We start from the raw sequence: 281,883 nt of genomic DNA, 5'->3' as shown, positions 1-281,883 counted from the left end.
GATCCGACGGCGCGGCGGAGCTGCGGGGCCGCCCGGGACGGCGCCCCCGGGCCGGCGCCCCCGGGCAGCGGGCAGAGAGCCCGGCGCCCCGACCCCTTCTCAAGCACCCTCCGCCGGCTTTCTCTGCGCGCCCAACTTCCCTCCGCCTAACTTTTCCCGACCCTGGCCAGGCCTCAGGGTGACAAAGATGGAGGTCTTCCCTTTTGCGGGGACCCGGGCGTTGCGGTCTTGCTCCGAGGCTGTGGCGCTCCAGTCCACCGAGTCCCGGCACTGGGCGACCGTCCCGGTTCTGCAGTCCCGCGGGGCGCCCCACCTATCGGCTCTCCGGCAACTCAGGTCCAGCTCTGGGGACCCCGCTGCCCCTCGCCCTCCGCCCAGTCTCCTCTCAGCTCAGGCACCGGTGTGGGCATCCGGAGAAGGCGGTGAGAGGCCCGGAAGGACTCAACAGAACGAGAGCGCCGACCACCGGACTCGCTTCTCCGGCTCCCGGGAAGGGCAGGACGCAGGCCCGGCGCCCAGCGTCGCCTCGGCGGTCCAACTCACAGCCCGCGGCTGTGCCCCCACTGTTCCGTGTGCTCTCAGGGGAACGAGGAAACAGCTTAGCTCCTGGAAAGTGGTAGCCCAGGACACAATCGGGGGACCTGCACATTTTGCTTTCTATCAGAGTTGTGCGTGTCCGTCTATTTTACCCCAGACCGATCATTGTCACGGGTGGCCGAGCATCCCGGGTGGCTCCAGTCGGCCTGCTGGTAACTCCACGGTGTGCTCCGGTGATTCCAAACCCAGACGCATCCCCATGCCTCCTAGCTCCCACTTAGGCTGTTTCCTCTGCCTGCAGTTCCCTTCTCCTTTCCTCTCCTGGCAAAGGCATTCCTTGAGCACCAGATTGGAAAGACTTCCCAAGACCCTCGGAGAGCCTAAACCTCTCCTTCCTCAGGTGTGATCCTTGGCATGGAAAAGAAGTCTGGCAATTTCCCAGACTGGCAATTTCTAGCTGTCTGGGCACATCTCTTTCCTCCATTAGACCGCAGGCACCTTGAGGGCAGTGATGGCTGGTTTATTTCAGTGTCCCCAGTGCCTAAGGACGTGTCCCCGATATATTTGGCTGAATGGAAGTAATTATTAACCGCCATTGAGAAGTGTTCCCAGGAGAATAACAAGAATAACAATCCTACAATATAGAATGTGTTTCTTACTTGTGATGGGTATTTGAGCTCACACATACTGAGCCCCTGAGTGGGTGCCTGCTCCCTTTCTGGGCACTTGCCACCTGCACAATAACTCTAGAAGATAAACAGTATTGTTATCCCCATTTTATCAGTGAAAGGAGAAAGACCTAGAGAGAGGTTAAGTAACTGGCATAAAGTCACACAGCAGGAGATGAGGCCAGCTACTGTCTGTTGGGTGACCACGACCTGCAGAGCCTAGCCTCGTTGCCTGGAGCTCAGTAGGCACCCGGGAAAACTTTACTGTTGTGCTTACCGGCACCATTCTCAGTGCAGACTCTGGGTAGGGTGGGCTGTGGATCTCTGCCGCTCCAACACTCAGGAAGCTAATTGTGTAGACTCATGAGCTTGTCGGAGGGCACAGAGAGCAGGGAGTAGAGTCCTTGACAGTTTAGACATGACTCTCCCAAATCCAGGGATGTTCAAGAACAGTCCCAACCACCTAATCAAGGACATGGGGCTTGGTGTTGAGTCACCCCTGCCTGGGGAAGACCGGTCATCACAGAATGACCACAATATGCTCAGGGGGTCTGGAAGGTGATGTGTCGATAATACCAACAGCCACTGTTACATGCCCGGTATCATGCCAAGCACTCTGCCCGCTTTATTGTATCGAATCCTTACCACAGTCTCCACATTATCCCTGGCTTAGAGGTGAGAAAAGTCGAGTCCTCAGGAAGTGGAGTGACCCACCCAAGATCACACCACTAGTGAGAGTCGAACTTGAACCCAGACCTGACAAGTCCAAAGCCTGTGCTCCTTTGCCTGCCACACCCTCTTGGCTGCCTCAGAGCCTCTCCCCATCAGGCTGCGGTGAGGAGACTATACCCCCGGGAGCCGGGGTGACGGGGCCCCTGCAGGAAAGGCAGAACCTGTCACGCCAGAGTCCCCGAGCTCACGGACCTGCACCTGGTCGTCAACAGCCCGCCAGTTGCCCCGACAGGCCTGGCTGGCACAGGGCACGGGCCCGAAGCCAGAGCCTGCTGGCCCCCGGCCAGCCTCTGGGGGCCGAGTAATGTGGGGCCCAGAGCCGGGGTAGAGGGCTGAAAGCCTCTCTCCCCAGCTCATTAGCAAACATCTGGGCTCAAGAAAATGACCGACCTGGAATGTGGCTGGGCTGTGGGGAGCTGCTCCCTCCCTGAGTCCAGGGAATGTGAGCTCCCTCCCGCAGGGCACGGGCTCGGGCCAGCTGTTTCCTCTAATCCCGTCAGCCTGGCCTGGACAGGGGTGCAAACCTCTGCACTCTCCTGGAGAGTGAAAACAAGCAGAAGGCCTTCCTTCCCAGTGCGGCCCACTCAGTCAGAGGGTGGGTGATGGGTACCCCCCTCTGCCCGGAGAGCAGCACAGGGTCGCCCTCTTCTATGAAATAAAGACCAAGCATTTCCACACATCCATGATCGCAGTTGGGAGGGGCCGCCAGGACTCATCACAGAAGGTTCTGGAATCTTCCTCCTTGGGTCAGAATCCTTGCTCCATCACCCGCTGACTCTGGGACTCCGTGCAAGCTGTTTCCTGCCTGGGCCTTGGTTTCCTTCCCTGCAAAGTGCAGCTGGTCATGGTACTCCACAGGGTCGTTGGTCAGCGCTCATTCATTATGTAACAGATACGTAGCGTGCCTACTACGTGCCACACAGTGTGGAGGACACGACAGCGCACCAGACCAGTAAGGTCCCAGCCTCGAGATGCGTGTGTTCTGCACAGGGAGCAGAGTCCAAGGGAACAGACAAATGGGTTTCTCATCGAGTGCTCTGAAGGGACGAAGGAAGCCAGAGGGGGTGTTGGGCTGAGAGAAGCCGCAGGAGGGGCTCAGAGGTGATGTTGAAGGTGAGGTTGTGATAAGGAGCCAGGACTCCAGGAGATGAATGGATGCTTGGTACAGTTTCTGGAAAACAGCGCGTTGGAAGGCTCGTGTACAGCAGAGGGGAGGCGGCGGTCAGTTCCCCTGGACCACAGCTGGGCTACAGCACAAAGCTTCCTCCTCTGACTCAATTAATACACTTCTGAGCCTCAGTTTTTTCATCTGTGAAATAGGAATTTTAACAGTGCCCAACCGCAGGCTTACCGAGAGCCACGCACACCAAGCCCAGAGCCTGGCACGGGCTCCCCTTCCAGGAAGGGGGAGCGGCTCGTGTATTCACCCCTCCCACGGAGGAAAAGGATTTGCCTACGTCTGCCCTGCGAGTCAGGATCAGGTGCAGGCGCAGAATCAGATATTCTGACTCTGAGCCCGCCCCCTGGGCTGTGTCCCCTGGCCTCTTCCTTCCCCTGTCTCTGGAGGCTCAGGAGGGCTCTGGGGGCCCCATGTGGGAGGACAAGAAGGTGGCCATGCACTGCAGAGTCTGGTGCAGAGGTGTGTCCTTGGCTGGATGGGAGAGCATGAATGAGGCCCCCGGGGGGAGAGCCCTCGGCCCTGTGGACAAATTTGAAAGGGGTGGGAGGACAAGAACCAAAAAGAGGGATCAAGTGCTAAGAATGGGGGAGATGAGGGGAGAGAAGAGAGTCAGAGACAAGAACTGAATCCTGGGAATTTTTGAGTGGAAATTTCAGCCCAAGTCCCTCTGACCCCAGCGGTTGCCGCTTTCCACTCGAGAGGCAGGCAGCCTGGCACGGTGGTCGTGTCTGTTCACTCCACTGCAACAGTGAACAACCTGGTGTTGCCAGGGATGGGGTGCCAGGGGCTGTCCCCAACCACCCCCTTGCCCCTCATTTGTTTGCTTTCTCCCTCCCTCCACCCTCTCTCCAAACTGCCACCTCCATGTGGCAGCAAAAGAGCCAGGCTGTCCGGAAATGGGCATGAGTGTCTCACCCTGCTGCTCGTGGTAAGCACTAAACAAGGTTGCCATGGCGGGGCCCACACAGGGCGCGTCCACTCCTCGACTGTGTCATTTGTCCATTGTTCCCTTACAGCGTTTCTTCCACTGCTCGGTTCCCAGCGGCCACACAAACCCACAGAGAACAGAGCTTCTCTCCCTCCTCAACAGTTGATGCGCATTTAAAATCCTACAGAACAGCTTTTTCTTCCTTAAGGTTTTTGTGCTCTAGATAATTCATTGAAAAACCCCCTTTTTAGGAATGTGGGGATTGGGGGAGCAAAAGAAGGCACAAGAGAGTATCATCTGGGTGTCTGTCCAGCCCTTCCACTAGGGCGACGGCCTCCGACTATATCTACAAATAACCAGGGTTCTTGGGGAGCCTGGGTGGCTCAGTCAGTTAAGTGTTTGCCTTTGGTTCGGGTCATGATCCCAGGGTCCTGGGATCAAGTCCCACATTGGGTTCTCTGCTCAGCGGGGAGCCTGCTTCTCCCTCTGCCTACCACTTGTTCCACTTGTGCTCCCTCTCTGTCAAATAAATAAATAAAATCTTTAAAGAAAATAAAAAACAGAGTTCTCTCGCGATGAGTGGTTCTCCGAGAACCTGCCCTCCTGGCCAGAGTGGCGGGACCAGAGTGGACAGCAGAGCGAGGCTGTGCCAATCGAATTCTCTCCGAAGATTCTGAACTGTAAGGCCCAGGAGCCGTGCTGGGCAGCTGAATCTGGGCCAAGTGGGATTCTAGAGAATTCTGGGCTCCTGAAGAAGCCGGCGAGGGCTTAGTTCTTGTACATCCTTGACATTCACCTGTCCTTGGAATCTCTGAGTTAAGCTAATTTGCAGTTTATCATTCACCTCCCCCAAAAGTCTGATTGAAACAATGTCTTTCTGGGACCAGCTCCTAAGTGTCTGGCACAGTGGCAGGTACTAGGGACAGCAAAAAGCCAAAAGCCTGCCCCGTAAGGAAAAAGGGCAGACACACAGCAAAAAGCATCAAAGTCCCAGGGGGCTGATGGGCCCAGGAAAGGCTCGCTGGAGGTGGCGGGATTTGAACAGGGGCTTGAGCTAGGAGCAAGATTGGAGCAGGCCAGGAAAGCTGTCCATACTAAGAAAGAAAAAGCCAGGGAAAGGAGTCTTTAACCAACACGTGGCCCATGGGCCTCCACAGCGCTCCAGCGGACAAAAGTAACAAAACAAGCTTGCATGGGCCCAGACACTGCCCCGGAGTCCTGAACACAGCTCCTCTACGAGTCAGCGCCAAATGGGTACATTTGGTTTGTGAGGTGAAGCTTGGTTGAATGAAAGCACCACCCACAGGAAACCGTTTTTCAGTAACAAATAACTAGTTTGATGGACACAGAGTTAATAGACTACTGTTCACTTGCTCAGCAAATATTTATTGAGAAACAAGTTCCAATCCCTGCCCTCAGGGAGCTTACATTCTAGTAAGAGGAGACAGACAACCAACCAATAAATGAAGGTGAAGACACAGGCCGTGGGAGACTGGGGAAAAGGCCGGAGAGAAACATCACGCAGAGCAGGGAGGTTAGGGTGTGTGTAGGGTTAGAAAGACCGAAGCGGTCAGGGGAGATCTCACTGTGCATGAGACATCAAGGAGAGACTGGCAAGAGAAGACGGCATGCGCTTTGGGGGTACCTGGGTGAGGAGAGGTCAGAGACCACAGTCCGAGTACAGCCAGTCTCAGGGCCCCAAGGTGGGAGCGCAGCAGTGAGTTCAGGCACAGCGAGGACGGAAGGACTGGAGCAGAGGAGCCAGGGAGAGGGTGGGAAGAGTCAAGGGCAGACAGGCACCGGGAGGGCCAGAAATTGCAAGGTCTTTGGAGTCCGCTGGATTGACTTTGGCTTTTTCTCCAAATGGGATGAAAGGCCACTGGGAGGTTTGGGGCGGATGACTGACATAATCAAATTTATGCTTTAACACTGGCTGCTGTGTGGAGGATAAAGGGGGGGGCGGTGATGATATAATCCAATGTTACTATAGATCAAGGCTTCTCTTACAGTAATGAAGACATATGTGGACACATTTTTCTCATAATAACCTTTTGAAGAAATCATCTTTGTTCCCATTTACAGACAAGGAAAGTGAGGCATGGACAGAATAAGTAACTTCCCGGACTCCACAGCAAGTAAGTGTTGGAACTTGGATTCAACCCCTCAACCCCCACTAAGGGCTCCTGCTCTTAGCCTGTAACTTCCTCTGTGGAGAGAGCAGTGGGCAGAGTAGGAGGCCAAGGTAGGAGCTGGTTGGTGTACGACAGCCTTGAATGCTAAGCTAAGAGATTTGGACCGATGTTCTGTGCGTTAGTGGGGAACCACTGAAAATTTATGAACTGAAACGATGGATAGAAAACGGTGTTAAAACTGATGGAGAGGGGGCGCCTGGCTGCCTTCATCAGAGGAGCACGCGACTCTTGATCTTGGGGTTGTTTTTGTTGTTCTAAGACTCTATTTTCTTTCTTTTTTTTTTTTTTTAAGATTTTATTTATTTAGGGGTACCTGGGTGGCTCAGTGGGTTGAGCCTCTGCCTTCGGCTCAGGTCATGATCCCAGGGTCCTGGGATCGAGCCCCATGTCAGGCTCTCTGCTCGGCAGGGAGCCTGCCTCCCTTCCTCTCTCTGCCTGCCTCTCTGCCTACTTGTGATCTCTGGCTGTCAAATAAATAAATAAAATCTTTAAAAAAAAAAGATTTTATTTATTTGACAGAGGAATAGAGATCACAAGTAGGCAGAGAAGCAGGCAGAGGGAGAAGGAGAAGGAGCCGCTCAACTGACAGAGCCACCCAGGCACCCCAAGACTCTATTTTCAAGTTATCTCTACACCCAACGAGGGGCTTGTACTCACAAGCCCTGAGGTCGAGAGTGGCAATGCTCTTCCAACTGAGCCAGCCAGACACCTCCTCAGGGTTGTAAGTTTGAACCCCATGTTGGGTGTAGAGATTACTTAAAAATAAAATCTTAAAAAAACAAACAAACAAACAAAAAACTAAAGACCTGGAGGGAAGGAGGACGGCGGGAGGCTGAGAAGAGCCTCTTACAGAGCTTCTGGGGAGGTAAAAGAAATCCCCAAGACTCCCCTGCCTTGATTGAACAAGGCTTTACAGATAACAGGTTTGGGCCAAAAAAGCAGCTTTATGGCTGGTTTCTGGGGCCCAAGGAGAGGAGTCAAGAAAGCTGAAGGGAGGGCGCCTGGGTGGCTCAGGTGGTTCAGCAACTGCTTCGGCTCAGGTCATGATACTGGAGTCCCAGGTTCAAGTCCCAGGTTCACTCCCTGCTGAGCAGGGAGTCTGCTTCTCTGACTTCTCCCCTCTCATGCTCTCTCTCTCTCTCTCTCTCATTAGCTCTCTCAAATAAATAAATAAAATTTTTAAAAAAGAAAGAAAGAAAGGAAGGAAGGATGTGGTTACGGACAACCACGTTCTGACGTTCGCCTTCTATGGCTCTATCTCCTGGTCTTTAAGAAGGGTCTCTAAAGGGCTTGAGGAAAAATCTATAATTACCTTATACTCCTCAACAGGACTTTTCCTGGTAAACCAAGTGGAACTTTGAGCTTTATGCATGAAGTCCCCCACAGAGAGAAGAGGAAGTCAAGTCTGCAACAGGGGTGGGCCTTTCCTTTCTGCGCTTTAAGAGTCTGTCGTGTGACTTCACAATTGATAGACCCCCATTTTAACTGGGAAAATGATTCATTTGATCATAATTGGCTACATAGTTGATTATATTATAAAATAATATTCGGCTGGCTGTTCCACTTTTCTCCAAAATAACAGGGCGCACGACCTCACATTTGTATAGTGTGGCAGGAAGGGAGCATCACAACCATCTTACAATGAGGCCCAGAGAGATCGAGTGACTTGCTCATGATGACACAGTGACCCAGGGAAGCAGCTCAGAAGAGAACAGAGGATGCCCTATAGTAAGAATTTGGGGAAGCCTTTCTTCGCATTGAAAGTCACTGACCCATACAAATGATTAGTCAGGACCACCCACTTAAAAAGCAAGTTAATTTAGGGGTTCTGAAAATATATGAAACATTATACTCTACTACCTAACTGCAAGCTAGTAAGGGTAAAACTGCTTCATAAATAGCACGATAAGAAAAATGTGCCCTGGGCCTTGATGGCCTCCATCAAGACAGCAGAAGGAGGAGGAGGAGGTAAGGAAAGCGAACTGGAAGACAGGCCAAGAGCCCAGTGGGCACTCATACCCTGACTCCCTCCCAGAGAACCCCAGCGTATTTCCACTCATCTCTACACCTACACACAGGAGCCAAGTGGATCTCACTGATGCTACAGCTCTCTAGAAATTACACCCCCAAAGCCAGGATTCTCGCTGATAAGGGAGTCACAAACTGGGATGAGCTAAGGCCAGACAAACCCCTTGGTTTTGGACTTCGCTTATCAGTTCGAACTCAAGGTTACAGACACGTGTGCAATGCACGTGCACGCACACACCTATTTCCTAGCTCTGCTGAACAATGGCACATGGACAGCAAAGCGTGCACCTGTGGATCTTGGTTTCGGACTACCGCTCTCTTCTAAAAGGAACTAGGGCTTCCCAGAGAAATGGCGGGATTCCAAGGCTGGGGTAAAGAAAATACTGGAAGGGTCTGGACTACCTTGTTCTGAGAATGGAATGCGTCGGCTAAAGGAAAGAGGTGGCAGCTGGGAAGAGCTCCCAACAGGCATCTGGACAAACTGAGTAATAAATATTGACAATCAGGGGTGCCTGGCTGGCTCACTGGGTTAAAATCTCTGCCTTCAGCTGAGGTCATGATCCCAGGGTCCTGGGCTCGAGCCCCGCATCGGGCTCTCAGCTTGGCAGGGAGCCTGCTTCCCCTTCTCTCTCTGCCCGCTTCTCTGCCTACTTGTGATCTCTTTCTCTGTCAAATAAAATCTTTAGAATATTGACAGTCACAGATTATAATCAATTTAATAAAATGAGAATGCATGAGTCCATAATGATAGAAATAAACGAACAAAAATCAAGTGGGAGGAAGGGAAAGTTCTCCCTCATAGCACCACCAGGTCGTAAGGAATAATGAATTCTGAAAATCGCACTGGATGCTAAAACTCACCATGGCTTGATATGGAAAAGGATATTTACGGTCTCAAAAGTATCTCCCCAAATTTATTTACTAAAGTAGAAAGAAAAATAGTCAACATACACTACAGAAACCAGGGAGGCAGCACTTAGACCAAGTAACCAAAGTTCACACCACTACTGTTAGGACACATGGACATCCTGTGCACTGGCAGACACACTCTGCCCAAACTGCAAAGCCTGAATCTATTGTGAGTAACACACCAGACAAACCCAAAGTGAGAAACACCCTGCAAAATAATTGGCTTGTACTCTTCAAAGATGTCAACAGCAAGCAGTAAGGCTGATGCGGGGTTCTGGATTGAAGAAAGAAACCTGACAACCAGATACCGCTGGTGGGTGATCCTGGCCTGTGTAAAGAGCTTGACGGAGTACTGTTGCAACAATGTATAGAATTTGAACATGTACTGTGGATTATAGGATACTATTGTATCAATGTTAATTCCCTGATTTATTGTTGTTATTTAAGATTGTATTCCTTTGAGAGAGAACCTGCACAAGCAATGGGGCTGAGGGAGAGGAAGGGAGAGCATCTTTTTTTTTTTTTTTTTTTTTTTGAGAGGGAGAGAATCTCAAGCAGACTCCATGCTCAGCACGGAGCCCCACACGGGGCTCTATCTCACACTCTGAGATCACCACTTGAGCTGAAATCAACAGTTAGATGTTGAACCAACTGAACCACCCAGGTGGCTTTTTGTTTTTAAAGATTTTATTTTTTTTTAAGATTTTATTTGTTTATTTGACAGAGATCACAAGTAGGCAGAGAGGCAGGCAGAGAGAGAGGGAGGAAGCAGGCTCCCCGCTGAGCAGAGAGCCCGATGCGGGGCTCGATCCCAGGACCCTGGGATCATGACCCGAGCCGAAGGCAGAGGCTTTAACCCACTGAGCCACCCAGGCACCCAAGATTTTATTTTTAAATCGTCTCTACAACCAACATGGGGCTCCAACTCACAACTCTGACATTGAGTCGCGGGCTCTACTGACGGAGCCAGCCAGGCACCCATTCATTTTCTGATTTAGATAATCATGCTGTGGTTATCTAGAATGTTCTTATTCTTAGAAAACATACGCTGAAATATTTGTGTCAGTGGACATGATGTCTCCATCTTCCTCTCATATGGCTCAAAAAATACTATACACACACGAAGGGTGGTACAGTAGATGAGGAAGAGTGTGAAGGGTGAGCATGGGTAAAGGTACGAAGGAGCCCCTTCTTTTCACAACTTTTCTGTAAAAATCAAGTTACAAAAATATTTACCCTCTTACAAGTAAAATACAAAGGTATACATTATAAAATAAAGGTACACGATATACATTCTATCATTTTTGAACCAGGTGATGGTTGCATTTTACGATTTGTAAATTATGTCTTTAAAAAAAAAACCTAATTGAAAGGGTATGCATAGGTCAATAAAATGTCATGATGCTTTACTTACCACATTTGCAAGGATTTAGCAAAACTCATCAGTAACACCGACCTGAAGTTCTGACTGACAATTGTGTTTCTGATTAATAAACATAGGAATCATTTTTTATAAATAAATACAGCTCATTTGAAATTGAATCAACTTGCTCTTAACAGTTTAAACTCAATGAAACTGATCCGGTTTCAACCAGTTCAAGTGTCTCAAATCGGACTTCAACTGGATCAAGCCCCTTTGAATGACCCTTCCCAGTTTCAAGTCTTCAACTGAGCAGTTCAGAGCCTGGGTTCTGGAATCAGATAAAAACCCTGCCTGTATCACTTCTTAGCGCTTAGTCCTTGGGCATTAATTTACTTATCCTTTCCAAATCTGTTTCTTCATCTATAAAATGAGGCTAAGAGTACTTCTCTTACAGAGTTATAGAAATGAAGCATTAGGACGTATGTAAAGCCTGAGAACAGTAAGCACACCAAGCCCGTGCCCCATAAACACCATTATATATTCACCCGAAGTGATCAAATTAAGTTCTGTCTGGCTCAGACTGGCTGGACCAGGAAGAGGGAAAGAGGACTTGGCTGACAGTTGATAATGAGCTCCTTTTTCTAGTCCCAGTTCTTCCCTATTAAAGACTCCTCTTCTGCCCACTCCTGAATTCCTCCAAGAATTCTTGACACCGCCTTTCCCCACTTACATCTCCTGGCTCTGGGCTCCAAAGTGAGGGTCACACAATTGAAGCCAATTATCCTGAATACAAATGCTCAGTCCCCATGCTGTTTCCTACCAGCCCTGAAGCTCCCTGAGGTCTCAAATTTCCCTTCTCCTTCCTCCGTGTCCTGTCCCCCTGCCCCTGCTGCGTACTGGGTGCTCACAGCGAGTAACTTTTAGCTCAGGCTGTGTCGGAAGGGGAGTGGGACACAGTCGTGGGACAGAGTGAAAACAGAGGACATTAAAACTTACTCATGAAGATGCAGTGTTTTCTAACTACTTTTACTTTGAGTTTATTTGGTTACGAGAAACTCATTGGACACATCATCTTCTTTCTCACATCTTGCTCATTTAGACTCTAAGAACCGGACTCCTTGAGCCCAAAGATGATGCCCTTTCTGTTCTGCAACAGTCCCCTTCCCACCCTTAACATCATGTGCTCCGTTCTGACTCAAAGAGCAACCACCTCTTTTTAGTTCTTGTGTTAGCACATATGTTTACCTCTCAGGCCTAGAACGTAGGAATTCTTTTCTGCTCCCTTTACAGAGAAGGAAGTCACTCGGGGAGTGAGTGGTAGAAATGGGAACTCGAACCCAGCTCCTTGGTTTCAAATCCTATGCTCTTTCCTTTATAGTCCTCCCGCCACATCCTCCCTCCCCAACTGTCCTCTTCCTTCAAGGCACTTCCCGGCTCTAACAGCGATCGAGGACGCTCACATCCGCTCCACACAGGCTCCGTGAACAAGGGAGCCTCCACCCCACTCCCGCCCAGGTCGGTGTTCCCCCTGATCTCATCCTTTGCTGTCCCAGGCGAAGTGGTGCTTGCAGCACACTTTAAAAAAAAAAAAGTGGTGATAGCTTCCAGATGAGCTTGTTATTCTAAACTTAACATTCCTTTTGGTACTTAGAATTTCCACTTTCTCCATTCCACAGTTTCGCATTTCTGTAATTAGAAAGCATGCAACAGGAAGCGTGTTCGAGTCTCCCGACCGCTCCGGAGGAAGGCCGCCCCAGCCCCACGGACGACATCCTTGTGGAAATACTTCGCAGACTTTATTTGGACATGTTCAAAAATAGTCCCTCAACAATACAATCAGACTGAACCATGACAAGTAAAATGTAATTATGGCTTGGTTACAATAAAAAAAAAAAAAAAGTAAACAGTGAGGCTTGGGAAAGCTGAAAGCAAATCTACATAGATCTTTCCTTCCGTTCCCAGTCTCAGGGTTTCCTATAGGCATGATTTCAAGACGGAGTCCTGGGATCTTTTGAAATGGATGAGAGGGGATGACACTCGCTTAAGGAAACAGCTAAGCAAGAGAATGTCTGAGGCCATTTCTCAGAACAAAGGCCCACTTCTACCTAAGGCCAAAGCAGCCTGATAAAGGCTTCCCCCAGTGGGTACTTGGAATGCCAAAGTCATTCACCTAAATGAGTTCAAAATACATATTGTTCTGGGCCAAATTATACAGTGTCAAGCTCAGACTGTATGAATTTATATATGTTGGCAGAGCAGGCCACTTTTGGGGCGCCACAGCCTTATCCAAGTATCCTGTGCCCAGTTGGGTTCCCAGCACTCTCTCCCCGAACCCATGAATTTCCTTGTATTTGGTTCCAGAAGGGCAGACAAGAAGCAAAGTCAAAGCTTCACAGCCCCACAAGGGAAAAGAGCCCCAGAGGACTTGAATTTCTAATGAAACTTAAAGTAGAACAGAACGTGTGCCTTTGCCAACAAGCTGGAACTTTCTGAAGGTTGATCTGAGATGGGGGCAGGGAGTGGGGACAAGATCAGGCAACTGTGCTTTGGGCCAGTGTCTGCTCAGAGCTCCAAGGCCGGAATACAAAGTGCTCTGGAATTAAAGCAAACAGCCAACACTTCCTCCAGCCAGCCTTTGCCCGGAATCAGTCCCTCACAGAGCTGACCAGTTTCTCAAACACAGAAGTGGTATTTCAAAGATGCTGGGCAAAAGGACCCTCCAAACATCATGCCCAAGCTGATAACTAAAGCAAGACAGGGAAGCCTCCTTCCAGTTTCCATTTCCACTCCATATCCTTCTGCTATCGTTCAGAGAACCAGTGGGCATGCTGTTTTGTTTTTTTGTTTTTTTTTTTTTTTTGGAAAGGAACCTGTTATTCTCCTCTCTGCCTGAATAAAGATAGAAAAATTGGAGGGAAACAGTAACTTTTAAAGCAAATATGAAGACAAGAGTAAGGGATGAGGCAGGCTGCAAAGGCATTTTTTTCTTTTCATGACATGGGTGGTCTTGGTCACGGAATGAGAGGGGGTGGAGTACAAACCAGCAGAATGGCTACGGGGAGCCACGGCCAGGACTTCTAGTCCTGGGCTCAGGCCCACTTTGAGCTTTAAGTGATTCAACTCAACAAAAAGGCCCAGAGAGCAGAGGAGTCTGGACAGTTCGCAGGGCAAAGAGTCACTGCTGCCTGTTTTGGTTCAGAGTTTAGCACCTGCTTCTGGAAGGGGGTGGGGGTAAGGATGACGGAGGGAAAAAAGAGACGGTGTTTCTACCCGGAATCTACTCATTACGACACCTGCAAGAACCATCTAATCGATGTTCCAGGACTGGGGTCAGACGCTAGTTCCACCCCAGTGCCTGGCCTCACCCTCCACACCTCTCCTGGCCCCTGCGGACCTCCTAGTCATTCCCCAATGACCACATGCACCGCGTGACCCAGCGCCTTCACGGAAGCCACCCTCCCGCTCTTCCTTGCCTGGCTCGAACGTCCATGTCAACTTTAAGAACCGGTCCACAGTATCCCTCCTCCAAGAGACTGCAGGCCCGGCCTTCCAGCACACTCCAAGTGGCTCGAGGGCAGAGGCTGTGTCTTACCTTTCCTTCTATCTCTGCAGCTTGGAACGGTGCCTGGCTCACACGAGATGCTCCACCCACACGTAACAGGATGAAGAGACCCGTGGGATGGAGCTCTGCTCATCTTCACTTTATTGTAGACAGAAAACACAATAGGAAAGACTGAGCTCTCTCCGGGTTTCTACACTTTCTCAGAAGAAATTGCTGCGATATTACTTTTGCGTCCAGCCTCCTTGGTTCAAGTGAAACCAAAGAAATAAACTCACAGACGCCATGAGAGGCGGTCCCTCTGTCCTCAACCTTCAGCTGCTGGATGAAGATGAAATCGCCCCTGAACATGGCCTTCCAGCCCGGGGGGTGCGTATGCCTTGAGCTCTCCCCGCCTCCCAGGACGAAGCCCCCAGCGAGGTGAAGCCTGGGCTGGGCCCAGCCCCACAAAGCTGCTGGCAACCATGACAGGGATGGAGTGAGCCACCAACGCAGCCCCGTGTGCACCCTTCCCCACAGCCGGCCTTGGGCCTCGGGCTGCAGGCGCCTCTGGAGCATGCCCCGTGGGGTCTATGGTGAGAACAACACACAGATCTTAAAAGAGCCGCTACGGAAGGCGAGTACCTCAAAACACAGCCGTGGCCTCCGAGCACCAACTCAGCGAGGCAGAGGCGGCCGCGACACCACCGGCAGGGGACGAGGGGGCGGGACGCACAAGGGCTGCGGTTTCAGGAAGGCTCGCGGGACCAGGAGGTGACAGCTGCTGGCGGTTCTGACACAGTCTTCCTGAGGCTCAAAGACCAAAGGCAAAGAAACGCAGGCGATGCACCGGGCTGCCTATTTTTAATTTATTTTTTTTAAGACCACCTCCTTGCAATTTCCAGAGAGAAAATACAAAACAAGAAACAGACTTCATTTCAAATACGAGAACAGCGTGCTGGAGTTTGAAGCATTACTGATAACATCGTTACAGAAGAATGTCAGCTTACTCCAGGCACTTCAGTATTCCTGAGGAATGAACACGATTTCTCTTTTCCTCCCACTGGGATGTTCTCAGGCGTAAGTCACTGCTCCTGCTCCTAGAAAGTGAGGACACTGATTAGAAGTGCGCAGACCCCATGTGCACAACCATCTCCCACCCACGGAACCAAGGGGCCCCAAACCTTGACGCCTGACCTGCTTTACAGAGCAGTCTCACAAGAGAACTGTGAACACCCTTCCCAGGGCCTCCAGAGTGGCTCCCCAATCCTGGGGGGCGGCCAGGGGGGAAGGCCCAGAGTCAGGACCCAGACAACTGTTCCTAAAACTCGTCCAAGGGCTGCATCACTGGTAAGCGGACACCGCGCGGCTCTGGAACGGATCAGCCCAGTACCAACGGGAAGACTGCGTTTTCTCCTCTGCTGAAGAAGGGTAAGGAAAACCTCTCCCACGAGTCTACTGGGAGGGCAGTCTCGAGAAAGAACAGACAGCCGAGGCACCTAGGAGGGCCCACAAAGGTGCAGTGCGCCCTCGGCTGCCAACGACTGTGAGAGGACTGCCTGCGCTGCGCCCCTCTCTGCGGAGAACGGAGGCTGCCCAGAGGCACAGACTCAAGTCCAGATATGGCTATAGGGCCATTCTGGAGCAGTACACACAAAGGCTGTTAAAAAGGAACAATATTTTCCACAGCAGCTCCCAGCCATGAAATGTAGAATGTGCATATAATCACCCCTGAGCCACACTATCCACGACAGCTCAGGTCTGCAACAACAAAAACCTTCCAAACAATTAAAAGACCCGAAGCTCCTCTCTGGTTCCCTTCTGCTCTCCCCAAATCCAGCTGTGGGGCCAAGAAAGCAAAGGGTCAGGGGGTGGTGGAAACTGCCTGTCGTTGGCTTTGGTGTCACACAGCCGTGCCTCTTCTCGTCCCTTCGAGGACCTCGCCTGGGCTCTGGCACAGGGACCGCCCACGGAGGGCGCCCAGGCTCCCCGGGCCGACTGCTCTCGCCACCCCCAGTTCTCTGGCAGAGCGTGCGGGCTGGGGGCCCGGCGGGCAGCGGGCAGTCCGAGCAGGTTCTAAAACAGAGGCCACTGAGCTGTGGTGGGGACTGTCCTTTGAGCTTTGGGGACCCTTGTGGCTCTAGCTTTCAACCAGAACAGGGACACTCAACAAAACGGCATCTTCTGCTCTACCTGTCATTTTGGTGGAATGGAGGGTAAATCAATCCCTGTTTCTCGGCGGGCCTCGACTATTACCGCCGGCATTCCTACAGATGCGGCACCTCGCAGCTCCCGGTCGTTCTCACACCCCTGCTCACAGCAACCACATAGGCGGAAATCATGACCCTCATTTTACAGACAGAAGCCAGAACCTCACGAGTGAAAACACACAGGAGGCGAGTAGTGGGAGGCCCGGGGCCCACACCTCGGTCTCCTGGCTTCTCAGCCCTTTCCCCTCGCCTCCCTGCTGTGCCCAGATCATAGCAACTCTGGCTCAAGGGTGACCCAGAAAGGAGAGGGTTCCATACGTCTAGGGAACGGGATGCTCCGCACCGAAGCTGGTGTTGCTGTGAAGGCTATGCCTTAGGAAGCTCGAGGCTACCCACATCTACTAGGATACCCGGTTTACTTCACTCTGTCATTTCCTATTTGAGTGTCTACTTTGTTCCGGGCCCTGGGGACACGAAAGTAAATACCACCCTTGTCCTTGGGCACCTGGCCTCCCATGATCCTTTCCCCCAAACCCGGCAGAATCAGTCATCAAAAGTAAGGCAACGGGAGGCGCCTCAGGAGACGGGCTACCTTCTCCCTCCTGAGGTGCGGGCCACAGGTTCTCATCCTGCCGCCATTACTAAAAGTCCACCTGCAGACAAGGACTGCAGCAGAATCAGATGGGACTTAGAGTCAAGAACCTCCCTTCCGCAACAAACAGTGGAAGAATGCTGAGTCCCAGCTGTCCTTCGGTTTGGCTGGAGCCCGTGTGAGATGCTGACACAGCACTCTGAGATCTTGAACCTCGGGGCCCCTTACAGACACTCAAGACGAAGCTGCTGCCCGCGATGACAGGTGGTTCCCCTCTGCCTGCAGCGTGAGAGCGCACGCGTGAACGCACAGGTGCGTCTCAGGCCGCAGTGGGAGGGAGGGACTTCAGGCACCAAAGCGGTGTCACCATCACTGAAGGCCAAAGAGCAATTAGGAGCTCAGTGGCGCCACGATGACATGCACCGTTTATGAATTATATATGCTCCGAAGAATTCTTCAGGTCCTCTGGGGAAATTCCTTGCCTTTTAAAAGAAAGAGAACCATCAACTCTATACGTACTTTGACGTATTTTCCGTGTAGAAGATACGGAGCCTGGAAATCATGCTGACAGTTGGAGTAGGCCATTCCCAATCCCATGCCAGAACCAAAGGCTAATGGCCACATTCTCCCTGGTGAACAGAAAAAGGAAAATCCCAATAGGGAGCCATTAAGAGAAGATAAAGCTTTTTCTCTGGCTTAAATACACTTGCTTAGGGCTAATAAACATTCAGCATGCCTCCTACTGATAACTGTAATGTGCCATACGGTTCTATCGGTGTTTAATGAACAGTGAAATGCCACTGAATTTATTAATTAATACTTGAATTGAATTAATACTTGAATTATTTAATTATTTAATATTAATTAATACTGAATTTATTAATTCAGCCAATATTTATTAAGTACCTGCTGGGTTTGAGGTCTTAACAAGTGGTGCACACAGCAGACATGGCTGAACCTTTTAATTTTTATATATATCCGTTCTCATCATTTGCTCATTTTAACTCATTTCTCAACCTTATCAGAAATACCACCCTTGGGGCGCCTGGGTGGCTCAGTGGGTTAAGCCTCTGCCTTCCGCTCAGGTCATGATCCCAGGGTCCTGGGATCGAGCCCCGCATCGGGCTCTATGCTCAGCGGGGAGCCTGCTTCCCCCACTCTCTCTCTCTGCCTGCCTCTCTGCCTACTTGTGATCTCTGTCAAATAAATAAATGAAATCTTAAAAAAAAAAAAAAAAAGAAAAGAAAGAAAAGAAATACCACCCTTTGGGAAGATGCTTGAATTTTAAATGGAATCAAGTGAATTTTGATTGCAGCAAGTCATAAAGCCTATATATGCCAATACTGCACGTGATTAGTTTGTGTCAGCCCTGCCTGTTAGGATTCTCTGGTCATGTGTTCCCCGCCCATTCGTCACAGAAAGGGGTCAAAGGGAACCCTCTGGCTTCTATTCAATAACCAAACTTCAGAATGAAAGGGATACTGCCTGACCTTTGCTTAGGAGAATTTCTGGACAAAAAACATGTGTGTTTCTGGTCCACTTGTTTTTATGACCAGCAAGACTCATTTTCAAGTTCCTTTAGAAAAACTTATAATTAATTAGAAATATTTGAGCATGTAGATTTGGCCAAGTGACTCACTGGCATAAAGTAGAGGCTTTCAGATGATATCATATTGAAGATATCAGGCACCCTGACTCAACGCCCAGGGGGGAGATCTGGAGGTGCCCAACCCACTCTGACCTTTTCCAAGTCCACGTTCTCTCTCTAGCACTTTTGACAGTGGCCTACCTACACCCATAAACGGACAGGGTGGCAACCAAGTAGCCATGCCCTCCAGAAGTGTGCCTGCTGTGTCTGTGTGTGTGTGTGTGTGTGTGTGTGTGCGTGTGCGTGCGCATGCCCGAGGACATAATGTTGAAAAGACAGTAAAAGTCACACTTACTTTTAAAGAAGGTAAGTGAGAAAACAAGTCCTAATCCAAAACCAGTACCTACAAGGAGGGAGGAGAAACACGTTAAATCTTGTAACAGTAATTTAACAGAAATAAAATGAGCATTTCATAACTGTGAACATCTATAAAACAAATTCTTTTCTTAAATAATTTGGTACCGAGTTGATTTTCTCATTTCTAACCTTATCGTCAGAGGCTTTCCACATGCCTTTGGTCCTTCTGCCTACAACAGGGGAGAGAAACTTTACTCCCAATTCTGTCTAGACAAGTCTGGCAGGGCAGGGGGAACAAGCCAAGAGACAATGCTTGAGCCGACGCTCTGGGCCCTGCTTGCAAACGGCATCTGGCATTCTGGGCGCGCCAGGCCCTCTTCCAAAGGGGTGCCAGAGCTAGAACATCAGACTGTAAACAATGTCAACCGGAAGTTCCCCTGTCATTGCAGCATTTTGAGTGATGGCTACTTCTTGAGGAATAGGAAAGGAGTGATCCAGAACATTCACAAAGGCTGTCACATGTCAAGACACAAGTCAGAGTCCTCAGTCAGAGGGAAAGCGTTTCCTCAAAAGCCCCGAATGTGGAGATTAGTCCCCTTCCCTTGTTTTCACTCACAGGGCATTTTCAACCACGATCTTTCAAAATAAAAGAACAGATGCAAGCCTATTTTAATGCTCTGGTAGAAAAAAAATTAAATACGTAATTTTCAATCAAACCTCACTCCTAGGAACCTAAGCCTGTGGGGGAAAACGACCAGATCCTCATTTTAACCAGTATTTCTCAAACCTAGTCATTTGAGCACTGCCATCACAATTTTCGCTAAATCTACATTATCTTCACAATTACTTGTTTACTTTAAAAAAAAAAAAAAGAAAAATCAATGCATGTATTTAATTAAATGAATTTGGTGTAATCATAACTTTGAGTGCTAGTTATATCTTTTTCATAAGATGTGTTAAAATGAGGGGTGCCTGGGTGGCTGAGTCGAAGGCTCAGGTCATGATCTCAGGGTCCTGGGACTGAGTCCCGCATTGGGCTCCCTGCTCTGCGGGGAGCCAGCTTCTCCCTCTGCCTCTCTCTCTGTCTCTCATGAATAAATAATTAAAATCTTTAACAAAATGTGTTAACATCAATGTAGAACTATTAAAATAATTTTTTTTTTGGTCTGTGGTACCATTTTAAGGGAAAAAAAAGAAAACCACATGCCCTCTGCCCGTACAATAGTGATACATGGCCTAAAGTTTGAAGTAACTAATTTTTCTATTATCGAAACAGTTACATACACCAAGGAAGAGTGCCAAGGCCTGATTTTCTATTCGTTTTTCAGACATGACAACTGTTTTCAGACCTTCCAGGGTATTCTGAGGTTCTTGACAAAGAGTCTACTCCAGAGACCAACGGAGCCCCCAACCAACCTCTTTACAATTAAGCACCACAAGAAAGTCCTGATTCTCACTCTACCTTAATAGTTTTCCGATTTTGGCTGTTGGAATTCCATGAGTATCTTCTCTCTCTAACCATGACCTTGGGCTACTGCAGTGCAAACACTCCGCATACTTCCTGGCTACTGGCCTGACCTCTCTGCTCCAAACGCAGAACGTCGGCCCAAGCGAGCTCATTCACATCAGTTTTCATCCACCCATGCAACCACCCAGCTGATGGTGGCCTGAAGAAAGTATTTATGCCACTTACCGAGAACGATTTCTGATTATTTTCGTCTGCCACATAGATGTGGCCACAGCACAGGTCTCTTCTCCATGACTACTACATCCTACACAAATAGGAGTTTTCATTACAAGTCGTGACTTTGCCCTGTCCGATAGACCCTGCATGAGGTCCGGTGCTCAACTCTAAAACGCAGTATCTGAAAATCACTCATGTCACCCTACTGTCCATATAATTTATAATACAGTGGAAAGCTCATCAGTTTACAGACCACAACAGTTAAACCTGTTCAAAGCGGACATCATCTGAAGGAAAAGGAATTAACGTTTTGGTATTTCCCATGAGTACCCACCATTCTCTCCCCACCCTGCCCCCAAATTCTCTTTCAAACCAAACGACAAACTGACACAGTAATATCCCCCATTTTTCAGGTGCAGAAAATAATTTGCTCGAGGGTACTCCGTTCGGTGAGTGGAAGAGCAGTGAGTAGGGACCAGATCTGCCGGACTCCAAAGCCACCCTCCCAGCTGTCCTGACACTGGAGTCTCCTACAACTTCAACCCCCACACAATCCCCACCTCCCAAGGGAAAGCTGGAGTGTCAGGATCTCTACTGCCTGTGAAGTGAGATATGGCCAAAAACCAAATGGTGCTTATCAGGCAACAGCCCAGAACGCTGGGCGACCAGGGCAGTAACAAGTCTGCACAAGGCCCAAAGGGCTTGTTCAGATTCCTTCCCAGACTAATCCTACTGCACAGGTCACAGACACAAGTCCACCTGGTAGGTGAGATCCAAGAGCTTCGGAGAAACGCGAGCTGTCGTGACGGATACTCCTTGGCGAGAATCTGCAGTTGGAGATTTATAAAATGGCACTGGGTTCAATTTCAAAGCAACTTGCCTCACCCCCTTGCAGCTGGAAGATGAGTAAGAGAGTAAATTGGTACTAGAAAATGAGGTAAAGGATTTGGACTGGCTTACAGATTTCAAACCAGGCAATGGGATGGGGAGGTAGGCCAGTAAAAACATAATGGCTTACAATCAGAGCTTTGGTCTTCTCCATCTGGAAGGCAATGTTTTGGCAAACAAATCAAAAGCCCAAAAGGAAAATATTTCAGCATTTTTCTTGTCCCTCTGACTCCATGCCTGTCTCTCCTACTTTTCCCCAAGGAAAGAAAGCTCTCAGACGCTCAGTTTTTCCAAATAGTAGACCAAGAATGGTCTATGAGAATCGCTCATCACAGAGATGAGAAATGTGTCGACACCAATCAAGAGAGCCCAGGAAATCTTTACTCTGGACACTTAAGCTCAGGTATATGCCCAACACCCAGTTCTGCTCCCAGCAAAAGCACCTCTCCCCAAGTCTGAGATGCAAATCCCGGTTCAGACTAACCCAAAGACAGAGTGAGCTCCACAGCCTCCAAATGGGCTGCTACCTCTTCAAGTCTTAATAGCGGTTTCTTTCCCCCTCTGTTTCTGTATTTTTTAAGACACAAAATAACAAGACTGTTCTCTTCAGAAAAATATAATACAGAAACTGACTTTTTCAATGCCAATGTTTTATTTAAACTTAGCTATCTGAGTTATTTGCGAGATTAGCGATGGTGGAGCCGCCGATGAGTTTACGGGCTCAAGTCCTCACATGCTGCATTTCTTTTAAAAGGCAACACACTGCTTCAAAGAAAGTCCCACCTGATCCAGGGACACCCACTCCGCAGCTGTTTCCACTAAAGATTGGCACCTCTAGGCCACATTTAAACTTCATAACAATAAAACATGAAAGGTTTGTCTTATAATAAAAACAAACCAACATGGAAAAGAGAAGAGTTTTCTCCGCCTTTGGCCACTTTTTTGTATTGTTGCATGACAAGCTCTCTTAGAGGAAAAAAGCCAAAGGAAAAAGTACAAAGCATTTTCACCTTCCCTGGAAGCAAATATTTAACTATGAATAAAGTTTATATAACTTCACCTTCCCCCCACCTCAAGCCTGGTCTTTTGCTCCGTGCTGTCTGGAATGACAAATCACCCTAAAGGAAAGAAATGCCTGATTATAGGTACACATCTTCCTTGTGGCAAAGTCCAGTTATGAGGGGAAGGAGCGGGGGCAAGGCAAACACACACACACACACACACACACACACACACACACACAGAGGAGCCTTATGGAATTGACATTAGGCAAGGAGCCCAAGCTCCAAAACCATTTCTTTTGGAGAGGAAAAAGAATTGGCACCAACTCTTTCAAAAAGAAATTACTCCAAATCAATCTAACCCGGCACTTCAGTGCATGCCCGGTGCCCAAAAGGACATCATAGAGCTGGCTCGCAGAGAAGCACAAATGTTAAGGGAGGACCAATTCCTTAGGAGTTCATCTGATACTATTTTAATAACAAAACAAGAAAGAACTCACTCCCACTAATGACACATAAAATACATATAAAATACTGCCGTATCTTATGCCCAAGAAGATTTCGTAACGGGTTTAAAAGAATAACAACCCAAGGCAGTACATCCATGGATGCCTGAAGCCACGTTCTGTGCAAGGAAGGGGAGGACATAAATGTATGCTGACGGCCATTACGGTAACATGAGGACAACTTCCGGTTCCCACTTTATTTAGAGAAGTCTTTGCTCGCACCATGCCACCTAGCATAAAGCTTTACTTCACTGCGAATTGTTAAGAAGCATAATCAGCAAGAATTAACAAGCAGACTACACAATCGGATTGCAGTCCTGGGGTAGAAGTGTACTTTGGATGCGAGCCCCTACACAGAACAAGTTGTAGCAATTTACTCTCCTGAAGCACCCACATGGTAAAAGCTGCACTTGCCAACGGACTTGCAGCCAGGGCGAGGGACTCTTTGGAGGGGCACAGAAAAAATATCCTCATTAAGTCACTTAGAAAACATTTCTAGGAAAGATGTCGGTGGGGGGCGGGGGGACCATGGGCCCACTTTAGCAATAACTTATTACACGATAATTTAGCTCTCCTTCCAGCTTACGTTTAGCATTTTATTTTGACTTTTCATTTTTATTAGTTTTTAATTTTAATTCCAGTATAATTAACAGTGTTGTATTAGTTTCAGGTGCATGACACAGTGATTTCAACAATTCTCTCCATTACTCAGTGCTCATCATGAGAACTGGACTCCGATTTCACACGTTAAACAAAGTGCCTAGATTCCAAGCCTACTGTAGAGTTATCAATGGTAAGATCTGACCCGTATCGAAAAATTAAGTAAAACTGCAAAGCAACTCCATTTTAATTTAACTTATATTGAAATGTAAGAGTAAAAACTTAAGTACCATTGCAACGGGCAGTTTTGTGACCATGAGAAGCTCCAGGAATTCCAAGCAAGTTTTTTAGATTCCCTAGAAGCCACGTGCCAACCAACTTTATTTATAAATGTAAAAGATAAAGGTTCCAAAGCAAGGAGGGCTTTGGTCTCCGGTTGAGTGGCATGGCAAGAGGACTGGTGCCATCACAAGATAAGCCTATGTCAACCACTGTTCCAATTATTGTTCAGCAGCTAGCTCTGACCTCACAACCATTACTAACGTCACCTGGCCTCAACCTGCTAGGTTACAGAGTCAAAACAATCTCATAGGGCTGCTGTTTCAGGAAAATGTAAGGTATCTGGGACAGAACTCAACAAGTGGTAGTAAGTTCTGTTACTCGTCTAATAAAACTCAAAATAGGTCAAAAGTGTCATGTAATAGTTAATCCTCTATTAAAATACAACCCACTGGGGCGCCTGGGTTAAGCCTCTGCCTTCGGCTAAGGTCATGATCCCAGGGTCCTGGGATCGAGCCCACATCAGGCTCTTTGCTCAGCAGGGCTTCCCTCTCTCTCTCTCTGCCTGCCTCTCTGCCTACTTATGATCTCTCTCTGTCAAATAAATAAATAAAATCTTAAAAATAAAATAAAATAAAATACAACCCCCCCGCTTGCCTAAGATCACACCATGGGGGAGCCATGGTTCAAAGTCACAATCCCTGCCCCCCTTCCCCCGGCCATGGTATCAGCAATTTTTCTATAGGAACATCTCAGGCTTTGACAGGTTTGTTTTTTTTTTCTTTTAAAAAGAGGGGATTCCTTCAGACTCATGGCTAACTAGAACATTTTGCTTAAAATATGACAAAAATTTTCCTAGAGCTACCTGGTGTTTCAGAAAGCTCTATCTATGCTTTGAACATGGATTAATATCAAACCGATCTATTTATAATGGGCACGCTTTCCTGTTCAATCATGTTTCGATCAATGCTATTACAATCATCAAATGCATTTGTTATGACAGAACAAACAAGAACGTGCTTTTATAGAGAAAAAAAGTACCCTTGGGACTGAGTTTAGTGAGAATTACATTTCCAAGAAACATTCCTGATTTATGAAAGATGCTCAGGGCCCAATTTATAAGGAAAAAAAAAGTTTTAAGTCAGCTCCAAACTGTGTTACTTAATGCTCTGAGGCAAAGACGGACGGACCCAGGTGTTCACATGTAAATGCCAAGTCGTGTGAATTAACCAAGAAAGTGGGCTGGACCAAAGACCCAGCAATGGTAAATTCAGTCTGTGTTAACCAGTCCGCAGTGCTGCAGGGTATACAGGAACCAGACCAAGAAGGTCATATTGTACAAGACCTCCACCTTCCTGGGTCTCTCCGGACTAGACGGAGGCCGGAACATCTGAGGGAACTTCTCAGGTGGACGTCAATTCCCAGGATCCTGATCAGAACAAGCAAGCCAGTCAGCAGAACGCAGTAAAGATAGGGAAGGCAAATGTGGAAGTCATTACTGGGGTGCTCTGCTTCAAGAACAGCCAAACTCATTAAATGAGTGCGTGTGGCACATGATCCAACTTTGGGAATTCTGACAGCCATACAGCTTTCCAAGAATGCACAAAGAAAGGAACAGGCTTGGTACACATTTTACTAACATATAATTAGCTAATAAATTCACATGTGGGCATAGCATGCAGGAAAATGAGAAAATGCTCTGAAGACTAAGGGAGACTGAAAAAATGCAGAATCAAAGACGCAATGCATTACACTTATCTGGGAGAGGAGGCTTTGGAGGTACTAACGTTGACAGTGTCAGGTACTGTAGTCTGTTTCTGTGTATTATTTCACTGAATCCGTGTTATGAGATGTACTACGATCCTGTCTCCCAGAAAAGGAAACAGTTTAGTGAAACTGACTTACCCGAGTACACGCAACTTAAAAAGTAGAATTCAAACCCATGCTGTCTGACTCCAAAGTCATGGCTCTTTCCTATCCACAGGGATCAACTTCATGGAAGGTTGAAACAGCAAGGCAAGTGGTCTCATGTTATACATGATAAAGTGTCTTCTGCACTGTGATAGGTAGTTTATGACTATGGCACTCTTTGGTCCCTCAAGAAAACAACAGAAACCACAGATGTCTGACTTCTCAGGAGGGGTAACAAAAGCCTGAAATTACGCAGAATCAATGAGAAAGAGTCCACAACTCAAAACTCAAACTGGGAAGTACTCCCTCTGCGCACTGGCCGAGATCGGATGAAACCAAATGGGCTGAGAGCTGATCAAATGAATCCAAATTCATCCAAACTGTTCAAAAGGGTACTTCCAGTGAGTCTCCTCCCTCCCAACAACCCCATTCCCCCAGCCCATCCCCATCAATACAGTAACTGGATTCTCACCTTTGGGAAAGGAAATGTAAGAATCGGGGATTCGGGATTACAACACGTACGTCATGATAGCGACTACGTGGTCGCCTACTCCTGATTCAAGTGACAAATTCAATGGAGAAACAAGAACCAGTAGTTTCTCTTCCTTGCACATCTCCTTAAACTACATTTATGAGCATTTATTAAGGAGAAGGCACAGGTGTTTCCTCTCTGAAGGTAGGAACTGTTACAGGGCGGTCTATTTCAGTGATAAGGCTGTGTGGACTTGGGGTAAGACAGGCTAGACATGAAGGAGGATACTGGTTAGGTTACTTATTAGTTGTGTGTCTCAGTCCTTGGGCAAATGACAGAACTTTGCGGCATCTGTTTCTTCATACGGAAATCAGGAATACTGACCAGACCTGTCCCCGACCGGGGAACAGCAAGGATGACACATCAGAGTATGTGTAAAAAGCCTGGAAGAACAGCACAGGGCACACCGTAGCTGTCATCCCCTTCCTCTCCCAACCAGCCAAACCATCTTGGCGGGTTAGAGAAGGGAGCGGGGAGAAGAAGGTAAGCTTGTTCAAGAACAAATCAAAAGTTCAAATATTTACTGAGTGCTGAAGGACAAGAGTTCGGGTCAGAAATAAGTAAGACAGAGTCTCTTCCCTGGGGAGCTTCTGATCAGGGAAGGAGAGTAAGTCAGGTATCCAGAAAACTGGGAGGGGACCATGTTCTGCTGGTCCAGAGGAAGAGAGTGCGAGGAACACACTTAGCTGGGAAGATATTTTTAAATGCCTGCGAAAGAGGTGTCATTTGTCTTAAAGAGCAAACGGTTAACAGCCCGAGTCTGTACAGAGGGGCGCGTGCTCCATCCACCCAAGGCTCATGCAGGGAAACGGGGGGGTGGAGGGTTGGGGAGAGCCTGCCTGATGCATGAGGCATGTCCTGGAGCAGGAGATAAGGCTAGAAAGGGATCAGGGCCATTCTGAAGGCCCCAAAATATCATGGCACTTAGTCTAGCAGGCAGGAGGCTGCCCTAAAGTTTTGTGGTTTTTTTTGTTTTTTTTTTTAAATATGTAATATGAGGGGCGCCTGGGTGGCTCAGTCCTTAAGCAGCTGCCTTCGGGATAAAAAAAAAAGGGTCCTGGGATCAAGCCCTGCATGGGTCTCCCTGCTCAGCAGGAAGCCTGTTTCTCCCTCTTCCACTCCCTCTCTGCTTGTGTTCCCTCTCTCTCTGTGTCTCTCTCTGTCAAATAAATAAAGTCTTCGAAAGAAAAAATATGTAACTTGACTGAACCCGTGCTTTAGTAAGACTTGTCTAACTAAGGTGTGTAGGATCACTTGGAAAGGAAGAAGACATTTTGCTGGCAGAATTTACAGGCTTAGCAACTGATTATGTATATGTGAGTCTGGGGTTTGGGGGCTGCACTGGGGCAGGCTGTCAAAGAAAATGCTGAGAACCTCTATCTGGATAACTAGAAAAACATGGGTGCTATTTATAATAGTTATATATATTTATAACATTCATCAACTAACCTTTTAATACCAAATCCCCTTTATCTAAAATATAACTGAGTTTATAAAACCGCAACAGCCGGGGCGCCTGGGTGGCTCCATCAGTTGAGTGTCAGACTCCTGATTTCGGCTCAGGTCATGATCTCAGGGTCGTGGGATCAAGCCCCATGTCTGGCTCTGAGCTCAGCATGGAGTCTGCTTGTCCCTCTCCCTCTGATCTCTGCCCCCATGCTCTCTAAAATAAATAAATAAAATCCTAAAAAAAGGGGGGGGGGACATCTACAATGTTTTCAGGAACACTACAGAACATTAAGTGAAAAGCATTCGCTAAGCACTTACGCTTCAGGAGTCCGTTATCTCATTTAATCCTCACGATAAACTTCTTTCATTAGCCCCATCTTACAGGTCAAGAAACGGAGACTCAGAAAGGGTACGTCCCTTGCCCCAGGTCGCACATCTGGGATTTGAACCAGGCAGCCTGACTCCAGAGGCCTGGTGCTTGACTGCCCCCCTCACAGACACACAAAGCTATTTAAATACTTTTGAGTCCCTAAAGTAAACGAAATGCCTTCCCAAGTTGTGCCGGCCAACACTATGCGTGAGCATTGCCTTAAACATACAAACTGAGCCCCTACTGTGTGCCAGCTGTCGGGCCAGGCCCTGCGATCGGTCAGCTCGAGGTCTGGGGCTGGAACCGACTGTAACCAGGAGGTCGAGGTGCGAGGTACAATGACAGGAACAGGTACAATGCATGAAAAGCACTGAGGAGGACACCCAAACCATTCTGGGGGGGTAGACAGAGGGCAAGGGAAACGGGCTCCCAGGAGCTCCTTGCTGCCAAGTCATCCAGTGTGAGGTCGACGGAGCAAGAGTGTTTCCTGCCGCACTATGCCACCCCCCCCACCTCTACTGTAAGCAGGAGGGAAGCAGTAACGGGAATCAAGCAAGGGAAACATACCCAATGAGCACTTGACAATGCGCCTGCTTTGGCGGCAACGGGGACAGATGTGAAGAGGCCCCCATCAGAGACATCAGAGACAGGGGGGTGCCGACAAGAGAAAGCTGTCACAGCAGCCCAAGTGGGAGACAGGTCCAGACCGCACTCTCCTCTGCCCATCTGACTGGAAAATGGTAGCTTATATACTGTCGTCTCTCGCTCCCCTGTCCCCCCTGCTAGGTAGGATGGAAAAGGAAGGCTTTCAAGGCGTGACTGTGGTCCAGGGTTAGGAACTTCTGAGCAGTGGGAGTGACCACACTCAGTAACGACTCTTAAATAAGGGATCCTTAAGACACGGTCATGGACAAAGGTGAGCAGAGATAAAAAAGGGGCTCAAATATTTGAAAAATATACCAGTGGTTTTGCATTTAAGATCCTGTTGGTGCAAATGGGGAATATATCCCAAAACAGCATTTGCAAAGGTGTCGCAAGGATTCATCTGAGTTTCAGGGCTTCTGTAAGCATCTTTCTCTCTGCTATTCAAATCTGACTCTAGTAAGGGGCCCAAGACAAGCAACAGTGCCCAGCTGACTTTATATTCCAGTAGTGGTCTGCAGTCTTTCTTGAAGGCATCCTTATTCCACAAAGCCCCATAAATACACCTCTCCAAACCACTGCACTTGCATACATAAAGAAGCCAAGAATTTAATTTTCATAAACTGAGTAAAGAAAAAAAAATCTTCTAAAAGAGAAATTATGAGCTGAAATAAAATGAATTTCAAGTTGTAGTGGGAACAAGAAGAAAAATATGCTGTGGGTTTTTGATGGTGAGAGCCGATCTTTTCTGGAAATTCATAAGATTGGTAGCACATATTCTAATGTCAAGACAATGTGAGACTAGAGCAGTAATATACTCCATTTTTGCTTCTGATCAAAATGGGATATTTATGAGGTTGTGAGTTCAGGATTTGTCACATGTAGGCCTATACGAAAATGGTGTAAAGAAAAAATTAAAAAAAAAAAGCCGTTGAACTAATGATTTCAATTTAATCATCTGAGATGATGTCAAGAAAGTAGCAGCTTTCCTAGGGCTGCTTCTTAGCAAAAGGTGAAATGTGCTGCTTAAATCATTCACTCCAGTTAATCATTGAAAATCAGACAGAAATTTTGAGTGGTTTACATGTGTAAGTTCTGACAATCAGAAACATTTGTTCTGACTCGTAAACATTTGTCAAAGTAAGTCTACAAATCTGTCAACAATTATGTCAGAGTGTTACAATAATTATAAACTATTCTAAGCATTCTAATGTAGCTTTAGGTTGGATACAGAAACTTGACATAAACACATGGGATTTCAATTCCTCCCATTTGCACTGTTCACTCTCAATCAAATAGTTCTAAATTCTACCTGCAGATACCCATCTGAAGCAACCTGGGAAAAAGCACTGCAGCCAGCCCGCTCTCCCAGCGGTGCCGCGCACCATTTTGCTACTTGCCTTCCCGTCATCATCAATACGAACTCATATTCTCATATGCCCTATCCTTCCCATATGCATACATGTGGTGTTTTTTTAAGGCCCTAAAAATAATGGGCTATGCTTTCTTTCAAATCATTCTAATTATTCTATTTGTTCCTTTTTCTTCTTCATTTCTCACCTCGATTTCAGCTGCTGAGAAAGTACGTGCATGTGATACACGAATATGTGACCCATGTTGTGTGAGCATTAGTCTGGAAGGCTGTGGTGGGGAGCCACAGAGAGTAAGAAGTTCAGGAAGTTACATAAGCCTAGGGCAAGGTTTCTCAAACTCGATTACTGGCATTCGGGGTGTACGATTCCTGGGTGCCGTTCTGCGCATGACAGGATGTCTAGCAGCATCCCTGTCCCAACCTACTAGGTGTCAGCAGCACTCCCACTCCCCCACTCCCTATATGGCAACCACACAAGTCACCAGACATTGCCCAATGTTCCCACAGCGTAGCTGTAAATCACTCCCAGTGGAGAACCAGCCGTCCAGGGGTTTACAATTTACAAAGTGCTTTCACATCCATTTTGATTATTATCTCATCCTGAGCCTCATCAAAATCATGTAGGGACTAGCATCCCAAGCACACAGATGAAGAGCGACATCTGGCTGGTCGGTGGGTTGACATGTGATTCTCGACCTCAGGGTCATGAGTTTGAGCCCCACACTGGGCGTGAAGCCTACTTTAAAAAAAAAAAAAAAAAGACAACCAGTTTCCTACAGACTAGGAAATTGAGTCTCAGAGCGAGTCAGTAACTGTCCCAAGCCCACTCGGCTTTTCACTATCCCACATGGCTTCTCTGTCGAACAGCCCTCAGCTTCCTCAAGCAGGGAGGTTATCCTACTGGGGTCTTCAGGCAACAATGGGCCATCACACCCACCAAAAGCAAACCCACTAACAGTTCACCCAATGAGAAACTCCATTAACAGACAAAAATATAATTTCCAAAATTGGCCAAAAAGCTTAAAAAGATTTTCACTTTAAAGTACTAACCTGTTAAATAGCAAACTAGACGTAACATACGCATTTGAAGATCATTCATAATCTTCAACTACAGGAACCAAACGGACTCCACAAATAACTTAAAAAAAATTTTTTTAAGACTTTCTTTTTAAGGGGCGCCTGGGTGGCTCAGTGGGTTAAAGCCTCTGTCTTCGGTTCAGGTCATGATCCCAGGGTCTTGGGATCGAGCCCCACATCGGACTCTGCTCAGCGGGGAGCCTGCTTTCTCCTTTCTCTCTCTCTGCCTGCCTCTCTGCCTACTTGTGATCTCTGTCAAATAAATTAAAAAAAAAAAAAAAAGACTATCTTTTTAAGTAATCTCTACACCCAGCATGGGGCTCAAACTTCTAACCCCAGGATCGAGAGTCTCACGCTCCACCAACTAAGCAGCCAGGCACCCCTAAATAACTTTTTAAAAACAGAAACTGTTCTTATGTGTTTTCTTGCTTACATTATAAAAACAGCAAAGTTAACAATCTTCCCCACCTAACATCATCATTCCCAAGAGATAATTTGGATTGTTTATTGTTTATCATTCCATTTATATATATGGGATCACACATCATGCATGTTTTATAATTTGCTTTTCTCACTTTATAAAGGACACCATTCTGTAATAGTACATCTTTTTTCCTAAGATTTATTTATTTACTATTTTAGAGAGAGTGTGAGCAGGGGGAGGGGCAGAGGGAGAGAGAGAGGAGGAATCCCACTGACCCTGAGACCCCACGAGGACTCAATCCCATGACCCTGAGGCCATGACCTGAGCCTAAATCAAGAGGTGGAAACTTAACCGACTGAGCCACTCAGGTGCCCCACAGCACATATCTTTTTAAAAACTTTTTACTGAATTGGGGGCGCCTGGGTGGCTCAGTGGGTTAAGTTTCCACCTCTTGATTTAGGCTCAGGTCATGATCTCGGGGTGCTGGGATCGAGTCCCGCATCGGGTTCTCGGCTCAGCGGGAAGCCTGCTTCCCTCTCTCTCTGCCTGCCTCTCTGCCTACTTGTGAGCTCTACCTGTCCAATAAATAAATAAATAAAATCTTTTTAAAAATTTAATTAAAAAAAAAAACTTTTTACTGAATCACAACATACAGATAGAAAACTGCACAATTCAGTGCACCACGGGATGGATTTGCAGACGAAAAACACCCAAGGTGAGCCAGAGGAGGGCACAGAAGATTACCAACACCGTCAGAAGCCTGCCTGGGCTCCCTTTTGCAAAGCTCTCCATCCGAGGGCAATCATATTCTGACAAGTGAGTAGCTTTGCCCGTTTGTTTCTAAACTTCTGTAAGTGGACTCACACAGTGAGAATGTTAGCCTAACACCATGAACAGCTGCAGGAGATGGTTCAGTGTCATTGCCATAGAGCACGCCGTCACATCAGTGTACCCCGATTCACTTATCCATTCTCCGTGGATGGCCATTTGGGGAGCTTCCAGTCAGGGCCATTATGAATAGTGTTCTATGAACATTCCAGGGCAAGTCATCTGGTGGACATGGGGGCACGTCTGCTGGGTAGATACCCAGGCCTGAAATCGTTGTGTCACGGGGTATACATCTGGTTTGCTCTCGTAAATACTGCCAGTTTTCCCAAGTGGTTCACCGATCAAGACTCCCACAGACAGTCTGAGGCTGTGGCTGCTTTTATCCTCACCTACATGGAGTATCTTCCTTCTTTCTGGCTTTAAAGAACTTTTGGAGGTATTATTTCTGTAGAATGAACTGCAGCCACTTACGGTGTTTGACAAGTGTATATACCTCTGAAACCACCACTCCAATCGTGAAACAGAACCCTGCCGTCACCCCTCGACGTTGCCTTGTGTCCCTCCACAGCCTACCCTTCCCTCCACCCTTTACCCCAGACAACCGCTTCTCTATTTTGTCATTACAGACGGGTTTGTATTTTCTAGAGTTTTATATACAAATGGCATCATATAAATGGAACATAGTGAAGGTGCCTGGCTGGCTTAGTTGGTAGAGCACGCGACTTAATTTCTCGGCTGTGAGTTCAAGCCCCATATTGGGCATGGATCGTACTTTTTTTTTAATGGAACATAGTATATACTCTTTTGTGTCTAGTTTGTTACTCAAGACGATTTTGAAATGTACGTATGTTATTGTATATATTAGTATTTGTTCCTTTTATTAATGAACAGTCCACTTTATGGACAGTCTATATTTTGTTCTTATATAAAGCTGAAGGGCTGTTCTTATAAAATGCTGAAGGACTTCTGGGTTCTTTCCAGTTTGGGGGCATTATGAGTAAAGCTGCTATGAATATTCATGCGTAAGACTTCATGTGAATAAATGTTTTCATTTTTCTTGGGTAAATCCATATGAGTAGAATGACTAGATGGTATATATACAAAAAACTACTAAGTGGTTGTACTATTTTACAACCTTATCAACAGTGCACCAGAATTCCATCTGTCCAACATCCTAGTCAAACTTTAGTCCAGTCTGTCTTTTTAACTATTTTAATGGTGTGGAGGGATAGTCTCATTATGACTGAAATTTGCATTTCCCTAATGACTAATGATATTGAAAATCCTTTCATGTGTCAATATTTTTTTTTAAATTTTATTTATTTGACAGAGAGAGATCACAAGTAGGCAGAGAGGCAGGCAGAGAGAGAGGGGGAAGCAGGCTCCCTGCTGAGCAGAGAGCCCAATGCGGGGCTGGATCCCAGGACCCTGGGATCATGACCTGAGCCGAAGGCAGAGGCTTTAACCCACTGAGCCACCCAGGCACCCCTAGTATAATTTCTTTTGTAAAGAATCTTAGCAAACATTTGCCCACTTTCTTTCTTTCTTTTTTTTTTTTTTAAGATTTTGTTCATTTATCTGAGACAGAGAGAGCATGCGTGCACATGCGAGCAGGGTGAAGGGGTAGCGGGAGAGGGAGAAGCAGGCTCCTCATGGAGCAGGGAGCCAACTCTGGCTTGATGCCAGGACCTGGGATCATGACCTGAGCCGAAGGCAGATGCTTAACCAACTTAGCCACCCAAGTACCCTTACCCATTTTCTCAAATGCGGTCTTCTTACCACTAAATTTAAGAGTTCTTTATTTTTTAAAAATATTTGAGAGAGAAAGCACGGGAGAGCACAAGGTGGGGGTGGGGCAAAGGCAGAGGAAGAAGCAGACTCACCGCTGGGGCGGGGGGGTGTTCCTGGGATATCACACCCGAGAGCAAGGCAGGTGCTCAACCAACCGATCGAGCCAGCTAGGCACCCAAGAATTCTTTATTTATTATGGAAACAAGTCCTTTGTCAGATACATGTACTGCAAATATTTTCTCCATTCTGTGGCTTGCCTTTTTGTGCTTTTAATGGTGTCTTTCAAAGAGCAAAAGTTTTAGATTTTGGTCAAATCCCATGTATCAGTTTTTTTGTGACTTTGTTGTGACCTAAGAAATCTTTTCAGAACTCAAGGTCACAGAGATTTTTCTCCTATGTTTTCTTCTGGAGTTTTACAGTTTTAACTTTTACATTTAGGTTTGTGACTCTTTCCAGTTAATTTTTATGCATGATAATGAGGTTCATTTTTTTTCCCTCTATCTGGATGCCCAGCTATTCAAGCACAGTTTGATGGAAAGATGTTCCATTCCCCATTAAACTGCCTTGGCATCTTTAACTGACCATCTACTGATGGGTCTACTTCTTGACACTGATCTAGGTGTGTCTCCCTTCCCCAATACCACTGTCTCATTTACTGCAGCTTTATAATAAGCCTTGATGGCAGGTATTGATTGCACTTTTCCAACTTTGTTTTTCTTTTTTTTTTTTTTAAGATTTTATTTATTTATTTTGAGAGAGAGAGAGATCACAAGTCGGCAGAGAGGCAGGCAGAGAGAGAGGAAGGGAAGCCGGCTCCCTGCTGAGCAGAGAGCCCGACTCTGGGCTGGATCCCAGGACCCTGGGATCATGACCTGAGCCGAAGGCAGAGGCTACATTTAACCCACTGAGCCACCCAGGCGCCCCCAACTTTGTTTTTCATCGTAAAAACCGCTCTGGTGACTTTGGATTGTTTACACTTTAATACAGATTTAAAAATCAGCTCAATTTTTATAAATATCTCTGAGCATTATTTTTCTTGCTAGAAAGAGAGAGAATACAGATTTCCTGAGTTGCCAGGAGGGTAACAAGGGGATAAGACATTAGTGCACCAAGTACAGTGGCAGATACCAGGCATTCACACAAAGTTAGCCTCCTCTCTCTCTCTCCCTCTCATGGTCTTTAAATAAACAAGATCCAATCTAGCAATGCCCTCACATTTTACTAGTGGGTCAATGGCCCCAGTAAAAATATTACCACACCAAAAAGACTTTTGTAAGTAAATATTTGTGTTTTCACTTGGATTCAATACCGAAATGCACTTGCCAGAGAAAGCAATTCGGCATATTTGCTAATAAACTGTTTCAGGCCACATTTTAGAAAGCATGAAACCACAGCCAGAACAAAAATCTAAGTATGTTTGGAAGTTCCATATAGTGCCTAATTACATTATTCTATAACACTAACACAAAATTCCCCTCTAGCAAGATCACAATGTTCCATTATTCATACTGTTGCCGCAGACGGAAAAAAAGTATTTTTACTCTCAAAAACTGTTTATAAATACATATAACAAACAAAATATGGCTACTAACTCAACAATTAACATGTACAAATTTGAGACCCAAAACCTATAAACAGCCAAAAGCCTTTGAAGTATTTTAGTTTAGCCTAAGTGATATCACTCCATGAAACGGAGACGGATCAGTTTGCAAACACAGGCTACCAAAAGGCAGTTTTCGGTGAGCCACCAATACTTTGTGGCAACCCACATTTATCAGATGAACTGATATTTACAGAGAAACAACAATTTGCTTTCTTTTTCCATGACCTTATTCATTGGCCTCTTTCAGTATAGTGTGTTTTTTTTTAACATGAAAATGGCCTTCACAATTAATTTCACCACACTTAACTGATTACTGGATGAGTACACAAAACCTGCTGGTTAATTCTAAGGGAGGTCACTTGCTAAGTCATTTGAAGTCCCACTTTCTGAACAAGGAAGAAACAAGGCCAAACCCTTTCTTTTCATGAAAATGAACGCATGGCAAAGCAATTTCATCTCTGTTCACTGAGCTGCATATAACCAGCGACCTAGCCCAAGAGGTACCAGAAACTAATAAACTGCAAAGTGTTGCCTGGGCTGCGCTCCTGCCTCTCCTATTTGTCGAGAGCAAGACCACCTCCATTTACATAGACCCTGACTCCTGAGGGTGCACATTTCGAGTTCTGTAAATAGGATCGCTGCACAGCACTGTGACATCGAACTCCGTTCCACTTCTTTGTCCTCATCTTAGTTTTGGTTTCTTCTAGCAGATCACCTCATCTTCAGCATAAATTAACAACAACATACTCTGCCTTCATCTCGGTCCTTTCTAACTGAGATCACTGAAGTAGTGATCTTTCTGAAATCAGAAATCCAACCATGTCACTCTTCGCCTTCACATTCCATGGTTCTTCCTAATGCTACCCAAAGAGTTGCCACACAACCCAGCAACCCAGCAAACCCACCCGTAGGGGCATACGTACCCAAGAGAAATGAAGACAGACCCCAACATAAAAACTTGTATATTTGGGCACCTGGGTGGCTCAGTGGGTTAAATCTCTGCCTTCAGCCTGGGTCATGATCTCAGGGTCCTGGGATCAAGGCCCACGTGGGCTCCCTGCTCAGCAGGGAGCCTGCTTCCCCCCCCCACCGCCGCCCTTTCTGCCTGCCTCTCTGCCTACTTGTGACCTCTCTCTGTGTCAAATAAATAAATAAAAAATCTTAAAAAAAAAAAAAAACTTGTATATTTGATCACAGCAGCATTATTCCTAAAAGCCAAAAGGTACAAACAACTGGGCGCCTGAGTGGCTCAGTCAGTTAAGCGTCTGCCTTTGGCTCAGGTCATGATCCCAGGGTCCTGGACTCTGCCTCCTCCCCCACCGACTCGTGCTCTCTCTCAAAAACAAATAAAATCTTAAAAAAAAAAAGTACGACCAACAAAAATGTCCATCAGCTGGTAAATGGTTAAACAAAATATTGTATATAACCATATCATAGTATTCAAAGGTAGCAGAATAAATGGGATTAATACTAACAGTATTAATATAATAATCATTAATATAAACAAAAGTAGTATTAAAAATTAATAAACAGCATTCTGTTTGTTAATACATGTCAATACTACGCAAACAATCTACAAAGTCAAAGCAATCCTTATCAAAATCCCATGATAGGGGCACCTGGGTGGCTCAGTTGGTTAAGCATCTGACTCTTGGTTCCGGCTCAGGTAACAATCTCAGCATCATAGGATTGAGTCCTGAATTGGGTTCCGTGCTTAACAGGGAGTCTGCATGGAATTCTCTCTCTCCCTCTCCCTCTGCCTCTCCTCTTGTTCTCTCTCTTTCTCTCTCACTCTCTCTCAAATAAATGAAGTATTTGTAAATCATTTATCTGACAAGGGGTTAATATCCAGAATATAGAAGAGAACTTCTAAAACACAAAAATAAACCAATTCAAAAATGGAAAAGGAACTTGAGCAGACATTTCGCCAAAGAAGATATACATATGGCCAGTGAGTACATGTGAAGATGTTCAACATCACTAATCATTAGGGATAGCAAATCAGGACCACAACAAGATCAATGAGATATTAGCTTACACCCACTGGGATGGCTACTGTAAAAAAAAAAAAGGCAGGAAGGAAACAACTATTGGTGAGGATGTGAACTAATTGGGACACTGGTGCACTACAAGTAGGAACGTAAAATGGTCCAGTTGCTGTGGAAAACAGTGTGGCAGATCCTCAAACTGTTAAAAATCGATTTACAATATGACCCAACAATGCCACTTCTAGGTATGTACCCAAAAAGAATTGGAAGCAAGGTCTTCAAAAGACAGGTGTGTACCGTGTTCACAGCAACATTACTCACAATAGCGTCCATCCGTCCACAGCTGAATGAATAAGCAAAATGTGTTACACACACACACACACACACACAACAAAATCCTACTCAGATTTAAAAAGGAGGAAATTCTGATATATGCTACAATGTGGGTGAACCTTGAGGGCATCACATAAACTGAAATAAGTCAGTTTCAAAAAGGCAAGGACTGTGGGACTGTACTTCCAGGAGGTACTTAGAGAAGTCAAAATCACAGAGAGAGAAAGTAGAACAGAGGTGGCCAGGGGCTGGGGGGAGGCAGGAGTCAGTATTAAATGGGGACAGAGTTTCGGGCTCACAGATGAAGAGTCACGGAGAGGGGTGGCGGCGTTAACTGTAAAACACTACAAATGGACTATCATTCACCTGCACATTTTTAAGTGGGTCAGATGGTAAATTCTGTTATGTGTATTTTATCACAATTAAAAAAAAATGGGGGGAACAAAAGGGGGAAATCCGCCATAGGGCTATCAGGCTTAAGTGTGGTCATGTACGTAAAACGGAAATGCCAGGGTCTGCCAGCTCGCGCTAAGTGCTGGATGAATGGCTGCCGCTGTCATCATTTCCAGCAGAAGCCAGAGCCTCTCGGTCCTCTGGGACAACGCCTGCACAGCTTCCAAGGCCCTGAATGCAGTCCTCCACTTGGTCCACCTACTAAATGCCTACACACTCTCCAAGGTGGAGCTCCAAGGTCACCACCTTCTTCGCAAATTCCTCCAGAAGGTAAGCCCCTCCAGGGTAAGGCTGCTACTGACCATCTGTGCCCCGTACCCCCCAGGCTCTCCGGAATCCGTGGCATTAAGCTGGGGGTGGTGGGGTGGTGGGGTGGTGATTATACATACATTATACATTACTGTTATATATATAAACTGGAATACTGATCATCAGGCTTCCATACTACCCACAGCAGCAAGATGAAAGCAAATGTGGTAAATATTTTAACTTATGACTGCCAGCTTTCATTCACATGCCTGCGGCTAATATTTATCAAGTACAGGTAATGCCCTAATTGCTCTATAAAGAATATCTCATTTTATCCTTACTTGTAACAACCCCCCCCCCCAGAAAGATACTACCATTCCATAGATAAGGAAACTGAGGCACAAAGAGGAACTTCTTTCTCTCTCCCTTTCTTTCTATTCTTTCCTTCCTTCCTCCCTCCCTCCCTTTCTTCCTTTCGTTTTTTTTTTTTTTTAAGATTTGTTTTATTTATTTGACAGACAGAGATCACAAGTAGGCAGAAGCAGGCAAAGAGAGAGAGGGGGAAGCAGGCTCCCCGCTGAGCAGAGAGCCCGATGCTGGGCTCAATCCTAGGATCCTGAGACCATGACCCAAGCCGAAGGCAGAGGCTTAACCCACAGAGCCACCCAGGCGCCCCTCTTCCTTTCCTTCTTATAAACTCTGTGCCCAATGTGGGGCTCAAACTCATGACCCTGGGATCAAAAGACACACACTACCAACTGAGCCAGGGAAAAGAAAAGGAAAGGACTGTGAATGCCCCAGAGTCCACTGAACGCAACACACTCCAGGGCTGTTTCCCAATGTCCCAGGCTTGCACTTTTCCTCGGTACCAAGGAAATGAAAACCCTGCTGTGTTGAATATACCTACCTTGCAGAGACAGCCTTTTCCAGGAAGGCACCACAGCCTCGGACAACCCTGCCCCAACCATGACATCTCCTTCCCTTCTGGATCTCCTGGCCAATTCACAAATTAGTAAGACCAGATATTCCGGACTCTGGCCTCTCAGTGGAAGAGAAATGCGGGGAAAAGGGACACAGTCCATTGTACAACTTTGCAAGTCACATTAGGAAACCCAGGACCTCCGCATGAATTCAGGAAGTACTGGGATCAGATTTTCCTCCAAGCCTCCTTGGGCAAATATGCAACTCTGAGGCCCGGCCGCTATCACGCAGACATCGACTTGGTCATGAGGTCACAGCCGGCCAGCCGGACCTCCAGCATTCAAGAGAGAGTTATAACAAGGCTCTGAGGACAACGGCAGTGCTTCCATGACCCACGCTTGCAGGGCTTAGAAATTCTCAGATCACAGGGAAGCACCTCCTGAAGTCTTATAGCTGGGTTTTTCTCATCTCCTGGAATCTTGTTTTCCCGGGGAAACAGAAAACAGATATAACCACCCATCCAATCCAGAGAAACAAGCACAAGCTGAGGGTACCAGCTCTGTCCCAGGGCTTTTAAGCCCTCTATTTTGGGAAGATGTCTTGCCTTCTAGCCTCATTAACAAGAAGGTGTGATTTATTCATGTGGGTACACACAAGACAAATTACTCGGTATGTACAAGGAAAACAGCCAGCACAGTCTGTGAACTGAGGGCAGAAAGAAAACCAGAGCATTCAATAAATCTGATAAAACTTAAAAATAAATCCATAAAATTAGCAAAAAAACGATTAATGACGCATTCACATAAAAACTAACGGAACGTGCCATTCATAAAATGTCATCTTCACTCCTTTTTAATTTCCTGCAATAAGGCTTTGGCACTACCACTGAAACCAACAACACCCTCTACTTGTTTAAATACAAAAGTGTTCTCTGGTTCATGTTTCTTAGCTGACTACTCCCAAACATTTCTACTACTACTTTGTTATGAAGATCTACTGACAATAATTTACATCCCCAGATGAAATAAAGAGTTGGTAAAAAGCCCCTAAATTAGAGGGACACACAGTCAAACGTGAACTAGCAAAAATTCACCTGAAATCTACCTGACTTGACTTTTTAACTTAAATGCTAATTCATTCAGTTAATAAACACACAGTGAGAAGCAAATACAGGCAGAGAATGTAGTCTGCAAAATTCTTAGCAAAACACGTCTTTCTAACAGTAATTATTGTATGCCTTCTCTGTGTCAGGAGTTAGGCGATCAGCAGTGAACAAAAATGTCTCTGGGCCTCATGAGTTCATATTCTAGCGAGGACGGACAATCAAGTAAAGAAAAAAATCACAAATTTCAGATGGTGCCATGAGCTATGAAGAAAAATTAGTGATGTGATGGAGAATAAACAGGACACCTAGGAACTTATTCAATGCTAACAAATTTACTTAAAAAAAAATACATTAAGCTCAAGCTTTATGGAGGAACTAGGCAAGGCATATGAGTGGCAGGAATAAGAACACAGGCCAAAGAGAAGGGTGAAAATGTGAGGGGGAGAAAGGAAAAGAAAGGCACAGGAGCTGAAAGAAACAGATGTGTAAGGAACAATGGCCTATTGTGTCTATTACAGGGAGGCATGTGTTTTGTTTTGTCTGATTCGTGGGCTCAATATATTAGGTCAAGCCATATTAGAAACCACCTATCCTATCACACTCCTATTATACACAAATAGTATCTTAAAACCAAAATTAACGAGGAAAATAAAACTGCTTTTCTTATGACGGCGAAGGGCAGGGAAAAAGTATTTGTGAATCAATGTAGCTCTTCCCACAGGATGAAATCACAGAATTTTCTGTTGAGACATTGCTCCAGCTTCAGAGTAAGAGATCCACGAAGAGCAGTTTTTTCTAAAGAACTACCGTCTAAGTACAAGCTTATATGCTCTTTAACTCAGCTGTACTACATCTAGGCTAAACATGAGCACTGAAAAGTCATTTTTCAGCAAACCAGAGGGAAAAGGACAAAAACCCTTCAGGTTTAAGGCAGCCAAACACAGAGAAGCCCTCACAAAGGGAGCTGTCCATTCACCTTGGATTCCCTTCAGTCTCTTGTCAAGCCAGAGTCTGAAATTACCAATACGTAGCTGAAAGCCCACGTCTTCTACAAAACCTCCCATCTACTTCTGGCGGGCTGCCACTGTGAGTGTCCACCTCCATCCTGAAGAACCAGGCAGCAAGCAGCCAAGGAGGTTTGAAGGGTCTCACAACATCACTGCCGACGGGAAAAGGAACCAATTTGCTCACTACAGAGTGTGCCCATCTCCACTGTCTTCAAGACTCTCAGACTAAAGGCTCCCCGAGTATCCCTTCTGTGCTTCCTTGCTCTTATGCCCTTTCTCTAAGTCCACTACTAAAGGGACGACACCCTCCGAATCTGAACTCAGCTTCTCCCACAAAATTAAAACTCCCTACTCAGCTTCATTCTCAAACAACTCAATCATGTAAGTAGAAAAGTGACCAAAATCATGATCGCTGTTCTCATTGGTCTTCTGCCATCCCCCATGATCAGTTTCTAGTCCTTCCTTTCATGTAAACAAGGTGTTTTATGTCCAAGTTCCCATCAGCGGATCACCCCTTAACCCCATTCTAACCTTAGAGTCTTCTTTGTAAGAAACGGAATGAGGCAAAGTTAACCAGTTGGAGAGAAAGATGAAGAAAATAGCATTTACTGAGTTCCTAGTATGAACTTGGCACTGTTCTAGCCTAGGAGGTGGGAATTTCTATCTCTATTTTATAAATGGGGAACAAAGTTGAATGTTTCTTCAATACATCCATTCCTCTCTGGTCTAACAGAGCAGACTTTCACCATTTCAAATCCACAGCACCACTGGCCTCCTCAACTCCTGACCTGTTCTGTATAAAACACTGCCAGAACAATCATACCAAAATTCCATTTCTATCACACCAATTCCCGGTTGAGGGAAGTGAAATGCCTTCTGCTTCTCTATTTGCCCACAGACTGGCCCAGAATTCAGTAATTATTTGTTGCTTAAAATCATCCCATGATTCCCCACCAGCTTAGAGCTAATGAGCCCAAGAAGCAGAAAGTAAGAGGTGTTTAGGGCAGCTGTGTTGAATCCGCACCACGCATGTGAAAAAGCCAAAAGCAACTCAGGAGCCGTTAAGATAAAGTGGAATTTCTCTAAGACATTTCACAATTCTGACTCCACCCAAACCCGCCTTCTTCACCGAGCGGGGCTACTGGATTTAGAATGCCTGGGTTCTAACCCCCACTCCTCCATGGCTAGCTTCTTAACCTCTCCATGCTTCAATCTCCTGCTCTACAAGAGTTCAACTGGGCTGGGCCTCTGTTCCAGTTTTCCCACGCTCCCTGACTATCCAAGTCCAGGTCATTCTCCAAAGGTCGGATAAAGGCCCATTTTCCTTGCAAACTCTCACTGGATGACCTCAGCCCATCACCACACTGACTGGGTTCATAACAGCTCTACAACAGGAGGAGCCTGAAGCGCTCATTTCAAGTCTTATCGGTAATCATGTATCATTGCGTCTCACCAAATTATTTCCCCTGTGTACACCCTTCCCCCACCAATGTCCCACTCACAAATGACAGCCATGCCACTCACTCCCTCAGGTGATCCTCAGTGACACAATATTAATATCAACAATTATTATGACCACATTTGCTGCCTCCGTAAGGGCCAGGCACTGCGCTCAGTTTCCTGTGTATTTTACTATCCTTCAATCTTCCTAATTCTTTTAGTTGATCTTTTTAACCCCATTTCACAGTGGCAGAAGAGAGCCACCCAAAGCCACAAAGCTAGTGGGGATGGGGACCAGGGTGAAGAGCCAGAGGGATGACGTCAAACTGAGCGGTCTGCCTCCCACTGGTGTACCTACTGCCATCGTGTTGCTTAGTACTTAGTGTGGTCATTTAAGAGCCACATGTTAAATCTCTCCAAAAACTGTATTTCTTGGCTCGCTTACAGAATAACCCATTCTTTTTTTTTTTTTAAAGATTTTATTTATTTGACAGACAGAGATCACAAGTTGGCAGAGAGGCAGGCAGAGACAGAGGAGGAAGCAGGCTCCCCGCTGAGCAGAGAGCCCAATGCGGGGCTCCATCCCAGGACCCTGAGATCATGACCTGAGCTGAAGGCAGAGGCTTTAACCCACTGAGCCACCCAGGCGCCCCCAGAATAATCCATTCTTTTTTTTTTTTTTTTTTTAAGATTTTATTTTATTTATTTGGCAGAGAGAGATCACAAGTAGGCAGAGAGGCAGGCAGAGAGAGAGGAGGAAGCAGGCTCTCCGCGGAGCAGAGAGCCCGATGCGGGGCTCGATCCCAGGACCCTGGGATCATGACCTGAGCCAAAGGCAGAGGCTTTAACCCACTGAGCCACCCAGGCGCCCCAGAATAACCCATTCTTAATAAGTGATTCATACCCAAGTCTTTACTTAAACAAACTTGTAATCCTAACAACTCCGTGAGATAATGATTGCTGTTGTCGATCTACAAATGAGGAAACAGAGGGACGGAGGGGCTCAACAACTTGCCCCCAATCACACAGCTGGTTAAGTGAACTCAAGGGTGAAGCGACAGCTGTCATCAAGTACGTACTCCTCTTACTAACTCCTTCTCGACAATTTTTATTAAGCACAAGCAAACCCAGAAAGGGTCTGCGGATACGGCAGTGACTACACCAGAACTCATCTCTGCTCTCACCGCGCTTACCATCTTCGTTCTTTTCCAACACCGTCCTTCAATGGACACAATCCTAAATCCCCTTAAATACTCTAGTTTTCCATTAAAAAAAAACATCAAATCTGGTTAAGAATTGGTATCAAAAAGCATGGGACTCGAAAACAGAAAACCTGAGTTACACTTCCAACTTTGCCATTTCTGAGCAACTTTGTCACTTCTTGGACCCTGGACAAATCCGTTCACGGACTCTCGATTTCACGACCTGTATGAGATAAATGTACTGAGTTGCACACCTACCACAGTGTCTGGCACTTAGTACACGCTCCATAAGCGAACTCCCATCTTTTCCCTCCCCTCCATCTAGTGACTTCATAATCCGCGTCGTCACTGAGCACGTGTGAAAAGGCTCCGCGGAGTTACACCCGGGACCAAAAAGTGTCCAGTCCCTTACTTCCCAAGGCAATTCTCCCTCCAGATCACTAGGTCTCCAATTTCAGGCCGCAGACTACTCAGCTGCCAATAAACCGGGTTACGACTCCGGTATGACAGCGACGCTCGTTAGGGCCTGGCAGTGTCTATAAAACGCTCCCCATGACCTTCTTTAGAAGGCCCTTGTTTCAGCTGGCGAGCACTGTGACCCCTGACCGGGCTCCACGCCCCGTGCTGGAAATGTGGCACCGGGGAGGAGAACGTCCAGCCTCTGGCACGAGGTTGCGCCCTGCAGACCGCTTTCGCCTCGAGGAGCTCTGCACCTCTCCGGCCACCTGCCAGCCCGAATGCCCCCCACCCCTCGCCCCCGGAGCTGCGACTCCTCCCCTCCCGCCTCCCGCGGGGGCCCAGGCTCCTCCGGCCGCGTCCCTCCGCTGCCCGAGTGGCCTCCCGCCCGGCTCGGTCAGCTCGCCCCGGCCCGAGGGGTTGGATCAGACCGGTCGGCCTGACCTCCCCCGGAGCTTCCCTTCCGCCGGCCTGGTCAGCGGGGCCTGAAGCCGGCCGCTCGGCTCCCGGCGGAGCCTGCCAGGGACGAGACGCCCCTTACCTATCTTCACCACCGCGTCCGCCATGCACCGGTCCCACTTCCTGCCGAGCTCTGAATCCGACATGTTCCCCACCCGCAGCTCCCGCTTTCCTTAAGGTCGGACCCCGCGCTCCAACTGCAGGCAAGTCTCGCGAGAGCCGGCCGCGGGTCCCAGGCCCGGACGGCCGGCGCCGGCCTGACAGATATCGCGAGATGATCTGAATGCTTCCGCCCTTTCCGGTTTGTGGGTTTCCCCCCCCCCTTCAGTTGGTTGCCAGGGTGACTGACGGGTTGCCTGGAGGCCCGAGGTGACCCTGACCTTGGAGCCGCGCCTACCTGAAGGCTGCGAGGCCGACAGGCTTCCCCGGCGGCATCCAGAGCTCTGTCGGGAAGGCCCTTCCTCCGCACCAGCTCCCGGCGTTGGCCCTGGAAAGTCCCAGGGAAAGTGAGGGCACAGCGTTGATTTATTCATTCATTTTACTCACTGGACTGTTTCTACTCCCTCATTGACTCGTTTATTGCAGTGGGACTCCCGCCTGCGCCACGACCTGGGAAACTGCTCTGACAAAGGTCACCTAGGCCAGAGAAAAGGGGATGCTTTGGAACCTCTACCCGGCGCTGGGCACAACTGTGCCCTCCTTCCTGGTCCTCCTTGTCTCCGCCTTCTCTTTATTCATCCGACCTCCAGGACACAGACTTTCCTAGTTCTGCTCCCGACTCTAATCTTTAGGTGTCCTTCCCGGGTTGCTTTTTCACCGCCAGCTGCTTAAAGGGTGTGGGTTCCAAGGAGTCCACCCATCCCCTTTTCCCTCTGCATACTCTCCCTGAGTGATGGCAACCACTTTCAAATTCTATCTCCAGCTCAAACGTCTAGCTCAAGCCTCGTGTTCATAATCCAACCTCCTTGCTGGTGGCGTTGATTTAAGCCCTCCTTCCCCGTTTGCCTCCCCCATGGTACCAACAAACACAAATTTGACCATATTAATCCTGATTAGAAGCTGTCAGCGAGGGGCGCCTGGGTGGCTCAGTGGGTTAAAGCCTCTGCCTTCGGCTTAGGTCATGGTCTCAGCGTTCTGGGATCCAGTCTCACATCGGGCTCTCTGCTGGGTGGGGAGCCTGCTTCCTCCAATCTCTCTGCCTGCCTCTCTGCCTACTTGTGATCTCTCTCTGTCAAATAAATAACATCTTAAAAAAAAAAAAAAGTCAATGACATTCCATATATATCCAAGACTCAGAGTTCATTCTTAGAAGCCTACACTAATAGATCTTAGAGCCCCCTCTTCATCCACTAATAGAGCATAGAGATCCCTCTAACTTCTCATTGTCCAAGTAGCTTGGGGACCCCATAGAATTCTCCACATTCTATTAGAACATCTCTTTACAGATGATTGTATCTGCCAATAAAACTAGAAGCTCATTCCCCTTCGTCCACACACTCCCTGTTCAGAGTGCAATGCCTTGGACAGTAGGATGGATCTTCTATGAAGTGCTTGTTGAACTGAACTGAATTCATTGACCCATTAATTTATTCATTTATTTTCGGCAACTTTAAACAGTAGAACTGCTGGACCAGTTCTTGCCATGACAGAGCCCCTTCCTTTAGGAAGGCTTCCTTCCATGACCACCCTTCTTCTAGCTCTCATCTGAGTTACATTATCAGATTATATTCTAATTCTTTGTGTATCTCTTGGATGTGACTGGGAGCTCTGTGAGAATGAGGTCCGTGCCATTTTTGTATCCTGAATGATGAGCAGAGAGCCTGGTATATATTAGATTCTCAATAAATGCTTTTTTGAATGGATGTAAGAATGGGTGAATGAATAAATAATGATTGATTGGATGAATTAGAGAGAAAAATTCTCTCAGAGCACCTGACTGGCTCTGTCAGTAAAGCCTGAGCCTCTTGATCTCCGGGTCATGAGTTCAAGACCCATGTTGGGTGTGGAGCCAACTTTAAAAAACAAAAAACAATGTTCTAGGGGTGTTGTATAGTATAGCATTTGTGTTGAAAGAGGAAAAAAACTAACTTCACTAAATACCTATGATGTGTCACCAATAGCACCAGGCACCTCATATAATTCCATTTATACTCACAGCAGATTAAAATTAGTATCTTCACTTTCACAAATTTGGAAACTGAGTCTCAAAGAAGTTGTATGGAAGATGCACAAGGCTCTGCATTGTGTAGAATTAGAAACTGACAGAGGCATTTTTATTGGATTCGAGAGAGTTGTAAACTTTTGTAGAAGGCAGAGAGCAACTTACAAAAGCAATCAGAGGCAGATGGTATAGAATGAATTCTGGAGTCAGACTGTCTGGGTTTAGATCCCAGCTTTGTCATTTCCTAGGCTTGTATCTATTTTTCTCTCTTTCTGTTCCTTTCCCAATACAATGTTTTGTTCACTGCTGTATCCCCACTGCTACAACATTATGTGACACATAATGTTTGCTTGATAAATACGTGTTGGTTGAATAAAAGAAACGAAAACTCTATGGAGTTTTCATGGCTCTTGGAGAACAAAGACCCATGCAAGTGTGGAGCATAGACATTAAAAAACAGCAATACTTTCATTGTAAACTTAGTAAACATTTGAAATGTTTAGAAATAGATTTCCCAGTGCTGGAGAAGGGATTTACAAACATGGAATGGGGAACCCTGGCAAGAACTCTTTGCTTTTGGATTGGAATTGAATGTATTGGTATGAACTCATGGTATTTAATATAATGGAGGTAAATACAAATATATACGTGCATATTTCCTGATCCTGTGTGGGAAAAGGTCTAAAACAATGACACCAGGCACCTGGGGGCTCAGTTGGTTAAGTGTCCAACTCTTGATCTCAGCCCAGGTCTTGATCTCAGGGTTGTGAGCTCAAGCCCAATGTTGATTGGGCTCCACACTGGGCATGGAACCCACTTAAAAATGAAAGAAAGAGGGGCGCCTGGGTGGTTCAGTGGGTTAAGGCCTCTGCCTTTGGCTCGGGTCATGATCCCAGGGTCCTGGGATCAAGACCCGCATCGGGCTCTCTGCTCAGCAGGGAGCCTGCTTCCCTTCCTTTCTCTCTGTCTGCCTTTCTGCCTACTTGTGATCTCTGTCAAATAAATAAATAAAATCTTTTTAAAAAATGAAAGAAAGAAAAAGGAAGGAAGGAAAGAAAGAAAGAGAGAGAAAGAAAGGAAGGAAGGAATGGAGAAAGAGAAGAAAAGAAAACAAAACAAGACAGAACAAAAGAAGAAAGAAAAGCAGTGACCCATCAGTAGCAATAAGCAAGCCTGGCTCTTGGCTTCTAAATATGAGGACTCCTTAGGAACATGACAGAGACTCCAGGGCTGAAGCAGGGAAAATACAAGATGAATGTCTTCTTGTGTCACAAACACAGAGTAAGGAAGTCTTCAAAGGTTAACAACGTCATGTCAAAATGTTTGCAATGCTCCAAACTGCCTGAAGTAGCGCTTGGTTCCTAATTGGATCTCTTTGTGTAAGTCACTGTTACTATGGCTGGGACTTCTCCCAACTGTATGGAACAAGTTTCACAAAGATGAAGTTTGCACTTCAAGTGGGTAAAGACAGAGTCCTGTAATAAAGCAATTTCACAGCAAGCGAGCTGGCATCTTTTCACACTGAACAGAAGAAAAATGAAAGAGTGAAAACTGTCACTTAAGGAGTCAAGATGTAACCCTCAACTGGTTACTCAGTTAAACATAAGCTCTTTGTTTAGTTTACTAGGCTGTAAATCCAGCTTCATTAACAACGCAGATTAGAATATTTTATAGCATAGCACCTGCACAAATAAAGGTGTTTTAGATTCCAGGAAGTTTGGGGGGTTTTTTTCTTCCATTTCCCTTCAATTAAAAGTGAATTCCTTTCTTAAAAGAAGATATACATTTTTTTTGCTTCATATCTCCTTTCCCCCAGAGGGTCTTAGATGGTTTTACCTCTTGAGCTGTGTATCCAGAGTTGAACAGCTACTAAGTAGCTCCTTTGTCTGGTTCTAAAGCCCATGTGCTCGTCTCCCATATTTTACATGTGTATGTGTTAACAAGAGTATAGAAAAGTGCTAAAAGTCTAAATAATAAATAAGTAACAAATAAATTGGTGTAAAATGAAAATAGCTAGCATCTCGGAAGCCCAAGCCTGGGTGAGTCCTGTGCCCAATCACATCCTTTCCTTCCCTGCAAGTATAACCACTATCCTGACTTTCATGTGACTCATTTCCTTGCTTTTCTTTAAGCGTTGTTGCCTGAGCACATATCCTTAAATAATATGGTTTAATTTTGCTGCTTTCGAACTTTATATAAATGGAATCATACAGTCTCTATTTATGGTATTTGGATTCTTTTGTTCATTATTATGCTTTACGATTCACCTGGGTTGGGTGTATAATTTGTCCTGGTTTCATTCCTATACAGTACTCCATTATATTCTACCCATAATGTGTTTACTTATTCTACTGTCCATGGATATTTGAGTTGTTTCCACTTGGGGCTTATTACCCACAAGGCTTCTCATTCTTATACATGCATTCTGATGCACACTGGCATACATTTGTATAGCATCTGTAACTAAGGAGGACAATAGGAATGCTCATCTTCAGCTTTACTAGATACTGACAACTTTATCCTAAAGTGATTGTACCAGTTTACATCCTCACCAGCAGTGTACGACCATGCCTGTTATTCCCCATCCTCCCCAACAGTTTGTTTTTATTTTTATTTTTTTAAATACTTTATTTATTTGACAGACAGTGATCACAAGTAGGCAGAGAGGCAGGCAGAGAGAGAGGAAGGGAAGCAGGCTCCCCACTGAGCAGAGAGCCTGATTCGGGGCTCGATCCCAGGACCCTGAGATCATGACCTGAGCTGAAGGCAGAGGCTTTAACCCACTGAGCCACCCAGGTGCGTCCCCAACAGTCGATTTTTAATTACACTTTAAAATTGTTGCCAATCTGATCGATGTGTCATGGCATCTCATTAAGATAACCCTCACTTCTCAAGTGTTGATACTACTCGATCGTATGTTCTGAATCCATAATATGGCAGGAGTAGGAGATTCGAGTGGAATGAATGTATCCCTGAAAAAGAAGATGATGAAGACACTGCAAAATTAATGCTTTACAAAAAAGCAGGTATACTGGGTTGAATAGTGCCCCTTCAATTCACATCCTCCCTGGAACCTCAGAATGTGAATTTTCTTGGAAATAGGGTCATGGCAGATGGTATTAGTTAAGATTAAATCATACTGGAATAAGGGGAACCCTAAATCCAAAGTGACTGGTGTCCTTATAAGAGGAGAAAAAATACAGAGGCAGGCAGATGCAGGGGGAGATAGCTGGGGGATGATGATGGCAGAGATTAGAGATACGTGGCAATAAGCCAAGGGAAGCCAAGGTCTCCCGGCGATCACCAGAAACTAGGAGAGAGGCGTGAAACATATTCTCCCTCTGAGCCTCCATGAAGAAACGGACCCTGCAGACACCTTGGTTTTGGTTGTCTAGCCTCCAGCACTGAGAATAACATGCTGTTACTTTAAGCCACCCAGGCTGCACAGTACTGTGGACATAATGCAGGCAATGCCTCCCACTGTTACTAATGCCAGCGTATTAAACTCTCCACGTCCCCCTTTGGGTGTACCCTGTGTTTCCTGCTGGGACCCTGGCTGCTAAACCCATGGCAGATCCCTGCTCTGCCCCTGTTCTCTATCTGCCCACCACTCTCTTTGTTTCCTTCCTAGTGCATATCAAAAACTGCAATCACATTCTCTGTGTATTTACTCCTCTCCTGTCCTCCCCACTCCCTCCCCTGTCCTGTTTCTCCCACCAGAGCTCAAGTTTCATGGAAGCAGGGACTTCATATGTCTCATTGTCATTACACCCCTAGTGCTTTGCACAGTGTCTGATAACACTGAAGGCATTTAATATTTCTTAGAAGAATGAATGAGAAGCAGGAATGAGGTTGGTTTTTGTTTTTTTGGAGGCTGGAGGCCAGGGAGGGACACAGCTTAAAAGTAACAACCAGAGCAGACTTGAGTGTAGCTCTGTGGTCAGTATGTGTTGAATTGACCTCAGAGAGAGTTTGAGTCTATGGGAATGCTTGGAAAGACACACTGGTAGGTGCATTTACCTGCATTTGAAGCTACATTGAAGGGGCACGGAAACAGATCTGTGAGAGAGCGTGAGTTTGAGACAAATGCACTGTAATCATTATAATTGAGTGTTGATATTTCAAAGCCCAGCCAAAGCCATTATTTGTCCATAGGACAGCTCCCTGGGCCAACTGAATGTCATGTCAGCTTTGATTTTTTTGCCTGGATTGTATGAACTTGGCCATAATGAGATTACCGGCTATCACTTGCCTGTTCTGTTTTGTTAACAAAAAAATTTAGGGAGCTCTTGGGGCACCTGGGTGGCGCAGTGGGTTAAGCCTCTGCCTTCAGCTCAGGTCATGATCTCAGGGTCCTGGGATCGAGCCCTGCATCAGGCTCTCTTTTCAGCAGGGAGCCTGCTTCCCCCTCCCCGTCTCTGCCTGCCTCTCTGCCTACTTGTGATCTCTCTCTGTGTGTCAAATAAATAAATAAAAATCTTTTAAAAAAATTGGGGGTGATTCTTATCATGCAACTCGTTTGGTAGGGAAAATATTTCTAAGTATGGGATCCAAAGATGGGAAAAGGCATTCTTGGCAGAAAATGGGCTGGGTAAGCTCTTTTTTATTTTTCTCCTGTCTCACAGCCAAATAGGTGGGTGTCTTAGCCCACTGGCACTTAGGGCTTTCTGGTTTGCAAGTTACACCTTTATGGGAATAAGTTAGTGTAGCTGCTGGGGAAAACAGTATGGAAGTTCCTCACAAAATTGGACGCCTGGGTGGCTCAGTTGGTTGGGCAACTGCCTTCAGCTCAGTTGGTTGGGCGACTGCCTTCAGCTCAGGTCATGATCCCAGGATGTGTCCCGCATTGGGCTCCCAGCTCCATGGGGACTTTGCTTCTCCCTCTGACCTTCTCCCCTCTCATGCTCTCTCTCACGCTCTCTATCTGCCCTCAAATAAATAAATAAAATATTTTTTAAAAATTAAAGATGGAATTACCATATGATCCAGTAATTTTACTACTGGATCTTTACCCAGAGATCATGAAAACACTAATTGGAAAAGATACATACACCGTTATGTTTATTGCAGCATCAGTTACAATAGCTAAGACATGGCACCAGCCCAAGTGTCCCACCCATAGATGAACGAATAAAGAAGACGCGATGTCTATATACTATGGAATATTACTCAGCTATAAAAAAGAATGCGATCTTGTCATTTGCAACAACGTAGATGGAATTAGTGGGTGTTCCACTAAGTGAAATAAGTTGGAGAAAGACAAACACCATATGATTTCATTTATGTGCGGAACCGAGAAAAACCAAAACAAATGAACAAATGAACGAAAAAGCAGAAACAGATCCAAAAACACAGAGAACAAATGGGTGGTTGCCAGAAGGGGCGATGGGCAATTGGGTAAAGCAGGGTAGGAGATGCAGATTTCCAGTTATGCAATGAGTAAATGCCCGGGATAAAAACAAAACAAAAGAAAACAACAACAACAACAAAAACACACAGCATAGAGAATGCAGTCAGTGCTATTATAATGGCCTTGTGTGGTGACAGATGGCAGGTACCCTTACCGGAACCATAGAGCATGAGGTGTAGACTTGTCAAATCACTATGTTGTACACCCGAAACTAATGTAACATTGTGTGTCAACTACACTTTGATTTAATAGAAATCTAAATAAATAAATAAATACATAAATAAGAAAAAGTAAAGTTATACCTTTATGTGGAAGGTTGGTGGATGGGTTTCAGAGGATCTTTCCACAAATCCTCACAACTTTATGTAGGAGGGCCTATCCTGGAGTCCATAGCTTGCCTCCTATTGTCAAAGGGACCCCTGATCCAAAGAAGGTTAACCATTGGCCCTGATCCCGATACAGGCCTTGGGGAGGAGCGCAGTCCCTCCAGCAGAGGGCAGTGGCGCCCACGGTCGCTGACCTCTTCGACCTCACAACATGGGTATCCAGAGAGCCCAGTGATGGAGTCAGGGAGGCCTGACCCGAGAGCACCAGAAGAGAACACCAAGATTCCCCTGTTCTTCCTGTTGGGTTGGTTTTGAAATCCCATTTCCAATCCCCCAGTGGCCACCTCATGGGATGTGTAAGCTCTCCAACACTGGCTCTGGGAAGACTACTTTCTCCTATCAACTTCCTGAAAGGGCCTGGAAAATTCCTCCTAGGAACATATATCTTTCTCAGCTTTGTTGCTCCTTTCCCAATGCTGGTTTCTCTTGCTTCCTCTGTGGATATGTTCAGACCACCAGAGCAAACTCTGACTCAGAGATCCCGGCGTTAAGGCAATCTTCAATGGAAACTCAAGTGAACTGACTTGGATTCCCCCTGGAGGCCTTTGTCTATAGAATAAACATCTCTCTACCTTACTTAGCATTCAAAGCCTTTTGAAAAGGTTCCACTCCACCTTCAACTCTTCCTTTTCATGGGACTTTCTCCCACGCCTAAGGTCTCCTTGTTAGCCAAACTATCCTTGCAATTGCTTTGGGCTTTCCAACAACTTCCTGAAGGGATCATTTCTTCCCTCCTGTTTTCCTGTCTTTCCCATCCTTCCGCTCCATCCTCCGTGGAGCAGTCTCCAGCTGAGAAGCAGTGGAACACAAGGTTAAGGACTCTGAAGGAACAAGGAAGCAAGCCACACAGATATTGGGGAGAGAGTCCTGTAGGCACAGAGAAGGTCAAGTACAAAGGCCCTGCGGTAGGACTCTGCTTGAGCGTACAAAGGTACTGTGTGGCTGGAACAGAGTGTGCAAACAGGAGGGGTGGTAGAAGCAGATGGTACAGAACTTTGCGGGCTATCACAAAGCCTGGTTTTACTCTGAGTGAGATGGAAAGACATTAGAGGCCTGAGGGGAGGAATGACCATCTCACTTGTGTTTGGAAAGCACGGCTCTGAGGGTTATGCTGAGAACAGAATGTGGAGGCAAGGGCGAAGCCAAGAGCCGACATCTAAGAATGATGGGAAACGAGGCAGTGAGAAGAGGTCTGCTGCCAGATATATTTTGAAGGTAGAGCTGATAGGATTTGTTGATGGATGGGATGTAGGTTTGAGGGGAAAAAAAGAGTTTTAAGTTTTAAGATTTGGGGTATGAGCAAACAGAGAGGTAGGAGTTGAAGCTGAGACAGAAGAAAACAGGAGATGAATGCCTGGGTGGCTCAGTCTGTTAAACGTCTGCCTTCCGCTCGGGTCAGGATCCCAGGGTTGGGAGATAGAGTCCCACATTTGACTCCCTCCGGGCTCAGCAGGGAGCCTGCTTCTCCCTCTAACTCTCTACTCCTCCCCCCTGCTTGTGCTTTTGTGTTTTCTCTCTCTCTCTCCCTGACAAATAAATCTTAAAAAAAAAAAAAAGAAAGAAAGAAAGAAAATAGGAGAAAGGAGTTTGTGTGCGGCAACAGAGGAAGGAATTCAGTTCTGGCTAGCTTAAGCTTGGGGCTCCTCCCTAGGAGACCCACTTATGTGCTGCCCCATATTTCCCCAACCCCATCCTCCCACCCGCTTTTGACCGTGCCCTCAAAGAAGGACCTGGCCACCACAGCAAATGGCCTCCTGCTAAGCCCGGCTGCCTCAGTCTTTCCTGGCTCTCTCCTGCCTGCTGCACCAGGACCTGCACCAGCTCTCCACACACACGACCCCGCATGTCCCAACACTGAGGCTCTGGCCCCTCCAAACACATCTGAGCCCAGATTAAGCTCTAAACCAGAGCTGGGAGTGCTGGCATCCTAAGGAGTCCAAAAAGGCTAGGGACCACAACCCTGAACTTCAGGGCTCAACTCTGATCATTGAGAGACAAGAGATAAGAAGGAGCCAACAGATGAATTCTACTTCCTTCTGCAGGCCAGAAACAAACCTCCGCCTTTCAGAGAGGCAGCATGGAGGTGCTGTGGTCCCTCCCGACACCAATCCTCCATCCCCAGCCTCTCTCTGGAGATGTGCCCATGCCACGGAGCTGCTCAATGGGTTTTCTTGTGAACACAGGGCTAGCTAGATAACGCACCCACTGGTGTCTGCTTTACCTCCTTCCCTGCCTCATTTCCTCCCCCCACCTCTGCCCTGGACTGGCAGTCCTCTAAGATAGCATGCCCAAGTATGAGCTTGGCCTCAGGCTCTGATGTCTAAGGCACCCAGGCTAAGTCCACATTCAAGTGGACACACAGAGTAAGCAGGGGAGGGGTCAGTGCTGGAGATAAAAATGGGGCGTTTGGGGCATCTGCCTTCACCTCAGGTCATCATCCCAGGGTCCTGGGATCGAGCCCCGTGTCGGGCTCCCTGCTCCGTGAGCCTGCTTCTCTCCCTTTTCTTCTGGCTGGTGCTCCCCCTGTCAAGTAAATCAAATCTTTTCTATAAAACGGGGAGTTCAATGCGTAGACGTGCTTCTCTAAGACCACCTAAAGGATGAGTGTGGACAGAGCAAAAAGGAAGAGCAAAGCGCTGAGACTATGATGCTCTCGGGCTGGGGAGCAGAGGGTGAATGAGCCCGGCAGAATCCAAAGGAACGATGGCCGGGTGGGCGGGGGATGGGAGGAAACCCAACCCGAACAGTGTCCTGGAAGCCAGACCATGAAAAACTGTTTCAAGAAAGAGAATATGATCCACTTGGTTGAAGGGAGGTGAAGACCCGGCCGTTGGATTTCTCACCGTGGTGGTTCTTTTGGTTACAATTGACAAGGACAGTTTCCTTGAAGGGGTCGGAGGGTAGACTGAAGACTGTGGGTTTGAGAAAGACCGGGAGGCGCCGGGTGGGAGACGTCAGGTGAACACGGTCTTTTCAAGGAGTGTTTCTCATAAGAGGAACAAAGAGAAGAGGCAATCCCTTGAGAAGCAGTGGAGTCCACAGGAGGTTTCTAGGGTTGGAGAAATTACTCGTGTGTGCAGGCAGATGGGAATGATTCCGGGAAGAGGCTTAAACTGCTGGAGTAAGGGAGAGGAGACTGCAGCCGGCACGGTCCCCCGCAGAACCCTGAGGTTTTAGATTCCACGGGGCTGCAAGTAGGAGGTTGACTTCTGACGAAAGAGGGAGAATGCGAGACATCTGGAATTTCCTCTCCACGGATGCCTGGGTCTCTAGGGCCCAACTTTTAAAGTCGAACATTTACTTTTTGATGTGGTTAGAATCCCTGAGCCCGCGATCTGTTCCCGAGAGAATTTAATTCAATGGGAATCTGGTGTGCATCTGTGACTAATTAATGCTGATCAAAAACAATTAAATATTAAATGTCAGCACTGTTACCTGGTTCCTTACTCATAATGGCAAAGGGCTGCGTGTAATTATCAGGTCCTGACCGCCATAGGGACCAAGTTCACGTTAAAATAATAAAAGACGAAGACCGAGATGATTTGGTGAGTTTTTCGAAATATTTGAAGCGATGAAATGCTGAGTATCAAGGCAAGGGTGTTGTTCAGACGTCTCTTCCTCAGCATATGGGTTTGGAAGGGCCATCCCTCTAAGAGAAATAATGGCAGCTTCAGTTCGAGGCATAGGAAACATTTCTAATGATTCCCCTTGCAATAAAATATGCCTTTGTCTGGGGATGACTATCATATGATATATACAAAATGATGTAATTCATTCAACAAATGTTGAATGAAGATTAGTTGAATGCTTGATTAATCCTATGCTAAGCCTTGAGGATAAAGAAATGCACAAGACACCCTCTGTCTACAGAGTCTAATCTGGTTTCTGTGAGAAGTCTCCGATGTCTACATGGGGTGCTCGGCCCTTGGTCTTTCCACATTCCTGATCCCCATGCATTGGACAGGGGCTGCTGTTTTCTCCTGGTTTAATGTGAAAACAATACTTCAGTTTTCATATCCTGCACTGTTTATTTTGGGGTGTTTTTAATGATGGGGGACAAAAAAGCCCTGATTCTGCCATCTTGAAACTGGCAGGCCATCAATGACCCCCGTGGTCCTGCGGAGGGGTGGGGCGTCTCCAGCAGATCTGATCGATGGGCTGCTTCTTACCCGTGGGAGCAGTGTGGGTGATCAAAACACGAAGATCAAGCAATGGCTTGGATCGGTGTGGTCGTTGAGAGCCAGGAGCAAGAGTCAAGCCCAGAGGACTGTCCAGCACAGATATGGGTGGAGGATAGGAACCTCATGGTAGAAGCCAAAACAAAGAGAGTTGAAGACTAAGAAACTTATGAACGAGGCATTGCAGGGTGGAAAAACAAGGAGGTGGTCTGGAGGGATTCCAGAGACAAACTGGGGATGCTTGTGTTGACTCTACGTCTCATCCCTGAGCCAGCTTGAACATGCTACCCACGTCACTGGACAGGATCATGGTGCATGGATGGTTTGACATGATCTCCTCCGCTGCCCATCTGAAAAGTTAAGAGTGAGCTTACTTCCCGAGAGTCTGAGGTCTGAGCTGTCGTAAACTGTAAAGTGCCCCTTGGATGCTCTTGGGATGGTACCTGTCGCTTCGAATTTTTAATCTGCAAATAGGGGACAGTTGTAGTTCCCTCGGCCAGCTTTATAGGTGCCTAGGGAAGGCTCTGTAGATCCCTGAGACTTGCAGTCTGACCTTCCCCTTGGGCTCTGCAGGATGCTCACATACAGAGCACTTATCCTGAGAGCTCAGACACTTCTGTCCTCATCTGGAAGCTGAATGCAGGAGAGGGATGCAAGGAGAAGGAAGGAAAGGGAACTCAGAATTCTCTTTAGCAGCCTTTGGGTGCAAAGCACTCTCCATGTGTTGTTTTAGTCCGTAATAGCCGTCTGGCCTGAGCCTTTGATAGATAGGAAAGCAGGCCCTTGTAAGTGGAGGGCATGGAATTTGAATGCAGGTCTCTCCGGCTCCAAAACTGTGATCGTTCCACTATAGCACGTGATTATGGTTCTGGCCTCTGCCAACCCTTTTCCTGCTCTGCCGGGAGCCTGCTTCTCCTTCCTCCTCTGCCTGCCGCTCCCCCTGCTCATGCTCTCTCTCTCTCTCTCTCTCTGACAAATAAATAAATAAATCTTAAAAAAAAGAAGAGGAAGATAAGCTGACTCATGGCTGAACTTCCCTCTGAAATTTAAGTGACTCTGATCTTTTGAACCATGAATAAAAATATTTGACTCTGACTGTTAATATGGTTAAACATAAGCGATCCTCTCACCCTTTGAATAAATACGTCTCTGGAAACGTATAAAATATAGGTGAATCGTATAACATTACTGGCATGGTGAAGATTGATTTGAATCTACACATACTAAAAATGTCCAGTTTTCCGTTTGAAATTTGACTGGCGTTCACAAGAGAGGTCAGGGCTGGACCTGCCCGTTGGGAAGTCACACACCTGGAAGTATTGAGACCTTGAAAATGAAGGGATTTCTCAAAGAAGATAGAATTACACAGGATAAAAATAAAGACAAGCATTGAGCCTTAAATTACACCAATTGTTAGGAGCTGCAAGAGAAAGTCAACCCACAAAGCCCTAGGGATGAAAGAGGAGGAAAGGATGAAGGAGGAAAAGGCAAACAAGAATAATAAGTCTGGAAAGGTCGTCCGCACAGAGCTGCAAGAAGTGGAAATGGTCCAAAGTGCCCAGTGTTGTATAGAGGGCAAGATGAATGGAGATTTTTTTTTTTTAAAGCCCTAAAGTAAGAGTATAAAGAGAGCCGTGATTCTCTGCAGATGTGGCATCTTAAGACAGTGATGAGAGCAGAAACCAGAGAGCAGAGAGATGAAGACACGTAGGGAAAGTTGGTTCATTACACAGAGGAAAAAGGAAGAATTACCGCCCCCCCCCCATAATACCTGCATTCAGAGTGGGCTCCAGGAGAACTGAAGACCTAAACTGGAGAGGTAAAAATATATTTAATGAAAAAAACATAATGTAGGAGGATCTCTTTGGGGCCTCGGGAAGGAGGACAAATCCTTAAGGAGAGAAATGGATTAATTTGGTTACATCATAATTAAGGAATTTGGCTTAACAAATGACAGTAAGAGTTAACAGACAGATGACAGATTGAAAAAAGATATTGAGACTATCTAATATTTAACTTGTGCATGGAATCCTTGCACGTGGATATGAAGACAGGGAGAGTCTCCGTAGAGGCTGCCGTGGTGTTCTCTCACATCCCATATTTCAGAGCCAAGCCACTCCCTCCCCCAGCTCAGCCACAGAGGGGTGCCTTGCCCAAGATCAGACCCCTCCTTAAAGTCACCTGTATCTGATGACTGGTCCAGGAGGGAGAGTCAGTGCCTAGCCCCCTTGCTTCAGGCAGGACAACTCTGAAAATCCATCTCAACTCCAGAGCTCCCCAGGGTTCTATCTGAGGGCTGGGAGCAACTTCCTCGCTGTTCAGCTTCTCCCTCTGCCCGATTCTGCTCCCCTCACTCATTTGCCGGTATCTCTGCTGAAAGCATCCCCATCCCACCCCTGCAAAAACTTCTTAACGTACAGATTTCAGATTCTTCGTCTGTTTCACAGAGAACCCAACCTGTATCTGTTGCTACAGAAAGTGGTTTTAGGAAGAAAACTAAACTGGGATTTTAGAGCTGGGTCACCGGCCTGTTGCCTGACAATGGAGACCCTGTCACTGATGGTTTGTGGAGTTCCAGCGGTCCCTCGTGTGCAACGATGACACCATTGTTAAAATTTTCACCGGTGGCGAACCGGAATGGGATATGAGAGGAAGAGATTGAACCGATGGTTGCAATATACCAGGTGTTTGACCGTTTCAAAGACTGGAATCAGTTGGCTATTCCTGGAGGCTACCCATGCCCTGGAGAAAGATGATAAAAGACCAAAGGTGCTTATGACCAATGGGGGATGAACTTGCCATTGTGTTCCTGGAAGAGGACAATGGACTACTGTAAACCCCACCAACCAGCAACACCAACCCCAGCTGTGATAACATTGCTAGAGCAGATGAACGTAATCTCAGAGACAAGGATAGGGTCGCAGAACTGGCAGATGCATTCTTTTTTTTTTTTTTTTCAGATTTTATTTATTTATTTGAGAGAAAGAGAGAGAGAATGAGAAGCAGACTTCCCACCGAGCAGAGAGCCCAATGTGAGGCTTGATCCAGGGCAACCTGAATTCTTTTTTTAAAATTTATTTGAGAGAGAAAGAAGAGAGAAAGGGAGAGAGACTCTCAAGCAGACTCCCTACTGAGCGTGGAGCCTGACGGAGGGCTCCATCTCACGACCCTGAGATCGTGACCTGAGCTGAAATCAAGAGTCAGGCACAACCGACTGCACCCCCCATGGGCCTCTCCAGTTTTCAGTTCTTAACTGATACCACCCTACCATTGGGCTATGGCACTGTGCTGATTCAGAGGGCTGTGTGGGGCTCTTCGTATGACCCAGTTTGTTTTAGTAACATAAACGCAGGCTTTAGAAAGAGCCCTGAGGGGGCGCCTGGGTGGTTCTGTCGTTAAGTGTCTGCCTTCAGCTCAGGTCATGACCCCGGGGTTCTGGGATCGAGCCCTGCATCAGGCTCCCTGCTCAGCAGGGAACCTGCTTCTCTCTCTCCCACTCCCCCTGCTTGTGTTCCCTCTCTAGCTGTCTGTCTCTCTGTCAATTAAATAAATAAAATCTTTAAAAAAAAAAAAAAGAGCCCTGAGTTTGAACGCCCAATTCTTCACTGAGTGGCTGGGTGTCTTTAATGTCTCTGAGCCTCAATTTCCTCATTTGTAAAAGGGAAAATCATATGAATACCCACCATGCACCTGGAAGGGTTACATGAGGTAACGTCTATAAAGCTCCTGACGTGGTTCCCACCACAGCTCAAGAAATGTTAATGGCTTATTTATTGATTTTTGCTCCTGTCTTGTCAAGGAGTCTTTAACTTATATCGGGGTCTTAACTCTTTTGGGTTGTGGACGCCTTGGGCAGTCTGTGGAAGCTGCTGAAGCTTCTCTCAGTATAATGATTTTAGGAGTGCCTGGGTGGCTCAGGGGGTTAAAACCTCTGCCTTCGGCTCAGGTCATGATCTCAGTCAGGGTCCTGGGATCGAGTCCCGTATCAGGCTCTCTGCTCGGCAGGGGGCCTGCTTCCCCCTCTGTCTCTTGGCCTGCCTCTCTGCCTACTTGTGATCTCTGTCCAATGAATAAATAAAATCTTAAAAGAAACACTCAAATTTATGTTATAGTAATATACGTGATTGCTAATGCATGAAATCATAAAATGTAGTGGCATCTAATAATTACCCTAAGTTCAAAGAAGTTGTGAAGATAAAAGACTTTTGAGGATAATCTGTGGTACCAATTATGTAAAATGAAAATAACTAATTCTTATTGGTAACAGTCACTGGCCTTGTTTAGTCTACTGGGGTTTGTTGCCTACATTTATAATTGAAAGAAATGTGAAATTCTAGTAAGACGCTACTGGGGAAGGGGCGCCTGGGTGGCTCAGTGGTTTAAGCCTCTGCCTTCGGCTCAGGTCATGATCTCAGGGTCCTGGGATCGAGCCCTACATCGGGCTCTCTGCTCAGTGGGGAGCCTGCTTCCTCCTCTTTCTCTCTCTGCCTGCCTCTCTGCCTACTTGTGATCTCTGTGTGTCAAATAAATCAAATCTTTAAAAAAAAAAAAAAAGAGGTTACTGGGGGTGGAAAAGATGTAATTCTTTTCCCATCCAAGTTCATAGATGTTCTTATTAAAAGGAAAGGTCAGGGCTCCTAAGTGGCTCAATCAGTTAAGTGTCCAACACTTGATTTCAGCTTAGGTCAGGATCTTGGGGTCCAGGGATCAAGACCGGAGTCAGGCTCAGGTTAGCCCAGAGTCTGCTTGAGATTCTCTGTCTCTCTCCCTCTGCCCACTCTTTCTCCCTCTCTATCTCAAATAAGTAAATAAAATCTTTTTTTTTTTTTTAAAGATTGTATTTATTTGACAGGGAGACATAGCGAGAGAGGGAACACAAGCAGGGGGACTGGGAGAGGGAAAAGCAGGCTTCCTGCTGAGCAAGGAGCTGGATGTGAGGCTCGATCCTAAGAACCCAGGGTCATGACCTGAGCCAAAGGCAGACACCTAATGACTGAGCCACCTAGGTGCCCCTAAATAAAATCTTTTAAGGAAAAAATAGGGGGACCCCTGGGTGGCTCAGTCGTTAAGCATCTGCCTTCAGCTCAGGTCAAGATCCCAGGGTCCAGGGATTGAGCCCCACATCGGGCTCCCTGCTCAGTGGGGAGCCTGCTTCTCCCTCTTCCACTCCCCCTGTTTGTGTTCCCTCTCTCGCTGTGTCTCTCTCTGTCAAATAAATAAATAAATAAAATCTGAAGGGAAGGAAGGAAGGAAGGAAGGAAGGAAGGAAGGAAGGAAGGAAGGAAGGAAGGAAAATGATGTTGGGGAAGCTGAAGTTGGATGCTTAGTTTGGAGGTTCCTTATTAATGGGCCTCTTGGGTCTTGCTCTTGGATGATGTTGATTTGGCCCCGTAGGGAGAGAAGTTACACATCCTGAACTCATTATGTCTAAAACCAAACTCCTGATCTTCCTTCCCTGCCTACATCTGCCCCACTCAAAACCTTCCTCCTGCCAGCAGAAACCTTGGAAAGTGCCCGGACGCCTCTCCCTCTCACACCGCACATCTAATCTGTCAGGAAATCCCGCTGACTCTGCTTTCAGAATAAATCCAGAATCCAACCACCACTCCACGGAGCCCGACCTGGTCTTTCGCCTGGGACTGCAACAGCCCTTCCCGCTCTCCCTGCTTCTTCCGCATCCCTGGGCGGTGTGTTCACAACACAGCAGAGTGGCCCTTTTTTGTGAAAGGGCTCCTTGCTCCCTCTGCCCACCCTCGCCTTCTTGCTGTCGGTCAGATGCGCTAGGCACACTTCCACCTCAGGGTCTTGGCCCTGACTTGACTGTTCCCTCTGACGGCAATAATTTCCCTCAAACACCACCCCCAGGTCTACGGCCATACCACCCTGAACGCGCCCGATCTCGTCTGATCTCGGAAGCTAAGCAGGGTCAGGCCTGGTTAGTACTTGGATGGGAAACACCACCCCCAGCTCTCATTTCTCTTTTAAATCCTCACACAAATGTCACCTCCTCCCTGAGGCCTCTCTTGATTACCCCGTGTAAACGTACAACTCTGGAGCACCTGGGTGGCTCAGTGGGTTAAAGCCTCTGCCTTCGGCTCAGGTCATGATCTCAGGGTCCTGGGATCGAGTCCTGCATCGGGCTCTCTGCTCAGCGGGGAGCCTGCTTCCCCCTCTTTCTCTGCCTGCCTCTCTGCCTACTTGTGACCTCTGTCTGTCAAATAAATAAATAAAATCTTTAAAAACAAACAAACAAACAAAAAAAACGTACAACTCTGTCTCTAGCCCTCCCAATACCCTTAGCTTGCTCTATTTTTTTCTTTTGTTCTCAGCCTGGAAGACATCACGTGTTACATAATTTACTTATTTATTGAGTTTCTTTCCTGTCTACCTCCTTCCTTTGCCCCAACCCCAATGAGAATAGAAGCTCCATAAAAAAAATGGATCTTTGCTCCCAATTAGAACAGGGAGTGGCACATAATAAGTGCTCAATAAATTGAGTCACTCAATGAAACAGCTCACACCAAAGAATCAGAGTCAGGCTGTGTTCCTTGCTGCCAAGCTGTGCTCCCCTGGGGCAACTCACTACATCTCTCTGAGCCTCAGTTTCCTCAGCAGCAATATGGAAGTCACAGACCTCTCTTACCCAGTTGCGAAGATTAAGTGAGCCTGGCACTTTACAGGTTTCATAAATGCTGCTTCCGGGCCCCTTCGGATCCAGAGGAAGCAACTTCCTCCGGTTGGCACCGGGTCCCGGGAAGTCCCCGTAGAAGGGCAAGGCTCGCATCCCCCTCCTTCATCTTGTTCCCAAAAAGTCTCAGAATAGAACCAAAGTCTCCTGGCTCCACTTGGAGTGGTAGCCAACAGACCACACGACCTCTTTTTTCCTGTCCACTACTTTCTTTTGAGGTGGAAAGTAGTCGTTGGAATAACTTACCCAGGGGCAGGGAAAGGAAAAAACAGCAAAAATTGTTTTAAGAGGGAGTTATACAAGCATATGCAGGAAAACCCCACTGAGGGACATAAATGCTGATTCAAAGGAGGAGGAAGTATGAAATCTGACAGTTTTCCAGGCCTTCCCTGTTCCCGAATTTCCTCTCTTCCATCACACATTTTTCTCGCCCACAAAATAGGCATTAAGAAAGATGACAGGTCAAAAAATAGACCATGTAGAAAAGAGGAGGGAGTTTGAGGTTGTTGTTAGCAGGAGTATAAATGCTACTCCCTATTACCACCAGCCAGTTCCCTAAGTAATGATGGGGAAAGGCAGGCTAGAGAAGAAGCTAATGTCTCCCCAGGGAAGGAGAATGAATTCTGGATCACTAATGGAGACCATTTTCCAGGGTTGCTTTGATCTTCTGCCCAATCCAGGGCTGGGGACCAGCAAGCTGGGACTCCAAGGAAAACGGGACTTCACAGCAGTCCCAGGCAGCTGTCTTCCTGCAAGGGCGTATGCCTGCCCCGCTGGGTTGCCCCGCCGTCCAGCCCAGCCAGTGCACAGCCTCTGTGCCCTTGCCCACCAGCCCCAAAGAGTCCTCCTCCCAACCCAACACAGAGCCGAGTTGGCGTCTGAAAATGAGTAAGTGCGAAGCAAGACTGCACATTGGTCTTTGTTGAGGATTTGTTTTTGCCAAGCTTGGTGGAGAAGGTTGCATTTCTTGGTTATTTTTAAATCTGGATTTCTGGAATTTGATTTGGAAGAAGAAACAATAACAACATAAAACAAAAAAACAAACAATAACAAAAAAATAAAAAAAAAACCAAAAAAAAAAACCCCACAAAACCCCAAAAGCCCCAGAAACTCAAGTCCTGAGAGGCTAGTGGCTCCAGCTGACAAGAGCCCAGGGAGTGTTGGTTTGGCAGAACGGAGATGCTGTGGGGTTCCAGGAGGTTCCAGAAAGCATCCCAACTCTCAGTGTCGGGGGGCAAAAATGCCATGCCTAAATGACATCTCACTTCTAGCACTCGGATGTAGGCACTTGCTGGATGCCAGCTCTGGGCTGGATGGTGATGGCAACAGTCTTGGTCCCTGGTCATATGGGGCTCATCCTTCAGACAAAGACGTTGATGGTTGCAACATATTTACGACACAGGCTTGACAGGGGAAGACCCAAGGTTGGAGGTAGAGATGCTAACCTAGCCCAGAAGGATCCAGAAAGACTCCAATTCTGAAACCTGAAGAAGGAGTGGGAGTCAGCAGAGCACAGCCAGAGAGGACTGTGGGTAGGGCAGGGGGATGGAGGGGGCGGGGACAAGAAAACAGGGGCTTGAAGGCAGATGGACTTGACTTCTAGTTCTGAGAAGCTGTGTCATTTAAGCAAGTTTGCTTAGCTTCTCCGTACCTTAGTCTCCTCATCTGTGAGGCAGGGATAATCTGAATCCTTAAAAAAAGCTAACATTATTGAGCCTCTACTGGATGGCAGGCCCTGCTCTATGCATCCTACATATATTAATTCTGAGGGTAATTTTCAAAAAAGATAAAATTTTGATTCTCCTAAGGATATGAAATGAATACATATCAAAGATTTTATGGAACCTATGAAATAATGAGGGAACCAGTTAGACATTATGACTAGTGCAATGGACAAATCAAAGTATTCTACCATTATAGGGAGATAAGGAACAATGAAATTAATCTAGAAACAAATACAAAACTGGCAAGTTTGGTCAGTGTCCCCAAGACAACTGGACTGTACCATAAGCGATTTACATTTCAATAGACAAGACTCATCTGCATTTCTGTCCATTTGCTACAGTTTTGAGCTGTAAAGTAGCTCAATGATAAAAGACAGAGGTCAGGTGAAGCCAGTCAGGACGCCCACTGAATTTCAAGGTCCTTCCGACTTGTTCCTATGGTCTCCGCCAAGCCTTTATGATCATATAATCTCAAAGAAAAATTATTTCTGATCACAAAATAAGGCTGGTCTCATGACATTTGGTCTGATTGTTTACATAGGTCCAGTGAGTGCATTAATTTGTCATATAGATCTCCTAAATTTGTTTTGCAAAATTTAAAGCCACAGTTTTAAATAATTGCACAATTAACTTTTGTCTGGACATTTTCGTAAGGAACCTCCAACTGGAACTTTAAAAGGGCTCTGTTATTTGTAATTCCTAGGTTAAGAACCCCAACCCAGATTTCTTTGACCTGTCATCGATAAATTTGGGTGAGTTCTTCTCGTTTTGAGGTCCCCAAATATTCCAAGTATCATGCCTTAGCACCTGTAAACCAGGTACCAGATCAGTCTTCCCGGAGAGTTTTGTAGGTATGAGCTCCAGGGGTAGAGCCAAATTTCATTCCTTAAAATGTCTTGTCATACCTGATTCGATGAGGATCGTTCTCAAACATGACTCTTCATGCCCTGATGTACAATTTGTCCTGACAAGAAGTAGGACACATTCTTATCAAAGGGATGCAAATAACTAATACCATGAAAAGCAAGAAGACCGTAAAAGTTTCTGGGTCCTGTAAAGTCAGTGAAAATCAGACATTTTAAATGATTTAGTTCAGGGGCACCTGGGTGGCTCAGTGGGTTAAGCCTCTGCCTTCAGCTCAGGTCATGATATCAGGGTCCTGGGATCAAGCCCCACATAGGGCTCTCTGCTCAGCAGGGAGCCTGCCTCCCCCTCTCTCTCTGCCTGCCTCTCTGCCTACTTGTGATCTCTCTCTCTCTGTCAAATAAATAGAATCTTTAAAAAAATGATTTCGTTCAATTTACAAAAGCAAAACCAACTAAGTTGTTATGGATTACAGATGGCTTGAGAAGAAAAGACAAAGGGCTTCCTTACGAATCTGGAAAACAGAACATTACAAGACCAACAGTTTTCCAAACAAATAACCACCATAAAATTTCCCTTGTCTGTTCATTCGGTCCTATGTACTTAATTCTTCTGCTGGCTCTCGAGTTGGAGTCTCATGAAGCCACCTGCTCAGCCATAGAGTCCTGGAAATCCTGATTCACCCCACTAGTACAGTCTAAAACTGAGTCAGCTCAGGTTTGAGTGCCAGTAGTTTGAAGTATCTGATATAGTCCTTTTCCACGAAGCTCTGGGAATGGGTTCTTTGACGGAAACACAAACCCTGAATTTTTATTTTTAACCAAAGTTTAACTTTTTACCGAAGTAATTAACTTCCATTTCACAAATAATACTAGGGCATGTGGGGTAGCTTAGGAAGACCTGTCAGCCACCTCCCAGTATTATAGCAGAAGAGTTTTGCAGAGTAAGTTTTGCAGAGTAAGTTTTGCATTTACAATGCATCTTTCTACAGCCACACATCTCTCTTATGCCTGTTAAAAATGTTCATTAAGGGGCGCCTGGTTGGCTCAGCTGTTAAGCGACTGCCTTCAGCTCAGGTCATGATGTCAGCGTCCTGGGATCGAGCCCCGCATCTGGTTCCCTGTTCCGTGGGAAGCCCTCTTCTCCTTCTCCCAATCCCCCTGCTTGTGTTCCTGCTCTCACTATCTCTCTCTCTCTGTCAGATACATAAGTAAAAATCTTTTTTAAAAATGCTCATTAAAATAATTCAGATAGGGGTGCCTGGGTGGCTCAGTCAGTTAAGCGTCTGCCTTCAGCTCAGGTCATGATCCAAGGGTCCTGAGATCGAGCCCCACATTGGTCTTCTTGCTTCGGGGGGGGAAGCCTGCCTCTCCCTCTCCCTCTGTTTATCTCGTTCTCTTTCTCTCAAATAAAATAAATAAAATTTTAAAAAATGACTCAGAACATAGTCTTTATATTAACAAACATATAAGCAGAGTATATAAATTTAAAATTATGCCTAGTAAAAATAAATAAATAAATAAAATTATGCCTGGTAAAAAATGTTTCACTGTTGTATCTTGGAAATTATTTGAATACCAATGTCTATCCATTAAATAATTTATTATCCGTTCAAGGTTTTCAGTCATCTAAAGACCTTGGAAATTATCTATTAGGTGAAAGACTGTAAGACATGATCACTGTTAAAGTGTGTCAGAGTGACTCAATTTAGCTGAATACAATATTTGAATTTAGTTGAATACAAATTTACATTTCTTCATTTTTGTCAATGTGATGCATGAATAAGTTAGCTTATTTAATCAATAAAGCTGAATAAGTTCGAGATAAACAAAGCCAAGTAGAATAAAATGTACACTGTTATTATACTCAACACTGATAAATCAGACATGGTTTTTATGAAAGCAAAATTGTTAAGCTAACCTTTTTTGTGCCAAAGGTTTATCTTCCACATGTGATGCAGGCAGGCTGAGTGCAAGGACCCGGGGCGGGGGGGAGGGAGGGGGAGGTCCCACAAGACCAGCCAAAAGGGTCTTTGGCTTCCTGAAGAGAGAAATCAAAAGCAAGCCAGAGAAGTGGAAAGTTGACCGACTAGTTTAAGTGACAGAATCGGAGAAAATGGTAGATGATGCGTGGGGGGTCTTGGAAAGGAAAGGAAAAGGAGTCTTGTTGTTGCTTGGGGCTGGGGGTTTATATTAGAAATGGGCCTAGAGGGGCGCCTGGGTGGTTCAGTGGGTTAAAGCCTCTGCCTTGGGCTCAGGTCGCTATCCCAGGGTCCTGGGATGGAGCCCTGCATCAGGCTCTCTGCTCAGCAGGGAGCCTGCTTCCTCCTCTCTCTCCCTCTCTGCCTGCATCCCTGCCTACTTGTCATCTCTGTCTGTCAAATAAATAAATAAATAATCTTAAAAAAAAAAAAAAAAGAAAGAAAGAAAGAAAGAAATGGGCCTAGGGTACCTGTTCTTCAGGAATCCAGGGTAGGGTCCAAACAAAGGTAAGTGAGAGGTGAACAATAGGTGGTAGGTAGTCCATAAATTCCCGAAGGTAGGGGGTACAGAGGCCTGTGTTGGCTGAGTCGGCTCAAAGTTTCCGTCCTGGAACATATTTGCGATCTGGCTCATCTTAGGTGTTACCAGGTGTTTGGGGGTCAATGACAAGACTCAGAGAATGAAGAACTTTCTTGCTTTCCTCCTTGCAGTGGGAACAAAGCTTCTTTGATTTATTCAGAGGCAAAACCTGGGTCTGTAGGGGCTAGCAGAAAGACAGCAGAGCCTTTCTAAAACGGAGCCCCTTCAAAAAAGAAAAAAATAAAAAATGGAGGCCCTTCAGCCTCCCTATTTCGTCCATGAACTTGAATCCTGAAAACATTTCTGAGTTTTTATAAGAATAAGAGGTTCTACTTGTCACACGTGGAAGTATTAGACATTAGATTTCCTCCTTTTATTCATATTTCAGAAATATAATCACTTTTTTAAAAGCTCTAGGAGATTCAGAAAAGAACTTCTTGACTTTAGAAGACTTTATAATCTGATTTACTGATAGCCTCTAAAGATAAGAAAACTTTACATAGTTACAAAAGAGATAAGGGCCTTTCTGTATTGCAGATAGACAAACATACAAAGCCTCTCGCTTCAGACCTACAACTGTAGCCAAGGGTCAAGAATAAACTGAAAAACACAGAAAACTCACTGGTCTGGATATCAAAGGGTTCTTTTCCTTCCTGGCAGGCATAAAAGTCTTAACTGATTTGAGCTCAAACAAACAAAAAGACCAGTGAGCCAGATTCTCTGTCTCTCTCAAAAGAGAATAGATCTCTTATAATCCATGAACCCATTTACAGAGATTGCGAAATGTTCTGACCATAAAAATAAAATTCCCCATTACTGCCGCCACTAAAGGGGAATAATTTATTGGCTGTATATGAGCCAAAACAAAAAAACAAAACACAAACTTAGTGGAGAGAGAGAGAGGAGAGAAACAGAGAGTTAGGAAAGTCAAGGTTGTCTTGCTAGTTGGGATCTATTTCCGAGGGCCAAGAAGAGATGTGTCCGCACTTAGACCAGCCACCAGGCTCTCTTCTGCAGGTGCGGTCCACCCCGCTGGCAGGTGGATCTCTAGGATGTCTTGATGGCACATTATAGGATCATTTTTCAAAAAGGTAATATCCTGACTTGGACAGATAGAGTGAACATCGTCAAAGACTTTATTGGACTCATTAAGTCAGGAGGAAACCCCTCAGATACTATCGGTGGGAATAGAACTTTGGGAATTTGGAAGTGCAACCAGTGGTAGCTGGGAAGAAGATGTTGAAATTTACAAATAGATGCAAAACTGACAAAACTGGTCAATATCCTCAGGACAAAATCAGCTGCCTTTCTCCAGATACAATATTTGCATTTCTATTAAAAATTGTTATTCAGGGCATTTGGGTGGTTCAGTTGGTTAAGCATCTGCCTTTGGCTCAGATCATGATCCCAGGGTCCTGGGATGGAGCCCCACATCAGCTCCCTGCTCAGTGGGGAGCCTGTTTCTCCCTCTGCCTGCCATTCCCTCTCTGACAACTAAGTAAATAAAATCTTGAAAAAAAAGAAAGAAAGCCTTAAAAAATTATTCAATAATTATTGCATTACTGTTGGTTTCCCATGACTTACAGAGTTGCAAAATAACTCCAAGACCATGAAAGGTAGCAATAACTATGATGAGTGAGTTCATCATCAGACACCCATTGATGGTTTGGGTTTTTTCCCATTTCAAAGTCTTTCACAATTTCTCCCGACATTTTAAAAAAGATTTTATTTATTTATTTGAGAGAGAGAGCACTAGCATGGGGAGGGGCAGGGGGAAAGAGAGAAGCAGATGTCCCTCTGAGCAGGGAGCCAGATGCAGGTCTCCGTCCCAGGACCCTGGGATTATGACCTGAGCCCCAGGCAGATGCTTAACACACTGAGCCACTCAGGCGCCCCTACATTTTTTTTAAGCAGGCTCCGCACGCCCAGCATGGAGCCCAGTGCAAGGCTTGAACCCAGGACCCTGAGACCAAGACCCTAGTCAGATGCTTAACGACTTGAGCCACCCAGGCAGCCCTCCCCACATCTTTGAAGTAGGTACTCTTTTCCCCATTTTAGAGAGAGAGAACTCAAGACAGAGAGAGCTTGAGCTCAAGGTCACACAGCTAGTTAGAGGTTAAACTATTATGAAATGTATCCATGATGGGGCGCCTGGGTGGCTCAGTGGGTTAAAGCCTCTGCCTTCGGCTCAGGACATGATCCCAGGGTCCTGGGATCAAGCCCCGCATTGGGTTCTCTGCTCAGTGGGAAGCCTGCCTTCCCCTGCCTCTCTGTTTACTTGTGATCTCTGTTAAATAAATGGGTAAAATCTTTAAAAAAGAAAGAAAGAAAGAAAGGAAGAAAGAAAGAAAGAAAGAAAGGTATCCATGATTTGATTTAAAAAAATTTTTTTAAATTTTTAATTTTATTTTAAAGTCACCTCTACCACAACATGGGGCTCGAACTCATGACCCCAAGATCAAGAGTCACGTATTCTACCAACTGAGCCAGCCAGGCGTGCCTGTATGATTTGATTTTAATCAGGTATGGTAAGATGTCAGACATGAGACAACTGCCTTCAAAAGGAGGATTTATTACTTAAAATTCCTGAGGAGCGGGGGCACCTCATGCTACACAGGGCCATTCGGGGAAAGCACCAGGACAAGTTAGACAGGAAAAAAGCATCAGCATAAGCCTTGATCATGGTTTTCAGGGGAAGGAATGAGTTTCGGATTGGCTAGTATGAATAATGTCAGCAGGTTCCTGCCTGTGGGATGACCCCTGGTTGTTTGGTTACCTGGCTGGCCTGTGTGTGTGTGTGTGTGTGTGTGTGTGTGTGTGTGTGATGAGGGCAGGGAGACTATTGACTTGCTGCTGGGGAGTTGGCTAAAGGAGGGGTTGGGGGTGTGGGCTTTGAACCCTCTGGTTTGTATTGGAAAGGCGTGCTGGAAGGCAAGTTGTTTACTATCTCTAAGAATTAGCTAGCCCTGGGAGGGGCTGTCTCTCCAGGATTTGCCAGGCCCTAAGATGTGAAAGCATCATAAAATACAGAAAATGGAGATATGATTAATACACGAGCCTACATCTGAACCCAGCAGACCGACTGCTGTGTTTGTAGTCTCCGGGACACCCTGCCTCCTTTCCCAGAGTTAGCGGGAGGACCCACGTTGGGTAGGTAATACACGTGTAATGCTTCGCACATTGCCTGGCACTTGGTAAATTCTTTGTAAATCACCAAGACTCTTATGCAAAAGCCAAGAAGTAGGAGAGAGAACAAGGCATATTTGGATAACTAGGCAACGCAGCCTGGCTTTACTAAGGAATGCTGGGGAGTGTGGGGGGTGGGAGAGGCCAGGTCCTGGAGGCCTTGTTAAGGAGGATGGAATTTACCCTGAAGGCAGAGAACACCCAGGGTTCAAAACAAGGCTCAGATTTGTTCCTTTTGGAGGGCCCCTTTCTGGCTGCAGTATGGAGAATGGATTTACCCCCAGATAGCGCTGGAGGCAGGGTGACCACCGAGCTTGGTCTCCCCAGCAACCATGCAGCACTCCCAGTACGCCTGTGTGCAGAACTTGAATTTGAGCATATAGGATTGCTGGAACTCCTGCAATAACCCTAAAAGGCGAGAGCCTGGGGGCACCCAGCTGGCTCAGTCGGTGGAACTCTTGATCTTGGGGTTGTGAGTTTGAGCCCCACATTTGCCGTAGAAGTTACTGAAAAATAAAATCTTAAAAAGGAAAGAAAGAAGAAAAAAAGAGAGAGAGAGAGCCTGGAGCTGCTGGAGGCATGACCTAGAACAGAAGTAAGCCAACCCCGTGGGAAACAGAAAATGAGTTCCAAGGGCAACATCTGAGCCCTGAATCCAGCCTTGCCTGAAGCCATTTACCTCATAAAGTCAACTTGTCGCCAAATCAATCTGAGTTTGGTTTCTGGCTGATAGAATGGGGGTGAAATGAAAGCAAATGGGTCACCACAATGCAGTCCCTAATCCTGACTAGGTCCTCAGGGAAGAAAGACGTACAGTGCCACCACGTTGACTGTCTGTGTCCTCGCCAGATTAATAGGTTGGAACCTAATCCCCAGCGGGATGGTACTTGGAGTGGGGATCTTCGGGAGGCCATGAGGGTGGAGCTCTCCAAGATGGAATTAGTGCCCTTATAAAGCATCTCAGAGAGCTCATTTGTCCTTCCTAGTACAGGAGGAGGGGGGCAAAAAGATAGGAGTATGTGATCTGGGAAGCAGTTTCTCACCAGACACCCACTCTACCAGCACCTCGATCTTAGACTTCCCAGTGTCCTGATCCGTTAGGCATAGAAGTCTGTTGTTCGTGGACCATCCGGTCTATGGTAGTTTATCCTAGCAGCCCGGACAGATGAAGATACCTCCTGATGATTTTTAGTGAGGGAAAAAAAAGTTACCGACCAAAGCACCTTCGTGCATTATTGGTAAAAGCTGGTACAACCTCTGCAGAGGATAAAAGTTAGCCCCTAGGTATTAAAATTTTAATGCTGGGGCACCTGGGGAGCTCAGTCAGTTAATCGGCCGCCTTCAGCTTGGGTCATGATCCCTAGATCTTGGGATCGAGCCCACAGGCTCCCTCCTTAGTGGGGAGCCTGCTTCTCCCTCCCCCACTCCCTGCACTTACTCTCTCGCTCTCTCTCAAATAAATAAATAAAATCTTAAAAAAAAAAAAAAAACTTTAGTGTGTATACCCTCTGACCCGGCAATTTGACATTTAGAGAAAAGTTCTACGTACTTCCACAAGCAAGCAAACATAGAAAGATGCAAATATAGCATTATTTATTAGAGCAAACGTTAGAGATAACCCAAATGCCCAGCTGAAAGAGAATGGAAAAATAAATTATTGAATTTCTATAAAATCAGAGTTTTTACACGCTGGCAACTCAGACAACAGGCATAGCCCTGAGCACAGTGAAATATGATGGAACCCTTTAAAATGGTATATAAAGACAATGGTGGGTTGTCCATGATATATGGAAGAAAAAAGTCACAAAAAATATACATGGTATAATCCCTTGGGGTCTAAGAACTTTCTGGTTTAGTGGGAACTAGGATATCCAGCAAACTTGTTAATTGTGGCCATCTCTAGAGAGTCAGTGACGGGGAAACTGACGTATCCTGTTTTATATATTCCCGTAATGTTTTATTTTTCTAAGACATTTCTCACTTCCATAAGAAAAAAATTATGAGGATGAAAGATTTTTTTAAGTCTAGATACGTGTCTACTTCTGTTTATTTAATATTAAAAAGATACAGTCCACATGTGTCTACCTCTATTCTTCTAACACTAAAAAGGAAAAATAGCTCAAAATGCTCTGAAAACAATGATGTCATTTAAGTTGATTAAGAGGAAGTTGTACAAATACTTCAGCAAATGTATTTAGGGTCCTTCTCTCCAAGTTCTGCACGAATTCTAGTAAGTTTTAGTTCTAAAGAGAGCATGAGAATCAAGCCCTTTGGCATCGACAGAGTTCCAAAATTACCAGATCTAAAGCTAGAAGTTCTGTTTATGTGTTGACAAGCATCCAAATGTTTGGAAACATGGGGAAAATGGGCTGACCTTTCCCCTTCTTCATCCTGTTGTTTTGGTTTGAGCAGGAAGTGCTTTTGTATCCCATTTCAGGGCCTGAGGTCTGACATAGAGTTACGGCTCCTACCAGCAGAAGAGGAATCAGAGGGAATGAATGAACAGTGAGGAGGGAGGGAAGAGTGAATAAAAAAGGTAACAATTTCTTGGTGATAAGTAGCAGAAAATCCAGCTCAAGCTGGCTTAGGCAACATGTAGCGGAAATGTCTATGGACTTCAGGTTTGGCTGGATCCAGGGGCTCATTAGTATCAGGACCAGTCTCTCTCTGTCTCTTTGTTGTGAAACTTTAATAGAGAAAGGAAAAAAAAAAAACCTTTATATAGGAAGGCTCTTCCCTACCTGTGGCACTGGTATCAGCAATTTCAGGCTTATATCTTGTTCTCTTTTAAAACTGGCAAAAGGGACGCCTGGGTAGCTCAGTCGGTTAAGTGTCTGCCTTCGGGGATCAAGCCCTGCATCAGCCTCACTGCTGAGCAAGAAGCCTGCTTCTCCCTCTGCCTGCCACACCCCTGCTTGTGTCCTCTCTCTCTCTCTGACAAAAAAATAAATAAAATCTTTAAAAAAAAAAAAAAAAGAGGGGGCAGAAAAAAGATGCTCTATTTCTCCAGCAGTCCCATTGACTTAAATTCGTCCTGATTCTCTTTTGTCTCAATGGGGTCCCATGGCCATACTCAAGCAGCCAGGCATAAAGCAGACTGACTAGTATAAGCCTTGTCTGTGTGGCCCTTCCTGGAGCTCTTGAAGATTAGGCCAACCGAGTCACTTGAACTGAGGGAATGGGGGGTAGGGAGGGGTTCCCAAGGAAAATCAGAAGAAAGAGAGTTTCAGAAAAACAGACATGAAATGCAGAAACACCAAGTGGCTAGATGGGCCTTCAGCTCGGTTTCAAACAGTGACAAATGCTGTGAAGAAAAATAAAGCAGAGTCATAGGGAGGGGGGAAAAGAAAATCGTTTTGACCCTGCTGTGGGACTTGTCCCCCTTTCCCTGCTCTTGAGGCTTTGGGGTTTTAAAAGGTCGAGGTCTTTAACTTTTAGTTTTATAGTCTGGAAATTCCCCCGGTGTGAAATGAGGGAATTCAAGTTCAACATTCCAAGGGTGGGGAAAAGAGGGTCATTTTCCCACTCCAGGGGGCTTCAGAGTCCTCAGCTTCCCAAGATTCAAGGGAAACCGTGGCCCTTCCCGGGTCAGGATTCTTCCATTTAACCTCTGTTCCTCGAGCACTGCTCTGCTCCAGGCCGGGCTCACAGAGACATGGTGGCCCTCCTGGAGTTTACTCTCTGAGATGACACGTGGACCACAGACAAATGAACGGGCGTGTGTAAGGTATCTGGTGGTGAGAGATGCTAGGATGAGGGAGAAAGCAGGGTGAGGGAGATAAAGGTCACAGGGTGGTCAAGGACACTCTCTCTGCTGAGAAGACCTTTGAGCAAGGTGCTTGAGAGATGAAGTCCTGCAGCTATGGGGGAACAGAATTCTAGGCAGAAGGAAGGGTAAGATCAAAGGCCCTGGGGCAAGAGAGGGCTTGCACAGTTGGAGGGATAGCCTGGAGGCTGGTGTGGCTGGAACAGAGGGAGTGCGGGGAAGAAGGGTAGGAGGTAAGATAAGAGAGCCCCTAAGGGGACGGCGGGTCACGCCCTGGTCTGCCAGGGTGACGGTTTTGGCTTTGACCCTGAGTTAGCTGGGAAGCCGCTAGACAGTGTGAACAGAGATATGATATAAGCTGACTTCAAGTTTGTGATGAAATAAACTGTGGAAAAAGTATTTGGACAGCTGTGTGGAGGAGAGACTGAACAAGCAAGGCCAGAAGCAGAGAGCAGAGGGCGGCTGTTGCAACAATGCAGGGGAGAGATGATGTTGGCCCCAGCTAGGGTTGCAGCCAGTGGGGAGAAGATTCTGGACTTGAGGCATGACAATGAATGGACGAGACAACCACGTCTACCCTGATGGGTCATAAGACAATGATCGTGCTCCTCATATGTTTGAGGACATTTGTAGACTCAGCCAATCAGTATCCAGCTCCCCCTTCTCCTATTAGGACCCGAAGCTCCCTATCTAGGAACTCACTTGGAGTCTCATAGGAAGGGCCAGGCCTGGCACCCTGGCCCACCCTTGTAAATGATCCTTCCACCATCTGTCCCATGGCACAGGGATGAGTCTGGAACATAAGCTCAGCCAATGGGCTCTCTAAGGACACAGAGCATGGAGAAAGGGTTTAGAAACCCCAGATCCATCATCACAGAGGCGGCATGTGAACCTGACCTGTCCTACCACATAGTCTCAGCTGGGTTTCTGCCGTGCAGCCTCCCTCCAGATGAGGCCCCCGGGCACTGTACAACTTTGGGGGACACTATTTCATTCTATACTATGTTAGGCTACGGCAGGGATCAGCAAACATTTTAGGTAGGTATCTTAGGCTTTGCGGGTCATATGAGCTGTAAAAACTACTCAACTTTGCTATTACGGTGCAAATGCAGCATAGAAAACATGTAAACTTAAGAATATTCTAGGGTGAGTTATTGTTCTCTGCGGTTCTGACCGAAGAAACCAGCAGTGTTGTAAGAAACAGGTAGTTCTGATAAAACTTTATTTGCAAAAGCATGTGGCAGGCAAGAATGGGCCAGGGTGCCAGAGTCCACTGACTCCTGGTGGGTAAGAACAGTGCTTTGGGCCCAGGGTTGGTACAGACGTGGCTGCTGGACTTTTGGAACTCTGTGTGTTCCTGCTGCTTTTCCAAGCCAGCCCCACAGCTTCCTCTGGATTCCGTGAACACCCCCTATCCTGTGTCTCAGTCGGCTCTAGCTACCATAACAAAATATAATAGACTGGGTGACTTGAACAGCAGACATTGATTTCTCACAGTTCCGGAGGTGCAAAGTTGAAGATCAAGGTGCTGGTAGGTGGGTTTCTCTCCTGTAGGTGGCTGGCATCACCCCATGTGCTCACATGTCCTCTTCTTTGCCAAGGCTGTGGGTGGGAGGGAGCCCTGGGCCTCTTGTGTCTCCTCTTCCAAGGGCACTAATCCCATCACGAGGGCTCCACCCTCATGACTTCCTCTAACCGCAATTTACCTCCCAAGTGCTCCCTCTCCAAATACCACCACACTGGGGGTGGGGCTTCAGCATATGAATTTTGGGGAAACATGGGCGTTCAGTCCATAACATCTTTGTAATGTATTTTGGTTTTGCCTAAGCGAGAGTCCATTTCTTTGGCTAGTAACCAAGAACCCTAATTGAAACAGTGCTTACTCAATTTGATTTAATTCCATGAGGCCCTTTGCAAAGGGGCTAGCTCAAAGTCCCTCACTCCCTTTGCTGGGGAAACCATTCCAAGCAGATTATGACTAACAGGAGTCACTAGTGTCCTCTTGATCTATGATACATCTGTGTGTTTAAAAGTCTCCTCATTGCATAGCTTTTAAAAAAAAATTTTTTTTAAAGATTTTATTTATTTAACAGACAGAGATCACAAGTAGGCAGAAAGGCAGGCAGAGAGAGAGGAGAAAGCAGGCTCCCCACTGAGCAGAGAGCCTGGCAGGGCTCAATTCCTTGGACCCCGGGATCATGACCTGAGCCACCAAGGTGCCCCTGACTGCATAGCTTTAACTTCCAACCTCTTTCTTAGAAGGTTGCTGGTTTCTTCAGTGGAGGTCGCTGAGAACAATAACTGCACCCAGAACGAGCTGGTTCACGAACCAGCTTTCCTCCTCACTTCCTCCCCCCACCAGCTGCTTGGCTGTTAGAGCTGAGTATGCTTCCTGTTTACAAAGAGATATGAAATAGATTAGTTGAAGAGTCCACGCCTAATGCTTTGCCACTTCCTTCTACTTCTCAGGATGAATTTCACTTGGCCTTGGAATTTTATTTGTCTTTGGAAGTCACGGACTTGATGATGTTTGGAGATTTATGACTGTATAAGACCCTATCTGTAAGGTGCGCAGTTCACGTGACTCGTCTTATTTTATATTTATGGACCCTACCATGTTCCAAAGAGGATTTCCTAAATATATTGTGCAAAAGATTAAAAAAAAAAAGTAAGTGATGAAGTTGAGCCAAGCAAACATTAGGGAAGGGAATAAAGCAAATGAATTAAGAGACAAGTAAAACACAATATTGCCTAAACACATATTGCCTAAAATCCTGGGTAGAGGTTGCCCAGCTGGCTCAGTCCGTGAAGCATGTGACTCTTGATCTTGGGGTCATGAGTTGGAGCTCCATGTTGGGCATGGAGCCCACTTTCAAATAAATAAATAAATAAATAAATAAATAAATAAAAATACAGTTTCTGCTAGAAGTTAGAGATGTACTACAAATCTTGTTCTGAGCTTCCTGGTCGTCACAGCAAATAAGGAAATACTTCTGATGTGGTTTTCAGATTGAAACAAACTAATTACCTGGACGATGTAGCTGGTTCTTGTGTGTGTGTGTGTGTGTGTGTGTGTGTGTGTGTTTTAAGATTTATTTATTCATTACTTCTGATGTGGTTTTCAGATTGAAAACAAACTAATTACCCAGACGACATAGCTGGTTCTTTTTTTTTTTTTTAAGGATTTATGTATTCATTTGAGAGAGAGAGAGAGTGCACCAGCAGGAGGGGCAGAGGGAGAGGGAGAGCAGTTCTCGAGCTGCCTCTGCACTGAGCGAGGAGCCCGACTCAGGGCTCCATCTCACACCCCTGAGATCACAAGCTGTGCCAAAACTAGGAGTCGGATGTCTAATCGACTGTGCCACCCATGTGCCCCAACATGGCTCGTTCTAATTCTTTATACAAGAAGGGGAGTTGAGGGGTGCCTGGGTGGCTCAGTTGGTTAAACGTCTGCCTTCAGCTCAGTTCATGATCCCAGGGTCCTGAGATGGTGCCCACATCAGGCTCCCTGCTCGGTAGGGAGCCCGCTTCTCCCTCTCCCTCTGCTGCTCTCCCTGCTTGTGCTCTCTTGCTCTCTCTTTCAAATAAATAAATAAAATCTTTTAAAAAAAGAAGACTCAGAAAACTGAAAATTTTTAATCCCAGGAAATGCTGTATGCTTTTGATGCCCTTCAGAAAACCCAAAAACAAAAATTTCACTTTTCAAATCTGATAAATTAGAGTTGGCGTTTCTCACTGCAAAATAGTCATTATTTTTCCCCCAAGCAGTCCCTCTAAGATACTTAAAAGGCACTCGCTATTTAAAACTTAAACAGTAATAACATGACATGGTTAAGTATTTGCTTACAGATAGATTTCTATAGGGTCTGGTGGGACCCGAAAAACCTTCCAGTTCTTTCCAGTTCAATATGGAAACATCATTAACATTTTTTTCAAATTGTAGTAGAGATCACATAGCATTAAATTTATCATCTTAATCATTCGAAATGTGCAGTTCAGTAGTGTTAAGTATGTTCACATTTGTTGTGCAACAGACCTCCAGAACCTTTTCATCTTACAAAACTGAAACTCTATACCCATTAAATACCTTCCCACTTCCCCTTCCCCGCCAGCCCCAGGCAACCACCATTCTACTTTCTGCTTCTAGGAGTTTTCTACCTTAGGTACCTCCTATAAGTAGAATCATACATTTGTCTTTCTGTGACAAGCTTATTTCATTGAGCGTCATGTCCTCAAGGTCCATCCATGTTGTAACACCCTGACAAGGATTTCCTTTTAAAGATGGAATGATATTCTATTGTAGGCATTATCACATTTTCTATATTCATTCGTCTTTGGACGTTTGAGTTGCTTCCACAGCCCAAGTTGTCAATAATGCTACAATAAACACAGGCGTGCAAACATCTCTTTGAGAACCTGCTTTCAGTCCTTTGGGGATATATACCTCGAAATGGGATTGCTGGGTCCAATGATAATTCTAGGGGTGCTGGTTAAGTATCTGCTTTCAGCTCAGGTCATGATTTCGGGGTCCTGGAATTGAGCCTCTGCATGGGGGGCTGTCCCTGCTCAGTGGAGAGTCTGCCCTTCCCCCCACTTGTGTGTTCACACTCTTTTTAATGCTTTGAGGAACATGCACACTGTTTTCCATAGTGACTTCACCATTCGAAACTCCCACCAACAGCGCACTAGAATTCCAGTGTCTCCACATTCTTGCCAACACTTGTTGTTTTCTGTGAGACCATTAGCTTTTGAGGAACAAAGGAACAGACTGACACACTTGAGATTTTTTTTTTTAGATTTTATTTATTTATTTTTTTGACAGAGAGAGATACAGTGGGAGAGGGAACACAAGAGGGAGAGTGGGAGAGGGAGAAGCAGGCTTCCCGCTAAGCAGAGAGCCGGATGAGGGGCTCGATCCCAGGACCCTGGGATCATGACCTGAGGTGAAGGCAGACACTTAACGACTGAGCCACCCTGGCGCCCCACACCTGAGATTTTGTGTGTGGTGGCAGTGCCTCAGCTCATCCACAGTCCAAGTACGCTTCTAACATATCCTTCAGTTGTTCAGATGAAACATTTCTAGGGGTGCCTGGCTGGCTCCGTCAGTAGAGTGTGTGATTGTTCATCTCGGTATCATGAGTTTGAGTCCCATGGTGGGTGTGGAGATTGCTTAAAAATAAAATCTTGGGATGCCAGGGTGACTCAGTGAGTTAAAGCCTCTGCCTTTGGCTCAGGTCATGGTCTCAGGGTCCTGGGATCGATCAGCGCATCGGGCTCTCTGCTCAGCGGGGAGCCTGCTTTCTCCTCTCTCTCTGCCTGCCTCTCTGCCTACTTGTGATCTCTGTCTGTCAAATAAATAAATAAAATCTAAAAAAAAAAAAAACCCATTTCTATTAGCACCCCCTTAAATCAAAGACTGAGGTATAAAATCTAACAAAATACATGCCAGATCTACAAAAGTCTGATGAAGGAAATCAAGGAACAACCGAAGAAATAGATATTCTGTTTGTGGATAAGAAAAATCCGTGTTGGTAAGACACCAGTTATTTCCAACTTGGCCTGTAGTTCAGTCAAAATGCAAGCAAGTTATTTTGTGGATTTCAGCAAATCGCGTTTATGTGGAAAAGCAAGAGAATCTGGAATCGCCGGTGCAATATTAAACAAGAACAAAGTCGGAGGACAGACATGACCCAACTGCAGGACTTACTGTGAAAATACGGTAATCAAGACAGCGTGGGAGGCGCCTGGGTGGCTCAGTGGGTTAAGCCATGATCTCAGGGTCCTGGGATCGAGTCCTGCATCGGGCTCCCCAACTATGCTCTCCCCTCCCCCCTGCTCATTCTCGCTCCCTCTCTCAGATACATAAAGAAAATCTTAAGAAAAAGATAGTGTGGTATTAATGGCGGAGTAGACAGATAATGGAAGAGAACAGAGAGCTCAGAAGTGGACCCGCACTAATATAGTCAGTTGTTTTTTTTTTTTTACAAAGGAACGAAGGGGCAGTTCAATGAAGAAAGGCTAGTCTTTTCAGCAAATACTGCTGGAACACCTGGGCATGCACCGGCAATCAGAAGGAGTCTAGATACTGACCTTACACCTGCAACAAAAACGAGCTGAAGACGGGCCATAAAGCTAAACGGAAAACACGACGCTAAAATATTTCTGGAAAATAACATAGCAGAAAACCGAGGTGACCTGGGGTTTCACCAGGAGTTTTCAGACACAACAGCAGAAGTACAAACTACAAAAGAAAAACTCAAGATGATCTTCACGGTACCTGGGTGGTTCTGTCCGTTCAGCATCGGACTCTTGACCTCAGCTCAGGTCTTGATCTCAGGGTCCCGAGTTCGAGCCCCAGCATAGAGCTTGCTAGGAAAAAAAGAAAGAAAGAAAGAAAGAGAGAGAGAGAGAGAGAGAGAAAGAAAGAAAGAGAAAAGAAAACAAGTCAAAGCCACAAGGCAATGCCACTATACATACACCTATTAAAATGGCTAAAACCCAAAATACTGACAACACCAGATACTGGTGAGGAAATGGGTTAGCAGGACGTCCCATTCATTGCTGTGGGAATCCAAGACGTTTGACCACTTTGGAAGATGGTCTGGCAGTTTCTTACAAAACAAAATGTCATCTTACCGTAGGATTCGGCAATGGCATTCCTGCAATTGCATTAGTATTTACCCCCAAGTGAGTTGAAAACGTATGTCCTCACAAAAACCTGCACATGAATGTTTACAGCAGCTTTACTCATAATTGCAGAAAATTAGAAACAACCACGATGTCCTTCGCTAGGCAAATGGATATAAACAAACAGTGGGACACCCAAACAATGGAACGTATTATTCAGCGCTTAAAAGGGAATGAGCTATCCAGCCACGAAAACACATGGAGGAAGTTTAAATGCGTTTTTGCTAAGTGAAAGAAGCCGATCTGAAAAGGTTTCACTCATCCTGTATGATTTCAATTATAGAGCATTCCAGGAAAGGAAAAACTATGGTGGCAGTAAGAAGATCAGCAGTTGCCAGGGGTTCCGGGAACCCGGGAGCTGGCGGAGGGGGGCAGGGCTGGGGAGAAATGAGGAGGTGCTGCCCGGATTTATAGCGGTGAAACTACTCTATGATGCGTTAGTAGTAGACATATGACATTACGCATTTGATGAAACCCACGGCACCGTAGACCACAAAGAGGAGACCCTACTGCATGTTATGAACTTAGTTAATAGTGAGGTATCCGTGTTGGTTCATCGATGACGACAAATGTTCGACATCACTGCAAGATATTAAAAATTGAAGAAATTGTGCTCGCTTCTGTAGCCCGTATACGGAGATTGGAACAATACAGAGAAAATTAACCTGTCATCTATACAAGGATGATGTGTAAATTCATGTCATGTTCCATATTTAAAAAAAAAAAATCGAGGGGTGCCTGGGTGACTCCGTTGGTTGGGCGTCTGTTTGCCTTTGGCTCAGGTTATGATCCCAGGGTCGTAGGATCTAGTCCTACATCAGCCTTGCTTCTAGGCGGGGAAGTGTACTGCTCCTCTCCCTCTCCCTGTTCCGGCTCTCAATCTCTCTCTCTCTCTCACAAACGAATACATAAAATCTTTTTTTAAAAACTGAGGAAATCATGTGTGAGGTGAAGGGAAAGGGGTTATATGGAAAAACTGTACTTCTGCTCCATTTTCCTTTTAACCTAAAACTGCTCTAAATAATAAAGTCTATTAATTTTTCGAAAGTGAATGGTCTCGCAGCAGACCATGCCTTGTGTCTTCCTGGGAAGACGACATTTCCCTGTTCTCCTAGGGTTCTGTTGGGCCCCAGTGTCTTGAGTTCTGGGCACTAAACGGAAACAATGTAAACCATTTCCACGCATGGTCCTTCAAAAGTCCCTCCAGCCCTTCCTTCTTTTGGCAATGACCTTGCTCGGGATGATGGGGCTACAAGACTGGGGGGCTATCCAACTCTCACTGGATTCTGGAAGAAGGAGGAAAAATCCCCTCCTGTTATTGCAGTAAAAGCCACAGAGCACCTCAGGATTTCCTATCGCGACACAGCATAATATAACTGGACCAGAAACACCACCGAAAGTCTTATAACAAAACAAACAACAGCGAAAGCAGCCGGTCCCCTGCCTCACATCCTCTCACGTTCCATCTTCTTCCCCAGACGACCACTTGCAATGTTTCAGCAACTTCTTTGGGCATTTATGTCCACATTTCTAAATATGATTTTAATTCTAACTTTGTCTTTACCAATTTTAGGTATTATCGATGAACTTCCTGTTACAGCAAATGAGTTAGCATTCTTAAAGGATCAACAGCCCTGATTGTCCCCTTTCCAACTTTACAATGTGATAAATGTGCCATCTGGGGCTAAATCCCATTCAGTTTTTACATTATGCAGAATATGCAAGTGTAGGACTCTGATGAGCCAGATGCTACAGTGGCATTACTTTGCCTTTCTTTTTCTTTTTTTCTAAAGACTTATTTACTGAGGCGACTGGATGGCTCAGTGGGTTAAGTGTCTGCCTTCAGCTCAGGTCATGATCCCGAGACCCTGAGGTCAAGCCCCGCATCAGGCTCCTGGTTCAGCGGGGAGCCTGCTTCTCCCTCTGCCCACCACTTCCCCTGGTTGTGCGCTCCCTTGCTCTCTCTTTCTCTCTCTGACAAATAAATAAATAAAATCTTTTGTAAAAAGATTTTATTTATTTATTTATTGGACAGACAAAGCACAAGCGGGAGGGACAGAGAGAGAGAGAGAGAGAGAGAGCATCTCCAGCAGACTCCCCACCGAGTGTGGAGTCCGCACGGGGCTTGATCTTATGACCCTGAGATCACAACCTGAGCCGAAATCCAGAGTCTCATGCTCAACGAACTAAGCCACCCAGGTCCCCCTACATTTCCTTTCTTGAGCAAGTTTTAATTTTACTTGTATCTGTGTTTTTATTTGTCTTGTTTTATTTTTATTTGCTTCATTGTTTTTTGTAGATTTCCCTATCACGAATTTTTTTCCATACTTCCACAGTGGATACTTGTCATTCCTTGCTGCCCAGATGCTAAACCCTTCCTGTATTTGGGGAATTTCCCCTTAGGAGACTTGTGGGAAGCAGAATCTCCTCCAGGGAAATGGAAGATTCTAGAAGCTCACTTTCTCAGCCACTTGCAGCTAAGGCACTCAACTCAGACATCACTCATCAGATGCACACATCTCAATAGGTAATTGCTGGGTGCAGAAGCAGAACATGCAAGGAGCATTTTTTTGGCAGAAGAAGTCACAGCGGGGTAGCAGTGCACGACAGTGGCAGTGACCTGTGCCGGGGATCTGTCAGTGCCATCTCTGCAAGCTGCCGTGCCTGCTACTTGGGGACAGCAGCAGTGTCATCCTGACTATACCAGCTGACAGCCCAGCAGAGGAGCTGTCTCTAGTTGGGTAGCTATGATGGACGTTCTCCAGCCCACATGGGATTTTACAAGTCACCTAATACTCCTTCAATAAGTTCCCTTTCTTCTTAAGTCAACTAGAGTTGGTTCTTCCTAGCTTACAGAAAAGAACGGCTAGCAATACAGTTTTCCACATGGTCACAGGCAGGGCCACCTTCCTGGGTGTGTGACCTGGGCAGGAGGCACCAGACCCCACTCTCAGAAGAGCCCACCCACTTGCTCTGATTCCACCATCTTGAAATTCTTTTTTTTTTTTAGAAAAAAATTTTTTTTAAAGATTTTATTTATTCATTTGAGAGAGCATGAAAGAGAAGGTCAGAGGGAGAAGCAGACTCCCCAAGGAGATGGGAGCCCAATGCGGGACTTGATCCTGGAAGTCCGGGATCATGACCTGAGCCAAAGACAGTCACTCAACCAACTGAGCCACCCAGGCACCCTGAAATTCTTAAGCTTTAAGCAAGATGCGTGTCCGTTTCCCTCTTGCAGGGGGCCCTGCAACTTAGGCAGCCAGCTCTGGCTGCACAGAGTAGATAATGTGTGAATTTCCCTTTTTTCCAGGAGATCTCATTCCCGGAGTCATCTGCCCTCTTCTTCCCATCTGGAATGAGCCCCCGCAGGGGGGTCTTGCTGAGTCCTCCTTGTGCCATGGGCTTGGAAGTTTTCCTTGCCTTGCTCCTTCCTGGGTTGGAGCCACTGTCTCCTGGATACTTGTCTTTCTGTTTTTCTCTCATCTGGGTGGAGCACATCATCAATCACTTTCTGGGGAAAAGTGCATGCGAGGTAAAATGTTTTGAGCGTTTGCATATCTGAAATGTTGATTGATAGATTGTCTAGATGTAGAGTTAGTTCTGTGTTAACGATATTTTTCACACAATATTTTGAAGGCTGTGTTCCTTTGTTCCTTCTGTGTTCCTTCTAGCTTTAATGTTATTTTTCAGAAGCTTGGGCCATCCTAATTCCCAAGTCTTTCAACGTGGTGCATGTCTGATTTTTCTTTCCTTAGTCTCTCTGAAAGCTCTTTGCCCACAGATTTCCTAGGGATGGCCCTCCAATATCAAAACACATTTCTTCATACTTCAGAAGGTTCAAGCTGGGAATAATAATGACAGAACTTCCCTCTTTCTTTCTTTTTCATTCCACAAGTTATTTACTGAGGACTTACTGAGTGCTGGGCAGTCTGCTAAGTGCTGGGCTTTCGAGGGTAGAAGGGGCCGACAGCACTCTTGCCCTCGGTGGAGCTTGTGTTATAGTGAGCAGACAAGGATGTAGAACTAGATCATACAATTGCATATGTTGGCACTTACTATGATGAAAAAAGAGTGTTGTGAAAGTGAAGCAGGAGGGTGGCCCAGGAAAGTCTCTCTGAGATCTGTAGGATGGGAAAGAGTCAGACAGGTAGAGAGTCAGGATGGAATGTTCCAGGTGGAAATTTCCACAGATGCCGAAGTTCTTATGCCAGTCTCGTGTTCAGGGGAGTCTGATTAGGATTCCTGTTACCTCTCAAATCTCACCTCTCACTTCCCTCCAGCCCTTCTGGCCTCCTTGCTGTTCTTGGAACAAACTGAGTGTGCCCCAGCCTCGGGCCTTTGCACTTCTATCCCTGCTGCTAAGAATGCTCTTCCCCCACATATCTGCATGACTTGTACCCTCGCCGCCTTCAGGCTTCAAGTATCACCTTCTTGAGCCCATCTCTGGCTCCTGTGTTGAAACCTGCAAACCAATCCCCCAACGTCTCTACTCTCTTCTCTCTGCTCCCCCCCGTCACTTAGTACTGATTCCCATCCAACATACTGTTGATTTACTTGTCTTGTTTGCAGGCTGTCTTCCTTCACTAAAATATAAACTTCCCAAGGGCAATGATTTGTGTGCATTTTATTCCCCACTCTATCTTCAGCAAAAAAATAAATAATAATAATAATGTCCGGCATGCAGAAGCTTCCTGATAAATATGTTCTGAGTGAATGGATGACTCTGACTGGGAAAGAGTTTGGTGTACTTGGTGTACTTCTACACTGACAGTAGAAGGTCAGTGTATGGGACACGGTGAGCAGGTGGGGCAGGGCAGGAGAGGAGGTTGGAGAAGTAGGCAGAAGGTAGCCACATGGCCCTGGTAAGCCATGGAAAGGAGGGGGGATTTTATCCTAAGAGGAATGGAAGACCTTTCAAAAGGTCTAAGCAGTTGAGCAGTTGAGCAAAAGAATCTAACCAACCTGAAATTTTTAAAAAAGATTTTATTTATTTGAGAGAGAGAACAGAGTGAGATAGAGCGGGGGAGGCAAGCAGGGGTGAGGGGCAAAGGGAGAGGTAGAAGCAAACTCCCCACTGAGCAAGAAGCCCGATTCAAGGGCTCAATCCCAGGACCCTGAGATCATGACCTGAGCTGAAAGGAGATGCTCAAATGACTGAGTCTCCCAGGCATCCCAAGTTCAATAGTCTTTTAGTGATGTGCCAGTCGCTGCAGACAAGGTTGGGACACAAAGATGAGTACACAAGATCCTTGCCCTCAAGGAACTCATGGCCTGCTAGGGAAGATAGGCAAACCAATCAATAACTACAATCCAGGTCAAAAGCAGAGTTTTACCCATAAACTAGGTAAACCAAGAGCACAGAGCATTAGAGAACAAGGAGAAGTTCCTTCCCTGGGGATGGAGAAGACTGGACTGATTCAGGAAATGCTAAGAAGTAGACACAGTCATGAGCCAAGCACAGAGAAGAGAAAATCCTAGACTGAGGACTTGGAAGGCCAGGGCAAGGATTCCTCTGGGTTCCGGGCCATAACTTCTGAGGACTGGTAGGATCTCACTTATCCTCCTCTGACCCCTCTTGGAGTCCACCTGGAACATTAACTACCAAACTGGGCTTGAAATCTGAAGGAAGATCTTACAAAAAGAGGTCAAGATCCCTAAACCATGCTCAGCTTGTAGCAGGGATCCTGAGACAAGGCTCAAGGGCAGATTTCTTGTCAAATCTGGAATCTGTTCACATTCTTCACCTATACTGTCCTCACCAGGGTCTCAGCCACCATCCCCTCTTGCTTGGACTATTACAGGGCCCCCCCCTCTCCTGGCTCATGAGTGCGCACTCTCTCTTTCTCTCTCTCAAGTGAATGAATAAAATCTTAAAAAAAAAAAAAAAAAGACTGTTGAACTTGGTGGCCATAGCCACACTGGCCATGTCCTCAGGACAGCCTGCTGGCTCAAGTCCTCATTGTGGGATAAGAAGAGCTGGCTTGTCTTTATCAGCCTGGAGTTCTCAACCTGGTCAGGCACAGACACTCTTTCCAGGCACTTTCTCCACATTAGGCGGAGATTTCCCAGATGCAAAGGGCTACCAGAGTTCTCTCCAGTGAGTGCAGAGCCTTGGCTAGGCAGGGGAAGGATTCTGAACTTGTCTCTAAAACAATGAAAGGATTAGCTGCTGTTAGTACAACATGGGAGCTGGAAGTAAGGAAATAGTTTCTCTGAGATGGACCCTCCTGAAACTGAAAATATGATTCTTCTAAACATGAGCTACTGACCAGCCTGCTTGCACAAATGCTGACTCTTCTTTCCCAGCTAGGGACCTGGTGGTGCCAGCTCCCCTGAGGACTGGTGTGGAACAGACACCATGATGCATCCCACCTGGGATCCTAGGGGTCCTTAATCAGCGGGCAGGCATGGTCTAGGAAAGTGTGGATTCAGGCTTTCTGAAGAGTGCTAAAGCGATAAGGAGAATGAACTCTCAGAAGTTTCCATGTGTTAGAAAAGCATTCATTCGGGGCGCCTGGGAGGCTCAGTGGGTTAAGCCTCTGCCTTCAGCTCAGGTAACGATCTCAGGGTCCTGGGATTGAGCCCCACATCAGGCTCTCTGCTCAGTGGAGAACCTGCTTCCCCCCTCTCTCTCTGTCTGCCTCTCTGCCTACTTGTGATCTCTCTCTCTCTCTCTCTGTCAAGTAAATAAAATCTTAAAAAAAAAAAGAGGGCACCTGGGTGGCTCAGTGGGTTAGGCCTCTGCCTTCGGCTCAGGTCATGATCTCAGGCTTCTGGGATTGAGGCCTGCATCGGGCTCTCTGCTTGGAGGGGAGCCTGCTTTCTCCTCTCTCTCTCTATGCCTGCCTCTCTGCATACTTGTGATCTCTCTCTCTGTTTCAAATAAATAAAATCTTAAAAAAAAAAAAAACAAAAGAAAGGCATTCTTTCAACCTTTCCTCAAGAATATTCATGCGAATATTATCTATTACCTGTTGCTGTATAACAAATTATCCCCAAACATAGCATCTTAAGACCGCACTTATTAATCCATAGTTTCTGGGGGTCCAAAAATTGGGAGTGAGTCAGACAGATGGTTCTTGCTCAGAGTCTCTGATGAGGTTCCAGTCCAATGGTTGGCTGGGGCTGCGGCATCTGAAGGCTTGACTGGGGCCGGAGGACCTGCTTCCCTAACAGCTTGTTTTTAGTATAAGTGCTGCTGAAGCGAGCTCGCCTAACAGCTTGTTAACATAGTTAAGCATCTGCCCTCAGCTCAGGTCATAATCCCAGAGTCCCAGGATCAAGCCCCACATCGGGCACCCTGCTCAGTGGGGAATCTGATTCTCCCTAGGCCCCTCACCCCCCACCCATGCTCTCTGGCTCACTCTCAAATAAATAAATAAATACATAAATCTTTAATTAAAAAAAGAAGTTGAGTCACTAAATTCAGCTCACAGTCAAGGGCAAGAAGGGGATTAGGGTCCCTAATTTGAAGGGAGGCTCAGACCTGGGGACACATTTTTAACTGCTTCAAGAAGAAACAAGAACATTGAAAGTATTGAGGCTGCAAGAATTCCCATTGCTGTGAGTCAAGGGACTTTGGCCAGAAGTAGTTCTGGATTGAGTTCTGGGTTGCAAAGGACGGCAAGTCTGTTCATTAATTCACACATCCATTCATTCATTTCTTCGTTCCACAGCTATTCATTGAGCATCTACTGTGTGCAGTTGGGAGACTGGGCTACAGGCCAAAGCGGTTGGGAAGAAGCACATTTACAATTAAAGCAACCACTGCTCATCTTTATAGAGCACTTGGTGTATACCCAGAGCTGCAAAGAGCTTTAGATCTAGGTATCTCATTTTACCATCCCAACAACCCTTTGAGATGGGTGCTATTATTATTCCTGATTTTATAAATGAGAAACCCAGACTTGGAAAGGCAAGGTCAGGTGCTGTCAAAGAGTGGAAGCTGTGATTTGAACCAAAGCCCTCTGACCCCCAAAGCCCTCATGCTTCTAGTACCACACTGTAAGAATAACGACTGCAAGTATTATTTCTACTCCACTAATTTCTTTTTTTTATAAAGATTTTATTTATTTATTTGACAGACAGAGATCACAAGCAGGCAGAGAGAGAGGAGGAAACAGGCTCCCTGCCGAGCAGAGAGCCCGATGCGGGGCTCGATCCCAGGATCCTGGGATCATGACCCGAGCCGAAGGCAGAGGCTTCAACCCACTGAGCCACCCAGGCGCCCCTCTACTAATTTCTTCCAAAGATCTTTTTTATTTATTTGTCAGAAGGAGAGTGAGCACAAGCAGGGGGAGCAGTAGGCAGAGGCAGAGGGAGAAGCAGGCTCCCAGCTGAGCAGAGAACCTGATGTGGGACTTGATCCCAAGACCTTGGCCTTATGACCCAAGCTGAAGGCAGCTGCTTAAACAATGAGCCACCCAGACCACCCAGGTGCTCCTACTCCTACTTTAGTTACGTGTTCCTGTTGTCCAGCTGAGGGCTCTGGGGCTCAGAGAGGCTGAGTGACTTGTTCGAGCTTGTCCTGGCAGAGCTGTGGGCTGCAAAGCCAGTTCCCAAGAGCTCTACGTCTTGGCTTTTTCTTCTAGACTCACATAAGACTGAGACCTTTCTGTCCTGCTTCTTGCAGAAACAGAGCTAAGAGGGAAAAGGGCCTGGGGGGTGGGGAGGGGGGTGGGAAAGGGTGAGATGATCGCTGAGGCCTGGAAGCTTTTATAAGTGTGGATCTGACGCGGTTGGGTGAAGAACACGTCGGAATCTCTCCAGAGGCTGCCGTGGAGATGCTCTGGACTTTCTGGTGTCTCTGATGAGGCGTTGCCACGCTGAGCCTGTCAGCCATCGGGCTCTTGCCGGGACAGCCCCTGTGGGGTCTGGGCGCTCTGGACCCCGAGGCTGCAACAAGTCAGATCACCCGTAGCTTGTCAGTATGGGAGTCCTTAGAGCATCAAGCATGTTGCTAAGATGCTAGGCAGTTACTCGGGGCATCCTCGCGGCTATAGACAAATCCATACTATTTATGATTCTCATTTTACAGAGGAGAAACCTACGGCAGAGAAAGGTGACTTGCCTGAGGCCACACAGGTATCCAGTCTTAAGGTGGGGTTCAGAGAGCTGGGGAGCCCTCGTTCTTTAAGCGCAGTGGCTTGGGATAATGGGACTTGATTTTATGGGCACTCTTGCCTTGTGGGGCCGTTCCTTCCATAAAAAACATTAAACAAGACATTTTATGGGTGTGTTGGAATAAAGGGGACTCTAATCCAGACTGAATTCATTATTATATACTCTTTTGTCATTATTTTCATTTCTCTTCTGATTATAAAATAAATGAAAATGAAAACAATTTTGTGGACCCTCAAGGTATCATGGGCTTTATGTGCTAGGTGTCCTGTGGTTGATGGAGAAGTGGGTGCTCTCTGGGTATGAGTCCTGTCTCCCTCACCTTGGCAGAGTTACTGTACCTCTCCGTCCCCCACTTTCCCTCCCTAGAATACGGGAATAAAGGGTAGCTCTATCATATATGGTGATAACGAGGATGAAGGGAAGAAATACATGTAAAATGCTCAATAAGTCAATTAATGTTGATCGATTTTTTAATGGAACTATATTAGGCATATAACATTGTGGAATCTTAATGTGTACAACAGGTTATGTACATGTCATGTACATTTATATGCAGCACTATGACTGTCATTGTGGTGGTAATTTATCATGTCACTTAACTGTCCTTTCTTTCCTGTGGCTGGAATAATTAATTTGTAATCTCTTAACAAATTTTGAAGATTACAATGCAAGGTTGTTGTCTCCATTCACCAGACTGTGCATTAAATCTCTAGGACTTATTTATGATGTGTTGGAAGTTAGTACAGTTAAACAACATCTGTCCAGTTCCCCGATATTCCTCAATATTTTTAGTTTTAAGTAACTTGTGGTCCCACAGCTATCATATGGTAAGGGTAGGAGAAGGGGTAGGAGTGTACCCATTTGTCTGATTATATAATTGCTAAACTTGGAGCACCTGGTTGGCTCAGTCGAAAGAGTATGTGACTCTTGATCTTGGGGTTGATCTTGATCTTGATCTCCAACCCCACAGTGGGTATACAGATTATCTACACACACACACACACACACACACACACACACCGCTAAACTTAACCTTCTCAACGTAACACAAAGAGGTATTTTATTTTTTTTAATTTATTTTATTTTTTCAGTGTTCCAAGATTCATTGTTTATGCACCACCCCCAGTGCTCCATGCAATACGTGCCCTCCTTAATACCCACCACCAGGGTCACCTAACCCCCCAACTCCTCTCCCCTCCAAAACCCTGAGTTTCTTTCTCAGTGTGCACAGTCTCTGATGGTTCATCTCCCCCTCTGATTTCCCCTAACTCACTTCTCCTCTCCATCTCCCAATGTCCTCCGTGTTATTCCTTATGAGGGAAACCATATGATAATTGACTTTCTCTGCTTGACTTATTTCATTCAGCATAATCTCCTCCAGTCCCATCCATGTTGATACAAAAGTTGGGTATTCATCCTTTCTGATGGAGGCATAATACTCCATAGTGTATATGGACCACATCTTCTTCATGCATTCGTCTGTTGAAAGGCATCCTGGTACTTTCCACAGTTTGCGACCCTGGCCATTGCTGCTATGAACATTGTTGTTATGAACATTGGGGTACAGATGGCCCTTCTTTTCACTACATCTGTATCTTTGGGGTAAATATCCAGTAGTGCAATTGCAGGGTCATAGGAAAGCTCTATTTTTTAATTTCTTAAGGCATCTCCACACTGCTTTCCAAAGTGGCTGCACCAACTTGCATTCCCACCAAGAGTGTAAGAGGGTTCCCCTTTCTCCACATCCTCTTCAACACACGTTGTTTACTGACTTGTTCATTTTGGTCATTTTAAAGAATAAAAATGAACAGCCAGGGGTCTCTGGGTGGCTCAGTCAGTTAAACATCTGCCTTGGGCTCTAGTTCTCATCCTGGGCTCCTGGGATGAGCCCTGCATCATCCCCTGCTTAGTGGGGAGCCTGTTTCTCCCTCTCCCTCCATGTGCACTGTCTTGCTCTCTCTCTCTCTCAAATAAATAAATAAATAAAAATCTTAAAAAAACAAAACAAAAAAAAAAACAGCCAAATGAAGAGACACATAGGGTGAGGTCTGGTAGGGTCTTGAGCACGAAAGCTTCTTCTGCCCCTATGGAGTCTGGGTTGCATTAGCCTCCTGACACAGGGATGCGTTCTACCTGGAAGCTGATCAACCTGGAGCTCTCTGAATCTTTTAGGTTAAGGGGGTTTTTATGGAGGCTTCTTTACATAGGCACACCTGATTAAATCATTGGCCACTGATGGTTGAACTCACTCTTCAGTCCCTTTCTCCTCCCCAGAAGCTGGGGGGCGGGGCTGAAAATTTCAACCCTCTAATCACTGTTGGTTCCCCTGGCAACCAGCTCCCCAACCTTAGGGGCTTTCAAAACCCACCAGTTTAACATAAACTCAGGGGCCACTGCAAGGGCCTGGTTATGAATAACAAAAGATGCTCCTTTCACTTTTTTTTTTTTAAGATTTTATTTATTTATTTGACAGAGAGAGGTCACAAGTAGGCGGAGAGGCCAGCAGAGACAAAGAGAGGAAGAAGCAGGCTCCCCTCCAAGCAGAGAGCCTGATGCGGGACTCCATCCCAGGACCCTGAGATCATGACCTGAGCGGAAGGCAGAGGCTTAATCCACTGAGCCACCCAGGTGCCTGCTCTCTCTTTTCACTTTTATCCCTCCGGAGCTATTTCAGGAACTGGGGACAAAAACCAGATATTACAATAAAAGATACTTCGATTGCTCTTATCACTTAAGAAATGACAAGAGATTTTGGAACTCGGTGCCAAAGACTGGACAAAGACCAAATATATTTCTTATTACATTACAATATCATAACATGTGTCTAGTTTTAGCCATGAAGCCTGAATTGAGGTTAGGAAAAATGTTGCCCCCCCCACCCCGAGGTTATGGGGTAAGGGTAAAGGGGCAAGAGCTGGAAGTCAGAGTCAGTGGGCTTCAGCTGAAGTGTGCTGGGATAAGGGGGCCCAAGGCTCCTCCAGGGTCTGGAGAAGAGTCCTTTCTCTCCATCACTCCCTCACCACCCCTGTCCCTTGAACCATACACAGAACTCTGAAGGCTGAACAATGGATTTCTTTTCTTTTCTTTTTTTTTTGGTTTTATTTATTTATTTGAGAGAGAGAGAGCACACAATGGGGTGGGGGAGAGGGAGGGACAGAGGGACAAGCAGACTCCCCTCTGAGTGAGTGGGGATCCCAATCCGGGGCTTGATCCCAGGACACTGAGATCATGACCAGAGCCAAAGTCAGACGCCTAATCAAATGAACCACCCAGGCACCCCTGAACAATGAAATTTTGCTTTGAAGAAGTCAGAGTGCTGAAATAGACAAGCAACAAACAAGATTGCTACTCATAGCTTTACAGACTTGAAGGCTGGATAGGATCTTCAGCATCATCTAGCTCACTGGAGTCACAGGGCTTTGAGGAGATAGGAACGAAGATCAGAGCTGGATTGTCTTGAGTTTGAATCCTAGCTCTGTTACTTACTAGCTGTGTGACCTTTGACAAGTTACTCAACCTCTCTGGGCCTTGATTGCATGATGTAAATAGTGGCTCATAATAATGCCTACTTCATAGGGCCATTACGCGGCTTTAGATGAAAATTTAAATGAATTCATGCATGAAAGTCACTTAGAACAGAGCTGGGCATGCTGTAAATGCAACATAAGTGTTAAGTTTAAAAAAGAATGACGTAGTGGCCTAACAGAGAGGCCAGGTCCTTGGAGAAACTCTGCTTTTATCTGTTTTACAGGCCCAGTTTCCTCGTAAAATCTCATTAAAAGGAAGAACAAAGATTGACCACCCCTGTTGTAATATAATCCCATATTTTACAAAGGGGAAACATCGCCAGGACAGCAAAGTTCTCTGCCTAAGTTCCCACGACCAATGAGAGGCCGGCAGAGCAGATGTAGGAGCTAGGGAAGGGCTGTTTCATCTACACTGTGCAGAGAGAATATGGGATTTGGGGGTTTTGTTTCCCTAGGAAAGCCTCTTGGATCTATGTCAATAGCTCAGTTTCACGCTGGCCGGCCTGAAAGCAGATCGTACTCATGAGCTTTTTACTCCTTTGTGGCAAAGGTCAATAAAGATGCCATATCAAGGAATTGTGTTCTCCTGTCCCATGAGTAGTGGAGAAGACTTCGAGCGGTCTGGATGGTGTTCCTGGGGGCTAGAATCTACACTAATAGAGAGTTTGGGCTTGGCTCTCCCATATCCACACATCCCTCCTCTACTGATTAGCAGCTGTGAGACTCAGGGAATTGATACCAATGGCAAGCTTCTGGTTACTCTATGCAATCCCGACAATCCTGGGCCCTCTGCCGATGACTGGTTCCAAGATGGCAGGTCTAGGGTGATATGGGTCAATGAGACATCAAAGGATGTTTGCCAGGTTGTGAACTAGAAACACACTGTTCTGGTATCTATGGGCAGTCTTCATGCAACTGTGAAGAAGCCAGCCCAAGAACTAGACCATGTGTGTGAAGTAGGGTAGGGAAAAATCCCGGAGTCCTGACTGCCCAGTCTGCAAGCCACTTCTATCCAACATGGCGGCAACTAGCCCCATGTGGCCACTGAGCTCTTGCCATGTGGCTAGGCCAAACTGAGATATGTTATCAGGATAAAATACATGCCAGATTTTAAATACTAAGGATAAAAAATAAGGGTAAAGTATCTCATTAATAATTTTTATGGTACATGTTGAAAGAAAAATTTTGGAAATATTGGGCCAAGTAAAATTGTTACGAACATTGATTTCACTTTTGTTGTTGTTGTTGTTGTTGTTGTTGTTGTTTTTTACTTTTGTTAATATAGCCTAGAAAATGTAAATTACAGATGAGGTCTGTATTCTGTTTCTACGGGAGAATGCTTGTCTCGGCTTGCGGGTTTGTGAGCTGGGGGAATCTCACTGATGTGCTCCTTTGTAGGAATGTGAGAGCCTAGAATACAGAATGTCCATACTCCAGAGTAGGTAATTCTTTTGGACATTTTAATGGAAAATGTGAAACATACACAGAAGTGGAGAGAATAATGTAATGATCCCCCATCTTTCAGCACCAACAATTGTCAACGTATAGAAGACCCTTTTTTCACCTATACCTCCTCGTAATGTGCTAGGTTGTCCTAAAGCAGAGCTCAGATGTCAAACCTTCCATGTGTAAGCACCTCATTACATATTTCTAAAAAACAAGACCTCTTGTTTTAGAAAATATAACTATATTATGATTAACACATTAAAAAAACCCTTAATATCAACGAATATCTAGTGAATGTGCAGATTTCCCTGATTCTCTCATAAATTTCTCTTTATAATCGGTTCATTCCAATCAGGATCCAAACATGGTCCATGCAGCACATGTAGCTAATATGGCTGTCAAGCCACTTTTCGTCTCTCACCATTCCTCGATTTTTTCAGGTCATTCATTTATTTTGTACTGGGTCAGATAATTGCCTTCCCATAGTGTCTTTTAATATGTTCCTCCATCTCCTGTTGTTCATGGAAACTGATAAGTAGATCTGGAAGATTGATAAGTTTCAGTTAGATTTATTTTGGGGGCAAGAATACGTTAATGGCTATGCTGTCTGTGATGGTTAATTTTATGTCAACTGTCAATTTTTTATGGAAGGTGTTTTGGATGTGATTAATATTTTAATCTTTGAGTAAACAGACTGCCCTCCATAGTATGGGTGGGCCTCATTCAATCAGTTGAAGGACCTGACCAGAACTAAAAGACCAGCTTCCCTAAGCAAGGGGACGTTCCCAGCAGACTGCCTTTGGATTGGAACTGTACCATCGACCCCACTGGGTCTCCAGCCTGCAGGGCAATGCTGCAAATTTGGGACTCAGAGCCTCCCTAATTTTGATAGGTAACTTCTTATAATCAATCAATCAGTACTATTGATTCTGTTTCTTTGAAGGAAACAGTATAGTGTCACAACAGATTTTTAAATAAAACATTTTTCCTATAATAAAAACAATACTTGCATATTAAAGAAAGCACCTCAAGACAACCACTGCCAACATTTAAGTGTATTTTATTCCTGCCTTTTCAAAATATTTTTTAAATTTTTAAAAAGATTTTATTTATTTATTTGACAGAGAGATCACAAGTAGGCAGAGAGGCAGGCGGCGAGGGGTGGGGAGCAGGCTCCCCACTGAGCAGAGAGCCCGATGCGGGCCTCTATCCCAGGACTCTAGGATCTCAACCTAAGCAGAAGGCAGAGGCTTTAACCCACTGAGGCCCCCAGGGGCCCCTATTTCCCTGTTTTTGAACTGTAAACATAATTTAAACTGTAAGTATATAACATATCCTAAGCAGAGATTTCATACATCACCATTCCCCTCTGGCTGGACATTTAGGAAGACCCAATAAATATTAAAAATACCAAATGGCTTCTCCTTCCTACCAGGTTCCTGCAAATCTGGTTCCCTTGTCCAGTTTACCCCCAGCCTCTTTCTTTCTAATCCAACATTCCATTCTTGCTTAGCTATACTTGTCTTAGGGAGAGGGACGTGTGAATGATAACGGCGGGGAGGCGGGGGTGGGGAATAAGTTGGAAGCTTGCCTGGGGATCTCCGGTCTCAGACTTTATTTTACCGGCAATGGGGAGCCAGCAGAGATCTTTGAATAACAGAGGACCTTGAGCAGATCAGATCTGTTTTTCAGAAAGACCGGTCTGGTAGGAAATGCGAAAGAGGTGCGGACAGGAGGTGATGAAGGCAAGGAAGTCTAGGTGAGAAGTTTTTCCGTTAAGTTCCATCTAGAGTCAGCGAACAGTGCAGATAGAACTAAGACAGATGGGAGAAAGACCTTGCAGAGAAAGAAGGGACGAGACTTGGTCATCAATGAGAGAAGAATTTGGTAGAGAAGCCACTAGCCATTGAGGATGGTAAAGCCACGTGAGTAAAACCCTGCCCTTATGCCCAGGAGCCCTTGCAAGGCAGATAGCCACAGTCATCTCCCAAGGGTTCCCCACATTCCTAGAGCCAGTCAACCACAAACAGCTGCTCAGTCAAGGGGATGGTGTAAAACAGATTATTCCTGGGCTTCCACATGTACTTTCTCTCCCACTTCACCTCTTTCTTTCTTTCTTTCTTTCTTTCTTTCTTTCTTTCTTTCTTTCTTGCCTTTCATTTTCATCTTCGAGACGTCAGTTCCATCCACCACAACCCCCTGTGAATGAGGCTAAGAGACCTATTTCTTTCTCTCTCTATCTTTTTTTTTTAAGATTTTATTTATTTATTTTGAGAGAGAGTGAGCGAGCACGAGTATAGGGGAGGCGCAGAAAGAGAGGAAGAAGCAGGCTCCCCGCCAAGCAGGGAGCCCCATGTAGGGTTCTATCCCAGGACCCTAGGATTATGACCTGAGCTGAAGGCAGAGGCTTAACAGACTGAGCCACCCAGGTGCCCAAGACCTATCTCTGTCCAACCAGTATGGATAGGTTCTTATAGATCTTTGGGGCATTATGTTAAAAGACCTGCCTTCTCAACTTTTTCTGGGGTTAACAATGGGAAAGAGCAGAGAGAGTGCAGAGCTCAGGGTAACCCATTCTGCCACATAACCAAGAGAGGAAACATAAAAAGGACCAGGTTTGAAATTCACAATGCTGATTTCCACTTGATACACTGCCCTCTTAGTGACACAGGTTTTGTCCACTGTTGGACAGGCGGTGGCGTGTTCTTGGCAGGTGACATCATTGCGGTGATCCAAGCAATAATGGGGACAATACTGGAGTCTCAGTTCTTCTACCTGTAATGTGGCCTGAGGGTTACCAGTACCGTTACAGCTCCTCCTGAAGGAAAACTTTCTCTTCAAGATCAAGTTCTGCTTTCTGGTTCAAGCAGTTGTCATCTTTGCCAAGAGGCTGTGCCTGGTGGGGTAGGGGTAGGGATCCTTGACCAGATCCTCACCTCTGTCAAGGTGTCTGTTGGTGGAGAACATCCTTTTCTCTGGCTTCACGAGTCCATGTGGTAGGAGGTCCACCACACCAAGGTCCCAGCTGCTCTTGATCCCCTGTCTTACTGTTTCCCAGAAGAGGAGGCTTCCTCGATTGGTGGCTTTGGGAAAAGAAATGGGGAATGCTTGGCTCAGTGCCATCCTTCCTTTCTTCCCTCTTCCAACACACGTTTTCTTCTGTTCCTCCGTGGTCTTCTCCAGTCCAGTGCTGTCTCACACTGGGTGGCTAAGTCCTCCTAGCTCTGGAGGGAGGATTTAGAAAGACCCAAAGTCGTACACTCAAAGCCAACATCTGCGTAATCAGCTCTATTGATCATAAAATGACACTTTCATCTCTGCCTACTTGTTTCCTCTGTCTTCCCTTCATTTTGTTCTAAACTCAAGCAGGGAAAAGTGGCATGTGATTTCTCGGGCTCTTCCCAAACCCTAACAGTCCCCGTAGACACACATCGAGGACGCCTATAATCAAATTAGAGAATTGGACCTCCCAATAAATAGAAATAGCACATAATTCAGTTTAAGTCTAACAACAGAGACAACACATAATTCATTATAAGTCTAGCGATGAAGTGATGGGATTTCGAAAAAAGTTGTGTTCTTCCAATCTGTAGCTAAAATATTTACATGGGGCCCTGGTGATATGCAGGCGGTCGTTTATGGAGCACAGCCTGTTCAAACCAAACAGTTGGTCTATTCCTGATTTTGGAAACTCGTCAAGGAATCAGTGTTTACTTAGACAACTTGGGCCCCAAGCGGCTCTTGTGTAGGCTGGATTCAATCCAAGGAGAAGCCATGGCCCGGGAACATTCCTCCTTCTCCCCTGACCATTGAAACTCAGACCTCTTAGCTCTCCAGGGCCCTCTGGAGGGTATCCGGCCCAGCCTCCGGTCAACTGTTCAATCCCCCAGCTGGACTGTGTAGACGGAGTTCTGTTTTAGAATTGGCCCCTTGGCGCCCAACCTAATGAGTAATCCTGTGTGTGAATGGCTTATTCATTTAACTCTCCAAGAGAGGGCGTAGGCTTCAGAGCAAAGGATTTGATGTTTCAAGTGTGGATGTCTTGGATTAGTCTGGCGCATAAAGCAGGGGTGGGCCAGCTATGGGAAACAGACCAGAGAGAACCTAGGGAGGTCACGTCTGAGTGTCCAGGAAATCAAATCTACTATTTCTATTCTCAGTAAGAAAACAATCGCAACATTATTGAAGAAAAATGTGTGCAAGTATAACGATCCATAGTAATGCATGGGAAAAGCACGTGCCCCATCACCTAGGCTCTCAATAAAAGGAGTGATTGCCATCGATATTGCCATCGAGATAATTTTGACAATGAATGAGATCAGTATGTGGGTAGGGCCCGTGGCAATGATAATGGTGGGGTGAAAGTAGCAAATAGGAATTGTTTCTGTGTGCTCCATCCTTCTATTTGGCAACTATCTTTCCCCAACCTTAGACGGTTCAATTGGATGGTCACTCCCCCTGCCAGTACAGTGGTGGATAATGACTTAGGCGTGGCCAATCATGGTACTAATCTTTCCTTCCAATGTGATTGGTCCTCGGACGGACATGTTACACAAGCAGGGCCAATGAGAATCCTTCTCTGAGATTTGGAGCCCTCCTCTCCTTTGAGGTGCATTGGTGTGATAGAGCATGAGCCTTGGTGTCTGAAGCTATGATTCTGGCTTATGAAGTTGGGCAAGTTTTGTTGTTGTTGTTGTTGTGTGTGTGTGTGTGTGTGTGTGTGTATGCGCGCTTTGTTTTTTTTACACTTCTTTGAGCCTCAGTGTCTTCCTTTTAGTATATAATAGAGTAAAACCTATCCTGCAGGGTTGTGAGTATTAACAAGAATAAGATACACACAGCACTTGGCGCATGGTGGACATCATTAAAAGGGCTTCTGTTGAGAACATACATAATAAAAAGCAATATCTAACCCGCCCCAGTGTCCCACCCTGCCTGTCCGATCTTCACTCCGTAAAGCACTTCTAAATAACTATAATTGGGAGACCCCACCTTTTAGTGGGGAGGGCCCCTCCTTAATTTTCCCTGACCCTCGAACTCTCTGGAGAGAACAGATGGGGTGAGAGAGTAAAATCTCAGGATGGAAAAGTCATGGTCCAGCCAGTCCATTGACAGCAGGTGACGGGGGTCCGAAGTTCAAGAGATTTTGTTACCTGATAGAACTTTCTGTATGTTTGAAACACTCTATATCTGTGCTGTCCACGAAAGTAGCCGCTCATTGAATGTAACTGTTGAGCACTTAGAATATGGCCAGTGAGACTGAGGCACCAAATTTAAATTAATTTTCCGTTAAACGCCCATACATGGCCATGGCTACCATGTTGGACAGAGCAACTATAGATGGAAGTTGGCACTGGCAGGCACCGAGGTGGATGAGAATGACGGCCATTGCTTGTGTGGGCAGGAGCTCAAGCGAGAAGGGCTAAAACGTGGGAGCAGGTGGGTCTCCAGGGTTGAAGCGGTTGGTAAATGGAAGTCATCTATCTAATTAGCAACTTAAAACTATGCATGCTGGTTTCTAGGCCCCATGCGCCAAGCTACAGGACTTCTGAAAACTGTGTTTGATAATTGTCTTGTTAATCTGTAAATTGCAAAGTAATTTAACTGCATTGCAGAAAGATTAATCGCTAGAGGGGGAAAAAAATCCTTCCAAATCTCCCCACACGATGATGATCATATTTATAGGGTTCCTTTCGGTCCTCTGCACATGCATGTTGATAAATTATAATCTCTATGGGCATATATCTTATAACCCACATCTTCTGTGTATCATAAAGATTTTTCTGGGGGCGCCTGGGTGGCTCAGTGGGTTAAAGCCTCTGCTTTCGGCTCAGGTCATGATCCCAGGGTCCTGGGATCGAGCCCCGCATCGGGCTCTCTGCTCAGCGGGGAGCCTGCTTCTTCCTCTCTCTCTGCCTGCTTCTCTGCCTACTTGTGATCTCTCTCTGTCAAATAAATAAATAAAATCTTTAAAAAAAAAGACTTTTCTGTGTCATCATATTCCTTGTATCGTTTTCAATAATTGTAAAATATTCAACTGGCCACTGTCACTATAATTCATTGGACTATCCCCTTATTTTTGTATTTCTTAGGATGTTTCCAACTTCTTTCAGAATGATGCTGGAATAGGTGTCCTGATGCACATAAGTCTCCAATGCTCCCTCAATTTTTTTGTGTGGCAGAGAGCATTAGCTCCGAAGGCAGGAAGACCTGGGTTTAAATCCTGAGCCTTCTTCGCTTGGTGGCTACATGAACTCCAGTGAGATTATTCATCTCCCTGGGCGCCGATTTTTTAATCAATAAAATGGGAACAATAATATCTGCCTTTCTGGGCTGGATATTTGTAAATTACCTCCCAACTGCCTAAGACGGAGGAAATGTACAAGGAATTATGAAACTATTATATATTTTAAAAATTATTTAATTAAAAATTAAATTAAATTAAATTAAACATTAATTTTGGGGGCACCTGGGTGGCTCAGTGGGTTAAGTGACCAACTCTTGATTTTGGCTCAGGTCATGATCTCAGGGTCGTGAGATCGAGCCCCACATCAGGCTTCTTGCTGAGCGTGGAACTTGCTTGAGATTCTCTCTCGTCCTCTCCCTCTGCTCCTCCCCCCTCTAAAAATATGTATGTATAATTATTTTTAGGAAGTTCAATTATTGGTAGTCTTGCTAGTCAGAGGACCTTCAAATTTTGAGAAGTTTCCTGATTTGTTTATGCTAATGAGCGTCTTGGCCAGTCGCCCTTGATTGGACCAGGATCCCCATAGGCTTAGATGCTAGGGGGTCATGGGTCCCTAAGTGGGGGCCGTGGGACACTTGGGGAGGCGCTAGGGGAAGCAGCAGAAAAGGCTAGGGAGCTGGGTGGGAGGGAGATCTGTCCTTCCCCTACTAACCAAATGCACAATCCTCCCCTTAGGGTTACTTCCCAGAGCTCTTCTCTTCCCACAATCATGGGTGGTGTGACAACTGAAAACAGGAACGTCAAAGTGAGGGCAGAGGAGAAATTAGGAGGTGCTGGTAAGATGCACTTTCCTACCGGAGTTGGCAGCTGTGGGCATACAGTTAAGGCACTGGCATTTGGAATTCTGCCCCCCTGGGGGGTTTTCGTCCCACCTGAGCTACTGAGAGCAAATCATCAAACCTCAGTGAGCTCTGTTTTCCTTGTTGGTTAAATGTCCACGTGGAATTATGAAGCTCACGTCATAAAGAAACCACAGCTTTCCTCCCCAGGCAGGGAGCACCTGTTGCGTACCAGGTTCCAAGGTGGGCCGTTAGTGTGCATGCCCCTCTCCGGATGTCACAATAGCTCCCAAAAGTGGGCATCGTTATTTTCACTTTACAAGGAGGAAGTCGGGGGCGGGGTGCGAAGGCCCTTGGTTACCCCCGGGCTCCCCACTGCTTTATAAACCGAAAGCCCCGGACTGTTGTAATTTGTTGTTATGGTTCTCTGGAGCTCTTCTCAGCCCGTTCCCTGGAGGTTTCTGTTAGAAAGTTCTAGAGGACTGCACAGTACATTGAACAGATTGATTTGACTTATCCTTATTGTACACCTGCTGTGTGCTAAGCACGGTGCTGCGAATTCAGCAGGGGACGCCAGCAGACAAATCACCCTCAAAGAGGATACACTTTTGCGTGGGAAAACCGACAAATAAACCCAAAATGAATATGCCCTGTGCTAAGCACTGGGGAGGAAAATTAAACAGAGAAGGGGGTTGAGTGTGCTTTCATGTCCAATGGTCATAGAGGGGTCTGCGATCGGGTAACAGCTGTGGTCAGCAGCAAGGCAGTAGTGTCTATCCCCAGGAATATGATCTGTGCTCATCCCTGAAACTCCAGTCCCCAGCAGAAGTTCTGGCTCCTGGTAGGTAGGTACTCCATAAATATCTGGTGAATGAGTGAATGAACAGCATGGTGTCAGATGTGCTGGGGAAATGTCCATTTTAGGGCAGGTCTGGGCTTTCTGATTCCATTCCTACCAGCCGGCACTTACAGACCTTCCGTGTGCCAGGCACACCTTTCCCTTAGAGCTTCCAATCCAGCAGTCTAAAAGAGGAGGGAGAGAGTGAGAGAGATAAAGGACTGAAGAGAACAAGGGAAGAGTGAGGGGTTAAGCGCAAAGAATAAGAGTTTCAGGGTCAGGAAGGGGTTCAGCAAGTGTATTGCCTGACTTTTTTTTCTTGGTGCAAAAAATAGCTAGTTCTGCTTTTTGGACTGGGACTCGCTGAGTCAGGGGTTCAAAGAGAACAGCATGAGGATGGGAGGGGCAGATGTCCTCTGCGGCAGATGGTGATGCCCCAGGGACCGCCTGTGGCCTTGAAGATGCTTCCCTCCACCCCCTCTGGCTCAGAAATCAAGGTCAGGGGCAGACAACCAAGCTCAGTTCCCTAGGGGTCCCAATCCCAGCCTCTCAACCAGGCCAGCCCTTCCCAACAACATCACCCGTGTTCCACCCTTGGACTCCACACCAGGCTCAGCGGAGTCTCAGAGGCCAAGGGTGTGAGAAGAATCATCCCGGCATCTGTTATTCACCATTATTTCCATTCTTTTGGTCACGTTTCCTCCTTAGCTCTGAAGACGCTGGGTCAGTGTTCCTTTCCGCACAAACGAGACCATTCTGCCCGGGCCTTTGTTCGGCCTCACAAAATAAGAGAATCATTATGAAAAGAATGGATTTTGTATTTCATCTTTACCCCAGATGACATTGCCTTGATCCCTAAAATAACTCCAGATCTCCTAGGTGGAACTGGTTTGTTCCTTTTCATCTTTCTATTTTGCAACTGTTTACAGAGACCATCACCATAGCGATATTATCAGAGCAGGTCAAATGAAACTCCAAACCCTTGGGTTGTTATTGGTTTTTCCTTTGTACCTCGGAACATGACTTTTTCACCCCAAACCAGCTCTTTCATTTCTTAGAAGCACTTAAGTTCTCCGCTCCAAGTCAGAAGCAGCCCCTTCTAATTCCCAGCAGTGAAAATCACAGAGGCAGTCCACACCAGGACGAGGGGTAGAAGTGTTTGAACTCAGTTTCCAAACTGGAAATCGTATTTACCAGAAATCTCCTTTCCTTCAGATAAAACTGGGGTCAGAGTTTCAGGGTGTTGAAAGAGACACTAAATAAACTAAAAATCTGAAGGACCTTTGGTGTGTGGTCCAAGGAACACGGCTACAGAGCTCAGCAAATAAACAGCTGGTGTGGGGTGAGCCTTTAGCAAATGCTTATCTTCTCCACTATTTTCCTTTAATAATCATCATCTTGGACAAGAGCCTTTATTATAGAATTCTTGTGCACTGCCAGTGGGGTTGTGAATTTGTATGACTTTGCTAATCGAGAATTTGGCAATAGGGAGGAAAGACCTTGACAACGCGCCCTTCCTTTGATGCTAACATCTACTTGTGGGTTCTAAAGAAATAATGAAGGATGTGACCAGAGGAGTACACACAAAGACATTCGTTCCTGATAATGGTGAAACATTGGGGCGCCTGGGTGGCTCAGTGGGTTAAGCCTCTGCCTTTGGCTCAGGTCACGGTCTCAGGGTGCTGGGATAGAGCCCCGCATTGGGCTTTCTGCTCAGCAGGGAGCCTGCTTCCCCCCCACACCCTGCCTGCCTCTCTGCCTACTTATGATCTCTGTCTGTCAAATAAATAAAATCTTTAAAAAAATTTTGTTGTTGGAGAATCTTTAATAATGTGTAAAATATTCATGATGTGTTATTAGGTGAGGAAAAAGCAGGTTACAAAAATATGCCATTTAAAAAAAGATTTTATTTATTTATTTGACAGAGAGAGAGACAGGGAGAGAGAGAGGGAATACAAGTAGGGGTAGTGGGAGAGGGAGAAGCAGGGTTCCTGCCGAGCAGGGAGCCCAATGTGGAGCTTGATCCTAGGACCCCAAGATCATGACCTGAACTGAAGGTAGACGCTTAACAACTGAGCCATCCAGGCACCCCAAAATATGCCATTTTTGTAAAATATTTATATATGTGCAAAAGACAAAAAGATTGGAAGGATAGGTTCTATAAAAAGACAGTAGTGATGGTTTCTTGGGTTTCTTTCTTTCTTTCTTTTTTTTCTGGTGCTTGTATCTGTAATTTTTCTAAAACGGGCAGGTATTTCTGTAGGGGGATGCTTCAAATGCTATTTTGAAGAATAATAAGCCATCATGCCTTTTCAAATCATCTCTCTGATGGTCTTACTGGGCAGAAACAGAGTCTTATTCCCGGAGCCTCCTTGCCTAAAACTCATGAGATAGGAGGTCCTCAATGATCTCTTACTGTGGTTGGAATAATGAATTCACTGTAGGGTCGTGGAACCCATAAATATTTAATCACCATGGGTTTTCCTCCTACTTGGAGTTTAAGGTCACAGATACTCAAGGCTGACATTAACTAGGTGTCAAATGCGTGGACAGTATAATAAGATTGGCAAATGTGTTTACAAAATACCAAGACTCGTCTGATGTTTGGTGAGAACAGTGAAGACTGTTGGGGCGTGGGGGAGAAGTATGAAGAGTGGAACTACGATAGCATGCTATATGCCACGAGTTGATTGCTTATCTTCTTTAAATCTCACAACAACTGTATGTGGTAGGCACGACATCCCCATTTTATAGCTGCGGAAACCAGGATATGGAGGTTCGGTCACCTGACCTTTCAACATCATGGGGAGAAAGAAGATGCTTTTATTCACCAGAAAGCCCAGTTTATGATTGGAACGGTGGAGGTAGGAAGGGAGAGTGGATGGAGAAGGACGACGTCTACTTGTATGGCATGGTCCCAAGAGGTTTTGTTTTGTTTTGTTTTGTTTTGTTTTGTTTTGTTTTGTTTTTGACCAGACTGGTAAATATTTAGTTTGCTGGCTAGGGAAACGGAGAATAATTTTAACTACCCACCTTGGAGCCCTTGGGGATGATGTTGATTTCAAATGAGGATTCTAGAGTGTTGTTATAATCAATCTCACTCACCTGTGGCAAGTAGCGGAAGCTTTGCGGTAATATATAGCACAAATGTGCCAGAGGGTAAATTATACAGAACCCTAGAGTCTATCCTTGCTATGATCATCACTCAAAAACATCTAGACTACCTACCTCTTTGTTTGGGGGTGGTGTGGAAGAGTGGGAAAAGCATAGGCTTTGGGGTCAGACAGACCTCTGTGTTCAAACCTCTGCTCACCATCCGTGTAGCTGTGTGGTCTTTGTCTTGACTCCCTAGCTCTACCTGGAGATAGCCATGGAACCTTCACATGTTTAGGGAAATCCTGCCTCAATCGGTCGTCCCAAACATCTCTTGCTGTACTGGAAGCTATCACGGGAGCTCCTTCGACCTGTGTTAGTCAGGATCATGCTAGCTGCTGAAACAAACAGCCCCAGACTCTTAGTGGCTTATGACCACACAGGTTGATTTTCTCCCTGAGACAGTCTGATCTGATGTTTCAGGGGACTGTGCTGGGAGGGGATTCAGGCTTCATCCACACTGGAGTCCTCCCTCACGTGCTCTGCATATTCAACTAGCAGACGAACAAAGAGAGAGAGATTGAGAGTATGGCACAGGTCACAAGTGGGTTTTAAGGGCCGTACCTGGAGGTGGGTCCGCTCACTTCCTCCCACATTTCAATGGACAAACCCGGCCGTATGACCACGACCTCCCTCAAGGGATGCTAGGAAACACAGACTATATTTGAGCCCAGGAAGAAGTTTTCTAGATCCATATAGGCTTTAAGTGGGGCCAGACCTTACAGAATCTGGGATCAAGGATATCTGATCTTGTCCAGCTGTTTTAAGGTGTGAAATAGGCAGCACCAATGAATGTTAGAAATGGACAACATTGCACTGAACCTACAGATCATCAAAATGAACATCTTAACAGTACAGAGTCTTCCAATCCATGAAAAGGGTACATCTATTTATTTAGCAACTTAATTTCTCTTAGCAAAGTTTTCTAGTTTTCAGGGTACACAGGACTTGTGTATCTTTCATTAAATGGATCCTTAAGGGGTTTTTTTTGTGTTTTGATGTTATGGTAAATGTTGTGTGTGTTGTGTGTGTGTGTGTGTTTAAAGATTTATTTATTTGGTAGAGAGAGTGAGAGAGAGCGAGCACCAGGGGAGGGGTAGAGGGAGAAGAAAATCTTAAGCTAAGCAGACTCCACACTGGGCACAGAGCCCCCCACATGGGGCTCGATTTAATGACCGTAAGATCACCACCTGGGCCAAAATCGAGTCAGTTGCTCAACCAACTGCACCACCCAGGGGCCCCAGTAAATGGTTTGTTCGCTTGTTTATATATGTAAGTAATCTCTATGCCCAACGTGGGACTCGAGCTCACGACCCTGAGATCAAGAGTCACATGCTCTACTGACTGAGCCAGGCAGGCGCCCAGGGAAATGGTAGTTTTTAAACATCTGATTTTCAGTTGTTCATTGATCTGATTCATTATTCCAGCATTTCACTAGACTGGTCTCTCAGTCCTGCCACTATACCGGCTCTTACGCCAATTCCGTGTCTGGTTCAGTTTCATTTCCAGCAGTGCAGTGTCCAATTGGAATTAGCTATGAGTGCAGGGGAGGAGTTGGGGTTTGCATCCTGGACAACTGTGCTTGGAGGTTTTCTGGCTCACCAGGTTTCGTTCACAGAGTACTGTGTCCCAGGTACGATGCTAGTTGTGAGTGAGGACTCACAGCCCCTGCCTCAAGGAGCCCGGAAAGTAGTAAGGGCAAATTGCAAGTATAAAGGTGTTCAGAGTACAAGGTTTCCAGAGGAACACAGAGCAGGAGGCCCCAAACGCAGCTTTTGAGGGGACTATCTGGGAAAACTACACAGGGGAAGGGTCAGCCTCAGACACATTGTAGAGGCCTATCCCAAGCCTGATGGGCAGCTGGCTGGCTAGTTTAACAAACTAAACATGAATTTTCCCAAATATGCATATAAAAACTCCAACAGCTGGCCCACATGTGAGAGGCCTTTCTGTAACTCTGAGCAAGACCCCACAGATGGTCAGAATACAAATAGTTCTGGTCCAGCAGAAGGCAGCTGTGAGTTCTCCTAGGTACCTTCTAGAAAAGCCAAAACAAAAGCCCTAAGAGGATGGTGTCCAAACTCAGACCAAGATATCCTCTTGGCACTGACTTTGGGGATGTGTTTAAAAAGAACTGGATTGCTAGTGGTCTGTTTACCTTCCCACGTCTTGCTACATGTTCTTTCAAGATGCTAAGGGGTGGAAAAGTTGATGTAAGCTGTCTAGCCAAGACTACCTCCTCTACAAACCACACAGTGTTCTGTCTTCAAAGGAAATCAGGATTTTGTTTTGCCTGTATCCAGTCCTGCTTAGGGTTCCAATGACTAGAAATTTCTGAGCCCCAAAAGGAGCCTATTTCATTGCTTTGCATGAGTTTACCCAGAATGCATGGCTGTATGACCATCTTTGGGTTTTTTATTTTTTTTCTATTCTCCAGCATCCCCTTCTCTTTCATTTTGTAACAGTACCCCGATTTCCCCCACCACCAAGGAAACAGTTCTCCTCCCTCATGATCAGTGTGGTGAAGGGTTAGAAGCTAATTCTAGGGTTCTCTTGTGTCCCCAAAGACATGGTAGAACATCTAGAACCACGGTTAGTAATCCAAGAAGATCCCCAACTCAGGAAGCAGGCTCAGGCTTGTTAAATCAGAGGTGATTTGGGGCTGAGTGAGCCCCAGTCCCCTGTGCCTTTATGAACCCACATTTCCAGCTGTGGGGATTTAATCAAAGAAGGAAGGAGAGAAGCCACATTGGGCAAGCTTCTGGGTAATGCCTGCTTTTAAGGTGTGCTGTATTAGCTGGTGAGCATCACAAAAGATTCAGTGTACAGGGGAAGACGGTCTCCCTGAGGTCCTTGGGATTGTTTCTTCTTTCCCTGAGTGATAGTACAATTTGGCTCAGAGCTTCCCTCCTACCCTGCCTCAATTCAGCAAACACTTATGGACACCTACTCTGTGTAAGTTGCCTTGCTATGGGCTGGAATGTAGTAGCATCATCTTTTGGCATTGGCAAAGCACTCTCCTATATATGACCTCAGTTTAGGGATTCTCAGAACAGACTCTGAGTCAGAAAGACCAGAGTGAGGATGGATTCATCCAGGCATTTTCTGTGTGACCTTAGGCAAGTCATTTCTGTGCCTCTGCTTCCTTTTCTATAAAATAATAATAGAAATTCCTAGCTCACAGGATTGTTGGGAGGAATCAATGAGGCAATACACGGAAAGAGCTTAGCACATAGTAAGCATTCATTTAAAAGTAACCGTACTTTATTTGTTGTTCTTGGGCCACATAGACACACAATAATCAGTCCTATGATGTCGATAGGACAATCTCATTTCTTAGACGTCCACTGAATACCTATTATGTTCTAGGTGCTGGAGAGCCATAGTAACCAAAGGAACACTTAGATACAGAAAAGGAGGCATCAAAGGAAACTCCGGGGAAACGAGAGAACCAAGAGGGGTGCATCAAGGAGACTGGCCAATGCAGCAAACACTAAGGAGTCAGCTGTGAACTGAGGCCCCACAGCGACCACTGGCTTCTGCAACATGGAGTCTCCAGGTCGGCGGGTGGAGGCAGAAGCTGGACCCAGACTGACTTGAGAAACTGGAGTTAATGTGGGAGCAGCAGCTGCAGAGAGCTCTCACAACATTTTGATGTGAAGGGGAGCAAGCAAATGGGGAGGTGGCTGTAGGGAGACGTGGGATCAAGGAGCTTTTTTTTGCTGAAACAACAAAAATCCTTGTGTCTTAGGATACAAGATATTGGGGCGTATTATGCTAAACAGGTGGGAATGATCCAGTACAGAGGGAAAAACAGATGACGAAGGACAGAGAGATCTAGGGTGCAAGCAGAGGCATCCGCTCTGATAGGTGCACAAAAGCTGGAAAGCCGAGAAGGTGGGTAAGGGTGTGGAGCAGGTGGTAGAGCAGAGAGTTCTGTGAAGTAAGAGGCAGGTGCATCTGCTTAGAGTGAAGCATGAGAAGGGGCACGGGTGGGAGACTGAAAGATCACCCTGGCACGGTAGCAAGGGGAACTGAAGATCGTGGAGAAGTAGAGCAGGGTTGCTAGCCAGGGCTCATTTGAAATCTGGGGGCATCAAACTAAAGGACGCCGGTCACTTTCCATTTCCCAGCAACGTTCAGATGTTCCGAAGCAGAGTGTTGGAGACTAGCTGGGCTTACCTGGGTTTGCGAAAGTTAGAGGAAAAGAGAGGGACAATGGGTTAGTGGTTTTTGCAAGGAGGCGGGTGCGGTGATCATGGCTAAGCTGGGTGAGGAGGGAAGTGAGCTTGAGAGGGAGAATAAAGACAAGGATCGGGCAGGGTCAAAGGTTTGTGGGGCCTGACAACGTTGAAGAAATGCTTGTGTGTGCCACTATAGTAATGAGGTTCAAGTCAGACTTGAGGTATGAGACTGTGTTTTCTGAGACAGTGCAATTATGGGTGAGAGCAAGCCCAGGGTAAGACCCTGGGAGTGGATACCCGGGGTGGAAGGAAGGAAAAACTCATTGGTAGGGAAGAAATCAGGGAGGAGTCAAGACTATTTTTGATGGATTATGCATATGGATGCTGAAGTCATAAAAAAAGATACAGGAGGGGAGGAAGTTAGGTCATGAGAGCAAAAAGGAGGGGTGGTGACAGGTGGAAAATATGACAGCATGAACCTCAAGAGGGGTTGGGTTTTGGGAAAGAGGAGGGGAGGAGAAACAATACTAAAAATATTTATGGTCCTTGTCTACCTACCCACAGCCCCTGGTGGGCAGCCACGTGTAATGCCCACAGTCCCCACATGCATGGCCATGGTTGACTAGTCACAGGTAGGGTCCAACCTGTGGGGACCCAATTTGTGGACCAGCCGGGGACCTGTCCAATGAGCTGTCATCATTAAAACAGGAGATGGGGCCATTGGATTCTGTTGCGATTTGAAGTAGGAAACACAATAATCTGAAGTAGGAAACAAAAATAATTTGCCAGTTAATAGAGTGAGCTGATGCAGAAAAAGAGGGGGCAGGATGGACCCAAGGCAGGCTGAAATGTTGAGGGAATCGTGCTATGAACAAGCTGACGATGCAGGACTGCAAAGAAGGAACGAGCAGGTGCATCCAAAGCAGCAGAAATGGGGCTGCGGGAGAGCGATGGTGTAGCCTGTCCCCGCACCCTCTTCCATGATATAACTTAACTTTCAAAACAGGGAACTTAACTTTTCAAGCAGAGACGCAACGGGATCAGACCTAGGGTTATGTATAAGGGCTTTGGCTGGCTTTGAACTCATTAGTTAAGTGATCTCGAGCAAATGACTTAACCTCTGTGTGCCTCAGTTCCCTCATCTGTGAAATGGGACTAATAGCACTGACCTCACAAGGTGGCAGTGAGGACCAGATGAGACTATACAGATAATGCATTTTGAACAGCAAGGTTCCCTGTCAATCTTATTTTCTACGAATAAAAAGTTCAAGGGTTCTTTCTTTCCCAGATCTTTCCCTCATGCCTTGATCCCCCGCCTTCTAGGAGGTATACCACGTTCTCTTGGCGAGACCTCCCAGGTCACGCCTTCTCTGTCTCCTTGCTGGTTCCTCTTTACCACCTCGACCTCTTCTCCTATGAACTCACCAGATGTCTTGTACTCTTAAGTACCTTAAAATGTCATTTATTAACTGACAGTTCTCATAGCAACTCCAACCTCTTCTGATTACTTACATTTCCATTCGCATCTCCAATAGGCATCCCAGACAGAGACCTTGCCTCGAACTGACTCTTACAATCCCCCACCAAAACCAAACCAAACCAAATCCTGCTTCTCCTACAATCTTCCACAGACCGGTAAATGGCAAATCCTTCCAGTGCTGATCAAGCCAAACCTCTTAGCATCATCCCTGACTCCTTCCTTCTTCTCATGCCCACCATCAAGCCAACAGCAAATATCCAGAATGGGATCTTCCCTTGCCACCTCTGTGGCTACTACCCTCGTGTAAGCTGTGTCCACTCTGCTGTGTGGCTTTCAGTGTACCTCTTTCTACTTCTGTTTTGAGGATTAAATGAACTACTATCTGTAAAGTGCTTAACAGTGTTCATCGCATAGGAAGCCCCATTTAAGTGCTTTTTAAATAAATAATAGATGCCTTAAATAGCTTTCTACTGGCCCTAGCCCCCTACAGTCCATTCGGGACACAGCAGCCTCCTGATCCTTTTCCAGCCTAGGCCCCATCCTGTCCCTGCTGGGCGCTTCTCTGACCTCAGCTTCCACCAGTTTTCTCCTGCTCAATCTGGGCCAGCCACCTTGGACTTCTCGGTCCATGAACACACCAGGGACTGCCCCCATTGGGTCTGTGCCCTTGCTGGTTCTTGTGCCTCCCTCTGATCAGATGTTACTTTCTAAATTAGCCCGCCCTGGGGCCCCACTTCCCTAATCGGCCTGGCAATTCCCCCACCCTGAGTCTCCTCCACATCTCTAATCACGACCTGACCCTCTGTTTACTTCATAGCTGATGGTATCCCCTCCAACTGTTCAAGCTCTGCAAAGGCATGCACTGGGACTGTCAAGTTTGCCGCTCTATTCTTAGAGCCCAAACAGTGCTCAGTACACAGCAGGTGCTCAATAAATGCTTATCAAGTGCGAGAATTCCTAAGTGGCACTCCCTTCTCTGAATTCCCATAACACAAGCCTTAAACACTCACTTGAATCCATTTTTATGCCACTGGCAGCTTTTGACTACGAGGTCCCCTAGGATGGGGGCCTAGGACACAGCCTGGTGTGTGGTCGTAATTCCACCATTTGTGCAACCCTTTACAGTTTACAATCCCCTCACGGGTGACCTGATTTGATTCTCAGGAGAGTGAGCAAGCCAGGCAAGGCAGGTTATTATCTGCAAGGCTAGAATCCCGGTTCTCCTGCCTTCTAGACCAAGCTCAACGGCTATTTGTTGAATGGAGAGAGAGTGAGAGAGGAGAAATTGGGGGAAAAAAAGGACTTTAAGTCACTCTGTGGAGTGAGGCAGCCCCACTGGGCAAATGGGCTGGTTCCCTGTAACACATCTCGCAAACGCCTAGGATTTATTGATGCAGTTTTCTAATCTCTACCTGTGTGGTCCACACAACTCTCCTGCAGCAGGTAGCAGAAGATGCTCTGGGGGCATCTTCCTGTCTCGGGCACCTCTGCTTTCTTTCGGTGCGACCAACAAGGCCTGGTATAGAGCGGGTGCTCAGTGGGTGGTGCGGCCCGAGACTCCTTTAGAGATCAGGCTCAGGTGCAGCGACTTCTTCCTGTCGCTGCACCTTCCTTGCTTCCTTGCTCCCCACCTAGCAAGCAGCAGCGCCGGAACCCACCCTCGGGTTCGGGCGGCCTCGGTCTCCGGGATGGGTCCGCCCCGCGGCAGCTCTAGTTCCGGATCCGCGCGGGAAAGCGCGTGCACCGGGCGGGGCGGGGAGGGCGGGCAGGGCCCGACACCTCCCAGCCCGAGCGCCTTCCCGGTCCCCGCCTGGGAGATCCGCGCGCACGGTCCCCCAGCCACCCCCGCCTCTGCAGCCCCAGGGCCGGAGGTGGGGCGTGGGTGCGGGCGGAAGCCCCCGTCCCCGCCCAGTCCTCGAGTCCCCGGCCGGCCCGCCCACCCCGCCAGCCGCCGGGCCCCGCCCCGCCCCGCTCACAAGCCCCGCCCCGCACTTCCCCCTTCGGCGCTCCTCCCCCCGCGCCGCGCTCCATACTTGGCGATCGCCGCGGCCCTGCGCGCTCATTGGCCGAGAGCCGGCGGCGTGGGGGCGGGCCCGGGCCCGGCCGGGGCGGGGAAGGAAGGTGGCGGCGGCCCGGCGCGGGGGGAGGGGGGCGCTGACCCGGATGTTCACTCCTGGGCACCCGGGGAAGTGGAAGCGCCGGGCCCTACTGCGGGGGGGAGAGCCACAGACGCCGGGACCGGGACCGCCGCCGCCGCCACCATGGTAAAGGCCCGACGTCACTCTCTCCCAGGCCCGGGGGCCCCGCCGGAGCTCGAGTCTCCCCTGCCCCCGCCGTCCCCCCACAGCCCCTGGCCCGAACAGGGTGGGTCCCCCGGGTGGGGGAGGGGCGGGGTCCCGGACCCAGGTGGACACCGTCGCTGCCGGCTCAGGAGGGGGCTGCCTGCACGAGCACCTGGGCTGGGCAGCGACCCTGCCTCCCTCTCCCAGCCCCCGCCCTTGGCTCAAGCTGGAGTCCCACTCTCCGCCTCTCGGTCAGGCGGGTCTCCCCCATAGCCCAAACTAGACCCTCCTGGACCCGTGATCCAGGCCCGGCACCCCTCTCCGGTGACCCAGGGTTGGTCCCCCTTCCTCTTTCCCACGGCCCGGGCTGGTCCCCTTTGCCCGTCCCCGCCGCGGGGGTAGGCCGTCGTTTCTCCCTCCCGTGGCCCAGACTGGGCTCCCCTCCCTGTGGTTCGGGTTAGGCCTGTCTCTTCTCCATGGTTTCTGTCTGGACCCCAGTCAACCCCTTCTCCAGTGGCCTCAGTCTCGATTTGTTTCCCCCGCTCTTCCGTGGCTTCAGCTTAAATCTTCTCTTCCCTCCTTGGCCTTAGTCTGGACCTCCCCCTCCTCCGCCCGCGGCCCTCGCCTAGACGTTAACCCCCGCCATCCCTTCCCCGGACTTCTCACCGCTCTTAGCGTAGCCTGCGTCAGCCCCGCTATCCTAGGTCCCGGGGTTTACCTTCCTTCCGGCGCCTTGGTCCCTGCCTTGCCCCGACCCAGATAGTTCCTCCCCTCTGCCCGGGGAGGACCTTTACCGCCTCTAGGCAGCGATGGGAGCTTTCCTGCCCGCGGGGGGCGGGTGGTGGTCCCGGGGCTGTGCCTTCGCAGGTGGAGGGTTGCCTCCTTCTGGGGAGGCCGCCGGCAGCGAGCGAGCGAGGGAAGGGCGGGCACCCGTGTGCCCTGAAGGCAGGAAGGCAGCGCCGCGCTCTGCGGGCCCTTTTCCGTGGCCACTGCCTCCTTGCCAAAGGTGCACTGCCTGCGGGATGCCGTGCCCGGGCCTGAGTCGCAACCGAGGGATGAGGGTCGGGGGAGCCGACAGGACAGGAATGAACGCACAATCGCCCTTGTGAGGCTGCAGCCCTTGGGGGGGCCGCTGGGCCACGAGGCCAACATACGGCCTGGACACGATGCACCCCAGCAGACGCAGCCTCCCTTTCCCCCTGAACTGTCAGCTCGTGAGGGTTGGAACTGCTGATTATGGAGGTACCTCGGATCAGGTGAGCGGAACTCGGAGAAGGACAGAGCTGGAGAGAGAGCGAGCCAGCTACTTCCACTCGTGGTGTTTGTTTTGATAATGAGCGAGGTGCTCTGGGGCTCTGTGACTGGCTTGAGATTTCACCGTCGCCTTCACCAGTGAGCCTGCCCTGCCTCCACTTTGCAGCCTTCTGTGGGGCAGGCTCACCACCCGGATTGGAAGGGCCAGAGGGCTTCTGCCTTACATGGTCAAGGAACCTTTGGAGATGGGCAAACAGAGCTCAGGCCATCCACCTGCTTTTCCTGCCCAGTGCTGGCAGGGGCTTGCATGTGAACTTTGGGCCCCAAAGTGTTTTGAGGATCTCAGTTTCTTGTTTAATGAAGTGATGTGGCTGCTGAACCAGGATGACTAATTAAGAGTGGCTAAGTTTTTTCTTGCTGCCTTCCTGTATATTGATTAAAATTGTGGCTTATTGAATGCTATTTTAATAGCCATTTTTAATGCTATTGGACTTCTCCATTTATGTTGCCCAAAGGTGGCCCCACCCCAGGCGTGGGTGGGGAAGTACTCCAGGACAGGTTTGGGTGAGGACGGTGAAAGTGGAGTGAGGTTTTATAAATTTGCCGTCAGGTCAGAAGCCGGGGAATGTGGATCCAGAGGCCAGGTGGGGCTACTTAGGGCAGCATATCTGGCAGGGAGGGGCATCTTGGCTTAGCCCCGATTCTCCCAAGGTAGTTGGAAATGCCCATCATGAGCCAGGAGGAGCACAGTGACATGGGATGCTTCTCACGAGTCCTGTATTGGGGTTTTATTTGGACAGTCTGAAAACTGTGGAAGGGATGGAGGAAAAGGGCAAATATTTCTTGAGAACTGCTCGGTGCCTTGTCCTGTGCGGAGCAGTCGACCTGTATGAGCCTCTTGAACCCACACAGAGCCCTTGGAGGTAGTGGCTGTCCTCGTTCTACAGGTGAAGCTGCCGCCGCTCGGGCTGTGGAGTGACTTAACTCAGGGTGTTGCTCCGTCACTGAAAGCAGGCCCAGCAGGCTCTAACCTCCATCCTCCCCATTGTCCCAGGCTGCTTCTGTGGCAGGAGATAGAAAGGACACTGTTTAGAAAACAGAATAATGGGATACTCAGGGATGGCAAGGGAGGACCAGGGTTTACTGACTCTTGCTTGTGTTCTGGGTCTTTTACATAAGAGACCCCTCCTAGCAGTGTGGTAGTCCGATGGTGGTGCGGGCATATCTGGCCCCGGGCCAGGGTGTGAGGCCCTCGAGGGCAAGGGGGGTTTCTTTTGTGCTTTCCATGCCTGCACCGCTGAGGCCTGGAACATCACCTGGCTCTGAAGGAAGTGGCATAGAGTGCTCTTTCAGGTTGTGTCTAAGGTTGGATTTTCATGCTCCTTCTCTCAGTAACTCGTTCTTAGTATCCTCCAGGCTTAGAAGTAATTTCTGACTGCGTATTGTCAAATTGATCCCTTACACGGACACTCTAATAATCCAGGCTAGACAGTTGGGCGAGGACACGAGTGGTGATGGGGTGTTGTGTAATAGGTAAATGAATTAAGGCCACTGCGTTTTTTATTTTCAGTAGATTTGATGGTAGAGAAGACAGCTAGCTCTCTATTAGCCATGGAGGGAAATAGCAGTTTGAGAATCTAAAGTGCATTGGACTTTGGAGTGAATTCCATGACTTTTGTTGGCGTCCGTTAAGTGCACAGGCAGAGATGTATTTGCATGCATTCCCTTAGCGGGAACAGTCCTACCTCTGTAAGCTCTTGACGGTTTCATAGCACTTTTCCTTACACAGCTGTAGCTTCTAACTCGGGAGTGATTGTTCTGACTTACCAGTTCTGATTCCAGGGCCAGCTGGTGGGGCTGCAGCAGTGAAAGGACAGGCAGGCCCCCTCAGGAGTTGTCCCTCCAGCTCACAGATGGTTTTGCCTGGCAGGAGCTGATAGAAGCCTGTCACATTGCTGCAAGGTGAAACAATGTAGCTGACGCTAATGTGTCTTGGCTGGGCTCCTGGTATGGACCCAGACCCCACATTATATACAGCCGTGTTCATTCAAACCCAACTGGCCTCCTTGGTGGAAGGCGTGCAGAGGGTAGCCAATAGTCAATAGCTTGAGATTGAGTGGATAAATCAGAGTTTGAAAGCAGATATTCCTATTTATAACTCGGAAGTCCAGTGCTGCTTTTACATTCCATGGGGGAGACCAGAGGACAGGTGACGAACAGCCCAGGGAGATGGGAGAGGGGCTAAGTACATAGACTGGAGACGCCCGCGTCCCAGGCTGGGAAATGCTTGCCAGTAGGCAAACACAGAGGCGCCTTGGGGCACCTGAAGCTATAGGACATCGTTAATTCTGTGTATAGTAAGTGCCTTTTCTGCACAGCTTTATGTGTTGAGGAGGCACTGATGAGCAAGACACGGGTCCATCCCTCACAGCTTACATTCTGGGGATGGGGGAATGTCACTTTACCTGAAACTGAAGAGGGAAGATCCTTGTTTGATATGAGGGCAAGCCATTTGCGTGAGACCTGGCAGATTTAAGAGAAAGTGGGGGCTTGTGCCTGGTTTCGCTCCCAGAGTGTGTGTCTGTTCTTCCCGCTGCTGTAACCGTGGAAGCAGATTGCCTGGCACACACACAACCCCCACCCCCCCCACCGCCGTTGGTTCCTCTGCACCCCAGCAGCCCTCCTGCCTGGAAGTGTGACCTTGTGTCGCCGCGGAAGTCCTGCCCTTCTGACCTGCGTAGCGGCCATTGATGGAGGAGCTCCTGATCCAGAAACTTGGCTCACATGATACCTCCCCCAGTTTACTTACATGGAACCTAAAGCTTGAGAGGTTGAGCAACCCGTGAGAGTGGCGTGCCTGGGCCTCGGAGCTGGGTCCCTCTGACTCCGGTGCTGGAGCTCACTGTGTCTCGAAAGCTGAGAGCAGAAGGGCCCGTAGCTCTCGAAGCAGATCCCGGCAGTGCGAGCGGGGAGTGCAAGGCCAGAGGCTGCAGACGTTAGGACCAGCTGCAGCAATGCCATTTCTAAACCTAAGCTTTCAGAGAGTCATGTTGCAGCTTGAGGAGGTGGAGGTGGATGTTTTTAGGGCACCAGCCATGTGCGTGAGCTGTGCTGGGGGCTTTAGCCCACTGCATCCGGGCCTCAGCCCCTCCAGGACAGCTCAGCCTTTGGTGGGAGGCAGCACAGGATAAGCATTTAGGACCAGGAGCCTGACTGCCTTGGGATGAGAACAGGACCTCCTCATAAGGCTTGTTTCGAGGATTAAATGAGACAGTAGGCCTCAAGTCCTTCCAGCAGCATCGGGCACGTAATTACATACATGCTCACTGTTACTATTCTCATCACCATATTACAGATGACGTTCAAAAGGGTACGTGGTGAGGCCCTCCGTGGCTGTGAAGTGAAGGAACTGGGTTTTCTGAGCCCAGAGATAGACCCCTGTTCGCCGCTTCTGACTGCCTGCTGGCGTTCACTTGGCTATGGGCTGTGTCTTGAAGAGCTTCTCTGATAGAGCCTGAGGCTCTACTTCCCCTGCAAAAAAGGCTCCCTGTGTGCAGGACATGGTGTGTTGTCACAGCCTGATGCTGCCTGTCTGCAGTTTGGATGCCTTGTCTGTGCCTGGTGGAGGCCTTTACGAGTCCTTGCCCTCTTTCCCGGACTGGGGACAGAGCATGTGAGCTCCAGGCAGCGGGGCCCTTGTCTGCCTGGTTCCCACTAACCGCCCCACACCTTGCACCGGTCGCCTGGGCTTGTAGGTGCTTGGTCATCGCCGAGTGAAGGGTGGAGAGAGCGGAGACCAGTTGCCCTTTGTTTGCTGCCTGCTCCGAGGAACGTGGGCTTTGGCGTTGGGCGCGTGTGGGTTGGAGTCCTGTGTCTGCCACTCTGCATGTGATCTGAAGTGGGGGTTCTCCTCTCTCGACTTCAGTTTCTTGATCTGTAGCATGAAGATAACATTTTATAGGGCTACTGGGAGAAAGATGGGAAAAATTGTAAGCACTTAATCCAATGCTTGGCACACAGTAGTTGGTAACTATGATTATTCTCTGTCTTATTCTGCATATAGGAGAGTAAGGGGCACCAATACAAGCCATAATCCCTGTCCTCTAATCAAGAAAGGGACACAGGATACATCCAAAAAGTTGAGTGCAGCAGAAGGACACAGTATAGAAAAGGCTTAAATAGCATGGGGAACTTGTCTGCTTGGCCTGCGTTCCACTTCCTCCAGGAAGCCCTGCGGACCACTTAAGCCCACAGGCAGTGGGTGGGGGCTGGGTGTGAAGTCCAAGCAGAAGGCTGGGGTGCAGTCAAGGAGAGGCCATTCTAGGCACTGCCTGGGACCAAAGCAAAGTTCAGGGGTACGGTCAGCCTTGTGCGTTTGGAGACCAGCCACAGAGTGGACAGAGCGGGTGCCTCAGTCCTGGGAGTGTATTGGGGAGCGCTGGAGCTGCTAAGCTCAGGAGTTTGCATTCGATCCGGGACAGTGTGGAGCCAGCTAAGCATGTGGCGGGGCAGGTAGAAATTGGAGGAGGCTGGCAGAGTTGTGGTATTTTAGGAAGCGTCATCAGGCCGTGGTGTGCACAGAGGCTCCAGGAGGTGAGAGATGGGTTGGAGGCATCCGCCAGTACCAGCCTGCAGGGTTAGGAGGGTCCCAGGCCCTGTGAGGCCATGGGTGTGAAAAGGAACACATGGTTGAAAAAGATAAAGTTAGGAAAGCAGAGTGAAATGCTGTGATTACCACCTCTGCGGCTGAGGGGCCACTTTTGCCCCCCCCCAGCTCTCTCGTTAGGTGACTCCTAACGTCCCCACCCACCCTCTTCTGATAGGGTGCTTTATCAATGATCTAACTGCTATTTCTGGTCAGTTTAAATCCTAGATAGTCGTGTCTGCAAAGCCTTGATATCCTATTAACATCCGAGCAGGGATTTTAGTGGTTAGCCCAGCCATCCTTCTGTGTCTGTGGGTGGCTCCCAGTTCTGCACGGCTTCCTGGCCTTAGGCTCAGGGCAAACAACGGCCTAAGACAGCCAGTCTGCTGAGGGTGGTGAGGGCCCAGTGAGGGCCCTGCATGGTGGCCCGAATAAATAGCAGGGGCTGGTTTTTATTGACCGCTTTTTAATACCCAAAGCAGCCCTGTGAGGCGGGTTCTCATCTCACCCTCATTACTCAGGCACAGGCCAGTGAGAACCCAGGCCAGCCTCGGCAGTCTGACCCTGGAGCCGGAGCTCTGGACCTTTGGCACTGCTGCCTATAGGTTTTTTTCCCATCCAGCCATTCATTCATTCCATGGATGCTCACAGAGCCACCAGACAGACCTAGTAGAGTATGAGTCTTACATGGAGGAGGTGGATGGATGCAGGGAAATCTTAGAGTCTGATGGCCTGGGGCCCAGGTGCAGACCCAGCTGGGTGAAGTCGAAGTCCACAACAGAAGGGCTTGAGCTTAAGGGAGCCACTTGCTTTCCCTTCTCTCTTCTCCCTCCTGGTCACATCCCAGCAGCATCTGGAGACTTATGGAAGGGAGCCTTCCTCTGCAACTTTCCTAGTGATAAGTCTCCAGTCCAGTAGCCCTGTTTCTTCCAAGACAGCAGCCCCAGTGGCTCCCATCAACCTGTCCCAGGGTGGGGTGAGCCTGTGTGTGGCAAGTGTAGATGGTGCCTGGCACTCTGTAAGTGCAGCCGGGATGTTGGCCGGACCTGCTTATTTGCGAATATGGACACTTGCTAGGTGGTGGCCCACCGAACCTCCCAGCCAGCCTGGAAGGCAGTGTAGCTCCCCCGTTCTGCTGAGAGCCCAAGAAGTCCCCTGCTAAAGGCTGGCAGTCTTGAGGGCTTTCAGTCTGGTGTTTTCTGGCCATGCGGGCCCGCAGTTGCCCCGGCTCAGTCCCTCAACGTCCCCACCCACCGCAGAAGGCTTCCTGCTCAGAGTTTGTTAATATTATCTGGGCTTACTGTTTCAGAGGTTTCTCTGAGATTCAGGCAGAGGATTCATTCATCATTTACCCTGGGATCATGACCCGAGCCGAAGGCAGAGGCTTTAACCCACTGAGCCACCCAGGCGCCCCCCCCAAGTTAAATATTTTTAATTTAAAATTTAAGATTGTGAAAAGATGCTTTTGCATGTACTTTCTGCTGGACTGAGTAACAAGCGGCCTCCTGGTGGAATTGTGAGTTTTCTGGTGGTACCAAATGCCCTCGTCCTCATCCATAGCTGTGATCAGTGGATGGAGGGTTTGGGGTTGGCTCGCTGTATCTGATGTTGCTACATAAGGTTCTCCGTGGTAAGGCTTTGGCCCTGAAGGGGTATGTCTGATTGCACAGGGATGGGCTACGTAACGAGTTTTTTTTGCTAAGAAACTGAAAGGGGGAGCTTTTATCCACCACACCTCCTGGTGAAAAGCCCGATTTTAGCCACTGTGGCCATTGAAGGAGCAACTCTAAAATTTCTCTCTGTCTCATCTCCGGCTTTGATATTTTTTTTTTAAGATTTTATTTTTATGTAATCTCTGTACCCAACCTGGGGCTTGTAATTACAACCCCAAGATCTGGAGTCGCATGCTCCACCGACTGATCTGGCTTTGTTTTTGTCAGTCCTTTTCTTTGCTGAACACAGCCTGTCTGCTTACCAACTGGCCCTCTCCCCGCCCCCACCTTGTAGTTACAGGGGCTGGATGGCACCACTGGGGGGCGCACACCCCTCCGCAGCAGGGCCCAAATTAGGGCCCTTTCTGTGCTTTGTTCTTGGAGAACGTCCAGGGCACTGTGTTTGCTTCCTTGCCTACCCCTCCTGCCATCTGGGGACCGCTGGTTGTCCTGAGATTTGAGTCCCCTGACTTGGTCTTCAAGAGTGCCCTTGTGCAGTGGGAATTGCAGGTGCCTGAGTTAGCAGTCTTCGTCCTTTACGTTACTGTTTCCTCCTGGGTTCTCCATGGGTCTGGAAGGTGCCTTCCTTCTCCCACTGTTTCTGCTGAATGCAGTCACGACCTTTAATTCCCTCAACCCAACCCTGTGATGGTGGTTTCCTCATTACACAGAGGAGGGAACGGAAGCTCGGAGAGGTTGAGGAGCTTGCCGAAAGGCCCCCTTAGCTGGTTAGCATCCCCCTGCCGGCCGGCCCCTCTCAGAAGTGCCTGCTTCCCGAATTCTGCTACCCCACCTGTCCTGCGCGGATCCACCAGGATGCTTATTTTAAAGCTGAGGAAGCAGAGGTCAAGAGGTTCACCTGCACGTCCAGCCGTGGTGGCTGAAGTCTGGGTTTAGACTGTAGAAGGTTTTGTTGGATCAGGCTGTTACAATGAAAGTGGCTGGATCTTTCTGAGCTGTGGCCTGTTTTTGCAAAGGGTGATATGTCTTAGCCGGCCATCAGAAGGGTCGTGTCTTGGTATTTTGGGTAGGGCAGTGGTTCTTTGTGCATATCCTAGTGATGGTGACAGCCTCCCACTGACGACTGTTGGTCGAACAGAACCTTGCAGGACCCCCTTGGCATTTTTCTGTGAAGCTCCGGCCCAGTCCGGGGTGCCACACGTGGTGGCAGGTTGCAGGGCCTCTGAGGGAAAAGTATAGCCGCCCATTTCAAAGGTCATTTGACCTTGAGCAGCGTCAATTGGTGACGCTCACAAAGACCCTCACAAAGTGCCCCCTCAGAGTGTGAATGTCATCGCGGTGTCCTGCTGTTCCTGGCACATGGGCCATTGCTCAGTAGGGTTTGTTGAATGAATGAATGTCTGTTAGGCCTTTAGTAAATGTGAGTGCCCCTCCCGCTTCCAAGTGTGAGACTTTCTGGCTGGGCGGAGTTGGTGTCAGTGTCACTTTAGGTAGAGGTGACAAGAATGGAAGGAGCTGGGCAAGGCCTGCCTCCAGGATGGGGTCAGGGCACCCTTCAGCTCTTCAGGCCGCCCTGGCGTTGAAGGTTTCTGGAGGCGCTGGCGGTGGTGGGATCAGGGCTTGGTGAGAGCGGTAGTCCTAGAGGCTCTGCCCTTCGCTGGTGGCTCTGCACGTGGTGCGCACCCAGCACTTGGTGCGGAGTCATGGGACTGGCCTGAGTTCCCGAGTGATCGCAGGCAGTCGGGGTTCCGCAAAGGGGTGGTGAAGGGCCAGGCGGGGAGCCCAAGTTCACATTCAAGCCTGCAGACTTGGGTGGCTTCCTTCTCCCTTCCTCAGTTTCCTTGTTGTGAAGCTGGACGCGGTGATGTTATTGTTATTAAGTCAGTAACGAGATGGTGGTGTTATCAGAGACGGGAGTCTTCACATGCTGTTGGAGTCGGAAGAGACCTCGAGGTGGAAACTCCCTTTGCTTGGAGTTGGAAGGAATTTAGACTTTGTGTCGTGGCTTATCTCGCAGGGAAGTGGTCCTTCTCCTGTAGCTCAGGGGAATCTCCTGTCGGTTGCCGGCCTTGCCCTGCTGCACCTGGCTATCCCCCGACACGTGTCTGAAAGGGCGCTTTGGTTCCAGGTTATAATAAGAGTCACTCTTCTGGAAAATGGCTTGAGTGGCCAACCCTGAAGTGCCAATCACATTTGGTATCCAGGCCTTGAGGGGAGCAGGGCGTGGTGCTAATCAGTGATGCCTGTCTTCCTACCCCCCTGTACCCCTGTACCCTGTACCTGAGCCATTTTCATCTCTGCTGGCCACGGCAGGGGTCCGTAGGTGCACCCAGCTTCTGCTAACCAGAGCTGCATTTGTGAGCTCGCTGTCACAAACGGGCGCGACTTCACTGCCTCAGGGGGGAGTGTCCTGAGGGCATGTGTGGGTTTGAAGGTAGAGTGTTGGGGTTTAGGGAGAAAGGAGGCAAAAATAAAAGAAAATGGGCAGAGAAAACACTCGTTGGAAGGCAGCCTGTTAAGGTATAGTGGAAGGAGACTCCTGGATCTGATTTCTTCTGTGGGTGCCCATGAACTGTGTGAGCTCGAACTAGTCACTTCATCTCTCTGAGCCTCAGCTTCCTGATCTGAAAAATGGACACACTAGCCGCCTCTTCACCAGCAGCTAGAGGGTTAAATAAGAACAGCGTGCATGAAGTGCTGTGGCTCAGGCCTCCTATGTGGGCATTTAATACAGGTTCATTACTCTCTGTAGGGACTTTATCATTCATCGTTACACCATACCGTGGGGAAGAGAATTGAGTTGAATCTAAAAATCCCTGTATTGGGGCGCCTGGGTGGCTCAGTGGGTTAAGGCCTCTGCCTTCGGCTCGGGTCATGATCCTGGGGTCCTGGGATCGAGCCCCACATCAGGCTCTCTGCTTGGCTGGGAGCCTGCTTCTCTCTCTCTCTCTCTGCCTACTTGTGATCTCTGTCTGTCAAATAAATAAAATCTTTAAAAAAATTAAAAAAAAAATCCCTGTATTGAGGAATACCATCATCTAAAAAGCAGGTGTAGAGGCACCTGGGTGGCTCAGTGGGTTAAAGCCTCTGCCTTCGGCTCAGGTCGTGGTCTCAGGGTCCTGGGATTGAGTCCTGCATTGGGCTCTCTGCTCAGGAGGGAGCCTGCTTCCTCCTCTCTCTCTGCCTGCCTCTCTGCCTACTTGTGATCTCTGTCTGTCAAATAAATAAATAAAATCTTCAAAAAAAAATTTAAAAAATAAAAATAAAAAGTAGATGTAATGATCACACTGAGGGGAAGCCCTGATTTTCTGGCTTCCAGGGGCCGTGCTCTTAGACTGGGCAGCCCTCCGCACATCAGCCTGGAGGATTTATCACACAGGGGTCTTGCACTGGGCCAGTCCGTGTGCTGAGCACTATGGATACCGTAGACATCTAATCATGTAATCTATACCATAGCCCCATTTTGATTGTGGCCCCCCAAAACGTTTTGCAGATGTGGAAATGGGGGCCTAAGAAGTTAAGAGGTGTCTTGTACAAGGTCACACAGCTAGTAAGGAGCGGAGGTGGCCTTTAAAGTCTGTCTTCTGGGGTGCCTGGGTGGCTCAGTCATTAAGCATCTGCCTTCGGCTCAGGTCATGATCCCAGATTCCTGGGATCGAGTCCCACATCGGGCTCCCTGCTCAGCTTCAGAGTCTGCTTCTCCCTCTGCCTCTGCTGTACGTGTGTGCATGCTCTCTCTCTCTCTCTCTCAAAAAATAAATAAGGATCTTTTAAAGAAAACAAAAACCAAAAACCCTCCATCTTCTGATTCCTGGTTCCAGTTGTCAGTACTCAGGGAAGGCTGGTCTGAGGATGAGGTTTTTATGTACAGAGGAAAGTATGTCGATAGTTCTAACCAGTGTTCTTCAGTGCTTTTGTACCTTTTGCAGCTCAAAGCAGACTGTGTGTTAGATGGCTGCCTCTGGTTCTGTTTTGATGACTTGAAGCGCATCTTAAGATGCTGCAAGAATGAGGGGCGCCCGGGTGGCTCAGTCAGCTAAATGTCTGCCTGCGGCTCAGGTCATGATCCTGTGGTCCTATGGTCGAGCCCTGTGTTGGACTCAGCAGGGAGTCTGCTTCTTCCTCTCCCTCTGCCCCTCCCGCTGCTCATGCTCTCTTTCTCTCAAATAAATAAAATCTTAAAAAAAAAAAAAAAGATGCTAAGGAATGAACTTGCAGTGGTTGTGGTTCTTCATTTAAAAGGGAGCCTTGTCTCCCCCCAAGTAACAACTAACCTGTAGTCACGGTTTGGAATCACTCTTGAGACCCTGAGCGCCCTGTAGTCTTTATTTCTGCCTGCCCTTTCTCCTCTGTTGTGTGCACATCCAGGTGGACTGAAATAATGGTGTTGGGGTTGTAATAGCTGTTACATCTATGTGACCACGCTAGCATTTGAATTCAGGACCGATGTACTCCATGCCCTCGCTGGGTTACACCTGCCGTGAGAGCCAGAGACGAGCAGAGACGCTGTAGTCGTCTGCCTACCTACAGAACCAGTGGAATTAGTCCAACCCAAGAGGTAAAACCAGTCGAAGATACTGGAAGAGATTCTTTTTTTTTTTTTTTTTTAAATTTTTTTTTTTTTTTTGACAGAGATCACAAGGAGGGGGGGGGGGGGGGGGGCGGGAAGCAGGCTTCCTGCTCAGCAGAGAGCCCGATGCGGGTTCGATCCCAGGACCCTGAGATCATGAGCTGAGCTGAAGGCAGAGGCTTTAACCCACTGAGCCACCCAGGCACCCCTCTGGAAGAGATTCTTGACAAGCAGAGAGCTGACAGTGCTAAGCTGTGGGTATCGGCACCTGTCTGCATCGTGGTTAGGGTCTCTGTAATCTCCGCTCGTGGAAGCCTCTATTCCTTTTCGTCTTATTAGAATGAGGTGATATGCCTGGAAAATGGGTCCCGTTTTCATGTTTTCTTAACGACCTTGATTTCTTCGTTCTTCCTTTAAATCACTTCCTCCAGAACGGATTATACAGCTGTTACATAGAATTCCCTTGTCCTTTTGCCTATCAGTAAAAACTGTAGGGGCACCTGGGTGTCTCAGTGGGTTAAGCCGCTGCCTTCGGCTCAGGTCATGATCTCAGAGTCCTGGGATCGAGTCCTGCATCAGGCTCTCTGCTCAGCAGGGAGCCTGCTTCCCCCGCCTCTCTCTCTGCCTGCCTCTCTGCCTACTTGTGATCTCTCTCTGTCAAATAAATAAATAAAATCTTTTTTTTTTTTTTTTAATAAATAAATAAAACTGCAAGGCTTTCTCCTCTCTTGGTCACAGCCTGTGTGGTTTCTGAGCTTGCTGAATTCCAGATGGAGGGCATGCAGGGGCATCCTGGGAATTTTCCCCAGGATCCTGCTTTTATTTTGATTCCACAGAATCTGTTTGGTACATATTGATTTTTGGGGAGGCATTTCTTGAAATAACAAGTGAGAAATGGTTGCCATGGTCCCCAGGGAAAGGCCCTCCCATCATGTGACTAATTGGCAGAACATGGACCCACAAATAGAGTGTTGGACCTCCATATGATGAGCTCAGAGTGCCTTGTGAGCCATTGAGTTAACTGATAAAATCCCAGGAATTGAATTCTGTAACATGCTGGAATCTGTCAGGAAAGGGAAGAAACAATTTCCAAGCCTCAGATGATGGGCTGTGTGTTGGAACAAGTACAAGCAGATTCTAAGTCAGCTGAAGCATTCTGTAGGCCCTCAGAGTCAATAAGGAAGGTACTAGCATCTGTCGCTACCTACTTTACTTAGCACTTAACATGCATTATCCTCTTTAGTGCCCAGATTTCTCCTAAGCATGGTATCCTGTGAATTTAGGACTTTGTGTAAATCATAATTACGGAGATTTAGAGACTTGATGTAAATTGCTAGTAAATGACAGAGCCAGATTTGAACCTGACTGTCTTGACTTGAAAGCCGTTGCACATAACCTCTGCCATCGTGGAATTTCGCTGCACACACAGGGCTTGAGGCTTGTCCAGATCCTACAGAAAATCACTAATGCAGTTGGGATGAGAGTCCTGTTTTCTGCTGCAAAAACTTCAGTGCGTTTGGAAACTCATCTTTGAACATGCTTTTCCAGTGATGTGTGCAAAGATCACACTTTCCAACGTGACATAGCTTCGTGGCAGTAGGGTCGACCAGCCCACCAAGCCCGCGCCCTTAGTTAAAGAAGAAATCTAGGGACAGCTCTGGACTAAAACCAGGGTCCCTTTGATTTTAGCTCCTGCTTTGTTGCCGTGTCTGTAAGGGACCATGATTGTAGCAGCCAGGCTCTGGGGAAAGCGGCTGTCCGCCAGTCGTTTGAAAAATGGCAGTAGAGCAGCATCATGGTATATAATATCAACCTAAAACCAGCCGTTACAATGTGATTGTCCAGACACCGGGGGGCTCAGTGGTTGGGTGTCTGACCCTGGATCTCAGGTCAGGTCTTGCTCTCTAGGTTGTGGGTTCGGGCACCACGTTGGGCTCCGTACTGGGTATGGAGCCTCCTTAAAAAAAAAAGAAAGAAAAGGAAAGGAAAAAGTGATAGTGTTGAGTAAAGCAAAGCACCGAATCGGTCTATTCTGTCGTAGCTCTCTAGGATGTTCACGTTAGAATTACCTACCTGCTCGGGGCTGTGAGGATTTGGTCAGTGACCGGTTTGCAGGCCCGCTACTGTCATTGCGGTGGATATTGACTCTTTACCTGGACACACACACACACAGATGTACGTTCTTCCCTCCTTAGAGTCACTTTCTTACACTATGTCCTCAGCAGTGGGTTGTGGGGCAAGGAGGATAAGCGTTTTTCTCCCCACACGTCCTTCCAGTCCCTTCACCCTCCCAGGTGCTGTCCTGACAGCCTCTAGCTCCAGGCTGCCCTCCCGGCCCTTGGAGCTGACCCGGCCTCCCTGCCTCGCCAGCTTCCATTCCTCAGCCTGGCTTCCTTTTCTGGCCAAGTGGAGAGAGATGCTTGCCTTCCCGCAGAAATGTCCTATTTAGGGTTAGCCTCCTTGGATTTTGCCACGTCCATCTCCATAGTAGATGTTAATTCATTTTTCTTTAAATTGCTTATTTTTTTTTAACCTGAAGTTATTTAGGAGGGAAACTGTGTCATTACCATAAGTGGAAAACCAGACCCGATGCCTCAAGTAGAAAGTATACATGGAAGTAGACTCCTCTAACTTCTGATGTAAGAGATGCTTATCTGTGGACCACTTAAAATTGATGGCGGCCAGAGTCTGGCTGCCTTCCGCCTCTGGGCCTCAGCTTGCAGCATCCCCCCCACCCCCTGCCTCCCTCCCTTCCAGTGTCCATCTGGCTTACCCTTCGGGGACTGGCTCGGCTGCTCAAGGCCACCAAGCCTTCTCTGACTACTCCAGCCCTCTACATCCTGTCTGTGTATCCATCCATCTGTGCAGAAGCTTAACAACGGTCTCTGCTCTCCCTGGAGGTAGGCGTCATTAAGGTCCCTTCCGTATCTATGTGGGGACAATTCAGAGAAGGGGACACCATCTGTCAGAAGAACCTCTTGGTGGAAGATAATCACTGTGTAAGGGGGTGTGTGCAGGTGCAGCAAAGAGGGTGTCTGGCAGAGGGGGGGGAGCACTGCAGGGGTCCCGGGGAGAGGCTTTTGCTGGAATCGAGATGAAAGGACTGATTTGCCAGGAGGACAAATGGTGGGGACGTGGTTGGCAGAGAGAACAGTGTGTGCGGGAGAGCGTGGCATGTCAAAGGAATTGGCAGTGATTTAGTTGTTGGAGCCAAAAGGGTAGGGGTGAGAGGGTTTGATGCCACCTGGTAAGGGTCACTTGTTAAGGGGCCTCTGATTTCACCCATGTCCATTTTTGTGCCCTCCCCATACCCTGACCTGACCTCTACAATGTGACCTTGCCCCATGAGTTTTACCAGTAGTCTTCCTGTCTTGAGTAGTGGTGGTTCATTGCCCATCCCCCTCCCCCATCATTATTTGCTGAGTGCCCCCTGTGCTCTATGTTAAGTCCTGGGGCACTTGGCCAAATGAGAGGGGGACCCTGTTTTCAAGAGCTCACAGCCTGGGGTGGGGAGACACATGGCCATCTAGTTGGGCGTGAACACCAATGGCAGGGGCCTTGGGAAGCTTCCTGACCCTGGTCAGGGAGCCCTCTGGAATGTGACAGGATTATTTTTTAAAGTTCTTAGTGTTTTTCCTTTTATTATAAAAGTACTGTGTTCATCATAGAAAAGTTGGGAAATACAGGAAGGAAGGGGAAAGTGGCCTCCCAGCAGCTCCGGGTAGCTTTTGGTGTTTCGCTTCAGTGTCTTTGTCTCTGCACAGTTTTTAAAGGGTTCTCATGGATTGCCTTCATACTTCTGTGGTTTTTATATGTCGTGCTGCTTTTCACAATAATTTTCTTGTTATAAAAAGGTCAGGAACGTTTTAGATGACTATTTCACCTGGGTCAGACTGTCATTTGCTTAACTGCCCCTCCCCCTGTTGTTGGATAAGTAGGGGTTAATTTTTCTTAATGTTGAGCTGCAGGGAGGGTCTTCCTACAGGGGTTTTTTTGGTCCTCCTTATCTGTTTATTACATGCTATGACTTTGTTCCTGTAGCTTTGTCTGGGATGTGAACTCCTTGCCTTGGGAGTATGAGCTCACCCTTCACATGTGATTGGGTTCTGAGGTGTGAACTCTCTCCTTTCACATGTGATTGTGTCCTGAGGTATAAGCTCTCTCCCTGCCTATGTGCTTGTGTCCTGAGGTATGAGCTGTCTTCCTACCTACATATGTACAGTCACCACGATAAGTGAATTAGCAAATCCTGAGCCACTGCTCCTAGGAGAGATGCAGGCTACAGTCCCTGGGATCCGCTGGTCACAACATTTTTGTCATCCGATTATTGCATAACCAGAAAGACAAATGCTGCATGGTATCACTTAAATGTGGAATCTAAACTGCTCAGAGTGAAACTTAAGAGAGTTGAACAGTGGTTGCCCGGGGCTGGGGCAGAGCAGAAGTAGAGTTTGGCGAAAGGGCACAAACTTTCAGCCACGAGAGGAATGAGGTCTGAGGATCCACTGTGAAACACAGAAGAAACCTCGTTTTCTGGGTGTTTCTGGTTAAGGGCACCTTTTGGTTCTTTCACGTTGCAGTCCTGCCCCGTCTGGACGAGGCCCCTCTAGCACACGCGTGTGCTCTGTAGCACACTCACATGCTCTGTAGCACACTCGGCCTTGTGTTTAGGAGCGCTGGACAGAAGCAGGCTTGGGCGCCATTTTCTGACCGCAGACCCAGCAGAGAGGCGTGTGGGGAGGGGGGCGCTGAGGGGACCACGGTGCAACAGCTGAGTCCGGGAGCAGAGCGGCTGCCTTGTTCTGCCTCCCATGGCGCGCGTCGGGCAGTTCAGAGTCGTCCTTCTGCGTGCGACGGGGGGGCCGCCCGTGTCCACTGGGGAGTTACAAATAACATTTCAGGGAGCAGGTGAATTTGCAGACGTGGAATCTGCAGATCGCGAGAACCAGCTGTGCACACAAGGTGCCGAGCGGGTGTAGTATGTGGCCACGTCGTGTCTGCCTGGCAACATGGAGGTAGTCACAGTGATGACGATTGATTTTTTTTTTTTTTAATTTTTTAAAATTCATTTAACCAGCTTGTAGTACACGACTAGTTTCAGATGTAGTGTTCAGTGACTCATCAGTTGCGTGTAACACCCAGTGCTGGTCACACCGCGTGCCCTCCTCCTTGCCCATCCCCCAGTTACCCATCCCCTCACCCCCCTCCTCTCCAGCCACCCTCAGATTGTTTCCTGGAGTCCAGAGTCTCTCATGGTTTGTCTCCCTCTCTGATTTCTTCCCTTCGGTTTTCCCTCCCTTCTGCTACGAGCTTCTGCGCTGTGTATTATATCCCACATGAATGGGACCATAGAATAAAGTGACGATGTTTTAAAAACAGGATTTTAGGGTTGCCTGGGTGGTGTGGTTGGTTAAGTGTCAGGTTTTGGCTCAGGTCATGATCTCAGGGACATGAGATCGAGCCCTGCACTGGGCTCCGAGCTCAGTAAGATGTCGGCTGGGATTCTCTCTCCCTGCCCCTCTGCCCCTCCCCACTGCACTCAGGCACGCACTGTTGCTGTCTCTAAAATGAGAAAAATAAAATATAAGATTGTAATAGAATTCTTCCACAAATTTTGGAATTATTGTTGTTGTTGTTGTTGGGAGGGGAGTCGTGGGGGAAGCATACCCCCTGCAAGAATTAAGAGAGCTGGTTTCCTAGTAATGAGTGACTCTCAGAGTCCGAGGACACTTGAGCGCCTCGTTGGGGGTTCTGCCTTTCAGATCAAGTCTGACTCCAGTGTGATCATAATACCCTTTGTGTCCCTGGGGATTTTATTTATTTATCTATCTATCTATCTATCTATCTATTTATTTTTAAAAAGATTTTATTTATATGACAGAGATAACAACTAGAGAGAGAGAGAGAGAAGGGGAAGCAGGCTCCCCGCTGAGCAGAGAGCCCGATGCAGGGCTCTATCTCAGGACTCTGAGATCATGACTTGAGCCAAAGGCAGGGGCTTAACCCACTGAGCCACCCAGGCGCCCCTCCTTGGGAATTTTAGATGAGCGGCCCACTCCTAGGGCCTTGAGGGGTGGGTGGGTGTGACTCTGGAGAGCCTTGCTGCCCCAGTGTCTTCCAGCCACACATCCAGCCTCCGGCGCTGGTGTGGAAGGAGGGGGGAGCATAATGAGGTATTTTGTGAACCCAAATTATACTTTCAACCAGAACAGCCCTGGGCTCTTAGCAACTGGGAGGCTCTGAGGGGGACTTCCGGCCCGCCCCCAGGAGTTTAATGGAACCAGGCATTAGAAAAGAAAGGAGAATCTGATTGTGACATCTGCATCCCTGAGGCAAGAGACCGGGATTGAACACTCTCTGCTCAAGTATCAGGGCCGGGCCGGGTGAAGCTACCTTGGCAGCCGTGTTGGGGCTGTAGTACTGTCGGCTTGGGCTGGGAGAGCTTGGGAGTGGGGAGTGTGGGGCATGGACGCCCTCACGGCCAGCAGTCACTCCCTTTGTAAGGGCTGAGCTACCCCCGGGGCTTCACACCTCTGTTCCTCTCACTCTTTCACGTTTTCCTCTGGGTTCTTGCTTCGGCCTGCTGCCAGGATGAGCCCAGGGTCGTGTCGGTTGGGTGTCCCTACTTGGCCATCTGCCAGCACGCAGTACCATATTTCTGTGCTACCTTGATCATTATTTATTTAATATTTTTCTTTAAATTGGCTCGAGCCTAACACCTCAGTCTACTTTCGCCTCTTTCTAAGCAGAAACATCTGTAAGATCACGTTTGAGGTGCTATTTACATTTTTTCTGTATGTGTTATAAATTGGTGAGCACAGGACCCCATTTGTCTATACCCCTCTAAAACCTCTCTCAGACCCCAGGGATCTGCAGAGCACGTGGGAAATGGTGCAGGGGCAGAGGGCACCGTTCCAGGACGGTGGAGCCCTGAGTACAGGCCTCGTCTTGGCCCCCGATGGGCTGTATGATCTCTGGCAGGAATTTTCTTTCCTGCTCCTTCTTCATATTGGACCGATGAGCACCAGGGTCCCTCCAGGCTTAAGAAATCCAGGCTGTGCCTTCTAGTAGTACCTCTCATCTTCCAGCTCCTCAGACCAGGGCTCAGGATTCTGACCTGGATCTGTCATTCATTTACTCAGAGAAGTAGAGATTTAAGATTACTGCAGCTCAGGAACATTTGTCTTCCCTCGTGCTTCTCATTTTTATTTGGGTTTCAGCCCTCATGGTTTGTTAACCAAGGAAGCGGCTTGGTCTGGTGCAAAGAATAAGGCCTTGGGGCCTGGTGGCATCCTGAACCACCCTTCCATCCTTCTGGCCTCCCTCTCGAACGTGGGAGTGGGTGGCCCCCATGGCAGGCCTGTCACACTGAGAAGGAGGCCAGGAGCGCAGATCTCTGTGGTGTGTGACTTGCTGCGTGGTCACTGTCACCTCTGGCCCAGGAACAGAGTTGTTCTCGGACACAGATGTCAAGGCCGGTTCCTGGACCAGACAGCCTGGGTTTCTGTCCTTGCCCCTCCATTTTCAGCAGCGTAGCTTTGCGTGTCATTTAACCATGGGGCTGCTGCCCCATCATAGTGTCTGTTGGAGGGTACACGAGTTGAAACAGGTTAACATGCCCAGTGTTGGCACCTGGCATGTGGTAAGGGCTCCAGGCATGCTGTCGCTGGCCTTGGGGCTATTAACGAGTGACACGAGTCAGGTGAGTAGCAGCACCTGGGGTACAGTAAGCGCTCAGTAAATGGTCATCATTGTTTTTCTACTAGCACAGTGGCTGGGGGGCTGGGACAGGCACTGCTGACCTGTGTGGGGAGAGGAGATGATGATTTTCTACGTTTGACTCTCCACTCCCCTGCCCCTTTAAGGTTTCGTGCCTGTAGCTCACCAACAGGAACCCGTTCTTGGAACCAGCCATGGATCGATCACCCTGCCCCAGCAGAGCCAGTGCCCAGAGCTCTCTTTTGAGTCCGATGTTGAAAAAGTTGTAACTCAGCTTTGGAACGGCAATACAATCTCAAGATTAAAAATAAAAATCCTTGCGTACGGTACTGTGTAATGAACAGTCTCCCTCCTGTCCTTGCCCTCATGGACCCATCTCCCCCAGTTTGCCTCTCCTTCCCCAAGTCCAGGATCCCACACTGGTAATATTTCCAAGTCTCTTTGTTTGGTTGCATTTATCAAGGCATTATTTCCATGCACTGAAACTCACCAGTTTGAAGTGTACAGTTTAATGAGTTTTGGTAATAGTAATGGAGCCACCACCGCAGTTAAGTTGTAGGATAGTTTCCTCTGCCTAAAAAGTCTCCTGTGCCCCTTTGCCTCTCTCCTATTGTCCCTACCCCATCCCTGGACAACCACTGGTCTGTTATGTCACACTGGTTTTGTCTTTCCTGTAAATTCATAGAACAGAATCACCATACATTGTCTTTTTTTTTTTTTTTTTTTTTTAAGATTTTATTTATTGGGGGCGCCTGGGTGGCTCAGTTGGTTAAGTGTCTACCTTCAGCTCAGGTTATGATCTCAGGGTCCTGGGATCAAGCCCCAAGTCAGGCTCCCTTCTGGGTGGGGAGCCTGCTTCTCTGTCTCCCTCTGCCCCACTCACCCTTGTGTGCATTCTCTCTCTCAAAACCCTTTTTTTAAAAAGTCTTAAAAATATTTATTTATTTGACAGATAGATAGCACAAGCTGGGGGAGCAGCAGGGAGAGGGAGAGGGAGAAGCAGGCTCCCCACAGAGCAGGGAGCCTGATGCAGAACTCAATCCCAGGACCCTGAGATCATGACCTGAGCTGAAGGCAGACGCTTAACCCACTGGGCTACCCAGGTGCCCCAGTACATTGTCTTTTGTATTTGACTTCTTTCACTTAGCAGGATTGTTTGAGATCCGCCAGCGTTGTTGCAAGTGTTGAGATTTTGTTCCTTTTTCTTGCTGGGTAAGATTCTGTCGTATTCCACGGTGCGGGTATATCGTTGTTTGTCCATTTACCAGTCCCTGAACATCAGAGTTGCTTCCAGGTTTTGGATGTTATGAATGATTCTGCTGTAAATCTTCATGGGTAAGTTTTTGTGTAGACGTGTTTCTTTTCTTAACTCATTTCTTTAGGCGTTAACACACAAATACAAGTCAGTTCTTTACCCCTCCCTGTTTATAAATATAAAGGTGGAGTGTTATTAAAATGTTCCTACACTCTGGGTTGTGTTTGTTTTTGTTTTAAAAGGGCCTCCCTCCCACATGGAAGGCTTAGATGAATCTTTAATTTGGTCACATGTCCTAGCATCCCAGGAGCTAAGGGTGCCAAGTGGCCTTCCTAGCTCCTGGAGGGGCTGCCAGCGTGCTGGGACCCCAGAGAAGGTGGTGGAGGTGGGCAAAGCTGCAAAGGGGGTCGCTCTTTAGGTCTTATTCCATGTTGCATGTCGCCCTCTGGGTCTTACTCCACTCTTGCTCGGTGGGCCATTCAAAGGGGCCATTGGGAGGCTGTGCTGGGCTTAGGCGGGGTCGGATGTGTATTTTGGCATTAGAATTAAATTGTAAAAGAAATCAGCTTGTGCACTGAGTATGTCTTGTTGCAAGACCATAGGAACTTAGCAGAGGCAAACTACTGGGCTTCTGATGGTCCTTCTATGTAAGTGAGCCTTGGTGAGTGGACCACTGGCCTGTTTAGAAGCATGTTCAGTTTACTGATGTGGGTGGAGGACACTGGTGCAAGTTATGTATTTGCTCAGAACACAGGTAATTACACTGCTATTTACTTCTACCTGTCGCTAGTCCTGGTGGCCTTCTAGATCCCATCACTCCCCCAGTGATACATTGTTTGCAACTTCCTGACGGAGATTAATCTTGTTAAGAATATGCAAATTTGCATTAAAAAAAAAAAAAAGGCTGATGAGGTCTTTTTCTGATCTTCTGGTAGTGCTGTTACCAGGCAGTTGGATTTGGGAAACCGGATCACTGTGAAAGAAATTAAAACAGTGTTTAAGGATGCCTTCTGTCCTCTGCAGCTGTGCCGTCCACTGGAACTTTCCATGATGCTGGAATTGTTCTATATCTGTGCAGTCCAGCAGCCACCAGACGCATGTGGCTCTTGAGCACTTCACATGTGTCTAGTGTGATTGAGGAGCCAAATATTTAGTTTTATTTAATTTTTTTGTGAACTTAAATAACCAGGTGTGGCTAGTGGCTGTGGTGTCGGGCAGTGCAGGTCCAGGCGAAGGTTGACGTCCCCTGAGACATTCTCTTTAACTTAAAACATCATTCTAGATTGTAGCCGAAGGGCATGCCATTAAATGATTTAAGTGATTTTGGAGCAGATTGGGTGAATATGTTGTTTCATTCTCAGTGCTACCGTCTGTGCGCACAGCACCTTCGTGGGCGCCCTCCGTTGCTACGGCACTGAGCTGGGTGCTGGGCTGGGCAGTCCGACGTTACCCGGCTCAGCTGACCTTCCTGGGGTCTGGTTCCCTCTGTACTGAGGGTGTCGGACCAGATGGACCAGACTGTATGATTTTATCCTGGATGGCAATAGCGCTTATTTATTGCACAGGCATGTGTGCTGGGCATGGGATTCTAGACATTAAATAAATGCGTTATCTCATTTAAATGGAATGATTTAATCTTTGTCCCAAGGAGGCTAGTTCCTATGAAGCTCTCCTGGTTTCACAGATACGAACGCAGAGGCTCGGCGAAGTCGTTTACCTGGAGCTGGGACGCCCGTTCACATATCCACTCAGATCTGCCTGGTCCTAAGCTCCTTTTCAGTGAAAGCTTTATTTATGCAATGGCTGTGTTAAAATAGATCTGTTTTCTTAAAACACTTAAAACTTTTTTTAAAAGGCTTGTTTTAAGTAAAAGTTCAATCGTGTTTTTTAAGAGCGCGGCTTTCCAGCAGTGCTGCAGGTGGGGTGGGTGGCTGTGAGGGTTAGGAGTGAGGCGAGCAGGTGGTATGGGTGGAGGCCAGCTCGGCAGGCCTGTGTCCCACTCCACGCACGTCTGGGAAAGGCTGGCTTTGAACACACTCCCACTGGGATGCTCAGCTCAAGTCAGGCGAAGCTCAGCCTCCACCAGGAGCTCCAGGAGTGGCAGTGGGCGTGAGGGTGGGGAGGGGAGAGGCGGAGCTTGGTCCTGAAACAGCCCTTGCTGCGGTCCATGTCCCCGTCGTGTGTCACAGAGACCCGTGGCGGATGGCAGGGCTTGTTGTTTTGGACTCAAAGGTTGACTGCCCGTCTGCTTCCTGGCTGGTCAGCCTTGTGCAAGTCACTCTGCTTCTCCAAGCCTGTGAGCTTTCACCCCCACACCCACCAGCAGTCCCTCTGGAGGCTCTCCTGGGAACCCCAGTGTCCTGGGTGCAGAGGAGGCCGTGGTGGATGAAGCTGGTGTTCTGTGCAGTGCGGGCTCTCCCACGCATCCTTGAAACAGGAGCGCTGGTCTCTGTGAACTGCCTCGTGGCGTTTTAGAGAGTAAGTGAGACCCGACCGACAGCTCCTGGTGCCCTTCCCTGGAGACGACCGGCTTTTCTCGAGGCGCATTGGCTGCCTGCAGACGGCCCTAGCAGCTGTCCCGAAGGGCCAGAACACCATCCAGCTAGTCAGAGGGGGCGGGTGACATCGGGGAGGCCCCTAGCGCCGTGCTGGGCCCGGGGCGGCCTTCCAGCATGTGCTGTGGCTTTCTCCTAACACCTTTTTCCCTTTTTTGGAGAAAGAAATTCTCCCATGTGGGAACTCGGAAGTAGAGGCTGGGAGTTTGAGCCACGAGTGGTAGGAAGTTTCAAAAAGAAGTAAATCAAAGCAGATCTCTCATTGTCTTTTTCGTTTGTTTTGTTTTGTTTTTAAGTACCTTATTTATTTACTTGACAGAGATCACAAGTAGGCAGAGGGGCAGGCAGAGAGAGAGAGGAGGAAGCAGGCTCCCCGCTGAGCAGAGAGCCTGATGCGGGGCTCGATCCCAGGACCCTGAGACCATGACCTGAGCCGAAGGCAGAGGCTTTAACCCACTGAGCCACCCAGGTGCCCCCATTGTCTTTTTTTAAAAATACTTTGATTTTCTATTTTTCTCACTATGAAAGTAATACTCTATTTAAACATAGAAATGTGTGACGAGGAGAAGGGAACCATCCCTGAGTTCCACCCTCCGAGAGTGCCAGGAGCCTGGTGTACGTGTCTGTGTAGGTATTTTCTGCGTGCGCGCTTAAACCTCTTCGAAAAATTGCTCCACCTCTGCAGATGGCTCCTCAGTCTCCCTGTCTGTCAGATCCTGTTTTCTGGGCACGAGGGATCCGGGTACTTCACTGAATAGCCTTGGTCTTGTCCCGAGGCCAGGAAGGGGGAGTAACCATGCTCTGAGACACTGGCCTGAAATGTGGATCCTGGGTGCAGCGGGAGGCCTGCTGAAGGCTGGGCAGAAGTAGGGGAGCCCAGCAGGTATACCCCATCCCCTCACCCTGACACCCACTCACACACCCTTGTACAGAAAGCCGCAGCGCTTGACCTTGCGTCCTGGCTTTTTCTGACCCAGTGGAGGCTTTCTGCCCTTTGAACTTAGAGCTTAGAAGTGCCATCTCCACATCGTGGCAGGTGGAAAGCCTGCCTGCAGCTTTCAGAATTGGGTTTAAAGATGGTGAAATTGATGTTCTTTGGCTGTTTTCTTTTTTCTTTTCTTTATTCATTTTTAAAGATTTTATTTATTCACAAGTAAGCAGAGAGGCAGGCAGAGAGAAAGGAGGATACAGGCTCCTTTCTGAGCAGAGAGCCCAATCCCAGCAGAAAGCGGGGCTCGATCCCAGGACCCTGAGACCACAACCTGAGCCGAAGGCAGAGGCTTAACCCACTGAGCCACCCAGGCGCCCCCATTGGCTGTTTTCTCTATCTGCTGTTGCGCGTCCCCCTTGAAGGATCTCTCCACGTGTTTGGATTACAGCACTGTACAGATAGGCTTTCAGCCCCATCAGCTTGCTGGCGCACCTGGGAGTGTTTCTTTACATTAAGACGGAGTGGTGGCATAGAATAAGGACAGATGCTGTGAATGCCTGGAGTTATTAAAACTTAATTATAAAGCTATTAAGCTGAACCATATGAAATTGCCATCTTTGTGGGCTGACAGTGATTGGCTATTGGCAGTTTCATGTGGTTCAGTCTCGGAAAGTTTCACTGTGAGAAGTTTGGATCGTAGAAGGAATAATCACTTGTTAACAGACTTTAAAAGTGATTATTAACAAGTCCTTTCATTTCTCTTATGTGTGTCGGTTTGGACTAGTGCTGGTCACAGGCCACATGTGGTCTTTCGTCTTCCTTTTTTACAGATTATTATGACCAGACTGTGAGCTTCTCCCCTCCTCCCATCTGTTAGAACAGCCCAAAGCCAGAGCACGGATGCCGCCGGACACTGGCGAGGACATGGAGCCTCAGGAGCTTGCTGGTGCGAATGCAAATGGTACAGCCCTTTGAAGGCGTGCAGTGGGTTTTTATAAAATTAAACACGCATTCCAGCAACGGCTCTCCTTGGTATTTACCCAGAAGAGTTGAAAAATTAGGTCCACACAGAAACCTGCGCGTGGGGGTTCAGAGCAGCTTTCATTCATGATTGCTGAAACTTAGAAGCCACAAGATGTCCCTCAGAAGGTGAGCGGGTGCACAGACTGTGGACCATCCCAACGGGACAGTATTCAGCACTAAAGAGAAAGAAGCCGTCGAGCCAGGAACAGACAGGGGAGCCCTACAAGGCACGTGTTCCTGGGAGAAGCCAGTCTGAAGAGGCCATGTTCTGCGTGATTCCAACAGTGGGACCTTCTGGAAAAGGTGCCCGGTAGAGACAGGAAAAACGCCAGTGGTTGTCAGGAGTTGGGGGAGAGGAAGGGCCGAGGCAGGCGGAGCCCAGAGGCTTTGCAGGGCAGTGGAACGGCTCTGTGTGGCGGATGCCTGGTGGTGAACTGCGGACTCGGGGTGAACTCGGTGCAGGTTTATCACGTAGAACCAGCGCGCCGCTCTGCTGGGGGTGTTGGTAAGGGAGAGGCTGTGCGTGAGATAGGTGGGAAATCCTGCCTTTGTTCAGTTTCGCTGCGACTCGAAAACTGCTCTAAAAAGTAAAGTGCTTTAAAAATAACTTCGATCACCAAAGACTTTTCCCCCGAGAGCACGAAGTCTTCACAGCCATCCTTCCTTAATGGCTCCTTAGAGCAGAGCAGATGGGCGTGTCCCTCATCTCCCCAATGTTCATCTGTAGGTTGCTTCGTTTTCTGCTTTCTGAACAGTGTTACCGCGACTGGTCCCTTCTGCAGTTTTCCTTGGGTTTGGATTTCTTGTGTAGGATGGCCCCCCAGGGGTAATACTCGTGTATCCCGAGTGGGAACACTTTCTCAGCCCCTGACAGATACTGCCAGGTTGTCTTCCCAAGGGGTCAGCCGAGTCATGATACCACCAATAGCATGAGGGTCCCTGTATTGCATCCTTGCCAGCCTTGGGTGTTTTTGTCCTTAAATTTCTGATTTCATAAGCAATGAATCGTACCTTATTTTCCATCTGTTGCTTAGCGGGGTTGACTGTGTTTGCTCGTGGTGCACGCAGTGTCCCCTCTCCGCACCGGTGAGGCATTGTGTCTACATGCTCCTACCGGATTAGAGAATTCTCGGTAAGCAGTAGTGTCGAACCAGAGCTCCCCGAGTGCACACGGTGGATTACACGGTGCCCTCCGAGCCGGCCTCTGAGCCATTGTTGGGGGAATTAGAGGTGCCTAATTAGTGCGGATCAAGCTGGAAGCAAGCACTGCCGGCCTTGTCTGCAGTCCCTGGGGCCTGGTGGCGGTTCCAGTGGCATCTTCCACCTTCAGCTGTTCTGTGAACTCAGCTGAAATTTGATGACATTACAGTATGGCTAAGGGACCTAATTAGCTGGAAACCTCAGGAAATTCGAAAATTAAAGAGTCCATTAATCCCAAGGCCCCTGCTTTGGTGAAGGGCTCCAATTCCCCTTTGGTTTGCTTGATTTTCCTGCTGTGCTTTAGCTCCAACAAGCCTTGGATAGAGTGACAGCCTTTCTGCTGGAACTTCCTGCCTTTCTGGGGTTAAATGGGACCCTTTAAACCTCCCCTCTTCCCTCCCCACATCCACTGAGCTAATCTCCAAGTAATAGTCTGGAATGCTGCTCATTGTTCCATCTCCTGGATGGAAATCCTCCCGAGCACCCAGTTAAGGTGAGTGTAATGACCCTCATTAGTGCCTCCCACCCTCCTGTGACCTGGGGGAGCAGAGATGAGCTGTGCAGTGGTGTCCCTTGCCCAAGTTGTGTCTGAGACTGAGCACCCCATTCCTTTTCCCTTTGAGATGTTGGTGGTTTTGTGTTGTGTTTTAGATTCCTGTGCTCTGAGCAATTCTGTGTTTGCAGTAGACTGCCCCTTCCCAGGTCGCCATGTGGGCAGCCGAGGGAGATGCTCTAAGGACGTCGGGTGGTTGGATGGGCTGATGCTTGGCCAGGCTGGGCCTGGAAGCTGGCACAGCCTTTCTGTGCAGTGCAGTCGTGGCCGGCAGTGGGTGGGGGTCTGCCCTGGATATATATAGCCAGGGCAATTTATATATCAACTAAGGGCACCTTCGTTCAGAGGAACTGAGGACTGGGATCTTGAGGCTGGTGTTGTTGGAAAGAAGTGCTGTATGACAGCCTCTTCATGGAACGTGTGTGTGTGCGCGTGTGTGTGTGTTTGTACACACATGTACGGTGTTAGCCTCCTACAGAATGCCTGATCCTGCTTTGGATTCGCAGCTGACCCTCCTCTGAGAGGTTTTATCAATATTCAGAGATGCTTTTTCATTTATTTCTCGAAGCTCTTCTCTCTCCAACTTGTTGCATTTACCGTGGTAGCAGGCTCTTAAAGTTATGAGCCTTTCATTTACGAACCCTAGAAAATGCAGGAAATTGATCTATATTTTTCTCATGCGAGCAGTCTGCTCTGAGACTGTGCTCTCTTCAGGACTTGGAGAGAAAGAATCTGGTAGCCTCTGTCGTGCTGGACGAGACCATGTCCCTGGACCTCGGAGGCAGCCGGCCCGTTTGGAAGGCCTCAAGATGAGCCGTGTATTTGGGCATCTGGGCTGTTTTCTCTTTCTCTAGCTCCTCGGCGACTTATCCAGAGCAGGATTGCAAATCCAAAGGCCTACCGTGGCAAGTGGGTGATAGGAGTGTCCTGGCCAGGCTGAAGAGACCAAGGACATGGCAGGGCCATGACACACAGGAGGGCACATGCTGCAGGTGTCCTGCTTGTAGTAGTAGCCAGCCGGCGTAGCAAGGATAAGCCACACATCAACAAACAGCGGTCCCAGCCTGACATGGCCAGCGGGGTCAGGGAGGGCTTCCTGCTGGTCTGGACTCCCATTACCTGCTGGGCAGACCTGTCAGTAGGCACACAGAGGTGCTCGGAAATCGGCCTCTTTCTGATAATAAAGTTCATTGAGTTAGATCATAGAAAGGGAAGCAGACTGTCACCAAAGTCTCGGATCCATGAGCCCTTGGGGGCACTTTTGGCTGCTACTGGGGGCTTTAGCCACACTCCCCTCTCCTTAGCTGGGATTCAGCACAGCTCTGGCTTCGGCCATTTCTTAGATGCCCCCTGTTTCCTCTGCCCCCAGGTAGCCCTGCCTGCTCGCTGCTCAGGAGGTGGGGGTCGCCTCTGCGGCTCCGTCCCTCGGTGCCCCAGGTCACTGGCCCGTGGGGCTCGGCTGGGCGGCCCCTGTGGGCCCTGGGCTTCCTGGCGGCTTGGTCTGCAGTTCAGCTTCCTCTTCGGGCCAGTTCCGTGAATTCACAGTGTGAACTCGGCCGCTCAGCCCGCCTTCCTAGAGCGCGGCTCTGTTCCTGGGGCTCCTGCTGACGCCTGCAGTTCACACCGCTGAGCTGGAGCTGCCGGGGGGCGTATCAGCCATCCACTCAGAAGATGTGCTTCACCAAAAATGGCTTGCCTCTGCCTCGCAGTCTCCACGCTTCGCCGCCGAGCCATCGCTCTGAAGTCATTTGGAGAAAATTGGGGCTGTTTTCCTTCCTGATCGAAGGTTTGGCCTTGTGGTAAAGAGAGCAGATTTGCAGCCGGCCCACCTGGCTCCACGGGCCTGCCGCTCTGTGGCCTGGGGCTGCTGCTCTGTGGTCACTGAGCCACCCTGCTCACTCGGGATGATTCCGTGTACCCCACAGGGCCAGCGGCTGGAACGGAGATGGGGCGTGAATGTGTGAGGTAGACAAAACTGTCAGTAGTAGTTCTTAGTAATCTTAGGTAACTTTCCAAAGTAAAAGCCATAGGAAACCCCCTCCAAATGTCATCTGTGTGACATTTTGTGGAAAAGAGTTTCTCAAGATGCAGTAGGAGGCTTGGCATCCAGAGAGTCAGGAGGGGCCAGGCTTAAGCTGAGGGATTAGCAGCCCAGGTGGAAGGAACCACAGTGGGCAAAGCCCAGTGGTAGGAAGGAGCTTAGCGAGTGTAGAGGGACAGAAGGAAGACGGTTGGGGTCAAGGATCAGGGTGGGACACAAGAATCAAGAGGTGGGTGGGACTCTACTTCTAGCTGCCAGTTGGGGGAGGGAGGTTGTCTTCTTCCTGGGAGACTTTGAAGGGTGTAGGCCATGGGGCTGATCAGAGGTTTGCTCTGACCTAGGTGTGGAGAAGGGAGGGTGCTGGGGCAAGTGTGGGTCAGTCAGACGACTGTGGACACCAGGTGACACATGTTGGCTTGGGCAAGAGGGGGAGGGTTGGTATTGGGGATGGAGAGAAATACAAATACTTGCGATAATAAATGCTTCATAGCATTATTACTGGCACATAGTATATGCTCAGTAAATGTTCGCTATTTGCGTAACGGATAGGCTTTGTGGGGGGAAACCCTGAGGTTCGATTTGGGTATGTGGAGGCCTTGTACTATAGAGCTGTAGAGGTCTTTAAAGAAGTGGAGGCAGTAGTAACTGGCTGTTGGAGGGATGCATCATTTGCTCATTTTCCCAAACTGTTGTGTGCAAAAGTGTTCTCTCACCTTTGGTCCCAGCCTTGTGACGGAGTGGCTGTGTGTCCCGGGGAGTGAGCACTTGCCTCCCAGAGCGTCCATGTCCTCTCCTGGAGAGTGGGGATGGTGCCGTCTGCCTTGCAGCTTTGTCGGAGGGTCTGGTGACTAAGATGGGAGCACTTTGCATGCCCTTCGGTGCTGTGCACATGTAAGGTGGTCTTAGTAGTATTTTATCCAGTGTTAGATACTCCTCTCCGTCCTTCCACCGCATGTTAGTTGGGAGTAGGGGGAGAAAAGCTTTCATATTTTGCCGATTACAGGATTGCCCCCTCGCGTTCTTAAAAGCTTCCTGTATGCTATCTGCGCTAGTAAGTTCTTTCCTCTCTTCCATCGTCTTCCCTTCCCTGTTCTTCCTGTCCTCTGCACGCGCTGCTCCCCTTCTTTGTGTCATGGTCCAGCCTCCGGATCTCATGGTGGCTTCTCCCTAGGAACTCGTGCTGACCCAGTGGGCATTTCTGAGCACCTCAGCCGCTGAGGTTGATGAGTTCTTGGACTAAAATGTCTATAAGGCCTTAATGTGAAACAGGAACCCCTGGCAGTAATGAAAGGAGCACTGACAGTCCCTCCGCATAGCTGATCTGGGGCAGGGGAGCCCGCCCCACGGGGCAACACTGATTGAGCAGTGATCGTCTTTGCAAACTTGATGATTCAGCAAGATCTCCTTGGCACCAGACGAGAGTGGTCCTGGCATGCAGGAGTGAGCCATGTACTAGCAGAGAGAGTCCTTACAAATAATAAACATCCCTTTCTAGTATCCAAAGGTAAATATTAGAGGTTGTGTCACTGGGCTTTTTCATAACCTTTTGTGGACTCTTGGCTGGTCTTTTCCAAAACAAACGTGGTGAGTGTCTGCGTTTGACACCCTTCTCTTCCCTTGCCCCTTTATCCTTCAGAAGCGGGAGTTTGCAGCTCCAGCCTCGGTATCAGCCGGCATTGCAGACGTGTAAAAGGATAGTTTTTAAAGGTGTTTGCTTCCAGAGTTGTACCAGCTTGTCTTTTTCTGGACTGTTTTTTTGTTTGTGGAAACAACCGAGTTGAACCTCGATAAACTTCCAAGTGATGTTCCTCCCGCTTCAGAATGCACCCAGTCGGGGCTATAGGGACAGCCCTGAAGTGTATAGTAAGTACAATGGACTTTATATATCAGATCCACACTTTAAAGGACCATATAATGAAACTTCAGAAAATTTTTTATTTTTTACTTTTTTTAAAAAAGGTTTTATTTCTTTATTTGACAGAGAGCGAACACAAGCAGGGGGAGTGGCAGGCAGAGGGAAGGGAGAAGCAGGCTCCCTGAAGAGCAGGGAAGCCCTATGCCCGACTCCATCCCAGGACCCCGGGATCATGACTGGAGCTGAAGGCAGTTGCCCAACCAACCAGGGGAACACTCCCCCCTGCCAAAATTTTAAAAACTAAGAATTCCTCGTGTGTGTGATTAAAACCGTGGCAGGAAATCTGGTTCCCGTTTGGTGAGTCAGGAGGCACCATCAAACGTGGTCCTATTTCGAGATGCCTTCTTGTTGACCTCTTTGGAAGTGCTCCAGCCTCGTGTTGTGAATGCACACCTGTTCTCCACTGGTGCAGACTGTAATCCACAGCAGAGCCATCCCTTACCCACCTGAGCCCCCTGAAGTCGAGCTCTGGCCCACGTGGGAGGACGGGCACTAGTGGCAGAGCGTGTGTTGGAAAACCACCATGCCACTCTTGTCAGAGTCTAGGGTGCTGCAGTGGCCACCGAGGTCTTCTGAAGTCAGGTCCGAAGAACAGATTGCTCCTAGGTGTGGCTGTGGGAGGAGAGGGCAGAGGCTGGCTCCCAGGACTGTCAGCATCAATCTGTCTATGAACTTGGACTGAGTTAGGGACAGCTGGGGGATAGTTGAACCAGGTGGATCAGGTTTCATGTGTGAACAAAGATACTGAGAAGTGCCTTGTAATCATTTCAGTGTGAGGCACGCACCCTCCTCCCTGGACCTTTAAGGAAGCTGAAATAGTTGAAAGGGAGCAGCTGAGAAAGAGGGACGTGGTGATACCCTGTCTGTCTTCACTTGGAACTTGATCTGAAAGGGAAGTGGGGATCACGGAAGGAGCCTGGGCCCCAGAGTTGGGCAGACCTGGTTCCAATTGTAGGTCGGCCTCTTCTAGGCACTGCGGCTCGGGGTGGCGAGGGGAAGCTCCCGAACCTCATTTTCTCCCTTTCACCTACCGGGGAGAGCGAGCATGGACTCCGTATGTGTTATGTGCCTAGTGGGGTGGGCATCGAAAACTGGTAGCTGCTGTTGTGAAGGATACTTCAGGCCTCCTGGAAAGGGCGTTGATCGCTTTGCTGCCCGGAGCTCCACGTGGCTCTCATTTCATCCTGACGAGTCTCTGAGGTTGGGTAGGGGCATTTCCGTTGCACAGGTGAAGAGACTTGTGCGTGTGGAGGGGGGATTTAAGTAACTGCCGGGAACTGGGCCGCTTGGGTGGCTCAGTGGTTAAGCGTCTTCTCCCTCTCCCTCTGCCCCTGTTTGTGTGCGCGTGCGTGCACACGCTCGGTCTCTTGACAAATAAATAAAATCTTTAAAAATAAATAAAATTTAAAGAACTGTTGGGGACAATTACTGGTGATCCCTAGTGCTAGCTCGCACACACAAGATCTTTCTTTAAGGACTCAAAAATGATAGTAGTCGTGGTCTCCTCCTGATTTAGTAAATTGTAGAAAATTAGAAACAATAGCAAAGTTTAAAAAAACAAATATCACCTAAAATATCCCCTAAAAACAAATAATTCCACTACTTACAGAAAATATTTGTTTTGGAGTGTTTGTTTGTTGATTGTTACTTAATGTTCTGGTGGATATGTAAATAGGTACCGTTGTGTTTCTATTCTTTTCTCTTCTGGGTGGCAGGAGAGCGTGGCAGTTCCAAACCTGGCTCCTGGAGCCTGGCCACGTACCAGCTTTGTGACCCTTGATGAGCTCCATAACTTCTCTGCACCCTGGTCCTCACGTCTATGAAGTAGGATTAGAAGTGGAAGCTATTTTACTTTTTTTTTTTTTTTAAGATTTTATTTATTTGTTTGACAGACAGAGATCACAAGTAGGCAAAGAGGCAGGCAGAGAGAGAGAGAGGAGGAAGCAGGCTCCCCGCTGAGCAGAGAGCACAATGTGGGGCTTGATCCCAAGACCCTGAGATCATGACCCGAGCCGAAGGCAGAGGCTTAACCCACTGAGCCTCCCAGGCGCCCCATGAAGTGGAAGCTATTTTAGAATTCTGTTAGGAGGCTCGAATGAATTAACACTAAGCACTTAGAACGGTGTCTGGCACACTGTAATCCTTCAGTAGAACTGTGGTTAAAATCATGATTACTGTTTTTATATATCCTTAGGTTTCCTTTATAAACCTGACTTTAGCTGTTTCCTAAGACACTGCGTAGACCTAGGATGGCTCGCATTGAAGACTTGCTGCTGTCTTCATTATCTCAAGTGTGCTTGAGTGAGCTTGTGCTCGGGAACAAGGTCCCATGTCCCGGCGTCTCCAATCTGAGACCAGATGCAGGACACTGAAGGATCCCCTCCCTCTTTCCTTGGCTCCGGGGTCAGATCTGATTCATGTCCTGTTAGACCAGGGCATTTCTTTTTCTTGGCTGTCATCAGAATTTCCAAGCCTCAAGACCCCACTTTGCTTTCTTACCCCTGGTTCCGGCCCTGTAAAGTGTGGCCTTTTAGTCCTGCTCAGTGACACACAAGTGTACTTTGTGCCTGTCGGCCGTGCCTCAACTCCAGGGTCAGGAGGTGTGTGAGGCGGGGGAGCTGCTGGGGTTTCATCTGCAAATGAGAACCACCTGGCCAGCTGCTCGGGTCAGATGGAAGCCAGATGGGGAAGGTGAAGGGGCCCTCGGGCGGCCTGGAACAGCATTTGAGTGTCCTGGCATCTTGGCTCATTGGGGGCTTGTTTGCAACCCAGCATCTGTCTGGGGGCAGGGTTCTCCCACCCGGGCCATGGCCAGCCCGGAGGATGTGACCCCGAACCGAGAGAGGTGACACGAGGTCAAAGCAGATGGAAGAAGAGGAGCAGGTGGCTAAGCGGCCATCGGGCTGGAGACTGTCACTGTCAGCCGTGGGGGGTGCGGCAGGGAAAGTAAATTGCAAAGTTAATGGACTCCACATGGCACATGGCAGGACAGATTTTTGGATGAGAGCAAGGCCAGTGATGAAGCTGAGAGACACTGCAGACGGTCCCCCCAGGAAATGTGTTGGCAAAGTGACAGCTTGCTGCAGACAATGGGGTAAAGGTGGTCTGGCCTCCAGGCCACGTCTCCTGCGAATCCTTTGCAGCTGAGTGAAGGGAGGTAAGGGACGGCAGAGCACTTTGCATCGTCCTTTGGTCCCAGTTGCCACCGGGATTCAGTTCGTGGTTGAGAGAGGAAACAAGGGGGGAGTTTTTACCTCTGGGCCTTGTGGGTTAAGGAGGTTGCCAGAGTGGAAAGTGATGTGTTCATTTCAGTGTCTAAACATTCGTATTTGGGGGCAGAAAGAGTAGAAAAATATTAACTAGCTACCCTAACGGGAAGAGGGCGGAGAGGCAGTAAGCCATTTCGGACGATTTACAGCGAGGAGTAGCAGTTCTGACTCACAAAGGAAAAGTCCCATCGGAGATAGAAAGTGCCGGGAGAGAAGGGTGTTCTGGATGTTTGCTTTCGCCTTTAGAGCTGTAGCCCCAGGCCCCTCAACACTGGATTGGCTGGTAGGTTGGCTGTCTTTCTCTAAAAGAAAAGCCCACCCACACCATGCCTGGGAGGCCCCCGTGGGCCCGCCCCGTGGTCCCAGAGTCTGCCCGGCTGCCTCTGGTAGCCCTGTCTCCACCGCTTCCTCCCCACATTGGAGAAGGCTCATGGGAAGTGACCGAGGCCTGATCAGAGCACGAACATCACACCTGTTCGGAGTCTGAGCCGTAAAATGAACTTCGTGCCTTAACTGCAGTTACCTGAACTTGGCTTAGGTGGCACCAGCTTGCAGAGTGGCCCAGCGCTCCACTTGAGGTCGCCGAGCAGAGGAGCGGAGGGCCTGTGAGCTCCTGGGGCTGTGTTGACCTGGGCCCCTGAGCTGTGTCCGGTCACGCCAGTTCTCAGCTGAACTCTGTCTGGACTGCTCTGCTGCTGACCTTGGGAAGGCATCCCGGGCCATGTCTCTTAAGGGAACCTGCCAGCTCAAATCATGTCGCTAGACTGCTGTGTCTGCAGAACACTGTTGGGAAGGCACGAAGCTCTTGTGGCTCCAGCTTCTTTGTAGGTGGTATCCGGCTCCCGATACACAAGGATGAGGCCTGAGGAGTGACCCTGTGGAGCCTGAGGTTTAAATTCGTTGTATTTTTCTCTCCCGCTTGAAGGCAAAGCAGCAACAACCACAAAATCCTTATTTCTCAAAGGGTGATGGAAGTTTTACATGCTCCTAGCAGAGGTTATTCGCAGTGAGGGCTGGGGGAGGTGGGACATCTCCTGGGGCCCCACTGTGATCTGGAGTGTGGTGGTTGTCATTCTTTGGTGGGGTTGTCATTTGGGAAAGCAGAGGCAGCATTAGAATTTTACGTCTGGGGAATAAAGCCTAGTTTCTACACAATATTAGTTCCTAGCAGGTAAAGTTAATGAAATTCACTTGGCAGGTAGATCATGGATGTTTTAGAGATGAAGGAATGCCTCTATAAAAGATTTGGAAAGTTCAGAAGAACAGGTAAAAGGAGAAAAAGAATACTTAATTTCCCTATCCAGAGAAAAACACTATTAACATTTTTATATATTGTTTCTCTCCAGGATTTTGGCATTTTTTTCCTTAGTTGGGATTAAATATTTATATCCAGCTGTACTAACTTAACATAAAATACATCATTTTCCCATGTTTTAAAGGACTTTCTCTGCAAACATTGTGATGGTTACAGACTACTTGATCATTTTCCCGTTGTTGGGAGGCTGTTTTCAGTTTTTTGCACCCTAGCTAGTGGGCATCTTTGTGCGTGATTTGAGTGATTTCTTTAGGGTAGATTTTCCTAGAAGGGAACAAACACTTTAAAAGCTCTTGACACATAATTTTCAAGTACTTTCTAAGAGACTTGTTCCCATTTCCACCCTCTCTGGCACCCAGCTTGCTGGTCGGGTCTGCAGTCCTTGTGCCTTTCCCGTAACGTGCGCTCCTCCGCTCGCCTTCTCTTCCACGTGGCGGGTTGTCCTGTTACTCTCTTCACTTTCGAGTACTTCCAGGGAGTCATATCTTGTCAGGGCAACTTTCACGTCTCTGTTGGACGCGAGCAGCCTTCTCGCTTTGTCTGTGCACAGCACATCCTGAACCTCTGGTGGGCCTGGGCTCCCATCTCTGCTGCTGCCCGTGGGTAAGGGTGAGCCGGGCAGTCCGGCCCAAGCCTCCTGAATGGCTTCTCGGGGCCGGTTCTTTGCTGCACGCTGTGCACAGGGCATGACCTCTCGCGCCCCCCCCAACTCTCGCCCATCATCTGTGGGGCCTCTGTGTGCGAGAGGTTTGTCTAGTGATTCCTGAGAGGGCCGCCAGCCTCCTCTGCTCCTGCCACAGGGTCTTGGCAGACGCTTGAGAGGAGCGGGTCGCCGAGCAGTGGGCTTTTCCTGCCCTCTTCCAGCAGAGGTGGGCTGGGGGGAGCGGTGATCCCTGCAAGGCCGTCGGCACCTCCAGATGTGCCGCTATTGAGTTTCGGGGGTTTGCGGCTGCTTTACGGAGGTATAGTGTGCATACCCTAAATCTCCCTGTGTCTGAGTGTACGACTCAATCTTGTACATTTTTTAGCAAATTTACAGAGTTGCAGAGCTGTCACCACAATCCAATTTAACAACATTTCTATCACACCCAGAAAGATCGCTTGCCCCCATTTGTGGTTACTCCCCGTCCCCCCTCCTGCCCCAGGCGAACCACTAATCTTTCCTCCTTTCTGGACATTTCATATATATGGAATCATATGGATTGCTTTCTGGGGAAATTGCTGGATTCTTGAAGTAATGCTTGTTGGAAAACATCTGGAAAAATGGAAGCCCCTTGATTAGTGTTAGTTGTCTTTGGGGAGCGATGTCCTCTGGGTGGTGGGATCGTAGGGGGACATTGCGCTTTCTGTAATGCTTGAATTTTTTAGAGAGAGCCTGTATCCATTTACATTCAGAAGGTGAGGGGGAAGGGACAAAAAGCACATATTTCAATTGTGGAAGATGCAAAAAAAGTATAAAGAGGATGAAAAACTAACAGTCGTAAGAATTCTCCCCTTAGGGATAAAGCTGCTTTTACTTTGGTGTGGGTTCCCCCCAACCCAAGTCTTCTCTGAGCATATTTTTAAAATTGAGCTCCCATATTTTAAATTTTGTGTTGTGGTTGTCCGCACTGGTGTCACAGGATCCCTTTTCCCACCTAACTGAAAACACCCTTGCAAACTTCTTGATCGTGTAGTGTGGCTCTTTTTATGATTCACCATAATTTAAGTGCAGTGAGCACTAAGGTCTCCGTTTTCCTTTTTGCTACTGTAAATAATGTGGAATGAATGAATGTGTAAAAGCTTTGTGTCAGACCATTGCAAAATCCCTGGGAAGGGGGTTCACACCAAAAAAACAAATTGTTTTTCTCCCAGTTTGTAGCTGTTTTTGCAAAATTGCTTTCTAGATATCTTCTCTGCTTTTCACCTATTCCTTGTAATTATTTATTTGGCTCTAGGGGTGGGTTTAGATTTCCAGGAGATGGCCCCTTTACGTCAGGTTGGGGTGCGAGGTGGCCAATGGCTGGGGGCGGCGGGGGTGGGGGGATGTGAATGGAAAAGCCAAACCAGGACCTCTGGAGATGGCAGGGCCCTTGGGAGCCAGATGTAGTTTATCTTAACAAAATCTTGTGTTTATAATCCATATAGGGCTGAGAGGTACCTAGTGTTTTCTGTAAATAATTCCCTTTTGTTCATCTTTAGTTTTCAGCAAAGGTTTGTTTGTACATATGGGTGAGAAAATATCTTAGTTGTTTTAAGGGGGTCAGTCCAAAGAGATTTTTGGCCTATTCAAGCCAGAGTTGCCCAGGGCTGGTGTGGGTGGCAGTGCGTGGAAACCATCTGTGAGGGCAGCTCTGGGAGCATGCAGACTCCCGGAGAGGCAGAATCTGGGATGTTTGGGGATGGGAGGGGTCTCTGAACCCACCAGCTATCTTATGCACACTGTTTCCCTGGGTAGAGGGTCCTCTTTGAGGCGTGGCACCGTGAGTGCCCCAGAGGGACTGGTGTCTTCCTTAACAAGGGACACCCACACTGCAGCCCCTGCATCTGGGCTGCGTGATCTTGGTCACCGGTGACCCAGCCTCTCTCCACCACTCACATTCACATCAGAGTTCTTGTTTGAATTTGGGCTCCTAGAGTTTTTAAAGGAGTCACACACCCAAAATTGCCCCAGGCCGCCTTCTATCTCTCTCCCATCCTGAGTCTAGTGATGTTGATGAGGTTCTGTTATACCGTGTCCTGTTTGTTTTAAAATAAGGAATCGACTTTAAAAAAAAAAAATCCTTTTATAAAAGTAAGATGTACTGGTCATATAAAAAGACACACTTATTAGTGCCTTTTCAGTCCTTCAGGCGCCTGGGCTCCTCTTGCTCCTTCCTTGGGGGAGGGGGCGCGTGTCTGGCCTAAATGCAAGTGGGAGAAAGTTGCCTGATACCCTGTCAGCAGGCCTTGAAGCCTGCAAGAGCCTGGCTTAGTTGGCAGCTGGGGCTTAACGCACATTGGTGTTGCCTGATAGAAATTTGTGTTTAAACACACACACACTTTATTATGGAAAATTTCAAGCATGTAATGTAATGAACCTCCTCCATCTTACCTGGCCACTGTTGTATCCTCTGTGCCCACCCACTCCACCCTCCCGTAGCTTAAATTAGTTCAAATCAGATCCTCTGGTTTAATGAGCAATCTGGGCAACCATTCTGAGAACAGAATTTTCCTACACTCTGTATTGAAGTCTGAGCAAGGAGTGAATGATTGCTGGCTTTTTTTTTTTTTTTTTTTAATTTTCAGTTTTAACCCCCCCCCTTTTTTTTTTAATTTAAAAACTCTACGTTTTGGGATGCCTGGGATTAGGCTCCTTGCTCAGCGGGGAGCCTGCTTCTCTCTCTGCATGCAGCTCCCACTGCTTGTGCGTGTGCGCTCTCTCTCTCTCTCTCACTAATAAATAGTATCTTAAAAAAATAATAAAATAAACTAGCTTTTTTGGAGATGAAAAAAATGCATGCCCCTTATAATTGCAAATCACTGAATTTACAAAGATAATAAAGCCCCACCCCCTACCCTACCCCACTCCCCTCCCCCAACGGGGCCCCATGTGGAGAGAGCCACTGTGATGGTTTTAGAGGGCCCCTGTGCAGGCCTTGCTGTGCTCTTACATGTGAGGCTGCCACCTCCTTTGCCTTCTGCTCTGGGGCCCCAGTCTAGCCACCCCTCACCCGGATCCCCACTGCCTCTGACTCTTTGGAGCCTGGGGAGGGTCCAAAGTCAGTAGTTCTGGAGTTCTGAGTTCTGATGTGTGAGGCAGGAGGGGTGAGCACACCCATCACCATGATGGGTGCCCACCAAAAGGAATTAAATGACTGGGCTGCCCCCCCCACTCCCGCTGGGTGCACAGAGCCTTCCGCTTCTGCCTCGAACCCTGCCTCTCCCTGGGCTGGTGGGGTGACAAAACCGAGCCCCACAGGAAGTGGAGTGCTTCCGTGCACCTCCCGTACGCCCACTACTTCCAAGAAAAGTCCCCAGGCAGCTGAACTCCTGTGTGCCGTGTGTCCCTGCCCTCTGAATGTCAGGGAGGGGGGACACGGCCGCAGGAAACCGAGAAAGTGCGTGGCGAAGTACCTGGGATTCAGTCTTTTAGAGTTTCCAAACCTGCTTATGTTACGTATATTTTTAAAATGCGTTAGCTCTTCTTTGAAAGCGTGGTTTTTAACATGATAGCCTGTAAGAATGGTCGTGTAAGGGGGACCCAGAGTAGAGTTGGGCGCAGTAACCCCTGTTGGGACATTCATTCTGAGTCCCTCTGCGGAGGGAACTGCAGCGTGGATGTCTGTGGACTTTTCCTCCGTACAGTGTTTGTTGGTGTAAGAACCACACGTCCTGGCTTCGTGGCAGCTTGGATCCAGTGGTCGCCATCCAGGACAGCCGGCCCTGGGCTGGGCTGGGGTTTGCCCTTCACTGCGAGGGCGGTTGGACTGAGTAGCCAGGGTTGGATTTCAGGAGAAGTTCTTTTACGTGGACGTAAAAGAACAAATTATTTTTACATCGTCTCTCCCAGCCTCTCTTTCTAAGACGTAGTCATGACAAACCACCCTTTATTAAAGCGTTTCATGGATGATTGTACCTCCAAGTACTTCTGAAATGGCTTAATGGATTTGGCAGTAATGGGTGATTTTTACTTCAGCTGTGGGGACAGTTGGGAGCCACCCCTGCCTGGGTCTGTCATGCTCTCTCCTGGCTGGCCCAGGCTGTGACAGCCGCTGGAGAGGCTGCTGAAGCGTTCGTGGTGAGACCTTGACCCCCTCAGCCAGCCGGAGAACAACGCAGTATAGCCGCGCCAGGTGCTGCGTCTGATGGGACTAAGATCTGCAGCGAGTGTGGCACAGTACGCACTCCACATCTGTGCCGCCGCCCCTGGGGGCGCTGGATGGAGGGGTCGGGCTGCTCTGTGGGGAGGACGCAGGCCCGTGAGGGCCCGGCTTCAGGCATTTGGAGGGACATCGTGTGGCCCAGACCTGGTATGACTTGGGCCTGTCCTGGGGGTGGCGGGCAGGCCCCTGGGTGGGTAGAAGTTGCAGGCGGAAGAGCTGCTGTGTGCAAACAGGCTGCTCTGGGACGATCGGCAGGGGCTGCAGGGCCCAGAGCCATGGGGGCTTGGCTGGGGTGGGGGGACTCAAGGCTCACTACAACTCTGACCTTCTGGATTCTTTAAGATCGACAGACCTTTAACTCAAAGACTTCACTGGTTGATGCCATCTTTTCCCACATGAATACAGATGTGGGTAGTTTCGGCATATGGGAAAGAGATTGTCTAAGGTTAGTTTCATAACTTTTATTCCTTTGGAGTAGGGCGGTTTCTTGCTTTATCTCACTTCTCCCATGTGGGAGTTTTGGGGATACCTTCCAGGAGACGTGTTGTTTCCCACTTCTGATGCCCAACCTCGAGGCCAGAAGACCTCTTTCCCATAGGACCTTCTTACCTGGGTTGTGCCACTGTGTCCCCTGTCTCTTTGGACTTTGGTGGTCTTGGGCAGAACCTGCTGATTTTTTTACGTCCCTGGAGAATTCATCCTGGCTGCGGAGTCCCATCAGTTTCCCGTCCTTCATTAGAAGCAGTTTCGACCCCTGCCCCCTTGCTCTAAATTTAATCTTCCTCTGAGAATAAGCTAAGCCGTTTTCCCCAGTTGGGAGAGACTCCAGCATTGACCAACGGCCTGCGGTTGGTTAAAAGGGAAACTGTGAGAAAACGAGTGGGCAGTTCTTGCTAATGACCTTGAAGGCTGCTGAGGGCCTGTCACCTTTTGGCGGGGAGTTGGACAGACATCCATGTTACTACCTTCTCTGAACAACACGCTGTGCTCGAGAGCTGACATCTTATGTGGCTCCTTCTTGTGCTGAGTCTCACTAGCGAAGGACACAGGAAAATGGAAAAGGGAGCACAGCTCTGGGTCTGGGTCCTTGTTGCAAACATAAGCTTGGGTGAGTCCTGTGCACTCTCTGGCCTTCAGCTCCCCGGAGAGCCTTGGGGAGCGTTGATGGTCACTTTTCCGGAGGACTTGGGGGGCCACTTGGCACTGAGACGCCTGGGAAGGTCTCTCTTTACTCAGCATGCTCTGGGTTTCCTTAATCTTACTTCCTAATTGAATTTTCTCATTCAAACCTGCTTTCCCATGGCTGTCAGGCACCACGGTACTTTTGAGGTGGTAGAAACACGGCTGGCTCTCTATGTTTTATTCTTTTCTCCCAACCTGATTGAGGAGTAATTGCAGTGCTCTAGTTGGCACGTAGTTCAAGTGGACAGTTTGATCGTTGCTGTTTGTTTTGTGATAACACGGAACAGCTGCCTCCCCGCGCTTGCCTTCCTCCCGTGTCCCATCCTGCACTCCAGAGCTTTCCAGAAACCTCTTAGGAAGCAGGGATTCCAGCTGGCAGAGCTGTAACAAGTGTTTCCATAAGCATTCCCACGATCCTTTAAGTGAGGAGCGTGACCTCGGAACCAAGTGCCCGTTCCCCTCCCCCGATGGAGGTGGAGGCGGGAGGTAAGAACAATACTGGGATGGCTGGGACGGCTGTGCTCCCTGTCTGGGGCACAGCCGGGAAGCTGAGGCTTCGTAGGCCATCCAAACACTGCCGTTCTCCTGGGATTCCAGGGTCAGGAGGGGAGAGTGAATGGATTTCTACCTTCACGTTAGAGCGGAGAGAACTTGCAGAACAGCCCCCTCTGCTTTTCCAAGCTCTCCTACAGTGCCTCCCGTTGGTTGTGGGCGCAGAACAACACAGTTGGCAAACGAGGGGCGCCTGGGTGGCTCCGGCGGTTAAGCATCTGACTCTTGGTCTCAGCTCAGGTCTCCATCTCAGGGTTGTGAGTTCAGACTCAGCGTTGGGCTCTTCTTTCTTGAAAAGAAAAAATTGGCAACTAAAGGGAAGATGCTTTGTTTGTGTTACGAAGCCCTTGCAACAGTGCGCTTTTAGCTTGCTTTGCTGAGCCCCTGGTGAACCATTCCTCAGTTTCCCTCGGCTGGTGGGAAGGGTGTCTTGCTGAGACAGTGCCTGGACTGAGTACCCCTGCCCATTGGGTTGAGTTCCTAATCACTTCTACAGTGGTGGAGATCGTCCATCTGTGTCAGGTTTCCGTAAGCCCAAGCCGAAGGGACAGGCCGTGACTGAGGTTACCGTTTATTTTATCAGAATTAGTGAGCACCCCAGTGGAAACCTTCTTTAGGTAGATGTGCTTCCTGGGCCTTGGGGGCATGCCTTGGGCTGTGACTGTCATCTTTATCTGCAGGTGAGGAAGAGGCAGCACCGACTAGAGGTGGGGAGGGGAGCTACACCCCGGCCTGTGAGTTGGTCAGTGCCCTGTCCTCAGCTTGCTCCCTGCCCTGCTCTGGGAAGCAGGATGTGAGGTGAGGGCCTTTGGCCTGAGCCACAGTGACATTTCTTTTCTTCCTCCCTTTTTTTTTTTTTTAAGATTTTATTTATTTTTTTTAAGATTTTATTTATTTATGTGACAGATCACAAGCAGGGGGAGCAGCAGGCAGAGGGAGAGGGAGAAGCAGGCTTCCTGCCAAGCAGGGAGCCCGATGTGGGGCTCGATTCCAGGACCCCAGGACCATGACCTGAGCCGAAGGCAGACACTTAACGACTGAGCCACCCAGGCGAGCCCACAGTGACATTTCTTGTATTCACGAAGCCCTTACTGACTTCATTACTTTAGGGCTCTTATGATAAGACTCTTTACCTTTTTTTCTTTTTTAAGATTTTATTTATTTATTAGATAGTGAAAGAGACACCAGCAGCAGGGACAGAGGGAGAAGCAGGCTCCCCACTGAGCAGAGAGCCCAATGTGAGACTCGATCCCAGGACCCTGGGATCATGACCTGAGCCGAAGGCAGACGCCCAACCGACTGAGCCACCCAGGTGCCCCAAGACTCTTTACCTTTAAGGAAAGCTCGCAGTGGATTTATACATCTGGATGAGAAACAGCTTTACCATGGGATGGGAAGACCCTATTCTGAGAAATCCAGCCTTTGTGTTCATAAAGAACTGTCCTCTAAGCCATCCTTGGGTTGCCACGTCATGGAGTTCTGTGCTGAATTAGCATCAAGCCTGGGCCAGCCCTGCTTCGAAGGGATGGGGAGGCCACAGGGCTGTGCAGGCAGAGTCCTCGCCGGTGCTAACAGTCACCACCATGCCTGAGGAGCCCAAAGTCCAGCACTGTGTTCTCTAGAGGTTGGCAGAAGACCAGAGAGCCCTTGATTTTCAAATTTTAGATGATATCCTTTTATTTTTTCTCCCTTCCTCTTCTCTCTTGATTAACCTGTAAAGTTTCTGGAGCAGTGACTACACCCCACGTATGTGCTAAGTGCTGTATACGGAATCCCCAAACTGGATCCTTCAGATAACAGTACGAAGGACGTGCCGGTACTACCCCTCCTGTCATAGCTTGGGAAACCTGAGGTCCAGGACGGTTTGGTAGCTCCTCCAGGGTCACACAGCTGGAATCTGATGCACCCAGGATTTGAATGCAGACCACCCCCCCAAAACCTGTATCCTCACCTGGAGTGCGAGACCGCCACCCTCCCTTGCCGCGCAGCTGGCCAAAGGGGATGCGGAATGACCACTCCTCTTCCTTTGGAGACTTGGGAACCAGGAGGTGGCAGGAGTCCTTAGGACACAGAGCACGGGGGCGGCAGGTGCGTGACTGCTGAACAGCCCGGGGAGGTGCTTGGGCATGCCAGCTTTGGGGTCGGGGGGACCTGTCTTTGAACCCCTGCTTCAGCACACTCATGCATGTAACACTCGCTGGGGCACGGTCTCCACGTCTGATAGGAACGCTAGTCGTGACCTTCCAGGAGTGTGTTTTCAGATCCAGTGAGATCTTGGCATAGAATCGCTTAGAACAATACCTTAATGCATTTTAGCCTTTACTGTGAACGCATTTGAAGTCCACGGTCTGAGCCCATCGCGGTGTAACTGCTCGGTGGAGACCGGTGGTTGCCTCTAGTGGTTGTGTTTGTGGGCGCTGGAGGTGGTCGGCACAACCGCACCCACCGTTGGGGCTTAGTAGTTCCTGGTTGCAAGATTCTTGGATCTGGAAGCTGCTGCTTCCCTTCCTTTCATTCTTTCTGCTCGTTGAGGCATGGTCAGCTCCTTACTCACCCACCGAGTTTCTTGAGGCGAGAGCCCCGATCATTCAGTTAAGGGTGGAAGGGATAGATTTGAGCTTATGAAAATGTCCTGGTGGCGAGAGAGACACCAGCTCTAAAGAGACATGTGTGTTGATGGAGGAGTAGTTTTCACTCCTACAGATCACTTTCGTCTAGCCCAGAAGAACCAAAAAGAAGTGGCCTGGCCCTGATGTGATTTTCGTGCTCTTGTTCCAGGCGACCCGCTTGGAAGCACGCGTTTTAATTCCACATGGGAACGTTTGGTTCCCATGTGCTCTGGAACTAAATGCTGTGTAAGAGGATGGGGATGGTATCTTTCTTGATATAAATCTCAGGAGCCGTGCTACTTTCTTTTCAGCTACTTCTGCAGGTGGCCCTTTAAAACAGTACTGCAAGGTAGGTACTAGTGATACTCCCATTTAGCAGGTGAAGCACTTGAAGCCCAGGGAGGAAGGACTTGCTCAGCTCCGTTTTGCTCAGAAGAGGCGGGTGAAAGATTGATAGTCTCGTCTGTCTTCCAAGGTCCTTTGCCTGCCACCGACTGGCAAGGTGGTCTTTTGTAGGTCTTAGATATTGAAGCCAGAAGGCCCTCGTTTTTAGGCATCTCTCTGCTTAGCTTGTCCTGACAGCCAGAAGGGAGGAGTTTTAAGACTGGTCCTCGGCTAGATTTGCAGACGTGTCACAGGTTGGTAGTGTGTCGTCATGAAAGCACACGAAAGCTTTGGCAATGTGTTGGGAGTGCCAGGAGGCCGGTCATTGGTGCAGGACTCTGTTGTACTATGTTATGGCTATGGTGCACTTGCAGAGGCTGATAGCCCTAAGAAGGAGCTGCCCTTGAGTTGCACAGGACAAGCAGAGGTTGGAGAACCTTCCGTGTTTATTCATATCTGGAACAGGGCTTCGGGATCCCAGGAAAGAAGTGGGCCAAGTGCTTTGCTTTATGGGTAAGCGTTGTGTTTGTCTTTTCCTCAAGCCTCCCTTTGGCCATAAGTCAGAAGGCTGCACGGCCCCCTTTTAGATGAAATTCTTGGATCGATGGAGCCTTTGTTTTCTCCAGATCCTTTAAATCTTGCTTTGCCGTCAAGATTTGTCTGCTTGCAACATTACAGGTCAGACCCAAGGTCTCCCCCGCACCTTTGGAAGCCACGTACTTGCGTCATTGGTGTAAACCCATGGTGAATTGTTCAGTTTCATCCAGACCATCTTATAAATCAGTGTGGGAGAAGGTTTATGTGAATTGGCTACTCCTTTAAAAATCATTTATTTATTTATTTATTTGACAGACAGAGATCACAAGTAGGCAGACAGGCGGGGGTGAGGGGGGAGGCAGGCTCCCTGCTGAGCAGAGAGCCCGATGATGCGGGGCTCGATCCAAGGTTCCTGGGATCATGACCTGAGCCAAAGGCAGAGGCTTTAACCCACTGAGCCACCCAGGTATCCCTGAATTGGCTACTTCTGCTGTGAAAAAGGGAGTCTGCTTTTCTTAGCTTCCATCAGTGAACGTGTGGGTGATGTTTTTCCCAAACTTTTCTTTTTTTAATTCCTATTTGGAATACCGTGACATTCTGCTTTAATCATCTTCCACTTACACGAAAGGCTTCTTGAAGTTTTTGTGCCGTCGAGGTAGGAATGGACAGCGTGTATGACTTCCATGGAAGATGTCTCAGGATCAAATCCCCGAATTATGTGTCTAACTATTAGTCGACAAAGTGGAAGGATTAGAAGCTCGTTACGTGACACCAGTCAGGAACGTGCAGAGGCAGCCCCTGTAGACATCTGCGAAGCATTAATGATCAGACAGTAGGTAATGGTGCACATCTTCCAAAAGGGTCCAGAAAACCACCAGCCAGAGGAACTGTCTGAAAAAGGTGTTAGTGTTTTCAAGAAATCCACCCATTGGTGATACACGTGTTTGTAAGAATCGAGTGTGATCCACGGTGACAGGAGATTAGCCCAGCCTGGGAGAGGAGACTCACCGTAACTGATTTTGTGAGCTGGTGTGCTATCTCCAGAAGTCATTTGAAATTATTATTATTTTTATTTATTTTTTTATTTTTTTAGTTTGGGTTTTTTAACATTCGCTAGAGTGTTCAGTCCTGGGAGGCAGACAGGTGTGTGTGCGTGCTGTGTCTTTCTCTGTCATTCAGTGCTTGGGATCTGGGACCAGACACTTAACTTTTCTGAGACTTGGTTTACCATTTGCAAAACTGGGATGAGAGTACCCATCTCGTGGAGCTGTGGCAAGGCTTTCCCAAACCCACACGTGAATGGCCTGGTTCCTAGTATGCCCCTAAGTTTGGCTTCTTAGTGTTCTTGATAAAGAATGACTAATCTGGAAAATAAAATTATATGGACAGTATAGAAGTGATCTTTAAAACAGCATCGTTCTGGGGCGCCTGGGTGGCTCAGTTGCTTAAGTGTCTGCCTTCATCTCAGGTCATGGTCTCAGGGTCCTGGGATCAAGCCCCTCATTGGCCTGTCTGCTCAGCGGGGAGACTGCTTCTCCCTCTTGATCAACAACGGGTGCGCTCTTTCAAATAAATAAAATCTATAAAAAATAAACACCATTGTTCTAATAACACAGAAGTGTATTAAAAATAGTGGTTTTTGGGGCGCCTGGGTGGCTCAGTCGTTAAGCATCTGCTTTCAGCTTAGGTCATGATTCCAGGGTCTTGGGATCAAGCCCCACACTGGGCTCCCTGCTCATTGGGAAGCCTGCTTCTCCCTCTCCCACTCCCCCTGCTTGTGTTCCTTCTCTCCCTGTGTCTCTCTCTGTCAAATAAATAAATAAAATCTTGGAAAAAAAAATAGTGGTTTTGGGGGGGTTTGAATCTATTCCCAGTCTTGAATTTTGATTTAGAATTACACTCTAAGCAGACAGCCCAAAACTGTATAATGAAGAGACTTGTTTTCTGGTCTTGGTTCGTTTGCTTTTTAGTTATATGGTAAGTCTGAGTTTTTTAAGTCTGGACCTCAGTCTTTATCACTTTTAAAAGAAGTTGCTGATTAGATGGTTTCTAAGGCTCTCTCTAGCTAAACATTTCTCTCGGATTCTGCATCTTAAACAATCTGGAGAGGTAGAGGGAGGCACACCCAAGATAAAATGCTCCACTTCCCCCAGCTGGCTTGTTAGCAGGGCCAAGGGCAGGGCCAAGAGCAGTGCGTAAGAAATCTGGCAGACCGAGGTCCTGTCAGCTGTTGTCTGACCTGGGGTGTTTCCCTGCGCAGACTCCTCCCCCCCTCTGTCTGTGGCAGTCTTCAAGAGCCCGCAGCCGCTGCCTTGAGTGGACTGTGGATCCGGAGCCGGGGTCAGTGCTTAGGACAGCTTGCTGGAGTATGGGCAGGGGGCAGGCTGCAGGAGGAGAAAGGCTTCTGCCTTGCAGGGGGGTGGCGGCTCCGGGGCTGCACCTGTCCTCCCTCCCCTGGCTGAGCCGGGATCCTCTTTGCCATTTAGAGGTGCTCCCACACTCGCGCCTCCTTCGGGACTCGATGGCTGATGACTTGTTGAGAATTTTTGTATGTGAGAGAGAAGGTGGGGTGTGTATGTATGTGTATGTGTGAAAGGGTTTGTGTGTGAAGGCAGGGGCGTGTATGTGTGTATGTAGGCAGAGGTGTACATGCATGAAGGGGTGTGTGTGTGTGTGTGTGTGTGTGTGTGTGTACATGTGTATGCACACAGTTTTCCTAGGTTTCCCACCAAGTTTACCAATGAACTTTGATCCCTGCAGAGGAACCTTTCTGTGTTCTGTGGTTACAGGGTTTTGGACCGTAAACACTGAGTGGGTATCCAAAACCTTTTTTTTTTAAACCCACGCTCCGGCAAGGCTACAGCTCCACCTGCTGAGCTGATTCGTTTGGGATCTCATCCTGAAGGGCGATGTGTAAGGGGGCCGTCAGCGGATGGGCCTTGGAGTATGTGACACAGAGCCTCTGTCGGGGTTGGCTCAGTTTGGCTCTGGAATGAACATACGAGGGAGAGAGGCACTTGGAGATCGTCACTCCTGGGTGGGGAGGCCAGGTCATCTAGGGAACTCTCTGAGGGCTGTCCCACTTGTTTGCTTTCAATGGCCTCGATGGGCCTCGGAACAACAGTAAATGTAGAGAAGCTGAATTGGTGGAGATACTCCTTGGGGCTGTCCTGGCCAGAGGGCTTCAGGAAGAAAGCCGAACCAGGAGAGGACGGCACATAACAGAAGAAAGATCTTTTGGGGGTGAATATGGAATTTGATCCAGTCTTCCTGTCATTTGGCATGAGGGGAGCTGTGGGTCCCCCGTGCTCCCTCCCGAACAGGGCGGGGGGCACGTGTGGGGTGGGAGTTGGGGTATCTGCCCTCCTTTGTTGGTGCTTCATGACTTGGAAACGGAAATAACACTCCGCCTGCCTTGCTCAAGACTCCTGGCAGCCTAAATGGAAAACCTGCGTCAAAGGAGCAACAAATCAGGGAGGAAAGGGCCCTTGAGCCCCCACGAACTGTTGTGTAAAAGTACTAGCAGATAAGCCATGTGCCTTGCCCTCGGGGAAGATCCCTGCCCTTAGTAGAATATGGGCTGCAGGGGACCCACGGGCCAAATGCGGTACCAGATACAGCGCCGCATCCCTCCCCGTCCCACAGTGTTGTGGGGCCTGTCCTCAGTCTCAAACACCAGGGCTCTGAGGGATTAAGCCGTGACTGATGGAGCTCCACCCTGCAGGTGCAGTGGAAGAATAGGAATTTTTATTGTTATTAGAGCACTTCTGCGCCTTCAGAGTCTTAGACTTCTTTGGAAAACCCATGGACCCCTAACCTAGGAAAACTGTGTGCATACACATGTACACACACACACACACACACACACACCCCTTCATGCATGTACACCTCTGCCTACATACACACATACACGCCCCTGCCTTCACACACAAACCCTTTCACACATACACATACATACACACCCCACCTTCTCTCTCACATACACACACACACACACACACACACACACACACCCCTCTACAAACTGCCAAGGTGCTCACGAACTGTGGGGCAGTGACTGTACCCTGTTAAGAACCTGTGATTTTTTCCTTCCATCAAAGTTGGTTTGGTTTTGATTTTGTTTTTTTAAAACAATAATAGGTTTCCAGTTTCCACATTCAGAGTAGAATAGAAGCAGCGTATTAGATGGGGAAGTGTAGTGCAGAGAAATGTAAACGCTAACACAGGGCCATGTTCGAGGAATAATTGTTGCTAATGGTGTCCCCCTACCAGGGAGAAACGGTGTTACTGTGTCCTCTGCTTTGTCCTCTTTGTAAGCACACGGACCCTGTAGAACACCTTAGAAGGTGTCCCATCTTTCAGGATTAAAACAGAGCTGGTACTCGGCTATCCCTGGAGGGGCTCCCCACTCCCCTGTGATCGCAGGAGGGGCGGCATGGCGGCAGTTCTCGTGTTGAGTAGGGGGGCGGCGTCCTTCTTTTCTGCTGCTTTGTCTTGGCGGCCTTCTTCAAGCTCCTTGAGGGCAGGGACCATGTCTGACTACTCCAGCCCTGTGTCCCCAGTGCCTGCCCGTCACTCACACAGTTGCTCAGGGACTGAATGGAGTGAGGTAGGAAATGGGTCAGTGTGAAGACAGCGGCTCACGTTCTGACTCTGTGACCTTGCCAGTCTTCCTCTGAACCATCTGTAAGGTGAGAGGGCAGGACTTCGGTGAACTCAGAAGGTCTGTCCTGGGACCCTAATAGATTTGTCTGAGAGCAGAGACTTGTAAAGGCACCGAGTTTTCAGAGTGATCAAGGTCACCTGGGCCCTGCCACCGAGTCATTGGCTGTAAGATGGTTACTTCATGTTGTGTGGTTTTCCCCTCAGCTTTTAGAAAAGGACGTGGACCCGGCTGTGAGAAGGAGCCCAGACGGTGGAAGGGGCTTCATCTGCCACGTGGGCTTTCACTGTGGGTTTGGTTCTCTCGACAGAGGGTACTGGACTTGTCTGTGGGAAGGAGAGGTCAGCCAGAGGGAATGCTAGTGTCTGTGTCTTGTGAGCTGGCTCCCTCTGTGTGGGGCCCTCGCCGCCCTGTCCCTCCTGGAAGAGTCAGCGGGAGGGGGCAGTCAGACAGCGGAAGAAACACTTTTCTTTTTGTTAACCCACATGGGCAGTATTCCAGAGCGACCTGCAGATGGCTTGGGGGCTGCGCTGGCTGGTGACTCCCTGCGTCGCCCCCAGCACAACTCTTTCCTGAGCCACGTGGCAGAAGACAGAGTCATCTCTTCCAGAGTCTCTTGTCGGGTCACAAATTAGACAAGACGAGCCAGGGTTACGTCAGCCTCCGTAAATTTGTGGGAGATCACCCTGGGCTCCCGCACAGTTTACCTTTGTGCTGTCTGTGAAGTAAGAACTTGCTAAGCCTCTCGGGAATGCAAACGAGTGAAGGTCTTGATGAACTTGAGAACAGACTGGAAAGGCCTTGAAGCTTCAGGTCGTGGTTTACGTATCGAGTGCAGATCTGCCTTGGCTGTTGCCGGAGCAGGCCAAGCAGGACTTGTGCTCAGAAATCCATGCAGGGCAGTTACTGGCTGTCTTTGAAATTACAAACTGTGTTTTGAAAAGGGCACACGGAAACCATACACACATGCTAACAAGGCTTCAGCTGTCTTCTAGCAGGTGGTCCCTGCTAGAAAACGGAGATCTCTCCAATTTCTTGGGCTTCCTCCCCTTTCCAGTAAGTACTCTCCTCCTGCCTGTCCTGCCTCTTAAAGGCCCTGACCCTTCCTTCCCTCTGGCTGCACTGTCCCATGACAGTCACCAGAGACACCCTTCTGTTTTGGTTATTATTGCCAACTGACAGAACCACCCCTGGACCTAGTGACTTGAAACAACATTAATCATTATGTCCGGTGCTTTTTTTTTTTTTTTTTTTTAAGATTTTATTTATTTATTTGGCAGAGACCACAAGCAGGCAGAGAGAGAGGAGGAAGCAGGCTCCCCACTTAGCAGAGAGTCCGATGGGGACTCGATCCCAGGATCCTTGGGATCATGACCTGAGCCCGAAGGCAGAGGCCCTAACCCACTGAGCCACCCAGGTGCCTCTGGTGCTTTCTGTGGGTCAGAAATTGAGAAGGGCCTTGCTTGGGTGGTGGCTCCAGCTCAGGGTCTCAAGCTGTTGCAGTAAGACAGCTGAAGCTGGAAGAGGGGCATCTGGGGGGTTGGCTGAGAGTCTCATGGTCCCTTCTTGTGGCTTTCCTGTGCAGGCCGGGTTGGGCTTCCTTACAGCATGGCTGCCACTTGGGGCCCCAAGGCCAAGTGTTCAGCCAGCAAGGTGAGAAATGAATGGTCTTTTATGGCTTGGCCTCAGAAATCACACATCATCACTTCTGCTATTCTCGGTCGATAGAAACAGTTGCCAGAGCTCTACCATATCCAGGGAGGGGTACGTAGACCCCACCTCTCAGTGGGAAGAGTGTCAGAGTCACTCCTTGAAAAAGGAGCATGCTGGGTGAGAGCTCTCCTTATGGCCGTTTTGGGACAATGTAATCTGTGTAACCTTCTGAGACACACGGCTGTTCCTGTTCCTCCTCCGAGGAAGAATCTCTAGGGGCTCCCAATCCCTCTGAAAAGGTAGATTTTAAAGTTGTCAAGGCCAGGGAACATGGCATGGAAGCCTTCCCTACAAAGGAGACCCAGCTGCCCGAAGACAGGAGGTCTTGGGCCTGGGCCTGGGCCTGGAGCCCACTGAGGAACCTGCTGCCCTCTGAGCCATCTGGGTGGGGGGGGGGACCAGCCTGACCATGGGCCCCTGGCGACAAGGCCCTGCTCCCCTGCCAGTGCCGCGCCTTCCTCCTGTATGGGCCTCACTGTGCACGTTTATCGCACTGCAGCTGCAAGAGTGTGTGTGTGTGTGTGTGTGTGTGTGTGTGTGTGTATGCCTGGGTGCACGTGGCCGGTGACAGCTGACTCAGGAACCCTTCTCCTGAGAAATCTTTTGAGGTTTCCTACACCCCTTAGTATCCCCACTGTAACTTTGTTCGTTTTTTTGTGGGTAGGTGTGTTCACTGTATTAGACTTTGAGTTTCTCACAGGTTGGGACAAGTCCTGTCCTTTCAGCCTCGGGGCTGAATAATTGTTTGATGAGGACTCCCAAATTGGTCTGTGCCCTTTTACTTCATTTAATAGGACTGGGTTTTAGTACTTGCACGTGGTGGACAACACTGGCATGTGTCTGACTTCCCTAGGAGATTTTCGAAGTGGTAGTGTTTTATTCAACTTATCATTCTGAAAAATTGTGCAGTTCTAGTCTGTGTTAACAGTTGTTTTATTTGTTGTAGGGTGATTGGAGCGGTTTGTGCTTTTTCTAGAAGTCATGTGAAAAACTAGCAGAAAGTAGAGCTTTTCCTATCTTGGTTTATATGCTTAAACACACACACACACACACACACACACACACACCCAGAACACCTAACTTGATCCCTAGAGCCCCACCAGCCTAAAGTGGGGTAACCGTCCCCTTCTTATTCTTTCATATCATAACAAAGACTGGTCCTTGATTTCCCCCTATACGAATGTTGACCGCAGCGGAAGTTCCTGAAGAAGGGGATACTTTGTTCTCTTCACATTCAGCACCAAAAACGGTGCTTGTCACCTAGGCAGCACTCAGTTAATGATTGAATGACTGATTGAATGACTAATTGGGCAGAGAACTCTGGAGAGGGAAGTGAAATGGGCCATTCTTTTCCTATTTACCTTTCAGCCTGGAAACCACCACCCGTGGGAGGTAGATCTGGCATAGCACACTGTCCAAAGGAAGGATCTAGGAGCAGTTCGGGGTTTGAAGGAACCACCCCGGGGAGAGTCCTTAGTCACAGGACAACTGCCCACACAATAAAGAGAAAGCCAGTTAGGGACAGGAACCAGGGCGGGAACCCTACCCACCCCCACCCCCTCCATCACTGTCTCTCTGGGGTCACCCCGGGTGTTGCCCGTAGTTTCGGAGGATCTGTGTTTTCTTCACTCTCCAGTGCCCTACCCTGTCTGGACCCCTCGGGGTGTGGGATGCTCCCAGGTGAAGGGCTCCGGGCCACTCCTAACTTCTTACGAGCTGTCATTAAGCTTCACCATGCTGCTTCACTTCTGGGAGGCGTTTAGTCATTGCCTAATTTAATGATAGATGTCCTTTGCCCTAGGAATTTATAATGAAACATTTCCGATTAGGAATCATTGACATTAATGCAAAATAGGAGTTAGAACATTTTCAATAGTGTTTTTTTACCACTCTTGAATAGATCCAGTCAGACAGACAATGCCGTTGGTGCCCTTGGGGGCAAGGCTGAGCACAGCATACTGGTTTGGGGCTGTGAGCAAGGCTCCGTGCAAGGGCGGACGCTGTTTCTTTCCATTCACTCTTCCCCAGCCGTGTTACAACGGGCTCTTCCTAGATAACAAACTGCTCGATTTCTAGTCTATGTGCTCTGACGTACATTCTGGGTGAAGATTTCAGTGTAGCTAAGTTTACTTCTATCCGAATTTGTTTTTTGTTCTCAGGAAGATAACTAGTATCTAGGTGAGAATGTTTCTGAAGACCACAGGTTTTTAGGGGTTATGAGTGGTCTGTGACTTGGAATTATATAGAAGATGCTTCTGTGCATGTGTCGTTTTCTGGAGCCTTTGCTTTGATCAGAGTCTAAGAGTCTACAGTCCCCCAAAATGATTGTTTTATTTTTATTTTTTAAAAAGATCTGATTTTTTTTTTTTTTTTTAAGTAATCTCTACACTCAGCGTGGGGCTCGGATCCATAGCCCCGGGATTGAGAGCTGCAGCCTCCACAAACTGGACCAGCCCTGCACCCCCAAAATGAGTGTTTTATTTAAAAGATTTTATTGATTTGAGAGAGCGAGCATGGGGGGGGGCAGGGAGGGTAAGAGGGAGAAGCAGACCCCCTGCTAAGCAGGGAGCCTGATGCGGAACTCGATCCCGAGACTCCGGGATCATGACCTGAGCTGAAGGTAGTCACTCAACCAACTGAGCCACCCAGGTGCCCTTATTAGATTTTACGTATGTATGTACATACTTATGTGTGTATTTTAGAAAGAGCGAGAGCATGGGTGAGTAGGGGAGAGGGAGAGAGAGAGAGAATCCCAAATAGACTCCCTGCTGAGCACGGAGCCCCATGTGGGGCTCCATCTCAGGACCTTGATATCATGACCTAAAATCAGGAGTTGGATGCTTCACTGACTGAGCCACCCAGGCACCCCCCAAGTTAGTGTTTTATTTTATTTTTTTAAGATTTTATTTATATATTTATTAGAGAGAGAGATCACAAGTAGGCAGAGGGGCAGGTGGGGGCGTGGGGGTGGGGGAAGCAGGCCCCCGCTGAGCAGGGAGGCCCATGCAGGGCTCGATCCCAGGACCCCGGGACCATGACCTGAGCCGAAGGCAGAGGCTTAACCCACTGAGCCACGCAGGCGCCCCCCAAGTTAGTGTTTTAAATCAGGGTTTTCAAACTTGACTGTGGCTTTTGGGCCAGGGTGTCAGGGTCTGTCCTCTGCATTGTAGAATGTTAGAAGCATCCCAGTCTCTACCCATTGGCTGCCAGTTAGCGCCTCCTTGCCGGGTGAGGACAACCAGAAGATACCCCATACATTGCCAAGTGTCTCCTGGGGGTTTGTGGGGGAGGCAGAATCAGCCCCAGTTGAGAAACACTAATATGCATCTTTTTTTCAACAGATGTGATTTTTTAGAGTAGTTTTTGGTTCACAGGAAAATCGAGCCGAAGGTGCAGAGTGCCTTTATCTTCCCCACCCCCACCCCTGCATGGCCTTCCCCACACTGACACCTAATAATCACTCAGTCCTTAGTCTCCATTAGGTCTCGCTCCTGGTGTCGTACAGACCGTACAGACCGTGGGTTTGGGCAGATTCCTAATGAGGTGTATCCAGCGTTAGAGCAGCGCACAGAGCGGCGTTGCTGCCCTGACCGTCCTCCGCGCTGTGCTGGGCCTGTTCATCCCTCCTCCCCTTCAACCCTGGCGACCGCAGATCTTCTGACCTCTCCGTAGTTCACCTTTTCCCAAGTGTCACGCAGTTGGAATCCTGCAGTACGGAGCCTTGTCACACCGGCTCCTTCCGCTGAGTCGTGTGCACTGAAGGTTCCTCCGTGCCTGTTTGTGCTCTGTGGCTTCATTCTCCCCAGTGCCGGGGAATATTCCCGAGTCTGGATGGACCCTGGGTGGTTTATGCACTCACCTGCCGAAGGACATCTTGGTTGGTTCCAAGTCTTGGCGTTGTGAATAAAGCTCTTATAAACATTTGTGTGCCAGTTCTTGTGTGGAAATAAGTGTTCAGCTCCTTTGGGTAAATACCAGGGAGTGCAGTCGCTGCATCCGATGGTGAGACTGTTTAGTTTTTGTAAGAAACCGACACGCTGTCTTCAGAGGTGGTTGCGTACCGTTTTTGCATTCCCACCTGCTGCGAGTCCGAGTCCCCGTTGCTCCGCATCCTTGTCAGCAATCAGAGTTCAGGATTTTGGCCATTCTAATAGGTGTGTAATGGGATCTCATTGTTGCTTTAATTTGCGTTTCCCTGGTGGCAAATGACGAGGAGCTTCTTTTCATATTCCTTACCATCTGTAAGTCTTCTTTAGTGAGGTGGATGTTTACGTCTTTGGCCCATTAGTTTAATCTCTTAACTTGTTTGGAGTCATTTAGGGTTTTCTCTTTGGGCACGGGCGTGGGGGCGTGGGGGGGTCCACAGCTAAGTTCATGGAGTTTGAGCACAGAGCGCCACTCGCCAGTTCACAGCAACAGGGAAGACTTTAGGGTGGGGTTGAGTGGGGCAAATGTTATAAATTATATATATATATATATTTTTTTCTTTTGGAAAAAGCTTTTAAAAGACTTAAAACCTGTATGTATTTATACACATACACAGAAAATACTCCCAAACACATAACTACTTTATATTAAAAATTTTACAGATATTTAGTCATTGCAACAACCCTGTGGAACTAGATACTGTCCCCATTTTATGGATAAACAGAGGCTTGGAGCGGTTAAGAAATTTGCCTAAGGTTATAGTGGATGGATGGCACAACTGGAGATCGAATGTAAGTCTCTCCAGAGGCAACGGAGTGTACCTGTGTTCTCGACCCTTGCAGTGGTGTGAGAATGGCTTCCCATGCCAGCAGGCCAGACCCGCGTCACGTGACATCGGCTGGCATGGAAGGGCTGGCACAGGCAGGGCATTCCCGGTTGCTGGACTGTCGCACTGAACAGAACAAGTACTGCGCCATTCTGGGGTGAGTGAGTGAGTGTGTGGTCGTTTGTGGGATAGTAGGCGCTTTGTTGTGAATCCCAGAGTAGATGGTCCCTGATAACCACCTCCAGCAGGGGGCAGGTTTGTTGTTGTTTTTTTATTTATTTATTTTTAAAAAAGATTTTATTTACTTATTTGACAAGGAGAGATCACAAGCAGGCAGAGAGGCAGGCAGAGGGGAGAGGGAAGCAGGCTCCCCGCTGAGCAGAGAGTGCGATGCGGGGCTCGTTCCCAGGACCCTGAGATCATGACCTGAGCCGAAGGCAGCGGCTTCACCCACTGAGCCACCCGGGCGCCCCTGTTGTTGCTTTTTTAAAAACAGCCTGCTGTGTACGTCCGGTCAGTTTGCCTGGGAATGAAATAGCCTCCAGTTAACTTGATGTGTTAGTTCTTTGGTGAAGTACAAAGTGGGTCCTGTTTGTGGTTAATATCCCTGGAGTGTCGGCGGTCGTATTCGAAGGTCCGGTTTTGTTACAGTCAGCTATGGCATTTCCAGGATTACTTTATGTATTTTATGAAGATTCTTTCGCGTGCTGATTTAGGTCTTTTAAAAATCCTGAGATTGGTCTGGGCACAGATGCTGCCTCTGCTGGGCAGTGTCAGCTGCCCCGGTGGCCTCAACTCTTCTTCTTGGGGGACGTGCTGTGGTCTTCCCTGCTCTGCCTGGGCCACCTGGCTCACTTTTCTTGTCACACCTCCTGAGGTCTGCTTCTGAGCCACAGCCCGCTGGGCCGAATTTACTCGCACTCTGCCCCCACTCCACTCCACTCTACCTCCTCCCCGCCTTCGTTATTGATCACATGGATGACGACTTGCGGCACGTGGTGCCTCTGAGTGCATATTTGCAGCCTGAATGTCCCATGAGGCGAATCCTGGGAGCATACAGTGTGGTCTTTATCGTCCTGGGCCCCTGTGGCACCAGTGACCCCAGTTTGCTGCGCTGGTCTGCTCTGCAGCTGGAGACGCCTCTTGACCGGAGGAGCTCCGGGTCTCAGTCGCCTTGGCAAGGGCCTGGCACATGGGGATGTGTCCCAGGCTTCAGCTGAATGACCGGAGTACTTTAACCTTTGCATGTATCTTGCCACTTGTTCTTTGCCTGGCTTTGTCCCTGGCCTGGTGACATGACCTGCCTCGTAGGTCCAGGTTGCAGCAAAGTAGAAAGCCTGACTTGTTACCCGAGCATGCTCCCTTGCCGGGTGGTTTGGGAGGTAACAGAACACATTTGCATCTCCCGCGGTCCATTGACTTGGAACACGAGCACCAAGCGGGGCTTTGAGATGCAGGTGGGAACTCCAGCCCACTTCCCACTTTGAGTATCTTCCAGACATCTCCACTTGAGATAGATCGAGCTGTCACAGAGCCTGTGTTCCCCATCCCCGCCCCAGGAGATGTGTTGGAGAGCCCACTGCGGGTCTGCTTGCTGTTAGAATGCTCTGGGCAAGCTGAAACTACAAGGATGTTTCTTTTCCCCCAGATTTTATTTACTTACTTGAGAGAGAGCAAGCACAAGCTGGGGGATGAGGAGGGCAAAGGGAGGGGGGGAAGCAGGTTCACCACTGATCAGGGAGCCCGATGTGGAGCTCAATCCCAGGACCCTGAGATCATGACCTCAGCCCAAGGCAGACGCTTAACCCTCTGAGCCACCCAGGTGCCCCAAGGGTGCTTTTTAAAAAAAGATTCCAGGTCTGCTTTTGGCAAAGTGATATAGACGCTTTTGTTTTCTCTTTTCACAGAGTGACCAGCAGCTGGACTGTGCCTTGGACTTGATGAGGCGCCTGCCTCCACAGCAAATCGAGAAGAACCTCAGCGACCTGATCGACCTGGTATGAGCTTTGTGTTCATATGGTTTCGTCTGGGCTGCGGCTCTTAATCCATTGCTTTTTCCGTGCGGAGTTCCAACCCCACCACCACCGAGCTCTGAGAGTCCTCCCTGCGGTGTCCCTCTGAGCCCGCTGGGTTAGTAAAACCCCGGACGGGGGCTCGGAAGTTGATCACTATCTGTCCCCGCGCCCCAGCTGCGTGTTCTCAGGTTCTAGAAGCTTGCATTTCAGCACGGGGTGGGGGGAGGCCGCACGCACGCAGCGGGCATTCAGAAGTGCCTGGTGCCCGGCTTCCTTCGTTTCTTTGCTGTGGTGGAAGCTCCTCCAGCCAAGATAGCACAAAATCTCCCCCACGAGATACTTCAGCGGCTCCACTCCACTTGGCCGGTGCAAAACCTAAGTCAGGCTCTGGCCCGGGCTCCAGGTCCTCTGTTGTGCTCGCTGCACCCGTCTCCTGGGATGTGATGATGCGCCACCGGCCGTGGCTCGTCGACGAGGCGTCTCTTACAGGAATGGTTTAAAACGTGTCCGTGTGCTGTAGTGATGCTTTGTTCCACCGTCTGACTTGAGAGCGATGGCGCCTAGGAGAAGAATGACTCGTGTCATTCACAGAGAGGACGTCGCAGCAGCCCGCAGCCTGTCGTCACGACCGTGCACGTGCTTGCAGGTGCCCGCGGTCCCCGTCGGGAGGCTGCCGGATGGGGGATGAACGCTAGCCTGTGCCGGTGACACCCCACAAGTGAGGAAGGGGAGGTTTCTCGAGGTCAGTGGCCCTGATGAGAAAGGCAACCGCAGGCCCTGTGATGGAAGGGAGGAAGGTGGCCTTACGGACGTGATGGGACCCGGCTGACAGATGTGAGGGGAGTGTGAAAGAAGAGAGGATAGAAGTGTAAGGGAAACACGGCTCTACGTGCGCGGACCCGGGTCAGAGCCCAGAGCCAGGGAGGGGCGGTCAGCCTGCAAGGGCTGTGGCGGCAGGCCCCATCCGGAAGGGCAGTGGCCCCTCCACTCCAGCTGTTTGCCGTGGCCCTGTGGGAGGACGACCCTGTGGGACTTGTCTTCAGACTTTTCTGGGGAAGCCGTATGTTTGGAGTTGGATGTGAGACCTCCTGGTTTTTCCGCATCGGCCCAAACGTGGGATTGCTAGATCTGGTTTTGTGTAGCATGTGAGTAGGGGCCAGCGCGGGTTAGGTGCGGGTGTTTAGTGGAAGCATTCTTTGCTGGGAAATGGTGAAGGACACAGTTGGACAATTGCGAGGGGTCCTCGCGGGTCAGAGGGAGGGCTTGAACTTGAGACAGCAGTTATCGTCACCGCCCCCCAGACCCCGAGTCTGGTACGCACCGCAGCGAGCTGCGCAGTTGGCTCGCTGGGCCTGATGGGACCCCCCACCCTGCCGGGCAGTGGCCTGGGGCGTGCTGTATTGCTTCTGTTTCTCTCGGTCGGAGACGTTTGCTGGATCCTGTGTGGCAGAGGTGGGCAGAGGAGGGCAGAGGTGGATGGTGTGATCTGATCCCTAATCAGGTCAGCAGCAGAGCCTTCTTTGTCTTGAGACTCAGCAAGACAGCGTCCTTGGCTGAGTTTAACCCTCGTGTGCCAGTTGAGCAGTTACTATATTTTAGAAATCAACCAAGCAGAATAAACGATGAGCGAACTTTTCTCAGTAGGCCCTTCTTGGTGTTGAGCAGGCTGTTTTGTTCTCGTGGCAGTGGAAGTGTGTTTTCTCTGCAGTCCCCCTGGTCGCCCCCTGTCTCCGAGGCGGGCGCGGCGCTGCTTCTGCGGGAACCCAGGCAGCTGCTGTCTCTGCTGGGCCTGGCCCGGGGGGTTGGGCTTGGCGGGAAAACTGCGGCCCTGAGGGTGCGTGAGGGAGACCCTCAGGAGCTGTCTCGTGCCTCAGCCACGCACCAGGTGCTCCCTGGGTCGGCCCCGGCAAGCAGGTTGCAGGAGGCACCTTGGACCCTGGACGAGGTGGCACTGTGTTCCTGTCCCTGAGGGGATATGCTGTGGGGCCTCCCACGGGTTACCGTCAGGACACACCACCTTTCCCTTGGCAACTTCGTCCTCTGCAGAATGTGGCTGGTGGGGGGGGATGGAGGCAGACCTGGGTTGCGGGTTGCGACAGCTGGCAGTGCCGACCCCTGCCATGTGTGCAGGACTGAGCTGGACGCCTTGGACACAGTGGTCTGTGTTAGTGCTCCGGCCAGTTTGCACAGTCCCCCTTGAATGCACATTGGACCACTCCGCCCCTTTTGCATGATTGAGACTGTGAGCAAGAAGTGAAGCGGTGGTACCAAGAGTCCCGGTTCCTTCTGCTGGACCCCTTTGCGTGCATCCCTCACCCCCGGGACAACAGAAGAAGTGCGGTGTCTTCTGATGTGTCTATCCGAACTGATAGGGAGCACAGTGTTAAATAATTCACTAGTAACCTAAAATATTAAAACATCTGTTCTATGGAGAATAATTTAGAGTTCCTGTAATTAAAAACAACCACCGTGGTGCTGGAGACCTGGAAGGCGGCCCCTCCATAGAGTGGCCCAGGTGGGATTAGCAGGTCACCCTTGTCCATCGCTCCGTGGGGCAGTGGGAGAGGTCCCCACTGCCCCTCGCCAGGTTGTGTGGAGGCCCTGGTAGTTTCCCATCATCCAGAATGGGCTGGGGAATTGGTGTTCTCCTTAATTTTTTAATTTGAAGTATGATGAATGTCAGAATGGAAATGGAGCGTGGCTTTTCGCCGAATTAGGATCTGGTAAAGCACACCTCATTAAAACTATACTGACATGCTTCAAAAGCCACTTTTTGATTAATGGCCTTGCTTCAGGGGCCCTGCTCTGCACCATAGTGTGTGAGGGCATCTGGCCTGGTTTTGTACAAGGTCCTATGACCAGTCCTAGAAATTACTTCTTTGAATGTTTTCCTTTCGCTGCTGCTATATTTCTTCTCTTTGCCCTGGGAATGATGCCCGGGCAGGCGTGGGGGGGGGTTGTTTTTAACTGGGTTTGCAGAATTCCGTCATTCTTTTAAGAGTTGGTCCATGCTGAGTGTACTGCTGTGTCTCTGAAGTTCACTTGCAGTTTTAGTTCTTCCCAGAGCTGTGACTGCAGAAAACTCACACCGTTCTGGGTCCATCTAGAAGCAGCGGGCCCAGGCCTTTGTTTCACGTAATCTGCAATCAGTCAAATGTTTTCAGAGCAGCGAGTGCCCTGCTCGGTGCAAATTGCAGTCATTCCTCCCATGCCCACCTGCCTAAAATAATGAAGGGGAGGTAGTTGTTTTCAAGGCAAGTCTCCAATTTTAAGACTGACAAGAATGTTAGGATTTGTCAGCGTTCTCCATGAGGGGAATGGCCACGCTTAGATGTTGGAGCCAGAGAACCGTAGGGGAATTGATCTGGCCCACCAGCGGTCCGGGTACAGAGTCGCATGAAAGAGAAGTGTGGTGTGTGCTTGGCAGCCAGGCCAAGGCCGCCCAATTTATCATGCCCAATGAGCTCTCCTTCTCTTTTCTTTCCAGCATCAGAGCTTTTGCTGCCTTGGGATTATGGTGCATGCTGGGATTGGTGGGAAATGACCTTCCTTTGCAGATGGCCAGAACATCATTTCAGTACATATTAATCCCATTGTACTACAGTGAAGCCAGCTGAGATCCGTTGTTAAGCCGTTTCAAAAATACCCACTCGTCCTGTGGGCCAAGAATCATATGATGTCTAGATGCTCCCTTGGCTTCCTACACTTTGACCTTCTATGGCTTTACTCTGCACACTGGCAGGGATAGCCTACACTTGGCTGGGGTATATTTTGAGCCCTGAGCTGAGGAAGGAGTTTGTTTCTGCAAATTTGCATCCAGCAGGCCATCCATCCGTCCTTTGCCCTTTTTAAGAGCAGACCAAAAACAGCCCTAAATCTGTTTAACCAGGCAGGAGAGTCTTTGCCTGCAAGCGTTAGTCATTTCATTTTTAATTTGTTCTCTCTTCTGTGCTGTAGCCACTCAGAGGTCCAGCTTGTGGGTGTCCCCAGACCCTACTCAGGCCCGGGGGAGGGCATCAGCTGGGAAAGCCTCTGAGCCGTCCTGGGCAGCCTGTGGGTTAGAGGTGGAAGAGACCTGGGGGCCAAGAGCGTGGTTTTCGTGGCAGCATATCCTTCTTCGTGACAGCTAGAATCGCCCTCTAGAGATAGAAAGGGCCAGCTGGGTGCGGGGTTTGGCCCCGGCGGCCTCGGCAGGACCTGTATTTTGACTGGCATGCAGAAATCGCCCGCCTCTTTGCAATTCTTCAGGCCTGACCTGTCAGAAGTTTGGGTGCATGGGGTGTACTTGGGCCCCCGGGGCCCGGCGGATGAGGTTTAAGTCTCTAAGAACCTGTGCTCCGTGAAGCAGCAGGGGAAGCCAAGCTCCCCCCGTTTGTGATTGCTGAAGGCGAATATTTAATGGTTAATGTTGTTATCTGTCTGATTCCTGCTAAGCGCTGTTACTCAATTTTCATTCTTTAAGGTGGAACCAACAAGTTCTGGAAATTATTCTCCCACTGGTAGCTATGTGGAATGGACCACCAAGCTCAGCTCTGTTCCCAGGTGCTGAAGACGTCTCGGGTGTGGGGACCAGGGTCCTGCAGGCCAAGATGACCCAGTTTATCTGTGCCCAGCACCGAGGAGGCAGCTTGTGTTTTCTTCCTGCCTAACTTGCCGCTTCTCTTCACCATTTAAGAGTGGTCTCACACCAGTTTTTTTTCTTTATTCAGAGGCGACCTTTAAAAGGTCTTCTCCTTTCTAAAGGGGTCTTAGCTTAAGTGGGTGAAAAGTTAGTGGATTCAAGCCCACAATTCCTGAGCACCCCCTCTTGAGTCAGCCACTGTGCTCAGCACTGGGAAGAAATGCTTTATTCCTTGGCTCTCCTTCCACCGAGAAAATGCCGGGATCCTAAAACTGATGAGAATGACCTTGGCTGGGTTCTCAGCCCACTGGCCTTCATCGGTTCATCAGCTCCGAGGAGGGCTGTCAACGGTTATTCTACAAGGACTTCACCCCCACTGTTGGTCGAATACTCTTCCAGGTGCCGGCGATGAGGGATAGGAGGTCTGGCTCCACAGAACTGGCATTTAGTGGAGAATTTAGGGAAGACTTCCGGAAGAAGGGAGACTTGGCTGTGGCCAGCTTGGCACTCTGTGTCTCCCAAGCAGATGCCCAGCCGGCATGTTTGTTTGTCTTTACTTTTGACTAAAGGTGGCCCAGGGGCTCTTCAGTGGCTGTGCCCAACCAGCAGTGAGTGTCTGCCCTGTCCCCTGACTCTCTGCTGGCCACCTCTGACCTGGCCTCTCCCTCTCTTCCTCACGTTCTTCCCCCAGAGCATTCCTGACAGCTGAGCAAATATGCTTCTTTGGAGTTTGGGGGGCAAATGCCCAAGGGGCTGCCTGGAGTAGAGAATTTTATGTTTCTTCTCTTTAAATAATAACATTCTGGTCCGTAACATGCCCACATGTAAGACATTTTAATATAAAAAGAATGCTTTCTACACTGAAGCCTTAAGTCCAGTTGAGGCTCAGGGAAGTTGGCTTTTTCCCGCCTGGGGCTTGGTGAGTGCACCTCCCAGCCGGCATCGCCTTCCCCCTGCTGGGCACCGGCCAGCTGAGCTGTGGGTCTGTGGGTCGGGGTCCCCCACTAACGTGTGGGGCTGGTGCGTGGTTGTTCGGGAGCCCTCTCCAGACCCCATCTGCTGCTGCTGAGGGAAGTTTCCCTACAGGTTTATGTCGGGTGGCGGGGACTCGGCTTCTGGCTTCCATTCTCCTGTTTGTCCTCGGGTCCACCCAGGGTCTGCTGGGAAGTTTTCTCTCCCAGGCCGGATATTGTCTCTGGTAATTATGCAAAAAGCCCCTGCGCAGTCTCTGTTGCACTGATGTTTCCGAGCTTATCCTGCGCCTCCCTGCAGGCGACACTGAGCTGCGGTTCCCACTTTACAAGGGGAAAGCGTTCTAGCCAAGGGCCCCCAGCAGTATTTTAATGAACTCCATTCCTTGGAAAGTTGTGGTGAGACTTCTCATGCAAGCGTTTTTGCTCTTTGAATAGACTGCAGCTGTGGGGACCAAAAGCAAGGGAGGGGGCAAAGCAGCCCCTGGACCGAGGTGCTGAACTGGCCCCCTGTTCCCTGCCCAGGGCTGCCTCTCCGGAGTGGGATGGCCTCCCATGACCTCAGCCTGTTGCAGAGGCGAGGACCCTGCCATCTGATGGCGCGGCCTCTGATTTGTGTCAGGGTGACAGCTAGGCAGCCCTTGTAAACAGGGATAGGATGGCATGATTGGCTCGGAAGGGGAAGTGGGGCTCCCTGGAGTGCCCTCCCCTGACCTGCTCCCTCATAGATGCTGCTGGGAAGTTATTTGAAATTCTGATGAGCTCTCTTCTATGCAGAAGAACGGGCCCTCATTTGATCCAATTAAGAATGAGATGGATTTCCTCCTGCGCCAGCAGCCCAGACAATTAAAACTTGAAGCCAAGCGAATGAAGGAGAAAAGTACAGAGGCCATTTGCTTTCCTTTGTGCGCATGTGTTCTGTTGGGGAGCCAGGACTGTTTCCAGGAGACCAGAATGACGTGTCCGCTGGTCCTGAGCAGCGCTGGGGCAGTAACGGAGATGACTCATTATGGCCAGGGGCTCGAGGTGCTCCAGGACTAGGTTATTGGAAAGCAGTCTTCTGTCACTGTTGACGTCAACCACCCGGTTCACCTTTGTTGTTTTTCAGAGGAAATGCTAAAGTTCCAGTAGAGATGTTGTGTTTGGCCTCAGATTTATAATTTGACTCTCTTCTCTTTTCATTCTTCCTAAAGTCACTTTCAGTGAATGACATGGTAAAATAGCTTTCACAGAGAGCCACCCGGTGTGGAGGCACTGATGTATTCGGGCCACGTTATTACACGTTTGATCAGCATCTGGTTTAAGCCTCTCAGCCACTCTGTAAGGTGAGCGGGCAAGTCCCCTTTCATAGCCAAGGACGACAAGGATGTCCCATACCGGACGCGGGACCTAGGAGCCAGTTGGGTCCAGCTGTGGGTTCAGCGTGCTGCCCACTGGATTACAGTGTTAAAGGTGAAGACGTGATAGTATGTCATTTCTTGTGTGTCCTGCTAAAATGATCTCTTCAGGTGAAACTGTAAGAGGAATCTGTGATAAGGGTGGGCTAGTGGCCACAGAACCTGTAAGTGCATCAGGAGAAAAGCCTCCTCAACTTCTCTTCCTGCCTCTTCTGGTTCAGAGCTCCATCAGAGCAACCTGATTTCTGCTTGGCCTGGCTGCTGGGAACAGTGGACTCAGTGGGATTAGTGGTGCGGGGGTGAAGCTGTCAGTAACTGTCCCCCAGCACATACCCGCACACTCACACACACACTCCCACTGTGCCCTGTGTGTGTGTTTGGGCAGGGGTGCTCTTTAAAAAAAAAAAAAGCATTCTGTCCAAACGCAGGTCGTTGGCCACTCTTTTTTCAGTTAATAAAGCAAATCTAGACATTTTAGGAAAAGCAAGTTCTTGCACCACAAGAGCTAAAGGGATGGGTCAGGAAGGGGGCCGCCTTGAAATCAAATGTACCAGAACCAGTGCACAGCCCGGCAGAAGGCACTTGGAACATATGAGGCACCTGGGGTGGGAGGACAAGATCCCGTTGGTGGCAGCAGGACGACAGCAGGAGCAGCTGGGCGTGGGCTTCCCAGGCAGCAGGCGGGCCGTATGTGACAGCCTCCGCGGAGCTCAGACCCGAGGGCAGAAGCGAGTGGGGTCAGCCTACTCAGCACCGGGCCCCCATCCCCTAGGCACTTAGGATGGATTTTAAGTGACGTTCATGTTTCACTGGGAAGAAGCAAATCAGATTGCTGAAACAGCTAGAAACGTTGGAGGCAGACAAGCGGAGTATCTCTTGTCCAGCAGGCGCTCATCCTGCTCAGGGACTAACAGGAAGCTCATAGGCCAGAAGCAGAGGGAGAGCCTCGACGGTGGCCAGTGCTGAGGTGGGGGAGGCCTTGTTCCTGAGACTGACGCCAAAAGGATGGCTTATGACCACAGACAGTTTTAACTTCAAACTTGGGATAAAATTAAATGAGAGGGCTGAGAAAAAACTTTGAAAAGTATTTGCCACTTACGACAAAGAACGTTCCTCCCTAAATCTCGAGAAAGCACCTTCTGAGGCTGTCACTGTTGTTCCCACCAGGCAGAAGCAGCAGCAGGGGCCCGGGCTTCTTAGCCAAGGTCACCAGGTGGCCATGCTGGAGCCAAGCTTTGGACCCAGGCAGTCTGACTCCAGGATTCCTGGCCGCTGTGTGCGGACATCTCCACTAAAAAGAAAAGTGGGAATACTTTGTTAGGGCAGAGAGCCAGGTGCCCAGACAGGTGAGTCACAGAAGGAGCGTGCAGATGTCTCGTACACATCCTCTGTGTCCTCCTGAGGAGTACAAAATGAGACAGGATAGGATGGCTGGAAAAGTGACCTTCACGGATGACCTGACTTTCTGCTCAGTGGATGGATTGAGTTTCTTCCTGGATGCAACCTGCATGTTGCCTGCCTGTCATGAAATTGGGCAGCTCACCTTGGTTGAGCCTCTTGAGGAACAAAGACTGTGAACAATGGGGGAAACATGGCCAGCTCTGCCATCTAGGAGCCATCCATGTTGTCTTATTAAAGGTTCTGAGGAGTCCTGCAGTTACAAACAACATTGCCTCGATCCCAGCACTTCTCTGACTCACTTTCATGGGATCTACTTTGGAAAACATTGGTTTCCTAGAAAGGTTTATAACCTGCATAAACACATGGCCTGGATTCTAGACCCTTTTTGGCAATGGCCATAAGTGTGGTGCTAGCCAAGCTTACAATTTTTGTGACCGGTAAAGTGGCGTAGGAAGAACTTGGCTTTCCTTGTGGCTTCTTCAGATAGAGAACTGCTGCAGAGAACTCGCAGCTCCTTCGGCAGTGGGGGGGAAACAGGAAGATGGGAAGGAAGCACTGTGTACGCTGAGCAAATCTTATCGAAAGTCAGGGACCCTGGGTTGCAGCATTGGGTCTGCTCCTAACTTCTTTGTGATCGGCAGGTATGTCTGGGTCTCTTAATCTCCTCTCTGAAGTGAAGGCCACATGGTCACAGTCTCAGAACCTGAGTCCCATTGCCTAGAACTAAAAGATCGTCACCGTGGATCCTGTTGTGTTGCGGTCACTACTTTTGCCGGCAGAAGAGGCATTGATTGCTGTCAGCTCTGTGACCGAATAACCTGCCGTGTATGGTAAGAATGTGGAGAGAGCCGAGCCGATGGGGGCCCGTGGCACACGGCACCCCCCCGGGGCTGGGCTCCATGGCCTCCGCAGCAGACTTCTGTGGGTGGAGTGAGGCTGACTGGGACCTGGATCCCGTTCTGTCACCTTCCAGCTTTGAGAGCACAGGCAGGTCGCTTTACCTCCCAGAGTTTGCTCCAGCAGAAGAGATGGGGGTAAGAACACCATTCCTGGAGCCCTTGTGAGGGTTTGAGCATGTATGTCACACGCCGACGCGCATGGCAGACAGGTGCTTCCTCAGTGCTGGCTGGCTCCTTTATTACCTTCGCGGGCTTTCCAGGACCTGTTGCTAACCCCTGGGTTCTGGCAGTCTTCCCTGTTTGCACAGGCAGACGGTTCCAGTCCTGACTGTGTCGTGGGGTTGGCGTTTAGAACCCAGTGCGCCATGGCAGGGACTTGCTGTATTTAACCTGGCAGGGAGGAGGTGAGAGGGCCCTCCACTGAGGTGTTTGAGGTGGTCCTGACAAACATTCCCCCACTGTCTGTGGACTCTGACAGTGGCATGCCTCTGACGGGATGGAAAGCATGGCAATGCCATCGCCCTCGACCCCTGGGCCAGCAGAGGAGGTCAGAGACCCATGTCGTGGCCAGGAAGGACAGCTGTCATTCCACAGAGTGGGGTGATGGAGTGTCCGGCCTCCCATCCCGTCCTGGCAGAGTGGAGGCTTCCAGCCTGTGTGAGTCTCCTCTGCTCCTCCTTGCCCTGGGGGCTTTGGTGGGCACAGTGCTCCCCGCTAAGCTCCCCGAATTCTCAACGCTCAGAGTCCTTCTTTGGAAGCCCTGGTGGGGGAGCCAAACACAGTGGCTGCGTGTGGGACCGGTGGGGAGTGCTATCTGTCCAAGGAGCGGATGGCGGATCCCGCAGCCTCCCCGCTCACTCGAGCTCATCGCCTTCACTTTAGCCATCCACGGGTGCCGCACAGGCAGGTGGATGTCATCCAGGATGGGCCATCCGGGACCTGACACCCTCGGGAGCCCCCCTCTGTGGTCCAGTTTCCTGTTCTCTGTGCCTTCACATCCTTTCATCCCATCAGGACTGCTGCTCTTTTGTCCCAGCCTGAACCCCCATCTCTTTAATCTCCCCCCCTCCGCACTGCCAGTGTGACCCCCAGGCACCCCCTCCCAGCTTGAGAAGCAGCTCCCAGGTCCACATCTGCGGCTCCTCCAAGGTCACCCAGCAGAGGGCCTCCCCGTCCCATGTCTGTCCCCCTTCAGCCTCTCCCGATCTGCCTGCGTCTCATGGCGCGGAGGCTGCTTCAGCCCCTCGCCTGCTCCTACCTGTTCCTGCCCTGATGTAGACGTAGGCCTGCGAGGGGCCACCAGCCACGGCGTGGGTGTTCCGGCTGGGCTTGCAGCAGCGTGCCCATTTATCCTGCACATTTCCTTGGACACAGACTGATTATTTAATGATCTCCCCCTCCCCATATAGCCCTTGTATGTCAGGCTCCAGAAGGCTTTTTAGTATGCTTAGAGATGGAACGCCTGCAAAGTTCTCTGCTGGGAAGTGTTAGGGCCCCTGTGAGTCTGACACGTCTGGAGCTCCAGACCTGGTGCGGGTGAGCACCTGGAGTCCAGGAGGCCGGGCTGAGCTGAGCCCTCGACTTCCCTGTGTCTGAGCTGGGTGACTTCTCAGCCGTGGCTTCTTCACCTTGGGGGCAGGCCTGACATCACTGCCCTTGAAAACTAGACCTGGTGTGTGTAGAGCTCCTGGCACGGTACCTGGATTAGAGGAGGTAGCCGTCCGCGGAGGGTTCTTGCCGCAAGTCTGATGTGGCCATTGAACAGATGAAGGAAAGCTCTGCCGGTCGCCTGGTTGTTGGCTGTGAGCTGCCAGAGTCTTGTCTTGGCCCTTTGCGTGCTTGGTTTCTTGAAAGCGCACCCACCTTACAGAGGAAACAGAGAAGCTCAGTAAGTCGGCCAGAGCCGCACAGCTCGTTACTGAGTAGCAGGGTCGGATTAACCCGAGGTCCATCAGACTCATGTGCCCAGTTTCCTCCCACCATGCTGTCTGTCCCCGCACTTCTCCAGGAATAGCTTCTGCCTTGTCGCTGCAGGTCCCCGGCGGCTACCGTCACAGCTATCAGCAGTGCAAGAAGTTATTCAGTCTTTGCAGAGTGGGGCTTCCCCTCCCCTTGTTGAGAGGAAGGCTGGTCCTAGCCTTCCATTGTTAGAGAGAAACGCTGGTGGAGGCGGCTGTGGTGGGGATCATGTGCCCCGCAGGTCCGCCTGCCGCCACCAAGTAGCGCCGTTGCCCGGTCTCTTTCTGTTAGGAGGGTGGAGGCAGGTGCCTTCCAGCCTCCCCACCCGCCCCCAGGCTTCCCGCTGCTTGCATTAAGGAGTCAGCGCTCTAGAGGAAGGTGCAGGGGTGAAGACTGATTCCACCCTCCTTTTTTGGGTCACTGGCCTTCATCAGGCGGGACACTTTTTGTTCATTAGTCAGGCGGTTTGCAGTTGCTGTGTTGCCACATCTGTTGCTGCCTTCCTGGGCCTGTTGCGCTCACAATTAAGGTTCATTACAGACCCTGTCAATCACAACAGGCACAGAGCCTGCCTTTGAGAGGCCTGTGAAGGGCTGTCCCTGCGCCCTCCCCTTCGCAAATGGTCACCGACCGGATTCTGGATGTGTGGTGTGCGGGAGAACAGGGAGGGACCGCGTTTGTAAAACTCCAGACTCCCGGGTCCTGGGGGGCCTATTACCTTGTGTGTAATTGAAACCTTCACGCCAGGACCAGAATTGATGTTACAGATGGTGCTGGTAGGAGCTGTGTCAGATGGAGGCTTTGGAATAAGTGTCTGACAGCAGGCCACTCGAGGAGAGATTCGAGGCCAAATACAGAAGAGGTTTAATTATCGTTGATCTCCCTCTCTCCTCTTTCTGGAATGTGTAGGAACACTTAATTACTACTAACTGGAAGCTAAAATAACAGTCTGGGTTCAGAATGAAACCCTTTCGGAGATTTGCCCCAGGCTGGAAATGATTATTCTTCCTACAAGTGGATTTTCCCTCATTCTCACCGTGCCAGACGTAAGAAGGGAGTGAGGGGCGTGCATCGGGCCTGGAACGTCGCCTTCTGCTCCTTGCCCGGCATTTTCACACCTCGTTTGTTCACCTTCCCACTTTGAACTCTGCTTGCTGGGGAGCCCCACGTCCAGGCTGCCTCAGTCCACGGGGCCTGGTGAAAGCGCTGCCTCATGGTCCCGCACTCCTAGCGCCGGGGGGCCCCTCTGGGGCCGAAGCACTGCTGCCCCATATCCTGGGGTCCACACGGTGCCCGGCCACATCGCTGATGTGAAATAAGTCATGGTCAGTGAGCCAGTAAACCTGCCCGTCCCAGACCCGAGAGGGAGGACTCTCCGTCTGTACCTTCTGAGCCGTGGACTCTGAGGAGGGAGGAGAAAGGGGGCAGCGATGCCATGAGAAGCTGGAAGGACTTTGGAGGCCTCAGTTCCGTGGGGTCAGCGCCTGTGGCCCGGGCAGGGGACAGGGGCGCACGGGGTCAGTAGACCCCAAGTCTGCTGGGTCTCGCACCCCCTGGAGACCTAGGTGACTTCGAGGAAGCCGCTCGCACTCTCATTGCCTCTGTTTCCCCATGGGTACAGCGCAGGGAGTTGTGAATTCACCTGGTTCTCGGAGGGCAGGTGAGAGGATCAGGGGCTGTTCTGGGGCCTCGAAGGGCACGTGAGGAGTGTGGGCTTCTGTGAGAGCAAGTAGTGCGTGCAGGAGAAACACGGGCACTGGGGCAGCTGGCCCGTTGCAGTTCAGCTGTCCTTCTGAGGACGGCTGTGTCCCTCGCCAGAGCGCCCCGCGTTTTCTTGTGCGGCGGGCAGCAGGCGAGTGCTTCATGATCCGGCTCGGGGAGGCGGTGCTGTCCTCCAGCACGGAGCAGGCAGTGGGGCGCGCCAGGTCCACTCACAGTGACCGGTACACTTCAATGCCCTCCCCTCGAGTGCTTGACCTCTCGGGTCTTGGCAGCGAACACATGAAGCAGGGTATGTGGCTTGTGGAAGAACCTCGGCTGGGAGTTCAGCACAGAGGGAGGCCCTGGGAGCAAAGGGTGCAGCTCTGCTGCGGGAGGCCGGTGGGGACATGGTTCCAGGTGCCCAAGGCCGTTGCTTCTGAGGAGTGCCGTCCACCCCCATCTAGCTTGTCAGCCAAAGGCATGTTTATCATGTAGGGCAGTTCGGGGCACACTGATTGTTGCTACCCTTCCCTGGGTTACTGGATTATTCTAAGAGCCTCTGGATCTCCCTGCCTGTGGCCCCCCACCCATCCCATCTCCCTCTCAGCAGCCAGAGTAACCTTTCCAAAATGCAGTTCTCTCCATGACCCACAGTGTCATGACTTGCTGACTCCACTGTGTCATCAGGATCAAACCCAGAGAACATTCCGGGTTTAACAGAACTCTTGAACTGGAGCCCTGCCCATCCGTCCTCCCTCCTCCAAGTCCCTTCCCCTCCAACCATACCGATGTGCTAGGGCTTCCCTAAGGTCCTGTGCCCAGTATTGTTGGATCTTTGTACGTGCTGCCCCATTCCTGGGAACACCTCTCTACCCCAGCCCTGCTGATCTCAGATCTCTGCTTGGGCCTCACTCCCCCACCCTGTCACTGCTGCTCACGAAGCTCTCTGAGGGCAGGGATCTTGTCCACTCTGTTCACCTCGGTATCCGCAGAGTGGGCACAGATGAACTCCCAGGGAAGGTGTGCCCGGCCCCTTGTGAGGGCTAGAGCCTGCGCTGAAGCGCTGGGTCCCAGTAGTGAGGAAGGTAGTGCTTGTGTCTGTAGAGCTACAGTCAGGGGCTCTTGCCAAAAAGCAGGTGATGGGTGCGCGCTCTGGTTGCGCTGAGGATCCCCTGTTCGTTGCCACCGAGACTTTGTAGTTGCGTAATGGAAGAGACAGCGATTGATTATTTGCGATTTTAAGATTAGAGCTAGGAAACGGGCTTCCCTAAACTGCTCCGCGAGCCAGCCTGCCTGCCACTGGAAGAGCCTCCGTCAGTTCCTTCCCGGGAAGCAGTGGCCTTGTGGGCTCTGTTGACACTGAGGGCTTCATGAAACCGTCGGTACCACCCCCTTTGTCTTGTCTGATCTCACGCCTCGGGCTTTCCAAATCAGGTCAGGTGTTCTGGCACCTGCCGTCTCCCTCACAGCTCCGGGTGGTAACAGCTGCTGCTCCCAGAGGAACCCACGGTAGGCTCCCAGCTTCCTGATTTTCCTGAGCTCTTAGCTCTTCGGTTTGGGCAGAGAAAAGGGCCGCAGGGTCTCTGCCTTTGTTTCTGATCCTTAGATTTGGGAACTTCTCATAACTTCCAGGGGGCACGGGGTGTCCTTCAAAGCAGAGCTGAAGCCCGTTTAAGAAGACGGGCCCCAGGGCTGCATCGGACACACGACGTCCCGGAGAGAAGAGCCGCGACGTGGGTGCGGGCTGTGTGCGGAAGACGCCGGCTCCTCCTCTGCCACTTGGGAGTCAGAAAGGCGAGGGTTCCCTCCGGGTGGAGGTAGGGAATAACATTTTTCTGTTTTATTGCACATCTTTTCTCCGTGGACAGGATATTCAAGTCCACGGAAATGCTTATGAAGGTGCCATATACTAACCTGCAAACGAGAAATGCAGTCCCTAGGGCAGAGGGCCTCACTAGTTTAACCTGGAGTTAGGTTTCTGCCTTAAAACACCTTGAAGAAGAGCTTTCCTGTCTGCGGTGAGAGGCACCCTTAGGAAGGGGCAGGTCCAGCCTGCCTCCTCCCAGACCAGGGCGTCGTCCTCTGTTGCTCTAAGGCATGGATCACCAGAACTGCTGGAAAGGTGGCAGGGGACCAGACGGTGGGGGCGCGGGGGGGGGCCTTCATTCTCAGTGAGAGTGTCAAGCTGACTGCGAACTTGTTGGTCACCCCATTGGCTTCCACATTCTTTCCATTCCGGAGACCCAGGGAAAATCGGCCAACGCTCCACAGGCTTTGCAAACCTTTCCCTAATTAAAGGGCTGCCCAGCTGTGTGCACAGCTCCTCTGCCTCACATCTCTGCCCTCCTGTGTTTGTGTTTAAAATTCCATCTTTCCAAAAAGCTTGCCACTCAGCAAGTCACCTTGCAAGCCCCCGTGTTTGTTTGGGGAAGTCTTTTCCTCCAGTTTCTGTTCTGCCTGTGTACGGAAAGTCCAGGTCTCTTTGGGGTCACTCACGCAGGTGCGCTTTCGTTGTCTGTGTTAGCATTGATGTAGGCCCTGGGAGGTGGCACTGGGAGCTCCGGGCCTCCCAGATGTCACACTCCTGGATGCCTGAGGGACTAGAGTGTTGCTTTGGTTTCCTTTTGGGCAAAATGAACAAAAGAGCTTAGTCCTCCCGTGGTTCTGGTAAAGGGGCAGTAGTACTGCAAGATAAGGGAAGTCATTCCAGAAGAATCCAACTTAGGTCAGGATCAGGTCCAGCTGCAGGAAGCTGGGCTGTCCCAAGGTGAAGAAGATATGGGGTCCTTGTCCGCTGGAGTCGGGAGGTGTAATTCATCAGAAACACACAAAGATCCCTTCCTTGGCCTTACCTTGCCCAAAGCTGGGAGGGTCTGTCTGGCTTCTGTGTTTTGGGATCCCTGTGGCATCCTGTTCCCACCGGACCCCGGGGGGCAGTGTTTAGGTAACGTTTGGAGAGCTTTCACTGAGGAGGTTTGAAGAGTATCTCTGTAGGTTAGGTCCTGCCTCCCGGTGGGTGAGAAATACAAGACAGGAAAGTGAGTTGGAAAGAGAGTCAGAAGGCATTTCCTTCCTGAGAGCTTGGCAGGCACTGGCCCTGGCTGAGGAGTGCCTGGGTCACCCCTGGAGCACACATCAGGTTCGGGGAACAGATTCAGAGCACTGGAGAACAGGGCCCAGCCTGCTTTCCCTGGCGTTTTAAGTAGGTCTGGAGTCTGGGCCGGGACGCGGAGCAGCCTGCGTGTCCTTCAGGGGCTGGGGGTTCTGACGCGTGTCTGTCGCCAGTCCCTTAAAAGCCAGTGGCATGCTGACTGCCAGTGACCAGATCTCCGATGACGGAAGGGCACACCAAAGTTGATGATCTGTGTCACAGGCAGCGGGAAAGCCTGGACTTCCTTTTAGTGGGAGGCTTGGTGGGTGGGAGATCACTCCTGAAAGAGAGCAGAGGGGTAATGTAGGTTCTGTGTGCAAAGAGAGAAATTTCTGAAGGATCTGGAATTGGAACTGAGGGGCAGAAACCTTGTGGTCGGAAGCCTGTTCCTTCTCCCTTGGGCTGTGTCTGGGTCCTGAGGCCCGGCCCCGCAGGGGGCGGGCTTAGCTCTTAGTCCCTCTCTGATCGCCTGTAGCGCCTCCTTCAGTAGATGCTGTGTTTAGTTCCAGAAGGAACGTCTCAAACTTCTGATGAGCTCACAGAACCGTTTCCCAGAGAGTCGGAGAGCTAAGTACATAGACTGTCTTCAGCTCTGAGACTTTGCAGGAACTTAAGGCTGAAATGAACCTTGCTGGTCGTTTGGTCCAGTGGCTTTCAGACATTTCTTAAATCGGTAGAGCCCTCTTTCAAGCTAAGTCTTACACAAAACTTCAACGAAACAGAGAGTGGTGGGTGGGCCTACTCTTATCCCTGCCACCCTGAGCACCCCACACCCCCACCAGCATCCTACCAGGCGTCTCCTCTCTGCCTCCGAGAGCTGAGAGACACATCTGAGTCAGTTGGCCCATTTTAGAGATGAGGAAACAGGACCATCGAGTGATCTATCCTCATTTCGTTTTAGACCCAGCTCTGACTTCCAGGCCGAGGGTGCGTTCCTACAGTGTGTTACGTTAATTTATTTATTCTGACGTGGGAAAGCTCTGGGTTGCGAGGGTCACTAGTCCAGGAGCTACTGAACATGAAGTGAAAGGCAACACTGCCATCGGGAGCCTGATGCCCAGAGTCTCTGCTGACGAACCCAAACTTGTATTCTCTCCTGAAAACCCAAACTGATATTTTTGCATTCACACTGAACTTGGAGTTCCTTGGATATACCTGTGCTCTCCACCTGGGACATTCTCTCTTGATTCACTTCTTCTTTTTCTTTTTTTTAAAAACGTCTTTGTGGAGATAGAATCCACATAGCGTAAGTAACACTCACCCTTTGAAGGAGTACGTTTCAGTGCTTTTTAGCACGTTCAGAGTTGTGCAGCTGTCTGTACCCCGGGCTGTGCTCCCGTGACCTGGGGGGCACCCCATCTGCACCTCGGTCCCACAGGCTTCACTGTGATTTGGCACCACACTCGGGCTTCATTCACCTTCTGTAACCTGGCTCCGTGTTAGCTCCTCACCTGTCTTGCCTGGACCCCCAGCTCTTTTTCTCCTGAGGGGCTCTGGGCCCTCCTCTTCGTCTCCATGGCACATAGTATGTGGATGCATTGTTTGTACCCTCTCTCTTCCTGGACTTGGAGCTCCTGGAGGGTGGGAACTGTATCTAACCCCCCGTACAGTTAAGTGGGTTTTATCTCTTAAGAGCCAAAGTGGAGAGGAGCTCTTGGTCCTGAAGACCCCCGCCAGTGAAGACACCATCGGTGGCTCCAAGGCAGAGCTGACTTCTCCCCAGGAGAAAGAATTACAGATTTTATATTTTTTATTCCATGGTAGTCATTTTCTTTGGATGACTCAGTGAAATTAAAACAAAACCTGATGAGACATCCATCCAGTGGAAGGAATCCAGTGGGAAACGTTGTGGCCAGCCAGCCAAGATGGTTTTATGCTAAGAGAAGAGGAAAAAACGCCCTGACTTGTGCATATGCCTCCCAGAACGTGGCCCATCTGTGCCGGCCTCCAGCCCTGCTCAGGCACACACACGCAAACAAAACAGCACGAACAGTTCCACTCGGAAGGAACCAGTGCCCTCACTGGAACTTTGGTGGACTGTTACGGCTGTTGAGAAGTTTGTGGTCCTGAGCGTTTGGGGGAGAATGTGTGGTGGAAAGAGCCAGAACCGTGGTCTGTGACTCAGTGGCTCTGAGCCTCTGCTGCTGCTTCACGGGGTCATCGGCCTCCCGGAGTGGGGAACGGGGGGGCCGCTCCTCCCGGGGGCGGGGGTGTTGTACAGGGCCTGGCTCGCGGGGGGGCCTCGGCAGGTCGGGGTGGACTTGATTTTTGGTTCACCTGCCACACCCACTCAGGAGAGCTGTCCCTTGGCCAGGACACACAGATGACTCCGGCTGTTTGTCCCCGATTGGCATCGGAGCCCCTTTCTGCGTCTCACCAGTGCGGCCCATCTCGAAGCTCCCTTCTCGTTCAGGGGGCACATGCCCTTTGTCAGGGTTCCGCAGCAGAATCTCATTTCCTGGATTTCCGCGCCAGCCCCTTCTTAGCTTTCAGGAAGGCTTGATGCTGGAGGCTTGAGGCGTGTATTTTCCAAAGCCTGAGGCCCGGCCCCAACCTGAATTCCCAGGGACAAGGGAGCGGGCTGATGCTTCCTTTGCCTTCCGCCGGGACACCTTGCTGCCTTACCCTCAGGCGGCCGTGAGGAGGGAGGTTCACGGGGACCCAGTCATGCAAAAACCCCCCTTTGCCAGGCACTTGCTCTCTGCCGCTGTCCAGCTGGTGATTCTTCTGGCAGAGATGTTTTCGCACCGCGTTCACTCTCCAGGCCAAGGGCTCAGGGTCTTCCCCGGGATCGCAGGAGGGCCACTGCGTCCTGCAGGGCCACCGCGATGGGCAAGTGAGCACGCGTGCAGGGAGCTCAGAGGGGTGCCTGGTGTGCAGTCAGCCTTCGGAGAACGACTGCCGCTGCCAGGGTCCCAGCCGATGCAGCCGGAGATGAGGCTGGAGGTCCCCTGTCCCGCCCCTGAAATCACAAGGCCTTCGTGAAAAGATTGTATTCTGAACAGGTAGTTTTCCCCTGTTTTCATGTAGTTTTTACCTGGTCATTTCCCCCGAAAGATCTGAAGTGATTTGAAAGAATGCAGCCAATGCAGTAATCCCTTAGCAATGAAGTGGTCCCACAGGACGGCCATGGCTCTGTGTCTGTGCTAGCCTGTGGGGCGCAGGTCGGCACCAGCCCCACGGTCTCCGCACGGTGGTGGCCTGGCCCACTCCCCCAGGGCTGAGAACTCGAGTCTCCGTCTGACTGGGGAGCTGCAGTGCCATCCCTGGTCCTCGCCATCCCTCTTGGGCACGCTCGCCCTCAGCCCCAGCTGGCCAGCCCCCGGTCCCACCTCCAGGAGAGATGCGGAACACTTTGGGAGCCTGCTTCCCACGGAGTCTGACTCGGACTTCCGAAGATCAGAACTCTGCCCGAGGGACTATGTCGGCAGTGCTGGGAGCCCCACCAGTGCTGGGCCCCACCCCTGTCCAGAGGAGAGGGGCCCTGTCCCGAACTTGCAAGGCCCGCTACCAAGGCCTTGTGGCCTGGAGGAGCATAGCCTGGGGAACCATCTCCTCTCTGAGGCTTCGGGGCTGCCTGGAGGTGGCAGGGGTCATTAGGTCCCTGGTGGGAGAAGCAGCAGCCTGGGTCGGGATGGACCGTGTAGAACGTGGGGTCCCAGGCTGCAGGCACTTCTCCACACCAAGGCTACAGCGACTTCTATCTGGTGACTTTGCGGCCTCTGGCTTCGTGAAGGTGTTTGTGTATTGTGCTCTGTTCCTCAGGGACAAGGCCTTAATTAAGAGGAGCAGGCGGGTTAGAAGGACCCTGACTTTTCTTGACTTCCCTCCACCAGGGGATTAGTCGTGCCCCCGGCCAGGGAACGGTTAATTTAATTAGGCTCCAAGTGCTGGTTCATCCTCTTCAGGGAAGCGTAGGGTTACATGCGGACAACAGGAGCCTTGTGTGCCTGCCTGTGGTTGACTCACAGATAGCGATTTTAATTTTTCCTTTCAATTTGCCTTCTCTTTGTTTTGCCCCTTCCTGACCCTTGCTTTAGAAAACTTCTGGCCTCTTATTCCAGGCTGTGAGCTTCTAGAAGGCAGAGCTTTGGAGGCTGGGGCATGAATGGCTGAAACCCAGCCCAGGAAGTTCGCCTTTATTATTTATCCGTGGGGTGGTTTGGGGCACCTGCTTAAGAAAAGGAAGCCGGGAGGGACTTGTTTCTTGAGAAAGTTCTTTGTTGTTAGTGGTATGTGAAAAATTTGTTTCTAAGTAGAATAAAGTATTTGTTGATCAAAAATGATTTCCTGGTGTTTGCCCTGCTGGGCAGCTTCATTTAGGCCCGGAGGACTGTGCCGCCAGCGACCAGTTGTGTGCCCGTTGTGAGCAGGCGCTTGGTCTGCTGTACCAGCCTCCTGGCCCTGAGGTGCACCTGGGTCATCGCTTCATCATGTTTCCAAAATAGGGAAATTGCTGCTTCCATTCACGTGTCCTTCGAATGCTAGTCTCATTAATCCCGCATCTTAACAATTTACAGATATCTAACGAAGGATACAGTCTGTGCTTTCATTTGAAGAATAGCATTCTTAGAGTCAAGGGCTAGCTTAATTGGAAGAGGGCTGGATCTGAAAGGAGCGGGAGGGACGGCGCCCCCACCTATGTGTGTGCATGGTTGGGAGCGGAGGACCGAAGTACACAGTGCCTGTCTCTCCTCGTGCTTGGCGCTGGGCTGTGGGCACAGGGTCCCTGCTGAAGTCCAGGCATGGCTGGAGGGCTCTGGGTGGGCAGAGGGCCCCACAGCACAGTCCCCTCCATTGCTGGTTCTGTGCCCTGGGAGAGGTGCCACAGAGCCTTTGTGCTGGCTCTTGCCCCCATTACAGTTCCCCCGACCTTTCCTTCCTTCCTGTGTCATTGCTCTGCTACCTCCCAGACCACCGACTCCTCACAGGCGTGCCCTGTTGGTGTCCAGTGGCCGGAGCATGCTTTCAGCTGTGTGTGCCTGCCTTGCCCGCCACTGTCCTTGGCCCCTAGCACCTCCTTGGCGTGGGTACCTGGCATGCACTGAGCAAAATGAATCTCTTGGAGGCGGGTACCGTCACGGCATTTCCGAGGTTAAGGAAGGGTACACTCAGACAGGAAGTGGCAAACCAGGGATTTGAACTTGTGTTTGATTTCAAGGTTGGTGTTTTCCAGAATGCCACACTGTAGATTGTTTCTGACACCGGAATGTGTGTCGCTACAAATGCACTCTTTGGTCTTACATTTCACTTTTATGTTTGTTTATTTTTATTAAGGAAAAAAGAAGAAAGTTTATAGCCTTAGAAAAAATAAAACAAACCCAACTGTGAGCAGAGACCTCTGCTGGCCGCCGGGAGCTCCAGTGTCCTGACACTTGGCCGCCAGGGAGCCCACGCTTCCAATGCTGGGAGAGGGTGCGGGGCCAGCAAGGCCTCTCCCAGCTGTGATTTCACCAGCATTACTCACCCAAGTGTGCGACCCAGCGAGCAGGGTCTGTTTTTGATTCTTATCTCTCTGGTGGCGGGCTCGCAGCCAGCGGGCAGATCAAAAGACGGAATGTGTTCATTTGGCCTTTTTTTTTTTTTTTTTTTTTTTTTAGAAACCGAGGCACAAGGGTACACCTCTTAAGGACAGGGGTGCCGTGGATTGGATTATCCATGCAGTTGAACTGGTCTGGCTTTTGTGCTTTTTTGAGGGTTCATCTCAAGTTTCTTTTTCTGGTTGAACAATTGTTTTCAACATTAATAACTAATGGAGAAGGGGAAGAGGCAAAGTAGAACCACATGGCGGCACAGACACGAACCTCGCTTACGGCCGGAAGCTTCTGATTTGTATCTTTTTTCATGTGATCTGCTGTTGGGTTAGATAGTAGAAAAAGCCTTCAGTTTGGGGCAGCAGCAAGAGTGGATGTAATTTTTTCATAACTGAACTGTTCTGTATCTCACATGTCCTGTCTCAGCCCTCTGGCAAGTAGTTCTGTGACTTCGGGCACGTTCTTTCTCCAAGGCCCGGCTTATCCTTCTTTAAAATAAGGGCTCTTGGGGCGCCTGGGTGGCTCAACGGTTAAGCGGCTGCCTTTGGCCCAGGTCGGGATTCCAGAGTGCTAGGATCGAGCCCTGCATCAGGCTCCCGGAAAATCTGCTTCTCCCTCTGCCCCTGGCCCTGCTTGTGCTCTCTCTCGTGCGCGTGCACTCTCTCTCTCTCTCAAATGGTAAAACCCTCAAAAAATAAAAAAAATAAGGATTCTCTAATGTTCAACATCACGGGGTATTTTGAAGATTAAAGGAGGTGGTACAGGGAGAGGCTGTGGTACAGGGAGAGGTTGTGGTATGGTGCCTGGCGTGCACTCCCAGGGGCGGGCTGTGGCATCCTTGTGCTCATTATTATTAGAGGATCACTGGCGGCTGGGGCTCAGGACATCCCTCCTGGGGTTTTTCCCTCCCTGTCCTAGTTCATTTTGTTCCCCTTCCGCGTGCCCCCCAACCCCCACCGCACACCAGGGAGCCAGGTAGTGGTGTAGGGGGCATGGCGCTCCCTGCTCCCTGGGGTGTGGCCTCAGAGGAGTTCCGGGCAGTGGAGAAATGAACCCGCGGAGCCCTGAACCCCACCCCACCAGGACGGTGCTCTGGCCAGTGAAGTGTTGTTTACAGTTCCGAGTCACTTAGAATTAAGTTCAAGTTCCCCCAGCAGCCTGGGCTGAGCTGACAGCTTTGGTGTGACCCGAACGTTCCTCACAAAGGCTGTTAAGCAGTTGAGATGGGCAGTTGGGACAGAAACCATCCAGCCCTCGTGTGTCGGCACCAACCACATGTTCTCACTCAGAGGCAGAGGAGCTGATGACACGAGCACCCCGAGGTGTACTCTTGGCTTTGTTTGGACCCGTCCTTTCATTTAAATTGCTCCGCAAACTCCTGGTCCTCGAGACTTCACGGGATTTCTTCCACTGTCCTAAGCACTTGACAGGACTGAGTGGGGGTAGCCTTGGGGCTTGAGTCTGGAGAGTGCTGGTAACTAATGGACGGCAGAGATAAACGGCCTTTCTTCTGAGTTTACGGTAGCACCTCCAAGCAGTCAGCAGACCCGCCGGAGCCCCCACCACCCCCTGCGTGTCGCTGGGCTGGGTCGAGGGACGGGGCTCTCCCTCTCTAGGCTCAGAGTCTGCGTTCAGACTCAAAGAACAGTGAGTAGCCAGGAAGGAGTAAAGCGATAGCTGATGGCAGGATTAGAACGGCCGTCCCCAAAGCATTTGGGATTCAGTTGACATCTTTGTTACTACAGGAATTCCAAAGAATTTGGCATCTTGGTAAAGAAGTCAGAGTTTGGGCTGGGTTCTGAAGGGTCCTCAATTTGAGAGAAGAATGGGGATGGGTTGCCAGATTTAGCAAATGAAAACATACCCCATGTATTTCAGAGTCATTGTGTATCTGAAGTTAAAATTGAACTGCCCAGTCCTGTATTTTCTCCCACAAACCTGTAAGGGAGGATATTTTTAGGCAGAAGAACACATGTGCTTACTGGCATGTGCAGGGAGCTGTGAACCGGGCAGGGTGGGGGTGGGAGGCTTCGGGGGCAGGTGGGGGGTGGGATGGTGTGGGAGTAAGACAGGTTGGCGGGTGGCGTGCCAGATCGTGACTGACGCACGCTCGGGCAGCTGCTGTGGTACAAATCTGGGCACGCCGTGTCATCTCCACTTTTCGGTCCCCGTGACGACAGTAAGATGATTCTTCCAGAGCACTTGATCTCTGATCAAAGACACGGACTGCTGGAAGGGAGTGGCATACAAAAATATGGTCCGACTTGAAAGTTTATCCAAAAGCCAAAAATTGTACTTGCTTGGGTGACAAACCGGCCGGCCGTAGCATGTCGCAGATGCTCCTCACAGAAGGACCCGTTCCCCCCGTGCCCCAAGAGTTCCCCGTGGTTGTCTGCACGCTGCTGTAATTTTGTGGTGACAGTGCAGATGCGTGTTCTTCTGGGGTTGGTTAATACCTGGCCGTGGACTTTGAAAGCCAGTCACAGATCTTCAGGGGTGGTGGGATGGGGGAACTCAGAAGCTCACACAGATGCTCTCCTTGTGCCTGCTGCTGTTGCCCCAAACCAGGTGGCGGTGGAGTGGAGGTCAGCTTAGCCCAGACCTCATGGGATTGAGAAGTTTCGTGACTGAACAGGAAAGGTAGGCTGAGCAGGGAGCAAGAGCGGCCCTTGGGGACACCTGGCACCACAGACCCACCCGCTCCACCACTGCCTTAGCTTTGTACTTTGATGATCTTGAGTTACAGTGTGGGAGGAGTGGAGTCTCTTCCTGTGCTTTACACTGACCTTGAAAGTTACCCTGATCTGCTTGGACAGCGGGGAGGGCTGGATCCCATTTTCTAGACCAGTGGCTGCCACATTTTTTGATTTCACAGGCCAGAGACTTTTTTCTTTTTTTTTTTTTTTAAAGGCGGGTGGAGGGTGGGTGGAGAAAGAAAACAGAAGAAGAGTAGGGCATCGGGTTGCCAACTTTTAAAACAAAAATCAAAACCTGTAATTTCATAACATTAAAGGCATCTTAATACCCTGCCCCAAAAAATGCATTCTCCAAATAAAGGATGAATACATTTAACTGTATGAAGGATTTTACATCATTTTGTTTACAGTCTTTTTTTACCTGCGGTATTTTCACAAAGCAGTGACGTCCGTGTCACAGACCAGCAGCCGGTCTCCAGTGACGCTCACTCACTGTGTTGGGCACGCGAGCCACCAGCGCGGAGGCTGGAGCCCAGTCGCTCGGTTCCCAGTCTCGCCACCGTTGCTGTGCTGCCCGGGTAGTGATAAAAGCACAGGGCTTGAGTAACAAGGCCAGCTCTCTTGTCTTAGGGCTTCTCCCCTACATCACACTCTGTGTGGTGAGCTCCCCGGGCGGTGGGCCCCAGGGATGCCACAAGCCCTGCCCCCACCTCCAGCAAAATCTACGCTCTGGGGAAGGGGATGTGAGATAGCAAATAAATTTAAAACCCCCTTCAGTCCATATAAGTGCCAGGAAGAAATTATTGAAATACTTCTGATCCGTGGGTTAACTTTTTGGGCAGTGGTACGGGCCAGCCTGTTTTGTACCAAATCCCATCATCTCACAAGCTTTCCTGGGTCAGGTGATGGAGCTGCAGAGCAGCATGACGGACAGCTGGGCCCAAGCAGAGCGTTTCAGAACTGGATGCTAAAAGGTCCATTTGTATCCAAGACCTGGAGCGGTGTGGTGAACTCAGGTGGGACGCAGACTAATGTTGCCACTGGAGAATCACAGACGGCACATGACACGGAGTACAGAGGAGGGAGAGTGGGCCCGCCGGTGTCTGTTACTAGCTTGTGTGTATATCCGGCCCCCACCCCCCCCAACCCCCCCCCACACCCGGGGCTAGGTGCCGAACTGAATGCCGGATGCATTGTCTCATTTGATTGCCCCAAATCACAATGACTGGGGTTTGTTCTCCCTGCTTGACAGATACAGAAATTAAGCCGATAGTGCCCGGGCCCCAGCTGGTTAGAGCAGGGTTCTAGGCAGGAGTCAGGGCCCAGCAGGTAAGCTAAGGCAGCGGCCCAAGAGAACAAATGATGCTTCGGGAGAGGGCTGGTCTGGGGGGCTGGCACCAAGGGGCTGGGGCCATTTCACTGGGGCCTGTGCAGGAAAGCAGGCTTGCTTCCAAATCCCAGCCGCCCTGGGCCGGGAGCTGTTCGAGTCCTCGTCTTGGCCAGGACTTTCTTCCAGGCTCTGTGGCGGTCAGTTGCTGCGCGGGGAGGGTATTTGCCACTGCAGTGTGCCTTTGGCAGTCACTGTCCTTCCTCTTCGTGACTGTGTTAAATCAGAGTTCGAGTCTCTACTGCTTGCTTCCTGTGTGGGCCTGGGGCAGCTCAATAACTCTGGGCCTCTGCTGTCTGCGGTCTGCAGAATGGGCATAATACATGCGCGCTTCACACGAGAGTGAACTGTCGGGCCCAGCGTTGTGCGTGGTACACAGCAGACGCTTGGAAATGGTGGGGGGGGGTGACGTGCTCATCACCAAAACTCACTTTGAAATCGCCCCGTTTGGGGGCACCCGGCTGGCTCCGTCAGTGGTGCACACAGCTCTTGTCAGTGGGTAGGTTCGAGCCCCATGTTTGCTGTAGAGATGATTTAAAAATAAAATCTCAAGGGGCGCCTGGGTGGCTCAGTGGGTTGAGGCCTCTGCCTTCGGCTCAGGTCATGATCCCAGGGACCTGGGATCGAGCCCCACATCCAGCTCTCTGCTCAGCAGGGAGCCTGCTTCCTCCTCCCCTCTCTCTCTCTCTCTCTCTCTCTCTCTCTCTGTTTACCTCTCTGCCTACTTGTTATCTCTATCTGTCAAATAAATAAATAAAATCTTTAAAAAAAAATAAAAAAATAAAAATAAAATCTCAAAAGGAAAAAATAGCCCCGTGTGTGTGTGCACGCGTGCACACATGTGTGTGTGTGTGCGCGCGTGCACACATGTGTGTCTGTGTGTGTGTTCAAGGGGAGGGGACGCAGGCGGGCATCGCAGGTTGTGTGCGGGATTTAGTGGGTGCACATTCCTTGAGGGGCTGGAGGACCCGCACCAGCCCGTGTAGAGGGAACCGGTTGTCTCACAGAGGCCAGAGCTCATGCGAGCCAAGGTCTCCGTCCTCCAGTCGTGCCGGTTGGGGCTTGGCGAGCTGCTCTGAAGTACCTTGGGGCTCAGCAGAGGGTCCTGGGGAAGCCCACAGATGCCGGGTGGTCTAGGACGTGGCTGTCCCCTGCCCTGCCTTTCTGGAGGCGGTCAGGGTCTTCGGGAGGAACGCAGGAACTGCCGTAGTAGTCCGCCCCCTGCTGCCAGGCTCTTCTGGGTATCTTTGCCATATGATCTAACTTTTCCATTCGGAAGGGCTGTTGGTACAGTTGGCAGCCGCTGGCCTGGTAAACGATATGGTGGGGCCTCCATAAACCCGGGGCCGTGAAACGAGTAAGTCAGCACATTGAAAATACAGCGTGGAAGTGACTCAAGCCCAAAGGAATCCGTTTCTGAAAGTGCTGCCGTCCCTTCCTGGAATATTTTGGTGGAAATGGATGTTTGAATTGGGAGGAAGAGGCCGGCAGCCTGGTTACTGGTGGAGCCGTGGGTCCAGTTGGGCAAGATTTGCCCTGGGAGTCAGCCCCGCCTGGCCCAGGCCCCGGGGCCACCCTCCTTCTCCTCCATGACGTGGCTCCACGTGGGTCCACCTGAGACAAGCCAGCTGGAGCTCGGCGCGGTGCCAGGCCCGTGTGCAGCTACCTCTGTGGCAGGTAGGGGCGACTCTGTGAGCCGGCCTGGCAGTGCTTGGCCAGGGGCCTGGAAAGTGCTGGAAACTCCACCCAGCATGGGAGCCCGTGGGAGTTGTCAAGCATGGACGGTTATTCTCCGAGTTCTTTGGATTCCTGGTATTTCAAATGTTTACCTTCTTCTGAGGACTTGAGCTTGCACTTTGCCCACCAGAGACCAATACCAGGCACATACACACTTAACCGTACCAGACCACCCTGGCGATCAGGTAATTAGAGCTGCATGCAGGTTTGGAAGGCAGGCTGTGTTGGGAATCATGCTCCGCTGTAATTCAAGAACAGATTTCTTTATGGTGGGACACAGTTGGTGTCAGACACATGTGGAAAAGAACAGAATAGGCCCATGACTCTGGCAGAGGACCAGGGGCCAGATGTTCCATGTGCTGACCGTGATGTGGTCACAGTCGCCATTAGCCAGCCTGGGTTGGATGTGTTGTTCTAACCCTGGTTCTGCCTTTTCCTTTCTTTCTGCCAGGTCCCCAGTCTGTGCGAAGATCTCCTGTCTTCTGTTGACCAGCCCCTGAAAATCGCCAGAGACAAGGTGGTGGGAAAGGATTACCTTTTGTGTGACTACAACAGAGATGGGGACTCCTACAGGTGAGCGCCCGTCAGCCCTTGTCCTCTCTGGCTTTCCGCCCTTCCTCCCATCCGTCCTTCCATCCAGTCAGACTCTGTCTGTGGAGGGCCTCCTGTCAACATTGGAGACTCAGCAAGGAACAGAGGGCCCCAGCCCTGGCAGAGCCTCTGAACTGACAGGAGAAGGCCCTTGTCACGGCACAGAAGTTGCACGAAGTTGTGCTGAGGTCGCGAGGTACAGGGTGTCCCCGGTGTGGGGATCTGGAGCACGAGGATGGCCTGTGTGGGCGAGGGACACTGAATGAAGCTTTGTCCAACAAACACGCGACTCCTTTCTCTTCCTGTCGCCATGCTGAGGGCCGTAGATGACGAGGCTGCCATCCGTCCCCACACTGGGCGGTCCCTGTGGTAGACTAGGACATGCTCCTCGCGGCTGCTGGCCGTGTGTTTTGTTTGAGGCCGCCAGGGCCAGGCTTATTCGGAACTGGAGGAGAGCATGGAAGAGGCTGGGGAAATTCTTGGAGAGTTTGCTGAAGGAGGTGGTGTGCAAGCTAGGTGTTTAAGGGTGTCTAGGCATTCTTCCCATTAAAAAAGATCAGGAATCCCTAAGCCCTCCAGCATTTCTGTGATGGATGGTTGAAGTCAGTGCCTTGGAGAATGGCGGAGGAATGCAGTGTGCTTTACGTTTCCAATTTAGAGGCCACAGAGCCCAGGTTGGATCTTAAAGGTCCAGCTTAATGTTCTTCTGGGGGAGCTGGCAGAGTCTGAGGGATGGAAGCAGGGAAGTCAGCTGATGTCAGCTCCAAACCAGCACTGCCCCCTCCCTGAGGCCTCCAGGCCTTTGACAAGTTCCTTGTTGTCTCTGGTCTTTGGTTTCCTCCCATATAATCTGGAAACGAGAGCATTTGTTTCTCCAGCAGAACGTGCAGTACCCTTTGTCAGCCTGTACCGTGTGTATGGGCTCTATTCTCAGTCCCTCTTCTGTGGAGCTACAATCCCAGTGAGGGGGGCAGGTCGCCAGCAAAAGCGGACGTGGTAGAGCGTGGGGAAAGTGAGTCAGGAAAATAAAAAAGGACAAGGGGAAGGAGAGGCGGGATGGAAAGTCAGGGAGGGCATCTCTGTTAGTGGGGACACGTGAAATGGGACTGGAAGATGAGGAAGTCGGGTCATGCGCGGTCTGGGAGGAGAGCCTGCAGGTGTAAAGTCCCAGTCAGGCTCAAGCTTGGCAGGAAGGCCGGAGCGGAAGGTGAGGTTAGAGGGCGCAGCACGGAGTCGCCAGCAGTTACGAGAGTTGACACACTCCATGTGCCGAAGGGCACAGAGTTTGGTGTGAATTACAGAGATTTTAGTAGTGCTGACTTCTCAGAGAGACCAGACAGATGTTTTATGATCGTATCCCCGGGCCAGCTTCAACTGGAACTTAGATCTAGAGTAGGTTGAGGCCTAGTGCAGACCAGAGACCAAGGGCGATGGCGAGTCGTCATCAGACTTGAGGTCTGTTCTGAGAGCAGAGCCGGCGGCAGGCGCACGTGGACGGGGGCGACAGTGGGGGGCGACTGCAAGGCTTCTGGCCTGAGCAGCTAGAAGGCAGGGCCCGCTGTGGGTTGAGGTGAGGAAGACGCTGGGAGGAGCTGGTCTGGGGACATTGTAAGCCTGAGATGTCCAGTGGGCTGCGGAGAGCCCCAAGCTCCAGGAGCGGGGACAGGATGAGGTGGACGCGTGGGTCCCCCACCCGTCCCAGAGATGCGGAGGCAGCCCTGGGCTAGATCAGGTTCCCCTGGAAGGGCCAGTCACTGTGGGTCGTGGGCATAGCGCCATGTCCAGTCCTCGCTAGACAGAAGTCTGGTGGCCCTAAGTGGTCTGACAGACCAGGCGACATACCAATGAGGGACAGCTGGCCCGTCCAGCCCCGGGGGTTCAGAGGCAGCTTCCTGGGGGGCGATCCTTGAGCTGAGTCTTGCTCCCCCAACGTCATCACTGTATTTCTGGCTTGCTTGTTGTGAAAACTCCGGCTCGCTGTGGACAGCAGCTGTCCCCAGCAGCCCGTGGATGTCTGCAGTCGTTTCCAGAGCCAGCGTCCATGCCTCCCTAGGCTTCCTGGGACTCGGTGCCTGCAGCCCTGCGGGTTGCTCCACCGACTCCCACGTTCCTGGGGCCCCACCAAGGGGCCTGGGGGGACCTCAGCCAAAGAGGGGGTCCCGGGTGTCAGGGCGCAGGACTGTTCTTTTCCTTTTTCTCTTCTCAGTCTAAAACTTCATGGTCTTCTGATTGTCTCCACACACTTCCATCCCAACTGTGCTTGATCGTTTGCTTAAATAAGATCCGTATGGCGTGACCATTGCCAGCAGCACTGTTTGAAACCTGTTAGCTCAAACAAAAAGCATTCTCTGAGGGAAATGAAAGGCCTGACTTTTGAAATCTAACCGTTCCTGTCCATCTGTCTTTTTTCAAACGGCCTCCATTTAAGCTCTTAAATGTGTTCCTAGTGCCCCTTCCACTAAGAATATTCTGCGTAATGTTATGATTTTTTCCCCCAGCTACAATTACCCCGGCTCCAGGACTAACGGCTTCAAATGCTGTCGTCTGTGAGCTGGGAGAAATGTGAGTTACAGGCTTCTTGAAAATTCCAGGCCCCTGGTCTGCAGAAGAGAGATGGGCTCTTGTGTCTAATCAGGTCTCCTCTAAATGAAAGCCAGTTGGAGAGGGTCTTCTAGGCCCCCAGGAAGGCGAAGGGGAATGAGGGTCAGAACTGGGGGTGTGGCCAGAAGTCCTGAGGGGGGCAGGTGGGGGAGGGGGGCCTCTGGCAAGTGCAGGTCCCAAGCCTAGTGTACGAATCCATAGTTGGGGGGGGACTGCACCCTGCCGCTGATTTGTCTCGGGTTTGCTGTTGTTGTTAAGTGCTTCGGTGTCCCTCAGAAAAATCAGGAGGTGGCTCCTGCTGGGTGGACCACCCCTGGCAGAGTCCCCTTGGGTCCCCCCCCCATTCCCACCTGTGCCGTGAGGCTTTGGCCCATCACCGCTGCTCACTGCCCAGGAGCTCTCCGGTTGGCACTGGGGGGCGGAGGGGGAGGACAGCACGAGCTCCTTCCCCAGACGCCCTTGCAGCCTAGGGAGCGAGTGGGCTGTGGCCGCTGTCAGATCCCACATTCATATTCGAGAGTTGGGGCTGGGGGGCTTCTCGGGGGGGTGCGAGGGCATCTTCCCGCTTTTAACCGCTTTCTCTAATGAGCACGTGGTGAAACGCCAGGCTCTGTTGTGCTGAGCGAGCAGCGGCGATCAGGACAGGAAAGACCGGCCCTCTGAGAACCTCCGCTCCAGGATCGGTTGTCTGCATCAGTTCAGATACAGTAGAGTTAAAAACGCAGCTCCTTGGCTGCGCTAGACACATCCCAGATACTCGGTGGCCTCCTGAAGCTCGTGGCTGCCATTCTGGACCGTGCTGATGTAGAACATTTCTGTCCTGGAGGAAAGTTCTCCGAGGCAGCACAGTTTAGGGGGTTGCTGGAAGACGGGTTCTAACAAGAAGAGACACGTCAGGCAGGCTCTGGAAGCGAGGGGCCCCTCGGTGAGGATGTGAGGGTGCCCAGTGTCGGCTTCACACCTGCCCTCTAAGCTGGATGGGTCCTGGCTTACCCGACCGCCCTTTCCCATGGTATGTGCCCAGTCCAGGGTGATCAGAGCTGGCCCTGGTCATGGGGCAGAAAGGGCATCGTACCTCATTCTTGTCAAGTCTCTGTACCAAGTGAGGAGAATGGCGGGATGGAATGGTGGCTGGGAAAGAAGGGTTTCCAGAGGCTCCTTGTGCCTCGCAGTAGTCGGGGCTGCTCCTGCCTGGAGCCCCTTTTGGGAAGCAGGCACATGACTCTTTCCTAGCAGCCGAGAGAGCTGGGACCTCTGTGTGGAGGCGGCCCTGGAGAGCGGCCACCCAGCTTACTCTGGTTCCATACTTGGGAGAAGAATGATGTTTGTGTGTGGAATTCTTTAAAATGGGGTTCTGAAGGTGGCGATCCCCTTTTTCCATAGCAGCAATTCCAAATTGAAAGGTATTGTTTGAGCCTTCCATGAGGCAGAGGTTGCTTGTCGGAGGGATGGGGAAGGCGTGATGTGGAGGAGTTTAATACCGTCTTGGAGTGGGAAGGACTTTGTCCATGGCTCATGGCTCTCCCACCGCCCTCCATTCCTCTCACCTTTTCCTTCTCGTTCTTTCTCTGAACTCCACCTGCTGGAATTAACGAGTAGATTCTTCCCCTAGAACCGCCTTTCCAGTACGCTCTGTCATTAAATGCTTTCCTGATGTGGCAAAATATATTTTTTTAACGCAGCAAGTTTTGGGGCTGGAAAACGAAAGGCTGGTTCTCATTACTTAGCAGTCTTTCTTTTTTTTTCTTTTTTAAAGATTTCATTTGTTTATTGAGAGAGAGTGTGTGCACAGGCACACAAGTGGGAGGAGGGGCAGAGGGAGAGAGAGTGTCGAGCAGACACTCTGCCGAGTGCAGAACCCGAGACCGGGCTTGATCTCCCAACCCTGAGATCATGACCTGAGCCAAAACCAAGAGTCGGACACCCAACCGACTGAGTTTTTAGCAGGCTGTGTGTTTGTTTGTCCATGGTTTCAGATGGGCAGGCTCTCCCGTTCCCGTGGAGAATAGGACCCCTCAGGCTTTCTCACGTGTCGTCAGCAGGACCTGCCTGCCTCTACGACCAGCCGCTCTCTCAGTCCTTAGCTGCGCAGGGAGGTCTTCGGAGTCCGCATTCGTCCAGCACTGCCAACAGGTCAGGGAGGTGACAGGGGCATCTCTTGATCGAGCCAGTGGTGAAAACAAAGGGGCATTAGAAGAAGGGTGAGAAGCTGTCTGTCCCATCGTTGACGGTACATGCCTGGCTCTGGTCTGGGCACCCGGTACGTTTTCTCCTTTGCTCCTGGCCGCAGCCCTGTGGGTAGCAAATGGTAGCCTCATTGAACATGCTCGGGAAGGCAGGCTCAAAGAAGTCAAGACACTTGCCGGAAGTCCACAGCTGGTGAGCGGCGGCATTCAAGGTCCGTGCCCAGTCCTGTCTGCCCTGAGCCCTGGCTGGGCAGACCTCAAGAAAGCCGTTGTTTGTCGCAGGCCCTGGAAACCTCTTTGCTGTGGGTAGTGGCTTTGCCTCTGAAGTGTCGGACAGCCGGGGCTCGGCTCACGGCTCACAGGCCGTGTCCCCTGCAGTGACCGGTGTTATTTCCTTCTCCTTCTTCCCCTTCTTCCCCTCCAGGTCACCGTGGAGTAACAAGTACGACCCTCCTTTGGAAGATGGGGCCATGCCTTCCGCTCGGCTGAGGAAGCTGGAGGTGGAAGCCAACAACGCCTTCGACCAGTACCGAGACCTGTGAGTGGCCTCCTCCCTCCCCACGCCCGCACTTGTGGTTCTGATAAGTGCATCACAAAGGAAAGTGTGTGCAGGCCCAGCAGCCTTCCTCGAACCCGTCACCTGGCTTACCCAGTGAATTGAAACTGAGCTGTGAGGGCAGAACGCTGGACATAGCCTGGTGCGCGGGTCACTGGCAGAGGCCTCGGCGGTGCCAGTGCTGCCGTATGCAGACCTGCCTGTGCGGGCCCGGCCTTGTGCCTTGGATACCAGCAGGTGCCCCCCAGTGCCGCATGCTCTGTGTGCGTCGTCCCAGAGCCTCACAAACACCATAGCTGGTAGCCCCCGTTGCACAGATGGACAGATGAAGGCTCAAAAAAATTGAGAGGTTTGACGCGAGAAACAGAGCCAGGAGTCAGTCAGGCCTGTCTGTCTCCAGAGGCCCCGTGTTGTTACCATCCTGCGTGCCCCGGCCAGTCGTACCTGTGGCTTGGAGACCCCTGCCCACATCAGGGCCCTTGCCCTCTCCGCCACTATGTCCCTGACTCCTGAAGTTTTTGGGGCCTTCGCCCTTTCTTGGAAAGCGTTTGTGCTGGATCTGCTTAGATCCCCACCTCTCTTCTCTGCTTCCGTCTGGTCCTGCTGCCCCCCGTCCCACCAAAAAGAGCGCCACTTATTCACCCGCCTTCCAGGAAGGGCTCTGGAGAAGGTTAGCCCCTGAAGTACTTTTTCCTGAACCAGTAGACTCTTGTGGTAAAGTAAGTTTTGCCTTGAGAGTAGAGTGCGACAGTAAAAGACCCGGTACCACCACCACACAAACTCGGTCATCTCGGGGAGGGGCCCACAGACGTTCCTGTGAAGGGCCAGACGGTGAGCTAAAAGTTTGGGCTTCATGGGTCTTAGAAGTCCCTGTCATTTACTCTTTTTGTCTTCTTGTTTTATGTGTGTCACCCTCTACAAATGTAACCACACACCCCCCCAAAAACTACAGACGTAAAAGCCCCCTCTCAACCCTTGAGGTGGGTGGGATTTGGTCCTGCGGCTGTCATTTGCCCGCCCGGACCTAGGATCTTAGGGCAGGAAAGTGGAACTGTGGGAGAAGCAGAGCATCTGAGCTGCTGGGACCGTTGTCCCAGAGCTGGTCCTGTGGCATGGGGACCCCGGGCTCCGTGTTGCAGCAGTTGGCTGGCCCTCCCTCTCATGGCAGATTTGGGAGAACACCCTTCATGAGGAGAAGTGATGCTTCTCAGCCTGACACACAGGCCGAAAACTCATGACACCGAAGCAGACGGAGGGAATACCAGAGCCCGGCCTGGAGGAGGCACTGTCAGGCGGGCCCCCACGTGTCTGCAGGCCCTGGCTGCGCCGCCGTGTGGCTCCGCTGGGGCTCGGGCATCCGGCACGTGCCAACAGGTCTGGACCTTATGTCTAATCCCTGGAGGAGCCTTGGGGACGAGGTTTGCCCCTTCCTTACAGATGAGGAGACCGTGGGCTCCGGTCACTAAAGGACTCACAGTAGGACACAGAGGCGAAGAGCTAGGATTGGGTCTGTGTTTGCCTCAAGTTCCCGCAGGTTACCAGTCTTCGTGGTTAAAGTAAGTCGTTGTGTTGAACGTGCCATCATGTCCGGAACCACGCTGTCGGAGACAGTTGCTCATGCCGGGAGGCTGACGTGGACACATCGCTGTCCTTTCGTTGGCTCGTGGTGGGTTTTACTGTCGCTTTCCCCAGCCATTCGGCAGGAAGCCAGTCCGGCTCCCACACAGGAGCTTCCGGGTGGGGTCCGGCTCGCATTGTAGTGGTACAGTTGGCAACAAGAGGACAGTGATGATCAAGCAGTCCCAACCCCGTGTCTTGGTCAGCTCTGTGTTCATGGCCTCGTGGCTCTGCTTATCCCATGTCTCCAGGACAGCCCGTGTGCCAGGATCGTCCCTGTCCCAGGGGAGGGGATGGATCCACAGAGCCAAAATACCTTGCCCGGGCTCACACAGCTGGTGAGTGGTGAACCTGGGATGGAAAGCCATCCTTATCAGGTCCAAAGTCCAAAATCTTCATTTACTCGACCCGCACTGAAGGTGCCCACCAGGTACTGGGGGTGCATCCTTAAACGTGGCAAACCATGTCCCCGCCTTCTGGGGTGTCCACTGGGGGAAGACACCACGTGTGAACGGGTGTCACAGCGGGTGGCAGGATGGGGAGTGACTCACTGCTATAAGAGGAGCGGCCAGGACAGCCTCTCCAGATCGTGACCTTGGAGCTGAGTGAAGTCAGATGCCTGGAGGGGGCTGGCCATCCGTCAAGGCTGCTTCTGCAGGCTCCTCTTGGATTCCCCAGGAGTCAAAGCAAGAGTGGTTTCTTTTACACACTAGGGTTTGAGTTATGACTTTCTGAATGAAGCGATTCGGGCGCATGGCCTTTATACTGGCCTTTGGGCCAGCCCTGGGGAAGAGCCCAGCTCTCGTCTTTGACATCTTACTTTCTTTCTCCTTCTTGCCTTATTGGTTTGCATGTGTAGTGATGCGCGCTTATCGTTAGGCTTGTCTCTTCTGTGAGGCGTTGACTGGCCAAGGTGTTCACCTCTCCTCAGGGCGGTCACACTGCTCGGGTCTACTGAGGCTTGGGACCCCCCCCCCCCCCCCCGCCCCGCTCAAGGTGTATCTCCTTATGGCACCTCCTGGAAAGACTTCCCTTCCTGGGCAGGTGTCCACCTGGAAGGTGGTGGATGAGGTGGTGATGAGGATGAGGTTGTGAGCCTGTGCTCACCTCCAGGGGGAGGTGACCTACTGGGGGCATGGGAGGGGCCGACGGGACCACTGCCGACACCCAAGTAGGAGATCAAAGCCGACAGGCCCAGAGCTAGCGGTGCTGTGGTCTTCTGCAGGCGTGGAACATGGCCCAGAGGACACCCTACTGTCCCTAGCATCAGTGTGCTGCTGCTAGTCGGGGGGTAGAGTGTTCAGGACCTCCGGGTGTTGGGGTGTGGGGTGGTCCACGTCTCCCCAAGTGACAGGCCACCACAGGGGTGGTGGTTAGAGCCATCACTGGGGATCCAGAGTCCTGTTTCAAACCACCCACTGTTATCAGAGTAATGAGGACGTTCTCCCCTGAGACCATGTGTGGAGAACATTTTCCCAGCTGGACCACACATGATGAGTTAAAACGAGACCCATTTCAGGCTAAAACTTATGAAAACAAATCTTGTATTTTTCCTTTTTTTTTTTTTTTTTAACCGTCTTGGTGCATTGCTCACCTCCAGAAGTTGTCATTCTCAGAGTGCCCTGAGTTGTTGGTGGCCACGTTGGTGACCATGGTATGGGGCCCAGAATGTGAGCTCTTCTTTTTCCTGTGGTTTTGGAGCAGAGGGAAGTCAGCCAGGAGCTAAGAGGCCGTGTCTCTGCCATAGGATGAAGGGGCAGTAGGCCACACCTTCCCTTTATCCTTTCTCTCTACCCCTTCCCATTAGAAGGACACATTCCAGGGGCACCTGGCTGGCTCAGTGGGTAGAGTGCAGGACTCTGGATCTCCGGGTTGTGAGTTTGAGCCCCACATTGGGTGTGGGATTACTTAAAAATAAAATATTCAAAAAGAACAGCAACAAAGACACATTCAGTTCCTGTGGGAAGGCTCATTCGTTGTCACCCCCAGGGAATGAAGCCGCGGAGCTCTCCTTCCGCCTGTCCTTCTGTCACTGGCAAAGGTTGCTCTGAGGGGAGGCATTCTGAGCTGCAGCAGGAGGAGCCGGCAAGGTGGCTGTGTCCCAGGCCTGGCGGGAGATGCCAGGAGGCTTGGGAGGAAGAGGGAGTGCTGCCACCATGAGCGTGGAACAGGCTCACCATTGTGTCCAGGAAGACGGGGTGAGCAAGCCCGCCATCTCCAGGGCACCCCGTTCCAAACTGGAGCTTGGCCTGCACTCCATGGGGCTTGAGGAATGGGAAGAGCAGACGTATCCCCTGTGCTAACTGGGTCTTTGAGTCCTCATGACCCTACATGTTTCAGATTCCTTCAATCCCTGTGGGTCACAGAGTTAGGACTGGGCCTACCCTGTGCTCGACTTCTTGACCACTGACCCTCTCAGGTGACTGAAGCTGCCAGGCTCCAGCCTTCGGGCTCGAATCCTCCTGTGGTGAACGCTTCGGAGAGCTTCTGGTTGTGTGGACTGCTGCTGGGAAGGGCCCTTGCTGTGCTGGGAAGGGTACTGAATTTGGCTCAGAGATTGTCTGCTTCATCCTCTGAAGGTGTGGAAATTGGACATACACGAACAACCCCCCCCCCGCGCAAGAAAAAAGGCCTAAAGTGTTCTTTCTGCCACCCCACTGGTTTATGCCCTAAGACTGGCCTTGTAGGGAGATTTTATCATCCTGACTTTTCTCCTTCTACTTGTGGACCCGTTAACCTTGTTCCTGCTGTTGATGTTCTTGCGAGGATGACTGCCAGAGACTAGAACTGAAATGTGATCCAGGCTGGGCACCTAGAGCTGCCCAGGCTTTTCCAGAGAGAGAGAGAGGGAGAGCTCGCTGTCTCCCCAGGAGCTGGTCAGAATGGTCACAGGGAGGGAGCTGGAGCCAGGGATGGGTGGACCTGGAGGCCCTCCACTTCTAACTCCCGTGGGGGCGTGGTGCCCCCTCCCCTGCCTGCACACCCCTTTCCCCCATTGTGGAAGAAATGTGCGAGTCGGGGCCCCTTGGAAGCCAGTAAAGTCTCTGCTTGCCTGACTCTCCACAGCTCCCTCACTGTGTTCTTCCCTGAGTCCCCACCATGTTTACTGATGTTGTTTTTTGCCATCGTCAGTGGCAGAAAGGGCCTGTGGTGACAGCTTTCCCTGGGGAGTGACTGTCCAACATCTGTAGGTTGCACCACCCAAGCAGTCCTGGTTTTCTGCTCAAGTAGTCCATTTGCCGCACATGCTTAGGGACGTCAAGCCTGTTCTGCGGGCCGGTCAGGCGGGTCTGCTCTCGGGCCATGCTGACTCCTCGCTGCCCTTCCCCGAGCCCTCCCGTCCTGGTCACCAGCATCCAGCCTGCTCAATTCTTGTCTACCAAGCCCCAGTGTAGTTTTCTGCCTCTGCGCGCGGGCCCAGCTCAGTCCAGGGAATGTCATCGGAACATCCTGGCATCTAGGGAGCGGGGAAGGTAGCAGAAAGGGCAGGCTCTTGGGTGGCTGGCTCATGGGATCACTTCACATTCTTTCTCGGCAAAGTTGACTGCCTTTTTAGGCCCAAGCGAGGGTAGCTCAGCAGTCACAAAACCCCACAAGGTGGTCTGCGCGTCTTCCTTGGGAGACTCGGCAGCGGGGTCTTCAGCGCAGGGTGGGCGCTTGCTGCTGTCGGAGACCTCGCACTTGTGGTGTGAGCCCCCGGTTGGCTGCCGTGAACCCCAGGATCAGTGCTTTGACTTTTTTGGGTTCCCAGGGAAAGCTTCCCAGCTCTGGCTTTCACGTTGGGTCTCACTGTTGCCTCTGTCGGCCTGGATTCTGCTGAGACCAGATGTTCTGACTGAAGGGGCTGGCACTGCTTTCGTCCAGAAATGATTACTCCCATCTGTGCCAGACATCTTGCCCCGTGCTCTGCAATCCTCGGCTCTTGGCTTGCAGCAGATAATACCTTCAAACATGCGGTTGCAATTTATTGGCCTTATAAGTTAATTTTAGTGGGTGTGCAATTGATTGAAATCAAAGCTTAATGAAGGCCAGAGTCTGGGGGGGTGGCGGAGCAGGGCAGGCAGGCGTTCTGTGTTCTTCCCCTGCTTCGGGTCTGAGATAATCTTCAAAAGACTTAATTAGCTTTTCTAATCAACCCTTCTTGTCTGGAAGAAGTTTACAGAATGAAACAAGGCTGGCGACCCTGTGGCAGTCCAGAAACCCACGAGCCTCTGGGAGCGGCTAGGGTGCTTGGTGGATGGGCTTGACCCCAGCTCCCTGCCTTTTCTCCTCTCTCGGGGGCCATGCGAGAATTGTGGTCATTTCTGCCTCTTCCTCCTGTTCTCTGGCCCTCTGTCATTTTGACATTTGGGCAACACTGACTCTGGAAGGGCAGGGTATCCTTATTCATGTGTGAAGAAGGTTCATTGCTGTGGTTTTGGGAGTCCTGGAAACTTCCATGTTCCCGGCTGCCTTCCCAGACCTTGTCCCTGGGCCCCTCAGGTCCCACCCTCCCACCCCTCACCCCCACCCCCCCACTTTCATCGGACGTCAGCATCGGGCCTGGGGGATTTCAGCATGTCTGTCCTGGTAGGAATTGCAGAAAGCAGTGGGAGCTTTTCTGAAGAGAAGGGAGCAGCAGAAGCAGGGGCAGCAGGTAGGCAATGGTGGGAGGAGCAGCTCAGACGGGAGGTGGAGACGGCCCAGGAGAAGTCTTAGGCCCACCGCCGTCCAGCCAGCTGCAGAGTCGGGAGGAGCCGGGCCCCGAGAGGGCCTGGACTTCATTCTGCCTTCCGCCCTACTCACTCGCTGACTTTGGGCCAGTAAGTGAACTCTCTGAGCCTCTGTTTCCTTATCTGTTGAGGAGGTCAAGGTCGTTCTGCTGTCTTAGGGGCTGAGGGGGGCTCGCAAGGCTTCTCTTGCACTGACTCATCGGGTCCACGTGGTGACCTTTGAGCTGTCAGGACAGGATTGTTCTCATTTTATGGTCGTTATCCTGTGGCTGTCTTATGTTCTGTGGACACAGACGCAGTGAGGTAGCAGGCCCTGGAATGCGTCACCGGCCCCAGTGGAAGGCTGCGCATTCTGGCTGGGCCTCTGCTCCCAGCCCACCCTGAGACCTCAAGTAAATCCTGTCTCGAAAACGGAGTGAAGTAGTTCCCATCTGTGGTGACAGGCGAGTATTTACGACCTCGTTATGCAGACACTGAAAACCCATCGTGCTCTGAGCACAGGGCCCAGTGGGGAGTGCCTCAGGGACAGCCCCCGCCGTCGCGGGGCTCAGATTTTCGCAGGGCTTGAAGAGGTACAGGTGCACGCAGGAGGAACGGAGCAAGCAGACAAAGTGCTTGCACGGTTTGGCAGGCCCTGGGAAGGACACACCCAGGCAGGGAGGCAGGGAAGCCTGACTTGAGGAAGGGATGGAACTGTGCGCGGATGACACTGGGTTTGCCCTGGTGCAGGAGAGAGTTCGAGTAGCCGGCGTGGAACTCCTGCCCTTGTAGCGCTGGCCTCGGCTGGTGTCCAGGAACTTGGCTTTCTGGAGGGTCCCTACCGTTCCTTGATAAGAATGGCTCGTGGTGCTTAAACTCTTCAGGCAAGCATGGTGGTTTATGCCGAGCTCCTGCTTCCCTTCTCGGAGCCTGGAATTCTGCTGTGTGCTAGGTGGACAGCACTCTGGCAGTAAAAACCCTGGTCGCCAAGTCCGTGGGCGTCCCTGTAGACAGTGTCGCACACCTGCCGGGGGAACGAAGCATGTTGTGTGCGAGCCCTGGAAGAAGAGCCACGTGCTCTCACAGACTCGTGTCCGGTTTCCTCAGGACTCTTCCCTCCTGCCTCTCCTTTGGCTGCTCCTGCCTGGTCTCCTTCGGCTGGAATGACTCCTGGTGGCAAGACTCCGTGCTGAGCCCTGTGAGCCTCTCAGTGAATCACTGAGCCTTGGGTGGTCATGAAGAGCCCAGGCTCCACCGTGGTGCCTGGCAGGAGCAGGGGGAGGACGGCTTTGGTCCTAACTACTCGTCCCTCAGTCTGGCTGGGTGAAGTCTGTAGCTTAAGGTCGCCCAGTGCCTCCACAACCAGAAACAGCTGGCCATTAGCTTCGGTTTCTGGAGTCACAACTCCAGCCCCCCAGGAAGTGGGTGACAGCACTGAGCAGGAAGGCGTGAAGGGGTGGCGGATCGTGCGGGAAAGTTCTGGAGCTGGATGGAGCCTGGGCCATTTGGTTTGGCCCCTCTGCCCTCTGTCCCTGCGCCTCCCCATAGGTCTGATGGCTCGTGATGGAGAACACTTTTTGTTCCTGCCCAGAGGTGTGGGACCTCTTCCCAGATAGGAAGGTCTCCCGTAGGCCCTGCGACGGGCCCCGCGTGCCAAATGTGCTGCGCTCCAGGGACCGCCGGGCGGGGCCGGGGTCTGCGTCTGGCTTTTCACTTGTCGGCACCGTAATTAGTACTTGGGTTTTCGCATGTATTATTGTATCTTCGGCCACGAGTACAGAGGCCTCTGAGAACTGCCCCGCCTGCTGCGGGACTCCAGCTTGCCACTTCTCAGGCTTGTGTGAAAGTGCTGGAAGCACTTAATGGGGAAACCTGGGCCCCGCTCGGTTGTGCTGTTGTAACTGACTAGGGAAACGGGTCGAGAGGGTCCTGTTGGCTTTCCAAGGGATGGGGTTGCTGAGCTGGTCTGTGTCCTGCCCTGACAGTATTGAGTTTCAGCTCTCCCGTGCCACCGCTCTGAAGCAGAGGTGTCTGCCGTGGTTTCTCGAGCCCCTAAAGAGAGGGTCTGGACGAGCCTGCAGGATGCCCCCAGCCTGCAGGCCAGGGATGGGACCCCTTCGGCTGGCATCCTAAGGCTGCAGCTCTGGGTTTGGTGGCCGTGGCATGCACCGTCTGACTTTTATCTGCTAAAATAAAGTTAAACGAAAAGCAGGAGTGTGCAAAACACCATTTTGTTAACAAACACGGTCCCACAGATCATCAGCATCAGGGACTCTGATTCCTTTAGAACTTTTGGGTTCTTGCAAACTATATGGCACACGGTCACACTCTGGATTGTGCTGATCCACGTGCTGGGGTGCCAATGCCCATGTGGAAGGAGGGCCCAGGTCCATCCGATGGTCAAGCTGTGCTCTTGGCTGTGCTGCCTCCCAGGCTCCTGGTAGACCCATCTTTGTCAGGAGGCTGCTTTGTGCAGGTATCCAGGGTGGGTAATCTTACGAAGGTTCAGCCAGCAGGCCCTCGTGGCCTCATTGAGGTGGGGGACCCTCCTTCACAGACGTCCCAGAGCTGGGTGCTCAGTGGTGAGCTCCCGCCTCCCGGCCGCTCAGTATAGTGTCCTTTGTTCCTCTGACTTTCTTCCTGACCTTGAACTAGCACTGCGTACAGCATGGTTATGGGTGTTCATCTTTACCAAATTCAACCTCACAGTCTGAGCCAAGGCCCCGAGCCCAGCTGCCCACCTGCACTGCTGTGGTAGCCCTCGCACACGGGGCCAGCCAGACCCCAGGGCTGGTCACAGCGGCCCTCTTCTCGGCCCCGTGGCTGGGGCACCTTTCTTTCACTCTCGGGGTTTTCTTAATAATGTGTTCAGAGCCCTTGACACAGAATGGGTTCCCATCAACGGCAGCTCCTGGATGAGAGCCGTGGGCCTGCACCTCCAGAAGGCCTGGGTTGTCGACATTCTCGAGTCGTGGGCCAAGCGAGCCGGCAGGATTGTCATCAGGGGCCCGGAGAGCCAGGAGATGGTCGCAGTGGTGCCAAGCGTGGACGGCTCGCTCGGGTCCCAGAGGCAGGTCTGGAGCCCCTGCAGCAGCTCCCTTGTTTCTAGAGAGGCCTTTGTGGTGTGTCTGCAAGTAGAAAACTGTAAAAACCCCGTGACGGGCTATAAAGGGCGGCAGCTGGGATCCAGATGGCGCGTCGACAGGCGAGCGGCATGAAAGCCACACGTGCCTGAGCCAGTCGGTGTGCTTGCTCGGGACCGGCACACCTGTGTGTCCTGAAGGGCATTTCCGCAGAATCGCTGTCCCGTGTCCACGGACGGGCTCAGACACGTGCTGCAAACTGTGGTGAAGACGCAGGAGGACAGTTGGGGTCTCAGCACGCATCTGCCAGCCCAGAGCCAGGTGCCTGCCTTTCTCCATTTTGGGCAGAGCCAACGGCAGCCCCCAGGGAAGTGCGGATAGGACCATCCTCACAGGGCAGGCGAGACCTTGGCTAAGATTAGGAGGAGGGAGGAGTTGTGCCCTTCTCGGCCCAGAGAGAGAGACTTGGGGATTTGGACGGCCGCCAGTGGCTGTGAATGTCTTGCGGTTTCCTGCGTGTTTCCTGCCGCCTCCACTGGGGTCTCACGGGTGCGCCCCAGCAGAAGCTGGGACACCGGCGTGGCGGGGAGAGCCCGCAGTCCCCAGACCCTCAGAGTCATGGCCGTCGGCCTGTCTCCTCTGGCTCTCTGTGGGCTCTCAGAAGCTGCATCGTCGGGCAGCACCCACGTCCCTCTGTCAGGCAGGGAGGATGCTTAGCCTCTCGTGGTGATGGGTTTGGAGCCGGTGAGGAAGGAATGTTGGTCTACGCTGCGAGGAAGGAGGCCGGGTGTTACATGCCTCTCCAAGCAAATGGGAGGTTGTTCTTTCCCCCGGGCTAGAACTGAATTGTTCGCACCTGTGGGAACCACGTGCCTTTTTAGGTTGTGAGGACGTCCAAGGTTGACCAGAAAAACTAACTGCAGTCGGCAACCGGCTCCCTCAGTCTCTGTTTTAGGCCGGGAGGAGACAAGAAGGTATTGTTCTGAGGCCAGACCCCAGGCGCCGGTGGAGTGGCTCTGCCTCGGGGTTTTGTTCTCCTTGTCTTTGCCATACACTCACTCCGCGAGCATGGGGGTTTCCGTTGGAACGAGGGCCCACGTGACCTCCTTGTCACTGTCATGACCAAGTGCCAGACACAGTAAAGAGTATCCCTCAAGTCTCACCGCTGCTCCTTGGCGAGACCCCAGAAGCACGACAGACTGGACATGACCCACAGAGTAGGGAAGGAAGAACTTCATGTAATCTGACAGTTTGGGATGTTTTAAGGGACAGTTTTCCTAGTTTGGGACGGGATCCCAGAAGGATTCCACTTGTTCTAAGTGGACTGACACTAAAATTGTGTAGTCTGAACTCCTTTCTGGCATTTCTGCTGCCGCCGCCTCATCTGTTCCCTCTTCCATCCCTCATCCACCCTGGTGGGCCCTGTCATCTCCAGCCAGATCTGAGGCCATGGGAGTTCCTGCCTTGAGACTGTCCCCCAGCTTGAAAGAAATGTCCAGGGACACCTGGGTGGCTCAGTCAGTTAAGCGTCTACCTCAGCTTCAGTCATGATCCTGGGGTCCTGGGATTGAGTCCCACATCGGGCTCCCTGCTCAGTGCGGAGTCTGCGTCTCCCTCTCCTTCTGACTGCCTCTCTCCCTGCTTGTGCTCTCTTTCTTTCACTGCCAAATACATAAATAAAGTCTTCTTAAAAAAAAAAAAAAAAAAGAAAAAAAAATGCCCAGGCCGTAAGCATCCTTCCGAGTTGACCATTCTTTTCTCCACAGAAGCCTCGCTCCAGCCTCTGGGACTCTCGGGAGCGGGAGCATAGAACGCAGCATAGAACGCGGTTGTGTACTCGTCTGGCTTGCGCCCTATTTTTGGGTATATTCCCACACGTAAGGATGTCCCAAGGAAGGGTAGCTTGGATAGGACACTAACAACAGACTCAGAATCCCCGAAGGTACATTGAAATGGTGAAGCCATGACTCTGAGAATTAAATACAACAGGTCTGAGTGGAAAATGACATTCTCGGGTCCAGCGTACCACGTACTTAAAAATCTAGGATGTGGGAAACAATTTTATGACAACACGTTAAGAAGAAACATTGCATCGGAGATGAGCGCAAGCTCTTCTGTGTCCATGTGAGTGGGGCATGGGGGCCAAGAGCGCGGCTTCGGCCCTGGGCTCCCGGGTGGAGCAGTAGCCTCATACCTGAGCGGTGCGCTGCTCCCCTTGCTGTGCACTGGGTACATCAGTGCAGGGCATTGATTTCTCGGACCCCTACAGTAGAGGGTAGCCAAGGTGCGGGGACTTAAAATCATGTCTTACGAGCAATAACGTGACAATGGGAAGGCCAGAGAAGAGAAATCTTGGGGTTTATGTAAGCTGTCTTTAGATATTTCAAAGGACTACATGAGAGAAGGGCATTAAATTCTTCTTTTGTGTGGTTATGGGCACATTTTCACTCCAGTCCAGTGCAAACTGTTTGAACGCTTCAAAACGAAAACAGTGGCCTTGGTAAACTAGTGAGTTCTCTGTCACTGGAGGCATGTAAGCAGAGTTTTGACCAACTTAAGATGTTGGTAATTGGTGCTGTGGTGCTCAGGGTCTGCCTCACACGGGCCCTGATACAGCCACTACATCCTGGGCAGTCTGAGCTCGGAAAGACCCCACTGAGCCTGCAATCCAGCTCCTTCGTTTTGCAAATGGGAAAACAGTCTTTGGCATCACACTGGTGCCAGATAAATATTCCTTGCCTTTCTCTTGGCATAGTCACACTCCAGCATCGGGGAGGGGGGTGCTCACCTTATGATGCCCCTGACTTGTCTTGGGGGCTTGGGAGTGATGGTGTGGGCCTCTGCGTCTGCTCCAGCCTCCTGGCCCAGCTCCCACGTGGCAAAAAGGTGAATCTGAGTGAAGCCAGCCGGGGCCGGCTCCCAGCAGGTGTGTCCTGGCTGTGGTGAACTGGGAGGGTCGTGGCAGGTGACTCATCACCTGCTGGGGGCCTCCGTCTTGGGAGCACAGATCTGGCTCTTCTCCCTGGAGGGGATTTGAAAGGAAGGAGTGAAAGCCGACGAGGTCACAGTCCTTTCCAGTCCCATCTTCCCCGTTGGGTGTGCAGTCCGGTGTTGGCTGAGACTGGGGCTTGGGTAATGCAGGCTCACAGCTCACACTCCCAGAACCAGCGTCCGTGCTAGGTCTCCACACACGGCCTGGCTTTGCTCACTCCATAAAGCTTCGGGGGCCGGGATATTTTCTTTCCTCCTTTCTTTTTGTGAAGTAGGTCTTTTTTTTTTTTTTTTTTTTTTTTTTTAATTTTTTTTTTTAAGATTTTATTTATTTATTTGCCAGAGAGAGAGAGGGAGAGAGAGCGAGCACAGGCAGACAGACAGAATGGCAGGCAGAGGCAGAGGGAGAAGCAGGCTCCCTGCCGAGCAAGGAGCCCGATGTGGGACTCGATCCCAGGACGCTGGGATCATGACCTGAGCCGAAGGCAGCTGCTTAACCAACTGAGCCACCCAGGCGTCCCGTGAAGTAGGTCTTTTTGCGTGGGAGGTGTTATGTTTTCCCTCTGGGGGCGTCCTATGGTTGAAAAGTTATGGACACAGAATCCGTGTCCGTGATTGTGACATGATTCAGGAGCAGGAGTCATTTTCTGGGCGAAATGATGCTGAACTCCGAGGACAGGACAGTTAACTGGCACGTTGGCCTTTTAGTTGGTCCACGTTCAGGCATCAACTGATGATAGAGTGTGAACGTGACCGGGTGCTTCATGGTAATCGTGCTGCTGCAGAGCTAGCCCTGCCGGTCACGCCACGTGCTCCCGGCTGGTCCAGGGCACTGACCAGCTTGGGTCAGTGGGGCCCTGATCTTGAGCTTACAGAACCCGTATCTGCATGTTGAAATCGAGTACAGTTTCCAGACTTGGGGAGCCAATGCGTAGCTGCCCCGGCTCCTTGGTGCCGCTGTCTGAATTCCCTGCCCTTCCTTTGCCTTAGGGCACCTTCACCCTCGGGGCGCCCGGCTGACTCCCGGCAGTGGAGCCCGCGACCCTTGAGCTCTCGGTCGTGAGTTCGGGCCCCATGTTGGGAGCAGTGTTTTCTTTGAGAAAAATCATTTAAACAAATAAAATATTGGGGGGGCAGGTGAAAAAGAAAAACCAGAGAGTTAGTGTTTTCGGTTACCGGGAAAGTGTTGGAAGCTGCCGAGACTGTGTGTGATTGAATGGGTTTGCTCTTCCGTGAGACCAGCACGGAGGCTGACTCCGCTCTGTCCTTCTCCCCCAGCTGTGTTCCTGGAGCTTCCCGAGGCCCCACTGCCCCATGGGTCAAGGCCCCCCGGGGGCTGGGGTGCTCCTCCAGTGTCCCTGCGTTCTGTCCCTGCGTTGTCCACCTCCCGTATCGTTCACCTCCTCACTGGCTGTGGGTTTCAGGCCTAAGAAGAGCCCGTGCTTTTGTCTTTGGGCCTCTGTGCCTTAACGTTCTCTGAGCTGCTCTCTTGACCAGCGCGTTCACCGCAGGAACTCCGGGCCTTGCCTCACACAGCAGTGCCGTGGCCGTGGGTGCTGGGCCTGTCCCCCCACCCTCCCTGGATGGCTGGGGCCGATGAAGCGATCCAGAGCTGGCAGAGCCCCGGGTAGGGCCAGGTGGCTTCCTCTGTAGCCCGCTCTCGGTCCCGGGCCCCATTTGGTCATTGGTTCACGTCGATGTATGTGCAAGGGCCCAGGCGTGGGGCGGTGGCGGTGGTGGAGCCCCCTTATTGGAATGGCATGTTAGCGTTTAAACAATATTAATACTATTTGACTCATTAAGTATACAAAGGCCAGTTAAAGTGCTTCCATGTGTGAGCTGTTAGTTCTGGCGGGCGACTCCTCAGATGGCTTCATGTGGTTTCAGACAACATTTTAGCACATTCTTAAAATACCCACAAAAGCCTTTATGTAAAAACTCATAAATGTGAGCCACATAAAAATTATTTTTTTCCTGTTTCATGTCATTATGATCAAAGTACAGTAGGTAAGAATAAATTTTCAAAAACTTGTTGAGGTCCCTCTTTAATTAATGCTTCACTCGCAGAGCAGAGCCGTAAACCATGTAATGGGGGGCTGTCTGTATGCCCCGCAGCCACCCTGCCATCGGCCTGCTCACCACGGCCCTGGCGGCGCTTGCCAGAGAGGCTGGCGTTTCTGGGAGATCCTGATCCGGCCCCTCCTCATGGCACAGCCCCGTGCTCCCTTTGTCTTGGAGCGTCAGGTTGAGACTTGCTGCCGCCCCGGTCTCTGGAGATGCCCTTTGGTGAATGGAATGCGGGTCCGTCGTTGAATTGTTGTGGTGTTGGGGCCCTGCCTGCGGAGCCCGGGTCTCAGCTCGCCCGTCTCACCCCGCTGAGGAACACCCTGACGACGGGAGAGGGAGTAGATTCCTAGCCAGGACGACGGCATCGCCTCCGACGTGGCTGCCATTCCTTTGTGGCAGATCCGACCGACTGTAAATTAGGGTACTAGCTGGTGGAATACGACCTCAGCTGCAAAAAACAATTACCGAGATCGTGTGGCTCCCGGGAGAAGCGCTAATGAGTCCCTGCCAAGCACAGAGACCGAACTCAACACGGCACCGTGGCTCTGCTTGTCGTTTCGTAGAAGTTAGGCATCTGGACAAAGACTGGAAGGGGATTTGGAAAAATGAGATTTATGGGATAAGTTGATACATGGTATTTTGGGCTAATTTTTCAGTCTCCCTGTTTTAGAATGTCCTTGCAATGAATTGCTTAGTTTTGGAGAAAAGAAGAGCAGTAGAGGTCAGAGTTAAGTTTGCATTTTGCCTTCCTGGTCTCCAGCATCTTGGCACCTTGGGTCCGGTCACTGTGGCCCACAGAGGAAACTGAGGATGCCAGGGAGAAGCTGCCCGGAGTGGGAGCCGGGCCACTGGGTGGGGCGCTGGAGTGGAAACGGCCAGTTCCACCTTATAAAACATAATGCGGTTGTTCATTTTCCGGAAGAAAATAAATCTAAGGGATGGGACAGAGGGGATGGACTGCAGCTGCCTGGCGCTTTGGAGCAGGTCTCCAGGCGACATCATCAGGGGCTCTCGGGCCCCCAGAGTCTCCCTGGGCTCCCTTCTGGGGCAGCCTGGCCCGCTTTCCCTGGTATCCTGGCACACAGAGGGCGTGGGGCCTTAGACAAGACCAGTGCCGCTCTCTGGTCATGGGTATCGAGCCACACGCTGTGGGGGGCGGAAGGGGAGAATGACCACTGGGTGTCCGCCTTTACTCCTGGCTGGCCAGCGGCAAGAAGGGATTATTGGCCCTTCCTTCAGACCAGCACGAGAGAAGCTGCAGATTTAGAGCTTCCCTTTTGATGTGGGGCTGCTCTCCCTACAAGCCAGCCAAGGGGGAAGCCGAGTGCTGGAGCAGCCCTCCGTGTCCGGCAGGACTGGGATCACGTTAGCTGGGCTGCTCTTCCCTCGGTGGTGCTGGTGTGACTCCTAGGGAACTTGGATCTCTGGATTCTGTTCCATGCCCACCCGCCCATCGTGTGTGTGCTCTGCGTTGCACTGGCCTGGAGCCGGTCCCCTCCGTGTGTCTGTCCAGCAGGCCCACTCACCGGGCGTCCACTGCACCAGCCCCGCCTCCCAGGGTGACCAGGGCTGTGAGGGTGGGCAGTGGGGTGAATCTCATTGGACAGCTTAATCACCCTGGAACCTGTGGGGACGGAGAGGCAGAGACAGGATGTGGCGGCCGCGGCGGGCTGGAACCCCAGCGGGCAGGGGAGCAGACCTCGTGTGCAGCCTTTGGGCCCCCACGGGCCCTGCGGTGGGTTGGCCCCGTGGCACCTTATGGCTCAGCAGGAGGCTGTGGTTCTCACAGGGAAAGACGCTTCCTTTGCTCTGATTGTTACAAAGAATTCTTGTGTACCCTTCACCCACATTCTCGAAATGTTAGCATTAATCATGTGTATTTTTATTATGTAACAGCTTTATTGAGAATTCACGGACCTGTTTATTTTTAGTACGTATTTTTGTTACTAAAATCAATAATAGTCTTTAGTCAGATTATTTACTTTCCTATTTTTTTTGTATCTCAAGAGTCCTATAAAGTAGGTATTACCGTTCTTATTTCATAATGAAATGAAGGCCCAGTTCAGATGGTTGGTCCCTGGGAGCACTTAATAAAGAGTTGGCGGCTGGGGAAGGTGCGGCCGCGGCTGGTCGTGGGGGGGCCTGTGCCACACCCCCCACCACACACAGCCCCTGCTTGCTGCCACACGTGTGCTGCTGGCCCGGTTCCTCCACGTGTGAGCCTGTGCTCACACACAATAGCGCCCTCCTGGCGGGGCCCAGCGTGCCTGCCACACTGTGGATGCCGAGGTTAATTGGGGTCAGAGAGGCCATAGACGCACTGGTGAAGAACATGCCAGGCCACAGAGACGCGTGTTTTCCAGTGTTCCGGTTGGTCGGCGGCGGAGTTTGAGGCCCCACACAGCAGCTGGTGACCCACCTCCGCCCCCGGCAGCCCGGCTCTGCCATGCTGTCGCCTTGAGTCTCTTGGATTTGGGACCCTGGCCTGATTTCCTTTTCTCCTCTGGCCTTTTCTTGTGTTTGTTCTTAGGAGTTTTTCCGTGTCGACTCAGACCTGAGTATGGAGCTCTGCCCTAAGCTCAGCCCTACATTTCCGGCTCCAAAAGACCAACAGAAACCCAGGCAGCTGGGGCTTGGAGGGAGGCGGGGAGAGTTGGGGGGGCTCAGGGTGGGGAGGAGTGTGCTACTATGGGTTTTTTCCCCTTTATCCCCCCTGTGAAATAGCCATCCCGGAAGGTAGCAGTGACCCCCATCGAATGTCCATCCCATGTCACACACTTTGCTGGGTCCTTCCTCTGGAAGGAACGTGCAGCCAGAGAAGTTTTGTAAGCTTGCCCAAGACCGCAAAGCCCAAGTTAGTGGCAGAGCTCGAACTCCAGTTCATCCTGAGCCCCTGGTCTTTCCAGGACCCCTGCCCCCAACCAGGACATGCGCAAGAGTCAGGCCCGGAACCATCACAGGGAGGGAGGGAGGGTCCTTCCTTCCAGACATTCAGGAGAAGCTTTGCCGAATGAAACCCTGGGCTGATCTGTAATCCGATCGGCTTGGCGTCTCATGGGCACGTGGCCTGTTTCCGGCAGGTACTTTGAAGGCGGCGTCTCATCTGTCTACCTCTGGGATTTGGATCATGGCTTTGCTGGAGTGATTCTCATAAAGAAGGCTGGAGACGGATCCAAGAAGATCAAGGGCTGCTGGGATTCCATCCACGTGGTAGAAGTGCAGGTACACTCCCCGGCAGACCTGTCTCTCGAAGCGGTGGGAGGATGCTGTGATCCGTAAACCCCGGTCACTCCTAGAATGCCGCAGAGCCAGTTCGATTAAGATGAATCGGGATTGCAGTGGTCACTAACGATAAAGACCCTGTGGTTGCAGAGTCGGTCCCTTTAGAGACCAGCCAGGGTTTTATAAGGTCATGCTGTGGCTCCACATCCAAGGAAGGGACATGTGAGAATGACCCCAGCTCAGGCTCAACCCTGGGGTTCTGACCTCTGTCTCCTCCCACAGGAGAAATCCAGTGGTCGCACCGCCCATTACAAGCTGACCTCCACCGTGATGCTCTGGCTGCAGACCAACAAATCCGGCTCCGGCACCATGAACCTCGGAGGCAGCCTGACCAGACAGGTAGGGGCAGCAGGGGCAGCCTCTGTGTCCGACAGGATCTCCACGGAGTCAGAGATCCGGTCCTGAGGGCTTTTACTTTTGGGTCAAGGTATTTACATTAAAACGTTCCTGGGACAGTTAGGATGGACTCCTGATAAGGTAGAATGAATAAATGTCACTGCTGTGACTTCGATCCCTCCGGTGCGGACCCTTAGTTGCAAGTGGCAGATGTAAAACCCTGCCATTAAGCAAAAATGGAAACAAGGCAGTTCAGCCAACTGAGGAATTCAGGGTTTCTGTGGTGTGACTGGGCCTAGGACGTCAGGACGCCAGGAGCGCTGTGGTGAGCCCCGGGCTGTCCCGGAGGAAAGAGCTTCTCTTTCAAAATTCGGTCTGCCCTAAGCCCAGAAATGTCTCCCTGGCTTCAGTTACTTGTATCCACCAAAGAATCACCCCCCCTTTTTTTTTAAAGATTTTATGTATTTGTGAGAGAGAGTGCGTGCGCACAAGCAGGGGGAGTGGCCGGGAGAGGGAGAAGCAGGCTCCCAACTGAGCAGGGAGCCCGATGCAGGGCTCCAACCCAGGACCCTGGGGTCATGACTGAGCGACCCAGGCATCCCCACAGAATCTTCCCGAGGCTGAGGGGCACGAAGCCGTCCAGCCAGTGTGCAGGTTGTGTGGCTGCCAGGCTTGGTATCGATTGAAAAGGGGGTGGTTTCCTGTAGTCAAATCCGGCTGCTTCTCGACAGCGGGGGGAGGCTGTGGGCCGGCAGCGGGCGCCTGGCACCCATGGGGGTGCTTTGTGCAGAGAACCAACGGGCGTTCTCTCGCCAGTGGGGGCGGGCGGCAGGCTGCTGGGGCATCGTAGCCAGCGTCTCTGGAAAGGAGCCAAAGGGCTGAAGTCGAGCTGAGGACCCACGTAAGCGGGTCTGCGGGCCTTCCCGCAGCTGCCCTGTCGCGGCTGGGACGCAGCGAGCCCTGGGCGGCACCTGGCCTCCCGCCCGGCGGAGTGGAGCACCGGCCCCCACCTGCTGTGCTCCCGGCCTGGCCGACGACACTGCCCAGAGCCCTTGTGTGTCGGTGAGAACAAGACGCTGTCAGGCCCCTCACGCTCCTTCCCCGCAAGAAGATGCTACCTTAGTCGCAGGCCACCCCCCTCCCCCGCCCCGTGTGCCGGTCGCCGGCAGGCAAGCCGAGTCTGCCAGCCTTCTTCCCTGGCAGCCTGAGGACGCCTGCCTGTCCGCCTGCAGCCTGGTCCCAGACCGGCGTCAGCAGCACCAGATAGCTCGTCGGACACGCAGGCATCTTTGGCCCTACCCTGACCCCCCACCCTGGGATCTAAATGTAACATTTTCTAGGTAATCTCTGTGCACATTGACAACCGACACACCTCTTTCAGGCTCCGCACCCCTCCCCCCCCCCCAAACACACACACAGTTCTCTGCGCACTGGCGGGGCGGCCTACAGTTCGGCTTCCTCCGACACTGTCCACCTGAAGTGGGCGTCAGAGCCCACAGGGGAAGGGCTTAGCCCACAAGACTGCCCCCCGACAGATGCCAGCGTCAAGTCCAGGGTGTCCCCTGTGCTCCTGACCAACCAGCTGCGAATCCTCCTGGGGTTCGAGTACTTTGCTGGAGTGGCCCACAGTGACTCGGGAACCCCATGGACTCGTTAGATGGGCGCAGCCTGACAGAGGGAGCAGAGGAGACAAATCAGCCGCCCGTGAGGGGATGTGTCACGTGAGGTCTTAAAGGAGTTTCTGTCCTCTCGGAGTGGAGCTTGGGGCCCAGCATGGTGGCACTGGGAAACGTTCTTTGAAGCCCTCTTCTCCCCTGCCTGGAAATCGGGGGGACTGAGAGTTCCTTGGGCCACCAGCCCCCATTTTGAGGCGCTTTCCAAAATCACCTCGTTAACACAAGCCCAGTCGTTGTGGGAAAGGGGCTCTTTTTTTTTTTTTTTTTTTTTTATTTGACAGACAGTACGAGCAGGAAGAGAGGCAGAGGGGGAAGCAGGCTCCCCGCTTAGCAGAGAGCCCAATGCGGGGCTCGATCTCAGGGTCCTGGGATCGTGACCTGAGCTGAAGGCAGAGGCTTAACCCACTGAGCCACCCAGGCGCCCCATGGGAAAGGGGCTCATTATGAGTAACAAGATCCTCTGGGCGCCTGGGTGGCTCTGAAGTGACTTCAGGAACGGAGGCCAGGAGGCCGGCAGAAGATGGTCCCAAGGTAGCTCAGGAGATTCCAGAGGCTTGGGGAGCCATGAGCCAGGAACCGTGGACCGAGATCAGTAAACGTGAGGCGTGTGTTTTGCTCATCTGAATGAATGTGTATATTTCTTACGGGCCAGGATGTCCCCACTTCCACGTGCCTCTCACCGGTCTTCTGCTTCGGTGTCCTTACTGCCCCGTGTCCAGGGTGTCCCCTCCACATAGGTCTCAGGTGAGCTGCGAGCTGGTTCCCCCAGAGCAGACTCCTCTTACTTTCCGGTTCAGGTGCCCTTCAGATGCTCCTACATGTATGTCTGCATGTAGGAGCCCTGACAGCCCCATCCCAAGGGGTAGCCTTTGCCTGGTGCCCATGCCGCACGTTGCGGTGTCTCCATGGGAAGGGAGGAGAAGGCACAGACCCAGGAACATCTGGTGTCCCCGAAGTCAGCCGTGGCCGCAGCACCGTGCCCTGGAGAGCACCCTCCAGGGGAGGCTCCCCAGGCCAGTCATGTATGACCTCCCTGTGGTGCCTTTGGACAGCAGATACCCTTTTATTTTTAAGAGTGTACTTATTTATTTGACAGAGAGAGAGCACAAGCAGGGGGAGGGGCAGAGGCAGAGAGAGAAGCAGACTCCCTGCTGAGCAGGAAGCCCAACATGGGGCTCCATCCCAGAACCCCGGGATCATGACCCGAGCTGAAGGCAGACACCTAACCGACTGAGCCACTCAGGCACCCTGAGCAGGTATCTTCTTTTTTCTCTTTTTCTTTTTTTAAGATTTGAGTTATTTATTTGACAGAGAGATCACGAGTAGGCAGAGAGGCAAGCACAGAGAGAGAAGAAGCAGGCTCCCTGCTGAGCAGACAGCCCAATATGGGGCTTGATCCCAGGACCCTGAGATCATGACCTGAGCCAAAGGCAGAGGCTTTAACCCACTGAGCCACCCAGTGCCCCATGAGCTGTTTAAATGAGATAAAAACTCAGTACTTTTAATACCTGTATTTGATAGATTAGATGGGGAAAAGGAAGAATTTGGTGACTCGGGTGGGTCTGTAGCCTAGTCATGGGAGCGTGGCATGCATTCAACGAGCGCAGAGCAGGTGTTTTGTCCGCGAGCCTGGGGTGCCCGTCGGAGCCTTGGACTCTTTGTGCGAAGCCTCCGCTGCCTCTGCCGAGTCAGAGTGGCCCGGAGCCACCAGGGACCTTGGGGGTCCCCGTCGCTGGCCCCCCATACAGGGCTGTCCCCACTCCTCCCGGATCCAAGGCTGGTGCTCACTGGGGCAGAGCCCATCATTCTGTGTGGACACAGGTCCTTGGCCTCCAGGGACCACTGGCCGGGGAGGGCAGCCGAGCCCCCAGGCCACGAGCTCTACCACCGCCCGCCTCCCCCACACCCTGCTACCCAGGCCCCAGTGGGAAATCCTAAATCCACATCCAGAGATGGCTTCCTGCCCGACTTAGCGTTCCCAACTATTTACAATTCCATCAGTTGACAGAGACCCGGACAAATACTTAATCCTCAGCCTTCCTGGTAGTTTCAGTCAGAGCCACCAGCCCACGGCCAGGGTCAGGTCCGGCTCGCCCGGAGCAGCACCTCCTGCCGAGCCCCGTGGGCCTGTTTGGACCACCTGGTGCTCTTGGGCTTTGATGAGGAAATTCATGCTCCTGTCATCATCCTAACGGCCAGTCCCGTAACTCATCTGAGGTGCATTAGTGCTGGGCTGCTTTCCAAGGTATGTAGCTGTGAGAGGAGAGGCAGGGCAGCGGCGGGGAGACCGGTCTCGGTTAATGATGTAGGGCTTCGGGGCAGACAGGCAGTGTGAGTTGTGGGATTAACCATGTGTCCCAGGTGCACCTTGGGGAAACGTCTGGTTACTTTGGATGGGAGACGAAGGGCTTCCAGGCAAGTTGAGCAGACCGGTGACAGTGACTGAACATGGGGCAGGGGGAGGTCTCTGTGCTTTGATGTAAGCAAGGCAGTGTCGCCTTTCCCCTGTGATAGTGAGGAGACCAGCATTTGAGCCCTGAAGTGATTTCCTCATGGTGATTTATTCACTTGGAGGCACAGCCACGATTTAAACCCAGATTTGTCTGTCTAGGAAAAAAAAAATTGGGCTTCTTCCTGCCCCATTGTTCTGCTTTTTGTCCCATGCCTGGCATTTGGTAGGTGACTGAAGGTTTGCACAGAAGTGCGCGGAGCAGTCCGCTCAGTGTGGCCGGGACACCCCCACCCCCACGGGCACCCCTCCGCCTCCAGCCGCCAGCTGGGCCCTGGGAACAGACACCCTGAGTTGGGGGGTCTTGTGGAGGGACAGGCCTCGCTGGGGGGACAGCAACCCAGCCTCATGGTGCCTCCTCCACTGGACTTTCAGTAAAGTCGGTTTTTCTCTCCGAGGTAAGTCGGCCACATGAGACAGCGCTCACCACCAGAGGCGCTGGGGCTTCTTAAGATGTTTAGTCAGGGGACGCCTGGGTGGCTCATTCATTAAGCCTCTGCCTTCAGCTCGGGTCATGATCCCGGGATCCTGGGCTCGAGGCCTGCATCAGGCTCCCTGCTCAGTGGGGAGCCTGCTTCTCCCTCTCCCTCTACTTGTGTTCCTCTCTCGCTCTCTCTCTCTGTGTCAAATAAATAAATAAATCTTTAAAAAAGAAAGATGTTTAGTCAGTTGAACAATCTGATTAGATTTCTGTTTTCAGAAAATGGCTCTGTGGGGTGGCATGGGGGAAAGTTGAAAGGGGGAGGGAACTGTTCGAGTCCTCCGGGAGCGAGGTGACTCGGGCCAGATGGAGGCGGCCTGGGAGGGTTGGAGGGGATAAGCCTGCAGCCAGGAGGTCAGTACGTGAGCTGGTGTCGGCCTCAAGGAGGAGAAGGGTAAGGCAGGAGGGGAGGGGCAGGGCAGGAGACATTTTGAGGTAGGGCGGGCGTGGCGTGGGTGGCCCTCCACCATGTGAGCGGTGGGATCGGACGCGGCTTCCTCATTTGAGCTCGTCCCATCGAGCGGTGCTCGCAGCGACCAGACCCGGGCTCTCCCTCTGGCAGGTAGGCCTCAGCATAGCCACACACCGCTGCCTCGTGTGTGTCTGGAAGGAAGGACCCACGCCAGCAGGCACCAACCCTGCAAGCCGGCCTGGCCAGTGGTCAGGAGACTCCTCCGCAGAGGCCCTCCTGGGTGGTTCCCTCCACTTTCCTCTTCCCCACACCCCAGCCTCCCCAGCTGTCCCTCCCCTGCTTCCACTTCGGAGGCTTTGTCCCTGGCCCTCTCCCATCTCATGAGGTGGCTGTGAGTATAAGGGCGGGATGTGGAGAGCTTTCTGTTAATTGTTGGTAAATTTAGGGCACCTGGGTGGCTCAGTTAAGCATCTGCCTTCGGCTCACGTCATGATCCCAGGGTCTGGGGATTGAGCCCCGCTTCAGGCTCCTTGCTCAGCAGTGAGCCTGCTTCTCCCTCTCCCTCTGCCTGCTGCGCCCCCTGTTTGTGTTCTGTCAAATAAATCTTTTAAGTAAATAAGTTTTAGTAAATTTAACAGTGACCCATGAATTGAGCCACATGTCCCCTCTGGTCGTGATCCGCAGGCTGCAGCAGCGTCCCCGGGGGCTCAGACCGGGTGCACCCCGGCCTGTGCGCCCTCAGCACACTCACCCATCACCACCCCTTTGGCCCTTTCTTCCCTCCACCCCTACCTAGCGACGTCTCCCTTAGGGATGTTGGCTGGAAGGCAGGTGACAGGTGTTTGGGCAGATCAGGGCGGCTGGGGAGGAAGGGGGTGCAGTGGTCTTTGTGGGAGCTCCTCACAGCCAAATCCTGCAGTCCTTCCAGGGGAGGAGGGCAGAAGGTGCCCATTGGCGCCGTGCCACCCCGGCCCCAGTGGGAAGGCTGTGGAGCAAGAACATATGTTGCGAGCCAAGTACCAACATGTTGAAAAGGAAGTTGCGCGGAGAGGTCACTTCTCCTGTGTGACAGCTGGAGACTCGGGAAGGAGGCAAAGGCCGTAAATCTCTGGAAGGAGATCCGAGACTTCCGATCTGGGGATGGGCCCTGCAGATGTTCGTTTGATATTTTTTTTCAGATTCTAAATATTTAGAAACGAAGGTGGAATGTTCTGTCGAGTTGGATCAGGCCAGTCCTTGGCCGGCTGAGCTCTCTGCCTGCTCCAGTGTACACTCCCCGTGACAGAGAGACTCCCGCGGGGCCACCTGCCCATGTGTCATGGCAGGGAAATGCTCTTTGACTCGAGCTTGGCGCTCGGTTTGGCTAGCCCGGGCGGCACGTTCTGGTATGGGGAGGAGGCCCACGGCCCTCTTCCAGATGTGGGGGAGCAGGGCCTAGGGCCCAGGGAGTGCTTTCCTGCTGGGGGAGGCACAGCTGCAGCCGGCTCCTTGTGTGCCGGGAGGTGGCCTGTGTAGGGATGAAGGCGAGAGCCTTCTAGGAACAGTCAGGCCGGAGAGGAAGGCACTGGAGATGCAGGGGGTGGGCGCCCTGCGGGGGAGGGAGGGGTCTGAGGCAGGGCTGGTTACTGTTCGGAATTTCCGAGCCCTGGATTGTGGTTTCCCTTTGATTTTTCCGGTAAAGGATGTACATGGGTGTGAGCAGAGAGGTCTCATGCAAGAAAACAAGTTTCAGAATTGTCGAGATCTGGTTCAGTGCTAGCCTGCTCCCTTCCCAGCTGTGTGACCTGGACCGTCCACTTCCCTTCTCCAAAACTCTGCATTTTCACCATCAGGCTAATTATGCCTATTCAGAGACAGTCGAAGAGAAGGTCCACCTGGATTCCTGGTCCGCGCTCAGTCAATCAGAGCTGCTTGTGCTGCTTTCCCATCTGCTTCGCAAGCAGAGACTTTCCCATCTTCTAGAATATATGTAGTTTTAGGCTCAGTTAAAATATCCCTGGATTAGGCAAACCGAACCTTCCTTGAGAGGCTGTCTGACCACTGTCTTCGGACTTGACAGCAGGCTAAGTCCTGGCCCCCAGGCCAACTCTTCCTAGAGCTCAGGTCAGTAACAAAGAGGACAGGACGGGAGGAGCCCAGGAATGGAGCTGCCGTCCCACCAGGCTCTGTCCTTGGCGTTGTGCGAGTAGTACCTCCTTCAGCAGAAAGCAGAGGCCTAGGCAGGCCGAGGCCCTCAGCCCTTGGGCTCCAGAGCGGGAGCCGTGGCGCCGGGGCTGGCTTCCCCCACCCTCTGGGCCGTGCCTGCCGGGAAGCGCTGCAGAGCCAGGGGAGGGACCGTGCCCCCCTTCTGAGGAAGAGGGCCTGCTTTCCAAACACTTGCCGTGTCCTTCCTGTCTCCAGGCCACAGAGAGAAGGAGAGGGAGGTGCTTGATGGGGACAGACGGGCTGGGCTCTGACTTCAGACGTGGTTGGAACCACCTTGTGGAACATCTGTGCAGCCACAGCACATAAAAATGTTTTTCTCTGGCAGCCACTTTTATAAGGATGTAATAATATATGCATTGCAAAAATAGGCCTATTTTTGGTGGGTCAGCATTTCCAGCAGGCTGGTCCTGACCAGGTGTGGAGGGAGTCAGCAGGGGTGCCTGGGAGGGGGCCACGGAAACGTCAGTGTGTGCCAAGGCCTCAGCCCGCACCCCAGCCCACGTCTTCCTTCCCTTCCCTGGTCCCTGCCAGGTCTTGCCTTGGGTTCAGACCCCCTGCCTCGAGCTTAGGGACCCCTGCTTCCCTCCCAGGGAGTCCATCTGCTCCCAGAGGAGACCAGGTGTCCTTACCTTTCCCCCATCCATCCCCACACCCACCCCAGACCTCTTCTACCTTCGGGCGACAGGTGGTTTCACCACGTCGATTCATTAGAAAGTTGATTCTGGAGCACAAAGACGATACCCAAGAGGTTGAATTGCTGTGTGACTTGACCTACCCTGATGGCCCGGACCCCTTTGCCAGCAGCCTGGGCCCCACTTTGGGCTGTGGAGTCCTCACTTAAAATGGGGCCCTCGGTGGGGACCTGGTTGGCGTAGTCAGTTAGGTGTCCGACTCTTGGTTTTGGTTCAGGCAGTGATCTCAGGGTCATGGGATTGAGCCCCATGTCGGGCTCTGCACTCAGTGCAGGGTCTGCTTAGGATTCTCGCTCCCTCTGCCTCTGCCCCTTCCACTCACGTGTGTGCACGCTTTCTCTCTTTCAAATAAATGTTTAAAAAACGAATGAAATACAAAGTGGGCCCCTGTGAGCTCAGAGGCTCATCGCTTCCCTGAGATTGCGAGGAGCCTGGCCCCCCCACACTGAGCTGGGGAAGGTGAGGGACGTCTCATCGTGGGAGGACGTGATTTGTCTGGGTCCCACCCCCGAGGCTTCTCCCTGCCCAGAGGAGCAGCTCTCTGAGCTGCCCTCAATCTGGGCACAGGAACTATTTCCAAGGCGGGGTGTGGGGGAGCACCAAGTGTGTTGGTGGCCAGAAATCCCTTTTGAAAGTGGGTAGATGAAGGGGCACCTGGGTGGTTCAGTGGGTTGAGCCTCTGCCTTCGGCTCAGGTCATGGTCTCAGGGTCCTGGGATCGAGCCCCATGTCGGGCTCTCTGCTCGGCGGGGAACCTGCTTCCCCCTCCCCCTCTGCCTGCCTCTCTGCCTACTTGTGATCTCTGTCTGTCAAATAAATAAGTAGAATCTTTTTTTTAATAAATAAATAAATAAATAAATAAATAATAAAAGCGGATAGGTGGAGCCCCGTCCTTCCTCCCGAGCGTGCGCCAGCTTTTGTCCAGAGCGCGCGTACTCCGCCTGTCTCGGCTGCAGGGTTTGGCTAAGGGCACGTGTTCCAGCAGCTCTGGATGGGGGGTTTAGGAGACCTGAAGTGATGGGGAGTAGCTGTCGCTTCTGAGTTCGGGAGCTCTCACTGCTGTTTGGTAGGGACCCAGGTAGTCTCTGAGGGTCAAGACTTCCCAGGATCGCTGGTCCAGGGGCGCGGAGGCAGGGCACATGGCCCATTCTTGCCCATTTCTTGAGGTCAGGGTGTTCCGACCTTTGCCGCTTTGCCCTGGGTCTCTTCCAGCCTGGCCTCTAAACCGAGTCTGGCCCTGCAGGTGTGGCTGTGCCAGGCCGGTACTTCCTGAGGGCCAGAGCCCCCCGCTGCAGCACCGTCGTGGGACGCCACCCCCAACCGGCCCTGGACCAGTCCTGTCCCCAACATTGTGGCCGCACAGCACGTGGTTTTCACGCTTGCGAGCCCCTCAGAACCATGAGGGTCTTCGCAGGACTCAGTTCCCATTTTTTACTCGGTGGGAGTCACGTCTGAGCCCAAGAGAGCGATTCGCACTCCCCTCAGCCCGCCGAGGCAGGAAGAGCAAACGTGCTGTGCCCCGGGCAGATGACCCCTTTGAGCTTCCATGTCCTTGGGTTGAGAACAGAGTTCTTCTAGAGACTGAGTAGAACAGGCGACTCTGTGCTTGGCCATGCTCCATGGTAGCCCACGTTCCTGGGCTCTGACTTGGACCCTCGCTGCTGTCACCAGGATGCTGAGAAGGCTCACGGCTGTGCCTCCTCCAAGTCCCACGTAGGCACGCCGGCTCAGGGCCAGGAAGGAAGCCTGCAGGACAGCAAAGGGACAGCAAAGAGGCCGCCCCGGGGACCCAGCATCCCAGCCATGGCTGCGGGGGACTAGGTGGGAACCTGCCAGTGGTGTGACCCCTAGAGGAGTTCTCTGCTCGCAGCGTCCCCATCAGAATAGGAAATTAGGGCTTCTTGTGGGATTTGCCCACGACGAGCCCATGTGGATTCCTAGATTAGCGATAGCTGATTTTAGATGTGCTGACAGATGAGTTTAAACGGTCCCATCAGAACTTGGGGAGTCCAACTGTCAGACCCACGTTTAAGTTCTGGCTCTCATCTTCCTCGTTTTGTGAAAGTGGGGTCAGCCTCCGCCCTCCTCAAGCGTTCGGCCCCTCCTGGGCCCGCGGTCCTTTTTCAGGGATGGCTGATGGCTCCATGGAATCGGACGTGTCCAGCCCTGGGAACCTGATGAGTGAGAGTGACTTGGGTCTCTCCTGCCATCTGCTCGCCCATTTGGGGCCTCATCTCACTCTTAACTGGGTCTTTTCTACCGTTTATGGCCTGACGGTCATTCTCCCTGATGGAGAAGAGAAGTCAAGACAGGTGAGAAGCAGCAGCAAAGCCTTGAGGCTCTGAGCCTCGGCCATGCCTCGCGCTCTGCGTGTCCAAAGCCTTCCGAGCTCTGGCCGTCCCGACACCGCCGTTCCTAGCTCTTTGTCCTGTCTCGTGATGACCTGTCTCAGCGTCAGTGTTTTGTTTCGACGACAATTCCGTCCGTAACTGAGCATTCTTGTGCTCACCGCTCTCCTGGGCGCCCCTCGAGGTGTGGACAGGGGAACCTCTTCCTAAGGGAGCGACCTGTCCTGTGAGGGAAATAAGACTGATGCGGGGGGGGGGGGGGGGTCCCGCACCTCCTGCAGAAGGGCACAGGTCAGGGATCCTGTCCCTCTCCCCCACCCCACCTGCTGCCTCGTATTAGTACTTTCAGTAAAACTTTATCGGAACTTTAATAGTTATGATTATTGGGTCAGACCAAACCCTGCCCGAGACTCGGCTTGCTGGGTCCCACTCGGTCCCAGTCTAGGCATCTGGGTTCAGATTCTTCTCTTCCGGCCACAGCCAGCCCAGCAGACTGTGCAGTAAGAAGACTCTGGCCTCGGTTCTGCCCTCACTGCCTGCGGCACCTCCTAGCTGAGCCTCAGTCCCCCCAACCCGCCCCCCCCCTGCTCTTTCTGGGCTGCTGGACCCTCCCTCTGAAGCCGCCATCGCAGGGCAGTGGAGGCATGGTGGAAGCTCCCCTGCATCCCTAGCCAGTCCCCTGCCAGCGTGTCCCTTGTGCCCTCCCTGCAGCGGCCCTAGGACTGGGAGGGTCATGCTCCCAGCAGGGCAGCAGCAGAGGACCCTCTGCCAGGAGTGGGACCTCTGGGTCTCTGCCCGCTGAGCTGTTTAGGCCCTAAAGCTGCAGTCCCGCGTGCTTGGGTCCCCCAGCTGGAAAGGTGGCCTTGTACCACCCACAGCTGGCTCTGCGGCTGGCAGCAGGAGCAACAGGCTCTTGGTACACCCCAAGAGCGCATGGTGCTGGAGGCAGAGGCTGCCCTTCGCAGGCAGTGCCCGGCCCCCTGACGTGGAGGAATGCTCTTCTCTTTCGCAGATGGAGAAAGATGAGACCGTGAGCGACTGCTCCCCGCACATAGCCAATATCGGACGCCTGGTAGAGGTGAGTGGGCCTCAGGGCTCGGGTCACTGCTGCAGCGCGGGCCATGCTGCCGCTGAGGCCTGGGTGCGGCCTGCTGGCCTTGTGCCTGACCGCTTCCAGCCCTGTGGCAGCCCGCGGCACCTGTCACCTTTGTCGTGCTTCTCGGGTTTTGCTCTCTTGCCCTGGGCTCATGCTCTGAGCCTTCTAACGGGCATGCAAACAGGGCTCTGCTCGTAAGCCACCACCTCTCCTGCCCCCGCAAGGACCCCCTCCTGCTCCCGGAAGTCTGCACTCCAAGGCCATGGGCTCAGATTGCAGTGGCCTTTGCCTTACCTTGGCCACGCTCTGTAGAAGAAGGGGTGGTGTGCTTGGGCTGCACAGAAATGTGCCCGAAATTGGTGGGGGGACTTGCGGCGTGGTGACGTGGTTCAGACCGGCTCCCATCGCGGTCAGCATTGGCCTCCAGCCCCTGAGTATTGGCTTCCTGGTGCCTGAAGCCTAGGAAGCGCTCAGCAGGCAAATTGGTGGGGGCGGTCCTCGGCCTCTGGGGGGCTGGCTCACCTGGCTTTGGCGCGGTCCTGCGCCTCCCCCCTGTGGTCGCAGTGGGGACTGCAAGGGTGGGCTGGTGGGCGGTGGGGGTCGGGGGGAGGGTAATGGGTCTCAGCCTCCTGTTTGCCATCCTGTCTGACTGGCATCCCTTCCCAGGATATGGAAAATAAAATCAGAAGTACGCTGAATGAGATTTACTTTGGAAAAACAAAGGACATCGTCAATGGGCTGAGGTAACGTACCCCAAAGCATAAGCTTCGGAACCAAGAGATGTGGATTAGAGTTCTAGGTGTTCGACGTGGTAGTCACGTGGCACTGGGCCTCAGGTTCCTTGTTGGTGCCCCTGGCACCTCGTTGGTGCCCCACCCCGTGGGATCGTTAATGCAGATTCGGAAGGGTCAGACACCTCGTACGTAGACGCTGGTTCCTACCCTGCTGTTTCTGTTTTCTGGGGACTCTCACTTGGACAGCCACCGGTGCCCTCATGCCTGGAGTCACCCCTCAGTCCCCCGCCGGGCCAGTCCCATCTGTAGCATCTGCCTGGACCTCCCCACGCATGAGGGATTGCAACCCTTTGAGCGGCCTGGCCCCCAGCTGCCCCTCCCCACCCATCCTGTGCCCTCGGTTCTGTAGTGTTGGCCCAAGTGAAGGCTGAGAAGGGCTTTCTGGATCTTCAGAGTCCATGGGGGGCAGACAGAGCAGAAGGCCAGAGCCCCTTCCGGTGCGGGGGGTGGGGGGCAGGAGAGGTGGCTGTGGGATGAGCACCGTTCGTCAGAGTCGGAAAACGAAGAGCTCACACGGGTCTCCTCTCCAGGACCCTCACGTAGTCAGGGAGGCAGGCCTGCCACAGGGGTCAGATGGGATAGCATCTGCCCCACCACGGTGTGAGGCCCAGGTCTCGTGCGCTGCCCTCAGCATCCAGCACCCCGCCCCCACCCAGAGCCCCTTTCCCTGTGTCAGTCTCTCCTCTTGGGCCAAAAGCAAAGGTAGGGAGCTGTTCAGGGGGCCTGCCTTGATTTGCAAATTCCCCCAGGAGACAAATTTCTAGTCTCCTCCTCATTAGAGTTTAAAATATCGAGGAGCCCCCTCTGCATCTGCATCTTTCCACTTGCCCACGGGGACACGCGGTCTGGCCCCTGGTAGGTTTCCCTCCCCCGCTCCTGTGGCATCGCTGTCCTGTGGTCACGGGGGGGGGGGGGGGCGGCGCTCCGTCCTCCAGGAGCCCCCTCCCTGCAGGGGGTGGTGGGCGTGAGTACCTTCGGCTTCGAGCTCTGTGGCTCCCCTCCTTGCGCGGGGGGGGTCTGTGACGATGCCGCTCTGGCCCCGCGTCTCCAGCAGCCACCTGCTCCTCGGTGTGCCCCCCACCCCGCCGCACTCACCTCTGACCACTCTCTGTAGATCTGTTGACGTAATCCCAGAGCACCCCAAGTTTCAGCAGCTGCAGAGGGAGCTTTCCCAAGTGCTGACCCAGCGCCAGACCCACATCCAGCCTGATAACTAAGCCGGCACAGGTACCCTGCCTGAGAGGCGCGAGCGCCCACCCCACTAAACAGGACTCACTAGCCCGCCACCACCCCCGGACCGGCTGTGGCCACGCGGTCCCTTAAACCACCACTAACCCCCTGTGTGTTGGCTCCCGGCCATGGGCAGCCACGTTAACGTGCCGATGCGGCCCCGTGTAACACAGACCCGCGTCACGTGTGTGCTGTGTGTGTCTTGCACTCCAGGCAGGGCTGGGTGTGGGGCAGAGACGGGGTTTGGCTCTGGCTCTGGAAGAAGCCCGGTCTGGGGATTAACCCTGCCTCTCCAGCAGAAGCCGCTTGTCTGTACCACTTGGGTTGGCCACAGAGCAGGGCTGTGTGCCTGGCCTTCTGCGAGGCCACTGCCCCAGGACAGTCTCCCCGAGCCCGCGGTCTGTGCACCCAGGGTCTCGGGCTTCCCCACCCAGCGTCCCAGAAGCCATAGAAGCCTTCTTGGTGGGAAGTGGAATGAGGGCGGCCACGACTTTTGAAAGGGCGTATGGCCCTGAGCCTGAGGAGAGAGCACAGAGCAGAGGTTGAAACCCCCCGGCCGGGCTTGCTGCACCCCTCCGCCCCCCACCCCACCCCCAGAGCGTCTGCTGCTGGAGCTTGGACCCGTGTAACCTGTGCCTAACACGCTGCGGCCGTCCTCGTAAACGCCTCACACTGACGAAAGGGAGATAGTCTTGGTTGTTGAGAACCGTCGAGAACCACAACTTGAGCTTGGACAGATACAGGTGTATGAAAGCCGTCGGAGTCCCAGGAGGGGCTTGGAAAGCCTGTAGGGCAGGGCTGCAGAGCCCAGGGCTAGGGGATTTCTGCCCAGGGACTGGCCCCTGGGGGCCTGAGCCAGAAGAGGCTCAGCAGGATTTCCAGTGGGTCCGGAGGAGCGGGGCGGTGGGGGGGTGGGGGAGCACCATTTACGGAACCGGGCAAGGCTACTCTGCATTTGTGGGACTTCCGCATGTCCGTCTGGCCTCACACTGGGACCATGACATTCCTGTCACAGCAGAGAAAATCTCCCTTTTGAGGCATGCCACTGTAGTGCACTTTTCTTCCCAGCCCTGCCGCGTTGTGGGGGAGGTGCTTTTAAAGTCTTCTAGATCCCTGCCCTTGGTCAGTCCTGTGGCCACCACTGCAGGCTTTCTGGCATAAACCTGCCCCTGCAGCAGTGGGCAGCTGGCACTCCAGGGGTCCAGGACGTGTCCTTCCCACACTGGTTTGATGTGGCTTAGCAGTGACCTTTCCAAGCTCTGTCCCCTAAATGAGTTCTCGGTCCTTACACCTCCAAGCCATTCTAAGCCCAGTCTCCCGTCTCTTACCTGATTCTCACTCTGGTTCTAACTCTGGAACTTTCTCCCTGGTGGGGCTTGAGGGCTGGGCACAGCTCTGCTTGGCTTCTCCCTCCAGAAGAGGCCGCACCCGCGCCGGCCAGGGAGCGGAGCGAGTTGCCTCCCGCGGGGGGGCTTTTCCTGAAGCACGAGGTGGACTGCCAGGGCTGGTGCCGACCCTTCCTTTGCCGCCGTAGAGCCAGGGGCCACCAGGACAGGTGTTCAGAAATGTTAGAAAATGACAGCACTCGTAGAGTTTCTAGCGGCGTGGGATGGTCTTGCCTGTGCCCCCTCGGAGTGTGGGGAGGCCACTTCCTGTGCGTGTCCGGGAGTGTGTAGCCAGAACTGAGCTGGGGATGATCCTCTTCTCCTCCGTACTGCTTCGTGTTACTTGACCCATTTGGGGAAGTTGAGGATTATTTTTTGGCCCCTCCTTCCCATCGCTCCTCATGGCCAGCGCACACGGAGCCTGGGACTCCTGAGGGGCCTGGTGTCTGCACTTTTCCCGCCAAACCCCTCGTGTCTGCTGCTGCAGAACAGTTGGAAAGTTTATGAGTAGTCGAGTAAGTGCTTGGTTTGTCGACATGAAGGGTCATTTGGACAGAGTCCCGAAGCCTTCGTGTCCTCATCTGTGAACTGGGGACACCAGGAAGACACCCCCCCCCCAGGATGCTATGAGAGGAAAAGGAGGCTGTGTGGGAAGCGCTGTGTAAACTGTCCAGCCCCATGGAGCTGGGTGGCCGCTCACTTTGGGGAAGAGCGTAAACAGCCACTTGAGTGCACGCACGTCAGCCTGTCCCCACGAATCCCGGATTTGGTGGCGGTGACCCGGGGCCCCTTAGCTCAGTCCCATACTGCCTCTGGAAATCCAGGCCGGGGGAGTTTCTTGGCCAAGTTCAAGCCGATGGTGCCCTGGACATGAACCCAGTCTGCTCAGCTGTCCAGAAGGTCTCAAATGTTCAGTGGGTGAACCTCTGCCCCCCTGCACGTGGGGGGTAAGCGGCGGGCTGCCTCTGCCAGGCAGGGATGTGATGAGGGGGAAGCCCAGGAGCCACCTTCTGCTTCAGGCTGACTTTGGGACCTGCACCCAGAGAAGTGATTAGGGTGCTGGTGGCTCCAGTGGGCGCCCCCCCGCCCCAGCCTGTTGCAGAGGTGAGCACCCGTCCGGGTGGGCTGTGCGCCTCCCCTGCGGGGCCTGGTGAGGGGCCAGTGGGGGGTGGTGCGGGCCTGGGGCACTGTGGCCCTCAGCCCCTCTCCGGCACCGCCCACCGTGGGGCCCAGCCCGGCACCAGCACTGCAGCGCCCTGGCCGTTGCTGCTGCCCCTGCCCAGTACACGGCCTGATGGACTCCTTTCCTCCCTGGCAGGTCTGTGCAGACTTTCGCAGACAAATCAAAGCAAGAAGCTCTTAAGAACGACCTGGTGGAGGCCTTGAAGAGAAAGCAGCAGTGTTAGAGCTCGGCTCCGTGCTACCAGGACGCGCCACACGCTCGTTAGTTTCCTTTCTTAGAGAACTCGTCTTCTGCTCCCTTCCTCGCCCCGCGCTTCCCCACCAGGTCATGTAACACCGGCTTCACCGACAGCACGGCGCCGTCTTCCCCTGAGAATAAAGCCCAGTCAACACCCTCCGTCTCTGAGGCCTCCTTCCCACCACGTTTTGCTGTCAGAACTCTCCGTGTTTCCGCAGAGACCGTGTGTTTTCGTTTGCCCCAGCCCCCCCACCTGCCCCCCACCCATTTATAGGCATAAAATACTGTCCACCTCTCCTTCCTTCCCACCTTTTTGTTACATTGGTGTAAAAAATGTAAAACAAAAAAATTTTATGAACTAACTGTGGTGTGTGAAAGAGAGAAGAAAAACTGGAAATCTGATTCCACGTGTGTTTGGGAGTAGCTTGGGGTTGGGGCTGGGGGACAGGGGACAGCTCCGGGAGAAAGGGGGTGGCCCTCCACCTGTCCTGCACGGACTTGAACCCTGTCCCACGGAGACCACGTGGTGGGGGTGCGGGGGTGGGGCCTGCTGACTGTCCGCTCTTCTGGCCAGGTGCTTTCTTTCAATTTTTACGGAATGCAAAAGGAGTTTTTTGTTTTATTTTGTTTTTTTGTAAAGCTTAAAAAAAAAAATCTACATCTTATACTTGAGCTTCCATACTTAAAAAAAAAAAAAACAAAAAAAAAACAAAAAATAAATAAACAGAAACTGGGACGCAGTTAGCACTGGCCTCGTGTTCTTTCTCACCCGCCTCCCTTCACAAGCATCCATGGCCCCAGGCGGGAGTCGGGCAGACACAGGTGGGACCCACACCACAGTGGTGGGACCTGCGCTGTGAGCGGGGACAAGAGGGGCCCTTCCGGAGCCTGGAGCTGCTGCTCAGCTCCCCAAGTCATGCTCCAGTGCCATATGCCCCGGAAGAGCTGGGCACCCCCACGTCATTCTGTCACTCTGGGTGTGGCCTCCCCAGTCCCCTCATTTCTGCAAACACCAGGGCGTGTGGGATGCCTGTGTGCCCCAACCCGTCCTCACAGCCGGTAGGGACTGTCCCTGCTCTCCCAGCTGACACCAGACGGCTGTGCAGCCGGTCCGGAGGGCTGACATCCTGGCTCTGGGGTGAAGCTGGCACCCAGTTGGCACCCCTGGCACAGGTGGTGGCCTCAAGAGCATGAGGCCTCAGGGGACAAGCTGGGCTGTCCAAGGCCCTTCCACCCCTCCCCGCGGTGTCCACAAGTCAGTCCCTTGGAGCCCTTGCAGAGGGCCTTCTGGGGCCCTATTCCAAGATTCGCTGTGTCCAAACTGTCATTCATTCGCATCATGGACTAAGGAGACACTGTGTGGCACCTCCACCACTCGGGGGAGCGGGCACCGTGGGCTGGGCCTCTGGTGCTACCTGCTGCGGACGCGACCCCTGCCCATACCAGGGAGCTCTCACTGGACAGGCTCTTGAGTTTCATTCCCACAGGGAGGGTTTCCTGCTCACAGGATCCCTGGCGCAGACTTGGCCTCTGTCTTTCCAGATGCCACGGGCTCCCTTTCCCCCTCCACGGGGAGCCCCATGCATCCTCTGCGGCGGGTGTTCTCGCTCAGCAGGTGGGCTTCTGCTCCTGGCAACCAGCGAACCCTAAGGAGAGAGGGCTCCTGGGGGCCGGCATGGGCACTGACCCCCCAACCACAAGCCCAAGGGGCTGACACGTCTACCCCCACTTCACAGGAAGCGGGGTTGGGGGGGCGGGATGTGCACCACCCGCCTCTGGCCCCACTACCCCTGGCTGGCCCCTCCCGCCTGTTTTAGAATTCCAAGAGAAGACCATCTTTTCCTCCCGTTCTCTTGGTGATGAAGTGTCTACAGCAAAAGCTTCAAAATTTTTTAAAGATTTGGTTTCATTTGAGAGAGAGAACATGAGCCGGGGAGAGGGAGGAGCAGAGGGCAAGCGGGACAAGCAGACTCCACGCTGAGCCAGGAGCCCAGCGCAGGGGGCTCGATTGCGTGACCCCAAGATCATGACCGGAGCTGAAACCCAGAGCTGGCTGCTTCACCAACTGAGCCCCCTCAGGCACCCAAGGCTTCCAGTTTTTTAAAAATAAAGTATGTCTCATTCCAAACAGTAAGATAAATAAATGTTAAAAATTACCTATCACAGGGGCGCCTGGGTGGCTCAGTGGATTAAAGCCTCTGCCTTTGGCTCAGGTCATGATCTCAGGGTCCTGGGATCGAGCCCCGCATAGGGCTCTCTGCTCAGCAGGGAGCCTGCTTCCCTCTTTCTCTCTGCCTGCCTCTCTGCCTACTTGTGATCTCTGTCTGTCAAATAAAATCTTAAAAAAAAAAGTAATTTCTTTCAAACAAGTTGGTGCTATTTTTGTTTCATAAAAACATTGGTTATAATTCGCATGACCAACACTCCAATTCACTGTTTAAAAAGATGAAGTTCAGAATATAAACATTATATAAAGTCATAATTTAAAGAAATTAAGTTGCTAAAATACACTGAAATGTGGCACAAATATTTTTTAATGTTTTATTTTTAATTTCCTATCCTTCCTTTGTGTCTTTCAAAATATTACTTCACCTGGGTGGCTCAGTGGGTTAAAGCCTCTGCCTTCGGCTCAGGTCATGATCCCAGGGTCCTGGGATCGAGCCCCACATCAGGCTCTCTGCTCAGCAGGGAGCCTGCTTCTGCCTCTCTGCCTGCCTCTCTGCCTGCTTGTGATCTCTGTCTGTCAAATAAATAAATAAAATCTTTAAATATATATATATATATTACTTCAGGGGCACCTGGGTGGCTCAGTCGGTGAAGCATCTGACTGGATTTCGGCTCGGATCCTGATCCTGAAGGATCCTGACCATGACCTGAGGTCATGAGACTGCGCCTTGCATCAGGCTCTGAGCTCAGCAACGAGTCTGCTTGTCCTTCTGCTTGTCCCTCTCCCTCTGCCCCCCTGCCACACACACTAGTGTGTGCGCACGCCCTCTCCCCCTTTCAAATAAATGAATCTTTTTAAAAAAAGATTTCTGGGGCACCTGACTGGCTCCGTTAAGTGTCTGCCTTTGGCTCAGGTCATGATCCCAGGGTTTTGGGATGGAGCCCCGCATCGGGCTCCCTGCCCAGTGGGGAGCCTGCTTCTCCCTCTCCTGCTCCCCCTACTTGTGCTCTCTCTGTCAAATAAATAGATAAGTACTTTTTTTTAATTACTTCATAGACTCTCCTACCACTGTTCTCTACCTTTTTTATGCAATTTTTTTTAAGATTTCATTTATTAGAGCACAACAGAGATAGAGTGGGGAGGCAGAGGAGAAGCAGGCTCCCCGTTGAGCAGGGAGCCCAACATACGGGTTTCAAGGCTCCATCCCACGACCCTGGGATCATGACCTGAGCCAAAGGCAGACGCTTCACTGACTGAGCCACCCAGGCCCCCCGCCCCGTCCCTAAGGTTTTTATTTACATAATCCCTACTCCCAACGTATCCTGACGCCTACTGGGCATCTGGGTCATCTGCAATGACTACAAGTGAGCAGAAATGTTGCAAGATGTAACATATCTATACCCATAACTTCCCGTGCAAATTTGGTCATCGCTGACTTGATCCTTTCTCAAACAGCTGTCTTGAGGCAGAGCCTCCTACGGCACGATCTCGCCCCGCGGCGAGGGCACACACTCAGGAGTTCCGCGATCGTGGGTCCATGCCCGGTACCTTCACCAGATGGAGGCTCCCTGAGGGACGTTGTTTCAGGCATTCACTCAGTCAGACGTTTACTGAGCACCTACTGTGGGCTGCTGAGCGGGACCGACGTCTGCCCACACTGTTGGGCGTGGGCAAGTGCTGATGAAAAACTGGTCTTCCCAGAGCACTTCCGTGTGCTGCGCAGAGATCCCCGTGGGTGGCTGTGTCCTCGGGCTGTCACGGGGCTGGGGGACTGAGCAGTAGTACTCAGGTGAGTGGAGTTAACCCGCAGCAGAGGGCAATTCCCACCCCACGGCGGGGCTAACCCCCCTCTGGATCGGGCCAGCGCGCTCGAGGGAGGCGGTGGGCCAGGTGGTCACAGAAGTCAGCACCTGGCTGTCTACCCAGCGGCCTCTGCGGCCCCTCCATTCAGCAACAGTGAAAGCCAAGTCCAACAGCAGAAGAGGTGAAGAGGGCAGTGAGCTGCAGGTTGCTCCCCTTTCTCAGCTTTGGGGACTCAAGGCCACGTCCAAACTGTGGCTTAAAGAAGCCCATTAAGTTCACTGAAGAACCCTGGGCTGGAAGGGCCTGGGGCCACATGCCGAGCATGGCACGCTGGGCCCTTCTGCTTCCTGGGAGACTGCTACCTGCCTGCCAGCTCTTCCCGTCCCCACCCCCAGGATTCGGGGGGACACGGGGACCAGACGCTGTGAGAGGCCTTTGCACACACAGCATCTCATTCAAGGGAGAGTCAAGAGCCAAGCGAGGGCTCTTTTGGGGTGACTGGTCCAGCCTCCTGCTCCCCCTGAATGTCCAGAGAGAGACTCCCTCCCGAACAAGGACAACCGACAAGTGACAAGGGTGGTGCCCCTCTTGGCTGAGTCTGGGCCTCAAACCTGGAAGCAGAACGCCGCTGAGCCTGCGCGTCAGGTGGGAGGACGGGTCTACGGCGGGAGTGCTCAACCCTTCGGGCCACCCACTGCCTGCAGCGAGGTTAAGAGGTGTGCACCCCAGGGGGAGAAGGGAAGTCTCCCGGGGCTCCCCCACCCGGCCTGCCCACCTGGCCCCGTCCGTGTCGGGGAGCTACCGGAGGAAGCTGGGGGGCCCGGGCACCAGCGACACTCAGATACTCATGTCTCCATCCTGTACCCACCCCTTGCCCGGTGGTGGTGGTGGTGGTGGTGGCGGTGGGCGCTGGGGCTTAAACACTCCACAGCCAGCACTCCCTCCTCCGTCGGACAGGGTACTGCCTGGGCCACAGCCATCAGACCCGGGGCTCCTCTGGAAGAACCGTGGCTCAGCGCAGACTGGGCACGGCTGGAAAGCAAGAGCTATCACCCCACAGACGGGTGCTTCCCGGGAGGAAGGGAGGAGGCCACCTTCACGAGGTAAGGTCCTCCGGGCAGGGCTGTGACCCGTCCTCTCTCTCAGGCAGCTCTGACTGAGGCCTGCACTTGGGGCGCTCACCGCCATGCTGAGGGAGCCCCCAGTAACACATCAAGCAAGGTCCCGGCCCCGGGGGGGAGCCAGATGCTGGCTGGCGAGGGCGCCCCAAGCAGGCCCAGCTGGGGCCTGGGGGCAGCTTCGCCTGGGAGGGCCTGGGGGCTCCAGGAAGGGGGAAGGGAGCCTAAGCCCCCAACGTTGGGCTGCCCTGAGAGCGAGGAGAGGCTGTGCAGCCCAAAGCCCTGCCCTCTGGACCCCTAGCCAGGGAGGGGACTCCAAGAGCCCTAGTCCCGGGCAGGTGTGGGATGAGGGACAGAATGGGGTTCGAAAAGCTGCTCCGCCTTGAGCAAGCTGCTTGATCCCTCGAAACCTGTTTTCCATTTGGAAACTGGCCATCCTAATTGCACTGACCCCATATCGCCCCACCCAGCATACAACAAGCGCTCAACAAAGACCGGCCCAGTGCCGGGGTACACACGGGGCTCCGCAGGCATAACCAAGGAGAGGCACAGGGCAGACTGGCCCGACTTGGCCTCACTGCCCACCTGAACCTCAGAGGCAGCTCTCCCTGGTCTCCCCAGAACCCAATTCCTGCCTTCCCCGACCTGCTGTACACCACTGCCCCAGCCCCTGCTCCATGACCCAGCCTGGCTTTCCAGCAGCCCCAGCTCCACACCTGGGTACGCCCTTCCCCCTTCCCGACTTCCCTCCGTCTTCAGGATTGACCCCAGGGCCCCTCCTCCGAGAAGCCTTCCCTGTGGAGTCTCCTCATTCTGAAGACACTTTGTATCTTCTGGTCAAAGCCCTCACACCCAGGCTCAGGTGGCCATCTTCGCTCCCTGACAAGGACCAGAGCCCGCTCACCCCCCTCGCAGACGCCCAGCACAGCCGGGGCTGGTGGAGGATACTCTCTGCTGATCTACGTGGCACCAAACTGGCCTGCGCCCCCCTTCCCCCGCCTCGAGCTCCTTCCTGTCCCTAAGGCAAGAAGAGCCACAGCTTCTCTCCCCGACCAGCCCTCAGGCACCCGAAGGGGCATGGCCAGTAAGGGGACTCAGAACAGGGTCTGGGAGACAGAGTGAGGTTGTGGTCCAGGACCAGAGCTCAGGACTGAGCTCTGTCCTCCTCTCCTCCCTTCCTGCTGCTCCTGCACCTCCATCCTTCTGCCTACCACACGTGCATGTGCGCGTGCACACACACACACACAAACCCGTTATCTCCTGCATGTCACCCTCCTCCAGGAATGTTTCCCTGATCTGCAGGGAGATCTGCAAGTGCCTCTCCTCCAACTGAAAATTACCAAAGCTAACCTTTATGGTATGCTTAGTACATGCCAGACTTTGGGACTAACCTCTGCTAATTATACCTATTTCACAGATGAGGTAACTGAGGCACAGAGAGGCTAAGAGGCAGAACCAAGATCTGAACCTTAACTTTTTTTTTTTTTTCCTGCTTCTTCCTGAGCACTGAGGGGCCGGGACCCCATCATTCTTGCTGCTGGATCCTCAGCCGCGGGTGTGGATTCTGTTAAAGAGAACCAGGTCCCGGAACCCGAGGTCCTCTGGAGGCGGGACAGTCTGCTCCCGTTTGGCTCTGCCACATCTCAGCCTTTAGACCCCCACCTGGGACCTGGAAGCTGGGGCCCAGATCCCCGTGCACCGTGGCTGCCCAGCGCAGCCCAGACCGCAGCACCTCGGGGAAGGAGGACCAGAAAGATGCCTCGCTGGGAGGGGCCGTTTACTGCGCTGTCTGTAGTCAACACGACAGACCCGGGGACACTGGCGGCTGCCGCACCCGCTCCAGGGGTGTGTGTGTGTGTGTGTGTGTGTGTGTGTGTGTGTGTGTGCAGGCAGACGGAGGGAGGGGAGTCGAGTGGCGCCCACTGCCTTCGGAGGAGCCGAGGTCTCAGCTGCAGCCCCTGTGGGGGCTCCCAGGGACAGCAGTCTCAGATTCTAGGGGTGTGTCTCGGGGAGGACTGGCCCCGGCGCCCCCTCTTATTCCCCACTCCCTGCCCCCTGAAGAGTCAATCAGTCAGGGTTCCTGGAAGAGTCACCCAGCAGGTTCCGGAGGTGGGGGAGGTGCCTGGGCCGGGCCCTTAAGGCACCCCCGGCTGCCTCCACGGCCCACTCCAGGGTCAGCAGCACCATGTCTGCCCGCACTTGTCCCTTCCTGGGAGCAGCGTCTGGAGATCCCTGTTGTCCTGGGCTTGGCCTGGGTCCGGGTCAACTGGGGAGGAGGGGCTGGCGCTCCGAGGAGGTGGCCGTGTCCCTGTATATCAGGAACTGTATGGAGATCTGGAGGGGCCAACGTCAAGGCCAAACCGAGCAGAGGCTAAGATGGCCATGCTCTTCCCTCCCTCTCACCCCAGCCCTCCCTGAGAGGCCAAGATCTCAAGCTACAGCCCCCTCCCTTGAGGCTCTCGGGAAAGCTGCCTCCAGGGTCCAGCTTGCACTCCTCTGGCCTGGCGGGACTGATTTCCCCAGATTCTTCAGGGCCTTTGCATAGGCTGAGTCGGAACCACCCCTCCCTTGCCTTTGCCTGACTCCACTCTTCTCCTCCAGGCAGTTTAAACGGCACTGCAGGGTCCCTGGCTGAGCTTCTAAACTAAGACAGCCCCTGGGGTGACACCAGGCAGGTTTCCCTGCAGTTTCCCTGCACCACCGTGGTGAAGTGTGTGTGGACCACCTCCGCCCCGAGCCGGGAGCTTCCTGGGCCACTCGGTTCTTGCTCGCTGCCGGATCTGGCGCCTAGCGGGGTGCTGGGCCCATGGAGGTTCACTCTGGATGGATGGGCAGGCGGATGGATGGGTGCTGAAGCCGCCTGCAGGTGGAGGCTGCTATGCCCGCCTCCTCCCCTGCCCCCCACCCCCCGCCCCCCCAACCTCCGTCCCCCACTACCCCCAAAGGATACAACAGTGTCGAGCAGCAGCACGCCCAGGCTGCCCACGAGCCAGGGCAGGTGGTGCAGCAGGTAGCTGCCCTCGCTCTCGCCCACCTCCGGGTTTTTGAGCAGCACGCTCAGCCCGTACAGTGTGTTCCCCAGCATCACCAAGGCGAACAGCGAGTAGGAGACGCCCTGCGTGGACTTCCTCAGGAACTGGGGTGGGGGACAAGGACGAGAGGCCTGGGACGGGGCTCCTGTCACGCTGCCCCATCCCACTGAGCAGGCTCTGGACACATTTCTCACCGTGCGCCTGGCAAGCACGCCCACGACCTGTCCCGGGTCCGCGGAGACCCGGCTGCCCCCCGCCCGGGGCCCTGCCGACGGCCGCCTCTCCTGCCCCAGCACCCCTCACTGCCCCGGCAGCCTCCCCGGCCCCAGCAGGCCCCTTTCTCCCCTCCTCTCGGGACTGTCGGCTGAGCCCCTGCCTCCTCACCGGACCTCCTGATTCTCTGAGACACACACAGGGCACCTGTGCCCCTCGAGACAGGCCTCCCCTGTGCCCACTTCGCAGAGGCCGAAACTGAGGGCTGGAGAACTGGATTCACTTGCCCAAGCCAACGGTGAGTTTGAACCCAGACCTTCTGCACCAAGACCCCACCCCTCGACCCGGAGGACCCCCTGCCCCAGGCCCCAGGCTCACATTGGTGCGGATCTGAGGCAGCCGGGAAAGCAGGTAGAGCACGCTGGAGACCGAGCCGATGACGAAGCCGATGATCTCCTGCTGAGTGAAGGGCTGAGAGGGCAGGCGCTGCTCAGGTCCCCGGGCAGGGTCAGAGGTGCAGCGTGAGACCCCCGCTCCCTCGGGGAGGGCAGTGCCCTGGGGACGAGCCAGTCCCCCCAAGCCCGCCGGTCCCCACAGCCTGCACTCCACCATCACTGACCCACACCTCACCTTACTGCCCGGCTCCACTGACAGGAGCGTCCGGCCCCGGAAGACCTCCCTCCGGGCGGCCACAGGGCCCGTGGTCCTCAGCAGCGGGGCGGCACATGCCAGCCCCAAGATGAACAGCAGCACTGAATTGATGGGGGTAGACACTGGACAGGAGACGGTGGGCGGGGGGAGCCAAGGTCAGGTAGCAGAGGCAGCAAACAGCACGACTTGAGTCCTGGCCTTGCCCTTCAGTGGCTGTGTGACTCCAGGCAAGTAACCCAACCTCTCTGAGCTTTAATGCCTCCTCTGTAGGATGGGTGTAGTAGCATCCCTCTCCTCGAGTCGTAAAGGAGAGACAAGGGCAGGAGGGGATCACCCAGAGCAGAAATGCTCGTGAGACAGCCCCACCCCCAAGTGCCTCCATCTGCCCTCCACTCCCGCCCCCTCTCAATCCTCAAGGGCAGCGGAGACCGGTGTCCTTGTCCTCGTCTCCTTAGCTCCAAGCCCAGGGCCAGGTACGGAGGAGCAGCTGAAGCCCCATTTGTGGAATGAGCCTCAAGAGGAGGGAGGTCCCTGTGGTCGCACCCGGATGCGAGCCATCCTCCAGCCTCCCTCTCTGCGGTCTGGGACGCCCGCTTGCAGATAAGGCCTGTTGCTGCGTTGATCACTGTGCAATGGGGAAGTCTACTTCCTCCCGCGCTCCCGGCCCCTCCCGCTGCACCATGCCCCACACGCACGCAGAGAGGGGCGCTTCTTAAACTTGTAGTGAAAGTAGAGGGACAGCATCACCAGGTCCGCCAGCACGTAGTACACCGCCGTGTAGGTCTGCAAGAGAAGTGGGAGCTGGTCAGCGGCTGTGGGGCCGACAGGCCTATTTCACCTCTCGGACCTTTTGTCTCCTCATCTGTCTACCCTGCAGAAGCAGAGATCAGGCCAGCAGAGGGCCCGGCCTGGACGGAGGGAGGAGAGGTGGCCGGCGCTCCTCATCAGGGCAGAGTGGGACTCGGAGGTCAAGGGAGGGCTCTGGTTTGGCCCAGAGGGCGCCTTCTCCTGGATGGGGTCCTCCCTCTGCCACGGTTGTCCCAGGCAGCACCCCCCCCCCCACATCGGACCCACCTGCAGGGGCAGCTGGTCAGCAAGGAAGGAGCCGATGAGGTTGCAGGAATCCCCTCCAATCCAGCCCAAAAGGAACCACAGAGACAGCGCCTGGTCCATGTTGCCCGTCCTGCAGGCCTTGATGTACTGGCTGCGGCCAAGGAAGGAGACGCAGGCTCAGGGCAGCAGGGGGCCCGGGCCAGGGAGGCAGGGACGTCACCTGTAAGCCCATCCTGCTGGCAGGGGGAGCTGCGGGAGCCTCTCGGTGCCCCTTGGGGATTCTCACCCGCAGATTCTCTTCCAACCAGGGAACTCAGTGGCAGCTGCATCTTTCCAGAAGCATCCATAGCATTCTTCAGACTCCCCTCCAGAGCCTCCCAGCGGGGACCTGGCGTTTTGTGTCAGGCCCTGAGACCTGTCACAGGGACCCTGCATTCTTTCTTCCATGGAGGGGAAGGGGGGTGGCTGTGGCAGGGACTCGTGGCCTGGCACTGCCCTATCTACAGGAGCGGTTGATGATAAGATGGGCCAAACCACAGCCTGTGACCTTCAAAGGGCAATGTGGCAGGGCTGGGCTATGGCCTGAGTTTGACCTCAGGGCTTTGGATAACCTGGTGGTTTGTATTTTTGGTTGTTTTTTTTTGTTTTTTTAAGATTGTATTTATTTATTTGACAGCCAGAGATCACAAGTAGGCAGAGAGGCAGGCAGAGAGAAAGGGGGAAGCAGGCTCCCTGCTAAGCAGAGAGCTCAATGCAGGGCTCAATCCCAGGACCCTGGGATCATGACCCGAGCTGAAGGCAGAGGCTTTAACCCACTGAGCCACCCAGGCACCCCTGGTGGTTTTTCTCAAAGGCCAAGTGTCAGCACGAGCTCCAGGCTGACAACAGGTGTTAAAGGGTTTCAGGCAGAGGTCTGACTATGAACTCTTTCAGTCCTGTAGACTACTCCCCCCCACCCCCCCGCCCAGGGCAGATCTAGTCCCTGATGCTCCTCCTGGGGCAGGGAGACTCAGGGCACACGTAGGCTGGAAGCCAGGATTACAGCCAGACCCTGAGCCCTCCCTCTCCAGTCACTCTGCACCTCTATGCAACTGCCATTTACTCTTTTTCTGTTTAACCCTCTGTGTGTATTTATTTTATTTATTATAATTTTTTTTTTAAGAGAGAGCAGGGAAAGGCAGAGGGAGAAAAAGAAATCTTTTTAAATTTTTTTTATAAAGATGTATTTATTGGGGCACCTGGTGGCTCAGTGGGTTAAGCCTCTGCCTTCGGCTCAGGTCATGATTTTAGGGTCCTGGGATCGAGCCCCGCATTGGGCTCTCTGCTCAGTGGGGAGCCTGCTTCCTCCTCTCTCTCTGCCTGCCTCTCTGCCTGCTTGTGATCTCTGTCTGTCAAATAAATAAATAAAATCTTAAAAAAGAAAAAAAGATCTATTTATTTATTTGAGAGAGAGCGAGCTAGAGCACAAGTGGGGGGTGGCAGGAGAGGGAGAGAGACAGAGGGAGAGAATCCCAAGCAGGGTCCGTGCTGAGCTCCAGGCCCGACATGACCTGAGCCGAAACCAAGAGTCAGCCGTTTACCGGACAAAGCCACCCGCGCATCCCTCGTCTGTGTGTATTTAATTAAAGGGGGACTAAATGGCACTTCATCTTCCCCAAGACCCAAGTCAGAAACTGAGAATGCCAGGTATGGCCCTGGTTCTTCCCATGGCCAAGCTTCTTCCTCCTCCTCCTCCTGTAGACACCCTCCTGCCCCGACTCCCCCCTCCCCCCACCCAGTCTGAGTGCCTCTATGTCCTCCCCAAGCTTGGTTCCCCCTGAATCTGTCATCCCTCTCAAGGATCTTTCTAAAGCCCCCGGCTGGCTTCAATCATTTCGAGCCTCCCGCTGCTCTTCAGGGGAGCCCCCAGGGCCAGCTGTCCCCCTGCCGCCGCCCCCAAGGGGGACTTATTTCCTTTTCTCCAGACTCATCAGCAGCCAGCCTACTCCCTCCTCTTCCCCTTTGTCTTTCATGGCTCAGGAAATCTCACTTCCTCCCCACGGCCTTCCTTGACACAAGCTCGCCAGTGTCCCCTACTTCCTCCTTGGTACCACGGGACATCCTTGTCCCTCCTGGACTCAAGCCTCCTGAGGTCAGGAAGAGCGTCCAGCTCAAGCCTGGCACCAGGGAGGCCCCTCATTAAGGTGTAGCCTATGGCCCTTAAAGCCCCTTCTAGGACATGCGATTTGGCCTTCCTGCCTCAAGTCTTGCTCCCTGTCGCTCCAGTCCTTCCCAGACCGCCTTTTAAAGATGGCTGGAATGGAAGCTCTGCAAAGGCAAGGAAGGCATCTGTTTTGTTTACTTGCAACATACCTACTATGGCACCGGGAACAAGCTAATTCAATGAAAATGTCAAGTCCACAATGAGGTAGTAGGATAATTCCGTGGGAAAAATACCGTCTTTGAAACACAGGGTACTGGGACAACCAGACATCTCCATGCAAAAGAATGAAACTGGACCCCTACCCCATACCATATACAAAATATAACTCAAAGTGTAGCAAAAACCCATTAAAAAGAAAACCACAGGCCCAAGATGGAGTCACTTAGGCCAAATCAACAAACAGAGGCTTAATAACTAACCTAATCGCACAGAAATGTAGTCTTAATGGGTCAGGAATTTTCTGGCCGGTAGCCATGAGGTAATCTATCACACGGGCCCTCTCCATCCCCCACAAAGGAAGATGAGATCATCTACTAAGACCCCCTGCAGGAAAGTAAACTTGCCTGATATAATCCTTCCTCCCTCAGTAATTTCTTGCCCCAGCCTCTTTCCTATAAAACCTTCCATTTTATAAAACTCTTGGGAACATCTCTCTGTTTGCTAGACGGGATGCTGCCCAATTCCTTAATAGCTTGATAACACCGACTGTGTCTTCAAATTTAGTCAGCAGAATTTTGTCGGTTAAGTATCAGAGACTTGATTTGGCTCAAGTCATGATCTCAGGGTTCTGAGATCGAGCCCCACTTCAGGCTCCATGCTGGGCTTGGAGCTGCTTACGATTCTCTCTCTCCCTCTCACTCTGCTGAAAGAAAGGAAAAGGAAAGAAAAGAAAAGGGAAAAGAAAAGAAAAAAAAAGAGAAAAGAGAAGAAAGAAAAGAAAAGAACATATTTAGTTTTCACCCCATCCCTGGCAGAGAGTTCCTAAAACTCTTGGAATTTCCTAAGTGATTTGAGCAATAAAGGTGCATTTGTTAGTTAATGAGGTGACTTTTGGAAAGCCTCAGTGTGCCCTAAAGATGCGGGCTGGCTGCCATCAGGTGATAAAACCCTTGGAACTTTCAATCCCATTCCCCTGACCTCCGGGGAGCAGAGAGGGGCTGGAGACAGAGTTCAATCGTCACTGGCCAATGATGTCATCAATCATTCCTGTGCAGTGAAGCCTCCAGAAGAACTCGAATGGACAGGTTCAGAGAGCTTCTGGGTCAGTGAACGTGCTCAGGGAGAGTGGCACCCCGGGAGAGGAACCAGAAGCTCCTTGAGGCCCCGTCCACATCCTCTGCCCTGTGCATCTCTCCCATCTGGCTGTTCCCTGTATCCTTTTGTAAATCACCAGTGATCTACTGAGTCAAATGTTTCTCTAACTTCCGTGAGCTGCTCTAGCAAATTAATCAAACCCAAGCAGGGGCTTTGTTGGGACCTCCAGTCTGTCCACACCTGTCAGAAGCAGAGGTGACAACCTGAACTTGTGACTGACCTCTGAAGGGGGAGGAGCAGTCCTGTGGGACTGAGCCCTTCGCCTGTGGGATCTGATGCTGTCCCACGGTATACAGTGTCTGAATGGCGTTAAATGTGTGGCAGCGTGGGAAAAAATACACATGGACGCTGGCATCAAAATCAGGTAAATCTATAAAACCTTTCAAGGAGAAGATAATACAAGAGGGTCTGACTAGCCCCACTCTGACCTCAAACTTTCTACCCTTTATTTTTAAGTAGACTCCACACCCAGCACAGGGCTTGAACTCACCACCCTGACATCAAGACCGGAGTCAAATTCTAGAGTCAGAGGCTTACCTGACTGAGCCACCCAGCTGCTCCTTGACCTCAAACTTTCTAACTGATTAAGTTCTTCTTTCTAGTTTATTCCTTAACTCAGGCAGAAGACCCCGTGGGCAAAGGATCCCGGGAAGGGAACTGGAACTACCCGCTGAAGCAACAAGGACCGCCCTGTGTCCGGGAGACCCAGAGTGACTGAGCCCATGACCATGACTGAGCAGACTTCACTGCCCCCCTGCATGTACCCACCAGCCATCGTCCCACACTTTCCTTATATAATTCTGGAAGGACTGTCAGCACTTGGGAGACAGTCTACACCAGCTCGTGGGTTTCCTGGTGTTGGCCTCACAGAGATAAATCCCTTTCTCGTTTCACCACCACTCACGTCTCTACCGTTGGACGTGGTCGGTGGCCAGTGGCTGAACTTGATCTGGCTGCCCCCTCCCCGCCAGAGCCAGATGCTCTTGTGCCCCTGTGCCCTGGATACAATCAGGGTAAATCTCTGTCACTTGGATAAGGCGACGATGTTTTTTTTAGATATGACACCAAAAGCACAAGCAAAAAAGAAAAAAAGAGATAAACCGTACATCATCCAAATGCAGAACTTCTGTGCTTCCGAGGATGCAATCAAGAAAGCGAAAAGAGAACCAGAGAATGGGAGAAAATATTTGCAAATCATGACGCTGTTGTATCCAGAATATATAAGGAACACTTGCAACTGAGGATGCCTGGGTGGCGCAGTCGGTTCAGGGTCTGCCTTCAGTTCAGGTCATGATCTCAAGGTCCTGGGATGGAGCCCCACATCAGGCTCCTTGCTCAGCTGGGGGCCTGCTTCTCCCTCTCCCTCTGCCCCTCCCCACCATTCGTACTCTCTTTCTCTCTCTCATAAATAAATAAATAAAATCTTAAAAAAAAAAAGAACTCTTACAATTTAACAACAAAAGGACAAATAATCCAATTGAAAAATAGACAAATGGGGGCACCTGGGTGACTCAGATGGTTAAGCCTCTGCCTTCAGCTCAGGTCCTGATCCTGGGGTCCTGGGATCGAGCCCCACATGGGGCTCCTGGCTCAACGGGGAGCCTGCTACCCACCCCCCTCTGCCTGCCTCTCTACCTACTCGTGATCAGACTTTCTCTCTGTCAAATAAATAAATAAAATCTTTTTAAAAAAAATAGCCAAAGGATCCAAACAGACCTTTTTCCAAAGAAGATATACAAATGGCCAAAAATCATATGAAAAGCTACTTAACATCATCACTAGCCAACAGGCAAATAGAAATCATAAACTACAAGGAGGTAACACTTCCAACCCAGTAAGAAGGCTATAATAAAACAGATAGAGGGGCGCCTGGGTGGCTCAGTGGGTTAAGCCTCTGCCTTCAGCTCAGGTCATGGTCTCAGGGTCCTGGGATCAAGCCCTGCATCGGGCTCTCTGCTCAGCGGGGAGCCTGCTTCCCCCGCCCTCCGCACCTGCCTCTTTGCCTACTTGTGATCTCTGTCAGATAAATAAATAAAATATTAAAAAAAAAAACAGACAGAAAGTACGCACTGATGAGGATATGGACGCACTGGAACCTCACACGCGAGGGAATGGAAATGGTAAAGCCTCTTTGAAGACCGGTCTGACAGTTCCATGTTAGAAAGAAAACCACAGGGGCGCCTGGGTGACTCAGTGGGTTAAAGCCTCTGCCTTCAGCTCGGGTCATGATCTCCGGGTCCTGGGATCGAGCCCCGCATCGGGTTCTCTGCTCAGCAGGGAGCCTGCTTCCTCCTCTCTCTCTGCCTGCCTCTCTGTCTACTTGTGATCTCTCTCTCTGTGTCAAATAAATAAATAAAATCTTAAAAAAAAAAACTTTAAAAAAAAAAAAAGAAAGAAAGAAAACCACAGAATGCGCCCGGCTGGCTGGCAGAGTCTGTGGAGCACGAGACTCTAGATCTCGGAGTTGTGAGTTCAAGCCCTATGTTGGATGTAGAGATTACTTAAAAAAAAAAAAAACAAACAACTTAAAAAAAAAATATATATGTATGCGCACACACACACACACATACAGAAAGCCAGGGGTACCTGGGGGGTTCAGTCAGTGAAGCATCTGCCTTCACCTCAGGTCATGATCCCAGGGTCCTGGAATCAAGCCCCGCACCGGGCTCCCTGCTCAGGCGAGAGTCTGCTTCTCCATCCCTCTGCAGCTCCCCCTGCTTATGCTCTCTCTCTCTCCTGTCTCTCTCAAATAAATAAATAAATAAAATCTAAAAAGATCATAATAAAAAATAAATAAATAAACTTGCTCCTTGAACGCATTAAAAAAGAAAAAGGAAAAAAGAAAACCAGAGGCCCCAAATGACATCACTAGGGCTAGGCCAAGTCATGAAACCGGGCTTAACAATGTTTTTTTCAACATCCTTGAAAGATTAAACATAGCATTACCCCATGACCCAGCAATTTCACAACGTAAGCATATACCCAAGAGAAGTCAAAACATATGTGCCCACAGAAACATTGCCCACAGAATGTTCACAGTAGAGACAAAGCCACATCCATCAGCGACCGGCTGAGTAAATGGTGGCCTGTCGCATGGGGAACATTACAGCGACGGCACCGGGGAGTCTTAAAGAGGTTCTGTTAAAGGGAAGAAGCTGGACTTTCATATGCTCTCTGATTCCATTTACAGGAAATGTCCAGAGTCGGCAAATCTACAGCGAAAGGAGGAAGAGGGGTAGTTGGCGGGGGCTAGGAGCTCCGGGCGAAATCAGGGATGACTCATTTCTTTGGGGGTTTCTTTTTAGAGTGATGGAAGTATTCTAAAATGGATTTTGGCATTGGTTACACAACTCTGCGGATACACTAAAAACACTGAATTATACATGTAAATGGGCTAATTCTATGGTATGTGGACTATCTCTCCATAAAGCCATTTTTAGAAAATGCTGAGCTCCTGATTAAAGCCTTATCTTTCTCCCTCAGGATAAAGCACCCATTTCCTAACAGTGGAGAAGCCTCACAGCACAGTGTCCTCGGTGACCTCTCCGACCTCCCTTCTCCCCGGGGCCCCTAATGCCCACCCCCTCCAACCAGCCACAGGATTGTGCCCACATGGTGCAAAGGCCCCAGGTCCTTCGTGCCGTCCTCACGGCAAGCCTGGGAGGTCAGCCACACCGTGCCCATTTTGCAGATGAGCAAGGTGAGGTACAGAGCAGCAAAGTGACTCCCCCAGGTCACAGCGTGTCCCTGTTCCTCAATCACAACAGTGGTCACACTCTCTTGTAATCACCGCTCGCCCACCCATCACCAGACTGTCACAGGACAAGGCATCTCAGCCCTCCCACCCCCTGCTTTCTCTCTTCTTAGCTGTACAACCTAGAGCAAGTGACTTAGCCTCTCTGGCTTTCCGTTCCCTCCTAAGTAGGGACAGTTACACGGTTATGAGGCTTAAATGAGGTAAAAACATGACAAGTGCTCAGAACTGAGGTATGTAGCGTGCACTGAACAAACAGCGAGGGTTAATACTGTTACTGTCACCTGTGTGTTGGCCTTGGCCAGCACAAGGTGGGGCCTAGGCAGGGCTTCAGGGTAGGGTCCTCCAAGGTGTGCTGGAAATCAGTGAGTGGGAGTGGAGGAAAGAGTACATTTGGCCTTGAGTCTGGAGAGGCCCAAGGCAGGTCAGGCAGACCCCTCCTCCAGGCAGTGCCTGAAGCCCTGGCCCCAACCCACTCCCCTGTCCTGGTCCCGCCCCCCTGCCACCACTCACGGGAAGGTGGATGCTGCAAAACAGACAATGGAGATCAAACCCAGGCCCACACTGGCCTCATCCCAGCCGTCCTGGGCGCATTCGCCGAACACATCCCATATCCACCGGCGGGAGCCATTGGGGCAGTCGGAGAAGTTGCCGGAGCCCAGTTTCTTCCAGACCATGGCTGCTGCAGGATGGGGGGATGACTGCACAGGGAGAAAGAGCGGGGGCCTTTAGCCTCAGCAGGTCTGGATCCTGTCAGCGCCACCTCCAGCAACGCCCACCCCCCAGTTTCATTGCCCGGCACAGACTGAGCCTCTGAACCCGAGGGCACAATCAGCTTCAAGTACACACACCACCTGTGCGGGGACAGTGCTAGATCGGCAGTCAGGGACAAGTGTGTTCAAATGCCAGTTTTAGCACTGGTCAGTGCTGCAACTCTGGGCAAATGCTTCAGCCTCGCTGTGCCTCAGTTCCCTCATCTGTAAAAGGGGTCATCACAGTGTCTCCTTCATGTCCTGCCCCTTACAGGAGTTCATGAAATGAACCCGCAGCATGACTTTGTTACAACTCTCCAGTTTACATTGTTTCCGATCTCTTGTTCTGTAAATTACATCTATAGAGACCGGCCCCCACTAAGTATTTTCTCACTGAAAGTAGGACTGGGGTGCCTGGGTGGCTCAGTCATTAAGTGTCTGCCTTCGGCTCAGGTCATGATCCTACATCGGGCTCCCTGCACAGTGGGAAGCCTGCTTCTTCCTTTCCCACTTTCCCTAACTTGTGTTCCCTCTCTCACTGTGTCTCTCTGTCAAATAAATAAATAAAATCTTTAAAAAATATTTTAAAAAGAAAGAAAAGAAAGTAGGACTGTCATCTACAGAGGGTCAGAGAAGGCAGATGGAGAATAAGAGCCAGGTGGGTCCAGGGCTTGCACAGGTGGCTGGCACTCAAGCGTGGCACTCAAGCAGAATTCTCCAGGAGCAGCGTGGGCCGGATAGGGTACCTGATGCCAAGGCGACCAGGGCCACTTCCCCGTTCAAAGCCCAAAGTGGCTGGTTGCAGGGCAGGCAGAAAAGTCCCCTCCCGATGCTCGGGCAGCCTGCACAGTGACTACAACACTCACTGTCTGTGCGACAGTCCCAGAGAAGGGACAGAAAGCGGAGCCAGACGGCGCCATCTCCACCAGGCGAGACTCACCACAGCCCCTGATTACGAAGCTCTTCACCAGCCCTGGGCTAAATACCTTGCAGGCATTTTGCTCATTTTGCCCTGTTCAACTTCATGAAGGGGGCGGGGGAGCTCCAAATATATCCAAGGAACCAGGGAAGTGACTTGCACCCAGACAGGGAAGCGGCAGAGGCAGGAGCCAAACCCAGGATGGGCCCCAAACCCCGACTCCTAGCCACCCTGCCATGCTGCCTCAGGCACTTCTGGCCCTGGATGTGGCAGACCCCCACCCCCCCAAACTGTGGTCTGGCTGACCATCCAAGCGCCCCAGCAGCCAGAAGGCAGGCTTCCCCTGTGTGTGTCCCCCCGTGCTCAGAGGCTTTCCTGGCCGGCCTGGGATCCTCTCCAGCTACCTTCCGTTTGTCCCTCTGCCTGCTGCTCCCCCTGCTTGTGTGCTCATGCTCTCTGTCAATAAATAATTAAAATCTTAAAAAAAAAAAAAAAAGAAAACCAAGTCCTTTTGTCCCCCGGTCACCCCCCAATGCCCTTTTACAGATTCTGAATATGCCTCTCCCTCTCCCCACTGTAATACACTGTCACCCTCGTATTTTTACCGCGAGCTGGGGGAGACTGCCCCCATTTCCCAGGTACGGTTGGGTCACCCTGCCCAAGTGAGGAACCTGTCTGAGCCTGTCTGTGAAGTGGGAGTGATGACACTGGCTCCTTGGGGTTGGTGGTAGAGATGAAATGCAGGCAAGGAAGGCTCTCGGCCCCAGGCCTGACCAAGCCCTGCAGGGGGGGTGTCGTGAGGATGACAGGCCGGGAGCTCGAACACCCTGTGGCCACTCTCTTGCTCCCTTTCCACCAGGTGAGGGAGGAAATGAAGGGAACGCATGCTCAGTGAGGGAAGGGGGTGTCTGGATGATTGTAGCTTGGCTCACAGGGCCCAGAGCACAGGGCAGGTGCTCCCTGATCTCGCACAGGGCATAAGCACAGCTGGGGACACTGAGACACGCCTGAATCCCGACCAGAAGGTGCTGTCCTCTGGGGCCTGCCCTCTGGGGGCCGCTGCACACAGGGCCCATCATCTGGAGGTCCCGACCCAGCTAGGGAGTCAGCCTGGCCCCAGGCATGGGTTCTGGGAATGGGCCCACCTCCTAGTCAGACAGCACTGGGAGGATGGATGTCCAGGGTTGCAACAAAGTTTGACTGCATCCAGAGATTTGACAAGGACCACAGCAGGGGCGGGTGCCTTGGAACCACGGAGGGCACATGCCCAGAATTCAGGCTCAGTGCCTCTGGACTTCAGATCACAGCCTTTGGGTTTAAGAAGCAACTCCAGGGGCACCTGACTGGCTTATCTCGTAGACCATGCAACTCTTGATCTCAGGGTTGTGAGTTCAAGCCCCATGTTGGGTATAGAGATTACTTAAAAGTAAACCCTTAAAAAAAAAAAGGCAACCCCAGCTGATTCTGATGCACTTGGCCATGCTTTGGGAAAACCTACACTGGAGAAGGCATCTCGGGCCACACCCAAGCTCTCCTACCGGATCCCAAGATGAGTCAGGAATATGCTTCCCATGAAAGCTTCCCAGGGAAGCAGCAGGCCTCCAGGCTTCTGCACATGTGGTCTTTTCCCTTAGGAGTGTCCTTCTCCCCCTGGAAGGCCTGGTAAGGAGACACAGTTCTAACATGCCACCTCAAAGATGCCTTGCAAAGGCTGGCTGGATGACACCTGGTCACCTCTTCCTCCCCCTTCACATAGCTGAAGAATGCTTATCACAGTGCTCAGCTACTCCGGCTCCTCAAGTCCACACCCCTCCCTTCACCCTAGCTATGACTGACTCTCGCGGCCAGCAACACCAGCTGCACCGTAAAGGTTCAGACAGTGCTGAGGAAGAGAGAGGAGACAGAGAAAGAGGGAGACAGACAAGAAAGGGAGGGAGGGGGACAGAGAAAGAGAGACAGACAGGGAAGGAAGGAAAGAAGGAAGGAAACAAACTAGCTGTGAGCTCAGATGACCTAAGTTTGAGGAGACAGCACTAGGGAACTGACCTGCTTAATGCCCACAGCATAGAATTCCAGGGCAAGTGACAGCCTCAGAATTCCAGTCTATACAATGGGGGGATAACCTATGTACCCACCTCCTAGGCCAACCGCAGAATTAAATGACAAGATCCGGGCCAAGGGATTAGAATGGTGCCTGGCAGAGATTAAACACTCAGTAGGAATAGCCAGGGATGGGTATTACTCGCTTTGGTTGTAGCATGTCCCCCCACCACCACCTTTCCTGAGACCCTGGGGCAAAGCAGCCTTTGGTTAAGGGCTGCAGGGACAAGACTGCGCGCCAGTCCTGACACTTCCAAACCCAGCCTCCCCACGTACAACTTCCCAACTTGTCCCAGGCCTGAGGAGGGGAGAGCAATCTGGGATCCCTGTAAAACCACGGCGTAGGTGGAGAGGAGGGGAGTCCCCACTGGCGGCCCACCCCCTCCAGGCCTCCGAGTCCTTGGCCACCTGGTGACTAAGGCCAGCGCGGGCCACCTGTTTGGCAGGGATAATGACAGGGCAGCTGCTGGGGTCAGCGCTCAAACGCCGCGAGGCCCCCTCCCCTGCCTGCCCTGGGGAAAACAAAGCCGTCGGAAACGATGGAGCCCGTCCGCCGGAACCAGGAGGTGAAAAGAGGACCCAGACCCCAAACCCTGGCCAGGCTGGTCCGAGACCGTGCTCAGGAGAGGGATGTATGCCCCCGAGAGTCCAGCTAATCCCGGCCCAGAGCCTCGTCTGCGGATCTCGCGCCGCAAGGAGGGGAAAGAAGCCCCAAAACGGTCCAGGGACTGTAAGAAGTAGTTGGAAAGATGTGGCAGCGACGCCCCGGAGTCCTGACCCGCAGCCTTCAGGCTTGCCCCCAGCCTCAATTCCGGCTCACCGTGTCAAGTTCCGCCGCGGGTCCCGGCTTCTGGGCTCTGCCTGCACTGCCTGGGTCAGCTGACCCGAAGCCCCGCCCCGCCCCGCCCCCCCCCCCCCGCCCCCCCCCCGTCCCCCCCCGTCCCGCTCCCGTCCCGCCCCCGTCCCGCCCCCGTCCCTGTGAGACGTGGCTCCGCCTCCTCCGCCGCGCGCAATGCGGACAGTCCCTGGGGGCGGTGAATACGGCGAGAGCGGACCGAGCGTGCGCGGTGGGGCGGTGCGCGGCCAGTCCCTGCTCTCATCTCGCCTCCCGGCTCCACCCCCACGGCGAGGTGGGCGGGACTCGAGGCGCCCCAGGGCGCAGGCGCAGACCTCATGCTAAGCGCCCTGTCTCGCGCAGTGGTCCGGGGAGCGGTGCGCTGCGCCCGCGGTTCCCCGGCGCCCAAGCTTCGCGCGGCTGTCGCTACCAACGCCGCCACCATGTCCCGGCCGCTGTCGCCGCCGCGGGCCGCTTCCGGGGCCCCAGTGCGGCCCGCCACCGTGCTGGGCACCATGGAGATGGGGCGCCGCATGGACGTGCCCACCAGCGCCGCGGCAGTGCGCGCCTTCCTGGAGCGCGGCCACACGGAGGTAGACACGGCCTTCATGTACGGCGACGGCCAGTCCGAGAGCATCCTGGGCGGCCTGGGCCTCGGGCTGGGCGGCGGCGACTGCAGAGGTAACCCCTACCTCCCCCTGCACCGTGCGGCGCCCACCCGACCCCGGCCGCCGTCACGACCAACGGTTTCGGCCCCTCCGGGGCGCTGACTGCCCCGCGGACCCCTCCCGCCTGCACCTCAGGCCCCGTGCACGTGTCGCCCCGGACAGCCAGACAGATCTTTGTCCTGACCTCCTTTCCCTCCCCTTCTCTTTCCTCTGGGAGTTGCAGTCAGGAAGCGCCCCCCGCCCCCCAGTCTTACCCCGAGGCTGGTCTAGTCCTTCGTTTCCTCCCCGCCTTGCTTCTTGGGGCACCTCTCTGCGTCAGCGGTCCCCAGAGCTATGCAGTACCCCCTCCAACCCTGTCAGGTGCCCCCAAATCGCCCCTCTCCCCATTGCTCTCACCGCCCATGGCTCCCTGAGTACCCTCTTCTCATCCTGGCCTTTCATCAGTCCGTAGACTTTGCTCTGTTCAGCTGGCAGTACCTGGCTCCCAGAGGGACCTGCAACTAGGTCACGAAGGAAGCTGGGGGATCGGGGTGGAATGCGGAGTGGGGAGGTTTGTTATGGGACTATAAGAGGGTGAGTGGGTCCACCCCACCCGCAGGGAGCTTAGAGCCTAATGAGGAAGCTTGAAGCGAGGAAGAGAAAACACTTTGGAAGGATTAAGGGGTCAGGGAGAGGCGTGAGAGAAGGTTCAGAGAACACTGGAGCTGGGCCTTAAAGGACCAACAGTAGTTCGCTGGAAAGAGAATGGGAGACAGCTGCATCAAAGCTGAGGGCAGGGCTGTGCAGACCAGGTTTGGAAATGCAGCCTCTGGTACGTGCAGGGACAGCCAGTACACCGGTGCGGCTTGAGTGGAGGATATCAGTGCATGACAGGGACTGTCCCTCATTAGCCTGATGCCCTTGGAAATGCCTGGCACTTGGTAGCAATATAGGAAAATGGGATTTGGAGCCAACGGCAAGGAAAGAATTCTTGAGATTCTTGAAACTTCTTCTGTGCCAAAAGATGCTTTTATCAAAGCCTGGGGACAGGCCTGGTGCTCAGAAAGAATACCACTGGGGCTGTGATGGGTGACTGATTATATTCTTTCAAGGTGGGAAGGTGTTTGGGACAGCACAAGCCCCCAGGGTATTTTGGAAACAAGGTTTTCAGGACCTTGAGGGGGCTAGCTATTGCTGGGAAAAGGTCATGGGGCACCTGGGTGGCACAGTTGGTTAAGTCAGTTGGTTTCTTGAGCTCGCATGTTGGGCTCTGTGCTCAGTGCAGATTCTGTTTAAGATTCCCTCCTCCCTCAGCCTTTTCCCCCTAAAATAAATAAAATAAATCTTAAAAAAAAAAAAAAAAAGGAAAAGTTCATTTATTACTGTTTAGTAAAAACTCAGTCACGAGGCCCTTCAGATGTGTATCGGTCAGTCATATGCCCGGAGGATCATTACCAACATGTCTTGCGGAGGTAGAGATAAAGGAAGTTTCTGAAGGAATTTTTATATGTTAAAGTAGGCTTACAGGATCCTGGAGAAAGGAGGGAAGTGGTCAGACTAAGATTACTTCTTGCCTTTAGCAAAGTATTAACATCGAGGCAGCTGAGTTCCTAGAGGCATGTCCCTCTGCCTGTTTCAAGGGCATGTCAGGAAATTTAATTTTTTCTTTTGCCTTTTGTCTCCCACATCTGTGGGCCCAGTAAAAGTTCACTGTTACTCTTACTTCCATCCTCTGCTTCTTCCTTTCCGCCCCTCCCGGCTCTTGTGCAGAACCCTGCTCTGGGTCCTCCTCAGATTGGAGCTTGGTGGATGTGGAGGAAGCTGTCTGTCAGACCCATGCTTTCTAGTGAACGCAGCTGCCCCGTCCTTAATAATGGGGGTTTTGTTTCTGAATTGGTTTTTCTCCTCCAGCCCTCTCTGCGGACTGAGCCAAAGTCTGCAGGTTGGACTGGAGGCAAAGTTCACACCCAGAGTGCAGAGGATTTGAGAACTGTGGGGACATGGAGAAAATGTGCACAAGAAGCTGTGGGACTGGTTCTCTCCCACATCCCCAGGGGTCATGTGCCTCCCCTCTGACCTGCTGAGTTGCCTTTGCCGCACGTGAAAAGTGCACAATCCAGACACAGTGAGCTACTTGCTTGGCAGAACACTGTTTCCTTCTCATGCGGATTGTGTCTCGGCTGTGGATGGGGTGTGTGCCTGTGCACGCTTCTCGGAGTCAGAAGGGGCAGGGGAGCGAGCCCAGCTTCTGCTCCTTTGACATTGTACCTGTCTCTCAGGTTGATCTGTGCCCGAGGCGCGCGTTGGAGCTGCTGCATCTTAGCAGAATTCTCGCCGCAGCCTCTTGCCTCCCTGTTCCCAGGCCTGCCCCCTCAAGTTCCCTCCTGAACACAAACACAGTAAACATAGCTGACTTTGGTTGATGGGATTTGAAAAAAGTGTTAGCAGTTAGGTCTGCCACCCTTCTCTTGTCCCCTGTCCACCTGCTCCCGGCCTGGGCCCGGAGTCGACGCTCTTAAAACTCCAAATTGCAGGGATGGGCCTCACGTACTGTGTGTGTGCCTTTCTGACTCTGCCCATCTTCCCAGGCTCGGGAATATGCTTCCTACATTTCCCTGTTGGTGGGGTCTCATTCTTAGATACTCAGCTCCCGGGTCATCCCCATAAGGATGCCCTCCCTGGTATTCCCAGGATGGCCACACACTCTGTTCTGGGCTCCTTTAACACTGGGGGCCTTCCTCTGTTGTGCTTACCTTACAACTTCACCTTTAGGCTGTGAGCTCCTTGAGTGGAGGGAGCAAGTGTGTCTCCCGGCAAGCCCCGGCTGAGTGACTACTACTAGTGATTGTAACAGCGGCGGACATTGAGAACTTACATATTTAATGCTCATGATCTCCCTGTGAGGACAGTTGTGTTGCTGTACCCCCATTTTATAGATGAGAGAACTGAGGCTCAGAGAACTGAAATAATTTAGAGAGGGTCACCTAATAAGCCTCCTAACCATTGCACGCTCCCCTCAAAGTGAAAATCGCTACCAAGGCCAATCCCTGGGAAGGGAAGTCGCTGAAGCCTGACAGTGTCCGGGCCCAGCTGGAGACGTCCCTGAAACGGCTGCAGTGCCCCCGGGTAGACCTCTTCTACCTACACGCCCCAGACCACGACACCCCTGTGGAGGAGACGCTGCGTGCCTGCCACCAGCTGCACCAGGAGGTGAGGCCAGCCCCCGAGCTTCCAGGAGAGTGGAGGCACCAGGATCATCCCAGAGCAGAGCCCACTCCCAGGGTCCCCACCCCCGTCTTCCCTTTGCAGTGTCCTGGGCTGCGGAGGGTTCTGACCGAGGCCTCTCCCCTGCAGGGCAAGTTCATGGAGCTTGGCCTCTCCAACTATGCCTCCTGGGAGGTGGCCGAGATCTGCACCCTCTGCAGGAGCAACGGCTGGATCCTGCCCACTGTGTACCAGGTGAGGGCCCGGGCCACAGGGGCCTGTCTGCAGGGCTGCTGCTGATGCGCGGTTCTCCTGGCCCCTCCCACTGCCTCCTGTGCCCTCTCCATGGCAGCCTATGGATGGCTCCCAGAGGCCATGGGGATGATTTGTGATCTCCTCGGCTTGGCCAGCAGGCACCTGCTGGCTCTGGGCCTGGCTCCCCTTCCTGCCCGCACATGCTGCTTGGGCCCTTCCTTCCTGCTCCCTGGCTGTGGGCGTGAGCCTGGACCAGCCTTCCCCTTCTCCCGGGTAGGGGTGAGTGCTCAGGGCTCACTTGGTGGGCTCATCCCCTGGAAGGCCTTTCCCAATGCCAAGAGGAGCCTCCAGTACCCAAACGTCATGCATCCAGCGAGGACTTTTGAGCACCTGCTGTGATCACAGAACCCGCCTCTCTCGTGATCGGCTGTCTTCTTTCTGTGTGGGTGTATCTCTTTGACTGAAGTATAGTGACAGTGTTTTATTAGTTTCAGGTGTGTGACATATTAGTCTGTGCGATGCTCTGCTCCCCATAAGCATGGCCACCGTAGGTCAACATGCAGGCTGTTACGATGCTGTCTCCTCTGGTCCCTCTGCTCTACCTTTCATCCCTGCGCCTGACTCGATCTATAACTGGAAACCTGTACCTCCCACTGCCCGTCCTCCCTTTTGGTCCAACCCCCAACTCCTTCCTCCCAACAACTGACAGTTTGTTCTCTGTGTATATGGGTCTGTTTCTGCTTTTTTGTTTTTTCATTTGTTTTGTTTTTAGATTCCACATGTAAGTGAAACCATATGGTATTTTTCTTGCTTTGGCTTATTTCACTTACCATACTCTAGGTCCTTCCCTATCATGACAAAAGGCAAGATCTCCTCCTTTTTTTTTTTTTTTTAAAGATTTTATTTATTTATTTGACAGACCGAGATCACAAGTAGGCAGAGAGGCAGGCAGAGAGAGAGGGGGAAGCAGGCTCCCCGCCAAGCAGAGAGCCTGATGTGGGGCTCGATCCCAGGACCCTGGGATCATGACCTGAGCCAAAGGCAGAGGCTTTAACCCACTGAGCCACCCAGGTGCCCCCTCCTTTTTTTTTTTTAATTTAAGATTTTATTTATTTGACAGAGTGAGAGAGATCATAAATAGGCAGAGAGGCAGGCAGAGAGAGAGGGGGAAGCAGGCTCCCTACTGAGCATGGAGCCCGATGTGGGGCTCGATTCCAGGACCCTGAGATCATGAACTGAGCCGAAGGCAGAGGCTTAACCCCCTGAGCCACCCAGGCACCCCTAACTCTTGGTTTTGACTCAGGTCTGATTTTGGGGTTGTGACATTAAGGTCCGCACTCAGCATGAAGTCTGCTTGAGTTTCTCCCTCTCCCTCTGCCCTGCCCCCTCCCACCCACATATGTGCTCTCTTTCTCTCTAAAAAATAGATAAATCTTTTTTTAAAAAGATTTTATTTATTTATTTGTCAGAGAGAGAGAGAGAGAGAGCACAAACTGGGAGAAGCAGGCTCCCCACTGAGCAAGGAACCCGATGCAGGACTTGATACCAGGACCCTGCGATCATGACCTGAGCCAAAGGCAACTGCTTAACCAACTGAGACACCCAGGTGCCCCAATAAATAAATCTTTAAAAAAATAAATAAAAGGATAGCCATATGCAGAAGAATGAAACTGGACTGTTTCTTTACACCACACACAAAAATAGACTCCAAATGGATGAAAGACGCAAATGTGAGACAGGAATCTATCCAAATTCTAGAGGAGAACACAGGCAGCAATCTCTGTGACCTTGGCCACAGCAACTTCTTTGTAGACAAGTCTCCAAAGGCAAGGGAAACAAAGGCAGAAATGAGCCATTGGGACTTTGTCAAGATAAAAAGCTTTTGCACAGCAAAGGAAACAGCAAAACCAAAAGGCAACTGACAGAATGGGAGAAGATATTCGCAAATGTCTTAGCAGATAAAGGGCTAGTATCCAAAATCTATAAAGAGCTTATCAAACTCAACACCCAAAGAACAAATAATCCAATCAAGATATGGGGAGAAGACATGAACAGGCATTTCTGCAAAGAAGACATCCAGATGGCCAACAGACACATGAAAAAGTGCTCCACATCACTCGGCATCAGGGAAATACAAATCAAAACCACAATGAGATACCACCTCACACCACCAGTCAGATTGGCCAAAATTAACAAGTCCGGAAACGACAGATGTTGGCGAGGATGCAGAGAAAGGGGAACCTTCCTACACTGTTGGTGGGAATGCAAGCTGGTGCAGCTACTCTGGAAAACAGCATGGAGGTTCCTCAAAAAGTTGAAAATAGAGCTACCCTACGACCCAGCAATAGCACTACTGTGTATTTACCCTACAGATACAAATGTAGTGGGGCACCTGGGTGGCTCAGTGGGTTAAAACCTCTGCCTTCAGCTCAGGTCATGATCCCAGAGTCCCGGGATCGAGCCCTACATCGGGCTCTCTGCTCAGCGGGGAGCCTGCCTCCCTCTCTCTCTGCCTGCCTCTCTGCCTACTTGTGATCTCTGTCTGTCAAATAAATAAAATCTTTAAAAAAAAAAAAAAAAGATACAAATACAGTGATCCAAAGGGGCACGTGCACCTGAATGTTTATAGCCACAATCTCCACAATAGCCAAACTATGGGAAGAGCCCAAATGTCCATTAACAGATGAATGGATAAGGAAGATGTGGTGTATATACAATGGAATACTATGCAGCCATTGAAAAAAATGGAATCTTGCCATTTGCAACAAAGTGGATGGACTAGAGGATATTTTGCTAAGTGAAATAGATCAGAGAAAGACATTTCCTATCATCTCACTCATGTGGAATTTAAGAAAAGGATCATAGGGGAAGAGAGGAAAAAATAAAACAGGACAAAATCAGAGATGGAGACAAACCATGAGAGACTCTTAATCGCAGGAAATAAATAGGGTTGTAGGGTGGGGGGACAGGGTAACTAGGGGATGGGCATGAAGGAGGGCTTGTGGTGTCGTGAGCACTGGGTGTTATATAAGACTGGTAAATCACCGACCTCTACCTCTGAAATGAGTAATACATTATAAGTTAATTGAATTTAAATTAAAAAAAAAAAAAGCTGCGGGGTTCCTTCCCTTGACACTAGCGACCTCCTACCCACAGGGAATGTACAACGCTACCACCCGGCAGGTGGAAACGGAGCTCTTCCCCTGCCTCAGGCACTTCGGACTGAGGTTCTACGCCTACAACCCTCTGGCTGGTAGGGGCTGCTCGGGGGGCAGGCTCCCCCTGGGGTGGGAGGCCATTCCTGGCCCATCTCTGCCTCTTGCTGACACGGGAGGTGCCCGGCCCAGGGCCTGGAAAGCAGGGAGGGCTTTGAAGACAGGCTGGGCCGTGTCCTCCATCCTTCCTGGGTTCCCCCAACACTCCCACCAGTCCAGAACAGCCTCTGGGAGCAGGGTGGGCCTGTGGCTCTGATGGTGATCTCCCCACAGGGGGCCTGCTGACCGGCAAGTACAAGTATGAGGACAAGGACGGGAAACAGCCCGTGGGCCGCTTCTTTGGGAATAACTGGGCTGAGACCTACAGGAATCGGTGAGCCGGGGATGGACTACATCAGGATGGGTGGGGTGTAGGGTCCCCTTTATCTGACTTGGAGAAATTCTAGGAGGTTTTCCTGGGGCTTCCAAGTCTTCCCTATTGTCTGGACCCATGTCTCTTGATTCCTGCAGAAATTACCAAACTCTGCTGGGTTTCTTGTTTTCTTGGGAGCTCTGTGAGCAAATGGCAACTCCTAGGTCTTATACTGGGTCTTCCAAGGCCAAGCGCTTCCTTGAGGACTGCTTACCCCTTGCCAGGAAGGAAAGAGAGAGCCCTGGATCCATGCTTAGGAGGCCTGGGGCTGAGGCCTGCCCCCAACCCCCCACCCCCCATACTAGTTACCTTTGCTTCACCAGGTAAAGTAAGGGCAGGCAGTTCTGAAGAACTCATGAAGAGACTAAAGATGTCTTTGAGGTGTTTGGTGAGGCCCCTCTAGCTTGCCTCCTGTGCCCAGTGGCTCTGTTGCCCCATCAAGCCAGCCTGCCGCTGGAAGAGCACCGGGCCCTCCTCTCCGTGGTGTTGGGTGGACACGGCTGCTGTGCTTGGCTTTGTGGCTGTAGCCCCAGTGTGACCTCAGGTTATTAACCCTTGTGCCACCCCCTTCACCTGCCCAGCTTCTGGAAGGAGCATCATTTTGAGGCCATCGCCTTGGTGGAGAAGGCCCTGCAGGCCGCATACGGCAGCAGCGCCCCCAGCATGACCTCAGCCGCCCTCCGGTGGCTGTACCACCACTCCCAGCTGCAGGTGAGCCGGCTGCCCCTGTGGCAGAGCCAGAATTACCTGTAGGTAATTTCTAAGTCATGTGTTCTTTTTTTTTTTTGCCCCCCCCAAGGTTTGATTTGGGGGCACCTGGCTGGTTCAGTTAGTGAAGCATGTAAAAAGACTTTATTTAGTTATTTGTCAGAGAGAGAGCTTGAGCACGAGCAGGAGGGAGGGGGAAGAGGGAGAAGCAGGCTGAGCAGGGACCCCCCCACCATCCACCCTACGATGCGGGACTAGATCTCAGGATCATGTCCTGAGCTAAAGGCAGACACTTAGTTGACTGAGCCACCCAGGTGTCTCAGCATGTGATTCTTGATCTCAGGGTTGTGAGGTCAAGCCCCATGTTGGGCATGGAGCCCATTTTTTTGTTTTGTTTTGTTTTGTTTTAAGATTTTATTTTTAAGTAATCTCCACCCCCAGTGTGGGGCTCAAACTCACAACCCTGAGACTGAGAGTCATGTGCTGCACCGACTGAGCCAGCCAGGAGCCCCACCTAAGCAGTTTTTCCCGGTGAGAGAGCTGGTGAGCAGCTGTTCCGCTGTCCTGAGCAGCTGTCTGAGCACCAGGCCCCGGATGAGGGCTTCACATAGGTGTACTTAGTTACTCTTCTGGCCCTACGAAGTGCCATTCCCTCAGTTTTACAGGTGAGGAAATGGGTTCACACAGCTGTGCAGGGCGTAGAAAATATCTCAAACCTCATTAGCCTCACGCACTCTTTGGTGGGAGTTGGGGTTCCCTGTCTCTGTTTGGCTAAAACCCTTCTCCTGAATCAGCCTGACGTACAGCGTTTGACGTGCCTAGAGTAGTTTCCCACAAAACAGGGGCGAAGTGCCTGGTGTTCCTCTTCCCCATAACCAGGCTGAGGATAGAGAAGACTGAGTCACCGGGAGGCGGAATGACTGAGCCCGGGTTACCCAGCTGAGTGGCCAAGCTGGGCTCTGAGCCCAGGCCTGTCTGAGGATGAGCGGAGAGACAGTGGGGTTTGGAGTCACATCGTTAAAATCACTGAGGGCGTCGGGCTCCTTGTAGAACTCTATTCAGTGTAAATAAACATCCGCGCCCGGGTCCCTGACAGGGGCAGGGCGGGGAGGGCGGGCGTGTGGCTGGAGTCACAGCTGGCTGTCTCCCCTTGCAGGGCACCCCCGGGGACGCGGTCATCCTGGGCATGTCCAGCGTGGAGCAGCTGGCACAGAACTTGGCGGCGACCGAGGAGGGGCCCCTGGAGCCGGCTGTGGTTCAGGCCTTCGACCAAGCCTGGCACCTGGTCGCCCACGAATGTCCCAACTACTTCCGCTAGGGCCAGTCCTGGCTCAAGCTGCCAAAGGTTTCTCTCTTTTCCATCACCTCTTCTATCCTCTCATCCTGACCAGTCTGCCTTAAGTTGATTTAACATGGTCTTTTTTGATTGTCTGACTTGATGCAATATTTTTCTAGATCCCTCTCCTGGCTCCCAGTTGCCTTCCCTTCCCAGTCTAAAGGCTGGGACTGTGGTCCGCTTGGGCAGTTCCTGTCTGAATAAAGCAGGCGTTTGCCCGGGCTGTGGCCCAGGCCCCGAGGAAAACCCACAAACCTGTCTCCTTTACTGTCTGCGGCCTGTTTTCGTCCTACCTGGGGGCTTCCTGCTATCCGGGCAGAACCACGAGCTGGAGTCTCAGAGGGCCAGGGTAGAGCACACGCTGCCCTCACGAGGCTCTCTCCCGCCTTCTGTCCTGAATCCAGCCTGAGTCAACAGCAGGGCTGAGGTGGCCCTCGCTCGGCTGTGCACAGGGGCAGACAAGCAGGCCGTGCACCCTGAAGTGTACTTTCTCTTATTCAGAATCACCTCAGGAAATAGAGGCACTTAGAACTAGAATCCCTGGGGCCAAAACCTCCTAAGATGCTCCTGGCACCTCCTGAGATGCAGCGTGACATTTTTAACAGACTCTCAATTTCAGCAGTGGTTTTACTCTTGTCCTGGTGAAAGACTCCTGTCTCCCTCTCCTCCGTCGGACTCTCAGCCTTTCCCTGGGTCACCTGCTGTTGGAGGTGGAGTGTGGCATGGGCAGCCAGGGTCCCCATTTCCTTTGGCAAACCCCTACTCCAAGCAGGGGCACCCGACACTGGGGAAGAAAAAATCCCAGGTCTGATGGTTGCTTCCCAGTGCAGAAAAATCCATCTAGCCCTGGATGGGAGGCTGGGGTGTGGGCCAAGCAGCTGAAGTCAGTACTTGGGGCTTGCTTATCTGGAAGTGAAGAAGGGGGCTCAGCTTGGAAATGCCAGACCAAAGCACCAATCAGAAACACTCTTTTCTTCTAACAAATGTCCCATTTGCCGTCTAGAGGGAGACACCTTGCAGACAAAATTGTATTCTCTACAAAACAGTCACCCTCTCTTGTCCTCATCCACAATAAAATGCCCTCAGCAGGGGGGCATATCAGTACCATTGTACAATTAGCTCTCCTAAAATCAAATTGCTTAAAATGACAGAATCCCCAAATTTAGATTAAAGATTCAGTGCAATGCCTATCAAAAGTCCAACTGGTTTTTTGTTTTATCTTTTTTTTTAAACAGAAATTCATAAACAAATCCTAAAATTCATATGGAAATTCAAGGGACACAGAATAGATATAATCTTGAAGAAGAAGACTTAAGTTCTCTGATTTTTTATTTCAAAACTTACCAAAAGCTACAGAAATAAGGGCAGTGTGGTAGTGGCATAAGGGTAGACATAAAGATCAATGAAATAGAACCCAGAGTCCAGAAATAAGTACATATAGTACTTTCAGTTGATTTTAGAGAAATGTGTCAAGACAATTCAATAGGAAAAGAACAGTTTTCAACAAGCGAAACTGGGACAACTGGATATCCCCATGCAAAAGAATGAAATTGATCCCCTTCCTCACACCATCCACACTCACACAAAATGAACTTGAGGATTGTAGACCTAATGTAAAAGCTAAAACTGTAAAGCTCTGAAAATGTAGGAGTAAATCTTCATGACCTTGGGTTGGACAATGGTTTCTTTGATGATGGCAAAAGCACCAGCAACAGAAGACAAAAAAGAATTAGACATTATCAAAATTTAAAATATGTGTGCTTTAACGGATACCATCAAGAAAATGAAGAGGTGGGGGGTGCCTGGGTGGTTCAGTCAGTTAAGCATCTACCTTCAGCTCAGGTCCTGATCCCAGGGTCCTAGGATCGAGTCCCACATTGGGCTCCTTGCTTGGTGGGGAGCCTGCTTCTCCCTCTGCCTGCTGCTCCCACTGCTTGAGCTCTCTCTCTCTCTCTCACACACATACACAAATAAATAAATAAAATCTTTTTTAAAAAGTGACCTACAGAATGGGGAAAATATTTTGCAAATCACATATCTCTTAAGAAACTTCTATCTACAATATATAAAGAACTCTTAGAACTCAATGGTGAAAGATAGAAAACCCAATTTAAGGGGCACTTAGGTGGCTCAGTGGGTTAAGCCGCTGCCTTCGGCTCAGGTCATGATCTCAGGGTCCTGGGATCGAGCCCCGCATCGAGGTCTCTGCTCGGCGGTGAGCCTGCTTCCCCCACCCCCTGCCTGCCTCTCTGCCTACTTGTGACCTCTCTCTCTCTGTCAAATAAATAAATATAATCTTTAAAATTTTTTTTTTAAAGTTATGTGTCATAGTGATAAGAAAATGGACCTTCTGGGGTCAACCGGGTGGCTCAGTCAGGTAAGTGTCCAACTCTTGGTTTCAGCTTGGGTCATGATCTCATGAGTCCTGAGATTGGACCCATGTTTGGTGGGGAATCTTCTTGAAGATTCTCTGCTTCTGCCCCTCCTGTCATTCGTGTTCTCTCTCTCTCTCATAAATAAATAAATCTTTAAAAAAAAAATCAACTGGACCTTCTACTTTGCCCAAGGTAAGTCATAATCTCCAGACAATAGCGATCATTTCAGGATGCTCATGCCAGCTGTCTTAGTCTGTCCTGGCTGCTGTAACAAAACACCATAGACTGGGGGGCTTAAAACAACAAATATTTGTTTCTCACGGTTTTTGGAGGCTGAAGTATCCGAGATCAAGAGCCAGCGGTGTATTCAGTGTCGGTGAGCACTCTCTTCCTGTTGTAGAGGCAGCTGCCTATTTGCTGTCTGCCCTCACGCGGTGGAGAGAAAGCGCTAGTCTCCCGCTCTTCTTATTAGGACATTAGTTCATATCAGGGGGCTCGACCCTCGTCGCTTTGATGAGGGAACAGAAGGCTAGCTGAGGACAATGCACAGGCTGACACTTGGAACCACCACTTTCCCCCAACCCCGCAGGTGGGATGTGTGTGACATTCTTCCAGGAATCTCCCAACTGTCTTTTACTTATTTATTTATTTATTTATTTACTTGAGAGAAAGGGAAAGCAAGAGAGCACAAGCAGGGGGAAGGAAAGAGGGAGAAACAGACTCTCCACTGAGTAGGGAGCCCAACATAGGGCTCGATCCCAGGACCCTGGATTCATGACCCGAGCTGAAGGCAGACACTTAACTGACTAAACCACCCAGGTACCCCAAAGTTCCCAACTCCCTTAACATTATGGCTTTCCTAGAAGGGAAACCAATCTTGACTTGACAATGGCAAGGCCTCCAGTATCTTGTAGGTCCTCCCTAGCCTATGAGAATTCTTTTGAAAACTTCTCTTTTTCCTTACCTTCCCCAACCCCATAGTATATATAGTCAGCCACCCCTCACAACTCTGGGACAACAGCTCTTTCTGCCCCCCAGGTCCTGTCCCCGTGCTTTAATAAAACCACCATTTTGCACCAAAGATGTCTCAAGAATTCTTTCTTGGTCGTCAGCTCTGGACCTCACCGCACCGAACCTCACCTATATTCCAAAATCACACCACATGGCGCCCAAACATGGGGCTTTGAGTCTTTTCATCTGGACTCTGGGCTTCAGTGCAAACTTGGTGAGTACTTTCTTTCCTTGTCCTTTACTCTCATTTCAGGAGCTCTTCAAGGAATATGGTCTTACTGAGACACTTTCATGCCGACTGCTCAGGCCACAACCCTCTAGCCTGTGGCTACTCTGCGGGGAGGAGAAAGCCTGCCTTTGGGCTGCAAGTTAGTACCCTGGCCGGGATGTAATAAGACCCAGAAACTCGATGCCCTCTCTTTACTCCTGTCCTTATACAGAGTCATCAGCCTTGGGCACAGGACAGCCACCTAAGTCACCAGGATGGTTCCAATCTTAAGACAACATATGAGGTTTCCTCCTGATTGATCTAATGTCAACCCTTTACATCCCTGGTCTAGCCACTTCTGGCCGCAGGACCTCCACTGGGAGCTGGCCAAAACCAGGACCAAATTGAACTAAAGCCCAGCTGGGAACCATTTTCTAGGGAAGTTGGCTGTAAGGACCATGTGTTGGAATGTTGCTTAGAACCATGGTGGATTTCTATCTTTACTGCTTTCCATCACTGTTCTCTAGTAACTAGTTGAATTACAAAATTGGGTAATTTCCCTTGTAAAACTCTCCTAGTGTTCTCCATGGGTTAAAAATAGTAGGGGGTAACCTGGTTTCCAGGGCACAAGACAGCATGGCACGGTGTTTCAGTCCATCCATCAGGCACCCATGTGTAGCCTAGGATGCGATGGGGAAAGGGAGGGCCACCAGCATCCCTCCTATGGGGACTTTTACAGCAGGAATGCTTTCGTGGTGAGGCAGGATGGTGATCAATAGTGATTTTTTGTTTGAGGGACACCCCTGGTTGCTTTTGACACACAGAAACACTGACAAAGTCTTCATGGGACCCCATCCCGGAGTCTGGGGATTTTAATAATGGACCTTCTTTACTTTTCTGGGAACTTGGCCTCCCTAGGCTTCTTCACTCCCCAGGGACTTGGGATGCTTTTTAAACCAGTGGAAACAATTCGGTGCAAAACATAGGAAAGGATGATCTCCTGTAACACTGCATGGCCTCAGTGGGATCTGTCAGATCTCTTCTGCAGAGATAAGGGCAAAGAGAAGTACCCTAGGTCCATCCAGGTTTTCAGGGCTCTAAATCAGGACCCAGACCTAAGGGCCTCTTGCACAACATGTTTGGCTCGTAAAATTCCCTCCTGACATATGGATGATAGTTATCTATTTAGGCCTCCTATGAGGAAACCCAGGTTGCTGGAGGAAACACAGGCCCTCCCAGACAAAGGGGACTCTTGACTCTCTCTCACTGTTCTTCCTAGTAGATGCAGGAGAAACCCTCACTCATTGCTCAGGTTAATGGCTATTGTAAGGGCCAATTTATCCAGAGTGGCCCCACCTTGGTGGAACAGCCATTTTGTTGTTTATGCAGTAAAACTTAAATTGACCCTCCCCCCCACCCCACCCCCGCCGGGAACTTACTTAAAAGTAAGTCCGGGAAACCAGTCCCGGGTAACAAAGCCCAAATACAAGGGTGGGTCAGGTCAGGTGGAAATAACAGCCCAAATATAGGGATGAGTCGGGTCAGGTGGAGACATCCAATCAGTAGAGCGCGCAGACTGTCTCCCTAGGTACCAAGGAGTGTGGGCCCGCCTTTTGGGCGCCAATTCTGACCAAGGTGATAGGCTAGTTCAAATGTCTACTATAGGGTAAATTGTAATTCAATTGGTCACTTATGTGTGACCTAACATGACTGTGCAGCTTTCTCTGTGTTACAATCTCATTGGCCACCTGTGTGTGGCCAGGCCCAATCACATGGCCTTTGCTCTATAAAAGTTAGTCTGTGAGGCAGGGAGAGGTCACCCTCTCTGTAAGGAGCGGCCCCGACCAGTCTGTTTGATGGTCGGTTTGATTCTTGATGCTTGGCACAAAATAAAGCTTTGCTTGACCTTCACTTTGTATCAGTCTCGCTCCTTTGACCATGGACCCAACATTGGGGACTCAACACTATCATTGGGGCCAATGATGGTTAGTCCATCTCAGGATGGGGGCCTTAAGGAATATTCCCAAGGAGCTGCCGAAATTCCCTTTGTTTTGGGGAAATTCCCTGTCTTCTCCGGCCCGACAAGGACTGCGTAATTCCATGTTGGCAGGAAAACATGGCATCTGTTCCTCTGTTGGAGCTGATTAGCTCTAGGACCTCGAACCTTCTCTGCCTTCTGGCAGCACTTCCGAATCTTCTGCTTCCCCCTCCCCTACCTCGTGTTTCTGCACCACCTGGGGTACAGCCGGCATAATTGGCTTCTGTACCATCCACCGTGCCTCCTGCACCATGGCTCCTTCTCCCCTCACTGTCAAGGAGCAAGAAGAGCGCCCCCCAGACCTAACACCGCCCACTCCAGATTTCTCCACCTGTTGTCTTGGGTAAAAATCGGCAGTGAGGAAGATTCAAGTGGGACATAATTCAGTATTTAAACTGATTTAAGTTTGCTGGTTTAAGATAGACATGTCTTGGGCGCCTGGGTGGCTCAGTGGGTTAAGCCGCTGCCTTCGGCTCAGGTCACGATCTCAGGGTCCTGGGATCGAGTCCCACATTGGGCTCTCTGCTCAGCGGGGAGCCTGCTTCCCTCTCTCTCTCTCTGCCTGCCTCTCCGTCTACTTGTGATCTCTCTCTGTCAAATAAATAAATAAAAATCTTAAAAAAAAAAATAAAAAAATTAAAAAAAAAAGATAGACATGTCTTTAAGGTTATCAGCATAAAATATGAAATTTTATTACACCAAGATTTACTGAAGGTCAAATAAGCTCATGCTATCTCTGTTGGAAGTGATGGTTCATCTTGTCTCTCTCAAAGTTCTCCCGGGTAATTGTTAAGATACCTTTCAAAGTCTTTGGTAACCTGAAGCATTAAAGTTTTGCTTAGATGGTAAGTGGGATTAAATTCCTTAGACATCAAGCTCTTCACCAAATAGGATATAATGTGCTAAAGCATTGAGTAGTGGATGCAGGCTTATGCTTTTAACTACTTTTTTCAAAAAAAAAAAAAAACTAAGGGATATTTGCCTCTGTTGCCTCTCTTATGCTTTGTGCTTAACTGGTTCACAGATCAGCCACCTAAAAAGTTTTGGTGTAACAGTTCACAGCTGTTTACTACTTAGTTTTCACTGGAGACTACAGTTTCTAGGAATGCAAAATTCTGCTAAGTGTAATGAAGAATGATGTAGGTAAGTGAGACAACTCCGTATGTCGAAAAGTAGGAGATACGTAAGAAAGTCGTAAGGAATGGAAATGCATTTTTGTTGAAGGTAAAAGGAGATAATTTTGTCCTAAATAAGATGGTTGTTTGGAGAGAAATGGCTTGGGACAAAAATCTGAATGCTAAAGAAATTTGTAGAAGGTTTGTGAAGGGAAAACTTTGGAAAGAAATTTTAGGTGTGTTCAGAATGGACTAAGATTAAAATAAAGGGATTTTAAAAGTATGGTGGTAGGGGCACCTGAGTGGCTCAGCGGGTTAAAGCCTCTTCCTTTGGCTCAGGTCATGATCTCAGAGTCCTGGGATTGAGCCCTGCATCGGGCTCTCTGCTCAGCAGGGAGCCTGCTTCCTCCTCTCCCTCTGCCTGCCTCTCTGCCTACTTGTGATCTCTGTCTGTCAAAAAAAAAAAAAAGTATGGTGGTATAAGATTGAAATTCTCTCTCCATTCAAAGGA

At 50.7% G+C, this 281,883-nt stretch overlaps 4 protein-coding genes and 1 non-coding gene across 12 annotated transcripts; 3 read left to right on the top strand and 2 right to left on the bottom strand.

Moving 5' to 3' along the window:
* Window positions 1–14,922: 14,922 nt before the first annotated feature.
* Window positions 14,923–45,676, bottom strand: MICOS10 (mitochondrial contact site and cristae organizing system subunit 10). Its single transcript, XM_032863607.1, has 4 exons — window positions 45,475–45,676; window positions 18,821–18,868; window positions 17,397–17,506; window positions 14,923–15,175 (listed from the first exon to the last, which is right to left on the bottom strand). The coding sequence occupies exons 1-4, from the start codon at window positions 45,536–45,538 to the stop codon at window positions 15,161–15,163; spliced, it is 237 nt and encodes a 78-aa protein (XP_032719498.1). The 5' UTR covers window positions 45,539–45,676; the 3' UTR covers window positions 14,923–15,160.
* Window positions 45,677–83,613: 37,937 nt separating this feature from the next.
* LOC116871413 lies at window positions 83,614–83,720 on the top strand. Its single transcript, XR_004383385.1, has one exon. It is a non-coding gene; the product is annotated as a U6 spliceosomal RNA (small nuclear RNA).
* A 32,149-nt stretch (window positions 83,721–115,869) lies between these two features.
* CAPZB (capping actin protein of muscle Z-line subunit beta) lies at window positions 115,870–243,288 on the top strand. 3 transcript variants are annotated; one of them, XM_032863600.1, is made up of 10 exons: window positions 115,870–116,044; window positions 175,125–175,214; window positions 203,138–203,259; window positions 208,489–208,602; window positions 226,150–226,291; window positions 226,574–226,690; window positions 238,022–238,087; window positions 238,772–238,848; window positions 240,014–240,126; window positions 242,833–243,288. In XM_032863600.1, exons 1-9 carry the CDS (start codon window positions 116,042–116,044, stop codon window positions 240,114–240,116), a joined length of 834 nt encoding a protein of 277 aa, XP_032719491.1. In that variant the 5' UTR covers window positions 115,870–116,041; the 3' UTR covers window positions 240,117–240,126; window positions 242,833–243,288. The 3 variants fall into 3 exon arrangements, with proteins under 3 accessions (XP_032719491.1, XP_032719489.1, XP_032719490.1); XM_032863598.1 differs by lacking the exon at window positions 115,870–116,044 and adding an exon at window positions 117,209–117,318; XM_032863599.1 differs by lacking the exons at window positions 115,870–116,044; window positions 240,014–240,126 and adding an exon at window positions 117,214–117,318.
* Window positions 243,289–250,055: 6,767 nt separating this feature from the next.
* SLC66A1 (solute carrier family 66 member 1) lies at window positions 250,056–265,951 on the bottom strand. Of its 6 annotated transcripts, none has more exons than XM_032863601.1 (8): window positions 265,913–265,951; window positions 260,756–260,924; window positions 252,993–253,122; window positions 252,614–252,701; window positions 251,898–252,040; window positions 251,646–251,738; window positions 250,973–251,158; window positions 250,056–250,356 (listed from the first exon to the last, which is right to left on the bottom strand). In XM_032863601.1, exons 1-8 carry the CDS (start codon window positions 265,917–265,919, stop codon window positions 250,285–250,287), a joined length of 888 nt encoding a protein of 295 aa, XP_032719492.1. In that variant the 5' UTR covers window positions 265,920–265,951; the 3' UTR covers window positions 250,056–250,284. The 6 variants fall into 6 exon arrangements, with proteins under 6 accessions (XP_032719492.1, XP_032719493.1, XP_032719494.1 ...); XM_032863602.1 differs by lacking the exon at window positions 265,913–265,951 and adding an exon at window positions 264,834–264,898 and having other exon boundaries at window positions 260,756–260,943; XM_032863603.1 differs by lacking the exon at window positions 265,913–265,951 and adding an exon at window positions 264,834–264,893.
* AKR7A2 (aldo-keto reductase family 7 member A2) lies at window positions 265,155–275,827 on the top strand. The gene is made up of 7 exons (XM_032863597.1): window positions 265,155–265,529; window positions 268,518–268,705; window positions 268,850–268,954; window positions 272,111–272,207; window positions 272,443–272,542; window positions 273,163–273,292; window positions 274,446–275,827. Exons 1-7 carry the CDS (start codon window positions 265,187–265,189, stop codon window positions 274,605–274,607), a joined length of 1,125 nt encoding a protein of 374 aa, XP_032719488.1. The 5' UTR covers window positions 265,155–265,186; the 3' UTR covers window positions 274,608–275,827.
* The last annotated feature ends 6,056 nt before the right edge of the window (window positions 275,828–281,883 follow it).

Source organism: Lontra canadensis, unplaced genomic scaffold (genome assembly GCF_010015895.1).
Source record: "Lontra canadensis isolate GAN:19392208 unplaced genomic scaffold, GSC_riverotter_1.0 scaffold25, whole genome shotgun sequence".
NCBI lineage: Eukaryota > Metazoa > Chordata > Mammalia > Carnivora > Mustelidae > Lontra > Lontra canadensis.
This window is presented reverse-complemented; position numbering and strand designations above follow the sequence as displayed.

Bases quoted from the DNA above. Each gene is read 5' to 3' on its own strand.
- MICOS10 (XM_032863607.1), bottom strand. From the start codon at position 45,538: ATGTCGGATTCAGAGCTCGGCAGGAAGTGGGACCGGTGCATGGCGGAC. The intron at 18,869-45,474 runs GTAAGGGGCGTC...CCCTCCTTGTAG, and splicing joins GGACGCGGTGGTGAAGATAG to GTACTGGTTTTGGATTAGGA. The intron at 17,507-18,820 runs GTAAGTGTGACT...TCTGTTCACCAG, and splicing joins CTCACTTACCTTCTTTAAAA to GGAGAATGTGGCCATTAGCC.
- CAPZB (XM_032863598.1), top strand. From the start codon at position 117,229: ATGCACCCCAGCAGACGCAGCCTCCCTTTCCCCCTGAACTGTCAGCTC. The intron at 117,319-175,124 runs GTGAGCGGAACT...CTCTTTTCACAG, and splicing joins ATGGAGGTACCTCGGATCAG to AGTGACCAGCAGCTGGACTG. The intron at 238,088-238,771 runs GTGAGTGGGCCT...ATCCCTTCCCAG, and splicing joins ATATCGGACGCCTGGTAGAG to GATATGGAAAATAAAATCAG.
- AKR7A2 (XM_032863597.1), top strand. From the start codon at position 265,187: ATGCTAAGCGCCCTGTCTCGCGCAGTGGTCCGGGGAGCGGTGCGCTGC. The intron at 265,530-268,517 runs GTAACCCCTACC...CTCCCCTCAAAG, and splicing joins GGGCGGCGGCGACTGCAGAG to TGAAAATCGCTACCAAGGCC. The intron at 272,543-273,162 runs GTGAGCCGGGGA...TCACCTGCCCAG, and splicing joins GCTGAGACCTACAGGAATCG to CTTCTGGAAGGAGCATCATT.
- SLC66A1 (XM_032863601.1), bottom strand. The intron at 253,123-260,755 runs GTGAGTGGTGGC...CCTTGGCCGCAG, and splicing joins TTTGCAGCATCCACCTTCCC to CCAGTACATCAAGGCCTGCA. The intron at 251,739-251,897 runs GTGAGGTGTGGG...CTGCCCTCTCAG, and splicing joins CAGTGGAGCCGGGCAGTAAG to CCCTTCACTCAGCAGGAGAT.